This window comes from Pelophylax lessonae (genome assembly GCF_965119305.1).
Source record: "Pelophylax lessonae genome assembly, chromosome: 1".
Lineage (NCBI taxonomy): Eukaryota > Metazoa > Chordata > Amphibia > Anura > Ranidae > Pelophylax > Pelophylax lessonae.
In genome coordinates this window covers 225,480,976-225,769,333 of record NC_138768.1, presented here as the reverse complement: position 1 = coordinate 225,769,333, position 288,358 = coordinate 225,480,976, and the positions used below count along the sequence as shown (strand labels likewise).

The following is a 288,358-nucleotide window of genomic DNA, read 5'->3' as shown; positions in this document are numbered from 1 at the left end:
AAACATTTGACCATTTTGTAAGATGATGTTATTAAACATTACTTCTCTCTTTCAGTTGGCAGCCAGTTACTGCTTTCTGAAACTGCCAAAAGATTTCAATTTCTATATGTTACAATCATAACAAGAGTTTTTTGGTTGGGTACAGTACTTCCTGCATATCCCACTCGCATTCCTATATCATTGGCTCACTGCCTTTCCAAAAATTCTGCGCAGAGCTTGAAGTCATGTCACAGTGATACCCTTCAATAGAAATATCATCTTTGATAATATACTTTAAGAGAATCAGCAACTATTGCTGGGCTGCCGCTGTTTTTATCACAGCACTGAAAGTTATCATGTATGTATATAATGAAAGCAGAAAACTCCCTCTTAACAGTTGTTGGGGAAACCCCAAAACTCATGGGTTTCACAAGGACTTCATAACTACAGTATCTGCAGAACAAAGGCAGGTATACATAGATGGAAATTCGGCTGGTTCAGCAGGACCTGGATGAATTTCAATCCATGGATGGTCAAGCCATGAGCAGTAATCATTGTATTCTGCCAGCTAGGAAGGCTCACCACACCGCCCATTGGCAGAATACAATAGCAATGTGGGAGGCATACCCTCCAACTTTTACTATTAGCAAACATACAGTTGTGTTCAAAATTATTCAACCCCCAATGCTGTAAAGGGTTTTAGGGAATTTAGTGTACATTTGTAATTGTATTCAGAATGAAATCCTACAAGAACTTCTTAAACAACCATATGCAACTAAAATGACATCAATTGGTTTTGTAATACAGTAGTAAATGTTTCTTTTGTGAATTCTTCATTGACACAATTATTCAACCCCTTAAAGACTACCACTCTGAAGAACAGAGGTTAATTGAAGCGTTTTCAGTCAGGTATTGAAAACACCTGTGGATGTCAGGGAGCAGCAATAAAGCCTAATAAGCACCAATTAGGCAGCTTTAAAATGACTGTGATACTCAGCTCCTTCTAGACATTTACTGGTGTGGTTACAAACATGGTGAAGTCAAGAGAATGGTCCAGGAAGACAAGAGAAGAGGTGATTACTCTTCACAGGAAGGGCAATGGCTATAAGAAGATTGCAAAGATGTTAAACATACCAAGAGACACCAAAGGAAGCATCATTCGCAAATTCAAGGCAAAGGGCACTGTTGAAACGCTACCTGGTCGTGGCAGAAAGAAGATGCTGACTTTGACTGCTGTGCGCTACCTGAAGCGTAGAGTGGAGAAAAGTCCCCGTGTGACTGCTGAGGAACTGAGAAAAGATTTGTCAGATGTGGGTACTGAAGTTTCTGCTCAGACAATACAGCGCACACTGCGTAATGAAGGCCTCCATGCCAGAACTCCCAGGCGCACCCCCTTGCTGTCTCCAAAGAATAAGAATAGTCGACTGCAGTATGCCAAAAGTCATGTGGACAAACCACAGAAGTTTTGGGATAGTGTTCTGTGGACTGATGAAACAAAATTAGAACTGTTTGGGCCCATGGATCAACGCTATATTTGGAGGAGGAAGAACAAGGCCTATGAAGAAAAGAACACCTTGCCTACTGTGAAGCATGGCGGGGGGGGGGTCAATCATGCTTTGGGGCTGTTTTGCTTCTGCATGTACAGGGAAGCTTCAGCGTGTGCAAGGTACCATGAATTCTCTTCAGTACCAGGAGATATTGGATGACAATGTGATGCAGTCCGTCACAAACCTGAGGCTTGGGAGATGTTGGACCTTTCAACAGGACAATGATCCCAAGCATACCTCCAAGTCCACTAGAGCATGGTTGCAGATTAAAGGCTGGAACATTTTGGAGTGGCCATCACAGTCACCAGACTTAAATCTGATTGAGAACCTCTGGTGGGACTTAAAGAAAGCAGTTGCAGTGCACAAGCCTAAGAATATGACTGAACTGGAGGCTTTTGCCCATGACGAATGGGCGAAGATACCCGTAGATCGCTGCAAGACACTTGTGTGAAGCTATGCTTCACGTTTAAAAGCTGTTATAACTGTAAAAGGATGTTGTACTAAGTACTAAGATTGAATGTCACTTGGGGGTTGAATAAAACTGATAATGATCCGAGCACAGAAAAGACATTTGTGGTTATTGCATTATAAATGTTATGTTTCAGTGGGGGTTAAATAATTTTGAACACAACTGTATGTAGGCATGGGACACACCCCCTTCTGTACCCCCTTAAAGGACAATTAAACCTTATTTTTTCTTTATACTGTCTTTTGAAATTTATAAATGCAGAATTTAAGACATTGGATGAAAGGTTTAGCATTGGGAAACACTTTTCTAAAGGATAAAGAGTGCATTTTATACGCCACTATAAAGATCAGACCAAAATGAGGGACAAAGGATGGGAAAGATGGACAGAGGGACTTTGTTCCAAACCAGGGACAATCCCTCGGAATCAGTGACAGTTGGGAGCTATGCATTCCCCCATCAACACTGACTGTGAAAGATTTTCTATCTTTCCACTCATGATGGAAGGAAAGAAAATTGCTTCATCTATGACCTCCCTAAGGGTCCTTTCACACGGTCCGCTGTGTAGTGCGGACCATTCTCTGCTCAGCGGGGATCGATCTGCCGATCCCCGCTGAGAAGGTGGATGACAGCTCCGTCTCCGCACTGTGTGCGGAGAGGGAGGTGTCAGAGACCCGCTGCTCTCTATGGGGGAATCGGATGAGAGCGGACCGCCTGTCCACTCTCATCTCATCCGATCCGATCCCCTGGATGGATGGAAAATAGTGTTTCCATCTGTCCGGATTTCACGGACAGGATCGGATGTGGATGGCAGCAGGTGTCAGTGGACATGTCACCGCTGACATCCGCTGCCCCATAGGGATGCATGGAGGATCGATCAGATCCGTCTAAAAATCTGACAGGCGGATCTGATCAGATCGTTCGTGTGAAAGGACCCTTAGGATCTGAAATAAAGTGTGTTTCAATCCTGGGAATGTACAGTTTACCTGGAGGGAATTTTATTCTCAACAATTTTGGTGTTACAATCGGACTGCTGGAATAGTACATCTCGGATATAGTCAAAAATTCAAACAGAGGTGCTGAATTACAAAATTAACCATTTTTTTTTTTTTTTTTTTTTTTTTTAGCCTCTGCTCATTTTAAACACCTAATCACAGTTAGGGAAATGTAAAAGAGTTACATGTATTTCAAACCAGCCCTTAGGTATATTTACATTTCAAGGACGTGGCTTGTTGGCAATCAAATGAACAGAACACCTGACCACAGCTGAGATGTACAAGATGTGACAAACACATTGAAATGCAACCACCTCTATTCATTTCATGATGCAGCTCCTCCTGCATTTCATTGTTTAGCACCAGTCACAGCAATGCACAGTTTTGTTCTTGATACTGGGGGTCATTTAGGCTAGGTTCACACTAGCCTGCACAGGAAAATGCAGCATGTTACCGTGTTAGCTAGTGCAGTGTCAGCTCCAGCAGGGAAGTTCGCACTTTGCGATGCTTGTTTCAACACTATTTTTTTTTGTGTTTTTGTTTCTTACACTCCATCTGAGCACTACAAACCAAAAACACTATTTCATTAATTTTTATTATTCAAAGCAAACTCCCCCAACCATCCATGTCTCCATACAATATTTTGTTGAGAAATCCCTTTAAAACACCTCCCCCTAGCATTTCTAGCCGTGGCCATCTTGAGTAAGGACAGATGATGTAGCATGTAGCATTTACTTCCTGGAATCCATCTGCCCTTAGCTTAAGCATGCATGCAGAAGAGAGTACTTAGCTGAGAAAACCCCTCATCCTCTCCTGAAGACTCCTGGGATGCATGACATCATTTTCCTAGGCAAGAAACCAGGAAGTAAATGAAGAAATGTAAAATAAAAAAAGTTTAAAAAAAGTAAATATGATATACTTTCCTATCTATTTGCTAATGCTAGCAGCATAAAGATTAAAAATAATAAGTGTTGATTGGGAGAATGACGTTCCACTTAATTAACAGTAGAGTTATTAAAACTGGAGCACTCAGAATCTGGTGCAGCTGTGCATGGTAGCCAGCTTCTAAATTCAGCATGTTCAGTTAAGCTCTGACAATCAAACATGGAAGCAGATTGGTTTCTATGCAGAGCTGCACCAGATAATGCAATCTCCAGTTTTAGTAAATCTCAGGTAAATATAACGTTTTTGTTATTTTTACCTAAAAAAAAAAAAAAGTCGTTACAATCACTTTAAGGCTCTGTTTACATCTAGGTGTTTTTTGGCGGTTCTCTGCTCTAAGCCTCAGCTCTAAGGCTACGTTCACATCTTGGCGTTGCTATTTAAAGGCATTTTTTTTAGGCGTTTTTTTCAGGCATTTTTAGGTTGACAAGTGACCAATGGAAAAAAATAAAAAAACGCCTGTAATCTGCCCAAAAAGAAGCTCATGTACTTTTTTGAGCGTTGGGCGTTTTGCTTAAAACGTCAAAACTCTCAGATGTGAACAGGGGCCATTAAAATGAATAGGATTTGTCTTGTTGGGCGTTTTTTGAGCTGATCCTAGAGCAGAAAAACGCCCCAAAAATGCCTACATGTGAACTTAGCCTAAAAACACCCAACAAGACAAATTTATGACCCCTGTTCACATCTGAGCGTTCTGTTGCCTTAACCACTTAAGCCCCGGAAGATTTTACCCCCTTCCTGACCAGGGGGTATTTTGCGATTCGGCACTGCGTGACTTTAACGGACAATTGCGCGGTCGTGCGACGCTGTACCTAAACAAATTTGGCGTCCTTTTTTTCCCACAAACAGAGCTTTCTTTTGGTGGTATTTGATCACCTGTGCGATTTTTTGATCACGCACTATAAACAAAAAAAGAGCGTAAATTTTGCAAAAATAGCAATATTTTTCACATTTTTTTATATGAAATTCCCCCCAAAAAAATGTAGAAATCAAAATTTTTTAACATTTTCGGCCAATTTGTTTCATGCTACCTATGTTTGGTAAAAAAAAATTGCAAAAAGAGTATTTTGATTGGTTTGCGCAAAAGTTATCGCGTTTACTAACAAAGGGAAAGATTTTTGTCATTTTTGTTGTTTTTTTTTAACGCGTAATGGCGGCGATCTGCGATTTTTTTGCGGTACTGCGACATTGCGGCGGACAGATCGGACCCTTGACTGACATTTTTGACACTTTTGGGGTTACCAGTGACATTTCTACAGTAATCAGTGCTATACATATGCACTGTTACTGTAAAAATACACTGGTAGTGAAGGGGTTAACTTTATTTGGGAGGGAGGGGCTGTGTGTGTCCCTAGGGGCGTGATTTCTACTGTGATTGGCTGTGGCTTGAGCTGTAAGGACACTGATCAACGGATCTACATAGTAGATCCATGTGATCAGTGTTTTTACACCGAGGAGAATGACAGGTGGCTTGTTTACACAAGCTGCCTGACTTTCTCCCTCTCCCCCGCCGATCGCCGAGTGGCCGGCGGACATCGGGTCCGCCGGTCACACGCGCGTGGGGGTCCGTGACCACGCGGGAGCGGGAGCGGGCCTCCGGGGGCGCGCGCTCGCTCCCTAGACCCTCACAAGCTAGTGACGTAGCCCTACGTCACTTTGCCTGTGAGGGGCTGACTGCCGACGTAGATCGGCGTTAGGCAGTCGGCAAGTGGTTAAGCAAAATGCCGTCGCTCAAAAACGTACATGAGCTTCCCTTTTGGCAGATTACAGGCGTTTTTATTTTTTTATTGGTCACTTGTCAACTTAAAAACACCTGCACAAAAACACCTGTAAAACACGAGAAAAGATGCCTGTAAAGCTCCGTTCACATTAATGCATCTCGGATCGTGGGCAGAATGGACACGATTCTGCACATGATCCCAAATCATTGCAAATTGCAAGATGCCCGTGCGATTCCCATGACTTGAATGGCACCCCAAACACGGCGGAATTTTGCCACGATTGTCGCCCGACGAATTGCGGTAAAATCATGCAAACAGAATCGCGGGACGCCTGTCGCCCAAAAGAAGTTCTTATACTTTTTTGGGCGACAGACGTCCTGCGTACCTGTTTGAGCGATTTTACCATGATTCGTTGGGCGACATTCGTGGCAAAATCGTGTCACTTTTGGGGTGCCATTGCAAGTCACGGGAATCGCATGGGAGTCCCACGATTTGCAATAATTTGGGATTGCGGGCAGAATTGCCGCGATTCTGCCCATGATCCAAGACACCGATATGTGAATGGAATAAAAAAATAGTAATGCCTAGATGTTAACGTGGCAAAGATTCAACAAGGTGTTGGAAACATTCCTCAGAGATTTTGGTCTATATTGACATGATGGCATCACGCAGTTGCTGCAGATTTGTCGGCTGCACATCCGTGATTCTGTTGAAGGTAGCCATGAGGAGATGGGTACACTGTAGTCATAAAAGGATGGACATGGTCAGCAACAATATTCTAATAGGCCATGGCGTTTAAACAATGATCAGTTGGTACTAAGGGGCCCAAAGTGTGCCAGGAAAATATCCCCCACACCATTACCACCACCACCAGCCTGAACTGTTGAGACAAGGCAGGATAGATCAATGCTTTTAAGTTGTTTAACCATCTGAATGTCTCAGCTGAAAAGGAGACTCATCAGACCAGGCAACATTTTTCCAATCTTCTATTGTCCAATTTTGGTGAGCCTGTGCGAATTGTAGCCTCAGTTTCCTGTTCTTAGCTGACAGGAGGGGCACTCAATGTAGTTCTCTGCTGGTGTAGCTCATCTGCATTAGGCCCCTTTCACACACTCTGTCCGTCGGACAGAGTCCGTTTTTCACAGCGGGGGATCGATCCGCCGATCCCCCGCTGAGCAGGAGGATGACAGCTGTGTCTCCGCGCTGTGTGCGGAGACACAGCTGTCAGTTCCCTATGCATCTCTATGGGGGAAATCGGATGGGAACAGACCATCGGTCCGTTCTCATCTGATCCGATCCGCTGGACGGATGGAAAATAGGGTTTCCATCCGTCCATATTTGACGGATCGGATCGGATGTCAGCGGACATGTCTCCGCTGACATCCGATGCCCCATAGGGATGCATGGGGGAACGTTCAGATCCGCCAAAAAAACGGACAGGTGGATCTGAACGGTCTGCCTGTGTGAAAAGCCCTTAAGGTTCTATGTGTTGTGCATTTAGAGATAGTATTCTGCATACCTTGGTTATAACGAGTGGTTATTTGAGTTACTGTTGTCTTTTTATCATCTGGAACCAGTCTGCCCATTCTCATCTGACCTCTGACATTACCAAGGAATTTTCACCCACCATTCCCTGTAAACCCTAGATATAGTTGTGTTTGAAAATCCCAGTAGATCAGCAATTTTTTAAATGTTCAGACCAGCCAGTCTGGCACCAACAATCATGCCACGTTCAAAGTCACTAAAATCCCCTTTCTTTCCCATTCTGATGCTCGGTTTGAACTTCAGCAAGTCGTCTTCACTACGTCTAGGTGCCTAGAGGCTAGAGCTGCATGATTCTGGAAAAAAAGAGAATCACAATTTTTTTGCTTAGAATAAAGATCACGGTTCTCTCACGGTTCTCTCACGATTCTCAGTATATCATCTTTTACATTAAACTGGGCTAACTTTAATGAATTTAAAAACAAAAATAAACTGTAAAGTGTAATTTTCCCCAAAAAACTGAGTTTGAAAGACTTCTGCGCAAATGCAGTGTGACATAAAAGATTGCAATGATCTACATTTTATTCTCTAGGATCGATGCTAAATATATATCTATATATGTATATAGATATATATTTATATCTATAAATATATAATGTTTGGGGGTTCTAAGTGTTTTTCTAGCAAAGAATACTGATTTTAACTTGTAAGCAGTAAGTTTCAGAAAAAGGCTTCCTTTGATCTAAAAGAAGGAAACGATACATTGTAAAACATTGTGTTTATAGTTATCTAGCAGCCTTAACAATGTTAATAAACATTTGCCAGAGGCTCTTTTTTTTTTTTTGTTGACAGCTGTGAGTGAGCAGCAGAGAACAGCTCTGTAAGAATCGAGGACATGCCGTTTTAAGATTGTGAGGGGGGGGGGGGGGGGGGAATTGAGATCACGATTTTTTTAAGATTAATCATGCAGCTCTACTAATTTGCATTGAGTCACTGCCATGTGATCTGATTTGAGTTCAAGCAACAGGTGTGCCTAATAAAGTGGCTGGTGAGTGTATAAAGTGGCTGGTGAGTGTCACCCTCTGACTCTATTCTACGCGCTCTCTAACTCACATCTTCAATCTCTCCCTCTCTTCTGGCATCTTCCCCAACTCTTTAAAACAGGCATGTGCAAAGTCCGGCCCGTGGGCTGCTTTAATACGACCCCACATGTATTTTGGAAAAATCTATTGTTGTGGTCCCTGTGAATCCCCGAGCGCTGCTCAGGACCCCTGGGATCTCTGGATCTTTAAAGTCCGTGGCACTGCACATATGCCATATCAGTTCTTTTTCCATTCGTTTTATACATCCTCTCATATATGCTACTGTTTTGAATGACATACTCAAAATGATGATCCATCCCGGCCCACTGCATCCAATTCCGTTTTTTTCCTGTTACTTGTGAATACACTATTGTTAACACCCACCGCCCACCCCCGCCAGCTTTAAATCCCTTGCTCGATATGGCCTCGATTAGGGAGCACTAAAAAACACAAATAAATCCGGTGCTAGTATGATAGGACCAGCACCCTCTCCATGATAATTGGCATAACACCTAGGGATCAAGTAGCAGCTGTGTGGGAACAAAACACACCATCAAAATTATCAGTCACACAAGGGTTAACCACATATAAGAGCTATATGAACCCACCGATGATGATTACTGATGGCAGCAATATTAGTCATGAATGATGCCAATGTAGGAAATAGAACATTGAAAAGTTGTCAGGACAACCATATGAGAAGCAGGCACTCCTCACGCTCCCCTAGCTCCCCTGCATTGGGTTACTGCACATACCGCTCACCACCAGTGGCTCTATAGCGGTTCAAGCCTTGTTTTGGTCCTCCTTCCCCCAGAGTCTGATGTCACATCCGTATCCCCTTCCCGGTCAGCACTCATCGTGGGTGATCGAGGCGGCCACAGACGTCGATCCTCCTTGCCTCCAATACCAGGCATTGTGTGACCCCTTTTCCTGTCCAATAATTGAGGAATTCCGTTATCATCTCCTCACAGCCCGAGCAAGGCACAACTGTCCACACTGCTGCATTGTTCCTGGCTGGTTTTATGCCTTCTTACACACTGGATGGTCACCAAGCTGTGAGTTTTTATTTTGGCTTCACCATTGCGGGGGTCATTGTACAAGGTGTACTGCTGTTTTATACATAGAACCAATCGTGAATAAAATTTTTCAAAGTTCTATTTACTACATCATTCATGACTATTATTGCTGCCATCATTAATCATCATCGGTGGGTTGATATAGCGCTTATATGTGGTTAACCATAATGTGACTGATTAGGGAGCACGCATGCTCCCATTTGAAATGAATACATTGTAAAATCTCAGTTAATGTCAGTTGCTCTAAATCAGTTATAAATATATTTGGACACAACATGTATACTTGGTGTTATGTTCCTGTTCTTATTTTGTGAACCTAAAAGTTGACAGACAACTTTTATTACCAACTAGACAATAAGCCTGTTAAATTAACGGGCGCTAGAACATATGTGATCAAACATTTGTAAAAACAGACTTAGCAGTAAGTCCACGCGAGCGCGCCCGCGCACACCTGCCGCTTCAACAGTTTTGCCCGGCTGCCCGAAGTCTCTGCGCTCCAAGTCCCAACTGCTGTCCGTGGGGCACATGCGCAGTAGCGCAATCCCACAGACACAGGGACTGGACGCAGAGACACTTGTACTTTATATATATATATATATATATATATATATATATATATATATACACACACACACACACACACACACACACACACATCTCTGACAGGAGTTCTAATTCTCCCACACTTTATTAAAAAACATATATATATATATATATATATATATATAAAATAATGTAGGGACAGCGGATCAGACTGGATACAATCTAATTGTACAAACTCTGCTCCATCTTCTGACATGGATGTAGACCCATTGTACAGTGTATGGGGGACGGAAGGGATTGTAGTGTATGGGGGGGGGGATTGTAGTGTATGGGGAAGGGAGGGGATTGTAGTGTGGGGGGAGAGAGGGGATTGTAGTTTGGGGGGGAGGGAGGGGATTGTAGTGTATAGTGGTGGAGGGAGGGGATTGTAGTGTATGGTGGAGGTAGGGAGGGGATTGTAGTGTATGCGGGGAGGGGATTGTAGTGTATGGGGGGATTGAACGATAAATGTCGGGATGGAGATTGGTGTGGGGGAGGGGAGATGTGAGCGGGAAATCAGAGAGGAGGGGGGAGGGGAGCTCCTCACACACACAGAACAGCGGATCATCCAATAGGAAAAGACCCCCAAATCCACCACCACCTCCCCTCCCCCATCCCGGCTGAGGGTCTAACCCCCCCTCCCCCTTACACAGAGGGGCGGCCCGGGACTCACCCCGGGGAAGTCGATGACCCAGCACACACCGTACAGTAAGACAGCGGAGACGGACAGGGGAGTTCCCGGGGTTCAGTCACCTCAGAGCCGGGGAGAGCCCCAATCACTGTCCATGGCGGAACAACGCTCCTAGCATTCCCCGGGCCAATGATGTGGCTGTGATCAAGAGGGGGCGGGGACTGGGAGGCAGGGGCGGCTGTGATAGACAGGTTTGGTTGCACGGTGAGCCATGAGCAGGGTGGGCGGGGAGAGGTAGGTGATTCAGTTGTCTAATAGGCTGCGATAGGGGTGGGCGGGGGCAAAGAAGGTGATTGGGCTGTACAATAGTCTGGGATGAGGGTGGGCGGGAAGTTTGGTTGCACAGCACGCTGTAATTCTACACCGGCCGCCCGAAGTCTCTGCGCTCTAAGTCCCAACGGCTGTCCGTGGGGCACATGCGCAGTAGCGCAATCCCACGGACACAGGGACTTGACGCAGAGACACTTGCATATTATTATTATTTTAGATAATATTTAATGTACTTTACAATGTTCTTGACATATTTGTCAGGATTTTTTTTATATGTCAGGAATATGTTAATATAATGTCAGGAATATATTTCAGCTTCCTGGGGTTTTTTTTTTCATCTGGCCTTCAGATATGAAAGGCAGAGTGATTTAACACCTGTTTAGATTTTTCATCCATGTGATGAAGTGAAAAGTTTGGATAAAATAGTTAATTTGCATTTAATTTTAATGGTCCAAAGAATGTCAGGCAAAATGGTTGGCCCTCACGCATGTTCACTTCATCAAATCTGGCCCTCTTTGAAAAACAGTTTGGACACCCCTGCTCTAAAACAAGCACTAGTCACTCCCATCCTTGAAAAAATGCCCTCACTGGACCCCACCGATCTTCACAATCTATCTCCTTACTCCATTCCCCCCACAAACTCCTTGAATGATTGGTCTACAACCGACTGAATGACCATCTGACTAAGAACAAACTTCTTGATCCCCTTCAGTCCGGATTTCACCATCAACATTCCACTGAAACTGTTCTCCCTAAACTCACAAAAGACCTACTAATAGCAAACACCAATGGGCACTATACTGTACTACTCCTCCTGGACCTATCTGCTGCCTTTGAATAGTGGACCACCCCCTCCTCCTCAAAAAACTCCACTCCCTTGGTCTCCATAACTGTACTCTTTACTGGTTCTCATCTTACCTATCCCAATGCACCTTCAGTTCTACTTACAAATCTACTACCTCCTCTCCTCTTCCTTTCTCCATCAGGGTCCCCCAAGGTTCTGTTCTTGGACAGCTACTTTTATCAATCTACACCTCCTCCCTGGGTCAGCTGATTGCCTCCCATGGCTTTCAATATCATCTCTATGCTGAGGACACCCAAATCTATCTCTCCACCCCTCAGCTCATTCCATCAGTCTCCTCACGCATCACCAACTTACTAACAGACATATCAGCCTGGATGTCTCATCACTTCCTCAAACTCAACCTATCCAAATCCGAGCTCATGATATTTCCTCCCCCACGTTCCTCTTTCCCTGATTTCTCTATCAAAATCAACAGCTCAACTATCAACCCGTCCCCCAATGCCAAGGTCCTAGGTGTAATCCTGGACTCTGAACTATCCTTTCGGCCACACATATAGTCGCTGTCCAAAGCTTGCCGCCTCAACCTCCTCAACATCTGCAAGATACGCCCCTTCCTAACCAATGACACTACAAAGCTTCTGATCCCCTCCCTGGTCATCTCTTGTCTCGATTACTGCAACTCCCTTCTTATTGGCTTACCTTTAAATAGGCTTTCCCCCCTTCAGTCCATCATGAACGCTGCTGCCAGGCTCATCCACCTTAAAAACCGCTCTGTGTCTGCTACCCCTCTTTGCCAATCCCTCCATTGGCTGCCACTCAACCTAAGAATTAGATTCAAGTTACTAAACCATAACTTACAAAGCCATCCATAACTTGGCACCCAGCTACATCACTAACCTGGTCTCAAAATACCAACCAAATCGTTCTCTTTGTTTCTCCCAGGACCTTCTGCTTCCTAGCTCCCTTGTCACCTCTTCCTATGCCCTCCTCCAAAATTTCTCCCAAGCCTCTCCCATCCTCTGGAATGCTCTACCCCAATCTGTCCAACTATCTCTTACTTTGTCCACTTTCAGAAGATCCCTGAAACACATCTCTTCAGAGAAGCCTATGTGGCAATTACCTAACAACTTTCTCCATCAGCCCATCCCCCATAGTTATTATCTCTTGTATCTCTTGACCCTCCCTCTTAGATGGTAAGCTCTAACGAGCAGGGCCCTCTGATTCCTACTGTATTAAAGTGTATTGTATTTGTACTGTCTACCCTCAAGTTGTAAAGAGCCGCGTAAACTGTCGGCTCTATAAAAATCCTGTATAATAATAATAATATAAATGTCCACTTATGTGTTTGCATTAATGTTAGTCTTTTTTTTTTTTTTTTTTATCCCTCCCTGCTTTCTCCCTCTTAGGCTCCATGTACACGGGACGTTAGAAAAAACGTGCTGCAAAGCTAGTTCTGACGCCGGGAAAAAGCAGCTGCTAAACGTGCTTTTAGTAGCTTTTTCCATTGGCGTTATTGCACGTTTGGCCACGTTGCTTTTAGCAGCGTTTTTTCTACCTCCATTCAAAATCAATGGTTCCCTATTGATTTGAATGGAAGTCGCACCGCAAGTCGGATCAGGATGAACTGACTTGCGGCGCGACCTGCACTGTGAGAATCTTAAGGGGGAACTCCACGCCAAAAATGGGAAAAAAACGGCGTGGGGGTCTCCCCCCCGGTTTCAAACCAGGCCCATCGGGTCCGGTATGGAATTTGAGGGTAGCCCCACGTCAAAAAAACGGTGTGGGGTCCCCCCAAAATCCATACCAGACCCTTATCCAAGCACGCAGCCCGGTAGGGCAGGAAGGGGGAGGGGACGAGTGGGTGGCCCCACCCCCCCTGGACCATACCAGGTCACATGCCCTCAACATGGGGGGGTGTTAGTGCTTTGGGGCAGGGGGAGCTCTGCACCCCCCACCTCAAAGCACCTTGCCCCCATGTTGACGAGGACAAGGGCCTCATCCCCACAACCCTGGCCGGTGGTTGTGGGGGTCTGTGGGCAGGGGGCTCATCAGAATCTGGAAGCCCCCTTTAACAAGGGGTACACTGTACCCCTACCCATTCACCCCATAAAAGACAGTGTATGTAAATAACGACAGGAGACGTTTTGGGAAGTTTATTAAAAATCTTCATCTGTTCTTCTCTGCTCTGGTCTTCTCCCTCTCCTGGTCTTCTGCTCTTTTGCTGTCCGCTCTTCTCTTCTTCTTCTTCTTCTTCTTTCTCCGGTCCTCCTCTGACGATGTCTCCGGTGATTATGCCGGTCTCCGGTCTCTACAGCTTGTTATATAGTCATTGTGGGCGTGGCCCCCGGTGACGTCATCGGGAGGCCACACCCCCTCATGTCACAGATGACATGAGGGGGTGTGGTCTCCCGATGACGTCATCGGGAGCCACTCCCACAATGACTATATAACAAGCTGCAGAGACCGGCATAATCACCGGAGACATCGGAGGAGGACCGGAGGAAGAAGAAGAAGAAGAAGAAGAGAAGAGCGGACAGCAAAAGAGCAGAAGACCAGGAGAGGGAGAAGACCAGAGCAGAGAAGAACAGAGGAAGATTTTTAATAAACTTCCCAAAACGTCTCCTGTCGTTATTTACATACACTGTATTTTATGGGGTGAATGGGTAGGGGTACAGTGTACCCCATACCCATTCACATAGGGAGGGGGTCCGGGATCTGGGGGGCCCCCTTGTTAAGGGGGGCTTCCAGATTCCGATGAGCCCCCTGCCCGCAGACCCCCACAACCACCGGCCAGGGTTGTGGGGATGAGGCCCTTGTCCTCATCAACATGGGGGCAAGGTGCTTTGAGGTGGGGGGTGCAGAGCTCCCCCTGCCCCAAAGCACCAACACCCCCCCCCATGTTGAGGGCATGTGGCCTGGTATGGTCCAGGGGGGGTGAAGCCGCTCGCTCGTCCCCTCCCCCTTCCTGCCCTACCGGGCTGCGTGCTCGGATAAGGGTCTGGTATGGATTTTTGGGGGGGACCTCACGCTGTTTTTTCGGCATGGGGCTACCCTCAAATTCCATACCGGACCCGAAGGGCCTGGTTTGGAACCTGGGGGTGGACCCCCACGCCGGTTTTTTCCCATTTTTGGCATGGAGTTCCCCCTTAAGATTCTCACAGTGCAGGTCGCGACGCAAGTCGGATCATCCTGATCCGACTTGCGGGGCGACTTCCATTCAAATCAATAGGCTCCTATAGGGAACCATTGATTTTGAATGGAAGAAAAAAAATGTATAACGAGGCTGAACGTATGTTCATCACGTTCAGTCACGTTTGGTCATGTTCGGCCGCGTTTCTGCATTTCAAACGCCGGGAAACACACGTTCGAACGCAAATAATTGCGTTCTAAAATTCGTCCCTGAACTCAACTGCCTGCAAATGACTGTAAAACGACCCTGTGTACATGGACAGATAAGATAAAATGTAGATGGGTTCAGGGGCTTCTAAAAAAAAACGCCCAACTGCTCCTAAACGGCCATTTACAACGTCCCGTGTACATGGAGCCTTACACAAAAGCTACAAAAAGTTATTCTATTTTTTACCATTTTATGTATTTTTGTGTTGCTAAGCAGCACTTCTGGGTTCCCATCTAGGCAGGGCTCTACTGCTTCCTGGGATTGCTATATAATAGCTATCCCAGGTGGCAGCAAGTTACTAAGCCGCAACTGCAGAGATGTATAGTAACTAAGTAGAACTACTTCATTACTGTACTTAAAGTGGAGTTCCACCCATTTTTAATAAATTGGATTACATAGATGTATGTAATCCCCTTTAAAACGACTTTTACCAATGGAACGTTTTTTTTTTTTTGCTAATAAATACCTTATTTTCTGCTTTATTTATCCTCTTCTCACTTCCGGGTCCGGTCGGCAATTACTCCATTCGGCGATTCGCAGTGTGTGCTGGGATGTATATCAGGGCATGAAATCTCGCATTATTACACAGGAGATGAGCTGCACGGCGTGCTCTGCCCCGCCTCCGCCCCGCCTCCTCTCAGTGAGCTGTATGTATGTATTGTATTGAGGCCGTGCTCTGCCCCGCCTCCGCCCTGCCTCCTCTCAGTGAGCTCAGTGAGGATATAATGCTTTCAGTCCTCGCTCATTGTCAGGAGGCGGGGCGGAGCACGGCCTCAATACAATACATACATACAGCTCACTGAGAGGAGGCGGGGCAGAGCACGCAGTACAGCTCATCTCCTGTGTAATAATGCAAGATTTCATGCCCTGAGATACATCCCAGCACACACTGCGAATCGGCGAATGACGTAATCGCCGACCGGACCCGGAAGTGAGAAGAGGATAAATAAAGCAGAAAATAAGGTATTTACTAGCAACAAAAAAAAAAAAAAAAAAACTTTCCATTGGTAAAAGTAGTTTTAAAAGGGATTACATACATCTAAAGTCACTAAAATGGGTGGAACTCCACTTTAAGTACCGAAAGGCGGTATCTGTACTTTCCTAGAGTAGAATTTTTTTCTCCTACTTCCACTTTTACTTCACTACATTTTTTCAATGATTTCAATACTTGATTTCAATAATGACAGTGGCTGTTTACCACGTGATCGGCTGTGAATCCATTCACAGCCGTTCACAAATGTAAATACAGATCAGTAACATGCTGTTACTATCTCTTCTCCCCTCACACACCAGTTTGAGGAGAGAAGAGCCAGGAACAGTGAGCTACTGATCAGTGTACAAGCACAAAAATAAACTTGTCCCCATACAGTCCTAAGCCCCCCCCCCCCCCAGTTGCACCTGTCACCCAACAGTCACCTCATCAGTGTCCAGAAATTGCAACCCATAAAGTGCACCTTTCACCAGAGACTGCCATCAGTACCCTCAGCGGTGCACCTGTCACCCATTGGTGACCATCGCCCGTCGCCTATTACCTATCATTGACCATCCCCTGTCACACCATCAGAAATCGTGACCAGTCACCCCATCAGTCATCGTCACCTGTCACCCAATCAGTCATCGTCATCTGTCACCCCATCATTGACCGTCACCTGCCACCTATCAGTCACCTGCCACCCATCAATGATCATCCGCAGTCAACTGTCATCCGTCGCACAGCCCATCACAGCCAGCATGTCAAAAAGGATGTACAGCAGTGAGGAGGCCCTTAAGGTTCTCTCCATGACTGATGAGAGCACCGGAGAGTTCTCATCAGAATCCAAATCCGATTCGGAATTTGAAATCGCTAATAGTAGTGGATCGGAGATGGAGGAAGAATGGATCCCTCCTAAAAGGGCACGGAGCTCTGGAAACCAGGCAGCCACAAGGGATACACCCCAGGATCCTATGCCCAGGCTCAGTACCAGTACTGCCACCAGCAGTACACCCCAGGATCCTATGCCCAGGCCCAGTACCAGCACTGCCACCAGCGATACACCCCAGGAGCAAATGCCCAGGCCCAGCACCAGCGCTGCGGTATCACTCCCAATTTCAAATCCCCCTACTACCAGCACTGGAGTGTTACATCCCCCAAGAGCCAAGGCTACTACCCACCTCCCAGATGCTCTTGCCAACCCAAGATGGCTGCCCTCCAACTCGGGATCAGCAAGTATTCCCCCTTTCACCGCACAGCCAGATGTGCAGGCCAATACTGAGAATTTTGCATTAAATGATTTTCCCCTCTTATTTTTGCACAACAATTTTCTGCAATTTATCGTGGACCAAACGAATCTCTATGCCCAGCAGTTTATTGTAAACAACCCCCAATTATCCTATTCCTGCCCGTTTGAGTGGAGAGATTTGACTTGGAGGAGTTCAAAACGTTTTTGGGCCTCACGATAAACATGGGGGTTACAAAAAAAAAATGAAGGACCACATACACCACATGCCCATATATTCTTCCCCAATTAATGTCCAGGTCCAGGTATGAAATGATAATGCGCTTCCTTCATTTCAGTGACAACAGCCAGTGCCCCCCCCCCCCCCAAAATCATCCAAATTATGACAAGTTATATAAAATTCACCCCCTCATAATTTTTTCCCCCCGAAGTTTTGCAGAACTTTACGTCCCTGATCAAAACATGTGTGGATGAGTCCCTGCTACACTTTACAGGCCGGCTAGGAATAAAACAATACATTCCTAGCAAAAGGTCCAAATATGGGGTCAAATTATATAAACTGTGCGAAAAAGGGATATCTGTATGCGTTCCGCATATACGAAGAAAGAGATTCCCAGCTCGATCCCCATGACTACCCGGCCTACATGGGCACAAACAGAAAGGTTGTATGGGACCTGGCGTACCCACTGCTGAGGAAAGGTTACCACATATACCTGGATAACTATTATACTAGCCTGCCCCTTTTCAAAACACCTCTACCTTGAAAAAACCCTGGCCTGCGGAACCACCAGAAAGAACAGGAAGGGCTAACCACAATCCTTGGTGAATAAAAAAATGAGAAAGGGGGAAATAGCAGCTTTGAGAAACAACGAAGTGCTGTCCTTGAGATGGAAGGATAGTAGAAATGTTTATATGATGTCCACCATCCATAATGACACCACAGTTGAGGTTCGAAGAAGAAGAGGTCCCATTCAAAAGCCAACGTGCGTCCAGGATTCAGGATTACAATCTTAACATGGGGGGGGGGGGGGGGGGTGGATTTTAATGACCAAATGCTTCAGCCCTACTTAGCAACAAGGAAGTCCCGTTTCTGGCACAAGAAAGTTGCAATTTATTTATTTAAATTGGCCTTTTATAATGCTTATGTTATCTACGCCAAATCCACTGAAAGCCCCATCTCCTTCCTAAAATTCATTGAAGAAACTATCATGTCCCTCATCTACCAACAAGTACCCCCCCCCCCCCCCAAAACCTTCGCTCTGGTGCTGTTAGCCGACTTCATGAGCGCCACTTCCCAGACAACATTCCACCGTCTGAAGCAGGCCGAAGATGCCAAAAAAGATGCCGTGTATGCAGCAAAAGGGGATTTCGTAAAGATACCAGCTACCATTGTCCGGACTGTCCCTCCCAACCTGGCCTGTGCATTGGAGAATGCTTCAGACGTTCTCATACATCCATACAATACTAGCCCATATTTTAATAATTTCCCCGTTTTCATCTGTGCTGACCATTTTCCATGTTTCCTCATATAATCATGCCATTGTCTTCCCCATAAACTGACCCTGGCCTGTTTTTCCACTATGCCTCTGCCCACATTTTGGACTGCTTTCACGTGAACTGACCCTGGCCTGTTTTACCGAATACACTCCTGCCTACCGTTTGGACTGCTTCCCCATGAACTGACCCTGGCCTGTTTGATCAACTACGCTTCTTCCTACTGTTTGGATTGCTTCCCTGTGAACTGACCCTGGCCTGTTTTATCAACTTCGCTTCTGCATGCCCCTTGGACTGCTTGCACGTGAACTGACCCTGGCCTGTTTTACCGACTATGCTTCTGCCTACCACTTGAACTGATCTGTTGCCCTGCTACTGTAGTAGACAGGGGTCTCACATATGTGAGGGGCTCCAGAATTGTTTTTCCGGATGGAGAAAAACAATTTTTTGGTTCTCTCCGGATTTTGTAAATTCTGGATTAGGGTCTGGAGTCTGGAGGCTTCGAAGAGATTTGGGTGGGAGAAGCCTCTACCCCTGTCCCCAGGTCTTACCTGACCGAGACCCTCAGCTGACTTACTACCATCATGCCTCTGCCTGCTGCATGAAATTCGCTTTAGCAAGAGGCAGTATGTTAATGAAATTAGATGCGTATTTTATGTTCTCAGAATACCTGACGGTGCTATTTGAATGTTGGGCCTCTGTATGTGGTCAGGCTATGTAAAAGTCTCACACATGTGGTATCACCATACTTAGGAGGAGTAGCAGAATGTATTTTGGGGTGCAATTTTTGCTATATAGATGCAAGCACTTAGCGACTGCCTAACGACTATATACGTCGGCCATTTAGCTGCCATAACCCCGGTATGTTTTTTAAAAGGAGGGCGGTTGGCTTTCAGATAAGGGTGGTCCAAGTGGCGGATTCGCCGTGGAATCACCCTTACAATGCAGGGGAAAAGGTGCCCCCCCTCCCGCCGCGTCCCGGATGTTTCCCCAGCTTACCGGACCAGCCGGCAGTGGGGAAAACTATCTGGTCCCGAATCCTCAGAGACAGGAAGTTGAGGCAAGATGGCCCTCACTCGACTCTATGGTCTTGGAGGACCGGAGTTACGTCAAACGTCGTTGCCTAGCAACCGGTTTAAAGGGCCGTTTTTTTTTCAACAATTTTTTCATTTTTAGTGTAGTTGTGAGGTGTGAGGTCTTTTTGATCTCAGATCTCACAATAAAGAGGACCTGTCATGCCTATTTCTATTACAAGGGATGTTTACATTCCTTGTAATAGGAATAAAAATTATCAAAACATTTTTTTTTTTTAAAAACTGTGTAAAAATAAAAATGTTTTAAATAAAATAAATTGAAAAAAAGTCCCGCCCACATATGAAAAAAGTGTTCAAACCACACATATGTGGTATCGCCGCGATCTGGCTGGTAACCTGTAGACATTTTTAATGTGTCGCCTATGGGGATTTTTAAGTACCAATGTTTGTCGCCATTCTGCGAGCGTGCGCAATTTTGAAGCATGACATGTTGGGTATCTATTTACTCGGCGTAACATTATCTTTCACATTATGGAAAAAAATTGGGCTAACTTTACTGCTTTCTTATTTTTTATTTAAAAAAGTGATTTTTTCCAAACAAATTGCGTTTGGAAGACTGCTGCGCAAATGCGGTGTGATAAAAAATATTGCAACAATCTCCATTTTATTCTCTAGGGTCTCTGCTAAAAAAATATATAATGTTTGGGGGTTCTAAGTAGTTTTTTAGCAAAAAAAAAAATGATTTTAGCTTGTAAGCACCAAGTGTCAAAAACAGGCCCGGTCTTAAAGTGGATAAATGGACAACTTTGTGTAAAGTGCTACTTGGATGTTTGGCCTCTGTATGTGGCTAGGCTGTGTAAATGTGTCACACATGTGGTATAACCATACTCAGGAGGAATAACAGAATGTATTTTGGGGTGCAATTGTTGCTATGTACATGCTATGTGTTAGAAATATTGCATAAATGGACAACTTTGTGTAAAAAAAAAACATGCGTTTTCATTTTCTTTACACATTTTCCAAAAACTTGTGGAAAAAAATGACATGTTCAAAAGACTCATTATGCCTCAAATATTATACTTTGGGGTGTTTGCTTTCCAAAATGGGGTCATTTTATGGGGGTTTCCATTGTCCTGGTGCTCCAGGGACTTCAAAAGTGCGATAGGTTGTCAGGAAATTATATGTGTAATTTATGTTCCTAGAATGCCGGACGGTGCTACTTGGATGTTGGGCCTCTGTATGTGGCCAGGCTGTGAAAAAGTCTCACGCATGTGGTATTGACATACTCAGGAGGAGTAGTAGAATGTGTTTTGGGGTGTAGTTGCAAGTATACATATGCTGTGTGAGAGAAATAACCTGTTAATACGACAATTTGTAAAAAATAATAAAAATATCTTCATTTTGCAAAGAATTGTGGGAAATAAATTACAAATTCAAAAAACTTACCATGCCCTTATTAAATACCTTGGAATGTCTACTTTCCAAAAAGGGGTCATTTGGGGGGTATTTGTACTTTCTTGGCTTTTTAGTGTCTCAAGAAATGAGATAGGCCTTCAGTACATCAGGTGTGATCAAGTGTGATCAATTTTCAATGATTAGCACCATAGCTTGTGGACTCTATAACTCACAAAGATCAAATAATATACACTTATTTAATGGGGTGAAAGTGCACTGTAGGCATTAGGGCTCTTTCACAAGGCCGCTCCGTGTGAAAGCTCCGCTGCGGGACTTTTTTTTTTTTTTTTCACGGAGCGGATGACATTTGTGTCATCCGCTCCGTATGCCCGCATATCATCCCATCCGTTTGCGGATGATATGCGGACATAATGTAAGTCTATGTGGATTGCGGATGTCAGCGGATGACACCGCTGACATCCGATTTTCCTTCCTTTCCGTTTTTTACACGGAGGAAAAATAGGGTTCTGTTCCATTCCAAAAAACTGAACAGAACTGAAAGGAAGAAAATCGGATGTCAGCGGATGGTATTCCGCTGACATCCGCAATGCCATAGACCAGTGATGGCAAACCTTGTCACCCCAGATGTTTTGAAACTACATTTCCCATGATGCTCAACTACACGGCAGATTGCATGAGCATCATGGGAAATGTAGTTCCAAAACATCTGGGGTGCCAAGGTTCGCCATCACTGCCATAGACATACATTATGTCTGCAAATCATCTGCAAAAAAATAGGATGATTTGCGGACACACGGAGCGGCCATGTGAAAGAGCCTTTAGGCAAGTGGTTAAAAAGAAAAAGTGAAACAACTGCAGAAAAACAGATACTTTGTGTTTGGATTCAGGGTCAAAAGCTTCTCTCTGCATGCTGTGTGCTGCAGTGCCATTGTTGTTTCACAGATACTTTATGTTTGGAATGAGGAAGACATTTTCATCTCTTTTGGGATAATACTAGTTTGAAATGTTGCCCAGATTTTTATTTGCTTTCCTTAGGATTCTGAGAATTGTGATCCAAGACCCCAGTAAGCCTCAGATATTGGTGAGTCAGGTTAGCCACAGGCAATATTACACAGCTGGACATGCATGTACAGAGCATCTTTTGGCAAGTTATTCCCCAATACAAAAGCACACTAGCTGCATGATTGCTCCTGTTTAGGGCAATAGAGGAGGGAAAGCTAAATACGGACAGATCCAGTGACTGCGAAAACAGCAGCAATCAGATAAAGTTTTGTCGTATTCACAATTATTTTATTTCCTGCCAACATTCATTCGGGGGTGTAGCGCACTTGGAGAATATATTCTGTATTTATTTTTATAGTTGGTGTAAGTCCTTTTAAAGCTATGCAGATCACTTATACAGCAGCAATACATACTGTACTTATCACTGGTCCCTAGTATATATATATATATATATATATATATATATATATATATACACACATATATATATATATATATATATATATATATATATATATATATATATATATACACACACACTCCCACATACCAGGGCAAAGTTTTTTGCACAGAGCAGCCTGTATCCTCCTCTTCGGTTCTCCTGGCCCCTCCCTCCCTTTGAGTGCACCCACAGGAAGCAGCTTGCTATGGGGGCACCTGAGCCAAGGCACAGCTCTGTTTGTCTATTCAGACATGGAGCTGCAGTTCGGCCTTGCCCCCTCTTTCTCTCCTCATTGGCTAACTGACTTTGATTGGCTCCCTCTGCTGCCAATGACGCCAATGCTTTGTCTTCCCCAATGAGGAGGGGAGTCCCAGATGGCTGAAACATTCGTGGACATCGCTGGATAGAGGGATAGAGAGGGGGCTCAGGTAAGCATTAGGAGGGGGGGGGGGCTGCTGCACACAGAAGGCTCTTTATGTTAATGCATAAAATGCCTGACTGAATGTCTGACTTTACAACCCCTTTAAGGATCTCAAAGGTGTTTCTACTACTAATCCCCCTGTTACAATGTGCAAGGGAGGAAGAAATGAATGAATAGGTTCAAGGGTGCATTAGATAAAGTTACAGATAAAACAAATTAGGAAACAAAGAATAGTTCCAATATGTGATCCTTAAGGAGATATTCAAAGAGTGCACTTCTAACTCCTTAATGCTGCAAGTGATCACCAAGTGCTCCCCTCCGACATAAGCATAATCCGCCTCTTACCAGATAACCAGACCTTATCCAGGCCTGTATTCGCTTTAGTGAGCTCACCCCTCACTCTGGGTATATAGTATATTTCATTTCTAGCTGATCATCAGACGGTATAGGTTAGAGGTAGTTATTCAAACTCTTCACTCAAACAGGATATTATGGAGCATAGCAATAAAAAAAAGAAATGTTCATTGCGCAATGCTAAAACTATTTATTTAAAAAGAGATCTACTCACAAATCCATAGTAAAAAACAGGCATTCAGTATATACACTCGTCCCGGGCCCCAGCGGGCTTGCAGGCATCACCCCTATTTTCTTTGCGTTACATACATTACACCTAATTATAGGTCTGCTTTTACATGAACCCAAAAGCCTATGCTATGAGATATCAGGCATCTCCAGCTACCAGCGAGATAGGAGGATTTTCAAACTGAGAACACTGGGTGCTCAAATTCCCAAGGTGCTCTGATATAATAATGTCAACTAGCTTTAACCATCTTGGCTACCCTTGCAATTCACTATTAGCCCATCACTGCTATGGCTGGCTTCACTGTCTAATAATAAGACACAGAAGGCAAAAAGGTGCAAAGGCAGCCTACAAACAAGGGGAGGTGTTCAAACTTTGCATACCAGAAGGCCTTGGCATTTGGGACACCAAGGATGCTCAGTAGGAATACGAATCTAAACCACAAGCACCTGGAAATATCTGGGATCTCATAGCATTGGTGTTTTGCAACCTTTTGGGTTTGTTTTAGCTTCGCTTTAAATAGACTCTGTCACTTTGCCCACTCAGGGCAAGGTAACAGTGACTACAAATAGCCAACCTGACTCCCGGCAAGGCACACTCATAGATCCAGGTTCCCTTGCTGCCTCTCCACTCTATAAGAATCCTGGCTCTTACATTAATGTAACAGAACTTATGAGTGTAGGGATCTACTGTATGTATTTATAAAGGATGAATTTGCACAGACATACCATCAAAGAACATGTATGTACTTGTGAATATCTGTGCTCTTAATATTCCACAGTTAATCATGTATGCACTCCCTGTCTCTGGGGGGCTGGATTAAAAACCCCCATCAAGGAACATAAATAAGATCGTTTCTGTACACCTGTGGGACATCATTTCTCAAAACCGGACCACACTATAGAAGACCTCATTGTTTTAGTTCTTAAAGGGAATTTCAGAACTATCCAGGAAAGGAAAACTTTTGAAGAATGATACTTCTTTTTGACACAAAAAATAACGGCCTAAATTTAGATATGGGTTTCCTCACTCATTATCCTAGTTTTACAACCCCCTCTGCGACTATCACCCCCCCCCCCCTGTCTATAGCCAGTGGTGTATTTAGGTTTTGTGCTGCCCTAGGCCTGACTAAACTTGTGAACCCCCTAATTTAAATATGACCTACCTCTTCCTGTATAGGCCACACCCATTCCTGTTTATGACCCGTCCTGCCATCTGTAATCCACAGACCACAACCACAGTCTATCAGTGCCCATCAGTGTAGCCTCATCAGTTCCCATAAGTTCAGCCTTTAGCAGTGCCACCTTATCAGTACCCAGCAGTGCAGCCTGATTACTGCCCATCAGCCACACTTATTAGCATTGGCAGACATCGGGCTAGTTGTATTAAGTGTGGTCAGCGGCATGTGGTCTGTCTGAATGTCCTCACCGGCCGGTATTATCATACAGGCAGGTAGCAGTGTGACTGCTTTATGGGGGTGCCAGACTGATTTTCCTCCTGGACCCTGCCCTCCAACCCAATTCGACTGGCCCTATACTAAAAGTGTAGCGCAAGTGGGCGAGGACCCTGTTCATGCGGGAGCCAGGAGAAGGCTGTTTTTTTTTTTTCGAGCGGGGTGCAGCTTTTTTGCTGCCCCTCCTGCAAAGTGCTGCCCTAGGCCTGCCTGTTGGCCTAGGCCAAGATACAGCACTGTCTATAGCTATCCCTCTGTCTTGTCTAACTAACTATGCTAGTTTTATTACCATTGCCAGTTACATTTGTTTATATTTGTTTGGTTTTCTCTTTTTTTTTCCTTTTTCCTTTTTTTTCCTTTTTTTTTGGCTTAGAGATCTTTTTTTGTTTTGTTTTTCTTTTTGGTTTTGTTTTTTACCATTCTGCTAAAACTTTTGTGAATCAGTACTGCTTGGACCTTGATAAAGGGGGCATACCCCGAAAGCTTGTCCTGAAAAATTGTATGTTAGTGCAAATAAAAAAAGTATCATGGACAGTACTCAATTTGTCTATGAAAACTTTCAAACACGTTCAATTATTTGACGAATGTCATTTGAAAATAATTCAAAATATTGTTTGTTTTTACCATTCAATTTTGTAAAGAATGTAATTTCTTCAACAAAAACACATTCATGGTTAGAAATTAGTTAATTTCAAGAAGAAATTTCCATCCTACTCCTCTAACCTTTTGGACCCCACTAATAATTAGAAAATAAAACAAATGTTCTTGAAAGGGTTAGTTCACCTTTACCAAAAAACTGCCTCTGCAGATAAGGGAAGTCTGTAAATAAAAACAAGCTGTGCAGCTTTGACCAAAGTTGAACATTGCCCTTGATATAGGCCATTTATGTACCTCATAAAACCTGACTTGAAACCAGGATGTTGCTGAGAAAGACCTAGCTGTTACTGTTCACCTCAACCATCACAGGAGTGAGCTCAGAGCTACTGCTTAAAGGGGAGTTCCGGCCTCGGGGGTCAAATTTAGATAAAAATACCCCCGGGACAGTCAGGGCTAGTACATTCCACAATGGATAGCCTCTGAACTGTCCCAGGTCGCACTTACCTTTTAGAAGAAATAGTTACCTTGAAAATTTCTTCTCCAGCACTGCCATCTCGGATGTCGGCAGCTGAAGCCAGCGCGTCCTCTTCTGCGTCCTCTTCTGCGTCCTCTTCCGTGTCCTCTTCTCCCAGAATGCGCCTGCACCGGCCCCGTTCATCACTTCAGGTGTGGGCGCGTCATCCCTGCACAGCTTCTGGGCATGCCCAGAAGCTGTTTAGCGGTGCAGGCGCATTCACATCTCCCAGGAATAATCGCAAGCCGAAAGTGACGGCATGGGCCACGGCCGCCGAGAGAGGAAGTGGAAGGAAGGTGAGTATATTTTCTTTAATATCAAGGTAAGTGACCATAAAAAAATAAATTGGGAGCATCCATTTCTTTTTCAGGTGGCCCTTAGCAAGCGGATGGCCCAAAATGTTTTTTTTTGAGGCCGGAACTCCGCTTTAAGGGGAAAGAAAGAGCAAGTAAGGGGGTTTGAATCAGGGAAATAGCTCACTCCTGTGATTGTGAAGGTGAACAACTGGGCCTCTCTTAGCAACATCCGGGGAGTTTTCTAGTCAGGCATTATGAGGCATGTATCTGGCCTACACCTATAACCACCACATTATTCAACTTTTGCCAAAGCTGCAGTTTGTTTTATCTACAGATGCCCTTTACCTGTACTCACATTTTTTTTTTTTTTTGCTAAAGTGAACAAACCTTTAAACTAGGGATGCACCGAATAATCGGCGGCCGAACATTATTCGGTCGAAAATAGAAAAAATAGCACTTTCGGTGTTCGGCCGAATAAGTCAAAAGGCCGAATAATTTTGTGCCGAATAATAGGGCTGAACGATAGTCGATATGATATTGACTATCGTTCTGTGGCCGTAGGCGATATTTACAGGGGGAAGGGACTCGGAGGAGGACTCACAGACTTCCGTGTTAGGCAGGGGAAGCCGGGACACTTCAGCGGTGAGCATACATACATTACTCACTCGTGCACTGCAGCCCGCCCCACACATTCAGTGAGTCTTACTCTCCTCTCTAGTTTTTTCAATGGCACATTCAGGAAGCCAATCACGCCGTGATTAGCTGCACAGCGAACCAATCACGCGTGCCTGCACACCTGATTGGTTCCGCTGTGCCGCTACTCACGGCGTGATTGGCTTCCTGAATGTGCCATTGAAAAAACTAGGGAGGAGAGTAAGACTCACTGAATGTGTGGGGCGGGCTGCAGTGCACGAGTGAGTAATGTATGTATGCGGCTGTGCTCCTTTCCAGGCTCCTACTAGTCCACCTCCAGCCTCCTACTACCACCACTGAGAGACTGTCTGTCACTGTATAATCTGATCGAGTCCATACTGACACTGACTGACTGTCACTGAGTAATTGATGTTACCACATTAACCCTGACCTGCCCAGTGCCCTGTATCTGCAATTAAAATTTACAAGGCTGCCTGCATGCTTCCTGATTTCCATTCCCAGCATCCTTCCCAATCCCTACAGTGTCACTAACATTAACCCTATGGTACAAGGCTGCAGTGTGCACTGAATCCCATTCCCTACAGTAACATTTAGGGAGAGAGAGACATGAGAGGACGAGAGAGAGAGAGAGAGAGAGAGAGACATGAGAGGACAAGAGAAAGGACAAAAAATTGGCAAAATAAATGGAAAAAATGCAAAACACCGCGTTCGGTATTCGGCCTTCGGCCTTCGGCCAAACATTTTATTATTATTCGGCTTCGGCTTCGGCCAAGAATTTCATTTCGGTGCATCCCTACTTTAAACCAGAGGTGTCCAAACTGCAGCCTGAGGGCCACATATGGCCCCAGACAGCTATAATTGCTGCCCAACACAAAATCATAAACCTAAATTTTTTATTTTTTTGGAATTGTTCGTAAAAATGTGTTTATATTTAGCGAACACATTAGGTTGAAGAAAAATTTGACAGTCTCTAAGTTTTATCTTCAAAAAGAAAAATATCCTCACTTACATTTTTGTAAATATTTTATTATATCTTTTCATGTGACAACACTGAAGAAATGACACTTTGCTACAATGTAATGTAGTGAATGCACAGCTTGTATAACAGTGTAAATTTGCTGTACCCTCAAACTGACTCAATACACAGCCATTAATGTCTAAAGCGCTGGCAACAAAAGTGAGTACACCCCCAAGGCTGGGTTCACACTACCACGACTTGGCATCTGACTTGTCAGACCTCAAGTCGCCCCAAGTCACTTGACATTAGAAATTCCATGTAAGTGAATGACAACCATCATAATATACACTACTAAAATCGCTCCAACTTTAAAAAAGGTTTCTGTACTACTTGAAGGCGACTTCTATCTGACGTGTGCCCATAGACTTCATTGGAAGTCACCTCCAAGTCAGATCCTCATGTATATTGAAGCGACTGTGATCTGACTTTACAGGAAGAAAAGATTTTACCCAGGCATTCCCCATGGTGTAACCCCTCCCAGACTTCCTGTATGCTGTTATCTCTGCATATTCTGGACGTGTGTGCATGACATCTGAAGAGACTTTTTTGCAGACCATGTCTTCCAGAGCCCGCAGAGAAGTTGTATGCAGAGAAATTATATATAATGAGGTTCTCATAAGGCAGTGTACAATGCTTTAGTACAACAACACAGATCCTCATTATAAGGATCAAGCAAAGAGGGACAATAAGTGGCTGGAGATCTATCGAATCTGTGTTGACGACTGGGATATTTTGTCAGCCAATAAACATTCAGAAAAATGTAAGTTCGACATTTTTTTAATTTTGGTCTTCACATGCATTATGTATCCCCAACTGTGCAGTCTCTTCAGTGCAGGCCATTAGTGCAGGCTTTCAGTGCAGGAAGTTACTGCAGGCTGTCAGTGCAGGCCATCAGTGCTGGCTTTTACTGATGTCTAGTCCTATTGCAGAATAGGAATCATGTCAGCTTTATGTTGATCAACATGCCTTTGTTAAAATATGGACAATGAATTATCAATATCACAAAAGCAAAGAATCTGATTTGATTAAATTGAATCTGATTAAACAAAGAGTATAACATCTTATTTGAATGATAACTTAAGAACTATTTTACAGTATAGCATAACATCAAAAGTTATAAAGTCAATACCTGTACGGCCTTAATACAACAAAACTGAAAAGGCCCCAGCAGAAAAAAATATATTTTATTCATACTGGACGATCAATTAGGAAATAGCCTCCATTTGCCATTCTAGTTCACCAGCCGTTGAAAGGAAAAATTAAGTAAATTGATTGCGAACAGTGGCACCATCGATGGATCCCCTAGAAGCAGTCAAGTGAGCACTTTCCATGTCATGCATAAGAGAATCTTCGAAACGTTAACCATCATGTTGTCTGACATAATTGTGAAGCACGCATGTTGCTTTGACAGCAGTTATTGTGTTGTCAAGGTTTAATGCAATAGGGGTGTGCAGTAAACGCCATTTCTTGGCAAGAATTCCAAAAGTGCACTCAACCACCCTTCTTGCCCTTGTCAGACGATAGTTAAATATTTTCTAAGGGTCACTCAGATTCTGGTTGGAGCAAGGCCTCATTAGGTGTTCCCCCAACGCAAATGCCTCATCTGCAATGAACACATAGGGTAGCGGGGTTCAGCTGTGCCAGGAAAGGGACAGTTATTAGGAAGATCTAGCCGATTCCCTCGTAGCCTTTGACCAAATGACGAATTTGAAAAAATTCTGGACTCATAACTTCTTCCGTACCATCCAAAATCTATGTAGGTGAAGCAGTAGTTTGTGTCGGCCAACACTAGCAATACAAAAGAGCAAAACTTTTTATAATTGAAGAACTTACTTCCGCTACCAAATGGCTTAACAACACACACGTGCTTCCCGTCTATAGCTCCAATACAATTAGGGAAATTGCACCGTTCCCAAAACAATCGGGCTATCTTCTGCCAGTCTTCTTGCATAGGCTTCTTCATAACAATGTTGTTGAGCACATCCCATAAGATTACACAGGTGTCTCGGATGATGTAGCTGACTGTGGACTTGCCCACCATGAACTCATAATGCAGACTTGCTATGGAATGACCTGTTGCCAGGTACCTGAAAGACAAAAAAAATCCATTTTTGTTTTTTTATGTTTTGCAGTGCAGATATTGCAAACTCGATAGAAAAGTTTATGGGACTGTTTCCAAGGTCACCTAAGAAGACTCAGGGAGGCGAGGAGTGGATCGGCAGCCAAGAGGGTGGTACCATATGTCCAGGCTTGAGATTTGGATTTTTTTAAACATTTCATGGATATGAGAGAGTGAGCTAACATCTGTCATGTTTGTAAAGTGCTACTAGAGTTAAAGAATGGTGTGCCTAAGCAGTATTCTATTTTTATTGCAGAACACAAGCCAGTTGGGAAGACAGCGAAGGTGAAGGGCAGGAGGGATCACAGGAGACAACAGGTCAAGAGTCACAGGATAATTCTGTCATTGAAGATTTATCAATTGATTCAAACCTGCCTGAGCAGTCTGTTATCAGAGAGAAGCCAGCTGGGCCCAGCCGGGTTTCTAGATATCAGGCAAGCAGACCTTTAAGAGGGAGGGGTGGGCAAAGCATCAATCGCTTCATTGATGTGTTGGCAAACTGCATGAAAAAATAGATAGCCATGAGTCCGAAGACCATGCTTTTGGTTTACTCGTGATGGGCTAGTTCAAAAAAAAAAATCCGTCCAGATCGGAAACATAACTTGCAGAATGCAATACTGGACCTCATACATGCCAATATGCATGATGAGGCAGCAACCACCTCATCGCCTAGCTTTGGACCACCACCACCACCACCACCACCACCATCTGGTCCCTATTATTCACATCCAGCCCCTCCACCACCTAGAACCCACCCTTACTATCCCCCTCGCTTCCACCCATACTGTGATGATTTTGGGAATGTCATCAATACATCCCATCCCCCAATACCATATCCAAATCCATCTCAAATTCCCTCCACAATTGGCACCCCTGTAACTCCAAGGGCATATCAGTCACCTGGTTTTCTTGTCAGTACATTCCCATTTCATGAAACCCAGTCCCCAAGGCCATCTATGAGCAGTGGGTCAACCACACATTCAGATTGTGAAACAGTCTATCAACAGCTGTAGTTGGAGAAATGTCACCCCAAAATTTTAGTTTTCACGATCTCTGCCTGATGTTCCTGTTATTGCTCAACCAATTTTACAGTTATAGTTTAAGGTCAGGTTTTGTTGTGTTGTGCTACTTATTCCCATGTCAACTTTTTTTAATTCAGTTACTTGAAAAGATGATTTAAAATAAAGGTTTAGCTTGATATCTCATATATTAATGTTGGTGTCCACCTCCCCCCCCCCCCCACACACACACACACACACACACACACCGTCATTTACTTACTACTTATACTGTTTGTATAATTTCCCTAAAGAAATATTTAAATAAAAGTTTGCAAAATTGTGGCGCATTTGCTAAATTGGTGTTTAGGTGCTATATTGTGCAATATACGATATTCTGCAATTTTAAAATATGCATAGTGCGTAATCTGTTGCAGCAATGCAAACAATCCACTTGCAGGATTATTAGCAGAAAGCAATATGAAGATGTATGATTGTCTTATAACATGCTCAGATGACTAAGATTGCTCCAGAACCCCTAGATTACTGCAAAAGGTGTAATAAATTATACAGTTGTTGTGAATGACACAAACACAAATAAAAGATGGCACTATAGTTTACCTTAGTGTGATAATCAGTCTTTTACTGGGTGAGATACTTCTCCGAAATGATGTGTTCTGTCGCTGCAGATGGATGCCAACCAGACCAAGCAATTCGTCAAAACGGTTTAAAAATAAATAAACAAGGCCATTTGCTAAACTGAAAATCAGAAATATTAGCCAATGGTAGCTGGACGCACACATCTATATGTGCATATCCACATTTTGCTAAATAATTTTCCTGTAAAGTGTACGTAGACATATGTACATACCTTGCCAGGGACATCCTCGTATAATTGAAAAACTTGTCCTCATAAGCAAGCAAATTTGCATACATAGCCCAGAACTGGCCTCTGCCTTCTCTATTGGAAAGGATTGGATGGATCCAGTATCACTGTCTTCTTCTCATCCTCATCCTCCACTTCCTCTCTTCCTCTTACATCAACACTGCCACACCAGCTGTCACTGGATAGGGCCAGGAGAACATTGTTCTGACCAACCACCCAATACCGCGATTATACTGGGATCACAGGGCACAGGGATGATAAACAGGGAACGAGGAAATTAATGGGAAAGGGAAATAGGTTACAAGAGCTTATTCTGATGGGCCACAGGTAAAGTCGCCTTGCATCAAAATCACGCGCAAGTCGCTTGGAGGTCACATGGAAGTCGCTCCTTAAGTCGGGCGACTTTCTTGTCATGGTAGTCTGAACCCAGACTAAGTAGAAATATCCAATTTGGGCCAAAAGTGTCAATATTTTATGTGGCCACCATTATTTTCCAGCACTGCCTTAACCCTCTTGGGCATGGAGTTCACCAGAGCTTCACAGGTTGCCACTGGAGTCTTCTTTCACTCCTCCATGGCGACATCACGGAGCTGGTGGATGACAGAGACCTTGTGCTCCTCCACCTTTCATTTAAGGATGCCCCACAGATGCTCAATAGGGTTTAGGTCTGGAGACATGCTTGGCTGGTCCATTACCTTTACCCTCAGCTTCTTTAGCAAGGCAGTGATTGTCTTGGAGGGGTGTTTGGGGTCATTCTCATGTTGGAATACTGCCCTGTGGCCCAGTCTCAGAAGGGAGGGGATCATGCTCTGCTTCAGTATGTCACAGTATATGTTGGTATTCATGGTTCCCTCAATGAACTGTAGCACCCCAGTGTTGGCAGCACTAATGCAGCCCCAGACCATGACACTCCCAATACCATGCTTAACTGTAGGCAAGACACACTTGTCTTTGTATTCCTCATCTGGTTGCTGCCACACACGCTTGACACCATCTGAACCAAATAAGTTGATCTTGATCTCATCGGACCACAGGACATGGTTCCAGTAATCCATGTCCTTAGTCTGCTTGTCTTCAGCAAACTGTTTGTGGGCTTTCTTGTGCATCATCTTTAGAAGAGGCTTCCTTCTGGGACAACAGCCATGCAGACCAATTTGATGCAGTGTGCGGCTTATGGTCTGAGCACTAACAGGCTGACCCCCCCACCCCCCAACCTCTGTAGCAATGGCAATGCTGGCAGCACTCATATCAATTTCCCAAAGACAACCTCTGGATAAGATGCTGAGCACCTGCACTCAACTTCTTTGGTCAACCATGGCGAGGTCTGTTCTGAGTAGAACCTGTCCTGTTAAACCGCTATCTGGTCTTGGCCACCATGCTGCAGCTCAGTTTCAGGGTCTTGGCAATCTTCTTATAGGCTAGGTCATCTTTATGTAGAGCAACAGTTCTTTTTTTCAGATCCTCAGAGAGTTCTTTGCCATGAGGTGCCATGTTGAACTTCCAGTGACCAGTATGAGAGAGTGAGAGCGAAAACACCAAATTTAACACACCTGCTCCCCATTCACACCGAGACCTTGTAACACTACCAAGTCACATGACACCGGGAGGGAAAATGGCTAATTGGGCCTGATTTGGACATTTTCACTTAGGGGTATACTCACTTTTGTTGCCAGCGGTTTAGACATTAATGGTTGCGTTGAGTTATTTTGAGGGGGACAGCAAATTTACACTGTTATACAAGCTGTATACTCACTACTTTACATTGTAGCAAAGTGTCATTTCTTCAGTGTTGTCACATGAAAATATATAATAAAATATTTACAAAAATGTAAGGGGTGTACTCACTTTTGTGAGATACTGTATATTTGTGATCAACTATTTGAGGGTGACACACACAAAGGGCAAATATTAGAACCAAAATTCAGTATAGGATGAGCACCTTGAGAATTGGTACTACATTAATTGAACCAGATATTGATTAGTTTATCAAAAACAGTGTCAAAAATTGCACTAGTTCTATGTTGCCCTCTTTTAGGCCTCATGCACACTGGATGTTTTTACAACTACTATTTTTGGCGTCAGATGTTTTTTTCTGCAGCCACTAAACTCCCCAACATGGTATCCTATGTGGTCCATGCACACATAGGCTGTTATCAGCAGTTTTTGGCAGTGGCATTTTTGGGCTGGAAAAAAAAAAAAAAAAAACAGAACTAGTGGGTTTCAAGAGGCGTTTTTTCGAACAGGGATATTGTTTTCAGACATTGGGACAGCTCCCCCCCCCCTTCTAGAACACACCGGTCAATGCTCTCAGCCATTGGCTGAGAGCGCTGATCAGATGGCGAGATCGGCTGACCGTTTTCGGTCATGCCCCTTCGACACAAGCCAGCAAATGGCCAGCTTCTGTTGGACCAGCTGAGATACACACAGGCCAAATGTCAGCTGGTTTCTATTGAACCAGCCGATGCCGCCCGATATTCGGCCCATGTGTACGAGAGGATAACGGATGAGCAGGAAAAGTCGGCAGATCACAAATTAACAAGCACCGATATAGATAATGTACCTTTTTCATTTTTTTTTGTAATATTTTTTATTATAAGGCCTCATGTTATGAAAACATCAGTAGAAAGCCGTAGCTGTAGAAGGAGTTTCAGTTTTTTTGCAGTAGCATTTTTCAGTGCTTTTTTAGCTTTGTCTGGGGCTCCATGAAAGATCTCGCCTCGTGGAGTTTCAATGATTATGAGAATGGGGAGGAATCAACTCAGAACTACACTGTAGAATTTTGTCAATGATCTTAATGCCTCTGGGACCATAGTCACCAAGAAAACAATTTTGTAACGCACTACTCCGTGAAGGACTGAAATCCTGCAGCGCCCGCAAGGTCCCCCTGCTCATGTACAGGTCCATCTGAAGTTTCCTAATGAACATCTGGATGATTCAGAGGAGACCTGGGTTAAAGTGTTGTGGTCAGATGAGACCAAAATCAAGCTCTTTGGCATCAACTCAACTCGCTGTGTTTGGAGGAGGAGGAATGCTGCCTTAGAGCCCAAGAACACCATCCCACCATACATGGAGGTGGAAACATTATGCTTTGGGGGTGTTTTTCTGCTAAAGATACAGGACAACTTAATCCGCATTAAAGGGATGATGGACTGGGCCATGTACCATTAAATCTTGGGTGAGAACCTCCTTCAACCAGGGCATTGAAAATGGGTCATGGATGGGTATTTCAGCATGACAATGACCCAAAACACATGGTCAAGTCAACAAAAGAGTTGCCAAGAAGAAGCACATTAATCCCATAGATAATCAACCTTAATCCCATAGAAAATATTTGGCAGGAGCGGAAGGTTAGAGAATTACCAAACGTCAGCCTCGAAACCTTAATGACTTGGAGAGGACAACCAAAGAGGAGTGGGACAAAATTCCTCCTGAGATGTGTGCAAACTTGGTGGCCAACTACAAGAAATGTCTGACCTCTGATTGCCAACAAGAGTTTTGCCACAAAGTACTAAGTCATGTTTTGCAAAGGGGTCAAATACTTGTTTCACTCTGTAGCACCCTCCTAGGTAGGTGCTAGAGAGAGAGTATAGTTTTTGAATCCTTTCTGCTTACCAGAGGGATTGCAAGTAAATCTATATTGTTCTCTGCCTACCAGAGAGCAGGATCTGCTGGTGAGGTCTGCTCAATGTGCTCAGGTGCAACTCCGTCTGTCTGCAGAGTGTTTCACACTTGTCCAATAGAGAGGCATATTGGACAGTGGAGGAAACCTGACAAATGAGTGCACAGCCCTGGTGATTTGGCAGAGGAAAGTGCTTTGGTGCATGCTGCGATACTGTATAAATGCCAGGAGCACATCTGCTCAAGGTCTTTTGTCTAGATAGAGGAGTCCAGGAGGGAGGGGGCGGCTGCCTCCTCTCTGTAGAGGTGTCATGTGGCCTCAGGTAGTCAGTCTGAGGGCCTAGAGAGCTAGAGAGGAACCAAACCCAGAGGGTCCTGTGGAGCTGACTGAGAGGGGGAGACATTGAAGGATCTGATTCTGCAGTACAGTGAGTACAGATCTGTGTCAAGAGGCGTGACCTGAGGGGGGCCACCCCTGCAGTTAGAAGACTCAGTAGACGGGTGTCAGTAAAGGGGATTCTAGAAAGTATCCTGAAGAGAATGTAGATCACCAAGTCTATTGCTGGAGAAAAAGAGCAAGGAGACCTAACCCTTTCCATACATGTGGCAGTATGGTTTAAGCAGTGTGACTGCTTCAACAATCAACCTGGTGAGGCCAAGTGAGAGTTGTCCTTATCCAATGTACATAGTTCCAGTTGGATTATCCAACTATTCCCTTCTCTCATCCAATTTCCACAATAAATACTAAAAACCAATAACCCTGGACTGTTTATTAAGCAACAAGCCATTGGAAGTAAGGATGAATGTGTGAACTGTACCCTAAGTGACTGTTTGCTGGTAATCAGAGGAGGTCCCACAAGTCATCATACAGAAAACCCTATGGGGACAGTGCTACATTTGGGGGCTCATCAGGGATTTCCCCGTGAGTTACAGCAGCGGTTACTACCAGCAAGGGCCGAGTATTTGCCCAAGAACCAGACCAATCAACTATGGGACACCTTATCAATCAAGGCAAATTGGAATATGGCCCGGTCCATCTACATTGACCAAGTGGAGGTCCACGGCCTAGATAGAAAAGGCAAGCCTGGGCCATTAGGATTAGAGATCCGGAAGGCAAGATGGTCTGCATAACTCATTCTGACCATTACTACTGAGGTGTGCCGTGTTCTTGTTCCTGTTGGAAAGTTTAGTAACCAAAGGGCTAGTGAGCCTGAAGAATGTGATGTATTGACTGAAAAGAGTTGCAAAGGGGCTGGTGTGCCTGAAGAGTACCTTTGACACTAAAGTTTCTTTTAGAGCTGGAGGCCCTGTTCCCAAATCCCCTTCCCTTCTATCCTTGCAAAAGGAGATGGGGGATCAGCGAAACTGCTACAGTTTCTTCATTTGAGAGAAGAACTTTTGCCACAAGGAAATTCTCTTGTTAAAGCCAGGGGCTGCTACCTGGAGGGGCAAATCCCCTAGTTTACAGAGACATCCATTTAAAGGACCCTTTGTGAAGACCTTCTTGGCCATGGACCACGATTGTTGCAAAAAGGAATGCTGAAAAAGGACACTTTGTGAAGATACTTTGTATGGCCAGAGTAATGTTGAAGGAAACTTTGTGCGAGTTGCTACCTTGTGAGAGAAAGGTAGGAGCTCGTTGCCTCTCCAGAGTGAAGGATTTCTTGAACAGTTCTTACAGAGACTCACAAGCAAGGCAAGCTTTGCTCAGGCTCCAGCAAGAATAGCTTGCCGCCAGGAGAAGATGTGTTACCTCGGTGTTACAGAAGGAAAGGACACTGAACACCAGTCAGGGGGACTCCGCATTTCTTCATCCTAGCTTGTGGGTCTGGCTAGAATAAGAAAGAGTCAATGCCCTGGTATCTGAGAGGGACTGTGCCTATTGCTAGTTACAAAAAAAAAAATGGTTCCTAGATGGAATCTGTGACGTTAGTTAGATTGGCAGGAATTGTTCTGTTTTGTCTATTACAGATGCACAACAGAGCGACGAGTAAAAGTGCCCTTAGGGGGCTGGCATTGTTGGAGAACTCTACGGGAATGTTAGCATCAGAGATTCCGTGGGTGAGAAGGTCGCCTATACAAAGAGGGCAGTCTCACCGTAAGTATGTAGGATGTTTAAATTGCTATGTACTTACCTTTTTGTTTGCATGCTTGCAGAATATCTTCTGGCCTTATTGTACAGCAGAGACATATATATATTTTTTTAATTTACTGTATTTACTGGCCACATATGGGGTATGCCCTGTGGCCCTGTACATATGTTATTTTCCTTTTCTCCCCCTTTTCCAAGTTTGTGGGATAATACTTTTAAATTTTGTACAGGTATATTTTCATAGGGGCGGATGCCCAGAGCCAGTGAGGACATGGCTCAGTTTGGTAGGGGGTGGATGTAGCACCCTCCTAGGTAGGTGCTAAAGAGATTGAAGGGTAAATCTACATTGTTCTCTGCCTACCAGAGAGCAGGATCTGCTGGTGAGGTCTGCTCAATATGCTCAGGTGCAAATCAATCTGTCTGCAGAGTGTTTCACACTGGTCCAATAGGGAGGCATATTGGACAGTGGGAGGAAACCTTATAAATGAGTGCACAGGCATTTAATACAGCCCTGGTGATTTGGCAGAAGAAAATCCCACAGTGCATGCTGGAATACTGTATAAATGCCAGCAGCACGTGTGCTAGAGGTCTTTCTTCTAGATAGCGGAGTCCCGGAGGGAGGAGGTGGCTGCTTCCCCCTCTGAAGAGGTGCCATGCAGCCTCAGGTAGTCGACCTGAGGGCCTAGAGTTCTAGAAAAGAACTAAACATGGAGGTCCTGTGGAGCTGACTGAGAGGGAAGACATTGAAGGATCTGATTCTGCATTACAGTGAGTACAGATCTGTGTCAAGGGACCTGACCTGAGGGGGCCACCCCTGCAGCTAGAAGAGTCAGTGGACGGGTGTGAGTAAAGGGGATTCTAGAGAGTATCCTGAAGATAATGTAGATCACCAAGTCTTATGCTGGAGAGAAAGAACAAGGAGACCTAACCCTTTCCATACATGTGGCAGTATGGTTTAACCACTTTACCACTGGTCACTGTGCTGCTACTGCGGCAAAGTGGCTCGTTAACGTCTGGCGACGTAGACCTACGTCACCAGACTCTCCCCTCTCTCGGCGGCGCGCTCCCGCTGTATTCAGACACACCGGGAGTCGGGCCAGGGGAGGAGAGGCGGTATTCACCGCCGCTCTTCCACGATCGTCGGGGATTGAGTGAGGAAATCCGCCCGCTTGTGTAAACAAAGCGGGCGGACCTCCTCTGTGACAGACAGTGACAGATTACAGGATTCAGCATAGCTGAACCTGCGATCTGTGTCTCTGTCACACAACCCCCTCCCCCCACACACGTCAGTAAGCATGAGGCATACATTTAACCCCTTGATCACCAATAAAGTTAACCCCTTCCCTGCCAGATCGTCACCATTACTAGTAAAAAAAAAAAGAAACAATAAAAATGACAAATCTTTCCCGTAGTTAGTAAAACGCAATAACTTTTGCGCAAACCAATCAAAATACACTTATTGTGATTTTTTTTAACAAAAATATCTAGCAGAAAACAAATTGGCCTAAAATGTTAAAAAATTTAGATTTTTACATTTTTTTTGGGAATGTTATATATAAGAATGTAAAAAATATTGTTTTTTTTTTTCAAAATTGTCGCTTTTTTTCAAAAATTAAAAATCGCACAGGTGATCAAATACCACCAAAAGAAAGCTCTATTTGTGGGGGGAAAAAAAAGACATTGATTTAATTTGGGTACAGCGTCGCACGACCGCGCAATTGTCCGTTAAAATAACGCAGTGCCGAATCGCAAAATATAGCCAGGTCAGGAATGGGGTAAAATTTTCCGGTCTCAAGGCGGTTAAAAATACGCTCATTGAGAATTTTTTTGTCAAAGACATGTAGCTAAATACATTTTGGCCTATATATATATATATATATATATATATATATATATATATATATATGTAACAAAAATGTAATATATTGGATATTTTTTAACTGTCTTTTTTCATTAATATCGCAAAAAAATGAAAAGTGCAGATTTGATCAAATACCACCAAAAGAAAGCTCTGTTTGTGGGAAAAAAAGGACATAAATTTTGTTTGGGTACAGGGTTGCATGACCGCGCAATTGTCAGTTAAATTCGCGCCGTGCCAAGTTGCAAAAAGTGGCCTGGACGTTAAGCAGGAAAATCCTCCGGTGGTAAAGTGGTTAAGCAGTGTGACTGATTCCTAAAGCAACCTGGTGACCCAGAGGGTCCTGTGGAGCTGACTGAGAGGGGGAGACATTGAAGGATCTGATTCTGCAGTACAGTGAGTACAGATCTGTGTCAAGAGGCGTGACCTGAGGGGGGCCACCCCTGCAGTTAGAAGACTCAGTAGACGGGTGTCAGTAAAGGGGATTCTAGAAAGTATCCTGAAGAGAATGTAGATCACCAAGTCTATTGCTGGAGAAAAAGAGCAAGGAGACCTAACCCTTTCCATACATGTGGCAGTATGGTTTAAGCAGTGTGACTGCTTCAACAATCAACCTGGTGAGGCCAAGTGAGAGTTGTCCTTATCCAATGTACGTAGTTCCAGTTGGATTATCCCACTATTCCCTTCTCCCATCCAATTTCCACAATAAATACTAAAAAACAATACCCCTGGACTGTTTATTGAGCAAAGAGCCATTGGGAGTAAGGATTAATGTGTGAACCGTACCCTAAGTGACTGTTTGCTGGTAATCAGAGGAGGCCCGACAAGTCATCATACAGCAAGCCCTACGGGGACACAGTGCTACAACTGGCGGCTGGTGCTCACAATTTTTGGGGGAGCGCAAACAGAAAAATGTAATAGGCATTGCTTTGCGGCAAAAAACGCTGTAAAAAATTGCGTGACTTTGAGGTCGCAAAAGTGTGAAAGGGGCCTTCAGTAATTAAGGTATAGTGTGCCCCCTTTCAATGCAGAGAGACCAGCGTGCCCCCTTTCAATGCAGAGAGACTAGCGTGCCCCCTTTCAAAGCACAGTGACCAGCGTGCCCCTTTTCAATGCACAGTGACCAGCGTGCCCCCTTTCAATGCACAGTGACCAGCGTGCCCCCTTTCAATGCACAGTGACCAGCGTACATGCCCCCTTCAATGCAGTGACCAGCGTACATGCCCCCTTCAATGTAGAGATCAGCATACATGCCCCCAATGCAGTGACCAGCATACATGCCCCCAATGCAGTGACCAGTGTGCATGCCCCCAATGCAGTGACCAGCGTACATGCCCCCAATGCAGTGACCAGTGTGCATGCCCCCAATGCAGAGATCAGCGTGCATGCCCCCAATGCAGTGACCAGCATACATGCCCCCAATGCAGTGACCAGCATACATGCCCCCAATGCAGTGACCAGCGTACATGCCCCCAATGCAGCGATCAGCATGCGTGCCCCCAATGCATAGATTAGCGTGCGTGCCCCCAATGCAGTGACCAGCATACATGCCCCCAATGCAGAGTACATGCCCCCAATGCAGAGATCAGCGTGTGTACCCCCAATGTAGTGACCAGCATACATGCCCCCAATGCAGAGATCGGCGTGCGTGCCCCCAATGCAGTGACCAGCATACATGCCCCCAATGCAGTGACCAGCGTGCGTGCCCCCTTACCTACCTGGAGCAGCAGGAGCGGCGGGCGGCTTCTTCTCAGTCCCAGTGACCGGCGGCGCGTCTCCACGAGTCCTTCCAGCAGCAGTGGCGGCGGGCGGCTTCTTCTGAGTCCAGTGACTGGCGGCGCGTCTCCAGAGGCCTTCCGCTCCCGCCTCCTCCTCGGCCAATGGCAAGAGGTTTGCCTTGCGGCCAATCAGGAAGTGCGTATCGGACGCGCTTTCTGATTGACCAGGAGGAGGATCGGTGTGACAATAGCGAATTTTCATTCGCTATTGTCACACAATGGGTGGGCTCGGGACGCACTGCTCTGCGCCCGGGGTGCACCCTTTGCATCACCCTATTAGAGCCTCTGGTTCTAATCAGGTGATGCCAAAAAAAAAAAAATCCCATTGAACTCCATGCATCCCGCGCCCCTGCATGCATCCTGCGCCCTCTGTACACCGGCCCCCACTGCTACAACTCATTAAAATGCAAATTCAATTTAACTTTTTTGAAATGCATTTTTCTGGATTTTTTTGTTGTTATTCTGTCTCTCACTGTTAAAAATAAACCTACCATTAAAATTATAGACTAATCATTTCTTTGTCAGTGGGCAAACGTACAAAATCAGATTGTAGGAAGAGTTTATATTCTCCCCTGATTATCCTATGAGGCTGCAAGAAGTCTGACCCTCTGTCTGGACAGTACTAATTGGCCCTAAGCTGATCATATGCACTCTCCCAAGAAAAAAAAAACTCTATAGCAATGCACACCAAACTGAGCATGTGCAGCTTGTCTCCAAGGCTCTGTACTAGAAGGGGGGGGGGGGGGATCAGAGAAGATAGGATCAAACAGCCTTTTTACACAATGTAGAGGACGAACCCTTTAGGTTCCACAAGGAGTATAACAAGCATGCTTTAATGCATAAACAGATTGATTTTACTGTTGTGGGTTTATTAAAAGTTTAAGATGTTAACAAAAATTTATCATGAGTTTTGGGTAAGGGGATGGCTGCATGTTAGACATCACCGATATCTACCACGATCACAGTCATAACTGCAGATTGTCTGCATTGCACAGACTGGACACTTTCCTTTTCTGTTAATAAAATGGGTGTCATGCATTTAGGAAACTAAACACGGAAATTGCAGTTTACTGTTGGCCATGGACAGCTAGGACTACACTAATGTTTAGGGCTGTTCCAAAGCTCAAGCTGAAGTGAAGGTGGTTACTAATTAACAAGCACCCAAAGGTATCCGATGGTCGATCATTAGGACATTTTCAAACCTCAAGATATATATTATCTTACCTGGTAGGCAGATAATTAAGCACATGCATAGATAATAGTGGTGGGCTATATTAGCACAAATGGACAGGGAATTACCCGAAAAAAAATGTTAAATGAACTAATTTGCTTTGAAGCTGTACATACAAGTACCAAAATACAGTGCCAGTATACAGCATGCTGTAGTCCAAACTATTTTTGTTGCAAAGTAGTTTGGGTTTTTGTGGAAAAAAAAGCAACAAATTGTGCCAACTGTTGGGGCATTGACACTTTGGGCTTGGAAATTATCAAATGATTATATATTATTTTATTTTGGTCAGGGAATCAATAATATAGGTCTAAGCCCTTACCTGCATTTTTTTGCTAAACAATTGTGTATCAAACAGTTGCCATTTTTTTCACTTATAGAAAATACCTTATTCATACTTTTTTGCTTTTCAGTGCTGCTGAACTCCTACAGCTCATTTATAAAAGCTGCAAATATAATAAGATTAAACATAGCAATTGACAGGAATTGAAAAACTATATGAGATTTTAGTAATTAATACTTTAAGCCATATCCACAAATGTTCACATGTAGAGAATTTGTCTGGCAGGCATTAATTGTAAATGTGCTGGCTAAGTGGAAAAAAAAAAAAAAGCTTTTGGAAGTCTGATAAGTCCTGTTCTTATTCCCGTGTAACTACCTTTAAAAATTGGCTTAACGCTGTCCTTACATATTTAAATTTCATCTAGACTTTAGAAGCTCTGGTTATCAAGGCCTCTGGGCAAAAGGCAAAACAAAGTTGATTAGTTTAACAGTATCTGACTGGAACCAACAATAAAGTATCTTACCTCTCAATAGATACCAAAGGTACCCCGAGGCAATAGAGTTAGCACCTACCACAGCATTCTGTAAACTGATTGCCTAATGCTTAGAGATTATCATTACGTAATAGTGGTGTTGATGGATGAAAGTCTGCATGTACTGTATCTATTCCAGACTGATTCAAAACTGTACTCCCCCCCCAATAGTAACTTGCCTTTACCCTGTTCAGACAATCAACTCAAAGACATTTGTTGTGAAAATATACATGACAACCAATATACATCTGATGACTTTCTAATATTACGAAACAATCTCAGATCCTCCACCCGTAAATACACATAGATATGCAAATTTACATTCTGAAATTATAGCTAAACAAGCTGTTCCCGTTCAGACTGCCCGGATAAGTCTCATGAACTTTCATAAACTGTAGTGACTTTTGAACTGAATTTGGCCTGTATTTTTCACACTTTGTATTCCTTATATAGGTCGTGACCATATGTATTTGCAAACATATAACCTGAATATTTTTTATGTTTTATGTAACAAAGAAAACACATGCACAATCCATCAATCTCGAAATGTCTTTTGGGACAGTTTTCTACATGCACAAACTGCTTGGGGTATTGCATGAATGAGGGATTTCTTCCTGCTGACAGTCCCAGAGCCAGTGAAAACAATGGCAATCAGGCCTTTTCAGATCTTACTTTTTTGCCCAGAAAAGCTCCCCTTGGACTGTCTATTCTCACCTTATAGTGCCAGTCATTTTATGTTGGTACTGGTTTATAATTTTCTAAGGGGAGGTAGAAACCAAGGGAATTAAAAGACAGGCATCTTGGGTAAACAGTACCTGTACTAATGTCTATTAATTGTGAGGGTTTCTGTCAACATTTGAGCATGGATTCATGCTATATGCCAGGAGGATGCCATAGTTCAGCCAATATAAGCCAGGGTTCTGTGGAACCCTAGGCTTCCTCCAGAGGTTGCTAGGGGTTTCTTGAGCTGTGGCTAATTGACCTCCCATTTGATGGTGCCTGGATAGTTCCAGGGCCAATGTCACTAGACAGCATCAATTGCAGGCCATCAATTTTTTAACTGTCCCTAAGGTGGCATTCTGACCACCACTGTAAGGAAGCATTCTTCCCACTGACCCCCAGTGAATTTATTTTAGCAGGGGTTTCCTGAGACCTGAAAATTAATAAATAATTAATACTAGTACACACAAGTACAGGTAAAAACATTGATTTTTGGGTTTCTGCGAAACCATATATCTCAAGAGAACATTTCTGTACCAATGCTCCTCGATTACATTTGTTTTCGTAAGCCCTCACTGAAAAATTACCTGTACACATAACACTCCTAGGTATACATCATAGACATATTTAATACTAATGAACTGTCTTTGGTGACAGAAAATATTTGTAAATATAAATAACTAATAAAAAAATAATAATCTTTTAAAAGAGATTGTTTTTTTTTTTTTTAAATCATACTAACATAGGTGGATACATCATCGGTCCGAGGCTGCATCTGTCCTCCGCCGGCTCTAAGACTGAGAACTGAGTGATCAAACATGGTGATCGATCAGTTCTCCGTGAGCTGGTAATGGTCAGTCAGTGGCTCTCATGCTCTGCCCCATCCCGCACTCACTGGAGCGCTGGCCTGTGAAGGGGGGAGGAGCGGCTGGCTCAGGCTCTCAGCTGAACTAGGTACTAGTCCAGGCTATTGGATGGATCCAAATGTTATGGTCACGATCAGCCTGGATAATAGCCGGGACCGGCTCGGTTATGTCCTCCAACAGTGGGCTTCAGCCTGCTGTTTGCTGAAAATGGGTGTTATCCACAGAAGCAGTACAGTCAAACTAGCTTTTAGCTCCTTTCAGCGTCTTGACCAAACTTTCTCCACCTATTTATCCCAGAGGAACCCTTACTAAATTCAAATGGAAAATGGGGTCAAATGGAAAAATGTCCTTTACACTGGTGGTCAGGAAGAAGAATCCAACCCTTATAATGGTGGTCAGAATAACACCCTTAAAGCCAGCTACAAAGATAATGGATGTCATGCTGCCAACTCTGCTTAGTGGAGTTGGCTCTGGAACTATGCAGCATTGACATACAACTGAGATATATATTTAACTCCCGCATGTACGCATGCAGGAAAACCTCCAAGTCTATGTAAAAGTGATTATTCCAAAGGGGGGTAAGGTTGAAGTATCCTGAAAGGCCCAATCTCTGTTTGACCACGCTCCACAATTTTGTCAATAGTTGGAACGTAAGACAGTGAGAGGGAATAGTAGGGAATCCCGTCTCCATGTGTGAAAATGAAGTATAATCCGTGTCAGGGGGTATCAGTAGCCCCTTCGAAGGGTCCCTATGTGAGGAGAGATCCCATCCCGTGAAGTGCTGTAATTGGGCAGTAAAAAAGTAAGTCTGCGAATGTGGGACAGCCATTCCACCCCTATCTTGAGGATATTGTAAGGTTTCTAGTTTTAGGCGGGCAGTTCCCCCCTTTCCTATGAAAGCACGAAATTGGGAGTCTATTCTATCAAACTGGTATTTAGGTATCCAGACCTGGAAATTATGAAGAATGTAAAGTAACTGAGGTGTCCATATTATTTTGATTAGATTAAACGTGGCGAGGGACTGTATGAGGGAGTTTGCACCAACTATCACATTTAGAGTGAAACTTACGTAGAATAGGCTTAAGATTTAGGGAGATGTAATCTTTGGGTTTAGTGGAAACCATAACACCCAAATATTTAAAGGTGGAGACCACCTGTATCTGGGAGAAGGTGTCTGACAATGCTTTGTCTAGTGGATCCAGGGGGAGAAGAACTGATTTATGACAATTCATATCAAAGCCTGAAAATCCCCCAAATAAATCAATGAGTGTCATCACCTCAGAGTGATCTGTCAGTATCCCCCCAGGTACAACCGTGCATCGTCAGCATACAGTGAAATTTTATCTTCCCGGAGTCCACGTTTAAATCCTATTATGGAGGGTGAATTCCTAATCATTACCGCAAGTGGCTCAATTGCCAGAGCAAAGAGCAGTGGTGACAAAGGACACTCTTGTCTAGTGCCTCTATATATAGGAAATGATTCTGAGAGGGAGACATTTATTCAAATGTAATGCGTGCTCTAGGGCCAGTGTAATGTAGGCACACCCAGGATATAAATTCAGTGCCCAAGCCAAACCTGTGCAGTAATGCCCAGATGTATCCCCACTTGATGCTGTCAAAAGCTTTGGCAGCATCGAGAGAAAAAACAGCCCTATTACCAGAATTATCCACCAGGAGTTGAATATTCAGGAATAGTCTCCTAAGATTCAAGATGGTGGACAGAATAAATCCCGATTGATCAACATGTACCAGTCCCGAAATAACCTTTGCCAGTCTATTAGCCAGTAGCTTGACATCTGTATTAAGCAATTAAATTGGCCTATAAGAATCGGCTGTAACTGATCTTTATCAGGCTTGGGAATAACCACCACTATGGCCTCCTTCATTGACTCCGGTAGCTCACCCACCGCAGGGCATCGTTAAATGTATTTAAAAGAGTTGGTAAAAGTGCAGTGTCAAATGTTTTATATATCTCAGCTGGAAGACCATCCATCCCTGTTGATTTGCATTAGCCATCTGAGACACTGCCAGAGTAAGCTCCTCAAGGGTGAGGGAGGCACCTAATGCACTACGCCCCCCATGATCAAGCTGCAGGAGTGGACATTGGTCTAAGAACATCCAGACTCTCCGCCGAGAGACAAATTTAGAGAGGTATAAGTCCCTAAAAAATTGGGTAAAAACTGAGGAGACCTGGGAGGGGTCATGAACCATCTCACCTGTGGGAGTTTGAATAACTGTTATATGTGTTGCTCCCTGTTGTGCCTTAGAAATTACCGCTAATAAATGACCAGTATTTTCCCCTTCATTAAAGTATCTTTGTTGAAGAAAAAACCTTTTAATTTTCTGCTGCCGTAATGGAAACCTGTCTGTAAAGGGCCTGAGCCTCCAACCATTTACATTCATTAGGTCTAGTTGGATCTGCAATATAACCCTCCTCCGCCTTTTCCGCTGTACTAAGTACTAGATTTTCCCATTCCTTTTTCTTAGTTTTAATGGCTGAGATTTGTTTAATAATAAGACCTCTAAAAGGTATGCTTTTAGAGCATCCCAGATCACCAAGGGTGATGCTGTACCCTGATTGCTTTGCAAATAGCCTTGTATAGCCGGCAGTGTAGGGTCAGGACTCGGAAACAATGTAAACCAGAAGGGATTAACCTTCCACAGCTTAGCCTGAGGGGTATGTGACATACCCAGCCGCACTATAAGCGGTGAGTGATCCGAGATGTTTCGTGGTTCATGAGCTACAGAAGCAAGCAACCAGAGAGTGGGCATTATTATTTCCCAAGCAGAGATCAATACGAGACAATCCTTCATGGATAGCTGAATAACAGGAAAAACATTGCAAATTAGGATACCTGTCTCTCCACACATCCCTCAGTCCAATCTCAGCAATGAGGAGAGCAAATGGTGTAGGACCACTAGCAACCACAGGGCCGCCTGCACTTGAAAATCTATCCAGTTTTTTTTATCCAGAACGTGGTTGAAATCACCCAGAACTAAGATAGGAACATTGGGATATGGACCCATAAACTGGGACAGGGCATTCAACACGCTTGGAGAGAATGGTGGAAGTATATACACATTCGCCAAGACACACAACATGCGATTCAGACTACACAATAGGAACACATACCTCCCCTGTTCCTCAATTTTTGAGAGCACTAGCTGAAAAGGCACATTATTGGAAACCAATACACTGACTCCTCTACAATAAGTGGAATGGGTGGAGTGGAACTGAGTACGATAATTGCAGTGTTTCAATAGTGAATCTGTTGATGAGATGCAGATGAGTTTCCTGCAGACACACCACATCAGGATTATGGTAGTCCAACGTCTTTGAAACACTTCCAGGCAAGGTTCATCAAGGAAAATCGTAATCCGACAGGTTAGAATACCTTGCCAGTCAGTATCGTTTTCCCCCAGAAAATCCAGCACTAGGAGGTGTCTGTACAGTACCTCCCTTGCCTTTTCTTCACAGGTTTACACATACATTGGACTCTTGATGTATCTGTTTAAATCTAGTGGAGACCTCCCTGGAAAAGATTCCTGTAGAGACCTGATCATTTATGTATGACTTAAGTGTTTTTGGCCAGCTTCAAATCCAACAACAAATTATTATGAAGTTTTGAATGGCATGTGGAAGAGTTGAAACCCCTTTTTATTGTGGTCTGGGTTTGTTCAGGGGGATTTCTCCTCATTTCCTGTCTATTTGATGGGGGCCAGAAGTGAGGGAAAAATTTCCCCAAAGGGGACAAAAAAAATCAAATCAAGTTCTTTAAGTGTGCAGAGAAGATTAGAACCACAGTCAGGTTTTTACTGATGCTCACTTTCTGTTCAGGTAGTGGTTGTCAGATCAGAAAGTGAAAAAAATCACCTAATGCGAACATTGATGGCATTTGAAACAGAAGTTTTAGCAAACCAAAATAATTCTTGGGCTGCAGTTGAGCTTTAAGGTGGAGCTTCCACGAAAAAGGTCTGCTTTACTGACAGACCCACCTCCAATACAAAGAGATTAGAAAAAAAAAAAAAACTAAAAATTTCAGGCCCCAGCTTAAGGGCCATACACACTTGACGAAAATCGGACGAAATATCCTCCGATTTTTCTCTGTCTTCTCAGCGTTCATTACCGTTTTTAGTCGACAGTGCATAAATGTTCACAAAATTTCTCGTCCGATTTTTCTTTTTTTTGGCACATTTGTTCCTAGACTCCCGGGTTGTCAACAACCTCAGATCATGCGCGGTCTTTCGTATCCGATTTTTCACGGATGTACTGCATACACATTAAACGAAAATCAGTCTTCTGGGGACGGACAAAAAACATTTTGGTGTTTGTCCCTCCGTATTTTTTCGTTGAAAATGTCGGCATCGGCTGCTGAAAGTTGTGTACACACTAGGCGAAAATCGGACGATTTCACATCGGGCGGGAATTTTCGGCAGATTTTCTACTAGTGTGTACCCCACTTTAGATGCTTCCAGAGATCTCCCAGGGATTGTTTTGCTGTAGCTTATTTTCTTAACTCAGCATGGCTATGCTTGACTCCACCTGTGTTAAAGCCGCACCCCAATTCGGACCTGAGGTTGGAGGTAAACATTGAGAGGGCCTGTGTATTGCATTTGTGACATACGTGCAATGCTCTGTAAGATTTTATGCAAGAAAGTAATTAGATCACATTGATCAGAAGATCAATATTCCTACATTTACTACATTTTTGCAAAAGGTGGACTGTCTCTTTAAGCCAGTTTTGCATTCCAATAAACTTGTATGGGAATGCAAAACCTGCTTGAAGTAAACAAAAGAACCTTGACGCAGGACCTAGTCCTAACAGAGCTATTATATTGGCTCCCAAGAAAAAAATGAACAAGTAAAACCTGGTACATACAGTTTTTTTTTTTTGTTCAACCCAGCTGGTTGAACGAAAAGAAAACTGTCAGCTCCGGTCGGAGCCGTTCTACCAACTATGCAAAATTAGTATAGTGATCTACCCCCGAGCTGACATTGTCAGAGAGCACTGATCGGGAGTCGGTCGGCTGCTGGTTTTCCAGCATGCTTGTCTGACAGAAAGACTGACATACACACGGGCCAATGTCTCCTGACATTCGGCCTCTGTTTATGAGGCTTAAGATCCTGTGTCACAAAGGTATTGAGAACCCTATTTTTTTTTCCAATACATTTTTATTGAAAGTTTTTTTTGTAGACAAACAGTTGTTAAACAAGACACAAAAAAAAACCCCCCAAAAAAAGGTAAAAAATAAAAAAAAATAGGGAAAAAAATATATATTTGTGTAAGATGCAACTACAGCTGCACAATGATACATCATACAAAAGTGTAAGAAAGCCTTCAAAAAAAAAAAAAAAAAAAAAAAAAAAAAAAAAAGAAAGCTCTAGTTTCAGCGGTTATATTATATTAATTATTATATTTAAACCTTAGACAACAGGACAATTGTCTATCTTACATAACAAAAAGGCCATAAGTATGCCTATACCAACTGATAATGAGGCTTCTACAAATGTTAACAATCTAGACATTTTTCATCACTGCCGTATTTTATTACTCATTTAACCAATTTGCACTGCAATACGCTATAGGACCCTAACGAGAAGGGACAGTCAGGGCTCTCAAACTTTATAAAATGTATTAGCTTTGCCTCTATTGCGATACACTTCTTGTTCTTTCAAACAAAGCATCCCCATTCCTTATGTGTAGGGGGCCCAGGAGACAACCACTTAAATGCAATTGTTTTACATTGTAAGAGACGCTCAGTTGGATCCAAACAGACATTTGTGCTCATGCCCAGGCACACAGGAAGGAATGTGCAAATGCGCATGTGCCAATGCACATGCGCCAATGCGCGTACGCAATGTTCGCACGCAATTGGTGCCAAACGGCCTATTTATACTGAGCGGTGACAGGAGCACATTGCTGAGTGGTCTTTCAGCTTGTTCCTGTTTAACTGTGCCCGGACCTGCTTCTGGATTTCCTGTTATACCCACCCGGCTTGCCCTTGACTCTCCTTTGGACTCCTGCCTGCCTGCCTACCTGTGACCTCAGCTTGTGTTTGACCCTGCCTTTGCCTTATGCTTTTGTACCTTGCTGCCAGACTGTGTACCGATTTCGGCTTGTATCCTGACTCCGCTCCTGTCTATCGTTCCTGTACCCGTGCTGTCCGGCTGTTGACAACTCCTTGACTTGTGTTCTGGCTTCGCTCCTGCCTTCTCATCCAGCATCACAGAGTTCCAGGTGTTCATCCGGTGATCCAAAGCCATCAGTCTTCTGCCAAGACATCACCTGCTATACCGGCCCTCGTGCCACTCTGTGTCCTACACCGCCTGTCATCTCTATCAGGGGTGTTGGACAGGAGGTGCAAGAGAAGCCCTCTCTACAGCTTGGTCTCCACCAGGTACGTGATAGTACCACTCAGCCAGATGTCGGAGGCGGAGAGAGGGGCTGCACCTCTAGAGACATTATGCCAGCAACTTGCTTCGCTTACTCAAGCAGTCAAATCCCTGCAAGAGGGCTACTTCCAATTAGAGGGTCGCATCCAATCCATGGCCTCTACCCCGGCAACTGGGTCCTCCGTGCCCGAACGGGCCCTATCTACACCTGCAGTGGTTTTGCCACCGCCAGAACCTTGGGTACCTGCTCCAGAACGATTTTCGGGTAACCGTCACAAATTCCGGGCTTTCAGGAATTCTTGTGAGCTATACTTTGCCCTGCAACCACGGACTTTCTCACTTGAATCCACCAAGGTGGGGTTCGTAATCTCTCTACTTCTCGGAGAGCCGCAATCCTGGGCCCACCGTCTCCTGGAACAAAATAGCACAGCTCTGAACACCATCTCATTATTCTTTGAAGCAATGGCACAGCTTTATGACGATCCCCAGCGATCTGTTACAGCCGAAGCAACCCTACATACATTACAACAAGGCCGCCGCCCTGCGGAGGACTATGTCGCAGAATTCCATAGATGGGCCTCCGATACAGGCTGGAATGATGCAGCCTTACGGCATCAATTCCGTCTCGGCCTATCAGAGGGCCTTAAAGACGAACTTGCCAGAGTGGGTACGCCTAATTCTCTTGATGACCTTATTAGTCTTACCATCCAGCTTGATCGCAGGCTCAGGGAGAGGAGAGTGGAAGGAGCTGGAAGTTCTAGACCTACCTGGATGTTGCCTCAAGTTCCGTCACCTCCGGCCTTTCGTCCACCTGTCTCTTCCCCCACAACCTCCAGGGTGGAACCCATGCAACTCTGACTTTTACGCTCTCCACTGACCACTGAGGAGAGATTACGAAGATGCCGGAACAACCTATGCCTCTATTGTGGGGAAGCAGGACATTACCTTCAGACCTGCCCGGTGCGGCCTAGTAAGTCTCAGTTTGCTTTCCCTTCTTACCTTGCAAACAGTTCTAGGAGGGATCTGTCCACTCACATTACTTTACCTCTCTCACTACAGATTTTCAGAAAGACCATCCAAGTCCCAGTCATTATTGACTCTGGCGCTTGCAGCTGCTTCATGGACAGTGACTTTGCTCAGTGTCATCAAATCCCTCTGCAAGCAAAGACCCGCCAGCTATCTATCCATCTAGCTGACGGTTCCCATCTCAAGTCCGGACCTATAACCCAAGAAACCTGCCCACTACTGGCTATATCTAGCAATGGCCACCGAGAATACTTGTGTTTGGACATTATCCCATCTCCTTTGTTCCCTATCATTCTGGGCATCCCATGGCTACAAGCACACAATCCTCAGATAAACTGGAAGTCAGGAGAAGTGGCATTTCCATCCACCTATTGTCAACAAAACTTCTTCCAGCCCAGTCCTGGGAAACCTGCATCACTTCTGGGCCTACAACCTGATCCCTCTGCATCCCAACTTGTGCCCCCAGCTTACCATGAGTTCTTGGAGGTCTTCGATAAACAGACATCCTGCCACCTCACCGGCCGTATGACTGCCCAATTGAACTTTTACCAGGTGCTGAGATACCGTTTGGGCGTATCTTCCCCCTCTCTGAACTGGAACTTGAAGCATTACGCCTTTACATTGACGAAAACCTGAAAAAAAGGCTTCATCCGGACCTCTACGTCTCCTGCAGGGGCTGGCATCTTCTTCGTCGAAAAGAAGGATCATTCTCTATGCCACTGTGTTGATTATCGGGAGTTGAACAAGGTTACTGTCAAAAACAGATACCCTCTGCCCTTAGTTCCTGAACTTTTTCAACGTTTCAGGGCAGCCACGGTATTCACAAAACTTGACCTACGAGGAGCATACAATCTAGTACGGATCCGCGAGGGCGGCGAGTGGAAGACCGCCTTTCGCACAAGATTCGGCCACTTCGAGTACCTTGTCATGCCCTTTGGATTGTGCAATGCTCCAGCCACTTTTCAGCATTTTGTGAACAATATTTTCAGAGACTTTCTTGATTTGTTTAGGATTGTCTACCTTGACAACATTCTTATCTTTTCAGGTTCCATTGAATTGCACCGTGAACATGTCAAGAAGGTTCTCGGCCGCCTAAGAGACCATGAATTGTACGCGAAGCCCGAGAAATGCGAGTTCGAAAAGGAATCAAATTCTTGGGACTCGTCATTTCCACTTCTGGGATCTCCATGGACCCCCAAAAGGTCAAATTGATCCTCGAATGGCCCACTCCCACAGACCGGAAGAGCACGCAGAGGTTCATTGGATTCACTAATTTCTACCGCAAGTTTATCAAGAACTTCTCTGCCATTATCCTTCCAGTCACCCAGCTAACTAGGCGAGGCACCCGCTTCCAATGGACACCGGCAGCACAAGCTGCGTTTGATCAGTTAAAGATCCTGTTTACCACTGCACCTATCCTACGACACCCAAATCCCGCATTGCCCTATGTTCTTGAGGTAGATGCTTCAGAAAATGCCGTAGGCACCATCCTGTCACAGCGTTCAGGTATGAAATCTCTTCTTCACCCTGTTGCCTTCTTTTCCAGGAAACTCAGTCCAGCAGAAAGGAACTACAATGTTGGAGACTGGGAACTGCTGGCCATAAAGACGGCCTTGGAAGAATGGCGCTACCTATTAGAAGGAGCATCTCACCCTATCCTGATCTTTACCGATCACAAAAATCTGGAATACCTCAGAACAGCTAAGAGACTGAAACCTCGTCAAGCCAGGCGGGCACTGTTCTTTTCTCATTTTACTTTCCATATCACCTACAGGCCAGGCTCCAAGAATGGCAAACCTGATGCGCTATCCCGCATGTACCTAGAGGACGAAGAGTGTCGCCAAGTAGATACAATCCTGCCGGCCCAAAGTTTTCTACTTTTACAAACAGATCTGTTAACACAGCTGAAGCAGGCATCCATAAGGAATGTTCTACTATCAGGTATGTGCCTTCGGGAACAAGGACGACTGTTTTAACCAAAGGGTGTTCGTACCTCCAAGTCTACGTGCCAAGGTCCTCGGCCTGTGCCATGATCATCCCTTGGCAGGGCACTTTGGGATATCTAAGACGGTCGACCTCATACAACGGTCCTTTTGGTGGCCTGGTCTGAGGTCCGACTGCCGGAATTATGTTAGCACCTGTGGAATCTGCATCCGGAACAAGAATAACAAGGCCAAAGCCTGGGGTCTACTAAGGCCCTTGTCCATTCCCAAAAGGCCTTGGGAAATGATAAATATGGACTTTATCGTGGAGATCCCTCCTTCTGAAGAATTCACGACCATCTTTGTGGTGGTCGACAGACTAACAAAGATGGCCCATTTTATCCCTAGGTCGGGAACCCCCTCAGCAATGGAAACTGCCCATACTTTCATCAAGGAAGTGGTTCGGCTCCACGGGGTACCTAGCAACATCACCTCAGATCGGGGGGTGCAATTTACTTCCAGATTCTGGAAAGACCTCTGCAGAACATTAAAGATTGACACATACTTTTCCTCAGCCTATCATCCACAAACGAACGGTCAAACGGAGCGTACAACCCAGACCCTGGAACAGTATTTCCGGCGTTTTTCATCGTTCTCACAAGATGACTGGGCATCGCTTTTACCCCTGGCAGAGTTTGCATATAATCACGCAGTGCATTCAGCCACAGGTCAAGCCCCGTTTTTTGCAAACTATGGGTACTTCCCAGCTTTTATACCTGATGTGATGCCTGATTCCTTGGTTCCTGCAGTCCAGGAAAGAGCCACATTTTTGCAAACCAACAACAAACTATTGCAAGACGCCATTGTCAAAGCACAGCAAGACAATACAAAATGTTTTTCATAGGAAGAGAAGGGGAGATCTAAACCTCAGACCAGGAGACAAGGTTTGGTTATCCACCATTAATCTGAAACTGTTGTGTCCATCTAAAAAACTGGGGCCTAGATATATCGGTCCATTCTCTATTAAGAGACAAATCAATCCTGCAGCCTATGAACTTTCACTTCTGGAAACATACAAAATTCACCCTGTCTTCCATGTATCCTTGCTAAAGCCTACCAGACCCAATCCATTTCCTGACCGTGAGTCGGATCCACCCCCACCTGAAATTATTGATGGCAACGAGGAATACGAGGTTGAAGCAATTTTGGACTGTAGGAAGAGAAGAGGTACTGTCCCATTACCTGATTAAATGGAAGGGCTATGGCCCGGAAGAAAATTCATGGGAACCAGAAGGTAACCTTCATGCTACAGATCTAATACAAACTTTTTTTCAGTTTCATCCCGAGAAGATGTTGCAGATGGGCATCCGGAGGCTGCCCATTGGGGGGGGGGGGGCAGCAATGTAAGAGACGCTCAGTTGGATCCAAACAGACGTTTGTGCGCATGCCCAGACACACCGGAAGGAATGTGTAAATGTGCCAATGCGCGAACGTGCGTACGCAACGTGCGCACGCAATTGGCGACAAACGGCCTATTTATACTGAGCGGTGACAGGAGCACATTGCTGAGTGGTCTTTCAGCTTGTTCCTGTTTACCTGTGCCCTCACCTGCTTCTGGATTTCCTGTTATACCGACCCGACTTGCCCTTGACTCTCTTTTGGACTCCTGCCTGCCTACCTGTGACCTCAGCTTGTGTTTGACCCTGCCTTTGCCTTATGCTTTTGTACCTTGCTGCCAGACTGTGTACCGACTTCGGCTTGTATCCTGACTCCGCTCCTGTCTCCTGTTCCTGTACCCGTGCTGTCCGGCTGTTGACAACTCCTTGGCTTGTGTTCTGGCTTCGCTCCTGCCTTCTCATGCAGCATCACCGAGTTCCAGTTCCAGGTGTTCATCCGGTGATCCAAAGCCATCAGTCGTCTGCCAAGACATCACCTGCTATACCGGCCCTCGTGCCACTCTGTGTCCTACACCTCCTGTCATCTCTATCAGGGGTGTTGGACAGGAGGTGCAAGAGAAGCCCTCTCTACAGCTTGGTCTCCACCAGGTATGTGATATACGTGCTATAAATAGCAGCCTATTAATAGGCGTATTAATATTTCTTCACTTAGATAGCCCAAGAGCCATATCTTAGGGTCTAGATCTATGTGGGCTTGAAAGGCACGGTTAATGTTATTCACTAGATTGCATGAATACCTAAACAGTGTGGGGCATTTCCTTAGCATGTGGAGCAGGGAACCCCGAGCACCTTGGACATTCAGACATGTTTTGCCGACACCATTGAAACTATTTAAGTGGAGTTCTATATGAACTATAAATTATAAACAATTGGGATAAGCGTTGCTGTGGCAATACAGACACAAAAGGCACCTGCTCCAAAATATTCTGCCAAACATCAAATACAGTATCTCACTAAAGTAAATACACCCCTCACATTTTTGTAAATATTTTATTATATCTTTTTGATGTGACAACACTGAAGAAATGACACATTGCTATAATGTAAAATAGCGAGTGTACAGCTTTTATAACAGTGTAAATTTGCTGTCTCTTCAAAATAACTCAACACACAGCCATTAATGTCTAAAGCGCTGGCAACAAAAGTGAGTACACCCCTAAGTGAAAAAGTCAAAATTGGGCCCAATTAGCCATTTCCCTCCCGGGTGTCATGTGACTCGTTAGTGTTACAAGGTCTGTGAGTGGGGAGCAGGTGTGTTAACTTTAGTGTTATCACTCTCACTCTCTCATACTGGTCACTGGAAGTTCAACATGTCATCTAATGGGAAAGAACTCTCTGAGGATGAGAAAAAAAGAATTGTTGCTCTACATAAAGATGGCCTAGGCTAAAATAATTGACAGCCCAGGTCTGGGAAAAGTAAAGTGTGACAAAACTGCAAGATTTAACTGCTTGATTACATCTAGGGTTGGTCAAAGCACTTTCACTTATCTGATCCTCCGCTCCCATAGCAGAAGTCTCCCCCCTATTCTACAGCAGTGGACTGTCCCTTGGCCTCCTCATTTCCAATGTAGGGCTATGGACCCTGCATCAGTTTTTGATGTCAGAGGATCTTAGACAACAGGAGCGCAGAGGAGAAGAGGCTGTGGGGATTGGTCTAGCAGTGTGGAGGAGCCTGCAGGAGTGGAAAAACTGCTTTACCCGGTCCCTTAGAGCAGGCCATATATGATGCAGTTTTCTTTTTTGCAACTCGTGGTTGCAAGAAAGAAAATTTCTCGATTCCCCCATTAACACAGTCAGTTGATGGGGAATCCCTCCTGCAAAGCTATCATGTTCTTCTGGCCGGGGGCGAAGGGAGCTGCCCCTGCCGGTAGAAAACAATAATTATTGCTAGCGGCTGTAGCCGCTGGCAATAATCGCATGCTAGAAATCCAACATTCTGGTTGTAGCCAAGTCAATCGATGGATCGACTTGGGTACAAACAGGCTGCCCATACATGGATCGAATTTCAGCTGGTCCTTGCTGACCCGGTTGAGATTCCAACCCTTTATGGCCAACTTTACAGTGCAGGAGCACCTCCACAGAAAGGGAGGACTTTTACCTTTTCCCAAGTTGGGCTTTAAAATGAATTGCTTAGCTTTTATTTACTCAAAATGCAGTGATAAAATTGCCACAGACTCCCCTGTGGCATGGGATTTGCTTACATCTGTGCACTGAGACTGTTATCTGTACTTTGCAGCATATACTGTGTACAGATGAACATATGGTACCCTTCTACACTATGATTATGAGGAACAAAGAGAACTCTGGGAATTAGCATATGCACTTATCATTGCAAATATTAATTATGTACAGGAATATGCTATAGAAAATGAAAGCCATTTACAAAAACTTATGCTGATAAATATGTATGCCCATGGCTGGAATGTTGTTTTAGGCAGTACTTATTCCATTGGGGTAGCAATTACTACTCAGATTTGGATGTAACTAGCTGAGACACAAAAAGACAGACTTCCCTATAGTCAGTAAGACATTAGATGGCGGCCTAGTGTTAAGAAACTATTTGGTTTGACCACATCAGGTCCATTTATCTGCATTGTTCTGCACACTACTGCACCACACCCCCGCCACCACAATTATTTTATACGTGCCATGCTCCCACCATATGTGTGTGGTGGTCAACAGAAAAATACAGCTTGACAGACATGATGTGATGGGCTCCTGGTCTGAGCAGTCATAATCCTCTTGTGTATCTCCTGACTGGGACAGCACTAGTAAGCAATCAGGATGTGTGAAAATGTGCCGCAAAGTCACCAGAGGCCACTACATTACTACAAGACACTGTAATAACACACAGACCAACAGGTAAAAAACTTCAGCCAGTGGGGGACACACAAAAGTTTTAGGTAGCAGCAGTGCCTTTATCTCTGCAAGAGACCAAAGACTGGAGTTTCTGCCTGCTGGCCAAGTATCACTGTATAGTATATAGGAAGATTTTTTTTTTTTTTAATTTGGATAGATTTCTTCTTTTTCAAGTTGCCTCTATCTTTATTAAATTTTTTAATGCAAGTGACAAGATCCCTTTCGCAGAGGAGAGCTGAATAATAAACTCATCACAGTGCTTCTGGGCCAATCTTTGGACCACTGTTGCTACTTGTGGTGGTTGAAGAACTGGTTGTGTTGTTGAAATTCTTCTGTGGTTCGTCTTTTCTGTTCACGTCATCTCTCAACACAGCTGCTGTCATCCAATTTGTAGAAGGCGTGTGTACAATGCTTTGCTAATGACAACTCCCAGCACAGTTGCTGTCAATCAAGTCGCAGTGGCTGGGAGAAAACAATGCTAGGTAGGGTTTCAAATTGTGACAACATCAATAGGTGCTCACACTAGGTGTACTGGTACATACGACTTTAACCCTGCTGGAGTGCTCACAGGAGGGTGCGAGCATTAGGCTGCACTGCAATCACATGGGTGTGCGTTGTCACCCTACAACAAAAATGATCATTTACAAAGTAATAGCTGGTGGGATCCCCAGGTAATATTGATTATATACAGTGCCAGGAAAAAGGCTCTCATTTTCCCCCCCCATGAGCGGTCAGCCACTTAGATTTCATCTCTTGCCTTTTTTGTCCCCTCCTACTCAACCACCCAAGGTGGCTGCCTTTTTCCTACATCTCAGCCTGGCCATAATTATATGCCAATATAAAAGGCCAATAAGGTTTTACTGTATAGTATATCCAAAATCCGAACTTGTTTAACTTAAGGAATGGTTCATACTTCTGTCAGGTTTTCCAGCTGTGTCCAGGGCCGATGCTTCCACTAGGCAAACTAGGCAGCCGCCTAGGGCGTATTGCCACTTAGGGGCGCAGCCACGAGCGGGCACTCTCTCTCCATCATGAATGATTATTGTGAGCTGAGGGGAGGGGTGGTGGTGGGGGAGGAAGAAGGGACAGAGGAAGATGCCAGGTGTCTTGGGCAGTGGCGGAATTACCAGGTCCTGGCTTTCCACCACTGTTGGAAAGGCCCCAAGAGGCAGGAAAGGAGCCCACCAGAGTGCTGCCTGCATGATGATCCTCTTTGGCTGAAGCTGAGCAGCCTTAACCTCAGGCAGGAAGAGACTCTCTGCACTAAGTTGGTAGGCAGCCGTTCATTTCCCTGGGTCAGTATTAAGCAGGGAGCGGAGGAGAGCTGAACCTGAGCCAAAGCTCGGCACCAGGGGAGGACTGGCAGCCTTGGGCCTGGGGGGCAAGTCCAGTCAAGTGGCCCTTTGAACCACCGAGCTCACCATCTATGCCCACCTGGTTTATAATTGATGTTATAAAGCAAGACAAATATGATACAATGTGGTAACATAATTTAATGTTAATAGCAACAAAGGAGGTTTAACAAAAATAATGCATCAATGCAGCCTCACCAGTGCCCATTAATGCAGCCTCACCAGTGCCCATCAGTCCAGCCTCATCAGTGCCCATTAATGCAGCCTCACCAGTGCCCATCAGTCCAGCCTCATCAGTGCCCATTAATGCAGCCTCACCTGTGCCCATCAAGGCATCCTGATCATTGCCCATCAATGCAACCTGACCAGTGCCCATCAATGCAGCCTGATCAGTGCCCATCAATTCAGCCTCACCAGTGCCCATCAATGCAACCTCACCAGTGTCCATCAATGCAGCCTCTCCAGTGCCCATAAATTCAGCCTCACCAGTGCAGCCTTATCAGTTCCCATCAATGCAGCCTGATCAGTGCCCATCAATGCAGCCTCACCAGTGCCCATCAATGCAACCTGATCAGTGTCCATCAGCTCAGCCTCATCAGTGAAAGAAGATTATTGGTGAACCCAACAAAAACTGCGCAAAATGAATGTGATGTATAAATAAATAAACACTACTCATATCCATAAATGTGTTTAGGGTGAAATTGCTTCCACTCTGCGAGCTGTAAAATCAAACGTGAATAACGTGACAAATGAAAAAGTGAAAAAATGTGGCGCTTAACAGTTTGATAAAACACAAAATAAATTATTCCAATGTGAAAACGTTCGTGCAAAAAAACAGTCTCTAGTGTCCAAAAAAAAAAAATGGGTAAAGCAAACAGCCAATGATGGAAACACAGACTTGATAGGAGTGAATCTCAAAAAAGCCTCCACCTCCACACGATCACCCAGTGAAATGTATAGGTACCGCTTACCAAACACTGGACCCCTTAGTTATAGGGGGTCAAACACGCTTATTGATCCACATCAGATCTGACCTTGCACATCCCCCTCTCACACAGGTGAGAGTGTGTAGCCAAATCGATGGAGTATTAAAGAACCGAGTCATAGATGGAGAGAAATGACAAACAGGCTCTCATGGTGCAGTATTACTCATCAAAGGATCATTTATTGATATAAAATGCACTTACTACAATCCGAACAATGAAAAGCCTTAAGATCAGTTTCAGTTTGCTGGGGATAGGAGACGCCGCTCGACGCCTGCGTTCCTTAGACCCGGAAGTTTACGGTCTCACTTACCCGGTCTAAGGAACGCAGGCGTGGAGCGGCGTCTCCTATCTCGCCTGTGTGAGAGGGGGATGTGCAAGGTCGGATCTGATGTGGATCAATAAGCATGTTTGACCCCCTATAACTAAGGGGTCCAGTGTTTGGTAAGCGGTACCTATACATTTCACTGGGTGATCGTGTGGAGGTGGAGGCTTTTTTGAGATTCACTCCTATCAAGTCTGTGTTTCCATTATTGGCTGTTTGCTTAACCCTTTTTTTTTTTGGACACTAGAGACTGTTTTTTTGCACGAATGTTTGCACATTGGAATAATTTACTTTGTGTTTTATCAAGCTGTTGAGCGCCACATTTTTTCACTTTTTCAGCCTCATCAGTGTCCACCAGTGCAGCCTCATCAGTTTCCATCAATGCAGCCTCATCAGTCCCCATCAACACAGCACCACCAGTGTCCATCAGTGCAACCTCATCAATGCAGCCTGATCATTGCCCATCAATGCAGCCTCACCAGTGCATTCAAGCTCAGCCTCATCAGTGCAGCTTGATCAGTGCCACCTATCAGTGTCCATCAGTGCCACCTACTAGTGCTGCATATCAATCCAGCTTACTCATTGCTCCTGATCAGTGCTTACCATTGCCGCCACATTCTCTGCCCTGCTGACCCCGTCCTATGTCCCATTGACCCCCATCCTCTGCCCTCATGTCCCAGGGTCTGATAAGGAAGCCGCAGCCATTCATTGTGAACAGTATACTGTGGCTGGGGTGGTATACATTTAGATGGGGGGTGCCGATTTAAATCTTGCCTAGGGTAGCACAAAAATAAAATACACCACTGGACACTGATGCATAGTGACTAGTGGCAGTCATTAACCCCTTTGTGCTGCATTAGTTGTACCAGTGTCAGTGTTTATTAACCATTTCATGCTGCACAATACAGGGGTTAATTAACACTGACACTTGTGCCACTGTCACTAATGCAGCACAAAGGGGTTAATTAACTGCCACTGCTCACTAATGCATCAGTGGCAGTACATTAACCCCCTCCATGCTGCATTTTACAAACAGCATTGTAAATTAACCCCTCCCCTCAATGAGTTAAACACTTCAGCCAGTTCACACAAGGTGTATTATCAGCCTCTGAAACTCACTTGCACAAGGCTTCACTATCCTCGTGAGTATAGGGAGAGAACCTGAGGGAGAGGCAGGGATAGCAGTGCAATGGGGTGGAGAGATGTGAGGCTGCTGCAGCTGTGCCATGAGGGGATCTAGGCTGCAGAGGGATTGCTGCTATGCTGAGAGAGGACCACGTGGACTTCAGATACTAGGGCAGGCTTGAGAGGGAAGACCTGAAATGTGGTGCGATCTCTCACCTTGCCTTTTAGGAACGGAATGTTGACCTAAGGTCATCTACATAGCTTCCTCGCAGTTCTCAGCAGAAGCACTCTCCTCCGTCCTTTCTTCACCCCTCCTGGCCTCTGGATGACATCACACTCGGCCGGGACTAGAAAGCATCTGTCGGGTGGAGATCACTCCGCCTGACAGGGAAGTGACTGGACTCACCAGTCAAAAAGGCCACTCGCTCCGCACCGATTCCACCCTGCAGACAGGCATGACACCCGCCGGCCGCCGCTACATTGTATTACAGTATACTTGCAGAGCTGCAGCAGAGCAGTGAAGCTCCGACCGCAAGTATAACACAATGTAGCGGCGGCCGGCGGGTGTCCTGCCTGTCTGCAGGGGTGGAAGCGGTGCGGAGCGAGTGGCCCTTTTAGGAAGCATCAGAGCGGCCTGGAGGGCAATTGCCTCCTTGCCTCCCGGCCCAGTCCGCCCCTGCTCGGCACTGTAGGGCGGAACCTTTACTGGAGCAGAAGCGACGAGGCACCGGAATGGTCTGAGGAGGTTGGTGATGAAGGACATGTGGAGCTCTCTGACTGCTGCTTTTCCCTCCACCAGGAGCCGGTTGGAGCTGTGGTGAGCACTGTGGTCCAGGAGAGGAGCGTCCTGGGAGAAGGAATCAGCAGGATCACAGTGAGTGAGGGCAGAGTGCGGTCCACTCTCCTCATACCGTCCAGTGAGTGTCCCCAGAACAGGGGATCGGGGCCCCTGGGTTTTACATGGAGCATCCCTGGTATGAAAGGGAATCGGGGTCACCAGGTGTGCCATGGGGAATCTGAGTCACCAGGTGTGACATGGGGAATAGGGGGTCACCGGGTGTAACAGGGGTTCGGGGTCACCAGGTGTGACATGAGGAATTGGGGTCCCTGGGTGTGCCATGAGGGATTGGGGTCCCCAAGTGTTACACGGCGTAACATCAGGGTCCCCAGGTGTGACATGGGAGGAACATCAGGGTCCCCAGGTGTGACATGGAGGAACATCAGGGTCAGACATAGAGAAACATTGGGGTTACTGGGTATGACAGCATGACATTGAGGAACACGGGAGTCCCTGAGTGTGACATTAAGGAACATCAGGGTCTGTGGATAGGACATGATGACATGGAGGAATATTAGGGTCCCAGGGTGTGACATGGAAAAACATCAAAGTCCCTGGGTGTGACATGGAGGGACATTAGGGTCCCTGGGTGTGACATGGAGGAATATGGGGGTCACTGGGTATGACAGCATAACATGGAGGAACCATCAGATCAGGGTTACTGGGTATGACATAGAGGAGTTTTTAACCCCTTCCCTTTTTTTTGGGGGGGGGCGCAAGTAGCTGGTCTTGCCTAGGGCGTAAAATAGTCTAGCACCGGCCCTGGCTGTGTACAATTGAGAAATAAAGAAATAACTTCAGTTTCTACCTCACAACAGGAAATAAGAGCAAATCCTTACAAAAAGGAAACATTTCCCCAATTACAGCTGACACTGGAATACCTGTCCAAATTGGAAGATTTATCTTCCATTCCTGCTCTGTGACCACTCAAAATTTTTGATTTCACCTCACTTTCAGCCCTGATAACAATAGGTATTTTTTCTAGATTTTGGAAGGATTAGAACTGCCATTTTCTTTTTTATTTCATACACATCACATCTGAAATATATTACAGTCTGGATACATGACAACCGTAAATGTGGTACAGCAGTTAAAATGTTATGACCGATGTAATGGGCGGAGGAATAATATCTACCCCCATGCTGCACAGGTAGTACCATCGAATAACACATCTGCTGTTGGGTTTTAAACTGCTATCCAGGGCTCCATTCCAAAGAATCATCATGGAAAAATCTGCAGCTAGGACGCAAACATAAATACAAATCTGACAGGGGTTCTAGCTTTTCCTCTATTAAATAAAAGCTTTTTTTCTGTCTGTGTTGCTGTTGGAGTGTTTCCCTTCCTTCCTATCTGGTAAAAAGTTGCCAGCAAGACAAAAATGTGAGGGTAAGGAAAAAAACCTGACAAGTTTTCTAACCCTTCCTCAAAGTTTTTGGATTGACATACACCTTAAGTGCAGGTATTTCCCTCACAGTACTTGGTCTCTGTCATCAGATATCCTCAGTCTGATAAATACCATCATAAATTTACCACACTTCCTCTGAGCCCAGGTCATCACTCCAGCTCAGTGAAGGAGAAGCTACACATTGATGAGTTTATCCCTCTATCACTCTGCTTTCTTCTCCTATCAGTATGCTTCTTGTCAGAGCCTGAACAGATTGGCTAAATGTACTACTTTTTCCTCTCACACTCCAGCCCTTCTACACAGGGACTGCAAGAGGTTGATCCCAGGTCTTATCCAGGTACGTACTTGAATTTAAAAATAATACATTCTCTCTATGAAAACTTTTCTCAAACACTGGATATTGGTGCATCCTGAGCAGTTTACAATTAGACCGGCCATACACGGTTTATATCTCGAGATCTGAAATGTTAATGGACAGGCTGAATGTATTAAGTTGATCAATCAATCAAATTAGGTACAAGCAGCCTGCTGGATTCTCTTGCAATTATTGCTAGCGACTGCTATAGCCACTAGCGATAATCACTGTCCTCTCCCATCGGGGACAGCTTCCCCTGCCCTCCCTAGCCCCCTCCCGCCGGCAGAAGACATTGATCCAACAGAAGTGATTCCTTCCTCAACACGGTCTGTTTTGATAGGGGAATCAAGCAAAATTCGCTGTGTATGGCAGGCCTTACAAAGCATAAATCTCTTCACAACCCTCCCTGGCTAAATCCCAGGCTCCACCATTTCCTTTCCATGAAGAAATGCGATTTCTAAACAAATTTTATTGGATATATTTTATAGCAGGAAAAAAAATGTGTTTTTTTTTTTCCAAAATTTTCCATTTTTTTTTGTTTATATCGCAAAAAACACCACTAAACGAAAGCTCTATTCGTGTGAAAAAAATGACAAATTTAATTTGTGTTCAGTGTTGCATAAATAAGCAATTGCCAGTTAGGGTAGCACAGTGCTGAATAGAAACAAATGCTCTGATCATTTACTAGAGGCGTTCAGGGGTGTCAGTGGACTACATTCACATGTTTTGGATACAGACATTTTATTCTGTCCTTTTAACCTTCATCTCCTCACTACTATCTAAGTCATGCCGTGTTGATGATGTCTCCAGGGACTGTTTTGGGTTTTCTTCTGTTTTATGCAAGAAAAGCAATTGTGTTGAGCTAGAAGTCCCTTTTTGCCCCTAACCTTAGAATTCTTGAAATCTCTGGTCAATTCCACACTTCTATTACATAAAGCCATATCATTTCTAGAGGTTGTCCTTGGAAATTTCATAAGGTCTGGAATCTCTGGCTTGATTCCGTATCTACCAATGCATCCTCTGAGGACCCTGCTTAAAGCGGAGTTCCGGGCACAAAATCGATATTTTTTTTTGTGCCCGTCCGCTTGTTCCCCTTCACCTGAAAAGGAATTGGATAGTTAGGTTTTTTTTTTTTTAAAACTCACCTTGTAATTGAAGATCCAATATACTCACCTAGTCTTCACTTCCTCCCTCAGCGCCGCGGCTCCGCCATCACTTCCTGGCTTGCAATGACGTTCAGCTCCCAGGAATCAATGAGACGGCACTGGCCCCGCTCGTCACTTCCAGGCGACGCCGCATTCCCCTGCTAAACAGCTTCTGGGCATGCCCAGAAGCTGTGGAGGAATGCGGCGCCGCACCGGAAGTGACGAGAGGGGTCGGTGCAGGCGCATTCTGGGAGAAGAAGACGCGGAAGAAGACGCCGAAGAGGACCGCGCCGGCTTCAGCTGCCCACAAGAGAGATGGAAACGCTGTGGAAGAAATTTTATAAGTAAGTATTTCTTCTAAAAGGTAAGTGCGAACCGGGACAGATCAGAGGCTAGCCATTGTGGAATGTACTAGCCCTGACTGTCCCGGGGGTATGTTTATTGAAAAATAATTTCTGTGCCCGGAACTCCGCTTTAATACATTGGAATCGGAAGAGTAAAATTTCTTGAATTGACAGTTTGCACTCTTATAACTGGTCTCTCTAGGGCTGAGATTATATCTGCAGGTACCGTATCTCCTCGGTTTTCTTATAAATATTAGATAAGAACCAAGTGGTTTTTCACATACTCCTCTATTTCTCCTAATTTGGGGAACCTGAGTTTATCTACTCTAATATGAGTGACAATGTAATATCTTTGATGACTTTTCTGTTCTTTCGTCTGTTTTATACATTGTAGCTACTGGAGCCAGGGCATGCCCAATTGGCTCGGTTTTGTACCTTTACACCATTAAAACCCAAATAAAGAGAATTAAAACATAATAAATAAATAATGATGTATTCATGATAACAAAGCTACATTAATTTGTGTATTTTAAACTTGCCTGGAATTCAACTAAACCCTCTGTCAGTTTATCGTCACCATCTTGTCTCATTAAAGTGATTGTAAAAAAGCCTTGTAAAACAGCCCATTATTTTTAAAATTGAAACAAAAAACGGCAAAACATTTATGTATACATATTATAAAAAATCTATTTTAAATACCTCTGTTCTCACCTGCATAAGAGCTGGAGAAGCAACAGCGCACAGAGCTTCTCAATGAATGGCTGTGCAAGGGGGGCATATCAGGACAAGTCTGATCATTGGAGGAGAGCAGGCTGAAGTCCCAACACAGCTAAAGAACTGACCACAATGTGTTCTCCTGCTTAGTGTGGTCAGTTTTTAATAGGAAAGCAGAGGTACAGACAGGAGCACTAGGGATTTCACACAAAGGAAGTAATACAAAGAGAACAGTATACCTATTCATACAAGTACATGGTACAGCAGCAGAAAATTATCCTTCCCTACCTAACCTATAGACTCAATAAAACATGAAAAGATACCTTTCCAATGTGAGAGATATCTATCCCCTTTTAGACAAGTGTTCTGTTTGAAGATTTCCTCTATTCCTGTTCATGTTACAACTCAAAATTATGGATTTACCCCCACTAGGAATAATTTAAAAAAAACATACATGCTCGCCACTATGGCAGCAGCATCTTAGTGATGCTGCAGCTGTCCTCCAGCTAGATCTAAGAGTGATCCCATGACCGCTGATCGCTCAGTTCTTGGTCCACTCTGATCAGAGAGCAGTGACTGTCAGTCACCGCTCTCTGCTCTGCCCCTCCAATGCTCACTGGAACTCTGGGCTGGGTAGAGGGCAGGAGTGGCTGGTTTAGGCTCTCATTGGCACACTGAGAATGTCAGGCATCCGGATGGATCAAGACATTATCGTCAGCCTGGAATGGCTCTATGATATCAGCCGACAACAGGCTTTAGCCTGCTGTCAGCTAATTCTGGGTCACAGGAGAGCAAAAGTAAGTGCACTCCTGTGACCCAGAACAGAAGAAGTATGGCCAAAAAAGATTTGGCCATATTTTGCTTTTAAATTAATGGGTTTTAAAATAAAAGCTGATAGGTTGCAATGCATAGCTGCTCTAGCATTACTAAACCCCCCCCCCCCACTTAACACTGTACTTGGGCAGCAGTTGAATGGGTGACCGAAAAAAGGGATCTTCCACATGGGCCATTTAATGACTTTGTCCACTACTTAATCTGATCCTGTATAGTTTTTGAAAAAAGCACATTGATGCCAAACTCCAGTTAAAAGTATAAGTAAAGGCAAAACCTTTTTTTAGTTTTGGATAGAGTGGAGAGGGATTAGAACACCTGTCAGTTTTTACTGCTGTCTGTGCCCCCATTGAGGAGATTCACTCTCTCCATTTGTCCTGTTTACCATGATCATTGAAAGTCCCTTTAACAAGTCGCACAAGTGTGAAAAGGGCCTTAGTTATACTTTAAGGACCCTTTCACAATTGTATGACTCCAAAGTTGCTCCGACTTTGGAGTGCAACTTTGACACAACTTTGGATGGGTGCAACTTGGATACGACTTTGGCTTTGATCAGTTTTAATGGACAACTGTTGCACACAAGTTGCATTGTATAACATTCAGGTATGACTTTCATGCAACTTCTGAGGGTTAACATTGCAGTCTATGGCCCTCAAGTTACATGAAGGTCGGACCAAAGTAGTGCACAAACTACTTTGAAGTTGCTGCAACTTTAAGTTGCGCGTATATGAATGGATATCATTGGAAAACATGGGGAACGACTTGTCGTGCAACTGTGATGTCCAAAGTTGCATGACAAGTTGCACAAGTGTGAAAGGGGCATAATGAACGCGCCAGTAAGGCCCCTTCCACACTTGTGCAACTTGTCCTGCGACTTGGGACTGCAGTCACATGACAAGTCGTACTACATGATTTCCAATGAGTACCATTCATATCTTTGAGACTTCAAGTCACAATGACTTCAAAGTAGTCCCTGCACTTCTTTGGTCCGACTTTTTGAGGTCCATAGACATAGGCATTGCTTCAAGTCCAGTCAAAATCACTGTAAAATTGCGCGACTTTTAGGTTGCACAAGTGTGAAAGGGGCCTCAGTCTTCTGTTTTTCAAAAGAACAAGCTGTCCTGCAGATGTAGAAGTTAGAGAGTTAAAATAAAACATTTAACACTGACAGGGGTGCTTACAGTGATCAGATTTTATTTAGCTGTAAAGCCTATATCTCAAAAGGAACAAAACTGTTGCTGTAAGTGCCTTTAACCGCTTCCATACAGAGCAGTTAGACCCCCTTCCTGCCCAGACCAATTTTCAGCTTTCAGCACTCTCACACTTTGAATGACAATTGCTCAGTCATGCTACACTGTAACCAAACAAAATTTTTATCATTTTTTTCACACAACTGGTATTTGATCACAACTGGGGTTTTTTTTTTCCGTGATATAAGCAAAAAAAGAGCAAAAATTTTGCAAAAAAAACACTTTTTTTTAGTTTCTATTATAAAATTTTGCAAGAAATTAATTTTTCTTCATACATTTGGGCCAAAATTTATACTGCTACATATCTCTGGTAAAATTAACCCAAATTAGTGTATATTATTTAGTCTGTGTGAAAGTTATTGAGTCTAGAAGCTATGGTACCAATTACTGAAAATTGATCACACCAGATGTACTGATGGCCTATCTCCTTTCTTGAGGCCCTGAAATGTCAGGACAGTACAAATACCCCCCAAATGACCCTTTTTTGTAAAGTAGACAGTCCAAGGTATTTAGTAAGAGGCATGGTGAGTTTTTTGAAGTTATAATTTTTTCCCATAATTCTTGGGAAAATGAAGAAAACATTTTTTTTTCTTTTTTTTTCCCAAAACATTGTCAATTTATAAGCTATTTCTAACACATAGCATGTACACAGCAAAAATGACACCCCAAAATTCATTCTGCTACTCCTTCTGAGTATGGTGATACCACATGTGTGAGACTTTTACACAGCCTGGCCACAAAAAGACTCCACGTCCAAGTAGCACCATAAGGCGTTTTAGGAGCATAAATACACATAAAACTTTCTTACTACCTATCACACTTTTCAAGGCCCTAGAGCACCAATACAATGGAAAAGTCCACAAAATGACCCCATTTTGGAAAGCAAACACTCCAACGTATATTCTATGAGGCATTATGGGTCCTTTGAACATGTCATTTTTTTCCACAAGTTTTTGGAAAATGTGGGAAAAAAATAAAAACTTTTTTTTTTACACAAAGTTGTAAATTTATAGAATATTCCTAACACATAGCATGTACATAGCAAAAATGACACCCCAAAATACATTCTGCCACTCCTCCTGAGTATGGCAATACCACATGTGTGAGACTTTTTCACAGCCTAGCCATATAGAGGGGCCTAAACATCCAAGGAGCATCATCATGCATCCTAGCCACTTGCCTAGGCCTATTTTTGACATTTGGTGTTTACAAGCTAAAATCAGTTGTTTTTGCTAGAAAACTACTTAGAACCCCAAAACATTATATATTTTTTTTTAGCAGAGACCCTAGAGAATAAAATGGAGATTATTGCAATATTTTTTATCACACCGTATTTGCGCAGCGGTCTTCCAAACGCAATTTTTTGGGAAAAAAAATCACTTTTTTTAATTAAAAAATAAGAAAACAGTAAAGTTAGCCCAATTGTTTTCCATAATGTGAAAGATAATGTTACGCCGAGTAAATAGATACCCAACATGTCATGCTTCAAAATTGCGCACGCTCACAGAATGGTGACAAACTTTGGTACTTAAAAATCCCCATAGGCGACATTTTAAAAATTTCTACAGGTTGCTATCTTAGAGTTACAGAGGAGGTCTAGGGCTCAAATTATTGCTCTTGCTCTAACGATCGCGACGATACCTCACATGTGTAGTTTGAACACTGTTTACATATGTGGGCGGGGTTTCCGTATGCGTTCGCTTCTGCGCGCGAGCTCGCGGGGACAGGGCGCTTTAATTTTTTTTTTTTTTACTATTTATTTTATTTATTATTTTTTATTTTTACACTGTTTTTTTTAAAAAAAAAAATTGATCATTTTTATTTCTATTACAAGAAATGTAAACATTACTTGTAATAGAAAAAGGCACGACAGGACCTCTTTTTTGTGAGATCTGGGGTCAAAAAGTCCTCAGATCTCACAAGTACACTAAAAGATAGAAAAAATAAAAAAAAAATTAAATAAAATGAAAAAAAAAAAAAGGGACCTTTAAACTGGTTGCTAGGCAATGACGTTTGCCGTAGCTCCGGTCCTCCAAGACCATAGAGTCAAGTGAGGGCAAGCTTGCCCTCACTCGACATCCTGTCTGTGAGGATCTGGGACCGGATCGTTTTCCCCGCTGCCGGCGGGTCCGGTAAACGGGGAAAAGGACCAGAATGCAGCGGGAGGGGGGGGGGGCACCTCTTCCGCCACCCCGGAAGGGTGATCCCGCGGCGAATCCGCCGCTGGGACCACCCTTATCGGAAAGCCAACCGTCCACCGTTTAAAAAAATACCAGGGTTATGGCAGCTATCTACTGCCATAACACCGGTATTTAGGTTTAAACGGACGACGTATATAAACCTTTTTGGACTTGGACATGGTGGCTGTATGAAGGGTGACAGGTACTCGGGTACTTTTCTGGGCAGGTGACAGGTACTCTGGTACTGATGAGCAAGTGGCAGGTACTCGAGTACTCCGATAGGCAGGTGACAGGTACTCGGGTACTCTTATGGGCAGGTGACAGGCAGGTGATAGGTACTGATGAGTAGTACTGATACTGATAGGTGATACTGTACTGATGATGGGTACGGATGATCAGTACTGATACTAATAGGTGATAGGTACTGATGGGTACTGATGAGTAGTGATGGGTAATGATGAGCAGGTGGCAAGTACTCGGGTACTTCAGGTGTCAGGTACTCTGATGAGCAGGTGGAAGGTACTCGGGTACTCTGTTGGGTAGGTGACAGGTACTTGGGTACTCTGATGGGTAGGTGACAGGTACTCGGGTACTCCGATGACGGGTACTCAAAGTACCAGGGTACCTGTCGTCAGAGTACCCGAGTACCTGTCATCAGAGTACCCGAGTACCTGTCGTCAGAGTACCCGAGTACCTGTCATCAGAGTACCCGAGTACCCGTCATCAGAGTATCCGAGTACCCGTCATCAGCGTACCCGAGTACCCGTCATCAGAGTACCCGAGTACCTGTCATCAGAGTACCCGAGTACCTGTCATCAGAGTACCCGAGTACCTGTCATCAGAGTACCCGAGTACCCATCATCAGAGTACCCGAGTACCTGTCACCAGCCCATCAGAGTACCTGTCATCAGAGTACCCGAGTACCTGTCACCAGCCCATCAGAGTACCTGTCATCAGAGTACCCGAGTACCTGTCATCAGAGTACCCGAGTACCTGTCATCAGAGTACCCGAGTACCTGTCATCAGAGTACCCGAGTACCTGTCATCAGAGTACCCGAGTACCTGTCATCAGAGTACCCGAGTACCTGTCATCAGCCCATCAGAGTACCCGAGTACCTGTCATCAGAGTACCTGATGGGCTGGTGACAGGTACTCGGGTACTTTGATGGGCTAGTGACAGGTGCTCTTTATTGGGGGGGGGGCAATCAGTGTGGTTGGGGTGCACTGTACTTGGTAACTAGCTGTTACCACAATCTCCTCCTCACACAGGATCAGTGTGTGAGGAGGAGAACACGGTGACAGCTAGTTACCGTGTTCTCTGATGACATTTGTGACCGGCTGTGATTGGACACAGCCGGTCACGTGGTAAAGAGCCAATTTCATTGGCTCTTTACCTAGATCGGGGATCGACTCTGTCCGAGGGACGAGCCTCGTCCCCGATCGCCGCGCTGCGCGCCCCCGGGGGCGCGCATTAAGGAAGGAACGAGCGGCTCGCGCTGGAGCCGCTCATGTGATCGGCTGTGATTGACACAGCCGATCACGTGGTAAACAGCCAATTTCATTGGCTGTTTACCTTGATCGGGGTTGGGCTCAGTCCGAGGGACGAGCCTCACCCCCGATCGCCGCGCTGCGTGCCCCCGGGGGCGCGCAGTAGCGGGGAGATCCGGGCGCCGTCATATGACGTCCGCCCGGATCGAGAAAGGATTTGTGCCGACGTCATTTGACATGACGCGGTACGGAAGGGGTTAAAGTGTTCAAGTAGAACTATAAGCAAAACTTTTATTTTCCATTTTGGATAGTGTAAGGGAGGGTTATAAACTGTGTCAATTTTTTTGTCATCTGTGTCCTATTTGGGAAATTTCCCTAACTATCTTTGTGGACCCCCAGGTCACCAAAACTAGTGTCCCCAAAACAGGACAAATAGAGAGAGTGAATCTCCCCAATGGGGGCACAGACAACAGTAAAAACTGACAGGTGTTCTAATCCCTCTCCACTCTATCCAAAACTAAAAAAAAGTTTTGCCTTTAGTTATACTAACTGGAGTTTGGTATCAATGTGCATATTTCAAAAACTTTACAGGATCAGATTAACCACTTTACCACTAGAGCATTTTGCTGTCTTACGTCTGGGCCACTTTTTGCGATTCGGCGCTGTGCAAATTTAACTGACAATTGCGCGGTCGTGCGACGCCATACCCAAACGAAATTTACGTCCTTTTTTTTCCCACAAACAGAGCTTTCTTTTGGTGGTATTTGATCACCTGTGCGGTTTTTACTTTTTGTGCTATAAACAAAAAAAGAGCGTAAATTTTGAAAAAACAACATTTTCACATTTTTTTTATATGAAATCCCCCCCCAAAAAAATGTAAAAAATCAAAATTTTTTTAAATTTTTGGCCAATTTGTTTTCTGCTACCTATGTTTGGTAAAAAAATTCACAATAAGCGTATTTTGATTGGTTTGCGCAAAAGTTATTGCGTTTACTAACAAAGGGAAAGATTTCTGTCATTTTTGGTGTTTTTTTTAACGCGTAATGGCGGCGATCTGCGATTTTTTTTGCGGGACTGCGACATTGCGGCGGATAGATCGGACCCTTGACTGACATTTTTGACACTTTTGGGGGTACCAGTGACATTACTGCAGTAATCAGTGCTATATATATATATATGCACTGTTACTGTAAAAATGACACTGGCAGGGAAGGGGTTAATTTTATTGGAGAGGGAGGGGTTAATGTATGCCTGGTGCTTACTGACGTGTGGGGGAGGGGGGGAGGTGACTGTGTGACACAAGGACAGATCCAGGGTTCAGCTATGCTGAACCCTGCAATCTGACCCTGCCTGTCACTTGGGAGATCCGCCCGCTTGTGTTTACACAAGCAGGCGGATCTCCACACTAGATCCCCGAAGATCGGGGAAGAGCAGAGGCGATCGCCGCTGCTCCTCCCCTGGCCCGACTCCCGCTGTGACTGAAAACAGTGGGAGCGAGCCTCCGGCGGCCCACAAGGGGAGTGTCTGGCGACGTAGTACTACGTCGTCAGACGATAACGAGCCACTTAGCCGCAGTAGTACTACGGTACTCAGCGGTAAAGTGGTTAAGTAGTGGACAAAGTCATCAAATGGCCCATGTGGAAGATCCCTTATTTTGGGTCACCCATTCAACTGCTGCCCAAGTACAGTGTTTAGTGGGGGGGGATTTAGTAATGCTAGAGCAGCTATGCATAGCTTTGATTTTAAAACCCATTAATTTAAAAGCAAAATATGACCAAAGTCTATGAACCTCAAGTTGCACGAAAGTCAGACCAAAGTAGTGCATGAACTTCTTTGAAGTTGCTGCAACTTTAAGTTGCATATATATATATATATATATATATATATATATATATATATATATATATATATATATAAATATGAATGTTTATCATTGGAAAATGTGGGGAACGACAAGTCGTGCATCTCTGATGTCCTAAGTTGCATGACATGTTGCATGTTGCAAGTGTGAATGAAGCCTAAACGTAAAACTTTTCTTTTTTTTGTTTTGGACAGAGTGGAGAGGGATTAGAACTTCGGTCAGTTTTTATTGCTGGCTGCGCCCGTTAGGTAACCTGAACAAATAGAGAGATTCATCCTCTCTGTTTGTTCAGGTTAACATTGTCATTGAAAGTGAAAGTAAAAGAAAATCCCAAATTTTGGGTTCTCTCCGGAAAAGTAATAGAAGGGAAATCTTCTGGTGAGCTGGGGGGTCTCCACAAAATCCTCTTAATTTTGAGGGATTTCATCTCACTTTATGTTTGGTTATGGGACAGGAAAAGAAGGGAAATCTCAGCAATAGGACATGGCGAAAACAAATCTGACAGGGGTTAGAACTCCCCTTGCTCCATCCAAAAGAGAAAAAAAAAAAAGTTTTGCCTATAGTCCTACTTTAAAGCGGAGTGCCACCCATAAGTGGAACTTCCGCTTGAAGTGCTCCTGACCCCCTGAAATGCCACATTTGGCATGTCCTTTTTTTTATTGGGGGGGGGGGGGGGGGAGCAGGTATCTAGATTTGACAAGTACCCGCTCCCACTTCCATTTGGGTCGCCTAGGCGGCTCGAGTGGAAGTTCTTTTCCCCCTCCCTGCAACCCTCTGGGACATGTCACAGGTCCCAGAAGATTGCCCGGCCACTAAGGAAGCGCAGCATGCGCAATACGCAGTGCGCAACCAACTGTGAGGTCCGCAAGCTGTTACAGCCAGGTCCCCACACTTGTGATCCCGGCACCCCAGAGAGAAGAGGGAGAGAACTGAGGCTCCTGCCGGCCGCATTGCTGGACCATGGGACAGGTGAGTGTGTGTTTATTAAAAGTCAGAAGCTACATTTTTTGTAGCTGCTGACTTTTTTAATAAAACACAAAATGTCTGGAACTTTGCTTTAAGGGAAAAAAAGCCTAACAAAGAAAAAGAATGTAGTCACCACATCTAAGAATTGGTAATCTGAAATATAATAAAGGTTTGCTTTTGGATTGAACGCTGCTTTAATCCGCAATGGCATCCCCATGCACCTTGCTAGTGTATGTTGTTTGCGTAAGCTAAAATGCATGGTACCGCGGTACTATACGTTTTGACGTGGCATGATTTTTAAAATGGGTCAGCCACTTATTTTGATTTGTAGTGTAGCCCATTAAAATGAATAGGCTTCCCTAGGTGCAATCTGTAAAAAGCACAAAAAAGAAAAAAGGAATTTTTTCCCCTGCTGGAGAAAATTGGATCATGCTTTGCTGGGGTTTCTGTCTTCCTCTGAATCATCTGTGGGTATAGTATTGTGTATATAGGATTGGGAAAAAAAAATTTTGTTTTTCTTTTTTTATTGGTTAAACCAGATGGACTTTGTATCTTTTTTTCCAACTAGATTTACTACACTATATTAAAGCGGTTGTAAACCCTTGAAAAAAAAAAATAAAAAAAAAAAACCTGCAAGACAAAGGCATAATGAGCTAGTATGCATCGCATACTAGCCCATTATGTTTAACTTACCTTAAAACGAAGCCCCGACACGGACCCCCGGACATCGATGCGGGCGCTGCCATGATCCCTCGTCGTCTCTTCCTGGTTCGGCGGCTCCGGCGCGCTGATTGGCCGGAAGAGACGGCTCCAGCGCGCTGATTGGCCGGAGCCGCGATGACGTCACTCCCGCGCATGCGCGCGGGAGTGATTTTTCCGGCAAGCTCCCGGCAAGTTAATTGAAGGTCCCCCCCGGACCTTCAGAGCGCATGCGCCGCTCGCGCGAGCGGCTGCATGCACTGTAAATATCTCCTAAACCGTGCCGGTTTAGGAGATATTATTTGTACCTACAGGTAAGCCTTATTATAGGCTTACCTGTAGGTAAAAGTGAAAAAAAGCGGGATACAACCGCTTTAACAAAAGTATGGCTTGTTTCAGTGCAACATCTTTCAAATCTTTTCATTTCTGTTGACACAATTAAAAATGTAACTCATTTTCTGCTGTTGCTAATTATGTACATGAAAGTCCATATGCTGCCCAGGCCATGTACAGTATTGTAGTAATAAGAAAAACGAGTGCTCAATATACCAATGTAAAAAGAGAAAGAAAACAGCAGCTAGCACTGAATGGGTGACCGCCCTGATTAACCACTTCAGCCCCGGAGGATTTGGCTGCTCAAAGACCAGGCCCTATTTTGCGATTCGGCACTGCATGACTTTAAAACAGACAATTGTGCGAACGTGCGATGCTGTACCCAAATGAAATTTAGATACTTTTATCCCCACAAACAGAGCTTTCTTTTGGTGATATTTGATCACTTGTGCAATTTTTATTTTTTGCGCTATAAACAAAAAAAATAGCGACAATTTTAAAAAACTAACAATATTTTTCACATTTTTTTATATGAAATTCTCAAAAAAAAAAAGTAAAAATCAAAATTTTAACATTTTTAGGCCAATTTGTTTTCTGCTACATATTTTTGGTAAAAAAAAATTGCAATAAGCGTATTTTGATTGGTTTGCGCAAAAGTTATTGCGTTTACTAACTACAGGAAAGATTTATGTCATTTTTATTGGGTTTTTTTTTTTTTTAACTAGTAATGGCGGTGATCTGCAATTTTTTTTTGCGGGATTGCGACATTGCAGCGGACAGATCGGCTGACATTTTTGGGGGTACCAGTGACGTTACTACAGTAATCAGTGCTATAAATGTGCACTGTTACTGTAAAAATGACACTGGCAGGGAAGGGGTTAACTTTATTGGTGATCAAGGGGTTAAGTGTGTCTCTAGGGGCGCGATTCTAACTGTTAGGGGGCATGATGGCTAGTGAAGTAACCACAGAGACATGCGATCCTATATAGCAGGATCGTATAGCCTCTGTGCCTACTTCAGGGAGAATGACAGACGGCTGTGTTTACATCAGCCGTCTGTCTTTCTCCCTCTCTTGTGGGAGATTGTGAGTGGCCGGCGGCCATCGGAGCCGCCGGGCACACGCGCTGGCTAGGCAGGGAACGAGCAAGGGCGGGAGCGTGCCGCTGGCAGCGGGCGCTCGCCCCCTACAGGCTCTTTGGCAAGCAACGTAGTACTACGTCACTTTGCCAGTAAGCGGCTGCGTGAGTAAATATACAGGAGGCGGCTGGCAAGTGGTTAAACTCTAAAAGACAACAAACAGTGCAGCGCTAAAGTTTTAATATGGTAGTTAATGTCTACAGGTATGAACCACATACACCATATTACCAAAAGTATTGGGACGCCCGCCTTTACAATCAGTGCTGGGACAAGGTCATCCAGCAAACATGCCAAGCTGCGCCCCCCCCCCCCCATGCCCCCCCATGACCAATTATCTTACACACAGCCGATCAGTAAAACTACATAGAGTGCAGAGGTCAGGACTGGATAAATTACAAAGCACAAAGATCAAAAGCAAAAATAATGTACAGCATGCAGGAGTATAGAGAGAGTGTAGAGGCCAGTATATGCTGATCACCCTAGTGTCTAAAGGTATGAACTAGTATATACACTATATCACTGAAAGTATTGGACGCCTGCCTTTACACGCACATGAACACCCCTTTGCAGCTATAACACCTTCAAAACTTCTGGGAAGGCTGTCCACAAGGTTTAGGAGTGTGTCTATGGGAATGTTTGACCATTCTTCCAGAAGGGCATTTGTGAGGTCAGGCACTGATGTTGGAGAGAAGGCCTGGCTCACAGTCTGCGCTCTATTGGCACTTTTCCACTGCAAGTACCGGCTAGGCTCTACTCGGCCCTGCTTGGCCCGGTTTGCTTTTCCACTGCTGGTACTGCATGGTATAGGGTCGGAACGGTTCGGTACGGTACGGTATAGGTTTGCTTTTCCACTAAAGTAGTACTAAAGTTAAGTGGGTGGGATAACAACGGGGTGGGTGGGATTCTCTGACCAATCAGTGGCTAGTAGTGACTGCATGCAAAGGATTGTGGGATATGGTACCAGTTTGGTACCTGTTGGAACCACAATCGAGTAGGTACTGTTTTTTCAGAGCTGTACCGTACCGTTCGGTTCCATGCAGTGGAAAAGCAAACCTATACCGTACCGTACCGAACCGTTCCGACCCTATACCATGCGGTACCAGCAGTGGAAAAGCACAAAAGAGTGCCGAACCGGTACGGTTCCATGCAGTGGAAAAGCACCATAATTCATCCCAAAGGTGTTCTATCGGGTTGAGGTCAGGACTCTGTGCAGGCCAGTCAAGTTCCTCCACCCCAAACTCGCTCATCCATGTCTTTATGGATCTTGCTTTGTGTACTGGTGCGTAGTCATGTTGGAACAGGAATGGCCAACCCCAAACTGTTCCCACAAAGTTGGGAGCATGAAATAGTCCAAAATGTCTTGGTATGCTGATGCCTTAAGAGTTCCCTTAACTGGAATTAAGGGGCCAAGCCCAATACCTGAAAAGCAACTCTACACCATAATCCTCCCTTCACCAAATGACTTGGACCAGTGCACAAAGCAAGGTCCATAAAGACATGGATGAGCAAGTTTGGGGTGGAGGAACATGAATGGCCTTCACAGAGTCCTGACCGCAACCTGATAGAACACCTTGAAGGATGAATTAGAGTGGAGACTGCGAGCCAGGCCTTCTTGTCCACATCAGTGCCTGACCTCACAAATGCGCTTCTGGAAGAATGATCAACATCACCCATAGACACACTCTTAAACCTTGTGGACAGCCTTCCCAGAAGAGTTGAAGCTGTTATAGCTGCAAAGGGTGGGCAAACTCAATATTGAACCCTACAGACTAAAGCTGGATACACACTATACAACTTTTGTTGTCAGATTTCCTATAGATTTACCTTTTCTATGTAGTGCAAGTGCCTGCCTGATTGCATACAAATTGAAAGTGTTTAGGTTTGACCTCATATTATATGGTTTTGGTTAAGTCTGAAGGAAAAAGTCTAAAGAAGATTGTATAGTGTGTATGGCCCATTAGGCTGGGATGCCATTAAAGTTGATAATTGTGTAAGGCAGGTGTCCCAATACTTTTGGTAATCTAGTGCAGTGGTCCTCAACCCTGGCCTACAGGGCCCACAAACAGGCCAGATTTGCAAGATAACTGAAATACATCCCAGGTGATATCATTTGCTGCTCAGTGATTGCAGTACTCTAGTCTGCATCTCCCCAAGGTAATACTTAAAATCTGGCCTGTTAGTGGGCCCTGAGGACCGCTGATCTAGTGTATGGAACTATGCAAGTATATATGAGCAGCACCGGGGTCCTTGGAGTGAACTCCAGTCAGGACACCATCCCTGTGGGGTTTGCATGTGTTTTGAGTGGATTTCCTCCCACACTCCAGACATGCTGGGAGGTTAATGTGTTAAATTGTGCCTAGTATGTGTGATAAGGACTGTAAGCTCCTGGGGGACAGGGACTGAGGTGAATGTGCAGTACCGTGTATGTTGTCTGTGTTATATAAAAGCCTATAATAAGGGACTGCCAGGATAGACATATGAGTGCTCTGAGGCACATCTATACACATTGCATTCCATGGTGTTGTGCGCCTGTACCCAGCATGATGAAGGCTCAGCAGTGACACTATAGAGGTGACCACCATAGATGTGGCTATTCTGTGTATAGACAGTACATGTGCTCCTGAGGAGACTGTCCCCCCACACACACATAGCTCGTTCATTCCCTCCTCAGCCCTCTCCCCGCACAGCCTCCACTCCACAGCAGCATAGACCGGCTCACGTGCTCCCAGTCTGCTCTCCGCCTCCCTCCGCTCAGGTATCCTTCCGACTTCCCGTAAATAGTCCCTGCCCTGACACCTCCCCTTTCACCTACACTTGCTCCCTGTGTGTAACAGGCCCTCAGTTTCGGTCACCGGTGTCACGGACTGATTTTATGGTCCGTTTTTGGCGGCTTTCCTCGGCGCTAAGGTCTGGGACTCGGTGTCAGCGGATATAGTAACGGCGCCTGGCCCCGTATTCCTCCGCGGGCCCGTTCTCCTCATCAGACTGTTTTGGTCTTGCTCGCCTGTGGCAACCGTGGAGGCTTCTTTCCTGGCTCCGCTCTCCCCTCACAGCAGCCGGCGAGGCCTCCACTTGCAGCCGCTGGCCCGACGTCTTCGCTAGGCCCTGAGTATTGTATTCCCACAGACTGCTATTCTAAGCCGGAGGAAGAAGAGGGCACGTCGCCGCCGCTCTCCGCTCTGTCTGTCGGGCTTGTCAGCTGCTGAGAACCCCGCTGGTGGTTTATGGGACCGTCATCATGTCCATGAAGCAGAGCGGTAATAACAGGAAGCCCGGCGGAGGGAGCAGTGTGCCGGCACCCGGAGGAGGAGGCAGGCAGAACATGGGCAGGTGGGTGAGGTCTACCATGGTGTTATTATTACTGAAGGGCGTTGCGGGTGTGGGAGGCGGAGGGTCGAGGCACTAGGCCGCGGGGCTCTCTGCAGGCCTCACCTTCATCCAAGGCCCAGCAGGGAGGAGGCCTCGGACCGACCTGTCAGCTCATCCGGCCTGACCTCACTGCACAGGACTATGGGCAGCGGTCCCTGGAGGCCAATCACTGTACCGAGTCACCCCCTTCAGTGATCGGGTCACTCCCTGTGTCCTCTCTGATCGGGTCACCATGCTGTAGGTGGGATAGTGTGTATATTGCGGGTCAGATCGGGCACAGTGTCGGTGTCCGCCCTGTGACCCCCCCCAGCCTGATGCATACAGCGGGTGTTTTGTCGCTTAGGGGTACATGATGCCCGGTGGTGACATTGGTGATCTGATGCCAGGCTGTAGTGGTGGGGTGTGCATGTCACAGTAAAGGACGGACAGGGCCCTGGTAGGACATGGGGGGAGGAGGGGGGTTCGGAGCACACTGGTATCATTCCATGCCGCACATGTGACAGCGGAGTGTGGCAGCGTTGCAGGGGTTAATCCGCAGTGCTCACCAATGGCAGACAGGGCGGTTTTGCCGGCTGCGCATTATTCTAGGTGTTGCTTCCTGAAATCCTCCAATCCAAGCAACCTCCCCCACCCCCCCATTTATATCGCCTTTATTCTGCATCCGTCTAACGGGGCTCTGCTGACACCCAGGCGGATACTAGTGCGGCGTGTCCCCTCCACTCTCCTACACCCGGTGTCACCGGATCTGCAGGTGCTGAAGCCTGCAGTGTCGCTCCGGAGGACGGGGGTCCCCGCCAACACTGTTCATCGGTGTTCTGTCAGTGACCTGTAATACTAGTACTGTAAGTTGCAGGGTGACTGAAACATGTCGGACAGGTCCCCCTGTGTATGCCAGGCAGCAGACTGGGATTACTATTATGGGGACATATTGTGTGACAGGGTGATCTTCACCTGTGATGTGTGTGTGTGTTTGTCCTAGTTCTGTATGACAATCTAAATGTGAGGTTTCCAGTGTTGTCTAATGGTGTCAGGCTGTGATTGCAGGATGTGCTCCCCTTCATGATTAGCTGCTGCTGAAATTTCTGATTCACACAAGGAACAGGAAATGTTTTATTCCATGAAACTGTAACCTGTGTTCATATGATTTTGCTTTCAATTTGTTAACAATGTGTCCATGTCTTGTGCCATTTGGCTTCATTAAGGGCTCTTTCACACGGGCGATCCGATCAGATCCGCCTGTCAGTTTTTTAGGCTGATCTGATCGGATCCTCCATGCAGCTCTATGGGGCAGCGGGTGTCAGCGGAGACACCTCCGCTGACACCCGCTGCCATCCACATCCGATCCTGTCAGTGAAATCTGGACGGATGGAAACCCTATTTTTCCATCCGTTCAGTAATCGGAGCGGATCTGTTGAGAGCGGACAGGCGGTCCGCTCTCATCCGATCCCCCATAGAGGGCAGCGGGGGCTGAGACACCTCCCTCTCCGCTCTGCAAGCGGAGACGGAGCTGTCATCCACCCGGCTCAGCGGGGATCGCGGATCGATCCCCGCTGAGCAACACAGATCCGCCTGCGGAGGCGGACCGTGTGAAAGAGCCCTTAGGCTACCAGGCTTTTTTGTGTGTTCACACCTGTAAGGGTTCACACTTGTGCTATCACAGACATTGCATGTGATTCGCATTGCTGTGCAGAAAACATGTGATGTCTGTGCGATGCAAATTCATCCATACAAACTGGTTGAAATCACATCACATTTGCTCCACCATGGTGCAGGACCCTTTTATTGGTTGGCACTGGAATCTGATCGCTTTGGTGTTTACACTTATGCAATCTGATTTTCTGCACCGTTTGACAGTTTGCTTTGTGATCTGCGAACCGATATAGGGATGTCATTAACTTTTATATTGACCCCCATCAGCGGTTCCCAGATGACAGTATGAACCAGTGTGTGATTTAGGTGCGATGGGGGAACCGACACTGAATCGCGGGGTTTCCCCGCATCACATGAGTGTGAACTGGGATTCAAAGGATAAAAACACCTTTCAGGGGAAAAAGTAATAAATGCACATATTTTAGCAAAAAAGCGCATTTATTTATATTTTTCCTATGAGATGCAAAGCATTGTACCCAGAATCAGTAGGTCACATAGGTGCAACGTGTCCAGTTCCTGCAAACACGGCCTCCAACTTTCTGCTTGTATCTCAGGGTGATCTTTCTGTTAGTAAGCTGAATGAAGAGTGAATAGACTGAGGGCACTCATCAGCACACTTAGTTCATTGCAAACTATAAGTCATAGTACAAGATGGGACTTGTAGTTTATTCATTCAGATTTCTGTGCATTTAAATGTTACTGAGAGAAGAACCCCTACCTGCTGTCATGGGGGGGGGAGCTGGAACATTTTACATGTTACACCCCAAATACGGGTGTAACATGTCCCAAAGGTGTACTTAGCCAAAAGTAAGTGTATGACATGAACATTGTATTAGGAAATTGGTCCTTTTACTGGAAACTTGTACAGAGGGAAGTGTAGGTCTTACCTGCTGAATACGGCTACTTAAAATGCTTGTTGCATGGTTGCCATAATGACCTTCCAGTTTAAATACTTCAAAGGTCATTGACCTGGAACATGGTTATGGATTACTTTGTGTATTACAGGTCTGTAAGCCATCATATTCAAGCCAAGATGCCAGTATTTTCATAAAGGTCAGCCATTTCTTGGGGGGTGAGGAAGGAATTTTGTCTTCCCCTGTTGGAGCAAATTGCATCATATTTTGCTGTTTTTTTGCCTTTCTTTGGATCAACTGTGGGTATGGGGTTGTTTTATATTTATTTTTCCCTTTTTATTGGTTGAACTATATTGACTTGTCTTTTTTTTTTTCTTCATCCAGGCTAAGTATGTAACTATAAAGCTGAGGATAATGCGCTAGGCTCGTGCGCCCTTTCTTGGTTTTGTATTTACAGTGTTTGGTCGACCGCCCCGGTCGTAGAGGGCAGCATAGCCTAGCCATAGTGGATGCCAAGTATGAGTACAAGTTCCAAGATTGAGGCAGCCTGAGGACCAGGTTCTGAGCGCAGGAGTAAGGTGCTGAGCAGCACTAATCTTTTTCTGGTGCAGGGCTTGCATGCAGAGCCATGTCATTCCTTCATGGGGATCTGTGAATGAAGTAAAAGTCGAGTCATTCACTGCTTGTTTTTCTCAATGGACCATTAGTGTACTGATCAACATGCTTGTAGTTCATTCACTCTCTTCCTCCAGCTTTCTAACTGAAAGCCCATACAGAGATAAGAGCAAAAAGCTGGAAGTTGGGCAGGGGGGGGGGGGGTGTGCTGGAGCCTGACCGGTACCTGAGAGCAGGAAGATCAGTGGACTAAGGGTGCTCACTAGCTCCCTTGCAGCTCATTAAGAACTACAAGATTCCTACTACAGTGATCGCCACTAGCTTCCAGATTCTGTGTCGAATCACTGCCCTGCTGCTTGGTGAACACAGAAGATTGCTTACTTGGCACAATTGCTATTCAGGGAACACTTTGTATTTCATCAAAGAATACAATGTGTTCTCTGGATGAGGTGATGTTCGTTACCCTGTCACCTATCCTCTCTGCCTCGTTCAATCAGAAAGCTTTGCATTCATTGATGAAAATGCAGAGTGATCCCACAGTGGTGCTCGTGCTGAGTGAGTAACCTTCCGTGTTTACTAAGCAGCAGGGCAGCCACTTGGCACCAGACCTGGAAGCTAATGGGGACTACTATAGTGAATTCCAGCTACCACTGAGATTCCACAGGCATGTCACATACATACGTTGGTCCAAGCTGGAACAAGATAAATGTAAAAATTACAATACCTAAACCATTTTAAAGCAAACCTGTTGTTTGCCTGTTTAGTAACAGTCTTCTTTTAATGCTGGTCCCACCAGAAGCCCTTACTGACTTCCCTTTGCTACCTTTTAGGATCTGTTAAAATGCTGGGAGTGAACAAAAATGCACAGCATGTCCTGGCAAGGTTGACCATGTGACCCGTTTGCCCTCTCTGTATAGGTGAGCCATGAGACTTACATTTGTCCCAGATCTGGTGATTGACTGTCCAGGCTTCTACCCTGTCATGGTGACAGAGTCCTCAGCTCTAGCATCATATGTGAGTTTCTCACTTTCCCTCTTATTGGCTACATTGAGCCGCAGGAGAGAAGGCAAGGCAAGTGTACTTCAGGTAGGCCAGTATTGAAATGAACATGTTGCTGTGCCTTGCACTTGCAAAGAAACAGGTTCATTTAGGTGTCCTTCAGTACAGGTAACCCTTGTAACGTGTCTGTAGCCATAGTTGGATTTTCTTTCTATTCCATTAATGTGAGGGAGAATTTTGTGTGCATTTTTTTTTTTTTCCCTCATTGGGGAAGCGAGGATAAAATGCAGACTGCATTGTCTGTTTCTAATCATTGCTGCTGTACATGTGATGTCTGCTGATTGACAGAAAATGTAACTCTCTCTATTGTTGGTGGTATTTCCTTCCATTTCAGTTTATATAGTGTTAAGTTTATTCGTAGGTGCAATCCCATTTTAATAAAGTTGGGAGAGAGCTGTTTAAAGGTGGAAAACCATATTTACTTAATGTTGGTAATTAGTCACAAATAAGGCTGATGTCTGGTAAAAGTTTTTGCACAATGTATAGCGGCAAATGGTTTTGAAGGTTTTTAACAATTTTTTTATTTGCGTAGAAAATAAAATAAAACCTGTAGTGTGAAAATGTGTTGCCATTGACGTTTTTGAGAAGGTTACTGTGGTTGTCTCTGCAGTATGGTTACTAATCCAGAATAAACACACAGCAAGTAAATTCGAAAGTCCCATTCTTCATTTCTTTTTTTTTTTTTTTAACGTAGGGAGATGTTAGCAACCCTAACCTATTTGGCTTTAGATCTAGTATATAGTAGACGCTGTCTCTTCTTTTATCCAGAGTGCCATGTACAACCAAGCACAGTGGCCTTTATGTCAATATAAACACATGCAACAAAACTGTAGGGGAAAAAACTTTTTTGGAAAAGTGATTTTGTGGTGTATCACTTTGCAGAGCATATCTAAACCAGGGATTCCAATGTTATGACCTTCTTGGACCATTTCGGAAGAATAGAAATTGTCTTGGATCACACACAAAATACACTGACAATAAGTCTGGCCATAGACCGAGCGATTTGTGTTTTTTTTTTTTTTTTTTCTCTCCCCTGCAACCATGGGTTGCAAGAAAGAAAATCCCTCATTCCCCCATCAACATAGTCAGTGTTGATGGGGAAATCCCTCCTGCGGAGTCATTGTGTTCTCCTGGTGTAGGGGGGGGCATCCCTGCCAGAACACAATGATTATTGCTAGTGGCTACAACACTCACTAGAAATAATCATATAAAATCAGACAGGCTGCCTGTACCCAAGTTGATCAATCAATTGATCAACTTTGGTACATTCACCCTTCCCATGGTTTGAACGGTGTATGGCAAGTTTAAAGAAGTACAGCCATAGCTCGTTTGGCTGTACTTCTCCTGTGGATCACTGGAGTGCAGATTGTTCTGCACTCTGAGCAGAGAGCCGGTGACTGACAGTCACCAGCTCTCTGCTTAGGGAGCTGTTAGAAAAGCATGATCAGCGGTCTTCGTTCTGTTCTTACTCCTAGAGCTGGCGTGGGACAGATGCAGCATCGGACCAATGCTGCATCCAGCTAAGCAAATATGATTTTTCTAGAAAAAAATTCCCATACTTCTCTTAAGGATAGCTGGTGAGCAGAAAGTCGGACAGATTACAAGTTAAAGACCACTTATAGGTACCTATCTGAGTACTAAAACTTCCTTTTTTATTTTTATTTTTTGTAAAATAGGGCAACCTAAAACTAGTGATATTTGACACTCTTTTTGATAAACGAATATATCAATATCTGGTTTGACGGATGTAGTAGCAATTCTCAGTTAATTCTCAAGGTGCTCATCAAATATTTTGTTTCTAATTTTTGCCCTTCGTGTGCATCACCCTCAAATAGTTGCTCACAAATATGGGTGCTGCTGATGACCTGAATAAGGTGTGGTTGTGAAGAGTGGGATATTTTTCTTTGGCAAGATAAAATGTAAAAAATTGTTAATGTACCACCTCCAATCATCCACCACGCCTATTAGTGATCTTTAGGGCCCACTCATATCAGCAATATTATGGTATGAATGGCCCGCGTGCTGTGTGATTGCAGTGCATATTTAAAGAAAAAAAACCCATCTAACTGTGTATGCACATAACCGAGTTGCGTCATATTGCCATATGTTGTAACACTCTGATTTATGATAAATGTATCCCTGAACAGATCCTGTACAAAGCAATACTTTGTCTTTGCGTTGGGACTGCATTGGCCAGTGCTGTCCATTGGTGCTGGAGTGAATAAGAAATGCTTACTGTGTAGCCTTACGCACCATCACACAGCTTTGCAATGGAAAATGTCTCCTCCAGCTTCCGTTCAGGCACCCCCAATAATTCGTTTGGGTGAACCGTACTTATGGTGACCTCTAGCTGCCTGGAAGAGTAAGGCTTGCCCAAAAAATAATAGGGCTGCAGCATGCATGCTCAGCAAAAGGTAGTTACAAAGGCTGTGTGGCACCAGGCAGGACCTAACTTAAGAATGCTAGAACAGGGAGGAAGGTGTGTATTTGGCTTAGACCAGGGTTGGGGAATTAATCCTTTCTTTACTATGTTCCACACATCATGGCATTGAGAGGGTTTAAACAAGCTTACATCTGTTTTAAAGCTATATATCCAGCACTTCCTTTTATTGTTGAAGTGATCAGTCGCTTTTAAAGGGTGATGCTGTCCCTGCTGCACGGTAGCTGCTGAAAGCCCAGCACTGGCACAGATTGTTGAGGATAGCCCGCAGAGAAGGAACTGTTCGCACTGCTCCTAAAAGCTATGTTTATTTAAAAATGCACCCTGACCAGCCTCACTTTTCAGGGTTAGCACAATGGGGCAATGCTGGCCCTTTCCTTAAGTTTCACCCCTACTGAGGGGTATGCAACTATTCCCCCCCAACCCCCCAGCTGTGAAAGTACCTAAGGCTACGTTCACATGTGGGCGTAGCGGATCACGGGCAGAATTACTGCGATTCTGCCCGCGATCTGGAATACTTGCAAATCACGGGACGCCTGTGCGATGTCCGTGATTTGCAATGCACCCCAAACGCTGTGCGATTTTGCCGCAATTTCCGCCTGCCGAATCGCGGTAACATCGCGCAAGCAGAATCGCGGGCCGCATGATGCCCAAAAAAAGGTAGAAGAGCTTCTTTTGAGCGTCATGCGTCCCACGATTTTGTTTGCGCGATATTACCGCGATTCAGCAGGTGGAAATCGCAGCAACATCGCACAGCGTTTAGGGTGCCATTGCAAATCGCGGGCATCACACAGGCGTTCTGCTATTTGCAATGATTCAGGATCGCTGGCAGAATCGCAGTGATTCTGCCCGTGATCCTCTACGCCCACATGTGAACGTAGCCTTAGTGTTATCCCCCCCTTACATCGTACATGGACTCTAGAAGATTCTTCTGGGCTGGTCCCTGTTAGCCTTGGCGATCGGCAGGTGGGGGACACCCATCTCGCTCGGGACTCCCCAAGTCTTCTCCCCCTTGCAATACCTATCCAGGTCAGCTGCGACTTCCCCAGCTGCTTCCTCGTGGAGGAGCAAGATGGTGGTGCTTTGCGTCCCTTCTGGTTAGGCGCTTCCGGTTTGTGGCCATCTTGGGGGGGGAGCGAAAGTCGGCAGCAGAATGGTGAACTTCTGCTCACGTCACTTCTGGGTGGCGCTGCGAGTTTCAATAAAGCAAAACGAAGTAATGCTTTTTCAAAAAACCAGCACAGAGGGACAGATCCTTGGCAGAAAAAGACTACAGGAATCCAGTGGAAGGGTGTGCAGGTATGTCCACCAACCTGCATGGGGGGGGGGGGGCAGCTGGGGGCAGGGCTGGAGCTAGGGCAGGAAGCAGTATAAAGATCCCTATGCTGGGTTCCTTTTCTTGGGACTGACCATGTCCGATGCCTCACCACCCTGCCCTAAAGATCCTGCTAGTCAGGACAGCTGCAAGGTAAGCCAGAACACTGGAGTTCACTCTGTACCTCACCACAAACGTCTCGGACTGTGGTATATGTCAACTGCTTATCTCATGGGGCCCGTTTTTCTGTTTCATTACAGGCAAAGGCCCAAGAAGAGAAAAAGGCAAAGACCAGCAGCAAAGCATGCGCTTCTTGCGGTCACAGGTTTCCTCCAGAATGGGGGGAAAAACTGCCAAAAATGCATCAACAAAATGGTGGCTAAAGAATCAGAGATTTCTTAAAGACATTCTTGATTCTTTTAAAAAAGAGATAAAAAGTACAATTGGTCCCCTCTGTACAGCCAGAGAAAGCTGAAGGCTCCAGCCGAGGCAATGACCCATCTACTAGCAAAATTCCCATACTCTTTAACAGTGGAGATGAGAGGGACCAAGGGGAGGAGGGATCGAATTTAGATGTCTCGGATTCAGAATCTGCAAATGGTCTAATGGGCCATACACACTATACAATTGTCTTTAGATTTTTTCCTTTTAGATTTACCAAAACCATAAAATATGAGGTCAAATCTAAACACTTTCAATTTGTATGCAATCAGGCAGGCCCTTGCACTACATAGTTGAAGGTAAATCTAAAGGAAATCTACCAACAAAAGTTGTATAGTGTGTATCCAGCTTAAGTTTGAACCTGGATGACGAAGATCCAGAGGCCGAAAATACATTTTTGCCCTCAGAGAACATAGATAATTTGCTAAGAGCCATAGCAGACACCCTGGGTATCAAAGAGCAAAAAGTTGCAGAGCTTTCATTGCATGACAAAATGTACAAAGGCTTATAGCCAAAAAAAAAAAAAAAAAAAAAAAAACAGGACTTTTCCGGTACACGAGACCCTGAAAAACCTGGTCAAGAAAGAATGGGAAGAACCAGAAAAGAATCTATTTACCCCCACTGTGATCAAACACAGATATCCCTTTACAGTAGAGGACACCAAACCCTGGGTGAAATGCCCTACGGTAGTTAGTAACTCCCTGGCCAGAGTCGCAAACAAATCGGGTTGCTGATCCCATGGCTAAAAAGATAGAAGCACTTCTGAGAGGAGCTTGGGAAGCATCGGCTGCGAACCTTAACCCAGCCATAGCTTCCACTTGCATGACTAGGACCCTACTAGTCTGGCTAACGCAGCTGCATGAGCTGCTAGAAGGGGATACCCCAAGGGAGGAGCTAGTGAAAACCATTCCCACGCTAACCAGAATGGCAGCGTTCCTGGCAGACGTATCAGCGGAGTCCATAATGACATCGGCCAAAGCTACCGGCTTACTCAATTCATCTGGGAGGGTTCTATGGCTGAAGTCTTGGGGAGGGGGCATTGCGTCCAAAAATAGATTATGCTGCATTCCCTTCATGGGTGATCTACTATTTGGACCTGACTTGGAAACGGTCTTGGAACTGCAGCCAAAAACAAGGGGTTTCCTCAAGCTAAAAAAGATATCGGGGGGGGGGGGGACGACGTTGTCCATTCATCGCACAATAACAGAAGGATAAGCAATAGAATTCTCCTCCTGCCACCCCCCCCCCCCAACCAAGTGTCTGGTAATGAAACTCCCATACTCCACAGACCGACCAAGCAGTAGCTTTTTTTAGCAGCACAAGAGAATCTAATGGCACAAAAAGTAGTCTGCCAGGTACCGCCGGAAGAAGGAATGGAAGTCTACTCGCACATATTTGCATGGAAAAAACATCCGGCAAGCTAAGGCTCATATTGAACCTAAAGCCACACAACGAAAGCGTAAGATCCAAAAGGTTCAGGATGGGGTCCATCTTCTCGATCAGAAATATTCTCCCAGCAGGAGAATTCATGGCCACGGTAGATCTGCAAGATGCAAATCTACATGTACCGATTAGAAAATGGCTATCAGAGATACCCAAGATTTGCGGTACAGGGCCCGGCTACCACACTGAATTTTAAATGCATGGCTCTGCTTTTCGGTATGTCCTCCGCACCCAGAATCAGACAAGCTGAACGCCAATCTACACGTAAGCATATCCTACCTGCAAGGCTTAGGGTGGATAGTGAACAAAGTAAAGTCACAGCTAACACCAAGCCAAAGGGTCCAATACCTAGGCTACATACTGGATACCAGAGTAACCAAGATTTTCCAGACAGGGGAAAAAAGTAAAAAAGATCAAGGAAGCAATGGTATCTCCAGTAGAGACCAAAATCATGACTAAGACAGAGCATGGCAGTGTTAGGATTGATGACGTCCTCAATTCCGGCCATCACTTGGGCTCAGCTCCACATGAGATCATTGCAGAATCACATCTTGGCCCAATGGGATAGAAAGGCATCATCCCTAGAGGAAGCCATTGCAGTTCCCCACGCAATCAAAAGGACAATACAATGATGGCACAGGTCACTAACTTGCCTCTGTCTGCAAATGGACACAGACCGATCCTACACATCACTACGGATGCCAGCGCTCTAGGATGGGGGACTATAGTCAGGATCGAGGGAAAGATGAATGCAGCAATGTACAGAGACATCCTTGATGAAAACCTGCTCTGGACCTCAGACTGGGGTGAAGGTTCATCTTCCAGCAGGACAATGACCATAAGCACACAGCCAAGATAACAAAGGAGTGGCAATAGGACAATAGTGTGAATGTCCTTGAGTGGCCCAGACTTGAACCCAATTGAACATCTCTGGAGAGATCTGAAAATGGCAGTGCAACAATGCTACCCATCCAACCTGATGGTGCTTGAGCGGTCCTGCACAGAAGAATGGGAGAAACTGCCCAAAAATTGGTGTGCCAAGCTTGTAGCATCATACACAAAAAGACTTGAGGCTGTAATTGATGCCAAAGGTGTTTCCACAAAGTATTGTGCAAAGGCTGTGAATTCTTTATGTACGTGGGATTTTTTTTTTTTTTTAATTTTTAATACATTTTGCAAATATTCAAAATTTCCCTCATGTTATGTGGTAATATTTGTTGAATTTTGAGGAAAATAATCCATTTTGGAATAAGGCTGTAAGCCAATGTGGAAAAAGGGAAGCGCTGTAAATACTTTCTGGATGCACTGTGTGTACGCAATGCATTCACGCATACAAACTTCTCAAAACAAAATAAAGAACACTTTGAAAACACATCAGATCTCAATGGGGAAAAATACCATGCTGGATATCTATACCGATAAGGACTGGGTAATGTGTTAGGGACAAAAGGATGCCAAATCGTCTGAATTCAGCCCTCTCCAGGTTGATGATTTTCATTTCCAAAGACACCCCGAAAATCAAAGTGAAAAAATGATGCAGCAGGCTAGTTCATTTTGCTGAAATTTCATTGCAGCCACTCAAAATTGGCCTCAGTAGTCTGTATGGCCCCCATATACTTATATGCATGCCTGACAACATTGGGGCATTATCCTAATGAGACCACGGATGCTGTCCTGGGGTATTTCCTCCCAGATCTGGACCAGGGCATCACTGAGCTCCTAAACAGACTGAGGTGCAAACTGGCGGCGTTGGATAAACCGAAACATAATGTCCCAGAGGTGCTGTATTGCAATTAGTTCAGGCAAGCGTGGGGGCCATTTAGTGGTCTCCGTTCCTTCATCGTCCAGCAACTGGCTGCATACTCTTGCCACATGAGGCTGAACATTGTCGTGCACCAAGAGGAACCCAGGACCCACTGCACCAGTGTAAGGTCTGACAATGGGTTCAAGGATTTCATCCTGATACCTAATTGCAGTCAGGGTGCCAATGTCTAGTCTGTAGAGGTCTGTGCATACCTCAATGATATGCCTCCCCAGACCATCACTGAGCCATCGCCAAACTGGTCATGCTGAATACTGTTATAGGCAACTCCACATTCTCGATGGCTTCTCTAGACCCTTTCACGTCTGCCACGTGTGCTCAGGGTGAACCTGCTCTCATCTGTGAAAAGCACAGGGCACCAGTGGCGGACCTGCCAATTTTTGTGCTCAATGACAAACGACAATCCAGCTCCACAGGGCCCTCTAGAGAACGTCGGGCCCTCAGCCACCCTCATGAAGTCTGTTTCTGATTGTTTGGTCAGAGACCTTCACGCTCTGGCAGTGCTCATCCTGTTCCTCCTTGCACAATGGAGCAGATGCCAGTCCTGCTGATGGGTTAAGGACTTTCTATGGCCCTGTCCAGCTCTTAGAGTAACTGCCTGTCTCCTGGAATCTCCTCCATACTGTTCAGACTGTGCTGGGAGACTCGGCAAACCATCTGGCAATAGCACGTATTGATGTGTCATGGAGGAGTTGGACTGCCTGTGCAACCTCCTATAGGGTCCAGGTATTGCCTCATGCTACCAGTAGTGACACTGACCCTAGCCAAATGCAAAACCTAGTGAAAAAAAATGCCAGTAGCCTCCACCTGTAAAAACCATTCCTGTTATGGAGTTCGTCTCATTGTTGCCTACCTAGTGCAACTGTTAATTTCGATTAACAACCCCCTCTGCTACCTAACTGACCAGATCAATATCCCAGGAGTATATATAATCTCTATCATTTATTATCAATCAACTGTGTTTGAAAAAGAGTAATCCTATTGACACAGAAACTACCCAAATGACCCTGATCAAAAGTTTACATACCCCCAGTTCTTAATACTATGTATTGCCCCCTTTAACATCAATGACAACTTGAAGTCTTGTGTATTTGTGGATGAGGCTCTTTATTTTCTCAGATGGTAAAGCTGCCCATTCTTCTTGGCAAAAAGCCTCCAGTTCCTCTAAATTCTTGGGCTGCCTTGCATGAACTGCATGTTTTGAGATCTCCCCGAGTGGCTCAATGATATTGAGGTCAGGAGACTGAGATGGCCTTGTGTTTTAGGATCATGGACATGTTGGAATGTCCCAAGTACGTGCGCTACTTCCGGGCTGATGAATGAAAATTTTCCTCTAGAATTTTTTGATAACATACTGCATTCATCTTGCCATCAATTCTGACCAAATTTCCTGTGCCTTTTTGTAGCTCACACATCCCCAAAACATCAGCGATCCACCTCAATGTTTCCCAGTAGGAATGGTGTACCTTTCATCATAAGCCTTGTTGACTTCTCTCCAAATGTAGCATTTATGGTTGCGGCCAAAAAGCTCAGTGTTGTGTTTTTTTTTTTTTTTTTTTTCTCATCATTCCAAATGATTTTGTGCCAGAAGGTTTAAGGCTTGTCTCCTGTGCTGTTTGGCGTATTGTAAGCGGGATACTTTGTGGCATTTGCATAGTAATGGCTTTCTTCTGGCGACTCTACCATGCAGCCCATCTTTCTTCAAGTGCCTCCTATTGTGCATCTTGAAACAGCCACACCACATTTTCAGAGTCCTGTATTTCACCTGAAGTTATTTGTGGGTTTTTCTTTGCATCCTGAACATATTTCCTGGCAGTTGTGGCTGAAATATTTGTTGATCTACCTGACCATGGTTTGGTTTCAACAGAATCCCTCATTTTCCACTTCTTGATTTAACAGTTTGAACACTACTGATTGGCATTCTAAATTCCTTGAATATCTTTTTAAATCCCTTTTTTTCGGTTTTATACAGTTCAGCTACCTTTTCCCGCAGATCCTTTGACAATTCTTTTGCTTTCCCCATGACTCAGAATCCAGAAAAACGTCAGTGCAGCACTGGATGAAAGATGCAAATATATATATCTCTATCGATCTATCCTTCTACACCCTACAAGCAAAACAAATCAAAGATGAGGATGGTTACCTTTTTAAAAGCCATTCAAACCCCTCTGTGTCAACTTGTGTGCATGTTATTGGGCCAAAATCACCAGGGTATGTAAACTTTTGATCAGGGTCATTTGGGTAGTTTCGGTTGTCATAATTTAAAAAGAGTGAACACAGTTGATAATAAAAGGCTTTAGCCAAACGCTAACCATGAGTGAAAAACGTTTTTGTGTTATTCATAATCTCTGCAAAAATGTCCAAGAAATCATAAATTCTGCCAGGGTATGTAAACTTATGATCACAACTGTGTGTCTGTGTATGTAATGTGTGACCATCACATTACCTCCATTACCTCCACCATGCTTGACAGATGGCATCAGGCACGTCTCTATCATCTGTCCACTTGTTCTGCATCTCACAAATGTTCTTCTGTGTGATCCAAACACCTCAAATTTAGATGTGTCTGTCCATAACACTTTTTTCCAATCTTCCTCTGTCCAGTATCTGTTTTCTTTGGCTCAACTTAATATTTTCCTTTTTATTGGCCAGTTTTAGATAAGGCTTTTTCTTTGCCACTCTGCCTAGAAGGCTAGCATCCCGGAGTCGCCTCTTCACTGTGGATGTTGAGACTGGCGTTTTGTGGGTACCTGTGAGGCATCCCATTTTTCAAACTAGAGACTCTAATGTACTTGTCCTCTTGCTTACTTATGCACCAGGGCATCCCACTTCTTTCTTTTCTGGTTAGAGCCCGTTTGTGCTGTTCTCTGAAGGGAGTAGTACACACCATTGTAGGAAATCTTCAGTGTCTTGGCAATTTCTCGCATGGAATAGCCTTCATTTCTCAGAACAAGAATAGACTGTAGAGTTTCAGAAGAAAGTAATCTTTCTGGCCATTTTGAGAGTATAATTGAACCCACAAATGCTGATGCACCAGATACTCAACTAGCTTAAAGGAAGGCCAGTTTTTTTATAGCTTCTCTAATCTGCACAACAGTTTTCAGCTGTGCTAGCCTAATTGCACAAGGGTTTTGTAATCACAAATTATCCTTTTAACACGATTAGCTAACACGATGTACCATTAGAACACAGGAGTGATGGTTGCTGGGAATGGGTCACTAGATTAACCACTTTACCCCCGGAGGATTTTCCTTCTGTACGTCCAGGCCACTTTTTGCGATTCGGCACTGTGCGACTTTAACGGACAATTGCGCGGTCATGCGCAACTCCGTACCTAAACTAAATTTACGTCCTTTTTTTCCCCACAAACAGAGCTTTCTTTTGGTGGTATTTGATAATCTCTGCGCTTTTTTTATTTTTTGCGATTATTAATAAAAAAAATTTCGAAAATTTTGAAAAAATAACTATTTTTCTACTTTGACAGTTAAAAAATATCCAATATATTCAATTTTTGTCATATATTTAGGCCAAAATGTATTTAGCTACATGTCTTTGACAAATTCTCAATGAGCGTATTTTTAACCGCTTTAAGACTAGAAGATTTTACCCCATTCCTGACCAGGCCATATTTTGTGATTCGGCACTGCGTTACTTTAACAGACAATTGCGCGGTCGTGCGATGCTGTACCCAAATTAAACTTGTATGTCCTTTTTTCCCCCACAAATGGAGCTTTCTTTTGGTGGGATTTGACCACCTGTGCGATTTTTTTTACTTTTTGCACTATATACAAAAAAGTGCGACAATTTTGAAAAAATAACTATTTTTCACTTTTTTTTTTTTTTTTTTTTTTTTTTTTTTAATGAAATTCCCCCCCAAAAATGTAATCAAAATTTTTTAACATTTTAGGCCAATTTGTTTTCTGCTACATATTTTTGGTAAAAAAAATTACAATAAGCGTATTTTTGGTTTGCGCAAAAGTTTTATCGCAGCTACTAACTACGGGAAATTTTGTCTTTTTTTTTTTTTTTTAACTAGTAATGGCGGCGATCTGAGATTTTGTTTTTTTTTTTTTTTGTGGGACTGCAACATTGCGGCGGACAGATCGGACCCTTGACTGACATTTTTGACACTTTTGGGGGTACCAGTGACATTACTACAGTAATCCGTGCTATAAATATGCACTGTTACTGTAAAGATGACGCTGGCAGGGAAGGGGTTAACTTTTATTGGTGATCTAGGGGTTAATGTATGCCTGGTGCTTACGTGTGTGGGGGGAGGGGACTGTGTGACACAGGCACAGATCGCAGGTTCAGCTATGCTGAATCCTGCAATCTGTCACTGTTTGTCACTTAGGAGATCCGCCCGCTTTTGTTTACGCAAGCGGGCGGATCTCCACACTCGATCCCCCGACGATCGGGGAAGAGCGGTGGTGATTACCGCCGCTCCTCCCCTGGCCCGAATCCCGCTGTGACTGAATACAGTGGGAGCGAGCCTCCCGGCGGCGCGCCGCCCACAAGGAGAGGAGTCCAGCGACGTAGGTCTATGTCGCTGGACGATATCGAGCCACTTTGCCGCAGAAGGGTCAACGTGACCGGTCGGCAAGTGGTTAAAAATCAGCCGCTTCCAGCTAGAATAGTTCATATGGCACATTAACAATGTCTAGGCTGTATTTCTGGTTATTTTAATGTTATGCTTCTTTTTTCAAAAAGGACATTTCTAAGTTACCCCAAACTCTTTAATGTGTGTGTGTGTGTGTGTATATGTATATGTATATGTATATGTATATATATATATATATAGTGTGTATATACACACACACACACACACACACACACACACACACACACACACACACACACACACACAGCATCTCACATTTTTTGTAAATATTTTATTATCTTTTCATGTGACAAAGCTGAAGAAATGACACTTTGGTACAATGTAAAGTAGTGAGTGTACAGCTTGTATAAAAGTGTAAATTTGCTGTCCCCTCAAAATAATTCAACACACAGCCATTAATATCTAAACCACTGGCAGCAAAAGTGAATACACCCCTAAGTGAACATGTCCAAGTTGGGCCCAATTAGCCATTTTCCCTCCCTGGTGTCATGTGACTTGTTAGTATTACAAGGTCTTGGGTGTGAATGGGGAGCAGGTGTGTTAAAGTTGGTGTTATCGCTCTCTCTCTCATACTTGTCACTGGAAGTTCAACATGGCACCTCATGGGAAAGAACTCCCTGAGGATCTGAAAAAAAAAATGTTCTACATAAAAATGGCCTAGGCTATAAGAAGATTGCCAAGACCTTGAAACTGAGCTGCAGCACGGTGGCCAAGACCATACAGCGGTTAAAAAGGACAGGTTCAACTCAGAACAGGCCTCACCATGTTTGACCAAAGAAGCTGAGTGCATGTGCTCGGCATCATATCCAGAGGTTGTCTTTGGGAAATAGATGTATGAGTGCTGCCAGCATTGCTGCAGAGGTTGAAGGGTCAGCCTGTCATTGCTCAGACCATACGTCGCACACTGTATCAAATTGGTCTGCGTGGCTGTCGTCCCAGAAGGAAGCCTCTTCTAAAGATAATGCACAAGAAAGCCCGCAAGCCCGGTTTGCTGAAGACAAGCGAAGGATTTGGATTACTGTAACATGTCCTGTGGTTTATTATATCTTTATCTGACCACACAGAAGAAATGACACTTTGCTACAATGTAAAGTAGTGAGTGTACAGCTTGTATAATAGTATAAATTGGTTGTCCCCTCAAAACAACAACACAACCATAAGTGCCGGTTCACACTGATCCGACTTGTCAGGTGACTTGGTCGCCTGACAAGTAGCTTCCAATGCTGTGCAATGGAACCGTTCTAATCAGAGCGACTCAAGTCGCTCCGACTTAGAAAAAGGTTCCTGCACTATTTTTTTGCAAGAGTCGTAGCAACTTGCATTGACTTCCATTATGAGAAGTCGTTGCAAGCCGCGCCGAAGTCGCGCTGCACGGGCGACTTCATTAGTCGCCCGAAGTCGGATCAGTGTGAACCGACACTTAATGTCTAAACCGATGGCAACAAAAGTGAGTACACCCCTAAGTGGAAATGTCTAAATTGGGCCCAAGGTGTTAATATTTTGTGTGGCCACCATTATTTTCCAGCACTGCCTTAACCCACTTGGGCATGGAGTTCACCAGAGCTTCACAGGTTGCCACTGGAGTCCTCTTCCACTCCTCCATGGCGACCATCACGGAGCTGGTGGATTTTAGAGACCTTGCGCTCCTCCTCCATCCATTTTGAGGATGCCCCACAGATACTCAATAGGGTTTAGGTCAGGAGACATGCATGGCCAGGCCAGTCCATCACCTTTACCCTCAGCTTCTTTAGCAAGACAGTGGTTGCCTTGGAGGTGTGTTTGGGGTCGTTATGTTGGAATACTGCCCTGTGGCCCAGCCTCCAAAGGGAGGGGATCATGCTCTTCTTGAGTATGTCACAGTACATGTTGGCATTCGTGGTTCCCTCAACAAACTAGCTCCCCAGTGCCGCGCTTGACTATTGGTAAGACACCCTTGACTCCTCACCTGGTTGCCGCCACACACGCTTGACACCATCTGAACCAAATAACTTTATATGTATGTGTGTGTATGTATGTATGTGTATGTATATATATATATATATATATATATATATATATATATATATATATATATATATATATATATATATATATATATATATATATATATATGTTGTCACATGAAAATATATAATTAAAATATTTTCAAAAAATGTGAGGGGTGTACTCACTTTTGTGAGATAGAGTGTGTGTATGCACGCACGCACGCACACACACACACTATCTCACAAAAGGGAGTACACCCCTCACATTTTTTGTAAATATTTTAATTATATCTTTTCATGTGACTACACTGAAGTAATGACACTTTGCTACAATGTAAAGTAGTGGGTGTACAGCTTGTATAACAGTGTAAATCTGGTGCATCCTCAAACAGAAGGTGGAGGAGCACAGGGTCTCTTAACATCCACCAGCTCCGTTATATCGTCATGGTGGAGAGAAAGAGGACTCCAGTGGCAACCTGTGAAGCTCTGGTGAACTCCATGCTCGTTAGGATTAAGGCAGTGCTGGAAAATAACAGTGGCCACAAAAAATATTGACACTTTGGGCCCAATTTGGACTTTCACTTAGGGGTGTACTCACTTTTGTTGCCTGCGGTTTTAGACATTAATGGCTGTGTTGAGTTAGTTATTTTTTTGAGGGGACAGAAAATGTACGACTGTGATACAAGCTGTACACTCACTACTTTACATTGTAGCAAAGTGTCATTCCTTCAGTGATGTCACATGAAAAGATATAATAAAACATTTACAAAATGTGAGGGGTGTACTTTTTTGTGAGATTGTGTGTATGTATATGCCTTGCAAAAGTATTTACCCCCCTTGGCATTTTTCATGTTTTTGTTGTCTCACAACTAGGGATGATCGAACTTTTGAAAAGTTCGGTTCGACCAGAACACCCGAACCTCCCAAAAGTTCGGCCCGGATTTCAGAACCCCATTGAAATCAATGGGACCCGAACTTCAGTAATCAAAAAACACCATTTTGAAGCCCTAAAACCCAATAAATGCCCCTAAAAAGTGGTTCTGGGTCATACCCCAGGGACTATTAATCACACAAAAAAAAGTTCTTAAAAATTGTCATTTTTGATAGAGCCAATTATTGAAAAAATTAAAAAAAAAAAAAAAGAAAAAAAATTTCTTTGGATTTAGTATCTGGGGGGGGGTCTAAAAAGTGTACCTGTGAAGTTTTAGCTCTGTAGCATGTCCAGAACCATAAAAAAAAAAATTGTATTTTGTCACTTATAGAACAGGTTATTGGCTTCTCTCTTTTCACACCTTGCCGGTTTAGTAGCAAGCGTTTTTTTGGGCATTTTTTGGGGTCTTTTCAGGCAGGCAAAACATCTGAACTTGTGTATACGGGTATATATATATATATATATATATATATATATATATATATATATATATATATATACACCTAGACATATATAGGTGTGATAGTAGCAGAAATAAATGCTTGCGCTAATGAAATCATTTACACGAATATGGCTCCGCTCCTATAACGCCTATATATGTCTAAGTGTAAAATACATATAAGTATGTGTGTGTGTGTATATATACCACTTTACAGAAGTTCAGATGTTTTGCCTGCCTCCAAATAACCCAAAAAAATGCCCAGGTGTGTTGTTGCAGGCATTTTTTTGGGGTTTTTGGAGCCAGGCAAAACATCTGAACTTGTGTATAGTGGTATTTATACACACATACTTGTATGCATTTTACACTTCGACATATATAGGTGTGATAGGAGCGTAACTATATTGGTGTTAATTATTTCATTAGCGCAAGCGTATATTTCTGCTACTATCACACCTACTACTATCACACCTATATATGTCTAGGTGTATATATACATATAAGTATGTGTGTATATATACCACTATACACAAGTTCAGATGTTTTGCCTGCCTCCAAAAAATGCCTGCAACAACACACCTGGGCGTGTTTTTTTTTTTTTTTTTTTTTTGGCATTTTTTTTGGTTCTTTGGATGCAGGCAAAACATCTGAACTTGTGTATACGGGTATATATACACATACATCGGGTCCGCCGGTCACACGCGCAGGGGGGTCCATGACCACGCGGGAGCGCGCCTCCGGCGGCGCTCGCTCCCTAGACCCTCACAGGCTAGCGACTTAGATCTACGTCACTTTGCCTGTGAGGGGCTGACTGCCGACGTAAATCGTCGTTAGGCAGTCGGCAAGTGGTTTAACACTTTCCATACAGAAATGGAATAATTAAATCTAACTAAAGTGTAAAAGAGCACCCTAACTACACTAGATATCCCTTTCCTCACACTAATAAATGCTAAATGACACTTTGTAGCAGAAGTCCACGAACTGCTTCCACTCTCTTCCATGTCCCTGTATAACAATGCTAGGAATTTGGCGGGGGCTATCTTATATACTGGGGGGCGTATTCACTAATGTTTGGTCTATGGACCCCCTAGTCACTCCAATCACATTCCTAGCATTCTCCTGCCCCCTCAATTGGCTTTTGCTAATGGTTCTGGTCCAATCATGGGCTTTTAAAGCCCATTTCCTGTCCCATTGCATTTTGGTCGGTTCTGTATGCCAAATTCCGAACTTTTTGGGCAAAAAGTTCTAAATTCGGCCGAACCTCGAACAGCCAATGTTCGGGTTTCGAACTGATGGTTGACCCGAACCGTTCGATCATCCCTACTCACAACCTGAAATTAACATGGGTTGTTTGAGGATTTGCGACATTTAATTTTCAGAACATGTCCACAACTTTTGAAGATGTGTGTTCTTCTTCTTTTTTTTTTTTTTTTTTTTATTGTGAAGCAAACAAATGGGACAAAATGACAAAGTCAATGCGCAGAACTATTCACCCCCCCCCCCTAAAGTCAATACTTTGCAGAGCCACTTTTTGCGGCAATCACAGCTCCGAGTCGCTTTGGATAAGTCTTTATGAGCTTGCCACATCTTACCACTGGGATTTTTGCCCATTCCTCTTTGCAAAACTTCTCCAGCTCCTTGAAGTTGGATGGTTTGCGCTTGTGAACAGCAATCTTTAAGTCTGACCACAGATTTTCTATTGGATTGAGGTCTGGGCTTTGACTAGGCCATTCTAACATATTTACATGTTTTCCCATAAACAACTCCAAGTGTTGCTTTAGCAGTGTGTTTGGGGTCATTGTCCTGCTGGAAGGTGAACCTCCATCCTAGCCTCAAATCACGCACAGAGTGGCACAGGTTTTGCTCAAGATTATCCCTGTATTTAGCGCCATCCATCTTTCCCTCAACTCTGACCAGTTTCCCTGTCCCGGCTGCTGAAAAACATCCCCACAACATGGTGTTGGGATGGTGTTCTTTGGGTAATGTGTTGGGCTTGCGCCAGACATATCGTTTTCTTTGATGGCCAAAAAGTTTAATTTTAGTCTCATCAGACCAGAGCACCTTCCTCCATACATTTTGGGAGTCTCCCACATGTCTTTTCGCAAACTCAAAACGTGCCATTTTGTTTTTTGCTGAAAGTAATCGCTTTCTTCTGCCCACTCTGCCATAAAGCCCAACTCTATTGTGCGTACGGCTAATTATCCTCCAATGTACAGATATTCCAGTCTCTGCTGTGGAACTCTGCAGCTTCTCCAGGGTTACCTTAGGTCTCTGTGCTGCCTCTCTGATTAATGCCCTCCTTGCCCGGTCCGTGAGTTTTGGTGGGCAGCCGTCTCTTGGCAGGTTTTCTGTTGTGCCATGTTCTTTACATTTGGTTATGATGGATTTGATTGTGCTCCTGAGGATCATCAAAGATTTCAATTTTTTTTTTTTTTTTTTAATAACCTAATCCTGACTTTTACTTCTCAACAACATTGTCCCTTACTTGTTTGGAGAGTTCCTTGATCTTCATGGCAGTGTTTTGGTTAGTGGTGCCTCTTGCTTAGGTGTTGCAACCTCTGGGGCTTTCAAAAAAGGTGTGTATATCTAATGACCGATCATGTGACACTGAGATTGCACACAGGTGGACATCATTTCACTAATTATGTGACTTCTGAAAGTAATTGGTTGCACCAGAGCTTTTTATGGGCTTCATCACAAAGCAAAGGGGGTAAATCCATACGCATATGCCAATTTTCTGTTTTTTATGTATATATTTTTATACTCCTTTCAGTTCACCAACTTAGATTATTGTGTTCTGATCCATCGCATACAATTCCGATTAGGCTGTAATGTAACAAAATAGGGTAAGCAAGGGGGTGAATACTTTTGCAAGGCACTGTGTGTGTGTGTGTGTGTGTATGTGTGTATATATATATATATATATATATATATATATATATATATATATATATATATATATATATATATATATATATATATATATATATAATTTTCCAGGTAAACTTTTATTTATTTTCTTTAAATAGCAGAATAAAGCTGGCCATACATGGATCAGTTTTTTTCGATCAGCCACTCAAGTAGCGTGGCTAGAGGAATCCTTCCTCCTGTGCTATTGTATTTTTACAGCGGGGGCTTCTTTCATCATCAAAAAGCACTGATTAGCGCTGCAGCTGATTGAACAACAATTCACCAACATTCCCGCTGATCAAACAGTTTTCCAAAATACCTATTCGAGAGAAGCTGCTCATTAGATTGAGTGGAAACAGCAATAGATCGATCAAATTCAGATGGTTACTTTATTTGCTTTATTGTAGTCTGTTTTCTTAGTGGAGATTTCCCTTTACCTCCAGTTCAAAGCTATACATTATCTCAAAGCAGACACTATCTACCATTTTTCAAATGCGAACCTGTAATTTTAGCCTGTTTGATGTGTTTAAATATACAATTGAAAACATTTTGATATGCGTGATAAAGTAGAACTAAACCGAAAATAAATTGTGAGTGGGAAAGTTTCCCCCAGCATGCTGTCCCCTAACTGGATCAGGTTCTGTTTGCAACATGAAGTATACAGAAAAAAGGACCAAGCAACTATTTGTCTATCAATACATTACTTTTAGCCCCCGTTCACACTGGGGCGACCTGTGAGGCGACCTGGTCGCCTCACAGGTCGCCGCAGGTCGCCTCCCATAGGGAAGCTGCGGACCCGTTCTGATAGGAGCGACACAAGTCGCTCCGACTCAGAAAAAGGGTCCGGAGCTTCTTTGGGGCGACCAGGAGGCGACCGCCATAGACTTCAATGTTACGAAGTCCGTGGCGGCCGCTCCGAGGTAGCGGCGCGCTGCTCGCACCGCGACCTCGGAGGTCGCGGTGCGAAGTAGCGTCGCCCCAGTGTGAATGGGGGCTTAAACCGCTCTTATTTGTGGCAAGAATTGATTCATAATAAACATAAATCCAACCGTGCAATCCGTGATGTGTCAATGTCAATAAAAAAATAAATGCTGTGATCCAAATACTCAAATTCATATATATAAAAAAAAAAAAAAAAAAAAGTGCAATGTGCAAATAGTGCTTTTAAAATGAAACCATATAGTTTAGAATAGTTCATAATTAAATTGCTGTGAGTAAATTATCTATATCAAGGAGGAGTCCCTGATCCCCCAACATGATTGTGCATGCCAAGGTGTTCTTAATCCATTATTTTCCAACTTCTTCACAAAGGTGTGCTATGATAAACTTTTTTTGTCCACCACCACCAATAACCAGAAGGCTTCCATAGTGAAGTATTATTATTATTATTATTATACAGGATTTATATAGCACCAACATTTAACAAAATGAAGGCAGACAAGTTGCAATACAATTTGGAACAAAAGGAATCAGAGGGCCCTGCTCGTTAGAGCTTACAATCTAAAAGGATAAAGCGTTTATTGCATAAAATAGTAATTATCAAACTCCTGACGACGTCAGATGGTACTGATGAAACGCGCAGGGTCAGGGGATAACATGGTACGTCACTTCCGCCACCTCCTCATGATGGCGACTCTCAGACAAACCTTGCTGTGTGTATCAGTATTGCGCTATTTGGGTCTTTTCCTTTCCATATGGTTACATCCTGCCAGGAGTCCATAGGAGACACTTAGTGGTTACAGCTGAGATCCAAGGATCACTACCCGGATTGTATGCCGGACTCTGCTTGAGTGACCCTTATACTATAAGGTCTGGGGGTCCACTCAGTCCGGTAAGTGGAATAACCTAGGGGAGAGGATAAAATCACCTTGTCACCACACCATTGCAGCATGCCATTGCACTTGATTTCCAGCACCTGAGCACCTTATCTTATTTTTAGCAACTTTCACTGGCTACTTGCTGAAGCACTGAATCATTAACATGGACTGATAATTTTTGGACTGTTATTAGAAATTTATTTATCATTTTTTATGAACTTTATTTATTCACTTCACGGGGTGTCTTAATTTCATTATAGAGTTTGAAATTTTTTATATATATATATATATATAATCAGAGATGTATAGTAACGAAGTAGAACTACTTAAGTACTGTACTTAAGTACCGAAATGCGGTATCTGTACTTTCCTAGAGTAGAATTTTTTTCTCCTACTTCTACTTTTACTTCACTACATTTTTTCGATGATTTCGATACTTCTACTCAAGTATTTTTTTTTTTTGTCCTGCATAGTTACTCGTTACTTTTAAAAAAATTACCACTGCCAGAACAGTAGATGGCAGGTTGCATAAAGCTCAAAAAAATGTGTATAATGTCATTTGTAAATCAGCGCATACGAAAATAAAGGCTGTGTATAATAAAAGCTGCTATACCAAATCTTTCCAATAAAAAGAAAATATGAAACAAACAAATAAATGGTGCTACAGCGCTTAAAGTGCATCAAGAAACTACTAACTAACACAGGTTAATCATTTGAATAAATCATTTGAAATAATAAAAAACAATATGATGTTCAAACTTTTGACTTCTTTCTTTAATAACTACATAACACAGTACTTGTACTTCTACTTTCAGTACTTGAGTAGAATTTTTTTTTCAAAACTACTGGTACTTTTTACTTTTAGTACTTAAGTAGCAAATGTTTTGAAAAAACTACTTGCAATACTTAAGTAAAAAAAATGTTGAATACTTTAGTACTTCTACTTAAGTAACTTTTTCTGCGAGCACTTCCACTTCTACTCAAGTCTCTTTTTGATCGAGCACTTGTACTTTTACTCAAGTAGAAATTTCGAGTACTTTATACAAGTCTGTATATAATATATATATATATATATATATATATTTTCAGCCATGTTGAGCACTTTATGGTTCAATACACCAAATCTGCGCTGTTTTCTTTGTATCAACATTCATAAAATCCTTTTGATTTCACGCACAGCAGCACTTTTGGAGGCACCTTGTATATCACCATAGCGCAGCATTAACCTTCTTGTTTCAAATATTTATACTTGCCTCTGGTAAGCGGGCATTTTGGTTATTGGTGATGGACACAAAGTTTATCACGGCACACCTTTGTGAAGAAGTTGGAAAATAATGGATTAAGAACACCTTGGCATGCACAATCGCGTTGGGGATCAAGGACTCTTTTTTGATATAGTTTAATTTAATTATTTATTGTAAACGATATGGTTTCATTTTAAAGCACTATTTGCACATTGCACTTTAATTTATATATGAATTTGGGTATTGGAATCACAGCATTTAATTATTCACATGAGGGGTCATTGACACATCACGGATTGCACGGTTGGATTTATGTTATGAATCAATTCTTTCCACAAATGAGAACAGTTTAAAAAAAGTATCGATCGACAAATAGTTGATCGGTCCTTTTTTCTGTAAACTTCATTTTATCTAGACCTTATGGTCTTACAACCAGCAGCTTCATAGGGTTGTTTTCATGCACTGACATTATTTACATATTCATTCATTTCTCATATATTTGCCCAGGTAGTGGATATATAAACTCTTTGTATCCCAATTTTGAAATTCTGTTTGCAACATACCCCTGTAGCCTGGAATTCTGGTGCCCTCTGATATTCAACTATTCCCTCATTGGAGTCCTCCTTTAGCTCTGTTGGGTGTGGATGGGTCCTTTTGTCCTCTCAGCTTAGGTTTTGAGTACAGACCTTAAGCCACAGCCATACATGGATTTAAATTATGTTGAGCTGGCCTAGTTTTGAACCATGCATGGGCATCCAGTTGATCTTCCGATTTTCAGCGGCACTGATTGATTTGGGGGGAAAAGCAGACAGACTGGTTGTAAGCACAAGTTGATCGATGGGTTTGAAACTTGTCTGGTCCCTGCTGAACCAACCAAATTTCAATCCATGTATGGCTGGCTTAACTGAGCTTTCCCTTGAGGAGTCGCAGTTCATTAACATTAATCGCAAGTTAAAGGAGATGATTAAAACAAGACTCAGTCTATTGCTTCCACCAGTATGATTTCTGGCCTTGGGTCGTATTGTTTTTTTTTTTTTTTTCTGTGGAAACACTCTAATCTGATTTTTTTTTTTTTTTTTTTTTTTATTTATTTTTTGCCTCCTAAGTGCTTGTTTTCTTTGTACTCACATCGTTTGCACTTTGTTCAAAAGTAACCTATTTCTACAGTCGCTCTGTCCTTTTTCTTGCTCTAACGAGGCAACTATCATACTGGTGAGAGAATGAGACCCAACAGACAAGCAGCTAGAGGTCTTTTTCAAGACCATATTCTCAGCAAATTCTACTTTTATACATCTGGTTTTGACTAACTTTCACACATTTCCAAACCATGTCCGATTTGCACAAGTTCCTTAAGACTGTGGTCTCTAACCTTTCCGGACCTCACGGACCACTAAACTCACAATTTTGGATCCCGCAAACCACTAACATGAATTTTACATGCCTTTTACACACAATGCGTTGACTCTCTGCCCCCCCCCCCCCCCATCACATTGCAGACCTTTACAGTGTTATGCAGAATGGAGCAACCTTATCCAGCCGTGTGCTCAAGCTTCATGCCCCCTCCCACAGTCTGATCAGCGCAGACCTTTGAACTCCCCTCCTTTTGCCGCCTCCTCTCTGAAATACTCTGGGTGCCTCCCTCTGAGTTCACAGGAGCTAGAACTACAGAGGAGGCATCGCGTATCATTGCGTGCTGACAGTATTGACTGTCAGTCAAAATGGTTTTATATGTGCGCTCCTAGGTCGCAGGGTGTCTAGGCGCACAAAAGGGAGGGTTATTTAAGGGTGCCACATCCTAAATTACAAGGTGAAGAGAGTGGAGGGAAGAGATTGGACTTTATAGGCACCAGTATAAAAATTGTATATTCTTTATTAGAAAATTCACAAAAACACATTAATAACAAAACACAAAAGAAGAGGGATATAAAAAAGACAACATATCATATACAAAAATTACAATAAGGCGGCAAAGCCTCAAAATGGTTGTGCAAATCGCATAGCCTATCAAGTATTGATTATTTGAACAACAATCACAAGTGATACAAAGATGACCTGTGTTCGTGAGGCGGCCCTGGAGAAGGAATGGCCGTCTTCAAAGGGTCGTCTGTACATAGTAGATACAGATGTTAGGTTGAATCCCAGCTGCCCTACATGTTTCGCTTAACCTAGTAAGCTTCTTCTGGAGCATATGATGAGAGCAAACATCTGAGAGAGATATTTCAGGTGAGAGAACCTTGTGATAAATCAAGCCTTAAAGGCTAGAGGAAATAACGAGGGGGATCGATACGCTGTAGTTGGAGCAAAAAGCCTAGTAGGATTACCAGACAAAACATGAGACAAGGTACTTCAAATAACATAAGTACGGAACAAGGTAGGGGCTTGTTATTATGGAAGTCTGGTCCCAAGAGGAGGTAGTGTGGGGCGGCCGAATGGAGAGAAAAGCCCCGGCCTGCAAACCCAAAACACGGGCAGGTGAGGTGAATAGCCTCATATGCCTAAGACCCAGGTGTGTTCAGGCTATGTATGCTACCGCTACAGCGACCGTGTGTGTGCCCCCCCCCCCCCCCCGGATGGGGATACCGCCGTATTGACTGTCAGCCCACATTGAGAACAACCCTGGAAACCACGTTTGGGGGTATACATCCCAAAGCTAAAATGCTAGACTGAATTGATTTTTTTCCCTAAGCTTATACAGGCGTACCTCACTTTACTTGCACTAGTGAGTATTGACACATTGGCGCCTATAGGAAATCTTGATCTGCTTGACATGGCACTGCTCACGAACCATAGGTGACAGGGACACCAAACTTGTGGAACACCGAAAGGCGACCCAGGACTAAAACATATTTGATTTTGGGGACAGCCAGCCTGCCTAGGTAATCTACCATGTCGTAGTCACGGGTCCCCTTAATGTGCTCCCCAAGTTTGGTGTCCCTGTCGCTTATGGTTCGGGAGCAGTTCCATGTCAAGCTGACCAAGGTTTCCCATAGAGCTAATGTATTTATTTACATTGACAAGTGAAAAAAAGGTATTGCTTCACTTTAAATACATTTTCCTTTTACATACATGCTCTGGTCCCATTGTATACTTAACCGGTTGCCGACCGCCGCACGACTATATGCGGCGGTCAGCCCCGGCCAGGCAAAGTGACGTATAATATACACGTCACTAGCCTGTCACTTCCTTGTGAGCCAGTAGCGGATGAGCGTGCGCCCGCCCTGGCTCGTTCCCTGGGAAGTCAGTGCGTGTGACCTGCGGATGTAAACAAGCCGCCTATCATTCTCCCCTGTGTAGGAATGGTGATCATACGGTTCTACTATGTAGGACCGTTGATCACTGTTCCTACACTAGTAGCCATGTCCAATCACAGTAAAACGCACTCCCCTAGGGACACACTTAACCCCTCCTTCCCCAATAAAGTTAACCCCTTCCCTGCCAGTGTCATTTTGCAGTAACAGTGCATATGTATAGCACTGATTACTGCAGTAATGTCACTGGTAACCCCAAAAATGTCAGTCAAGGGTCCGATCTGTCCGCCGCAATGTCGCAGTACCGCAAAAAAAATCGCAGATCGCCGCCATTACGCGTTAAAAAAAAAAAAAAACACCAAAAATGACAAATCTTTCCCTTAGTTAGTAAACACATTAACTTTTGCGCAAACCAATCAAAATACGCTTTTTTGCAATTTTTTTTTACCAAACATATGTAGCAGAAAACAAATTGGCCAAAAATGTTAAATTTTGATTTTTACATTTTTTTTGGGGGGAATTTTCATATAAAAAAACTGAACAATATTGTTATTTTTGCAAAATTTAAGCATTTTATTGTTTACAGCGCAAAAAGTAAAAATCACACAGGTGATCAAATGCCACCAAAAGCAAGCTCTGTTTGTGGGGGGAAAAAAGGGCATCAAATTCGTTTAGCTACAGCGTCGCACGACCGCGCAATTGTCCATTAAAGTCACGCAGTGCCGAATCGCAAAAAAAGCCCTGGTCAGGAAGGGGGTAAAATCTTCCGGGGCTTAAGTGGTTAAAAGTTGGTTATGCCTGTACTCCACACACTGCTGTCATTTATATCTGTCAATGCCTAAAATCGCCCCTTTGGCTTCAGCATACCCTGCTTCCTCATTAAAGTCTACCGAACTTGGCTCTTAATCCATCTGCAAGGTCTGGCACCCCAAAGCTGCCAAATTATCAAAATGCCTGCCAAATTACAAATTCAAGCTTTGGCATGAAGGTGCAGCTCAATTTCCAGAGCGGCAAAATGTTTCACCTTTTGTGGATGCTTGGAAATCTTTCTTTCCCCATACCTGGGTGTGAGGTTACAAATTTGAGTTTTGTTTCTCTGCCCCGCCTCACTTTCTCACCATCAAGCACTCTCTGGACTTATAGACCAAGGGGTCAAAACCAGAGTTCCTGCTGCAGGAAGGTTTCAGGGGTTTTATACGAACGTGTTCAGTTCTATATCCTGAAGAGAGCATTAACCCTCAAGGTCTGGATTGTATGTATGTTTGTTAGATCTGAAACCAAACATTTCTGATGGTGTCAGCCAGATTTGTCATTGCTTCTCACCGTGCCTACCTACATGTTTCTATCTTTTTTGCTCACAAACTCTGCTTGTGGGCCTCGGTGCTACCAGTTTGTGGCCATTCCATTTGGCTTGACTCCTGCACCTTGGGTGATGGTCACCTAGGTGTTGGCACCAGCGTTGACCTTGTATTCTTGTCATGGGTAACTTAAATGACCTTCTGTTGAAAGAGTTAGTTGACAAAGGCTCTGGAGGACGTTGTACAGGTTTTGCAAAGGTTTGGATAAATCCTGGACTTTCAAAATGTTTCCAATGTATTTTTTGGAGTATCTGGGGCTGATCCTAGACACTTCCTGGGCCATGCATTGTTGCAGTGGACTTGGTCACTGGTGTCTGTGGATCCACATCTTGTAACTTCAAGTGATTGTGTCTTTTTTCGCTGTTGATTAAGCTGTTGGAAGGTGATTTTTGTCCATCCCCAGTTGAACTCCTCTGTGATGGTGTTTATCAATCATCAGGGAGGAACTAAAAGTCTTGCAATAGCAAGAGCTTGGGCAGATCCTGTCCTAGACAGAGCCTCATGCCTTGTCAACAGTTTACTGCTGGCAAAGATTCCTCTGCCGGCAGCGACCAAGGAGGGTCTCTGCACCCGGAGGTGTTTTTATGACCTGTGTCACAGGTGGGGGATGCCAGATCTGGACCTTCAGGGTTAAACAACAAACTAGACAGGTTTGTATCCAGATCCAGGGATGTACTAACAGAAGCAGTTGACGCTATGGCCTTCATGGGATTAGTTAATTTGATCTATGCATTTTCTCCCTAAAGCGCCTCCAACTTCTCCATAGAATTGACATAGAGGGTCTTTTAGTAGTTCACATTGGCCCAGGCAGATGTTTCGGCTACTTGGTAAGACATCTTGCAGACATGAGCACCTGAATCTGCTGTCCCAAGGGCACCTATGGTATCCTTTTTCGGGTGCTGGCTTTACTGGTAAGGCTGTTGAAGCCTAGGTTCTAAGGGACGGGGCATCTGAGTGATTCCTAAGGCTAGATAGTCCAACTATTGCATGGTCTATCGTCAAACTTTGAAAAGGGAGTGAATGAATACACCCTAAAAGTATGCCTTCTATCATACACATATATATATATATATATATATATATATATATATATATATATATATATATATATATATATATATATATATATATAATGTGTGTGTGTGTGTATGGCATTGCAGTTGCAAGTTGCAGGGCTTCCTCTGACTTAGGTGGAGAGGCAAGCGGATGACTTTATGATCTAAAGCACTCGGCACGTCTTGATTTTGTTCCAGGAGTGGAACAGGAAGTCCCCATCCTGCTGCAGAAACACAGCCTGTATACGATTTTTGCAGTTGATAAAAAAACATACAGTTTTTATACAGCATTCCCTGCAGCTGCATCGGCTAGTGAAGCAAATTAGAGATGCACCAAAACATATTGGCCAAAATGGTGTTTGACATCTTGCGATGGAGATAAAGGTGCCGATAATGGCGCTGAAAACTCATGCAATTTTTGCTGTGATTTTTACCATGATTTTTACAAATGCTTTAACCCTACTGTACACTTGTGATGAAACTAAGCCCGACTTGTGAGGCAGCTCTTCTTATCCAACACGTTCTCACAAACACTTCAAAATATTGTGGATAGCCTTCCCAAAAGGGTTCAGGCTGTTTAATTGCAAGGGAAGAAGGTGGAAAAACTCATTGGGATTCTTTTAAAAAGGGTAGTAGAATAAGTTAATTTTAAGTTTTTGGTACACTTTCAGTTTTTTTGCTGCTGGAACAAAAGAAAACCTGACGGATCACTGCATCAACACAAGTGATATTGATGGCGCAATCTCAACTACTGGGACATAGTAGCGCTGATCGTTTACTGTTTTTCCAGCATTACTGTGCAACAGAAGCTGATGATTAGATCAGCTTCTGTAGTGCTGGCGGTTCTACACATGGCCTGAAAGTTGGTTGTGGGGGTGGGGAGAGGGAGCCTTTGAGTATGGAAGATTTCACTTAGTCTGACTGCGTGTTTTCCATGATGGTTACAGGCAGTGAACCTTAAAGCAGGCAGCTTTACAGCATATAGTGACACTGACCCTGTAGTAATGTATAGTCTATGGTCCTGCTTTTGGAGATATTTGGATGGTTTGTGGACCTTTTTAAAGCCTCCTTAAAAAAAACGGTCCTCCTAGGATTTTCTAGACTGCATAGTAATAAGAAGCTGGGATTATACTCTGTTTGGAAGATGTCTATACTTCTGAAGTTTGTCCGGTCACATGATGAGGTCCCAACATTGGCTTTAGGTGTAGAGGAGGGACAGCCGACCATGGATTGCCTATGGATGACGTCATCGTCCAGGTTTTGCAGTTGCTGGTTTCTCTACACTGAAGCCACAGCTGGAGAGATCATAACCTAGAACTAGACCGAAGAACCTTCAGAATAGGCAAGTATAGATGTTTTATTTTTTCAGGTTAGATAGGATAAGCTTATAATCAGGGTGGGAATAGATTTTTAACTTCGGTTTTGATTAGAATTAAAAATCGATGGGCTAATATCTTATTAAAATTGTTTGCTAATTTTATACGTTACATCACAAATTTATTGACTTTTTCAGTCTACAAATAAACTCTCGTATCACTTGTAGAATGCCAAGTCTTCCAACTTACTGTTTGACACCAGAAAAATATACAGGTCATATGCGATTTTTATTTATTTATTTTTTTCCTTTTCAGAGGGCGCAGCAGTGGCAAGGGACCTCCACAGTCTGTAAGTTGCATTGAAACAAGTCTTACACAATTTTCTATCTCCAAATGTAAAATATGGAATTGTATTTTGTAGTTATTTATAGTATCTGTTTTTCATTTGTTTTATATATACTTTGGATTATCCAACTTTTTTTGTGTGTGTGGTTTTTTTTTTTATTTTTTATTTTTTTTTGCTGAAGCTGCTGTATTGGTGGTATTTTACTCCATAGGAGAGTATGTAAATTTTATTATTCTTCTTCTTTCCAATTTCTGTCCCCCACACTGTTTACAGTAAATTTTTTTTTTCCCTTTGCTCTATATGCCTGTTAAGACCCAAGGGTAGCCTCTTTAAGCAGCTCTTGTTAGAACTTATGCAGGGTTAAGAACGCTGTCCCATGTGATATAACTGGAAGACATTTGACATCTCTTCAGATGGCTGGAGGGAGGGATATCCTTTTTCATTGAGATCCCTATCCACACACACACACACACACACACACACACACACACACACACACACTCCATGTTCTTAAAGTGATGGTAAACATGTTTTTATGTGTTTTTAAAATAAAAATATTTTACTTACCTGCTCTATGCAATAGGGTCCCCTCTGGCGATTCTAGCTAATTTCAATCCCTGGATGAGCGCACTGGGGGTTCTACATCTGTGAGCTCTAGGAATGTTTGCTCCAAAGTGCCTAAAAAGAGTATATTAAGGTGGTGTTGGCACTTTTCTTCCAGAGCAATATTTTTTTCTGCTCATTAAAATATGTAATTTCTCTTACGTCCTCCGACAGTCGCCGCCCACTCATACAGTCTTCACCAATGGGGTATTGACTTCCTCTCCTTAGGAGAAGCTAGGCAAAAGACTTGTTAAAACAAAAGCATTTACATAGACACACCCATGGGGGCTGTCCCTCTGGTCCAATACCCCCCTGCAATAGCCATCCCAACTCAGTTTGTCTTCTGCCTAGTTCAGGAGTAGATAGTCTTCCCTGTGCTGGGGCTACAGTCTCAGCCTTCTTCTATTTTATGATTTTATTTTCTGAAAATGTCATTTTTTTCTTTGCTTTACTAGCTGTTTATTTTGTCAGCGTTAGTCGTATCTTTGGATGAAGATGGTGTTTGCGGAGCTGGGAATCGGACTGGCCATCCTGGTTCTCCAGGACAGAGGGTCAGATGGAATCCCAGCCCGCCATCGAGCGTTTAGCAGGCTATGTGTTCGCCCTGGCCTCGCAAACGACCCACCCCTGTCCTCAGGGATGCAGCCTGCGAGGTGGCTACCTCACCGGACACAGCCACGGTTCGTCCGTGCATTACTGGTGTCCTGCGTTTTTGGCTGGCGGCACTCCCCTGCCATCTGAGGGTGGGCGGTTTTCCGTTTGATATGAGGCACCCCACGCCATCGGGTACAGGTAAGTACACTCTGTGTGGGGCCTCTGTCTGGGGTCGGCAGTCCTCTGTGTCTGTGGTGTCCCCTATATCTGTGCGTTTTTTTGGGCTCCCTGATCCCTGTCCCTGCGGGGGTCTTTTATCTCACAGCCAGCGCTGTGTGGGGTTTTGGGGGATCCCTCTCCTGTGTCACTTTGGGTGCTTGGAGGTACAGACACGTTCGGCGACTGCTGCGGGGTTTAAAACCGCCGGTCCGCCATTTTAGGTGTGGGCAGCATGTCTGGCTTCACTGTGGGCGCTTATACAGCATTGTATGTAGTGTAGTTTGGCGCCTTGCGGCGCCATAAGATGGCAAACGATCGTTCCGAGCACATGTCGGCGGCCATTTTGCCGAAGCCTCCCATTACTTTACATAGGCATCCATGTTTCCTTAGCCTGCAGCCTCAGTTCAGTCTCTGGCAGTGACATCACTTCCTTCCTTCACTCAGGAGCGACCAACTGCGGTGGTAACACACTTGTGGGGCTCAGTTTTGCTGTACTTTTTTTTCCTCCCTTGTGCAATCTTCCTGGCTTCAGTTTGTCCCTGCGGGGGGGTCTGTGTTCCACAGTCTTTGTAGCGGTGTGCTGCGGGGTCCGCGGCGCGCTTAAGGGGCCAGTACCTTTTTAAAAAAAAAAAAAAAAAAAACTTTTTTGGTAATGGAATCCCAGGACAGCAAATTCCCTCCAGCCTTGGTATGGGATTCAAGTTCCTCTGAATCCTCTACCCTGACTAATTTGGCTGCTGTAGTGGCGACTTTGGTGTCCAAAATGGATGTGCTGATGACTGAACGTGCTGCTAGAAAAAGGCCTAGGGTTTCTTTTTCTTCTGATTCTGAATGTGACATGGTTGCTGTAGGTAGCGTGCCCCTTTCAGGGTCTCGCTCTTCTCAGGACCCGCAAGAGTCTGAGGGGGAGGAGGAGGTTACAGGGTGGACGAATCCCCCCCCCCCCCCGGGACGCCCGAGGAACGCGCAGCTATGGATGCGCTGATTTCTGCCATCAAAGAAACACTACATTTAGAGGATGAGCCCAATCCTCCGGGCATTGTGTCATCTTTTGGTACACACAGGACCCGCAAGACGGCACAGGTTTTTCCTTGCCCCGCTGAGTTTCATCACACTGTGAATGACCGATGGCGCAATTTGAAACACACCTTCACGGTGCCTAAAAGGTTTCAACTTCTCTACCCTTTTGCGTCTACTACGGTTGCATGCTGGTGTGTGGCTCCTCAAGTGGATCACACTGTGGCCAGATTGAACAAGGCTACTCTGGTTCCCACCGAAGATTCTCCGGTGTTTAGGGATCCTACGGATAGGAGGCTGGAGTCTCTTGCCCGCCACACCTATGTGGTGGCGGGTTCCATGCTAAAGCCTATTTTCGCCTCTGTCATGGCGGCTCAGGCTGTGGCGGATTGGACCAAGGTGCTCAGACGCACTCTCGTGGCTGATTCGACCCCCCCACTACCATGGAGATAGTGGACCAGATTTATCAGGGGGTCATGTATTTGTGCGATGCGGCCTTAAATGAGGCCCCATTGGCTGGGCGCCTGTCCAGTGTCGCAGTGCTTAGCCGTCGACTGATATGGTTGAAGAGCTGGTCAGCTGACCAGAAATCCAGAAAGGCGGTGGCTGATATTCCCTATGCGGGTCTCGCCTTTTTGGTGAATCCCTGGATGAATTGGTTAAGGGAGTCACTAGGGGCAAGAGCACTCTGCTGCCCCAGAATCCTAAGGGCAAGTTTTTCCGCGACAAGCGGGGTCCCACCTTTAAACCTAATCGGGGGTCCTTTCGTGCCTTCAAGGGACAGTACAAGGGGAAACCCTTCAAGGGCCAGGGTGGCCAGAGAAAACCCTGGGCCGGCAAACCTAAATCCGGCCATGCGGGTGCGGCGGCTCAGTCCGCCTCTGCCTGAAGGGGCGCCCTCACCCATTTCAGGGGTGGGGGGAAGTTTGCGCGGTTTCCTCCAACCTTGGCTGCTCAGAGTTCCGTACAGGTGGGTTTAGGAAATCATTCGATCAGGGTACAAGATCGAATTTCTTTCACGGCCGGCAGACAGATTCTTTCCCTCAAATCTTCATTTGACCCCAGGGCGGTTACAGGACCTGCATCAAGCGGTTACAGGATCTCCTCGCTCAGGGGGTAATCGTCCCGGTGCCTCATCGGGACATGTTTCGGGGGTTTTACTCGAATCTGTTCACTGTGCCCAGAAAGGAGGGCAAAGTGCGTCCGATTCTGGACTTGAAAGCTCTGAACCGCTTTGTGCGTGTTCGAAAGTTCTGCATGGAATCGCTCCGCTCGGTGGTAGTCTCCCTGAGTCCGGGAGAATTCCTGGCCTCTGAAGGATGCATATCTTGGCGCCTCCGGTTTGCTATCGCGGAGGATCATTATCAGTTTGTGGCGTTACCCTTTGGTCTCGCTTCGGCACCAAGGGTCTTTACCAAAGTGTTGGACGATCTCCTGTTAAGATCGAGTGCCAGTCAGAGCCTGATGCGCGATCTGTCCACTGCGGTCCAGACGCTTCAGGAGTTCGGTTGGACCATCAACGTTCAGAAGTCGACCTTGTCTCCTTCGGTTCGTCTCCCGTATTTGGGAATGGTTCTGGACTCTGCTCAAGCAAAGGTGTTCTTACCGGAGAACCAGCTCCGGACTCTGCAGTCCGAGGTCAGGTCCCTCAGGGACAACGAATCCTCGTCACTCAGGACCTGTATGCGGTCCCTGGGGTTGATGGTATCGGCCTTCGAGGCGATACCATTTGCACCAGTTTCACACGCGGTCTCTCCAAGCGGAGATCCTGGCCAGGTGGGACAGGCTCCCTCAGTCCTTAAACCTGAGAGTGTCTGAGTCGCCAAACCAGAATGGATCTCTTGTGGTGGCTTCAGTCCCCGGCTGTTTTGGAAGAGAAATCATTCCGGCCGTTACTATGGACGGTGATTACCACGAATGCCAGCCTGTCGGGCTGGGGGGGGGGGGGGGGGGGGCGTCCAGGGCAACCTATCTGCCCAGGGCACCTGGTCGGAGGAGGAATCCTCCCTTCCGATAAACATATTGGAATTGAGAGCGATCAGGCTGTGCCTGCTCCACTGGTCGGATCGGCTTCAGGGACGTCCTGTACGGGTGCAGACGGACAATGCCACTGCGGTGGCTTACATCTACCACCAAGGGGGCACCAGGAGTGCCCGGGCGGCCCAGGAAGTGACCAGTATTCGGTCTTGGGCCGAGACTCATGTCCCCGCGATATCGGCAGTTCACATTCCGGGTGTGGAGAATTGGCAGGCCGATTATCTGACCTGCCAGACCCTGGACCAGGGGGAATGGTCCCTGCACCCGGAGGTATTTCAAATGCTGTGTGCGAAGTGGGGATCCCCGGATGTGGATCTGTTCGCGTCTCGGCTAAACCACAAGGTGGAAAGGTTCATGGCAAGAACGCGCGATCCTCTGGCAGACGCCTCGGATGCGCTGGTGGTGCCTTGGGGTCAGTATCGTCTGATCTATGCCTTTCCTCCGATTCAGTTGTTGTCCAGGTTCCTTCGCAGGTTGACCTCGGAACAAACACTGGTGATTCTGGTGGCGCCGGACTGGCCACGCCGGTACTGGTACGCTGACATCAGCTGTCTCAGGGGCCGATCTTCCATCCTGCTTTACAGTCGCTGGCTTTAACGCCATGGCTGTTGAAAGCCAGGTCCTGAGAGACAGGGGTCTCTCCTCAGAGGTTATTCCTACTTAAGGCTAGAAAAGTCTCGTCTGGTAAGATTTATTACCATTACCATACATGGAAAGCTTATTTTGCCTGGTGTGAGTCCAGGGGTTTCTCTCCTCGTTCTTACTCGGTGGCGAGAGTGTTGGCTTTCCTCCAGTCTGGTGTGGACCAGCGCCTGGTGTTGACCACAATTAAGGGCCAAATATCTGCACTGGCTGTTTTTTTCCAGCACCCTGTGGCGTCTAATTCTTTGAGTCGCACCTTTTATTCAAGGTGTGCGTCACTTGGCCCCTCCTAGAAGGGAGCCTCTACCTCCATGGGACTTGAACTTGGTTCTGTCCGTGTTACAACGTTCCCCGTTTGAAAACATCAGGGGAATCTCCTTACCTCTGCTGTCTAAAAAGGTTGCTTTTCTGGTAGCGATCACTTCTGCTCGCAGATTGTCGGAGTTGGCGGCATTGTCTTGCCGCTCTCCTTATATGGTGGTTCATAGGGATAAGGTGGTCTTACGACCTAACCCGTGCTTTCTTCCAAAGGTCGTTTCGGATTTTCACCTCAATGAGGACATTGTTTTACCTTCGCTCTGTGTGAATCCTAAGCATCCTAAGGAGATTGCCTTGCATTCTTTGGATGTTGTCAGGGCGATCAGGGTTTACCTGTCGTTGACTGAATCCTTTTCGAAAATCTGATTCTCTTTCTCCTTCCTGACGGACCTCGGAAGGGTATGGCTGCGTCTGCGGCGACCATTGCAAAATGGATCAGACAGACAATTGTTCAGGCCTATTCGTTGAAGGAACTGGTACTACCCTTCACTGTCAAGGCGCACTCTACCAGGTCGGTGAGTACGTCCTGGGCCCTCTGGCATCAGGCCTCGGTGGCCCAGGTGGCAAGGCTGCGACGTCAGTGCACACCTTTTCCAAATTCTACAAAATTGATGTTCTGGCATCAGCTGATGCCTCCTTTGGCCGCAAAGTTCACTGTGTAGCAGTGCCGTAAGGCAGTGGTCCTCAACTCCGGTCCTCAGGGCCCACTAACGGGCCAGATTTTAAGTATTACCTTGGGGAGATGCAGACTAGAGTACTGCAATCACTGAGCAGCAAATGATATCACCTGGGATGTATTTCAGTTATCTTGCAAATCTGGCCTGTTTAGTGGGCCCTGTAGGCCAGGGTTGAGGACCACTGCTGTAGGGGACCCAGGTTTTGTGTGGGTCCCTGGCTGTTGGGGTTGTTTTATCCCCTTGGTCATTTGCTTTCCTGGGTTGTTGCTCCTGTTGAGCTTTTCTGTCGCCTAGAAGGTTCCCTTGCAGTTCACGTAAGGTTCCTTTCTCTGATGTGGGTACTGCGTTGCCTTTTCTGACGGTTGCGTTTCCTACCCCTCATGTCTACACTGCTTTGGGACATCCCCATTGGTGAAGACTGTATGAGTGGGCGGCGACTGTTGGAGGACGTAAGAGAAAACTGAATTTTTGTAAAATCTTACCATAAAATTCCTTTCTCTAAGTCCTCCGACAGTCGCCTCCCCTGCCCCTCTTTTGGGGTTCTTATACACTTAACTGCTTGCTACCAAACTGAGTTGGGATGGCTATTGCAAGGGGGTATTGGACCAGTGGGATAGCCCGCATGGGTGTGTCTATGTAAATGGTTTTGTTTTAACAAGTCTTTTGCCTAGCTACTCCTAAGGAGAGGAAGTCAATACCCCATTGGTGAAGACTGTATGAGTTGGCAGCGACTGTCGGAGGACTCAGAGAAAGGAATTTTACGGTAAGATTTTACAAAAATTCAGTTTTTCTCATTGACCACTGTAGCTTAAACCCCCAATGTTTTCTGGAAGCAGAAGCCCTATGAAATAAAATGGTGGCAGCTGCAATCGTCTTTTTTTTCTCTTTTGTTCATTGACGGACACCGCTCCTCATCTTCTTGATTACGTGGGTTTATGCTGCCCCCTGCAGGAGTAGGACACTAGGCAGTAAAGAACTTAACTACGCCTATGGGGCAGTCCCAGGGGGTATACTCCCACACTCTGCTGTAGGTACTGTTTTTTTTTTTTTTTTTTTTTTCCACCTAGTTCCTTGCTCAGATCTTTGGTCCTGGCGATTCTTTCTTTTTAAATTTAATTTCTTCCTCTTTTTATTATTTTGTTCCTGTTGAGAATCCACGATCAATTGCAGGACGGGGGCGACTGACTAGATAATCTAGATCCAGAGGTTCACTCCAGTCTGGCCAGCAAGCACGTGCAGACCGTAGCTCCGCACTAGGTTGGCCGCGACATAGCTCCACTTAAGGGGGGCTGGCCTGCAAGTTAAATGTCTTGCGAGGGCGCATAGGACCTGGCTTAAGCCTGAGTTGCAGCATTCCTCCTGGCCAACAGCACCCACATTACGATGGAGTGGTGGTCTGTCCAGAGCGGTGCCCACCCTGTTCCTGATGTGGTAAGTGGCTGTCCCCCCTTTACCCCTAGAGGGTCGTGGGGTGGACATGGACCCCTCCAAGGGATGGTCAGTGGTCTCCTGCAGGCCTTGGTCAACCCTCCCATGGGATGGACTTATTGTTTTAGGTTGGTCTGGGGTGTTGAGCTGGCAATGGGGATATGTGGGCCGCCGGCAACAGGACAATCAAACTTTGGGAGGGGGCAGGGCCTGGTGGGGGCGCCTTCCAGGGCCCCCCTTTCTGTTGGGATGGTTTCCCCCGGGAGACGCGTGATGCTGGCATGTTCTTGTAGCTTTTTTTGCTACAGATCGGCTGCCATGTTTGTGTAGCCTCTGCAATTTTCTTGTGGTTTCCCGTTGAAAATAGCTGCGGCAATGTTTTTTGAAGCCGGATGGGCAATGGTTTGGCGGTGGGTGCCCCTCTTTGGCCTCTAGTGCAGATCCCTGTATTTTTCTCTTCCTCATCGCAGCATGGTGTGCAGTTAGTTGGATGCTGTAAGTGCCTGATCAGTGGTGGTGAGTTTTTGTGGGGTCCTCTCTCCAATAATGTAGTCCCTGGAGCATATTTCACCACCTGATTCCCCTCTCTGCCGGGCAATCCGGGTCCCAGCAACTGACTGCGGTCCTGGAGTCCTTGGTGTCCAAGGTAGATTTGGTCTCTGGGAAACAGGCTAGCAAAAAGCATCCCCTGCCTTCACCTGCTTCATCCGTCTCATCAAATTCTGAATTTAATTTGGCAGACGCAAGTTATCCTTCTGGGTCTGTGTCAACGCACCCTGCGTGCTCCAGATAGTGAGGATGATTCCTCTGCTCCTCTAGCCGTGCATGAAAAGGGGCTAGTGGATGTGCTAATTGTATCAGTGTAGGAAACCTTAAAGATGGAGGATGCGACTAACGCAGCATCGGAGGCGTGGGTCACCTTTGGCACCCACAGGACCTTCCAAGGTGGTGAAGGTTCCCCTTTCCCGCTTTCTTTTGGCAATATTGTCACAAAACAGTGGGGGTGCCCAAAATGCACTTTTACAATTCCTAAAGTGTTTTGCAATGTGTTAGCCTTATGAGGATTCCCTCCTTAAAAAAAAAAAATGGACGGTTCCTCCTGTAGTGGACTCCCCGTTTTTCCAGGTTGAATAAGTCCCCAGTCTTTACAGATGCAGGTGATGGGTCAGAGGCCTTGACCCACCATATGTTCACTGTTGCTGGTTCGGCACTTAGACCGGTATTTACTATTATCCTGATGTCGCAATCTATGACCGAGTGGGCAAAACATCTACGCCGGGACCTGTAAGGGGAACGGCTCCCCCATGCCTTTGCGGAGAGGGTGGAGCTGGCGGATCATTTGGTCCAAGGGCTACAGTTTGTCTGTGACGCCTCCTTTGGATGTGGCTCCCTTGGTTTCTAAACTGCCTGTCTCAGCAATGGTCCTGCGGCGTATTATCTGGCTGAAATGCCGGTCTGCGGACCGAGCTTCTAAGAAGGCCTTATCCGATCTTCCACTTGTGGGGGATCACCTGTTTGGAGCTTCCTTGGATATCATCATCAAAGGCCTCAAATAAGGAAAGAGTACTCTTCTTCCCCAAGGGGGCTTCCAAGGGTAAGGAGCCCCATCGCAGACAGGGGCCTTTTTCTTTTCGGCTAACAAGAGGCCTTTTCGTCCCGCAGGGTCTCAAGACAAGGGTTCTATGCTCTTCAGGACTTTCGCCAGAGGTTCTAAGAGGAACTGGTCTGGCAAGCCACAAGCAGGTTCTGCCAGACTTGTGGACAAGGCTTCCTCTGCTTGAAAGGGCGCCCTCACCCGTGGATGTCTTCCTTGGTTTCTGGATCAGTGGACCTCCCTGATACAGGACAAGTGGACCCACAAAGTCATTCGCTCCGGCTACAAGATCGAGTTTTGATCTTATCCTCTGGAAAGATTCTTCCCTTCCAACTTGCTCTTGTCCCAGCTTAAGGGATCTCTTTGGGGTAGTGCAAGACTTGTTACATCAAGGCATGATTGTTCTGGTTCCGACATCGGAACATTATTTTTAAGGTTTTTACTCAAATCTGTTTACAATTCCCAGGAAGGAAGGCAAGGTATGTCCAATTCTGGACCTAAAGACGCTAAACTGCTTTGTTCGGGTACAGAAATTCCAAATGGAGTCTATTCGCACGGTAGTGGCGTCCCTACACCAGAGGCATTTACTTGCTTCCGTCGACCTCAAGGACGCCTACCCTCACATCCTAATATGTGCCAGACACCAGCGCTTCCTCTTCTTTGCCGCGGGTGAGGAGCATTATTAGTTTTTGGTGTTACCCTTTGGTCTCGCCTCCACTCCTCAGGTCTTCACAAAAGTGGTGGCCCCGGTGCTAGCAGGAGAACCAATAGTCCATGCAATGCCCGTGAGGTAAAGGTGACACACACTTTCTGATTGAAGAGACAGGTGCTCTTTTGTGCACTCACGACCACCACCTTATAAAATGGCCTCTCACCTTAAACCTACTTGCACTAGGCGTATAACAATCGAGCAGTCATGGAACGGTCATCCCTTTAAAAGACTCAATGGATCGGCCACAATCTCATACTCCACAGCACCAATAGGCCAGCAGTATTCCTGGGTCAGCTCAGAACGGCAGCTCCACTCATGACCATATAATAGGGAACATAAAACCGGGCAAGACCATAGTGTGATCCTGACAAAACTTTAATAATAAAGTGCATAAAAGACAGCCTCTTACTTTGTAGTAGATAAAATCAGCATAAAATGGCACAGCGATGCCGGCGGGTCCTGCAGACACCTCGCCGGGTTCCAGACAACAGCGGGTGACGTCAACGGCTCCGCCTTCCCCCCCGTACGCGTGCCGTCCCCCAATGGGTGGAGACTTCTTCAGCGGTGTACATTGGTGCTGTGGAGTATGAGATTGTGGCCCGATCCATTGAGTCTTTTAAAGGGATGACCGTTCCATGATTGCTCGATTGTTATACGCCTAGTACAAGTAGGTTTAAGGTGAGAGGCCATTTTATAAGGTGGTGGTCGTGAGTGCACAAAAGAGCACCTGTCTCTTCAATCAGAAAGTGTGTGTCACCTTTACCTCACGGGCATTGCATGGACTATTGGTTCTCCTACTACTGATGCTGTTTTTCCTATACAATCTTTATTTACCAGCGATGCTCTATTTTATACAAAGACTTTGAGACGGGTGTTGTTTTTTGACCTGAGAGTACAGCTGCTTTTAATGTCATTTATTATCTACTTGCGCTGATATTACCCTTCTTTTCTGTTTGCCCCGGTGCTAGCGTTGTTGCGTCAGTGAGGGATCGCGGTACTGGGGTATCTGGACGATTTGCTGTTGCGAGCAGAGTCTCCGACTGCTCTGTTGGACAACTTGGAGATTACTCTGAATTTTCAGAAGTCTGCTCGAGCGCCTGGCCTTGAGTACCATCAAGGGTCAGGTTTCAGCCTTAGCAGTTTTCTTTCAATGACCAATGGTCACACATTCCTTGGTGCGTACCTTTTATCCAGGGAGTTCGACACTTGGCTCCTCCAGTGCGGTCTCCAATACTGCCTTGGGATCTCAATTTTGGTGTTGTCAATTCTCCGGAAGCCTTCTTTTGAAAATATTCAGGAGGTTCCCCCGCTTACGTTCTTCCAGAAGGTGGTCTTTTTGGTGCCTATTACTTCTGCGTGTAGGTTGTTAGATGGTGGCATTGTCTTGTCCATCTTACCTTGTGGTTCACAGGGATAAGGTGGTTCTTTGTCCGTGTCCGTCCGTTCCTTCCAAAGTTCGTCTCTGATTTTTCATTTGAATGAAGACCTCGTGTTGCCTTCCCTGTGTCCCAGACCTCAGCATCCTTTAGGAAATTGCATTGCATTCCCTGGATGTGGTTCGGGCAATTAAGGTGTAGCTGGCAGCTGCGGAATCTTTTTGGAAGTCAGACTCCTGGTTTGTCCATCCACATGGATGGACCTCAAAGGGTTGGCTGCTTTTGCTGCAGATGGATCAGACAGTGATTCAGGCTTATTCCATTAAGGGTCCGGTTCCTCCTTTCCCTATTAGGGCGTATTCTACTCGGGCTTTTAGTGCTTCCTGGGCCTTCCATCATCGGGCGTCAGTGATGCAGGTTTGCATGGCGGCTACCTGGTCGTCTGTGCACACATTCACAAAAGTTTTATAAGGTGGATGTGTTGGCCTCTGTGGATGCTTACTTCGGCTGCAAGGTTTTGCAGGCTGCTGTTTAGAAGACTTGGTCCTCTTTGAGGATGTTTTACTTTTTTCAGGTGAGCTCCAGTTGTTTTAAGGTTGAGCTCCATGTTACCTGGTTGGCTGTATTTAGCCTTGGGAAGTTTTTTTTTTTTTTTTCCTTGCTGTTCCCACCCCTCATGTTTTGACACTGCTTTGGGACGTCCCACTTAGTCAAGGAGCTGTGTCTGTCAATGAACAAGAGAAAATGTGGTTTTTGACTTGCCTTAAAATCAATTTCTCTGATGTTCATTGACAGACACAGCACCCACCCCTCTATGGAGTTTGGGTAGCAGAGAGTGAGTATACCCCCTGGGACTGCTCCATAGGCATAGTCAAGTTCTTTCCTGGCTAGTGTCCTACTCCTGTAGGGGGCAGCATAATCCCACTTCATCAAGAAGATGAGGAGCTGTGTCCGTCAATGAACATCCAAGAAATGGATTTTACAGTAAGTCAAAAATCCCTTTTTCTCTTTGTTCATTGACGAACACCGCTTCATAGCTTCATTGACCGTTGGGTTATGCTGCTCTTCCTAGGAGTAGGACACTAGGCGGAAAAAGGGTAAACCGAAATTAATAAGGCTTTGACTACGCCCACCTCCTGCTCTAGGATGTCAGTTTTTTTTTTTTTTTTTTTTTTTTTTTTTATTCCCCCCTGCCTAGTCCAGGACTAACCCATATGGAAGAAAAATGTATTTCCAATATATTTAGGGAAAATATATTTTGAAATATATTGAATATGGCCAAAATTGTATCATTTCAAATATATTTGGGAAAATAAAAAATATTTATTTAAAATATATTTTTTAATATATTTTTATTCCATGTGGGAAGGACCTAGCTCCTTGCTGGGATCTCTGGTCCTAGCCTTTTTTTAGCTAAATTTAAATGAAACTTTTTTTTTTTTTTCTTTCGTTTTATTTCCTTCTGCAATCAAGTTGTTCTTGTGAGAACTACAATCAGCTGCTGGACTGGGTGAAGCACTGGATAATATAGATCCTTAAGGTCCTCCCAGTCTGGCCAGCGAGCGCATGCAGACGGTGGCCCGCCGCTCAGTCGGCCGCGACATAGCCCTACTCGACAGGGGCTGGGCAGGGAGTGGAACACCTTGCAAGGATGCACATGACCGGGTCGCAGCATACCCCTGGCCTGCAGCTCCCCCCATTCCGCAATGGGGACGTGCCCTGCATGGAGTGGTGCCCGCACGGTCTCTGAATGTGTGGTGAGTATTTTGCCCCCCCCCCCCCCTCTTTTCTCCTTAGGGAAACTTTGGGTGGAAGCAGGCCCATTCTGAGGCGGTACCCTGCTGTGGCCTCCCGACCCCTCTGGAACCCCATCCTAAGAGGTCCCTGGTAAGCCCCCCCCGAATCCCCCCCCCCTGCGCTGTTTTAATCATCTGTAAATTGCCTTAGGGTCTAGGGTGCCACGCTCCCCGCCGTGTGTCGCCACCATTTTATTGTAGCTCATTCTGAGGTATTTGTCGGCCATGTTTTTAAAGGCTCCCATAGAATTTATGGGCTGCCATTTTCCCACGGGAGCGGTGTGCAGCAGAGGCCTCTAGTGTTTACTCGACCGTTTCCATTTCCTGTGAGAACGACGCATTGCAGGCTGACTGACGCTGCTGGGTCCTTTCTCTGTGCGGTGTGGTGAGTCTCCTGGGATGTATGCGACCCTCCTTCCTGCTGTAGCGGAGCTGGGACCTGTAGTGCCATTATTAAAGTGGTGGGTCACTTTACAGCCGTTTTTTTTTTTTTTTTTTTCCCCAATTTTTTTTTTTGCTTTTAGTGGTTCCAGGTTGCTCAATGGAACATTCAGGGCATGTGTCACCCCTGAACCTATTCTGAGGCAGCAGGACCCTCAGAATCTACATCCGCTCTGGCGGCCATGACGGTGGTCCTGCCGTCGCTGATTTCAAAAGTGGATTTGGCCCTGCAGAAAAGACATGGAAAGAAGCGTCCTCCACCCTCACCTGCCCCCTCTGTGTCCTCAGATTCTGAGGCTGACATGGCCACCACGGATACCAGCAACCCTACGGTGTCCGCGTCCACGCAATTGGTGGGCTCTGATAGTGAGAATGAACCCTCTTCCACATCTTCCGCGCAAGAAAAGGCACTTGTGAATGCACTGATATCTGTGCGGGAAACTTTAAAGATGGAAGACACAGCTGGCGTGGCATGGGCTGCGCCGGTGCAGTTCGGTACCCGTAGATCGTCCAAGGTGGTTAGGGTGTTACCTTTTCCTGCCTATTTTGACGAGATTGTCACTAGTAAGTAGAGTTCCCTGAAACACATGGTTGGGATACCTAAGCGTTTTGCTCAGAGGTACCCCTTTGCAGAACCTCTCTTGAAAAAACGGACGAGTCTGCCAGTGGTAGATTCGCAGGTTTCCAGGCTGAACAAGACCACTTTGCTACCAGTGGAGAACTCTCTTTCCTTTTAGAGACCCTGCAGACAGGAAGGCGGAGGCCCTGGTCCATCATCTTTTCACTGTGACAGGTTCAATATTGAGGCCGGTGTTGCCCATTACTTTAGTCTCTCAGACTTTAATGGAATGGGCTAGAATCCTGCGCCAGGATTTGGAAGGGGGTGAACATCCCCCATGAGCTGGTGGAATTAATGAACCAGTTAACAGAGGGGTTGCAGTATATCTGTGACGCATCCTTGGATGTTGGCCTGTAGGGCGTCTGTGACTGCGGTGACCCTCCGCCACTTGATTTGGTTAAAATGTTGGCCTGCGGACCAGGCTTCCAAAAAGGTGCTGACTGATCTTCCTTTTGTGGGGCACAGTCTGTTCGGAGCCTGGATGGAAGAGATCATTAAAGGTCTCACTGGTGGAAAAAGCTTGCTGCATCCACAGAGCACAAAGGGCAGAGAACCTAGGCACAAACGTGGTTCGGTGTTCTCAAACCATAAGTAGCCCTTTCGTCCTCTGCAGAACAAAGATTCCAAACACTCCTGAGCGTTCTCGGGAGGGGGGGGGGGGGGGGGGATTCCAAGAGACCATGGGTTTGTCGGTCAAAATCGGGTCCCTCTGGCTCCGTAGACAGTCCTTTTCGGCCTGAAGGGATGCCCTCACCCAATCAAGGGGTGGGGGGACGTCTTCGCTTCTTTTGGATCCTTGGACCGCCTTCATTCAAGACAAGTGGGTTCACGAATTGGTCCGATTCGGTTACAAAATCGAGTTCCGATCCTTGCCTCCGCCAACGTTCTTTCCTTCCAACCTGCGCCTGGCCCTGGATCGGTTGCAGGGCCTCATGGGGGCGGTGCAAGATTTGCTCTCGCAGGGGGTCATTGTACCAGTTCCAGAATTGGAACGCTTTCAGGTTTTTTTTTTTTTTTTCCCCCCAAACCTTTTCACTGTCCCCAGGAAGGAGGGCAAGGTTCGTCCAATTCGCACAGTAGTGACTTCCTTTCATTAAGTGGATTTTTTGGCCTCCATCGATATCAACCTATCTCCATATCCCTATATAAGGCGGGCATCAACGCTTCCTTCGCATTTACTGTAGGAGAAGAACATTAATAATTAGTGGGGTTACCCTTTTGGTCTCATCAGCTTCTTGGGTATTCACAAAGATGTTGGCTTCTGGGGTACCTGGACAACCTTCTTCTGCGAGCGGAGTTGCGTTCCGTCTTACAGAATGATATGGAAATCACTGTGCAAACCCTACAAGAGTTCGGCTGGACGCTGAACTTTCAGAAGTCAGCTTTGACTCCGTCCAACAGGTTGGATTATCTGGGGCTGACTCTGGATTCAGTCTCGGCTCGAGTTTCCTCCGGAGGAGAAGCTGCAAGAGTTGACGCATGTGATTCAGCTTCTATTGTCCAACCGTTGGTCATCTCTCAGGACTTACATGCAAGTCCTGGGGTTGATGGTTTCCACCTTCGAGGCGGTTCGGTTTGCTCCGTTTCACACCAGACCTTTGCAGAGGGAGATCTTGGCAAAATGGGACAAGAATCCTGGATTCCTGGACAAGCTGATCCGGTTTACCTGGGGTACGAGGGGCGCCTTTCTGTGGTGGCTCCACTCCCCGGCGCTTCGTCAGGGGAAATCCTTCCTTCCCTTATACTGGACCGTGATCTCCACGGACGTAAGTTTGTCCGGGTGGGGCGGTACCCTGGGCGCACACACTCGGCCCAGGGGGTTTGGAGTCCGTTCAGCCGATCAACATCCTGGAAATCCGGGTGATCAGACTTTGTCTGTTCCAGTGAAACAGATCGTCTACAAGGGTGTCCACAAAGTAGTGGCTGACATTCTGAGGTGTGGCCCTCTCTGCTGTGCACATTCCAGGGGTGTAAAATTGACAGGCGGACTAGCTCAGCCGGTAGGCGGAGTCCGGGCAAATGGTCCCTCCATCAGGAGGTGTTTTAGCAATTGTGCCTCCAGTGGGGGACTCCCAATGTGGACCTACTGGCTTCTCACCTCAACAGGAAGGTTCAGAGGTTCGTAGCAAGATCCCTTGGCAGACGCTCTGGTGGCTCCCTGGGGTCATTATCATCTAATTTATGCCTTCCCTCCGTTACAGCTTCTTCCAAGACTCCTGCGCAGGCTCGAGGCAGAAGGGATCCCAGTGATCCTGGAGGCTTCGGACTGACCTCGTCGGTCTTGGTATGCGGAGGTAAATCTGGTCGCCTATGCTGCTTGGCGGCTTCCTCTCAGAGAAGATCTTTTGTCTCAAGGACTGATCTTCCATCCTGCTTTACAGTCGCTGGCTTAACGGACTGGCTATTGAAAGCCAGATACTGAAGGCTAGAGCATTTTACAATGGAGGTACACCTTGGAATCTATGCATATGCGGATTGTGTTATCGGATCTAAGCGCTCAAGCGATTGATATATATGCTCTTTGATCGGATCCAAATGCCCAAGTGATTGACACTTGCTATATCTGACTGCTGTTTATCCTGTGTCATCTGGTATTAGGCTGTATGTTTTAGCTCTCTTGGTGGAGGATATATCGTTTTTTTTTTTTCTTCAGTGTTTATATATATCTCACTGGAGGACTATTTGGAATTTACACTTTGAGCGCTGCTATTTCATTTGATTGTGAAGGATGGAGGATTGTCAGTTTTGGTGATTCCTACTGTTAAGAGCAAGAAAATGTACTTCCCGGAAGATCATCGGTTTGGAAGGCTTGTATTATTACTTGGTGTGCAGCTCGGGGTGTCTCTCCCCCCCCCCCCGTGCCTTCTCGATATCACGTCTGCTGAAATTTCTACAAGGGAGTGTAGAAAAGCGCTTAGCTCTGGGCACCATTAAGGGCCAGATTTCTGCGTTGGCAATGTTTTTCCAACGCCGGTTAGCCTCGAATTCCTTGGTTCACACTTTTCTGCAAAGAGTTTTTGCCTTGTGGCCCCTCCTATGAGGTCCCCGGTGCCGTCAGTGAAGATATGAAGCTGTGTCCGTCAATGAACGAAAGAGAAAACTGGATTTTTGTCTTACCGTAAAATCCTTTTCTCTGATGTTCATTGATGGACACAGCACCCTTCCCTCTGTGGAGTTAGGTTATGTATTCTTCTGACACTGCTTGTTACAAAACTGATGTCCTAGAGCAGGAAGTGGGAGTATACCACCTGGGACTGCCCATGGGCGTAGTCAGTCTTAACTTTTGTTAACCCTTTTTCCACCTAGTGTGCTACTCCTAGGAAGAGCAGCATAACCCAACGGTCAATGTAGATATAAAGCTGTTGCTGTCAATGAAAATCAGAGAAAAGGTTTTTACGGTAAGACAAAAATCCAGTTTTTTTTTTCTTCTTTTTCATTTTGATTAGAGCAGGGAAGGGTTATAACCTCCTTCCTTTTTTTTTTTTTTGTTTGGTTTTGTTTTGTTTTTCTCCATCTGTATCCCATTGTGGAGAATTCACTTCCTGACCCATTGCCACACAGGAAGTGAGAGGATATCTCTGCAAATTGATTTCCTTGGGGAACTAGTATCCCAATTTTTTTTATTTTCCTTTCAATGACAATAATAAACGGGACCAAACGGTATAGAGGGGGTATCTCTCTAAACCGGGCACAGACCGCAATAAAAACTGACAGGGGTTTTAATCCTTCCCCCAGTCTATCGAGAAAAAAAAAGTTTGTTTTGCTTTTTATTTATACTTTTAACTGATTTTATGGTTGTAAAATTTTTGCTCTGACCGTGTTCTCAAAGAAACTTTACTTGTGTAAAACTTGCTGATTACATACATAAGTACATTTGCATTCTGGTGTGTGTGTGTGTGTGTACGGGTCGATGGAGTTGCTTTGAATTTTTCCCAGGACACAGAATATCTTCATATCTATTATGATAGGATTATGCTGCCCATATTACTGCACATGTTAAAGTGTGTGTGTGTGTGTGTGTGTGTGTGTGTGATTTAATACTAATGCACAGCGCTACTTCACCTTTATATAAGGATTATGCTGCCACCTTCAGGTTATTGGACCAAGATAAAAAAAAAAAAAAAGGAAATCTAACTCCTAGGCATAACTCTCAGCTAGGCAAGGCTTTAGGGCAATACTTAACAATTGCATGGTATAGCTTTCTCTGATGGTTGAAGATTGGCCCACCCTGAGGAGGTCCTGAAGCATGGAATGGTGAATGCCCTGGTAGTTAACCTTGCCTGATACCTTTTCTCCATCTCCTCCTATGTCTCCCCTCTCTGTGGTGAGACAAGGGCTGTACGGTGAGCTTCCCTTTTAATTATGAGGATTCTGATTTCTTTCCAAAATTAGCACTGTTCACTGCTTCCCAAGCACTAGATAGCAGAAGCAGTGTTCTGTAAGCAGTCCAAGAATCCCCTGGCTCCAAATGCAAGCAGTGTTTCCTCTGCTTCCTGCATTAATTTTTAGCCAGTTTAGGCAACAGTGTGGCTGCTGATGTCGCAAACTGGGCAGTTGCCCTCTTACAATCGGGTCTTGTTTCTTACATGTGCAGCAGAGGAGCAGCTTTGACAGTGCTGTGGGAGACTACAGGTTGCAGCAAGTATTTTTTTTAAGGGTCCGTCGTACAGCAGTTACCTTGGGGGTGGTGAGGCATCAACAGAAACGGGAGACTGTCATTTTGGTTAACTAGTGTGTTTTGCATAGTGCCCTCCTTATCTGACTTGGGCCTCTGTTTTAGCAGCAAGGGACCTATTACACCCAATGGCAGGTTGTTTCATCAGCAGCAGAGAGGTGTGAGGGGGGAGGGGGTTGGTGAATTCCTTCATTGGGTAGACTGGGACCTGGCTCCTCTTGCAATGTATCCACTGACAGTTTCTCCAGTTGTCTGTTTTTTTTTTTTTTTTTTTTTCTGCTACTTCTGGAGTACCTTTCTCCAGTTTTCCTGTGTCAAGGGGAAGTTCTTATCTACTGTGTCTGGTTTTTATAGCACCAGTTTTCTGGTTAGTTGCCATTCACCCCTGTAACATAGGAGGAACTGACGAAGGATGAGGTAAAGGACGACTCTTCTCATCTGAGGAATCTACTCCTAAAAAAAAAACAAAAAAAAAAACCAGGGTCGCTCCCCCCCTCTCTCTGACCCAAAAGGCCTTCCTGAGTTTTTGCAGAACTGGTGCGGATTATCTTAAGCTACCGCTTCCGGAGTCCTATACTCCTGAAGGTTGAAGGTTTGGTTCATGGTGTCTGCCACAACAGCCTCAATCTTTTACTGCACATCCTCCTTTAAAAATGTGTGTGAACTGGGCTCACCCTGGAAAGGTGTTTGTTCCACCAAAAAGGTTTGCTCTACAACATTTGTGGAGAGTGAGTTCACTAAGAAATGGGAGTATGTATTCAGTGGATATGGGGTGGTCTCCTATCTCAACAACACACTAACTGTGCCTTTTTGGGCGTGGTTCTGATAGTTTAAGGAGGCCTTATTTAAAGCTCCATTTGCTTTGGTGGCGTTCGCTCTACAACTGGCAATTGTGGCTGTAAGAGTGTGATTTAAAACCTTAAGCTCTGGTCCCATTGCATGATGAGAAATGAGGGATCCTGCTAGTGGGGGTACTGAAATGAGCAGAAATTGAAGATTTCCCACATGCTTAGTTTCTCCGTAAGGGACTCCATTCAGTGATTTTTCTAGTTTAGGGGTCTTGCCTGTGCACATGCACAGAATCTTATGGCTGAAGTGTTGGAGTTACCCTGCAACAAGCATGTTGCACATTTACCTTTTCAAGGGAAACAAACGTTTAGTCCTGCTTTGATTACATCCAGAAGGTGACTGTGGATAAGCATACTCTTAAAAGGAGCCCAAGCATACGGCTCAAAAATCTATTGCGCCTTCCAAAAAGTGGTTCTTTCACCAATCTAGGGTCTTGGGTTCCAAGCTCCAGTCATGAAAGAAGTGGACCTCAGAGGCTTTTTAGCCATGTTCTCCTCACAACGATGGGGCTTCACTGCTTGGGTGGGTGGGGGATGTTTGTAGACCTTCGTGGAAGTTTGGCAGGGGAGGCTGCAGATGAGCAGGTCCACAACCCTGTGGCTTGAGGTTACAAGCTGGATTTCTAGAGCTTTTACTTTTTTATCCTTTTATTTCAAATGCTTCTTTGAATCCACAGAAAGGCTCTTAATCTTTTTTTCTTAAGAAGTGTTCAATCTGGTTCTAGAGGGTGAAAGGTCTTGTGGTTTCTACTTAAATATCTTTGTTTCTGAATCAAACTGCAATGTTCACCCTTTTCTGGATCTCTTTCCACATCCTCAAAATCTTTGCGATGGAGGATTGACACCCTGCCATTTTAGCCTGTCCACCACTTCCAGAACATTCACCAAGGTCCTGTCTGATCCTGAAGCTTTTGCACGCCCTTGGGTATTCCGATTTATAGGGTATCTGAACAACTTGCTTCTGAAGACCAATGTGTCGTGTTTAGTGCATACTCTGAAAAGGTTTAGATAATTCTGAATTTGCAGAAGTCTGCCTTAGTCCCAACTTGGGTGTTGGAATATTTAGGTCTGATCCTGGATCCCATTCAAGTTAGGGTGATCCTCCTTTCAGGCAAATGTCTCTCTCTGAGGGCAATTACATCAGATCTACGGAGATCCGTGCTGGACTGAAGTGGCCATGAGCTTATAGCAGAGGAGTAATGTAGGTCCGTATGGCTTACAAACCTGGCCAGTTGGAAGTGCTGTAGGGCTGTATGGACCTGGCAGTGAAAGTTAGTGTTTGTTTTTTGTGTGCCCTGTGTTGTAAGAGTTTGATTGCAGGGAGAACCCTGATCTTTTAAAGGAGGAAGATTGAGAGGCGCTGCGATGGAGTGATATTGGCGTTGCTCCAAAGAGGGGGAGGCGCTTTTTACCTGAAATCTGGCAGGTCCATAGTGGGAGGTGGAAGTCACTGCACACTGTTTTTAATGAAATCTTGCTCGACACAAGAGGTGGCCTTTTGAGGAAATAGGCGAGCACGTCATAGAAGAAAAGTTTTATTAAGATTCCTAAAGCGGAGTTCCACCCAAAAGTGGAACTTCTGCTTTAAGGCCCCCTGACATACCACATTTGGCATTTCATTTATTTGGGGGGGGGTGGGGGTGGTACCTAGATTACAGGTACCCGCGTCCACCTAGGTGGTCCGAGCGGAAGTTCTCCTCGAGCCCCCCTCCCTCCCTGCAATCTTCTGGGGCGTCGCAGGTGCCAGAAGATTGCCTGTCCTCTCAAGACGTGCAGCGCAACACACGCATGCGAAATGCGCACCCGGCTGTGAAGCCGAAAGCTGTCACAGCCGGGTGCCGACACAAGTGATGCTGGCTCCATGGGGAGAAGAGGGAGAAAATCGAGGCTCCTGCCGGCCGCATCGCTGGACCGTGGGACAGGTGAGTGGGGGTTTATTAAAAGTCAGAAGCTACGCTTTGAAGCTGCTGACTTTTAATAAACACTAACGGGTTGAACTCTAATTTATAAACTTGGTTTATTGCAGAATTGTGCACTATTTATGTTCATTATCTATACCTATAATTTTATTCTTAATTATACGTGTATGCACATGTTGATGTGTATGTATATGGTAGTATTTATTATTGGGGTAGGCGCAGCAAACGTTCTGCCCTGTTTACATCAGTCTGATTCCCTGTTTGTGCTTCCTGATGGCCCAGGGATGGGTCACAGAGCATCAATCTACCATTTCTTGGTGGATCAGTCAGCTGGTTTCTCAAGCTTGTGGTCTAATGAGCAAAGTTCTAACATTTTCAGTGGCAGCTCTTTCTACCAGGAGAGTTTTTGTACTTCTTGTACTTCTTGAGCTATTCGTCATTAAGCTTTGGTAGCTCAGATTTGTAAAGCTGCTACCTGGTCTTTAGGTTCATACTTTTACATAGTTTTCCTAATGTCCTGTGTCCTAGGATATACAACATTTTTTGGTTCACCTATAAAATCCTTTTCTTAAAAGTATGTCACTTGCCTGTGTCCAGTCACCTGAAGGTGGCAGCATAATTCTGTTGTAATGGAAATGAAGATATCCTCTGTCCTGTGATGTACTCCCAAGAAAAAAGGGGTTTTACAGGTAAACCAAAAATTCAGTTTTCTTTACATGTCTTTCTTTTTGCTGCCATGAAAGTGAACGGATGGCTCTAGAGCTATCTGAATCACTTTCATATGAAAGCTGGTCACCAGCTGAAAAACAATACAGCAGCTGTGAGCTTGTTTTAACCCCATAAATGCCAGGGTTTTTATAAACGTACCTTGTTAAACAAGGGGGGCTCTTTTACTGCTTGTTTTATTTGTGAATACTTGACTGTCCACAGTCTGGCCACAGATTTGCATTAGGATGTACAGTATTAGACTTTCTCTAGGCAATGTCATGAGATACTGCTTATTAAAATAACATCACTTTTTTTTTTATAGATTTCTTTTGATGGAATCTATGCAAACATGAGAATGGTCCACATTCTAACTTCAGTAGTTGTAAGTTTAATTTTTACTGTGATTTTGTTTTTTGTCTACATTTTTTTTTTTATTTTTTTTATTTCATGCTTGTTCAGCATTTGAACTGGATAACAAATGTTTCCCTTCTTTGCTGTAGAATGACATTATTTTGTAGTTCACAGATTTTTCAAAATGCTCAAAAATAAACTATTTTCATATTTTTGGCCTAGCCTCATTTGACTTGCTGTACTCCTGCATAACTATTAAAAAGAGGGCTCCATTAACTAGGTATTAACTCTTGTACGAATGGGGTATAGAGATGCTTCCTCTAGGTTTGGACACACAAAGAAAGGCACAGCCCCACCTAGTGGCTTTATCCATTGACCTAAAGCTCAAGCTTTATTTAGCTTGGCATACTAAGAAGGGGTAGGATCTCTCACTAGTTCTGCTGGACCAAGGCTTTGTAGCTGAAGATATTTTATATCAAGCAGCTATTGGCTGTGCCAGATGGGGCCACCAGATCCAGGGTATTTACACTAACAACTGATAACTTGCTGTCAGTTCTTTACTATACAATTTGGTTTTCTAGTGCGATGGCCCTGTAACTCTGATTTTGAAGGCATTGCTGCAGGGCCGGCATACTGGGTTCTCGGTCTCTGCTCTGTTCAACTTTTCTACATGTTTGGTGCCATACCAGTCAGCCTTTTCTGGAAACCTATTCTGTGCATCATTTCTTCTTTGAGTGAAGAGCAACTGTCTGAAGATACTTCTTCCAGGCAGAAGGAAGCCATGGACAGCGTAATGCAAGAGGAACTTGTAGTGAAATATCCCAGAATTCACTCTAAAGGTTCTCTAGCTTTGTGAGTTCTTGCAGACCAATCTTCTTGATTTATTAACAGTTTTGATGATTTGTCTAGAAGAGTGGAAGCAGCCTTAGCAGCTCCTCCTGTGTACCATTGTGTTTTTTGATTTTCACAGTTTATCCCCTTTCAATAGAATTATTTTGAATGTGGTTTACTCCACCCATAGTTGACCTGCTGGTGTCTTACATTTTATAAGGTGGCAATGTTTACTATTCCAGATTCCTAGGCATCTAAGAAAAAAAATGCAACTGTTGATTGGTCTAAGAAAAGCACAAATCAATGGTTTGCTCCTACCTGGATAGTCGACAAACAGATCTGGACCCTGTGTTATGAACTTTTTTCTGATGGTATTCACATCAGACTGTATATGCTGTCAGGTTTGAAGGACTCCTCTGTGGACTCATGACCCATGTTAGCCCACATCAACTCTGCTGATGTGGTCATTAGGAGTCTTTGGCTCAAATGCTAGCCTGAAGACAAAGCCTTTTAAGAGATCTCCCCCCCCCCCCCCAAACTAAATCCCATTCCAGGGTTATGTCACTTTTGGGCCTTCCTTGATAAGATCATGAACGCCACTAGTGGAAAGTGCTGTGCGCACCTTCCCCAGACGTGCAAATCTTTGCCTGGAATAACGTTTCAGATCAGACCTAGCCAGCCCTGGAATGCCAAATCCTACTTCTTATTTTTTTTTATTTTTTGCTGCTTGAAGAAGACACACCACACCACACACACACACCTTCATCTCTCTGCCGATACAATGGTTGGGGGGGAGGAGCAGGAGGAGGAGAAGTAGTAGTTTTTATCCTCCTAGTGTGGTGGTACTTTTCCTTTCACTTTAACGGAGCTGTAGTTTATAAGCTGTGCGAAGGCTCATGTCACAAGGTGTGGAAACCACACAAAGCTTTATGAAAGTCTGATTATGTACCCAAGTGGGACAGATTTGTCTGCTCCATACAGAACCTTCAGATGATAAACACTTCTTTTTGAACTTAAACTTCCACATATAGGAGATGATTAAAGCTGGAGAGTGGAAAATTTGCTACAGCTCTGCGTAGAATTCAGTTGGCTTCTAAGTCTTTTCTTTAATTTTATTTATTTTTTGTCAAAGCCTAAACAAGCTGCCGTTTCTTTCTTTCCCCTAGGCACCATTGTTTCTTGTGTGTTGTTGGCGTTTTTTTTTTTTCCTGTAGGTGATCGATCACCTTTTTTTTTTTTTTTTTTCCCCCCTCCAGAAAGAATCTGACCTTTCTCATATTGAAGTAAATTGCTAGGGGCAGAAAGTTCTTTATGGGCCCTGGGCTATGCTACCTGGTTTTTTGTGCACATATATGTTTTTTGTTTGTTTGTGGCTCCATTGGATGCTAGTTTTGGACATTAAGCTCTTGCAAGGCCGATTTTAGTCAAACTGTTATTGAGACCTGTCATGGCGTTTTTTTTTTTTTTTTTTTGTTTTTCTACCTTTTTTCTCTGAAGAATGCATTCCTGTTTCCTCACCATTGGCCACTGGGAGAAAATAAGATCTATTCTACTCACATTTTTAGTCTTTGGTAGTTTATTTGGGGGGAGGGAGGGGGGGGGGGTGGCGGCACAGCTTTTTATGTGTTTATCTTTTTGCGCTAGTTGAGATGTTTCAGAACAGGTACCTACCTTTCATTCCCATGTTCTGCTTGCTACTCTGTGCTGGTACTGTATATACAAAGCTATAGCCACTAGGTTGGGTCTGTACCATTTTTTTACTTTGCAGAATGACCAAACCTCCTATATGGTGCTGATATACCTGGTTTCTAAAAAATAATCAATTCTTGTGTCCCCTTTAAACATGGCTTTACAGCAAATTACAAAACTATTTTTCTAGTTTTGTGTAGCATGCAGTGTGGTTGCCTGGTGTTTTATTGCTTTGTCTTGGTTTTAGAAATGTCCCATCCCTTCCAGGCACAGAAATGTTTGCAAACCTTACTTTATTCAGATGTAAAGAGAAACCCCTGTGAAGCTCTCCTTTTCAAACCTATAGAATCCTTATTATGGGCAGAATGCAAACTGGCAATGCACCTTTTTATTGCAACCAAGCTATAGCGAAGGCTTGGAAAACTTCTGCACTCAGTTTTGAAGTGGTGAAATATCACATTATGGTCAATGAGAAATTTAACATGTCTGATGCCCATGGCCAGTTTCTGCGAATCTGGCAACCCTGGATATCCTATGCTCATGCTTCCTCTTTGACCACACTTTGCTGTAATTAAGTAATTTGTTTACCCTCAGGCATGTTGTCCTGAGACCACACTGACTCTTCCTTTTTCTTATTCTCACCCTATTCTTTCTTGCTTTCTCCTTTCCCACTCCATATCCCTGAGGCTTGAGTTCTGTTTGTTTTTTGTTACTATTGACAATTATGCTTCTGCCTACACCAAAACATTACTTAATACAGTGGTTGTTTGCTTATTGCAATCATTTAGTAACTGTACTCTTTGCATTGTATTTTGAAACTGTACCTAGAGTTGTTGCATGTACTGGATTATTATCCTAGTCAGCCAGCTCTGTATACTTATGCTATTTGTCAATAAAAAAACTTTGTAAAAGAAAGTTGTCACTAAAACAGGTATACATTAGATCCCCCCCCCTCCCCTTTCTATTCTATTCTGGTGGCAGCTGATTAATTTAGGTTTCCCTCTAGGAAAACGATCCGGTCCCGGATCCTCACAGACGGGATGTCGAGTGAGGGCAAGCTTGCCCTCACTTGACTCTATGGTCTTGAGGACCGGAGCGACGGCAAACGTCATTGCCTAGCAACCGGCTTAAAGGTCCCCCCCCCCCTTTTTTTTTTTCTTTTCATTTTTCTCTCTTTTAGTGTACTTGTGAGATCTGAGGACTTTTTGACCCCAGATCTCACAAAAAAGAGGTCCTGTCGTGCCTATTTCTATTACAAGGAATGTTTACATTCCTTGTAATACAAATAAAAATGATCATTTTTTTTTTTAAACGGTGTAAAAATAATAAAATAAATAGTAAAAAAAAAAAAAAAAATTAAAGCGCCCTGTCCCCTTTAGCTCGCGCGCAGAAGCGAACACATATGGAAACCCCGCCCACATATGTAAACAGTGTTCAAGCCACACATGTGAGGTATCGCCGCGATCGATAGAGCAATAATTTGAGCCCTAGACCTCCTCTGTAACTCCAGGATGGCAACCTGTAGACATTTTTTAAGTGTCGCCTATGGGGATTTTTAAGTACCAAAGTTTGTTGCCATTCCGTGAGCGTGTGCAGTTTTGAAGCATGACATGTTGGGTATCTATTTACTCGGCGTAACTTTATCTTCCACATTATGGAAAAAAATTGGGCTAACTTTACTGGTTTCTTATTTTTTAATTCAAAAAAGTGAATTTTTTTTCCAAAAAAATTGCGTTTGGAAGGCCGCTGCGCAAATACGGTGTGATAAAAAAAATATTGAAATCTCCATTTTATTCTCTAGGGTCTCTGCTAAAAAAATATATAATGTTTGGGGGTTCTAAGTGGTTTTCTAGCAAAAACTGATTTTAGCTTGTAAACACCAAATGTCAAAAATAGGCCTAGTAGGCAAGTGGTTAAAACACTGTGCACTCTTTTGTGATGGGTGGAGATGTTTTTATATTGGCCTGTTTTCTGTCTAAGTAATATTTTTATTTCATCTTTTTTAGGGATCAAAATGTGAGGTACATGTAAAAAATGGAAGTGTATATGAAGGGGTTTTTAAAACCTATAGTCCTAAGGTAAGCGAGAATATATATACCTTTTCAAGTTACATTCTGCTGTTTCTATTCTTTATTTATTAATATAAAGTAAAAGTATACATGAACGCTTTCATGTTCAGAAATCAAAATTTAGTACTACTTTCCCCTCCCTAATTCATGTATATCTGGAAAGTCTTTTGGTCTTGTTTAAACCTGATCTCTTGTGTTACAGTGTGACTTAGTGCTTGATGCAGCTCACAAGAAAAATAAAGACTCTGTTGGTGGGCCAAAGCGTGAAGACATTGTGGATAGTATATTATTCAAGTCTTCTGATTTTGTGATGGTGCAGTTTAAGGACATGGATGTGAATTACGCAAGAAGAGGTAATGTGTAGTATTAAAATATCTTTACGGTTAAATATTAAAAACTAGGAAGGTTGCAATCCAATATGGGTTTGAATGAAGCTGAAGATTGCCATCTGATGGCTCCCCTCTTTATGGTAGAGGCCTGTATGAAGCATTTTGTTTACTATAAACAGTTGAATTAGGTCTAATAAAGTTTCTTGTTTTTTTTTTTTTTTTTTTCCCCAGCCATTAGTAGTCGGTCACAGTAAACTGGACTTGTTCTGTAATATTGAGGACTTTTTGATGCTTTTTCCAAATCCGCTTCCTTAGCGACATTAATAAATTACTAATTTTCTTTTCTTGCAAAATTTTAATTTATTCAACCTATCTTGCTAAACGAAGGCTACATTCGCATGGGCATTTTGCCCTGTCGTGAATGACCGCAGCAGGAATCTGATTCCTGCTGCTGTTATTGAGCGGTCTGAGCAGATTGTGTTAATTGCTGCTGGGTGCACAGCCACCAATTGCTGGTAGTATGTAGCAGATTGAAAATTCAGAAAATATGGTCAGAAAGCCCAATCTTGTCACTGGTTTTGATTAGTTTGGTAGTTTGTCTTTAGCGGTCATTTTATAGTCTGTGGACAAAAAATTGCAGTGCTAAAAGAAATTATTATATATAAATGAAAATAAAAACCTTGTCTGGGCAATAGTCTCACCCTACTTGCTCAAGAAGTTCATAAAACTCCAAAAGTCCAAAGATGATTCCAATAACACACTATTGTCCAATGAGGGATTCTCAGATTTACAATTCCGATGTAACATATGAATACAATAGAGAGTCCAACATAGTGTGATACTGTAAATAGCAGGTTAATGAAGAGGGGGCGGGACACACCAGTGATGAAAGTTAAAACAAACACCAAGTGCTCTCTTTCTTCTTCCCCCACATGCAATTCAGACTCACCAGAGCAATAATCCAAATAAGCATAACAGGTGATTTGTATCTCCCACAGTCTGGACCTCCAAAGATAGAACTCTCATACAGCTCAAATGAGAGAAAAATCGGTGGTTTTAGTTTAAAAGTAGAATCCCATTTATTGACTTCAGTAAAAAACATATAACCTTGTTACTCACATGTGTGGCACCACTGTATAAACCACAGTGGCACAACTGGTGATGGCAACCACGCCCAGCGCGTTTCCAACGAAATTTGATCATCAATGGGCATACAGAATATACTTACTAAGCCCATTTTATATACAGTCGAACAATCATGAGAAAAATCACACACTTCCGGTCTGTCGCCATCATGGAGGAGGTTCCGACATGTCCTATCCGGTTTCTGCGCCATTTTGCCATAGTCTCATAAAGACCTTGCTAAGATCTGGAATGTAGAGCCAAACACTCATCCAAAAAGACGTTACAATTATCAATATTTACAGACGGGAAAAACCACATCTAAAAATACAATATATCACCATAATACAATTTAAGTAATTAGACAGGTTAAGTAATTAACCATCACAACTAATACTTCATTATCATGTTGCAGCACAAACACATCATAGCTGGAGTATACCTGACAATATTAATCAACAGTAGTTGTAGACATCCAGGACTGGAAAATCCACTGCTGTCACACCAGGGTGACCTTCCAATGTTTTTCTGAAAAATAAGAATAAAAATAAATCTCAAATTTCCACGATTATTAACCAGGATGTCGCCATCTAGTGGGTAAATCAAAAATTGCCTCCAATCTGCTAAAATCCAAAAATATCATCTCTAATGAGGGATATTGTAATTCCAAAATAAAAAAAATAAAATAAAACCTCACAGGGGGTAACAAAAAACATGTTGAATGAGGACTCCTGTATAGAAAGAGAAAGATATATAAAAGGAAAAGATTTCTCCAAGTTATCAATTCCCTCAGCTATTATCTATGAAGCAGTTTATGTCCCAATCTATGTTGTGACCATGGGGAAAGAAGGATCTCCGTTCATATAACCAATACATTTCAAGTCTGGAGACTTCCCTAGTCTGATTAAATCCTCTTCATTGTAGTTTAGTCAGGGCAATCCCTTCAAATTTTTAAACATTTAGGATTACGATTGTGGCACTTTCTATAATGTAGTGATAAGCTGTGTTTTCTAAAACCAGTCCTTATGCAGAAAACATTTTCCCTAAGTCAGTCTCTTAACATTCTAGTGGTATGGCCGACGTATTGTTTACCGTGCCCACATTCTAGTAAGTATACTACATAGCGTGACTCACAGGTGATAAGGGAATCGGCGCTATAGGTTTTTCCAGTAACCTTAGATGAAAAATGGGTCACCTTCCTCAATCTATTGTGATTCAAAGTACAATTCACACATTTATTGCATGGGTAGAAACCTTTTATATCCTTAAACAGAGACAATTGAGTTCTAGGAGGGTCCACCACGTTCTGTACTAATCTGTCTCTCAAATTGGGGACCTTCCTAAAAAAAAGAAAAAAAAAAAATTCTCAGGTCTCACAGGAAGAAGTTCTTTCAAAGTATGATCCAATCTCAAAATATCCCACCTTCTATTTATTATACCCTTAGCGTCGGTTCACACTACGGCGATCCGACTTAGGGGGCGACCTGTGAAGTCGCGTGCAGCGCGACTTCGGCACGACTTGCACGGACTTCATAAAATGAATGTCAATGCAAGTCGCTCCAGGTCGCCCCGAAGTAGTACAGCACCCTTTCTATCTAAGTTGGAGCGACTTGTGTCGCTCCTATTAGAACGGCTCCTGTACCGCACAATGGGAGCGTGACGGACCGCGACTTGTCAGGCTGTGACAAGTCACGGTCCAAGTCGGATCAGTGTGAATGGACACTAAATCTCATAGGATTGTGTAGAGAATGTTGTAATAAAGGGACATATCAACCTTTTACGTTCACAATCAGATTTGTTCAGTAAGGAGCTTCTATCCATATTCCCTACTTCTTCTATCACCTTATTTAGGGTATCGCTATTATATCCCTTTTCCAAAAACCTGTTTTTAAGGATGTTAATCTGCATCTGATCTTCTGGTTTAGTGTAATTGCGCTTGATTCTCACCAACTGACCTTTAGGAATATTGTGAAGCCAGGATGGATAATGACAACTATTTATAGGAATGTAGCTATTCCTGTCAGTTAATTTTAAAAGTTTTAGTTTCCAATCGATTTGTTATTCACCATAAATGTAAGGTTTAGAAAGTCTATATGCTCAATACTGGAATTAAAGGTTAATTTGATATTCCGCTCATTGGTATTCAAGGTCTTCATAAAAAGCTCCAGTGACGAAACATCTCCCTCCTAAATCAGCAGGCTATTGTCTATAAATCTCTTATAGAACACCAGGCCCACCCACTGTTGGTTAAAGACTGCCTCTTTCTCCCATTATGCCATGAATAAGTTTTCTAGGCTGGGGGGACATTTTGCCCCCATAGCAACACCTCTTTGTTGCAAATGACGATTTTGAAACCAGCAAAAATTATGCGTCATGGCAAATATTAGGAGCTCAACGCTAAATTTCCTCTGTTTCAAGGGGACATTGCCATCTTCCTTTTTAAATAATGTTTGACTGCTCTCTCTCCATCATCCTGTTTGATATTGGTGTATAGAGATGTTACGTCCGCAGTCACCAATATCCTACCATCCTTATACTGAAAATTAGTTAATTCTCTGAGAACATGCTTGGTGTCTTGCAGATATGCCGGAGAATTAACCACTAGTGGCTGGAGAAAGAAATCTATGTATTCCCCAATCCTAGATGTAAGGGATCCTATCCTGCTGATAGGTCTGCACGTGGGATTGTTCAGGTCTTTATGAATTTTCGGCAGGCAATACATGACGGGTATCCTCAGACCAGAGGGAACAAGAAACAGTTTTTTTCTTTGTGAGGATACCAAGTCTATTGCCCTTCGATATCAAACATTCTCAATCTTTCATAAAGGGTTTACTGGGATTTTCTGAGAGGGGTAAATGGGTCTCACTATCATTAATAATATCATGCATTTGTTTTAAATACTGCTCTTTATCCAACACCACAGCCCCACCACTTTTATTCACAGGTCTTATCAGTTCTTTCCTATTTAGCTTTTTTATACCTGAAGAAAGTCTCCTCTCTTCATGAACCTTCCGAGAATTTACCCTTTTATAGTCTGTACAGCTGTGTTCTGTCATTTTGATAACTCTTGACAAATTATAAGCGAATGTTGAAATGTGTTATTTTTGAATTGCACGGAATCACGTAAAGTGATTTTTCTTTTCTTTTTAATGTTGCCATAAAATTGACTAATTTATGGTACTTACTGCAGAGCTACCATACCTGCAGCCTAACAAGATTCTAATTTTGTCTTTTTTTGTATTTTTATGTGTGTGTGTTTTTGTTTTTTTTTTTTTTCTACTCAGATGGCTTCACCGATTCTGGTATAGCTTCTAAAGTTAACGGTGAACATAAAGAGAAAGATCTGGAGCCATGGGATGGGGGTGATGGCCTCCCTAGTAGCAATGCATCTACTAATAATGATGAGCTGGAATCTTTAGATACAGATGTAGTAAGTACACATTTTTTTAGACGTTTGTTTTCACAATACCTGCAGGAAATGTCCCCCCCCCCCCCCCCTCATTGTAATAAACAGTCTTACTTGAGAGTAGCATGAACCTGCAAAAATAGTAAATTTGCTTAAATTATCAGGAGCTCACCTTTGTGTGCATTTTCTATAGCTAAGGTGGTATCAAAGCTTTGATCCCCCCCCCCCCCCTTTCTGCTGGGTTGAATGAAAAGAGACTTGCAGTGGTGTACCGGTCTGATTGGATATTCTTTTGATCTACTAAAGTTATGCAGTTGAAGGGCTTTCCTTATTTGGATACAAGCTAAATGCATGGTTTAGGTTGTCCCTCACATAATGGAATTTTAGGAATTAAGGGCAAAGTTTTTCTGCCACAACAGCGAGCGGCTTGCAGTTCTCTATGAACTGCATGGGCACTCTTGTAGTTTATTGACACTTCCTACAGCTTTTCAACAGCCCGTACAGAGGTATGGACAGAAAAAGGAAGCAAGTGTCCGCAGGACCATGACATTGCACCCACGATCAGCTTATAAGGGCCGGACTGGGAATAAGAACCAGCCCTGGAAATGGTTTCATACAAACCCCATAGCATTATTATACCAGCCCAACAGCATAACGTCATTATTATTTTTTTTGTTCATAAAAGGGAAAACCATGCATTTTTAAGCACATTTAAAGAGTGTAAATGAAAAAAAAAAAAAAGAAAAAATTATATATATATATATATATATATATATATATATATATATATATATATATATATATATATATATATATATATATATATATATCCCTCAAAAATTCCACTCGCCTACTAGCATTTTGCGAGTGGAATTTTGAGGATGGCGAGCTGTGCATGCCGCCGCCGCCATTAACAGCAGCCGGCGATTACTTTTACTTTTTACTTTCTTTTTTAGAAACGGATGGGCTCAGAGAGCAGAACACTGCGTCCTGAGCCCACCCATTGTGTGACAATAGCGAATGAGTATTCGCTATTGTCACAGGGATCCTCCTCCTGATCCTCCTACTGGCCAATCAGGAGGCAGGGGTTTCCTGATTGGCCAAAAGGCGAACGATTGGATTGTAACTGGCCGAGGAGGAGGAGAGACACGGAGGACGCACAGGTTTGATGAGAAGCCGCCTGCTGCAGGTAAGTGCACGCTGTGATCGCTCTGCAATTAAGGAGACATGCTGTGGGCACTGTACAATGAAAGGGGACACGCTGTGGGCACTGTACAATGAAAGGGGTCATGCTGTGGGCACTGTACAATGAAAGGGGACATGCTGTGGGCACTGTACAATGAAAGGGGACACGCTGTGGGCACAGTACAATGAAAGGGGTCATGCTGTGGGCACTGTACAATGAAAGGAGTCATGCTGTGGGCACTGTACAATGAAAGGGGTCATGCTGTGGGCACTGTACAATGAAAGGGGTCATGCTGTGGGCACTGTACAATGAAAGGGGTCATGCTGTGGGCACTGTACAATGAAAGGGGTCATGCTGTGGGCGCTCTGCAATGAAAGGGGACATGCTGTGGGCGCTCTGCAATGTAAGGGGACATGCTGTGGGCGCTCTGCAATGTAAGGGGACATGCTGTTGGCGCTCTGCAATGTAAGGGGACATGCTGTTGGCGCTCTGCAATGTAAGGGGACATGCTGTGAGTGCTCTGCAATGAAAGGGGACATGCTGTGGGCGCTCTGCAATGAAAGGGGACATGCTGTGATGATCGCTCTGCAATGAAAGGGGACATGCTGTGGGCGCTCTGCAATGTAAGGGGACATGCTGTGGGCGCTCTGCAATGTAAGGGGACATGCTGTGAGTGCTCTGCAATTTAGGGGACATGCTGCGAGCGCTCTGCAATTTAAGGGGACATGCTGTGGGCGCTCTGCAATTTAAGGGGACATGCTGTGGGCGCTCTGCAATGTAAGGGGACATGCTGTGGGCGCTCTGCAATGTAAGGGGACATGCTGTGGGCACTCTGCAATGTAAGGGGACATGCTGTGGGCGCTCTGCAATGTAAGGGGACATGCTGTGGGCGCTCTGCAATGTAGAGGGTGTGTTTAGGGGCGGAGCAGGGTGGGGTTTGGGTGGGGCAACAAGTGGTGAGTAACTCTTAAGGCCTGGCTAGTAGCTCATGGCTTGAAATTTTGAGCCCTGTGTATATATATATATATATCTATATCTATCAGACAGATATGAAAGCACATTGGGCTTTATTTTATTTATACATAAAAAGAGAAACTTCCAGTTGAAAGTGGAGCAGTCAACATGATGCAAGAGCTGGTCAGAGACTGCGGACCTAAATAAGAGATGGTCAGAGACCACAGAAATGATACAGGAGAATACAAGAGACCAATGCAGCCTAATCAGTGCCTGGATCACACACATCAGCAATCTCCTGCGGTGTCAGGGAGTTTGGATTTGAATTGCCCAGGTGGCCACAGTAACAAAGTAACTCCTAGACTGGCCCCTATGATACACATCACACTAATTAAATTTCACAGCATTGAATCAGTGTTCCGTTTATCACGGGACCTGGTCTAGGAGGCGGGACTTTCTTGTGGCTGCCGAACCTTTCAGACTCAAGCCTTGTGTATGCCGTACACAAGGAGAAGAGGAGGAGGGAGGAGAGGACTTTGACGCCTCTCCCCTCTGTCTCAGCTCGTGGCGCACCTGCTGTAAACCGCCCAGGTCCTGGTCACTGCTGCAGCCACAGCCCAAAGCGGCCCCAGGGCAGGCGGCCTACCTGGAAATTTCCCATGATCCCGGTAGGCCATTCTGACCCTGCTTATCATGGGTGCAATGCTCTACAGGCTCCTGAGGAAAAAAAGTTATAAATGTACTTTATTTTTATTTTTTTACCTGCACAAACGTGCATTTATTTTTAAAAAGGTGAGCCTATTGTTTAAAAAGTAGTTTCTCTTACGTCCTCCGACAGTCGCCGCCTCTTCATATTCGTCACATATGGGGTATTAGACTTTGCTCCGAAGGAGTAGCTAGGCAACAGAATATGTTAACAATAAAGCTTTAACATATCCCACCCTCAAGGGGTGGTCCCCTCAGTCAATACCCTCCTACTTCCTGCAACCATATCTCAGTTTTAATGTCTAGCTTGTCAGGAGTGGCTGGCTCTCTCTGTGCTGGGACTTTTTGTCCCAGACTCTTTCTTCTTTTTAATATTTTGTTTGAGTTTTCTCTCTACCTTTACTTAGCTGTTATTTTTGTCAGCATTAGTTAGTTCTTCGGACGAAGAGGATCATGCGGACTGGGTCTCGGGCTGATCCCCCTGATCGCAGGTCGTGGGTCAGTGGCTTCCCAGTCTGCCATCGAGCGTTCAGCCAGGTAACGCTCCTGGCACAGTGAACGACCCATCCCTGTTCGGTGCAGGGATGATTGGTGAGGTGGCTACCTCACCGGACGCTGTGCGGTTTCTTAACCGCCATTGTGTGCGTCTTGAATTGCGACTCTCCCTGCCTCATGTGCAGCGGCTTGTTCGCCTGTGCGGGTTCCCCACGCCATGTGAGGTAAGTGTATCTATGTGGGGACCTGTCTGTCTGGGGGGGGTCTCAGTCTGGGACTGTGTAACCTGCCTTTAATCACACTGCTTGTCTCCCTATCTCTCGGCTGCATGCTGTGGGCTGCAAGGGGGGGGGGGGAGCTGTATGACACTGAGTATGTCAGGCTGGGCAGTGTGAGGAGCTGTGTGCTGTGGGGCATGTTTTAATGGCATGTTGGGGCATATACAGCGATCGCTGAGGCGATCTAACATGTATCCATATAATGGGATAAAACTGTGTGTGTTTTTATGCACTGTGGAGCGGCGATTTCGGCGCCAAACGACGCCATTTTACCGGCGCCCGCTCCGGCCGCATGGTTTACATGCACGGCGGCCATTTTCTTGTAGCCTCCATAGGCTTACATAGAGCGCCCTGGCAGCATCACTTCCTCTCTCCTGGAAGCACCGATCGAGGCAGCAGCAGCAGCGGAGTCTCCTCAGGTTTTATCCTTCTATTCCTGTGTTCCATTGCCTGTATTCAGTCTGTATATTCCCTGTGGGGGTCTCATTGTGCCTGAGTGTGTTGCGGTGGGCTGCGCTTGCCGCGCTTGCTGAAAGGGGGCAGTTAACCCTTGGTTGTCTGGCATACAGGGGCAATGGATTCTCAGGAGGGCAAGTTTCCCACAGTATTGGTGGAAAGCCAGGGGACCGCTGTTTCCCCCCCAGGGGGGGATTTAGCCACTATTGTGGCTGGCCTTGCTGCACAGGTGCAAATGCTGGTGGCTGCTCAATCTACTAAGCGGCCCAGAGTTACTCTGTCCTCTGATTCTGAGGGTGAAGGTGATGGGGCTGTTCTGGCAGGGACCCCTCTATCGGGGTCCCGCTCCTCTCTTGATCTAGTGGGGTCTGAGGTAGAGGCTGAAGTTGAGGGGGTTGATAATTCTCCCCCTGGCTCGCCTGAAGAGCTTGCAATCATGGATGAGTTGATTGCTTCCATTAAGCAGACGCTACGTTTGCAGGACGAGGTGTGTCCCCCAGCTGCCTTGGCGGCTTATGGGACGCAGAGAAAACGCAGGACGCCGCAGGTTTTTCCCTGCAATGCTGATTTTCAGCGCGCTGTTAAGGACCAATGGCGCGATTTGCGCAAGCCTTTTGCGGTACCAAGTAAATTTAAGCTGCGTTATCCTTTCTCGCCTGCCACTGATGAACGGTGGTGTGTGCCTCCGCCAGTGGATCATGCTATTGCGGTTTTGAACAAAGCCACTGCGATCCCTGCAGAGGGATCCCCTGTTTTCCGTGATGCCACGGATAGGAGACTGGAGTCTCTTGCCCGTCATACTTATTCTGTTACGGGTTCTATGCTTAAGGCTCTGTTTGCTTCTCTCATGGCGGCCCAGGCGATCGCAAGTTGGACGCAGATGCTTAGGCGCGTCCTAGTGGCCGATTCGGCCTCGGCGGCGACCCTGGATATGGTGGATCAGATCCACCAGGGTGTCATGTATCTGTGTGATGCGGACCTGGACCTGATTCCGTTGGCTGCACGTGTGCACAGCGTGGCGGTGTTGTCTCGCCGCCTGGTTTGGTTGAAATGTTGGTCGGTGGACCAATCTTCACGTAAAACCTTAGCCAATCTGCCTTATGATGGGTCTCGCCTTTTTGGGGAGTCCCTGGATGTGTTGATTAAGGGGATTACCGGGGGTAAGAGCACTCTCTTGCCCCATTTCCCCAAGGCTAAGGGGGCTTCTGGGAAGAAGCATGCTAATTTTCGGCCCCCTCAGGGGTCCTTTCGTGCCTTTCGGCCGCACTACAAGGGCAAACCGTTCAAGGGCCAAGGCTCTCAGAAGAAGCCCTGGTCTGGGAAACAGAAGTCCGGCCAATCCGGACCTGCGGCCCATAACAGTTCGGCCTGAAGGGGCGCCCTCACCCAGTTTTGGGGTGGGGGGACGCTTGCTCGGTTTTCTTCAGCCCTGGTTGGCCCGTGTGCGGGACAGATGGGTTCTGGAAATCGTTCGATCTGGTTACAAGATCGAGTTTCTCTCTCGGCCGGAGAGCAGATTTTTTCCCTCGAATCTACAACTGTCTCCAGAGCGCCTGCGGGATCTGCACCTGGCGGTGCGGGACCTGGGGGCTCAGGGAGTGGTGGTTCCGGTGCCTCATCGGGACAGATTTCGGGGGTTTTATTCCAATCTGTTCACCGTACCCAGGAAGGAGGGCAAGGTTCGTCCGATTCTGGACTTGAAAGCTCTGAACCGCTCTGTGCGGGTTCGCAAGTTCCGCATGGAATCCCTGCGCTCGGTGGTGGCTGCCCTGGTTCCGGGGGAATTCATGGCCTCCATCGATTTGAAGGATGCGTACCTTCACATCCCCATATTCGAGGGTCATCAGAGATACCTTCGATTTGCCATTGCGGAGGATCACTACCAGTTCGTGGCGTTGCCCTTTGGGCTCGCCTCGGCTCCGCGGGTCTTCACCAAGGTGCTTGCACCGGTTCTGGCATTATTGAGGGCCCAGGGCATTTCTGTCCTGGGGTATCTGGACGACATTCTGATTCGGTCTGCGACCAGTCAGGGTCTGGAGAAGGACCTGTCTGTCACAATGCAAACTCTGCAGGAGTTCGGTTGGACGATAAATGTTCCAAAGTCGACACTGAGTCCGTCGGTTCGTCTTCTCTATCTGGGAATGATACTGGACTCGGTGCAGGCGAAGGTCTTCCTGCCGGAAGACAAACTCAGGACTCTTCAGGAGGAAGTCGGGTCCCTCAGGGACGTTCCACACTCGTCTCTGCGGACGTGTATGAGGTGTCTGGGGTTGATGGTCTCGGCCTTCGAGGCGATTCCTTTCGCGCAGTTTCACACGCGGGGTCTCCAGGCGGAGATCCTGTCCAAGTGGGACGGGCGACCTCAATCTCTGGATCTTCTGATCTCGTTGAGTCATCGCACCAGGGAAAACCTTCTGTGGTGGCTCCAGTCCCCGTTGGTGTCCGGGGGCAAGTCGTTTCGTCCGATCTCGTGGACGATAATCACCACGGATGCCAGCCTGTCGGGCTGGGGTGGTGTTCTGGGCGTTCTGTCCGCCCAGGGGACCTGGTCGGAGGGGGAGTCTTCCCTCCCGATCAACATTCTGGAATTGCGTGCGATAAGGCTCTGTCTTCATCGCTGGACGGACCGGCTGCAGGGCTGCCCGGTTCGGGTGCAGACGGACAATGCCACGGCGGTGGCCTACATCAACCACCAAGGGGGCACCAGGAGTGCCCGAGCGGCTCGAGAAGTAGCCGACATTCTGTCTTGGGCCGAGACTCATGTCCCGGCGATAACGGCGGTTCACATTCCGGGGGTGGAGAACTGGCAGGCGGACTATCTGAGTCGCCAGACCCTGGATCAGGGGGAATGGTCTCTCCATCCGGCTGTCTTCCAGATGTTGTGCGCGAAGTGGGGTCTTCCAGATGTGGACCTGTTCGCGTCTCGCCTCAACTACAAGGTGAAGAGGTTCGTGGCAAGGTCGCGCGACCCTCGGGCAGACGCGTCGGACGCGTTAGTGGCCCCGTGGCATCAGTACAGGCTGATGTACGCGTTTCCACCGATTCAGTTGCTGTCCAGGTTCCTTCGCAGGTTACACTCGGAACGCAGCACGGTGATTCTTGTGGCACCGGACTGGCCTCGCCGGTCCTGGTACGCAGACCTCGTGAATCTGGCGGTCGACGCCCCTTGGCGTCTGCCTCTTCGAGACGATCTACTGTCTCAAGGACCGATTTACCATCCTGCTTTACAGTCGCTGGCTTTGACGGCCTGGCTGTTGAGACCGAGGTCCTGAAGGAGAAGGGTCTCTCTCCGGAGGTCGTTCATACCTTGATCAACGCGAGGAAGTCTTCCTCGGGTAAGGTTTATTACCGTACTTGGAAGGCCTATTTTGCCTGGTGTGAGTCCAGGGGGTTTTCACCCCGCATGTACTCGGTTTCCCGTGTGCTGTCTTTCCTTCAGACGGGTGTCGATCAGCGTTTGGCGCTGGCTACGATAAAGGGTCAGGTGTCTGCGCTGGCCGTTCTGTTTCAACGTCCCGTGGCTTCCAACTCCTTGGTTGGCACTTTTATTCAGGGTGTGCGGCATCTGGTTCCTCCTAGGAGGGATCCTTTGCCCCCTTGGGACTTGAATCTAGTCCTATCTGTGTTACAACGTGCTCCTTTTGAACAAATCAGGGAGATCTCGTTGTCTATGTTGTCCAAAAAGGTCGCCTTTTTGGTGGCGATCACTTCGGCTCGCAGAGTGTCGGAACTGGCGGCTTTGTCCTGCAAGTCTCCGTACCTGGTTGTTCATTTGGATAAGGTGGTCTTGCGACCTAATCCTTCCTTTCTGCCGAAACGAGTTTCGGAATTCCATCTTAACGAGGATATTGTTTTGCCTTCGTTGTGCACGAAGCCTAAACATCCAAAGGAGGTGAGATTGCACTCTCTGGATGTTGTTCGGGCGATAAGGGTTTACCTTAAATCGACTGAGTCTTTTCGTAAGACGGACTCCTTGTTTGTTCTTCCAGAGGGTCCTCGGAAGGGCATGGCGGCTTCGGCCTCTACCATCGCCAAATGGATCAGGCAGACCATTGAACAGGCCTATGCCTTGCAGGGGAAGGTTCCCCCTATGCCTGTGAAGGCGCACTCTACTAGATCTCTGAGTACGTCTTGGGCCTGCCGTCATGGGGCTTCTGTAGCCCAGGTGTGTAAGGCGGCGACCTGGTCGACCGTGCACACTTTCACAAAATTCTACAAAGTAGATGTTCAGGCATCGGCGGATGCTTCCTTTGGCCGCAAGGTTCTTAGTGCGGCTGTTCCATAGGGTCCCTTGTTGGGGACTCCTGGCTGTTGGGATAGTTTTTTGTATCCCCTGGTTTTTTGTCTTTTCCTGGGTTGTTGCTCCTGTTGAGCACTTATTTTTGCTGTGCCCAGCTGGTTTCCTTCCTTTGGTAAGGTTCCTTTCTTTGATGTGGAGACTGCGTTGCCTTTCGGCGCGGATGCGTTTCCCACCCCTCATGTTTGCACTGCTTTGGGACGTCCCCATATGTGACGAATATGAAGAGGCGGCGACTGTCGGAGGACGTAAGAGAAAACGGAATTTTTGTAAAATCTTACCTGTAAAATTCCTTTCTCTGAGTCCTCCGACAGTCGCCGCCCCCGCCCCTCTTTTGGGGTTTGAATGTATACTCTACTGCTATTCCACTAAAACTGAGATATGGTTGCAGGAAGTAGGAGGGTATTGACTGAGGGGACCACCCCTTGAGGGTGGGATATGTTAAAGCTTTATTGTTAACATATTCTGTTGCCTAGCTACTCCTTCGGAGCAAAGTCTAATACCCCATATGTGACGAATATGAAGAGGCGGCGACTGTCGGAGGACTCAGAGAAAGGAATTTTACAGGTAAGATTTTACAAAAATTCCGTTTTGTTCAGTCCTGTTATGTTTTATGACTATCTCTAGTGTAAGCAGTTCTACTTTCCATCCTCTACTAGGTGCTCTATCTTTATCCTTGCGTCCTTATTCTATTTTTATTAAGGAGTGGCATTTCACAGAAAATTAAGCCGGTTCTAAATTTTATACATTTTTTTTTTTTTTTTTTGTTAGGACAGGTGGTTTTGTACAAAAAAAATGCGTTTGACTGCAGTGCGATTAGTGATTAAAGTATGGTGCTTGGCTGTGTGTTTATAATAACCATGTTTTTGGTTTCAGTCTAATGGTTGGGATCCCAATGAAATGTTTCGCTATAATGAAGAAAATTATGGTGTAGTATCCACCTATGACAGCAGTCTTTCCTCATATACGTAAGTAGAGTTTTTTTTTTTTTTTTTTAAGGTCTAGTAATATTTTTCCGAGGAGCAGTCCTGACAGCAGAACTCCACCCAAAAGGGGAAGTTCCGCTTTAAGGACTCGTCCCCCGCATCTCTTGCACAATTGGCACTTTTGAGGAGAGGGGGAGCAGGTACTCGATTTTTACAGGTACCTGCTCCCACTTCTATTCGGGCAACAGAAGTTCTAGCTCCCCCCCTCTTCCCTCCCCCTGTGGTCTTCTGGGACACTGACAGGTCCCAGAAGAAGCCGCAAGCTCTCACAGCCGAGTGCCCATAGTGAAGATGCCGGTGTCACCGAGGGAGGACTGAGGATAAAGTTGGCTGGGGTGAGCTCACTGCTGGACTGTGGGACAGGTGAGTGGCTGTTTTTTAAAGTCAGCAGCTACTTTTTTTTTTTTTATAGGTAGCCAAATGGAGCTCCTCTTGAAAGATTAGAGCTACAACCACAAAAGTCAAAAACGGATAAAATGTAGCTTTAACTCCAGTGTGCTATTCTGTACGTCATCTGCCATTCAAAAGCCTTGTTACTGGTTTTTCTTCCTACTAGAGTTCCTAAGTGATTACTAGTGTTTTATGTGATGCCTTCTTTACCGTCCAACATTCATTCTTCTCTTTTCCTCAGAGTTCCTTTAGAAAGGGACAATTCTGAAGAGTTTTTAAAGAGGGAAGCACGAGCAGCTCAGATAGCTGAAGAGATTGAGTCAAGCACTCAATATAAAGCCCGTGTTGCCTTGGAAAATGACGACAGATCTGAAGAGGAAAAATACACTGCTGTTCAACGCAACATGTGTGACCGAGATGGACATTCTGTGACTCCTAGGTATGGACCTTTTTTTTTGTATTTAGTAATGTTGGATGGGTTGTATGAAACTTCTTTCTTTCTCTTTATTTTTTTTTTTTTTTGTATTTGCTAAATGCGCCACTTTTTTTTTTTTTTTAATAATTATTTATTTATTTTTTAGGGAAAATAAATATGTACCTCCAGGGCAGAGAAGTAAAGATGGAATGTCATGGAGTGGCCATGGTGTGAGGCAAAATTCACCAAGGATGGGTCAATCTGGATCTGGACCCATACCATCAAGAACTGGATCACATTCTTCAGAGTACAGTCCCAGTTCTGGAACTGACCAAAGAGTTGTTAATGGAGGCAAGTTTATAAACTTTGCACCCCCGATATGTATGATTTTTATTTGCTTTTTGTTTGATAGAAGTGTTGCTAGCTAGGAGCTTCTTTTGATCATTGTATAATTTGTGTAAAATGTGTAATATAATGCACAAATGGGTGTGATACAATAGTGTATAAACTAGAGCTTTTGCACTGTATATGTTATGGACTTTAAAGTTCTTATTTGCAAGCTTTTTTTCTTATTAAATTGCAGATAGTGCCAAAAATCATTTCCCCTCTGTTATATTTTACTTTTTTCTGTTCACCTATGTTATTTTCTATTTTTCCCACTTTCCTTTTCATTTCCATATTTTTGGTTTTTTTATACTTTCCTTCATCTCATTTGTTCTGTCAGGTGTTCCCTGGCCATCGCCTTGTCCATCTCCTTCCTCCCGCCCACCTTCTCGCTACCAGTCAGGTCCCAACTCTCTTCCACCTCGGGCAGCCACCCCTACAAGGCCGCCCTCCAGGCCCCCTTCGCGGCCATCAAGGCCACCGTCTCACCCCTCTGCTCATGGTTCTCCAGCTCCTGTCTCTACTATGCCTAAACGCATGTCTTCAGAAGGTACAACACCTCTGTTTTTTGTTTGTTTTGTAAAACCCCTTTACATCCTGCATCTACGCTTATGGCATTCTTAAGACCTAAATCACATCTACAGCTTCCTTGTTGCAGCTATGGTCCGGTTTATTAAATGTAATTTATATAATTTGATTAGGGCTGCTTAGCTGGACTGCAATAACAAATCTCCGCAAGCGCATAGTGTATCCTGGAATGCATGATGAGCTTGTGTTGCTTACTTTCGTTGCTTACATAATGTCCTCATGTATTTGAGATGGCTGCTTAGTTATTTCAGTAATTATTAGAATTCACTCGCTTTCAGTAACCATTCTAGTTTTACATGGCTTTTTTTTTTTTTTTTTCCCCCCAGGTAATTTTCAATTTTGTTTCTAGTTTTATGGCAACATTTTTCTCCCTGTGGCCATAATAAAATAAACACGTTTTTGCAAATACAAATTAATTTTTTTTATTTTCATATATGCATGTAATACTAATCGTGTACTGTACGGTACATATGCTTAAAAGAGGCAATTTTTCCTCTGCTGCTTGTTAAAGTTGAATTGCAAGTTTTTCTGGTTACCTTGCTTATTGCTGCTACTCATGCTTTACCCAACTGGTAATAATCTTATGAAGTTTGATTTTCAGACTATTTGAACAGTTTCACATGTTGCTTAGCTAAATAGCTTTTGGCATGAATCTTCATTTGTTGTGCTTTGTCGTAACTTTGTGCATATATAGCTGTTGTTTCCCCCCAAATTTGCTTTATTTGTTACATTTGCAGTTTTTTCCAGTTTCCCCCAAGTTTTGTTTGTTTGTGTTCAAAACTTGCTTACACACACTCCTGAGAAGTGAACAAAGTGCAGATTTGTTGGCGCAGGAGAGTGGGTTCAGATGAATGGAATGTTAAAAATCATCCTTGTGCTCTCAATTCTGATTGTGTCCTGTACCCACACGTCTGTCAGCGTATCACATCATCGCAAGTTGCCAGGTCTGTGGAAGATGGTGGGGAAGGCCCTGACACCCAAAAAGTTTGTGCAATGGATAACAGCCAGAAGTGTGTCAGGATGTAATGGGTTTTTTAAACTTTAAGTGCACATAGGCAACACACTGCGTATCACCTGCTCTTCGTCAGGTCTATACTACTTGGAATGATTTTAAATCCACATTTTATTCTAAGGCTGGTAACTGTGTTCCCAGTACCTCTTAGGCTTCATTTACACCTGTTTATGGAAGTTGGGGAGGGAATGGTGGCCATTAACCACTTCTAGACTGGAAGATTTTCCCCCTAATGACCAGGCCATTTTTAGCGATACCGCACTGCATTACTTTAACTGACAATTGCGCGGTCCCCAAATAAAATTGATGTTTTTTTCCACAAATAGAGCTTTTCTTTGTTGGTATTTAATCACCACCTGCAATTTTTATTTTTTGCGCTATAAACCTAAAAGAAAACTGCAACAATTCTGGAAAATATTAATTTTATATATTTTTTTAACTTTCTGCTATAAAACCTTACCAATAATAAAAAAAAAATAAATAAATAAAAATCTAATTTTTCATCGTTTTAGGCCAATCTGTATTGTGTTACATATTTTTGGTAGAAAAAAATCCAATGTGTTTATTGATTGATTTGCACAAAAGTTTGCACAAAAGTTATCACGTCTGCATACTAGGGGAAAGATTTATGTCTTTTTTTTTTATTTATTTTTTTACTAGTAATGGCGGCGATCAGTGATTTTTAACGAGAATGTGACATTTCAGCGGACAGATCGGACACCTATCTGATATTTTTGACACTTTTGGGGGTACCAGTGACATTACTACTGTAATTTAGTGCTTATAATATGCACTGGTACTGTGCTAATGACACTTGCAGGGAAGGGGTTAACACCAGGGGCAATCAAAGTAAATGTGTCCCTAGGGGGTGCTTTCTAACTGTGTGGGGGGATGGGCTTTCTGGATCAACATAGACCGGTGTTCCTAAATAGGAGAAACACAGGATCTGTGTTCAATATGGAAAGAAAAAACGAGGGCAAAGATTGGCCCAGATAATAGGTCAAGCCGTGTCCTCAAGGAGAGGGGGATTTAAATGTGCCTCTATATATCACTAAAATATGCATATATTTGTACAGGATAACAATAACACATATATATTTAAAAAAATTGGAAAATCTTTATTTATGCGAGCTCCAGCAATTCTTTCTGCACATGCTATAATGCTGTACAATATATTGTTACTTCCATCTCAATCATTGTAGATGAACTTACGTACTTATTGTTTTTATTCTATGTATAAATAAAGATTTTCCAATTTTTTTAAATATATATGTGTTATTTTGCCCTCGTTTTTTCTTTCCATATTGCACATATGGGGGAAGGTGCCATTATACCCTCTATCTAAACAGGCCCCTAGCTCTCCTTCTATATAAATCTCTGCTAGGATCTGTGTTCAATACTGACAGAACAGGGGTCTGCCGTGTTTGCATCGGCAGACCGCAGTTCCGTCTCCATGGGAAGCAATCGCAGGTGCCCATCGGACATCGTGGCCGCCGGTCCCGCTGATTGGCTCCTCTGTGGCCAGTCAGCGCGTGAGCGTGTCCGCTCCCCCACTAGCTGTCCTGCGAAACGACGTACATGTACAGAGCTGACCTTCCACTATGTAAGTACAGCGGCTGGTTGGCAAGTGGTTCAAATGCAAAGCCGAGCTGCTTTTTTTTTTTTTTTTTTCTGTGTCCAGCACCACCATATGCCACAGCAAAGCACATTGGGGCTCAACAAAAGTAATACGTATTCAGCTGAATGGCGCACTAGTGCAGGGTATGAGGGGGTTAAAGCAGAAGGTGAAGAGGCTTTAACACGACTCCTCACAGCCTATCAAATGCTGTTCTAAGGCCCCTTTCACACTAATGCAACGCAATTTTACCGCGATTTTGTGGCGCGACTTTGCCGCGATTTTGAAAGCAATGGCAAGGCTATATGCCTCAAAACGCATTAAAATCGTGGCAAAGTAGTGCAGGAACTACTTTGAAGTCGGTGCGACTTCAAAACGCACTGATATGAATGGGGCTCATTGAAAATAATGGAAAACGACTTGTCATGCGATTTTGCGGTCCAAAATAGCGGGACAAGTCGCACTAGTGTGAATGGAGCCTAAGAGCAATCCAAACCCGTGTAAGTATAAACAAGTCCTTACATTTTAAGATCAAATTTTGTTTTCCCTATCAACAAGCACCTATAATTTTGGAGAAAATTGCATGCTGAAAAAAATGGTAGGAAAGGATTGTAGACTTGCTCTTCTTCTTCTTCTTTTTTTTTTTTTTTTTTTTTTTTTGCAACCCACAAGGTAAAGCCACAGTGTGCTTGTGAGCATCGCATACTAGCACATTATATGAAACCTAACTTAAAACGCCTGAGTGGCCAGAGCTGTTACGGCACAGCACATGTGCTGGTGATGTCACCAACTACAGTAAATATCTCATAAACAATGCATGTTTAGGAGATATTTATAATACCTATAGGTAAGCCTTATTATAGGTTTGCCTATAGGTACAAATTATGCATGGGAGTTTACTTCCACTTTAAAGAGGAAGTAAACCCTCCCCTGACACTTTTACCTATAGGTAAGCCTATGATAAGGCTTACCTATAGGTACTGTAAATATCTCCTAAACATGCACCGTTTAGGAGATATTTACCTTACATGCAGCCAGTGACGTCACTGGCGCATGCGCTCTGAAGGAACGGCCGCTGGTGCCGTTTCTTCAGAGCCCCGTGCGGTGACTGTCGGCTCCCGCGCTCGTGCGCGGGAGTGACATCACCGCCGCTCCGGCCAATCGGATGGCCGGATGCCGCGATCCCGGAAGACTGGCGACTGGACATGTCATACAGGTGAGCGGGCGGCACGGTGGGGGCTCGTTCTAAGGTAAGTATTTCATAATGAGCTAGTATGCGATGCATACTAGCTCATTATGTGTTTCTCTTACAGGATTAAAAAAAAAAAAGTTGTATGAGTTTACAACCTCTTTAAGTTATTTTGGGCAAGATATTACATTTACAATCAATTTTTGTTTTGATGCTGGTATCTGGATGCCAACCGGTTGGGTTTTTTTAATTTTTATTTTTAATCCTGCATGGGTCATTCATTTTCAGTGCTGGTACTTGTGTACACTCAGGGTAAGTATAGATCTGAAGGAAATAAACCCATAATAGGGTCAAGGTTTAAATTGTAGGTTCTTATCTGCAGCTTAGTTTTGAGAGAGTGGGAAAGGGATAGATTCTGTCAGGGATTTACAGTGTATCTGTATACACTCCTTTTTAAGGTTTTGATAGTGGTGAGGAGTTAACCTCTGTTGGGTATTTATTGCTGGGGAGATTACATATGGTCTTGGAGACCACTGTCCTCTTCCGAAACTGAATTTTTTTTTTTTTCGTATGTAGTCTAGGTGTAGGGTAGACTCTTTTGATGGACCGTGTTGATCTAAAGTGTGCGTTAGAAACTGACCTCTACTTGTGTTTCCGGAGCTCATTTTCAGCTGCTTTAATTCTGCATGGTTGGCATGTGTGTGTGCAATTTGGGCTATCTATGTATTTTGTTCTACATTTTACCTTTAAATGTTTTTACTCAAAGTAAGAATTTAGGGAACATTCTAGATGTTTCTGGCCTTTTACTTTGCAGCCTAAAGTAAGGCAGGTCAAAGATGGTGCCATCTTCTTTCCTGCAACCATTGGTTGCAAGAAAGCGAAAATAATTTGGTTTGTGTGTGTGTGTGTTTTTTTTTTTTTTTTTTTTTTCTCCTCATCAAGAGTTAGTGTTGATGGGGGAGGGGGGAGAAGTCCTCCCTGCCAGGAGAACGCTATAGCCTCTTGTAGTAATCGCATGCTGAAAATCAGACTTGCTGGTTTTTCCCAAGTGACTCGATGGATTGATTTGGGTACAGTCCACCTGCCCATAGATGGTTTTAATCTCGGCTGGTTCCTGCTGGACAGAATTTACGGCTGGCTTTAGGCTTGTAAAGTTGACTTAATGCAAAACAAATTGAATACTTTATTACTGCAAATGCGTTTGTCATCAAATGATCATTTATTTAATGTTCTAACTATGTAATATGTACACATGCATTTAGAAATTCATAGTGGAGGTACATTTAATGTTCTCTTCTCGCTGATGCGATACTTAAAGACTTAAATATATTTGTTTTGCCTGTATCCTTAATTTTAACAGTAGATTAAAGCCAGTTTTTCACATAGAATGTCATTAGTTTGTCAGTATTTCACTGCCATTGCTTTGGAACTACCACGTGTTTTTACTTTACTAATTTTATTCAATACAAAATTTTAAAATGTGCAGGAACTGTCAGTGTAGGGTCCCCCAGAAGTGACATTTCACTGTCCTTGTTGGTTCTGTATTTATCATCTGTGCTCTTCTGCTTCAGGACATTCCGAAGGCCTTAAAGTTGCATGCTTGCAAAATTGTTATCAGAACTGCATACAAGTAGGAATCAATACAATGTTACAAACCGATAGTGACTTTCTTTAAAAGAATACTTTTGTGAATCGTTCATAATCGGATGCATTATGACATTCTGTTCATTTTTTTACCATCTCTGAAGCTCTTCTCTGATGTATACACTCATGTATGTTCAGATCTGTGCACCCACAGTTAGTAGCTGGTGTGTTGTACTAATACAGCTTTTGGTGTGGCTTCAGCTGTGATATTTTAAACCAGTCTTAAGTGTCTTCCTCCGTCGTTTTGCTATGTCACGTACTATAATTTTTATTTTTGTTTTTTATGCATACATTTTCTCAGATACATATTCAGTTTACAAATGTCAGAATGTTAATGAAATACCTTCCTTTTTGGTTATGTTTGCTAAATATTACATTAAGTGTTTTTACTTCTAGGACCTCCAAGGATGTCACCCAAGGCACAGCGGCATCCTCGACCTCACAGAGTTTCTAATGGTAGGAGCACAATGTGTGGGGGCCTTGAGTTTGTTTCTCGTAATGAACCTGGAGAAGTGTCTGCTCCACCCGTAGCTCGAAACAACTCCTCGGGCAGCTCATGGTCATCTGTTGTGAGCGGAGGTAAGACTGAAATCTTGCTCCCTCAAGGATCCTACATATTACAATCACACACACGTGTTATTAATGTTAGCATAGTGTAGCTATGTCCAGGTTCTATTTTGCAGTGAGGGATTCTTTGAGCTTTTGATAACTGAGTGCAGAACAGAATAATCTTGTCTAATACGAATATTATTGTGCATCTTGAACCCTTTTTGGATTTTTTTATTTATTTTTTCTGCAGTGCAGAGACTGTCTCCAAAGACTCACCGCCCCCGATCTCCAAGACAAAGCGCCATTGGTAGTGGTTCTACAGCACCTCCTCTAAACTCTCCTCAGGCTGGTTCTATAGCACCTGAATCTGTAACAGTGCCTGTACCCACTGGATCGCCAACACCTGCAAGCCCAGCTTCAAATAGAGCAGTTACCCCATCTTGCGAAGGTACAATATTTTAGAATACATGATGGTAAAGAAAATGTGTACACACACTAGTGATAGGAAGCCTTTGCATCGGTATCTTAAATTACAATTTATTGACTCTACAACCTGGTAGAAAAGTGCATGGGAATCCTAACTCAAAAAATTGTGCAAATATTTATTTACCGAATCCTATGAAAAACATCTGCACATGGTAAGATATTCCCTGTGAGCAGGACTTTTAATTAAATATTAACTACTTTTTTTGTCAATTTAGCTTTGATACAGCATTTTTTTTTTTGTGTGAATGAAAAAATTAGTTTCTACGTGCAGGGTATAACAGCAGGCAATATGTGCCGGAGAGAAGAGCCAGAAGCTGACAGCTGGTAGTATGAACTGTGTAGGGAATGACAGTGTGCATGAGAGCAGTGCCCTATGACAGCAGGCAGTAAGTGCAAGAAGGAAATGTGGAGAGGCAAAGTGGTGGATATGACTTGGCGGGAACATGGGCACTGGTGATATATTGTCTCTACCAGAGTATGGTGAACAACTTGGTACCTGTCAGCACTGCAGGGCAAAACTGTGGAAGGGTTTATTTCTGAGAAGAGGAAGCACATGTGCTTTCCTACTACATTCATTCATGTCCTCTGAATCCTCAAGTGAAAATTACAATTTCTTTTTATAACACAGTTGAGGGGGGTGAAACTTGCCTATCTCATGAATCATGTGCTGTGATCAGCTGATATGGGCTCTGCACTGTTTACTGATGAATGCTGACAGAAAATCGGGTTCTCTACTGAACTTGCAGGAAACCCTGCTAAACCTCCTTTTTAAAGTAGAACTCTCCCTGGATTTTTTTTTTCCAGCTAAGGACTCAAGGTTACAAGACCAGAGGCAAAATTCACCAGCTGGAGGTAGAGAGACCATCAAGCAAAGTGACTCCTCTAGTTTTGGCAAACCCGAGAACAAAGGTATGCAAGCTTAAAAACGAACACCTTACATTAATTTCCTGCCATGCTGCATAGCCACACTGGTGACACCACCATTTTCTTTCAGCTTTGTAGATTTGTCTCCTCTTTTCCCAAATTACATAGTTCACACATATTTCAACTATGCATTTGGCTGTTTTGTCTAGGGTTCTGCCTTAAGTGTATGTTCACTTGAAATTAATTTAGCTTATATGGAAATGCTGGAGAGTTAAAATGTCTAACCTATTATAATTCCCCAGTTTCCGGGTCTGCTGCAGACATGCTGTAGACATAAGGGGTATTATTTTAAATTGTAAAGAACAGAAGAGTTGGGACCTCAAAATGGGTGGTAATGCCCAGCAACTCTAGTTGCGTGGGAGTAGAGCTGTTACCTGTGAGAGGGTCATCTGGTCACCGGAGTCTTCAAGAAATATAGTGATACTAAAGCTTTGTTTAAAAAAAAAAAAGTCACACTTGCCTGCTCTGTGCATTGGTTTTGCGCAGAGCAGTTCCGATCCTCTTCTTTTCGGGTCCCCCCTCCCTGCCGTCTCATCCAATGAGGAGGGAGAGTCCAGGGGTATCCGAGGCTATTATGAACATTGCTGGATCAGAGGTAACATAGGATTGGGGGGAGGGGGCGGCCATTTTACACAGGTTTTTTTTTTTACCTTTGTGCAGTTAGTCTACCTTTTTGGAGTTTACTGCTCCTGGACCCTGCAGTTCTGGACGTTTATGGGTTGAGTCTGGAGATTACTCAGGCTTTGGATTCCATTTGAGCGCCTTCCGGGTTGGTTGTGTTAGTTGCAGAGTGCTTTCCAGATCCATAGCTGATGGCATTGCTTTACAGTTACTCAGTCTCAAAAGGTTCACTAATGTGGGAGCTATTTGCGCAGGGAACTGGGGCTCCCTCATTGTAGTTGTTGGGCAGCAACAGTTTTTTTTTCCTTTTCCTGTCAGCTTGCCACAGAACAGTTAATGCTGTGCCACTGTGTGCTGGTGTCATTCTGGTGGGTTGAGTGCACTCTTCCCACCAAGTCAGCATTAAGGAACACACTCCTCTGCTGTTCTGCTGCAAGAGGAATGTAAGTCTTGGCTCTGAATTTTACTAGGGATGGGCTTCCTTTCTTTATAGCCTTAGCCCTATTGGCGTAAACTGCTGAACTATAAAACTGACCTGCCACGAGGGTTTGCTCCACATGGCCTTAGCTCCATCCTCAATCTGTTCCTCGTAAATGCTGACGGGGGGGGGGGGGGGCTTGGTGTTTCTCAAGTCATCCGCAAGACCTAGCACTTCAAAGGCCCGTACACACGATACGAAAATCGGAAGTAAAATTTCGTCCAACGAACGATCTGCCAATTTTCAGATTGTTAGTATGGTGCTTTCGACAGCCGGTTACGAATTTTTGGACAACAAAAACTGGATGTGCAGGCTATAAAACTTTTATCGTACGTCAACACAACGTCCGATTTATATATATATATATATATATATATATATATATATATATATATAATATATATATGGGGGAGGAAGGAATTAAGTCGGGGTTAATAAAGGATGAGGCAATGTGTGATGTCTAGGCCTGCAGCTTAATAAAGGGGGTATTCAATGCTCGGCCTATGATTCTAAAAGTTGGAAATGAAGCAATTCAGATCTATATCTAAGTTCAGACCACTAGACTGGAGGGATCCTAATTGGTAAATCCACTTTGTTTCATTCTGTGATATTTTCTTTATCGCCTCTCCAGCGTCCTTCCATCATATCTATGCCGTAGAAAACGATCCCACTTGGGTCCAGTGTTGCCAACCCCCCGGAGTAAAATTTACGGACGGCACCAATTTTTTACTGGCACTGCAAAAATGTACATAAAATAGCCGTTTTCAGTGCTAAACCGTGCAAATATGAATATGCTAAGGTAAGGGGGGTTACTGATATAAGGGGGAGCCATTATATCATTGCCCACTTATATTATAGTATTCACTCCCCCCTTACATCAGTTACCCCCCCCCCCCCCAGACTGGTCTGGCGGCGCTGTCACTGACCTCCTCTCAGTTGCACCATGCAGGGCTCAGTCAGACGGCTCCAGGATGGTGGCTCTGGTTTTATCCCATAGTTTCCTCTCCACAGTCCACACATGTCTGACTTCTCCCGAAATCTCCATCCCCGCTCTCACCCTTGATTCCTTTCCAGACTCCCCTCAGAAACTACAGACATGATAAAAGACAAGAGATGGTCAGAGATTGCAAATGTGATAGGAGGTGGTCAGAGGATGCGCACAGGATGCAGGAGGTGGTCAGAGGATGCGCACAGGATGCAGGAGGTGGTCAGAGGATGCGCACAGGATACAGGAGGTGGTCAGAGGATGCGCACAGGATACAGGAGGTGGTCAGAGGATACGGACAGGATACAGGTGGCCGTCAGAGGATACGGACATGATACAGGTGGTGAAAAGAGGGAATAATAGTTCCTAACATATCAAATGATAGATTTGACACATGGCATGCTGAGCTGGGAGCTTTCTCAGGCCAAAATAAAAAGACAGATAAGCAGTCTAATAGCCTCCAGATCATACAAGACCAGCACATGCAAGTTTTTTTTCACAGATAGTGGGTGCACAAATGAAAAGTGAGTGATTCAGTCTATATAACAGGCAAAACTGCAATCCTAAAGTATTATTTAGGTAATACTCCTAATAGCACTAGCAGAGCCAGAGTAGTAGTACTTAAATTTAATCTTAGTTTTGAAATTTTGCCTCCCTGTTATGAGTCACTCACTTTGCATTTGTCTGTGTGGATGCTTTGCACCATTAAAACAATGTGCTTTTGTTGGTCCTAAAAATGAAATTGTCTTGGTTTAGTCAGCAATAGAAGAGATAGGTGCCATGGCCTCCCGACATAAGTGGCGACTAATGTAATGGCATGGATGGAATTGGAATCATGGATGGATCCTTCAGCAGCCCTGGCTCAGGGGCCAGGGCTGAGGTCAGAGGTGGGGACTGAGAGCAGCATTAACCGCCCCCAGCATAAGTGGCGGGGGACTAATGGCATGGATGGAATCATGGATCCTTCAGCAGCCCTGGGCTCAGGGGCCAGGGCTGACTCAGGGCTGAGGGGGTCAGGGGAGAGGCCATGGATGGAATCCTGGATGGATGGATCCTTCAGCAGCCCTGCCCTGGGCTCAGGCCAGGGCTGAGGGGGTCAGAGGTGGCTGGGGGGGGACTGGGAGCGAGGAGAGGCCATGGATGGAATCCTGGTTCCTTCAGCACTCGGCGGCCCTGCCCTGGGCTCAGGGCTGAGGGGGTCAGAGGTGGCAGATGGGGCCTGGGGGGGACTAGGCGCCTAGGAGGAGTACTCACTGTCTGGAGGACTGGAGAAGATCATCAGATGGAGTCGACGAGACTTGAGAGACAGTGGATGGTGGTGGTGTGCCAGGCCAGCCCAGATGGATGGATCCTCGTCGTGGGGGGACGCCGGGGTGGGAGCTGGCTGGTGCTGCTGCAGACAGTCCTGGACTGGTCGGTCGTCTCGTTGAACTCCTCTCCACGGTCCACCTCCGGCAGCAGGCTCCTTCCTTGCAGTGGCGGGAAAATTCGGGGCGGGCCATGGGGGCAGGGCACAGGCGGGGGAGGAGACATGATGAGAACTCGGGGATCTCCGGAACTGCGTGCCGCGCATGCGCAGTTCTGACTGTGCCGCCGTAGATTTTCTGGCACTTTTCTCCTGCTACGGACATTTATGGGCAGGAGAAAAGTGCCCTGTTTTAACGGGCTGTCCGTAAATCTACGGGCGGTTGGCAACACTGCTTGAATCCCGATTGTGTATCTCTGAAAAATGTCTGGACAGACTGTGCTTTGGGAAACCTTTTTTGATATTGTTATGTTCCCTAATCCGGACGTATAATGGTCTGGTGGTACGTCCCACCTACTAAAGTCGACAGACATTCCACTACGTATGTTACCTGGGTGCTGTTACATGTGATTAAATCTCTTATCTGGAATGTCCTGTTATTGACCCTTGATTTGAAAGTAGTAGTCGTCTTTTGTTGTGATGGGTTAGTTTTGCATGCTAAACATTTGCAACATCGGATGAAACCTTTTATGTCTGGAAATCTAGTTGTTTTAGGCGGGTCTACCACATTATGGACTAGCCCAGCCCTCAAATTTTCCACTCGCCTGCTCGCATTTTGCGAGTGGAAAATTATTTAGGGCGAGCTCCGGGAGCCGCTCAGGGAAAGAGAGGAGAGGAAGAGGAAAGCCGGCTAGCCGACGGACCGGATAATGACAGAGCGCGGATCATCCCACTAACAGCATTAATTGTAATTGCCAGGCGCTCGCCGACACACAGTCCAGCCTCCTAGCCCGGCTTCTTTCATAGACAGAACACCTGGCCAACCAGGACGTGTGACGTCTATCAAAGGAGCCAGGCTAGGAGGCGGGACTGTGTGTGTCGGCGAGCGCCCGGCAATTACAATTAAAGCTGTTACAGTGGGATGATCTGCGCTCTGTCATTATCCAGCCAGCTTCTCTCTCCCTCTCTCCCTCCATTCATGGGCACAGGTAAAGCTGCATTGGCGGGCACGGGTGAGGCTGCACGGGCGAGGCCGCACTGACGGGCACTGAAAACGTTAATATTTATTTTTGTAACTTCTGCATTAATGCAAAAACATTTAACAGTGTAATTTTTATGAGATAATTTATGAGGGCATGTTTAGGGGCGGAATTAGGGGCAGGGTAGGAGTTGGGTGGGGCAACTGGTGGCACGTAACCCTTAAGGCCTGGCTAGTAGCTCAGGACTTTTGAGCCCTGGACTAGCCGGTTCCTCAACGAAGGAGCCTTCTGGTAAATTTTGGTCTGTTCGGTAGCATTTTGGAAAGCGTCTTTATCAGCCTTTAGATAGAATAGGCCAATATTTATTAAAGATTTTCTCCACTGATCTAAACTGAATTCCGTAATAAAGGCACAGTCAGATTGCTCCTTGCTTTCTTTATTTTTATTTACAAGTAGGTCTTCTCTTCTCATATTTTTTTTTACTTGATTTTTTGTAGTCTCCAGTATCTCCCTTTACCTTCTCCTCAAACCTCTTAGTTAGTATATCGGTTTGCAATAAATATCCACTTCCATACAGAGCAGTTACACACCCTTCCTGCCCAGACCAATTTTCAGCTTTCAGCACTCTCATACTTTGAATGACAATTGCTTAGTCGTGCTACACTGTAACTAAACAAAATTATCATTTTTTTATACAAATAGAGCATTCTTTTGGTGGTATTTGATCACAACTGGGTTTTTTTTTGTGATATAAGCAAAAAAATAGCAAAAATTTTGAAGAAAAACTTTTTTTTTTAGTTTCTATTATAAAATGTTTGCAAAAAATAAATTTTTCTTCATACATTTTGCCCAAAATGTATACTGCTACTTATCTCTAGTAAAAAATAACCCATATTAGTGTATATTTAGTCTGTGTGAAAGTTATTGAGTCTAGAAGTCATGGTACCAGTTACTGAAAATTGATCACACCAGATGTACTGACGGCCTATCTCCTTTCTTGAGGCCCTGAAATGCCAGGACTGTACAAATACCCCCCAAATGACCCCTTTTTGTAAAGTAGACAGTCGAAGGTATTTAGAAAGAGGCATTGTGAGTTTTTTGAAGTTATAATTTTTTCCCACAATATTTTTTTTCTTTTCCACAAAGTTGTCAATTTATAAGCTATTTCTAACACATAGCATGTACACAGCAAAAATGACACCCCAAAATACATTCTACTACTCCTCCTGAGTATGGTGATACCACATGTGTAAGACTTTTAAACAGCCTGGCCACAAAAAGACTCCAAGTAGCACCTTCAGGCGTTCTAGGAGCATAAATACACATAAAACGTTCTTACTACCTATCACACTTTTGAAGGCCCTAGAGCACCAAGACAATGGAAACGCCCACAAAATGACCCCATTTTGGAAAGCAAACACTCCCAACGTATATTCTATGAGGCATTATGGGTCTTTTGAACGTGTCATTTTTTTCCCACAAGTTTTTGGAAAATGTGGGAAAAAAATTAAAACCTTTTTTTTTTTTTATTTTTTTTTTTTTTTTTACACAAAGTTGTCAATTTATAGGATATTCCTGACACATAGCATGTACACAGCAAAAATGACACCCCAAAATACAGGCAACAGGCACATGTTCCATAAAAAGTCCTGGGTCAGTGCAGGCAGGGATATGATCAGCACAGCCCAAGTATTGGTCCAGGCAGCAGGCAGGACCATCAAGCTTAGGGCCTCGGTCGGGAAAGAATGGGGACAGGGGTGGAGGCTTCTCCCACCCAAATCGCTTTGAAACCTCCGGACTCTAGACCCTTTTCCGAGATTACAAACCCAGAGAAAACCAAAAACTGTTTTTCTCATTTCAGAACACTATATTCTGAAGCCCCTCACAAAAGTGAGACCCCTGTGTCATTTTGAATCCCACTACTACAGTAGCAGGGCGAAAGATCAGTCTAAGTGGCAGGCAAAAAACATGGTCGTCACAGGCCGAGGTCAGTGCAGGTAAAAGGCAGAAATGACGGTAGGCTAAGGCATAATCGATAAACAGTCCAGGGTCAGTTCATGTGAAAGGCAGAAACATGGCGGATAAACAATGCAGACAGCAGGCAGAGGCATAGTCGATATACAGGCCAGGGTCGGTTCACATGGAAGGCAGTAATATGGTTGGTTGAGGCAGCAGGAAAATATTCAGCACAAAAATTAAAAAAGGGGAAATGGCAGGCTGATTGAAATATGGGCTAAAAGTTTAGATTTTGAAGCATTCTCCGATGCATAGGCCAGGTTGGGAGGGACAATCGGTACAATGAAAACTGGTGTCTTTCCTAACTCCTTTTTTGCTACACACCGACACTTTTTTTTTTTTTGGTGTCTTCTTCCGATTTCTGATGGTGGGATATGGAAAGGGAAATGGCGCTCATGAAGTCTGCTGACACAATCAGAACGAATGATTTCTGGGTGGGATCCTTGCTGGTAAATCAGGGCAGTGGCAATATCTTTTATAAAATGGAGTAAGGGCTCTATCACACGGGCGTTCCGATCAGATCCGCCTGTCAGTTTTTCAGGCAGATCTGATCGGATGCCCCATTCAGCCCTATGGAGCAGCAGATGTCAGCGGTGACATGTCCGCTGCCATCTGCACCCGATCCTGTCCGTGAAATCCGGACGGATGGAAACCCTATTTTCCATCCGTCCTGGGGATCGGATGAGAGCGGACAGGCGGTCCGCTCTCATCCGATTCCCCATAGAGAGCAGCGGGGCTCTGACACCTCCCTCTCCGCACACAGTGCGGAGACGGAGCTGTCATCTGCCGGCTCAGCGGGGATCGACGGATCGATCCCCGCTGAGCAGAGCACGGTCGGCAACGGAATGCGCACCGCGTGAAAGGGGCCTCCTAAGGGCATTGATGTTGTTGTGGACTTTTTATAGGTGACATATGCGTTTTACATGGCCAAAAGGAAAAAGTAAACTGCAACTTTTTTGTACTTATTGTACTGGTGGATACAAGCAGGCTTTTCGAACGGGAACGTGTCTTCTTTGAATTTCCACTGAGGTGTCATCGTGGATGGTGGACATGATGTAAACGTCCTTACTATCCCTCTACTTCAAAGCCATTTTCTCTTACGTCCTCCGACAGTTGCCGCCTCTTCATATTTGTCACTAATGGGGTTATTGACCTTTGCTCCGTAGGAGTAGCTAGGCAACAGAATATATTCATATCAAAGCTTTTAGCATATCCCACCCCCAGGGGGTGGTCCCCTCAGTCCATACCTCCCTGCTTCCTGCATTTCCAACTCAGTTTCTTATGCCTAGCTCAGGAGTATGCAGGCTGTTCCTGTGCTGGGGCTCTCAGTCTCAGCTTCTTTTCTCTTTTTGATTTTATTTGAAGTTTTTTCTCTTTCTTTTACTTAGCTGTTTTATTTCAGCGTTAGTTCTTCTGATGAAGATGATCGTGCGGTGCTGGGTCTCAGTCTGGCCACCCTGGTTCCCAGGGCTCAGGGCCAGGGGCTTCCCAGCCTGCCATCGAGCGTTCAGCTTAGGTTTTGCCCTGGCACATTGAATGACCCATCCCTGTTCGATGCAGGGATGCTATCGGTGAGGTGGCTACCTCACTGGACGCCATTGCGGTTTCGCACCGCGGTTCCGTTGCGTCATGCTTGCGACACTCCCTGTCCTCAGTGCAGCGGTTTGGTCGCTGGAGCAGGCTCCCCACACCATCCGGACTGGTAAGTGTAACTCTATGTGGGGACCTGTCTATTTGGGTGTCAGTCTGGGACTGTGTGACCCTGCATGTCTGTGTGGCTGCTGTGCTCCCTGTCAGTTCCTGTGTGAACTTGCTGCCTGTGTGTGTGGGCTGTGAAGGGGGGGCTCTCCCGCTCTGCTGGGTGTCTTTGTGAAGCAGTCAGATTTTCAGCATGCTGTGAGGCGATCGCTGCGGCGATCCGCCATTTTTTTGGGGCAATATCATGGTGGCAGGTCCTGTGAGGTACTGCACGGCATTTTTGGCGCCAAACGCCGCCGTTTTGAGCGGCGATCGATCCGGCCACATGTCGGCACCATGTTCTGTTTGCCCTGGGATCCCTCAGCCGAGCGGCCATGTTTGTGTAGCCTTGCATAGGCTTCATAGGGGCGGTCAGTCTTGCATTACTTCCTTTTGCTCTGGGACAGCGATCGGTGCAGCAGCCTGTGTAATCTCTCCAGGTTTTTATCTTCCCGTTTTGCCTGTATTCCTTGCCCAGTTTCTTGTCCCTGTGGGGGTCGGTGTATTCAGTGGGTGCGGTGGGCTACGCTTGCCGCGATCTTAAAGGGGCAGTACCCTTTATTAGTTATTTTGCTGGGGCATGGATTCTCAGGATTGCAAGTTTCCTCCCACCTTGGTGAGGGGGCCAAGGGGCTGCTGCTTCCCCCGAGGGGGCTGATCTGGCCACTATTGTGGCAAACTTAGCTGCTCAAGTGCAGATGCTGGTGGCTGATCGGTCCACAAAACGGCCCAGGGTGTCTATTTCCTCTGATTCAGAGGGCGATGGGGCTGCTATGGCTGGAGTGCCCTTCTCAGGGTCTCACTCATCCCTAGACCTTGTGGGGTCTGACGGGGAGGCTGAGGTGGAAGGGGTTGATAATTCTCCCTCTGGCTCGCTTGCAATCATGGATGAGTTGGTTGCTTCTATCAAACAAACGCTGCATTTGCAGGATGAACCATGTCCTCCTGCTTTGATGTCCTCTTATGGGACGCAAAGGAAACGCAAAACATCGCAGGTTTTTCCTTGCTCTACGGAATTTCAGCGTGCGGTTGATGGGCAATGGCGCAATTTAAAGAAGCCTTTTGCTGTGCCGAGTAGGTTCAAGCTGCGGTATCCCTTTTACACCAGCTACTGATGAGCGTTGGTGTGTGCCGCCTCAGGTGGATCACGCGGTGGCGATTTTGAATAAATCCACTGCGATTCCTGCTGAGGATACCCCGGTGTTTCGGGACCAGACGGACAGGAGGTTGGAATCTCTGGCCCGTCATGCTTATATGGTTGCTGGCTCTATGCTGAAGCCTATTTTTGCTTCCATTATGGCAGCCCAGGCTATTGCGGATTGGACGCAGGTGCTCAGACGTACCCTGGTGGCTGACTCTGCCCCGCCGACAACTTTGGCTATGGTGGATCAGATTCCTCAGGGTGTCATGTATTTGTGTGATGCGGACCTGGATTTGGTCCCTTTGGCTGCGCGTCTTTCTAGTGTGGCGGTCTTGAACCGTCGCCTGATATGGCTCAAATGTTGGTCTGTTGACCAATCTTCCCGCAAGACTTTGGCTAATTTGCCCTACGCGGGATCTCGCCTTTTTGGCGAATCTTTGGATACTCTGATAAAGGGTATTTCTGGGGGTAAAAGCACTCTTTTGCCCCAATCTCACAAGAATAAGTTTGTTCGTGGTAAGAAGAATGCCTCGTTTAGGCCCTCTCAGGGGTCCTTTCGTGCCTTTCGGTCGCACTATAAGGGCAAGCCCTTCAAATGCCAAGGCTCCCAGAAGAAGCCGTGGTCGGGTAAGCAGAAGTCCGGCCAGTCCGGTTCCGCTGCCCATAACAATGCGGCCTGACGGGGCGACCTCACCCGTTTCTGGGGTGGGGGGACGTTTGCTCGGTTTTCTTCAACCCTGGCTGGACCGCGTTCGGGACAGGTGGGTTCAGGAAATCGTTCGATCTGGATACAAGATTGAGTTTCTTTCTCGGCCGGCGGGCAGATTTTTCCCCTCAAACCTTCAGCTGGCTCCGGAGCGCTTGCAGGATCTGCACCTGGTGGTGCGGGACCTGCGGGCCCAGGGAGTGGTGGTCCCGGTGCCTCATCGGGACAGATTTCGGGGGTTCTATTCCAATCTGTTCACTGTGCCCAGAAAGGAGGGCAAGGTACGTCCGATTCTGGACTTGAAAGCTCTGAACCGCTTTGTGCGGGTTCGCAAGTTCCGCATGGAATCCCTGCGATCGGTGGTGGCTGCCCTGGTGCCGGGGGAATTCATGGCCTCCATCGACTTGAAGGATGCATACCTTCACATTCCCATCTTCGAGGGTCACCAGAGGTATCTTCGATTTGCCATTGCGGAGGATCATTACCAATTCGTGGCGTTACCCTTTGGTCTCGCTTCGGCTCCGCGGGTTTTCACCAAGGTGCTTGCGCCGGTTCTGGCCTTATTGAGGGCCCAGGGCATTTCTGTCCTGGGGTATCTGGACGATATTCTGATTCGGTCCGCGACCAGTCAAGGCCTGGTGGACGACCTGTCCATCACGATGCAGACTCTGCAGGAATTCGGCTGGACGATAAATTTTCCAAAGTCCACGTTGTGTCCGTCGGTTCGTCTTCCCTACCTGGGGATGATTCTGGACTCTGTTCAAGCGAAGGTCTTCCTGCCGGAAGAAAAGTTTCGGACACTTCAGTGCGAAGTCAGGTCCCTCAGGGACAATCAGTGCTCGTCCCTCCGGACGTGTATGAGGTGTCTGGGATTGATGGTTTCAGCCTTCGAGGCGATTCCCTTCGCCCAGTTTCACACACGGGAGCTTCAGGCGGAGGGCCTGGCCAAGTGGGACGGGCGTCCGCAATCTCTGGATCTGCGGCTGTCGTTGAGCCATCTCACCCGAAGGGGTCTTTTGTGGTGGCTCCAGTCCCCGGCGGTGTCGGGGGGGCAAGTCCTTTCGTCCTTTGTCATGGACAGTGATCACCACGGATGCCAGCCTGTCGGGCTGGGGTGGTGTTCTGGGCGTTCTGTCCGCCCAGGGAACTTGGTCGGAGGAGGAATTCTCCCTTCCGATCAACATTCTGGAATTGCGGGCGATAAATCTCTGTCTTCTGCGTTGGACGGACAGGCTTCAGGGCCGTCCAGTTCGGGTACAGATGGACAATGCCACAGCGGTGGCCTACATCAACCACCGAGGGGGCACCAGGAGTGCCCGGGCGGCTCGGGAAGTAGCCGACATTCTGTCTTGGGCCAAGACGCACGTCCCGGCGATATCTGCAGTTCACATTCCGGGGGTGGAGAACTGGCAGGCGGATTATCTGAGCCGCCAGACCCTGGACCAGGGAGAATGGTCCCTTCACCCGGATGTCTTCCAGATGTTGTGCGTGAAGTGGGGGTCCCCAGATGTGGACCTGTTCGCGTCTCGTCTAAACAACAAGGTGGAAAGGTTCGTGGCAAGGACGCGCGATCCTCGGGCAGACGCCTCAGACACGTTAGTGGCGCCCTGGCATCAGTATCGCCTGATGTATGCCTTTCCACCGATTCAGCTGCTGTCCAGGCTCCTTCGCAGGTTGGCCTCAGAACCGCACACGGTGATTCTGGTGGCACCGGACTGGCCTCGCCGGTCTTGGTACGCAGACCTCGTGAATCTGGCGGTCGACGCTCCGTGGCGTCTGCCGCTTCGAGAAGATCTCCTGTCTCAAGGACCGATATTCCATCCTGTTTTACAGTCGCTGGCTTTAACGGCCTGGCTGTTGAAAGCCAGGTCCTGAAGGATAGGGGTCTCTCCCCTGAGGTCATTCCCACTTTGATCAAGGCTAGGAAGGCCTCTTCGGGGAAGATTTACTACCGTACTTGGAAGGCTTACTTTGCCTGGTGTGAGTCCAGGGGGTATTCCCCTCGCTCGTACTCGGTGTCGAGAGTGTTGGCTTTCCTTCAAACGGGCGTGGACCAGCGTTTGGCGTTGGCCACGATTAAGGGTCAGATTTCTGCGCTGGCCGTTCTCTTTCAACGCCCTGTGGCGTCTAACTCTTTGGTTAGCACCTTTGTTCAAGGGGTGCGACATTTGGTCCCTCCTAGGAGGGAGCCTTTGCCTCCATGGGATTTGAACCTTGTTCTGTCCGTGTTGCAACATGCTCCTTTTTGAAAATATCAGGGAGATCTCGTTGTCTCGGTTGTCCAAGAAGGTTGCCTTCTTAGTGGCGATCACTTCGGCTCGCAGGGTGTCGGAGTTGGCGGCCTTGTCCTGCAAATCTCCGTATTTGGTGATTCACTTGGATAAGGTGGTCTTGCGAAGAGGATCTCGGAATTTCACCTCAATGAGGATATTGTTCTGCCTTCGCTTTGCGCGAAGCCTAAGCATCCGAAGGAGGAGGCTTTGCATTCCTTGGATGTTGTTAGGGCGATCAGGGTTTACCTGTCTTCGACTAAATCCTTTCGCAAGTCGGATTCTCTCTTTGTCCTTCCTGAGGGACCTCGGAAGGGCATGGCGGCGTCTGCTGCGACCATCGCCAAATGGATCAGACAGGCCATTGTGCAAGCCTATGCTTTGAAGGGGAAGGTTCCTCCTTTTCCTGTGAAGGCGCACTCTACCAGGTCTCTGAGTACCTCTTGGGCCTATCGTCATCAGGCTTCTGTGGCCCAGGTGTGTAAGGCGGCGACTTGGTCGTCTGTTCACACTTTCTCGAAATTTTGCAAAGTGGATGTTCAGGCATCGGCAGATGCTTCCTTTGGCCGCAAGGTTCTTAGTGCGGCAGTGCCTTAGGGTCCCCTGTTTGGGCCCTTGGTTGTTGGGGTGTTTTTACCCCTAGGTTACTTGTTTTTTCCTGGGTTGTTGCTCCTGTTGAGCACGTTTTTTTTCCTGTTGCCCAGTTGGTTCTCTTACTTTGGTAATGTTCCTTTCTCTGATGTGGGTACTTTAGGCGCGGCTGCTTTTTTCCCACCCCTCATGTCTACACTGCTATGGGACGTCCCCATTAGTGACGAATATGAAGAGGCGGCGACTGTCGGAGGACGTAAGAGAAAACGGAATTTTTGTAAAATCTTACCTGTAAAATTTCCTTTCTCTGAGTCCTCCGACAGTCGCCGCCCCCGCCCCTCTTTTGGGGTTTGTTTATGTACTCTACTGCTATGCTACTGAAACTGAGTTGGAAATGCAGGAAGCAGGGAGGTATGGACTGAGGGGACCACCCCCTGGGGGTGGGATATGCTAAAAGCTTTGATATTAATATATTCTGTTGCCTAGCTACGCCTACGGAGAGAAGGTCAATAACCCCATTAGTGACGAATATGAAGAGGCGGTGACTGTCGGAGGACTCAGAGAAAGGAATTTTACAGGTAAGATTTTACAAAAATTCCGTTATTTCTTCGTTCCTTAGGCTTGCGGATTCCCAGTTTTGTATTGGAGTGGTGACAAGACGCTGCGGGAAGCCCTTCCGGTTTGTTCTTGCTGTACCGCAGGCCAAGGTTTTTTCAGGTACAGGTGGCGGAAAAGGGGCAAACTGGTGTAGTAGTTGTCCATGTAGCAGTTGTCCATATAAATGTGGTACCCCTTTTGCAACAGTGGGGAAGGCTAGGTCCCAGACAATCTTTCCACTTATTCCCATGTACGTTGGGCACTCGGGCTGGAGCTCTGAGTCTCTGCCTTCATACACGTGAAAGGCGTACACACATCCAGTTTGGCTTTTGCAGAGCTTGTTAAGTTTTAGGCCATACCTAGCCCTCTTGGTGGGAATGTACTGCTTAAATCCCAGCCGGCCTGTGAAATGGACCAGTGATTCGTCCTCAGCGATCTTTTGGTCAGGGACATGAACTTTGGGGAAATGTCTAGAAAAGAAATCAATTAGGGGGCGAATTTTATAGAGTTTATCAAAATTGGAATCCTCTCGGGGAGGGCACTGCAAATTATCATTAAAATGCAGGAAGAGCATTATAATATCATAGCGGGACCTGGACATGACTGATTAATAAAGTGGCATATGGTGGATGGGTTTGGTGGACCAATAAGAATGCAGCTTGTTTTTTTTTTTTTTTTTGTAAACCCCATATTGTTGGTAAGGCCCAAACACTTTTAACTCTTCTTATGTTAGGGGTCTCCATTCAAAAGGACGGGCATGATATGAGGAGGGGTTGTTCTCTATGAACTGTTGGGCAAAAATATTTGTTTGGTCCACGATGCTTTGAAGGAACTCAATAGTGAAAAATTTTTTAAAAAAAATCAATCGGAACAAAATTTTGGGTGTTGACCTGCAAACCTGGCTGTGCTGTGAAGGGGGGATTGTAGCTGACCCAGAGCTAGAAGGCAGCCACAATGGGTTTGCCAAGGCATCTGGAAGCTGCATTTGGGCTCTGCTTCTTTGGGGCTGGTGTGAAATTCCAGTGCTTGTACTGGGCATTTCCTCCTGGGGTCTAGTTCTGTTGGCGTTTGCCGATTGGCCATTGGCGCTGCAGGTGTCTGCCTGGTTTTCAGTGCGGCGTCTTTTAGGCCGAACTTCTTCCTCCTCCGATTCAGTTTCCGATGTAAATCCTTCAAAGGGCTCAAATTCTGAACCAGAGTCAGAATTGGTTTCGGCATCGGACCGTGAGAGCTCCCCGCTGCTCTCATCCGTAAGGGTTAACAATTGATAGGCCTCTTCGGCAGTGAAAACCTTTTTGGACTTGGACATGGTGGCTGTATGAAGGGTGATAGGTACTCGGGTACTTTGCTGGGCAGGTGACAGGTACTCTGGTACTGATGAGCAGGTGGCAGGTACTCCGATAGGCAGGTGATAGGTACTCGGGTACTGATGAGCAGGCGGCAAGTACTCGGGTACTTCAGGCGGCAGGTACTTTGATGAGCAGGTGGAAGGTACTCGGGTACTCCGGTAGGCAAGTGACAGGTACTCGGGTACTCTGATGGGCAGGTGATGGGTACTTGGGTACTGATGAGCAGGCGGCAAGTACTCGGGTACTTCAGGCGGCAGGTACTCTGAGCAGGTGGAAGGTACTTGGGTACTCCGATAGGCAAGTGACAGGTACTCTTGTACTATGATGGGCAGGTGATAGGTACTCGGGTACTGATGATCAGGCGGCAAGTACTTCAGGCGGAAGGTACTCGGGTACTCTGATGGGCAGGTGACAGGTACTCAGATGGGCAAGTTACAGGTAATCTGGTGACAGGCCCTCTTTGGTTGGGGCAATCAGACAATCGGGGCACAGTAATTTGCACAGTACTCTGTAGTAACTCACTGTTTCCAGATCTCCTCCTCACACTGGATCAGTGTGTGAGGAGGAGAGCCTGGTAACAGTGAGTTACCACTGCTTTGTTGACATTTTGTGACCGGCTGTGATTGGACATAGCCGGTCACGTGGTAAAAAGCCAATTTCATTGGCTCTTTACCTAGATCGGGGATGGGCTCTGTCCGAGGGACGAGCCTCGTCCCCGATCGCCGCGCTGCCCGCCCCCGGGGGCGCGCATTGCAGAGAGAATGAGCGGCTCGTGCTGGAGCCGCTCATGTGATCGGCACAGCTGATAACGTCATAAACAGCCAATTTTCATTGGCTGTTTACCTAGATCAGGGATGGGCTATGTCTGAGGGACGAGCCTCATCCCTGATCGCCACGCTGCGCGCCCCCATGGGCGCGCAGTAGTGGCGAGAGCGGGCGGACGTCATATGGCGAGAGCGGGCGGACGTCATATGGCGGCCGCCCGGATCAACAAACCCTTCCTGCCACCGTCATTTTATTATGGCGCGGTATGGAAGTGGATATTCCTCAGGTTTTATGCAGTTCCATCTCCACCTCATGTATTTTACTTTGGGGATATTTTGCTTCCATTTAGGATGATGACAACTCGAAGTTGGAATATACCCATTTTTATCAGTGTGTTTAAAATACATTCTCGTTTGTAGGTTCCTTCCTTCTTTATATATCTGGAGATCTAGAAAGTTGATCTGTTCTCACTGTAATTACCTGTGAATTTAATGCCGTATCTATTGTTCTTGATCTCTTGTAGAAATGAGTCTAGGAATTCTTTTGGTCCGTCCCATAGCATAATAATGTCTTCAATATAGTGGCGGTAGAATCTTAGGTAAGACCTATACACACTGCTCTTCCTCCCATATATTCATGAATAGAGTGGCGACGCTGGGGGCATAACGAGCCCCCATTGCGACACCTTTGGTCTGCACATAAAAGGTTTCAGCGTACCAAAAATAATTTTTGGCCATAGCCAATTCCAACCCTTCAAGAATATATTTTAATTTGTACTTGCTTTAAATCTGTCTCCTCATATAAAGCTTTTTTAACTCCTTCCAAGCCATCCAATTGATTAATACTGGTGTAAAGAGAGTTGGCATCTATGGTGACTAAAGGGCAGGATTCGCCAATATCTAAATCTTGGATCTCTCTGAGTTTGTGTACTGTCTTTAAGATAGTATTTGCCTTTGCATACTAGTGGCTGGAGGAACTCCTCTAGATGTTCTCCAAGTCTTGAAAATAGAGAGTCCACCCCACTAACAATAGGTCTCCCCGGTGCCTTGTCAAGCCTTTTATGTATTTTCAATATGTAGTATATTACTGGGGTTTTTGAAGATCCTGGGAGTAAATATCTTGCCTGTTTTTCTGTAAGAATCCCGATATCTCTACCTTTCTTGATGTACAATTTTAGTTTCTTCTTGTATTCCTTTATGGATGTTCCTATGTCTCAGGAACCTGAAGGAGATTATTCATCTCATCTTCGTAGTCCTGTTTTTTTAAAATAACCAACCCTCTGTCCTTGTCAGCCGTGCGAATGACCACTTCTTTGTTCTTTTCTATATTTCTAATATAACGAACACCTAGAGGGAATGCCCGTAAGTGGCCCTAACTTTTAGTAGGAATATTATAAAAGTAGGAAACCCCCCACACAGGGTGGCCGTTGATCAGACAAAACTGTAAGGGTAATGCAGACAATGAGAGATCCTCCACAGAAGAGATCAACAAAGGGCACCACCAATTTTGGGGAAAAAAATGTAGAAACTTTATTAAGGCACATATGCCAAAAGAGGATATAGTGTATACATGTGAAGAGATGTGACACATTAAATACAATAAAACCAATTAAAAACAATGGAACAGTAGCACATGGGAATACATCCTCCTGGATTGCTGATGTGAGCTGAAAGAAGATTGCATAGGGCCTGTAAAAGTATGGAGAAATTGGAAGATACTCAGTCCCAGGGTATAAATGATTGGAGACTAGGATGATGTCATAAAGAAACCGTATCCAGCAATGTCCCAAAAGTATGTGACATTAGGAAGTAATACAACTGTATTAATGTAACTTCTGATGATGGACCGAAATAAAGCAGAATGGGATCATGTAGCATCCAGGAAAAAAGCCACTGATGCACGGATAACAAGGCCAAACCTCAAGTCAGCATGAAGCTCCAATGGTGGCTGGCGACAGGTATATGTAAGTACAAGGCAAGAAGGGAACTCTTCTAATTACCATACCGACCAGGGAGCAAAGTCCGGGGATCTCAGTCACTTTGTGGAAGTGTAGCCAGCCATACCGCTCTGTATATTGGCTGCGGGATACATCTGCTCTATCCTGAAGTCTCTAACTGGTTCCGGTTTTTTCATATATTTTAATATATTCTTCTTATGTACTAACCTGAGGAGGGACTTTATGATACCTCTGACACATGTACTCATGTACTTAAGGAGAACTTGATAGCCAGTCACATAGAATATGATGTTAACTTAATTGGGTTAAACACCTGTCACTGCCGGGACTTTTAAGGTACCGATCTGTCTCTCTTATTTATACGTTTATTTTTATCACCTGTATGGATTCCGTTTTTAGAATGTACAAATCTGTAACGTTAACAGTACACTGTTTATATTTGGCTGCAAAGCTTCCACTCTCCATGTGACTGCACTAGGATGTTTCCATTGCGGACATCCCCTGGATAGTGGACCTTGACACCAATGGATGCTTTGGACAATTGTGTAATTTCTCTATGATAAAGTGGTGACATCTTGTGCTGATTTAAGGGTACTACACTTGCCCATTACGGATAGGTTACCACACCTATATCTGATTAGTTAATCAGCTGACCATTATATATATCCAATCTTGTCCCACCCATCCCTAGCTCTGAGGAAACTGGCGTCCAGCCAGTGAAACGCGTCAAGCGGGTGTGCCATCTGCCCACAGTTCATGGACTGGTCACATATACAGTGTTAGCACGACCGCACGGCGGTCCCCTCCTCGCGCCCCCACCTCCAATCTACTGTACCGGATGTGACATCAGGCCGCTTCCTACGGCCCTGACCATCAACCAGGAAGTATCGAGAAGGAGAGTGAAGGGAGAGCGCCGCACGAGGGACACCTTATCGGTATGGCCGGCTACACTTCCACACAGTGACTGACATCCCCGGACTTTGCTCCTTGGTCGGCACCAGCGACAATCATACGGTAATTAGAAGAATTCCCTTCTTGCCTTGTACTTGCATATACCTGTCGCCAGCCACCATTGGAACTTCATGCTGACTTGAGGATTGGCCTTGTTTTCCGTGCATCAGTGGCTTTTTTCTGGATGCTACATGATCCCATTCTGCTTTCCATCACCAGAAGTTACATTAATACAGTTGTATTACTTCCTAATGTCACATACTTTTGGGACATTGCTGGATACGGTTTCTTTATGACATCATCCTAGTCTCCAATCATTTATACCCTGGGACTGAGTATCTTCCAATTTCTCCATACTTTTACAGGCCCTATGCAATCTTCTTTCAGCTCACATCAGCAATCCAGGAGGATGTATTCCCATGTGCTACTGTTCCATTGTTTTTAAATGGTTTTATTGTATTTAATGTGTCACATCTCTTCACATGTATACACCATATCCTCTTTTGGCATATGTGCCTTAATAAAGTTTCTACATTTTTTTCCCCAAAATTTCAGCAGTGGTGCCCTTTGTTGATCTTTTCTGTGGAGGATCTCTCATTCTCTGCAATACTCTATATTTCGAATAGTCTTCCATATTCTCTTGTTTTCTCTACTTTGAACATTTGATTTCTTAATATCGTGTTACACCATCTTCTTAAAAGCATTTACACATTTGTTGTTAGGAACTTTGGGATTAAAAATAGAATGGTTCCTAAGACCAGTGTGTTTGGGTTTGTATTCTCCTTTTAAATTAAAACAACTTCTTTATATTTAATTTTCTAATAAACTTCTGGACTTGAATGTATACCTCAAATTTGTCGATATCCTTATTCGGGGCATATTTGAGGCCCACATCCAAGACCGCAAGTTCATCTTTGGTAAAATTCACTCTGCTCAAGTTGAATATTCCGGTGCCTAATATTTTCCTTCTTTTTCTTCCGTCTGCCGTGTTTACCTTTGTCCCGTTTCCTCTTTCCCAACTTCCATTCCATGCATTCGGCCTCCCAAAATTCGGGTTGTAGCCCCTCGGGTTGTATGGTATAGGGTTCCTTTCTCTTCCTTGATAAGGGGATCCTTGATTGTTCATAGGGCCCGATATCCACCTTTGGCTGTAGGTGCTGGGGGTCCTCTTCCTCCTTGTCTCCTTGGTTGATTGTACCTACCTCGTTTGGCTCCTTGGGAAATATTTTCCTGTTCATAATTCCTACCATTCCCACCACCTCCTCTGGGTGTGTAAGGTCTCCCATTCCTTAGTGGGGAATATCTGTTAAAAGTAGGGATCTGATAATGGGGAGATTCAGATCTCCAGTTAAAGGACCTCTCTTCTCGGTTTTCCAAAGAAGTTTCAAGCGGATGGACCTAATTCTCCCTGTTGGGTCTAGTAGGCCTGAATGTTGGGTTTCTGGGTTTCCTTGGGTTAGGTGTTTCTGGTTCTTCATGGTCTTCCCTCTCTGGGGTGGTCTCCCTGGATATGAATAATGGTATGGAGTCTGGTAATTCCATACCTTCTTCCCCAATGGCTGTTTACCATTTGTAAACTATGTGATTTCTCTTACGTCCTCTGACAGTCGCCGCCCACTCATACAGTCTGCACTTCTGGGTATTGGTCTTATCCACAGGAGTAAGCTAGGCATAAGATTTTGTTAGAAAACATTCACAAAACATTTGTATAGACACACCTACAGGGGGCTGTCCCTCTGGTCCAATACCCCCCAGCTAGCAGCATTCCCAAATCAGTTTGTCTTTGCCTAGCATAGGAGTAGGCTGGCTTTTCCCTGGCTGGGGCTGCAGTCTCAGCCTTTTTTACTTCTTATTATTTTTTCTCTCTGAGAAAGTGATTTTCTTTACAAAATAGCTTTTTATTTGTTCCTGCGCTTAGTTAGTCGGACTTTGCAAGACTACAGCGTTTGCGGGCTGGGAATCGCACTGGTTATCCTAGGGCCTTTTGGAATCCCAGCCTGCCATCGAGCGTTAGCAGGCTATGCATACGCTCAGGCTCTGTTTGCTCCGTTGGTCAGACCGTCTTCAGGGCTGCCCTGTGCATGTGCACACAGACAACGCAACTGCGGTGGCTTACATCAATCACCAAGGGGGCACCAGGAGTGCCCAGGCGGCCAAGGAAGTGGCCGAGATTCTGTCTTGGAATGAGACGCAGGTCCCGGCGATTTCGGCAGTTCACATTCCAGGTGTGGAGAACTGGCAGGTGGACTATCTGAGTTGCTGGACCAGGGGGAATGGTCCCTACACCCGGAGGTGTTTCAGATGCTGTGTGCACGGTGGGGATCCCCGGATGTGGATCTGTTCACATCTTGGCTAAACAACAAGGTGGGGAGGTTCGTAGCAAGAACACGCGACCCTCTGGCTGACGCCTCGGAAGCGCCTTGGAATCGGTATCGCCTGAGTTATGCCTTTCCACCGATTCAGTTGTTGTGAAGGTTCCTTCGCAGGTTGGTCTCGGAACCAAGGTTGGTGATTCTAGTGGCCCCAGACTGGCCGCGCTGGTCTTGGTACGCGGACATCATGCAACTGGTCGTTGAGCCTCCCGGCGGCTCCCACTACGAGACGATCTTCTGTATCAGGGGCCGATCTTCCATCCTGCTATAGTCGCTGGCTTTGACGGCGTGGCTGTTGAAAGCCAGGTCTTGAGAGACAGGAGTCTCTCGTCTGCGGTCATTCCTACCTTACTCAAGGCTAGGAAGCCCTCGTCAGGTAGGATTTATTATCGTACCTGGAAGGCTTATTTCGCCTGGTGTGAATCCCAGGGGTTCCATCCCTGCTCCTTTTTCAGTGGCAAGGGTGTTGGCTTTCCTGCAAACTGGTGTGGAGCAGCGTCTGGCGCTGACCACTATTAAGGGCCAGTTATCTGCGCTGGCCATTCTTTTTCAACGCCCTCTGGCGTCCAATTCCTTAATCCGCACTTTCATTCAAGGGGTGCGTCATCTGGCTCCCCCTAGGAGGGCACCCTTGCCTCCTTGGGACCTAAATTTAGTTTTGTCCGTTTTTCAACGTCCTCCCTTTGAGAACATCTGGGAGATTCCTCTGCCGGCGCTGTCACGGAAAGTTACCTTTCTGGTGGTGATCACATCTGCTCGCAGAGTGTCGGAGTTGGCGGCTCTGTCGTGCCGCTTTCCCTCCCTATCTGGTTGTTCATAGGGACAAAGTGGTCTTGCGACCTCATCAGTCCTTTCTTCCGAAAGTGGTTTTGGATTTCCATCTCAACGAGGACATTGTCTTGCCTTCGCTGTGTGCGAAGCCTAAGCATCCTAAGGAGTTTGCATTGCATTTCTTGGATGTGGTGAGGGTGATCAGGGTTTACCTGTCGTCTACTGAATCCTTCAGAAAGTCAGATTCTTTTTGTCCTTCCTGAGGGACCTCGGAAGGGTACGGCTGCGTCTGCGGCAACCATTTCCAAATGGATCAGACAGACGATTGTACAGGCCTATTCAATTAGGGATCAGGTTCCACCTTTCCCTGTCACGGCGCACTCTACCAGAGCGGTTAGTGTGTCTTGGGCCTTCCGCCATCAGGCGTCGGTGTCCCAGGTGTGCAAAGCGGGGACCTGGTCGTCAGTGCATACCTTTTACTAAATTTTACAAACTTGATATTCTGGCATCGGCAGATGCCTCTTTTGGCCGCAAAGTTCTAAGTGCGGCAGTGCTTTAGGGGAGACATGGCGGTTTTTAGCCGGTCTCCTCCTGTTGGGGTTATTTCCCCTTGGATATTTTGCTTTCCTGGGTTTGTTCTCTCCTGTTGAGCTTTCCTGTTACCCAGTGTTTACCTTTCTGGTTCAGAAAAGGTTCTTTTCTCTGACCTGGGTGCTGCGTTGCCTTTTTGACAGGTACGTTTCCCACCCCTCACATCTACACTGCTTTGGGACGTCCCAGAAGTGCAGACTGTATGAGTGGGCGGCGACTGTCAGAGGACGTAAGAGAAAATATAATTTTTTGTAAGAACTTACCCTAAAATTATTTTCTGAGTCCTCTGACAGTCGCCGCCCCCCACCCCTCTTTTGCGGTTCATGGATCTCTATACTGCTTGCTAACAAACTGATTTGTGAATGCTGCTAGCTGGAAGTATTGGACCAGAGGGACAGCCCCCTGTAGGTGTGTCTATACAAAGGTTTTATGAATGTTTTCTAACAAAATCTTATGCCTAGCTTACTCCTGTGGGGGGCGACTGTCAGGACTCCGAAAATAATTTTACGGTAAGTTCTTACAAAAAATTCTATTTTTTGTAGTCCAGATTAACCCTGCTGAATTTTTTCTGTTTTGTTTATTTGAATCTCTGGATCATTTTTAGCAATGGCCGTTTAGTAATTCCTTATCTTTATCCTTGTATTCTTTGGTTCGTGAGAAAGGTGTCAGAAGATTTTTGAGCTGCGTGATATGTTTCTCTTCTTCTTCCTCCTTCCTTCTTTCTTCTTAATTTTTTTATTTAATTTTTTTTTTTATTTCCTCCTTCCAATAATTTGTTGTAACAGCTCCATCTCGCATATATTGAAGAATGCGTACCATTCATCTATCAGTCCCTGTTCACTAAGTCCATCATTGGGATGGACATCCCACCTGAGTTTTCGTAGGGTGATCCTTTCTCTGGTGTACATCTCTAAGGTGGAGATGTCCAACCATACCCTAAGTTGCTTCTCTAGGGCATGTTTTAATTGCTTGAATAAACCATTAAGGTCATGGCTCTTAGTGACCCTTTCATGGTTAAACACCTCAATATTAATAATCCTATTTCCGATCTAGCTGAAGATATCCATAGCTGCAGATACTAACACCAAAAAGTGCAGATAAACTAAAGAGAGAAAATCCGCGCTAAGGATAATTGGCTGCACCCTATCTCCTAGATATAACCCCAGAAGGGGTATATAAAGTGTATTAAAGAGGTGTGGCTGGAACGCATCTCATTCCGGAAGTCTACCGCGAACTAGGAAGTTGCGGTCTTTGCTATTGCTAACCACGCTTGTTTTTATTTCTGATATGCGAGTACATTTCTTATCTAATAAAATGACATTTTGAAGCAATACTTTTTCCTCCATATGGTCTGGATCTCCCAATACATATATTATTTGATGGCAAATTGATTGAGTTTGATATTTATTGGAGAGTATTGCCCTGTACTTTTTTGAGAGATAATCTAACTGGATGCCCAGAGTTACTAAGATTGATGCCTATGATCTGACGGGATTATACCCCTGAGTATTCTCATGCCTATTACCCCTGTAGGGGTATCTAGTTCCGGTGAGTGCGGTCAATATTGAGAGGGGAGCACTACTGTTTCCTCACCTGCACAACCACCTTTGGATCACCTCAAGATCTACCATTTTGGTACTCCATATGTTTATTCACCTTTATGGACTATTGTCAGATATACACTTGGCCACCTTTGCATTAGTTACCTTATCGATTAATTTCTGTGGATTTATTTAACCACTTCACCACATATTATTTAGGTTGTCTATTTTATTGTTGATTGGAATAATTATCGTTCATTTGTTAAACTATTTGAGTTATTTACAGTGATCTATACCCTGAGGTCACTTATTTGTGCACATTGTGTCGCCTTTTTGTATGCTATTTTATTGTTATACACTGCACTATAGCACTTATTGCACAATTGGCAGTTTATAGTTACTGTTTACATATTTTTTTTATATTGATGCATTGATGTTATTTATTGCACTGTAAGTCCCCTTTCACACATGCAGACCGTTCAGTTTTTCAGGCGGATCTGAACGGATGCCCCATGCATCTGTATGGGACAGCGGCTGTCAGCGGAGATATGTCCGCTGACATCCGATCCTGTCCGTCAAATCCAGATGGATGGAAACCCTATTTCTCTATCGTTCATTGACAGATGCAGTTCTCTCTGATTCATATCAGTAGGGTTATACTGCCCCCTACAGGAGTAGGACACTAGGCAGAAAAAAAAATTTCTGGCTACGCCTATGGGCAGTCCCAGAGGGTACACCCTCTCTCTTCCTACATAGGATGTCAGTTTTTTCTGCCTAGTCAGGAGTAAGGACCTAAGTTCCTTGCTGGGATCTCTGGTCCTGGCAAGCCTTTTTAGATTTTTTTTTTTTTTTTTTCTAGCTAGCTTTTTTCTCCGGATTTTTCCTGTGAGATCTACAAGCAACTATACCGGATCTGGGAGACAGGCTGGATGTTGAGATCCAGTGGTCAACCCAGCTGTCCAACTAACGCGTGCAGGCCCTAGCTCCGTGCTGGGTCGGCCGCGACATAGTCCCCCTCCGCAAGTAAAAAGTCTCGCCAGAACGCACACGACAGGGTCTAGGCTGATGTTGCAGCGTTCCTATTTGGCCGACAGCCCCCCTTCTCCGGTGGCGTGGGGTCCTGTCAAGAGATGGCGCCCGCCTGTGTTCCCGGTATGGTGAGTAAATGTCCCCCCCCCCCCCCGGTGGATTTTGGGGTGGACGCGGGCCCTCTCCCTGGGACGGTCGAACCCTCACACTCCTGGGTCTCCCTCTGTCCTATTGTGACCCCCCCTCCTCTCCACCCCCCACCCCATGTGGGGGACTGTTTTGCCTGCCTGGGACCTAGTGTGCAGGCCGCATGGGGAGCCGGGGGGCGCTGTCTGCGGTGCTCAATGATCAGGGGGGGAACTTGCTGGGGTTCTTCTGAAGTGTATGGGCATTTGGGGGGTCCCTATGTGGGACCCGATTACAGCGGTTTTCGGGCAGGGCCGCCATTTTGTTGTAGCCCCTGTCTGCTTCTATGGAGGCTGCCATCTTGGTACACCCATTTTCGGCCATTTTGCTGTAGATTTTTTGCTGTGAAGGGCGGTGGGATTGCCTAAGGGACAGTGAGTCTTGAGGGTGGTCTCTCCCTCTCTGTGGGGGTCCGTTGGCGCGTACCTGACTTCCGGAGGGCGCTGTGGCAGCGTTTACCAAAAAAACGTTTTTTTTGTAAAGAAGTTGCTGGCGGGTTCCTCAGGTAGAGTATGGACCCTGCAGGCTATTTTTTCCCACCTGACCCCCTCACAGAGGCCGCAGGGCCTTCCGGCTCTCCACTGTCCGTTGATGCCTTTTCGGCAGTTCGGGACGCATTTGGGCTTGGGTGGTGGTGGTAGGGGCGCTTAGACGTTTTTCCGCCTACCCCTGCCTCATCTGATGTTTCAGAGTCTGGCTCAGCCGCCGCAGACGTGGGCCTCCCTGCCGGGTCTGTTACCTCGCGCCCTGTCTCCTCGGATGATGAGTATGACATTTCCACCTCCCCTGACACGACAGGCGCTGGTGGACGCAGTGGCTGTTTTCGGTGCATGGCACCCTGCCATTTGGGGGTCGCAGCGGCGGCTGCGCCCTAGGGCGCAGGTGGCATCTGGCACTCACATGCCACCTGGAGCTGCTCATTTTGCTGGCTGCTCATGTAGGAGGGGGCCGTCTGAGACGTTCCCCTGGGGTATCTAAGCGGCCCTTGGCCGTTGCCTCTTTTGGGAGAGTCTCTGGTAAGGAGGACTGTTTTCGCCTTTGGTGGTTGTACGGTCTCTAGCTGAATGGGACTACCGTTTTTCCGGTGGAGGAATCCCCGTCCTTGAGGACTTAGGGGATAGGATGGCGCGGGCTGTGGCCTGCGCTCTGCGCTCCCTAGCCACGCAAACACTGGCTGATGGGTGGAGTCCCAACACCGCGACTTGGTGTGGGACATGTCCCTCTTGCCCTGGGGGGGCTGTTGTACCAGCTGCATTTTGTTTGCGATGTCGCGCTGGTCGAGGCTCCCTTGTATAGTCACCTTTTCGTTTTCGGCCGTTCCGGCTCTTTCCGCTGTTCCCTTTTCCAGGGGGGGCGCGCAACACAAGTGGTAGGCGGTTTGCCTCAGCCGACAGGCCCTGGATGCAGGGCAATGGTCCCTTCATCCGGAGTCGTTCCAGCAGTTGTGTCTTCGTTTGGGGGCACTCCGGACGTGGGCCTGTTGGCATCGCATCTACAGGATAGTGCAGAGGTCCCGGGACCCTCTGGCGGGTGCAATGGTGGCCTCATGGGTTCTGTCATGGGCAAGAACATTCGCTAGGTTCGACATGTTCGATGCTGAGATGTTTGGTGTGGTCACCTGTGCAAGGCTGACGCCGGCATGGTTGTGCGAGAGTGCTCGCGGATGGGCCGAGGTCGGTGTCAGCTGCTGTCTGCCTTTCCTCCTCTCCAGTTGCTGCCAAGAATCCTTCGCAGGATCGTGGCGGCAGGGAATTCGGTCATTCTCGTGGCTCCGGACTGGCCTTGCCGAGCTTGGTACGCCGACCTGGTAAGGCTTGCCACTGATGCTCCTTGGAGGCTTCCTCTCAGGGAGGGTTTCTTCTCTCCGGGGCCGATCTCCCGTCCGGCTTTACGGTCGACGGCTTGGCTGTTGTAAGCCAGGTGTCATAGGACGGGGGGGGGGGGGGTTGTCTGCTTCGGTGATTCCTACCCTGTGTTAAGCGTGGGCCGCGTCTTCTATGATTTTATTTTTTTTCATCATTCAAGAAGTCGCGTATTGTGTGGTGCAAGTCTTCTATGGCTCCCTCTTGCTTATGCTCAGTGGCCGGATATTTGCTTCCTTCAATGGGGGGGGTTGACAAAAGTTGGCCTTGAGTACTGTCAAGGGTCAGGTTTCGGCTTTGATCATTTTTATTCCACATTCCATTGGCCGCCCGTTCCCTGGTGCGTAACTTTTTCCAGGGGGTGCAACACTTGGTTCTTCCGGTGCGACCTCCGTCACCAACTGTTGAACTTGGTTAGTGCAGTCGGTTCTTCCAGACCCTCCTTTGCGTGTATGGAGGGTATCCCCTGCTTACCTTATTGCAGAAGGTGGCCTTGGTTGCTGTCACTCTGCACGCGGGGTGTTAGCACTGGCCTGTCATTCTCCCTATCTGTTGGTTCATGGGGCCAGGTGGTACTTCGTCCGGATCCATCCTTCCCTCTCCGAAGGTGGTTTCTAGCGTTCACTTACACAGGGCCATTGTGTTGCCATCTTGTGTCCTGAGCCCCCCTCATCCTTACGGAATGTGCGCTGCATACTTTGGATGGAGTCCAGGCACTCGAGGGGTACTTGGCGACTACTGAGTCTTCCCGTAGTCAGGTTTGCTCTCTGGCTCACGGATGCCCCAAGGATAGGGCTGCCTGTGTCTGCTGCAACAATTTCAGGTGAATCGGACAGTCGGTGGTGCAGGCTTCTTCATGTATGGGTAAGGTCTTACCTTTCCCTGTTTTGGTGCTTTCTACTTGGGCACCTAGTGCTTCCTGGGTTTTTTGCCATACAGGCATCTGTGCTTCAGGTTGCAAGACTACTACCTGGTCGTTTGTTCGGACCTTTGCTATGTTTTATGAGGTGGATGTGCTGGCATCTTTCGGCCACAAGGTCTTTTGCTGGCTGCTGTTTGGAGGGCTTTTGGCCTTCCTTGAGGGTGTTTTATGTTTGTTTTTCAGGTGGGCCTCATCCTTTTGTTCTGATGAGTCCTATGTTGCCTGGTTGGCTGTGTTTGGCCTTGTGGACTTGTTCTTTTCTGCTGTTCCCGCCCCTCATTTTATGGCACTGCTTTGGGACGTCCCTACTGATATGAATCGGAGAGAACTGCATCCGTCAATGAACAATAGAGAGAGCTGGATTTTTGACTTACCGTAAAATCCTTTTCTCTTATGTTCATTGACGGATGCATAACCTGCCCCTCTATTTTGAGTTGGGTTGGTGTTACTTTCTGACACTACTTTGATACAAAACTGACATCCTATGTAGGAAGAGAGAGGGTGTAACTTTTTTCTGCCTAGTTTCCTACTCCTGTAGAGGGCAGTATAACCCTACTGATATGAATCGGAGAGAACTGCATCCGTCAATGAACTTAAGAGAAGATTTTACGGTAAGTCAAAAATCCAGTTTTTCCATCTGTCTGGCGGATCGGATGAGAATGGACAGGACGTCTGTTCTCATCCGATTTCCCCCGTAGAGGACAGCGGGGATCTGACAGTTCAGTCTCCGCACACAGAGCAGAGACAGAGCTGTCATCCGCCTGCTCAGCGGGGATCAGCGGATCGATCCCCCGCTGAGCAGAACAGCTCCGTCAACGGAATGGAGCCTTGTGAAAGGGGCCTAACCCTTTTTGTGCATCTGACACTTTAAATTTATTTTTTATTGCTTACACAATTCTGTGGACATATTGACCCAGGCAGCGCCATTTACCTTCCCTCCCCCTTTTTAATGCACTTTATATACCCCTTCTGGGGTTATATCTAGGAGGTAGGCTGCAGCCAATTATCCTTGGCACAGATTTTCTCTAGTTCATGATCGCTGTGTTCCCATTAGTTTGCATGGGCAGCCATTTTCTATACTTCCCTATTGAGAATGTATGAGCGGCCATTTCTTGAGGTCCGTGGTATGGACAAACATGCGGCATGGCTTATAATGATAGAAGCAGAGCTTCTTCTTCTTCCTGTGCAGACAGTGTAAGTTTTGCTTTTACACTGATCAGGCTGGATGCTTCTCTGTGGTCTGAGAATGTTACTAGGTTTCCCTGTGGGTTTTTTCCTCTTCTGCTCTATTATTACATAATAATCAGGGATTTTGCATAATTATTATTGTTGTTGTATAGGATATTTAAAAGTGCTGACAGCTTGAGGGTTGACAGTACAAATACAATACAGTAGGAATCAGAGGGCCCTGCTCGTTAGAGCTTACAATCTAAGATGGAGGACACAGCCAAGCCGCCCTGCCGCAGTAAAAAGCTGGTGGGCGTTCGGCAAGTGGTTAAAGGCACATTACACTAATTTTTTTTTATTCATTTGAGCAATGGAGTCTCAGGATAAAAATTCACCTTCAGACCCCCTGGAAGCGACTGCGGGACCCTCCGGTTCACAGTCGCAGCCAGAAATTGCAGTTTTCTTTACGAAGCCTGATGTCAAAAGTGGGTTTTGTCATTTCTGGTGCTGCTAGCTAAAAACTCCCTTCGCCCTCACCTCCATCGGCAGGGTCTTCAGACTCTGAGACAGATATGGTCCCCACAGACGCAGACCACCTTGAGGGGTCGGTGTCTTCACATTCTGACAGTGAAGAGGACCTGTCCTCATCAGCCGCCACGCGGGAACACGCAGTAGTGGAAGCTCTGATATTTTCTGTGCGGGAAACCCTAAAATTGGCAGATGAACCTACAGCGTCCGATACGCAGGTGTCTTTTGGCTCCTGCAAATCCTGTAAATCGTGCAAGGTATTCCCTTGTCCAGAATTGTTTCATACTATTGTGGATGAACAATGGCGACGAATTAAGCACATGTTGGTGGTTGTGATGGTATTCACCATCACTGGAGGTGAGGAGCAGATACTTGATGGTTTGAATTGCCTCAGATGGGACAGCAATATTTGTCAGCAATATCTTCATATAGAAATATGAAGATTTAATCCTGTTTTACACTGGGAGACTTGGACTGTTATAGACAATTGCCATGAAGTCTGACTCCTAGATAATGTGTGAATTCCATGTCCCTGCAATGCCAGACAGGCTTCCCTATTGTTTGTGTATTGAAATGGAATGTATATTGTGTTAAAGTTTACCTGTCTCATTGTTAAATGTTAATGACCTCACATTGTAATGTCCAGATGGCTAGATAATTCATTTAGCTCCTGTATACACTTTCATCTGCATATGCTTCTTTAATCAGGGAAAACTGTATAAAAGTCTGTTTCTTGCTCAATAAATTTGAGCTATAGTTCACCCTCCATCTATAGTCTTGTCTCTTATTGGGGGAATCGGCTACAAGGGCTTGTTCTGCTGCACTCTCTTGGGAAAGAGAGGTTCACACACGGGAACCTGGAGCCTTGTTGTAGGTCCAGGGTGGGTAGGAGACGGCGATACCCTAACCAAGCTGCTGTGGTTCGTGGGGTCTGGGGCGGTTATGGTGTCTAGTGGAGTGCTTGGAGGTACCCTGTTAGGGTGCCGGTTGATACATTACAGTGGTGCCTAAGCGTTTTGCATGCTATTATCCTTTTGCGCAGGCGGTGTCCAATAGTACCACCAAAAGTGTTTTCTCCGGTGGCCAGGTTGAATAAAGCGACTCTGGTACAGGTGGAACAGTCTCCAACCTTTCCGGATCCTACCTTTTTTGTGAATGTTTTCCGGATCCTACCTTTTGTGAATGTTTTAGCAGCTCAGACTACTACTAAATGGGTGAAGTTACTGAAAAGTAACTTTGAAATGGCTCTGCTTCCCCCTGCGGAACTGGAACTAATAGACCAGTTGACCCAAGCCCTGGTGTTCATGTGTGATATTTCCCAGGACTCAGCTTTGATGGTGGCCAGGACGTCGGCAGTGGGGATTGCTATTAGGCGCATGGTATGGCTAAAATGCTGGTCGGCTGACCAGGCTTCTAAGAAGGCTGTGACTGATCTTCCTTTTACAGGGGAGAGTTTGAATACTCCCTGTGCGAGTTGATCAAAGGTATCACGGCGGGGGGTAAGAGCACTGATCTGCTCCAATCCTCTAAGGGCAAGGCGCTACGTACTTGGCGGGGGCCTTCCTTTATTGCTCACAAACGTCTTTTTCTCTATCGCTCATTGACAGACGTAGTCCTCGGTGATTCAGCACCTTCGGGTTATGCTGCCCTCCACAGGAGTAGGACTAGACAGGAAATAAAATGCTCTGGCCACACCCTAGGGGCAGTCCCCGAGGGTATATCCTCTCTCTCTCTCTCTCTGCCACAGCAAATCAGTTTTTTTCTGTCTAGTCAGGAGTAAGGACCTAGATACCTTGCTGGGATCTTCGGTCCTGGCAGGATTTTTTTCTTAAAAAGATTTTTTAGACCGCTTTTTTTCTCCAGTGTTCCTGTGAGATCTTCAAGCAAGAAAGCTGAATGAACTGGGCGATGGGCTGGATGTTGAGATCCGGTGGTCACCCCAGGTCAGCCTACGAGCGCGTGCAGGCCATAGCTCCGCGCTGGGTCGGCCGCGACATAGTCCCACTGGAGGGACTGACCCTGCGAGTTAAACGTCTCGCTGAAACGCCAAGGACCATGAGTCACGGCGTCCGTATTGGTCGACAGCCCTCCCGCCCCGGTGGAGAGGGGTACTGTCAGGAGTTGGTGCCCGCCTGGTTCCGGTATGGTGAGTATGTTCCCCCTTTCCCCTGACGGGTCTTGTGGTGAACGCGGGCCCCTCTCTGTATGGTAAGGATGAGTTCCCCTCTATCCTATAACATGGCACAGATCCCCCTACTTTGAGTGTGATTTTTATGTGCAAAAAGCCAGGAGGCTTGGTTTGGGAGCTGACAATCTAATTGTAAATATGTTAAAAAATTGTAATCAGTGGCAGTATGGGAATCTTACTGTGATAATATAAGTATCCTACCAGTCAGAAGCCACGGACATGTAGACTGCTTTCCAAGTCAGGTCTCCAGCAATAGCAGGCCTTCCGACGGCCATGCGGTCCGCCAGGGTCCGGTACCGCCGACCAGGCTAAATCCCCATGTAGAGAAGGTGTTGTGATGCTCTGCATTCACGCTGCTATTCGGTACAAGGCCGCCATTTTGGCGTAGCCTCGTGTCTCCAGCATGGGGGCGGCCATGTTTGAGGTGACCCAAACACCTCGTGGAGCTAGGGGAGGCGCCGGAAGGCGTACGGAGGGGCGGAGCCGCCTCCTTTCTTCCCGGGCAGCCAGCCAAGAGACTTCGTGTCGATTCGAGACAGTGCTGAGACAAGTGCAGTGGAAAACTCTGAGCATCAAGTGGTGAGCCTGGGGGTCTATCTCTCTCTCGCTCGATAGGGGTCCCTGAGCAGCTAACACTGAGGGGCTTTGTGGCGCTGGGGGTCTAAAAAAAAAAAAAAAAAAAAAAAAAGTTTTATTTTTGGATTGAATTTTCCGGGTAGTAACTGGAATTATCATGGACCCTGCCACACAAGCACCCCCACCTGTTTCCCTCGAGGGGACCACAGGACCCGCCGGTGCACAGAGTATAGACGCATTTACATCAGTTTTGGAGTCTTTGGTGGCTCGGGTGGAGACGGCCTGTCAGGGACGGGGGTCAAGAAAGCGACCCCCGCCTACCCCTATATCATCTGACACCTCTGACTCAGATTCAGAGATGATCACTGCAGCTGCAGGTCCCTCTGCAAGGGCTGTTATCTCAGGTAAAGTTCCCTCAGACAGTGAGGAGGACGTTCATTCTTCCGCCATAATTCAGGAAGAAGCATTGGTGGACGCACTAGTTGTGTCGGTGCGGGAAACCTTAAGACTTGAGGTTTTACCGGCAGAGGCAACTGAAACTGAGATTCCCTTTGGTACTAACAAGCCCATCAAAACGGTGAAGGTTTTTCCTGTACCCAAGTGTTTTGGTAATAAAATTAAAGAAGAATGGGAGCATTCTAAGCGTACCTTTACTATTTCCAAGCGTATTGCTAGACGCTATCCGTTTGAGGAATCCCTCATTAAGAAATGGACGGTACCACCAGTGGTGGATCCACCTATTTCCAGGCTGAATAAAGCCACGGTTATCCCAGTGGAGGACACTTCGTCCTTTAAGGATCCGGTGGATCGAAAGGTGGAAGCGGAGTCCCGCACTATCTTCTCCCTGATAGGGTCAGCATTTAGACCAGTAATTGTTATTGGTCTAGTTTCCCAGACACTAACGGAATGGGCGAGATTGGTACGCCAAGACCTGAGGGGGAAAGATATCCCCCAGGGAACATCTGATTTGATGGAACAGATTATACAAGGGCTACAGTTTGTCTGTGACGCAGCCTTGGATGCTACCCCCCTATTAGGGCATGCATCTATGTCAGCGGTAATCCTCAGACGTGTGCTGTGGTTAAAATGCTGGTCAGCAGACCTAGGTTCCAAAAAGACCTTGACGAATCTCCCCTTTCAGGGGAATCGCCTATTTGGGGCCACCCTAGATGAGATCATTAAGGACGCCACTGGGGGCAAGAGCACTTTCTTGCCACAGGCTGCTAAAGCTAAGGGACCTCGTAACAAGCGAGGACCTTTCTTTACCGCCCATAAAGGGTTCGCACGCCCGGCTGGAACAAGCGGGAAAGGCAAGACTCCTCCAGGAGGGTTCAAGAAGGGCTGGTCGGACAAACAGAGGACCGACTCAGCCAAACCCGAAGCAAAGGAGTACACAGCCTGAAGGTACGCCCCCACCCGGTTTGAGGGTGGGGGGATGTTTTCACCGGTATTCAGGACATTAGATCGAGCATCGACTACTGCTACCGGTGCGATTCTTCCCTTCCAACATTTAAGTACTACAGGGAGCGGTAGTTACCGTTCCCTGAACAGATCTTTTCCTTTACCTTTTCCAAAGATTAGTCTCAATTCCCCACAGGAATCGGATCTGGTTGACCAGACAGACCAAGAAGCCTCTAGCCAGGTGACTTCGGTCCCTGAGGTTCAACCAGGAAAGATCACCGTTGCTGATAGGAATCAGGTGTCTGATAAATGTGTGGGAACAGAAAACGACCAGACTTTCTCGGATGGTCGGGGCCAGATAGCTCTAGGGACGCCTGGTTCAGATCCAGTCAGCGCCAGTGGTCCTAGAAATTCTAGGCTGGCCTCGTCAAGGCGGCCTGGCCGACTTGGACATGCTAGTCGCGGACGTTCCGTGGGAACTTCGTCTCAGGGAGTATCTGCGGTCTCAAGGACCAATCTACCATCGTGCTTTACAGTCGCTGGTTTTAATGGCCTGGCCATTGAGACCCAAGTACTGAAGGACAGAGGGTTGTCAGCTTCAGTCATTCCTACCCTTATTAAAGCAAGGAAAGCGACTTCCAGCAGAGTCTATTATCACACATGGAAGACTTATATCGCGTGGTGCGAATCTTTAGGATTTCCTCCACGTACCTATTCGGTGACTCGAATATTGGCCTTTTTGCAAAAAGGGGTTGAGCAGAAACTAGCCTTGAGCACCATCAAGGGTCAAGTTTCAGCATTAGCAATCTTCTTTCAGAAACCTTTAGCTACCAAGTCCTTGGTGCGGAATTTCATCCAGGGGGTGCGGCACCTGGCTCCACCAGTCCGCGCGCCCTTACCGCCCTGGGATCTTAATTTGGTTTTGTCGGTTCTACAGAAACCTCCATTTGAAAACATCAGGGAGATTCCCTTGCTTACTTTATCCCAGAAGGTGGCCTTCTTGGTGGCTATCACTTCTGCACGCAGGGTGTCAGAACTGGCTGCTTTATCATGCCAGTCCCCATACTTAGTGATTCATAGGGATAAGGTAGTTCTTCATCCTAAGCCATCCTTTCTTCCTAAGGTGGTTTCAGATTTTCATCTGAATGAAGATATTGTACTACCTTCCTTGTGTCCTCAGCCCAATTATCATCGGGAACATGCGTTGCATTCCTTGGATGTGGTTCGGGCAATCAGGGTATACCTGAAGGCTACGGAATCGTTCCGTAAGACGGATTCACTTTTTGTGATCACGGATGGCCCCAGAAAGTGGTTGCCTGCATCTGCCGCGACTATCGCCAAATGGATTAGACAGACGGTGGTACAGGCTTATTCTATTAAGGGTCGGAGTCCTCCGTTCCCTGTTAGGGCGCACTCCACTCGAGCGCTCGGTACTTCCTGGGCCTTCTGCCATCAGGCGTCAGTGGTCCAGGTATGTAAGGCGGCCACCTGGTCGTCGGTACATACCTTTACAAAATTTTATAAAATTGATGTGATGGCATCGGCGGATGCCTCATTTGGCCGCAAGGTTTTGCAGGCCGTAATTTGAGGAGACCGGAGGTCTACCTCGAGGATTTTTTCTGTTGAAAAATTTTTTGTTGAGTCTCATCATTGAGGATGAGCATTGTAAAACTTCTAGTTGGCACCGGTTGGGCCTTCTAGATTGGATTTAATTTCCATTTTTCCCATCCCTCATTTGTGGTACTGCTTTGGGACGTCCCGAAGGTGCTGAATCCCCGAGAAATACGTCTGTCAATGAGCGATAGAAAAAAATGATTTTTGTAAAATCTTACCGTAAAATCCTTTTTCTCTTACGTCCTCCGACAGTCGCCGCCTCTTCATATTCGTCACATATGGGGTATTAGACTTTGCTCCGAAGGAGTAGCTAGGCAACAGAATATGTTAACAATAAAGCTTTAACATATCCCACCCTCAAGGGGTGGTCCCCTCAGTCAATACCCTCCTACTTCCTGCAACCATATCTCAGTTTTAATGTCTAGCTTGTCAGGAGTGGCTGGCTCTCTCTGTGCTGGGACTTTTTGTCCCAGACTCTTTCTTCTTTTTAATATTTTGTTTGAGTTTTCTCTCTACCTTTACTTAGCTGTTATTTTTGTCAGCATTAGTTAGTTCTTCGGACGAAGAGGATCATGCGGACTGGGTCTCGGGCTGATCCCCCTGGTCGCAGGTCGTGGGTCAGTGGCTTCCCAGTCTGCCATCGAGCGTTCAGCCAGGTAACGCTCCTGGCACAGTGAACGACCCATCCCTGTTCGGTGCAGGGATGATTGGTGAGGTGGCTACCTCACCGGACGCTGTGCGGTTTCTTAACCTCCATTATGTGCGTCTTGAATTGCGACTCTCCCTGCCTCATGTGCAGCGGCTTGTTCGCCTGTGCGGGTTCCCCACGCCATGTGAGGTAAGTGTATTTATGTGGGGACCTGTCTGTCTGGGGGGGTCTCAGTCTGGGACTGTGTAACCTGCCTTTAATCACACTGCTTGTCTCCCTATCTCTCGGCTGCATGCTGTGGGCTGCAAGGGGGGGGGGGGAGCTGTATGACACTGTGTGTGTCAGGCTGGGCAGTGTGAGGAGCTGTGTGCTGTGGGGCATGTTTTTTCTTGGCATGTTTGGGCATATACAGCGATCGCTGCGGCGATCTAACATGTATCCTTATATTGGGATGTAATGTGTGTGTTTTTTATGCACTGTGGAGCGGCGTTTTCGGCGCCAAACGACGCCATTTTACCGGCGCCCGCTCCGGCCGCATGGTTTACATGCACGGCGGCCATTTTCTTGTAGCCTCCATAGGCTTACATAGAGCGCCCTGGCAGCATCACTTCCTCTCTCCTGGAACACCGATCGAGGCAGCAGCAGCGGGGTCTCCTCAGGTTTTATCCTTCTGTTCTTGTTATCCATTGCCTGTACTCAGTTTGTATATTCCCTGTGGGGGTCTCATTGTGCCTGAGTGTGGTGCGGTGGGCTGCGCTTGCCGCGCTTGCTAAAAGGGGGCAGTTAACCCTTGGTTGTCTGGCATTACAGGGGCAATGGATTCTCAGGAGGGCAAGTTTCCTACAGTATTGGTGGAAAGCCAGGGGACCGCTGTTTCCCCCCCAGGGGGGGATTTAGCCACTATTGTGGCTGGCCTTGCTGCCCAGGTGCAAATGCTGGTGGCTGCTCAATCTACTAAACGGCCCAGAGTTGCTCTGTCCTCTGATTCTGAGGGTGAAGGTGATGGGGCTGTTCTGGCAGGGACCCCCCTATCGGGGTCCCGCTCCTCTCTTGATCTAGTGGGGTCTGAGGTAGAGGCTGAAGTTGAGGGGGTTGATAATTCTCCCCCTGGCTCGCCTGAAGAGCTTGCAATCATGGATGAGTTGATTGCTTCCATTAAGCAGACGCTACGTTTGCAGGACGAAGTGTGTCCCCCCGCTGCTTTGGCGGCTTATGGGACGCAGAGAAAATGCAGGACGCCGCAGGTTTTTCCCTGCAATGCTGATTTTCAGCGCGCTGTTAAGGATCAATGGCGCGATCTGCGCAAGCCTTTTGCGGTACCAAGTAAATTCAAGCTGCGTTATCCTTTCTCGCCTGCCACTGATGAACGGTGGTGTGTGCCTCCGCCAGTGGATCATGCAATTGCGGTTTTGAACAAAGCCACTGCGATTCCTGCAGAGGGTTCCCCTGTTTTCCGTGATGCCACGGATAGGAGACTGGAGTCTCTTGCCCGTCATACTTATTCTGTTACGGGCTCTATGCTTAAGGCTCTGTTTGCTTCTCTCATGGCGGCCCAGGCGATCGCAAGTTGGACGCAGATGCTTAGGCGCGTCCTAGTGGCCGATTCGGCCTCGGCGGCGACCCTGGATATGGTGGATCAGATCCACCAGGGTGTCATGTATCTGTGTGATGCGGACCTGGACCTGATTCCGTTGGCTGCACGTGTGCACAGCGTGGCGGTGTTGTCTCGCCGCCTGGTTTGGTTGAAATGTTGGTCGGTGGACCAATCTTCACGTAAGACCTTAGCCAATCTACCTTATGATGGGTCTCGCCTTTTTGGGGAGTCCCTGGATGTGTTGATTAAGGGGATCACCGGGGGTAAGAGCACTCTCTTGCCCCATTTCCCCAAGGCTAAGGGGGCTTCTGGGAAGAAGCATGCAAATTTTCGGCCCCCTCAGGGGTCCTTTCGTGCCTTTCGGCCGCACTACAAGGGCAAACCGTTCAAAGGCCAAGGCTCTCAGAAGAAGCCCTGGTCTGGGAAACAGAAGTCCGGCCAATCCGCACCTGCTGCCCATAACAGTTCGGCCTGAAGGGGTGCCCTCACCCAGTTTTGAGGGTGGGGGGACGCTTGCTCGGTTTTCTTCAGCCCTGGTTGGCCCGTGTGCGGGACAGATGGGTTCTGGAAATCGTTCGATCTGGTTACAAGATCGAGTTTCTCTCTCGGCCGGAGAGCAGATTTTTTCCCTCAAATCTTCAACTGTCTCCAGAGCGCCTGCGGGATCTGCACCTGGCGGTGCGGGACCTGAGGGCTCAGGGAGTGGTGGTTCCGGTGCCTCATCGGGACAGATTTTGGGGGTTTTATTCCAATCTGTTCACCGTGCCCAGGAAGGAGGGCAAGGTTCGTCCGATTCTGGACTTGAAGGCTCTGAACCGCTCTGTGCGGGTTCGCAAGTTCCGCATGGAATCCCTGCGCTCGGTGGTGGCTGCCCTGGTTCCGGGGGAATTCATGGCCTCCATCGATTTGAAGGATGCGTACCTTCACATCCCCATATTCGAGGGTCATCAGAGATACCTTCGATTTGCCATTGCGGAGGATCACTACCAGTTCGTGGCGTTGCCCTTTGGTCTCGCCTCGGCTCCGCGGGTCTTCACCAAGGTGCTTGCACCGGTTCTGGCATTATTGAGGGCCCAGGGCATTTCTGTCCTGGGGTATCTGGACGACATTCTGGTTCGGTCTGCGACCAGACAGGGTCTGGAGAAGGACCTGTCTGTCACAATGCAAACTCTGCAGGAGTTTGGTTGGACGATAAATGTTCCAAAGTCGACACTGAGTCCGTCGGTTCGTCTCCCCTATCTGGGAATGATACTGGACTCGGTGCAGGCGAAGGTCTTCCTGCCGGAAGACAAACTCAGGACTCTTCAGGAGGAAGTCAGGTCCCTCAGGGACGTTCCACACTCGTCTCTGCGGATGTGTATGAGATGTCTGGGATTGATGGTCTCGGCCTTCGAGGCGATTCCTTTCGCGCAGTTTCACACGCGGGGTCTCCAAGCGGAGATCCTGTCCAAGTGGGACGGGCGACCTCAATCCCTGGATCTTCAGATCTCGTTGAGTCATCGCACCAGGGAAAACCTTCTGTGGTGGCTCCAGTCCCCGTTGGTGTCCGGGGGCAAGTCGTTTCGTCCGATCTCGTGGACGATAATCACCACGGATGCCAGCCTGTCGGGCTGGGGTGGTGTTCTGGGCGTTCTGGGGGAGTCTTCCCTCCCGATCAACATTCTGGAATTGCGTGCGATAAGGCTCTGTCTTCATCGCTGGACGGACCGGCTGCAGGGCTGCCCGGTTCGGGTGCAGACGGACAATGCCACGGCGGTGGCCTACATCAACCACCAAGGGGGCACCAGGAGTGCCCGAGCGGCTCGAGAAGTGGCCGACATTCTGTCTTGGGCCGAGACTCATGTCCCGGCGATAACGGCGGTTCACATTCCGGGAGTGGAGAACTGGCAGGCGGACTATCTGAGTCGCCAGACCCTGGATCAGGGGGAATGGTCTCTCCACCCGGCTGTCTTCCAGATGTTGTGCGCGAAGTGGGGTCTTCCAGATGTGGACCTGTTCGCGTCTCGCCTCAACTACAAGGTGAAGAGGTTCGTGGCAAGGACGCGCGACCCTCGGGCAGACGCGTCGGACGCGTTAGTGGCCCCGTGGCATCAGTACAGGCTGATGTACGCGTTTCCACCGATTCAGTTGCTGTCCAGGTTCCTTCGCAGGTTACACTCGGAACGCAGCACGGTGATTCTTGTGGCACCGGACTGGCCTCGCCGGTCCTGGTACGCAGACCTCGTGAATCTGGCGGTCGACGCCCCTTGGCGTCTGCCTCTTCGAGACGATCTACTGTCTCAAGGACCGATTTACCACCCTGCTTTACAGTCGCTGGCTTTGACGGCCTGGCTGTTGAGACCGAGGTCCTGAAGGAGAAGGGTCTCTCTCCAGAGGTCGTTCATACTTTGATCAACGCGAGGAAGTCTTCCTCGGGGAAGGTTTATTACCGTACTTCGAAGGCCTATTTTGCCTGGTGTGAGTCCAGGGGGTTTTCACCCCGCACGTACTCGGTTTCCCGTGTGCTGTCTTTCCTTCAGACGGGTGTCGATCAGCGTTTGGCGCTGGCTACGATAAAGGGTCAGGTGTCTGCGCTGGCCGTTCTGTTTCAACGTCCCGTGGCTTCCAACTCCTTGGTTGGCACTTTTATTCAGGGTGTGCGGCATCTGGTTCCTCCTAGGAGGGATCCTTTGCCCCCTTGGGACTTGAATCTCGTTCTATCTGTGTTACAACGTGCTCCTTTTGAACAGATCAGGGAGATCTCGTTGTCTATGTTGTCCAAAAAGGTCGCCTTTTTGGTGGCGATCACTTCGGCTCGCAGAGTGTCGGAACTGGCGGCTTTGTCCTGCAAGTCTCCGTTCCTGGTTGTTCATTTGGATAAGGTGGTCTTGCGACCTAATCCTTCTTTTCTGCCGAAACAAGTTTCGGAATTCCATCTTAACGAGGATATTGTTTTGCCTTCGTTGTGCACGAAGCCTAAACATCCAAAGGAGGTGAGATTGCACTCTCTGGATGTTGTTCGGGCGATAAGGGTTTACCTTAAATCGACTGAGTCTTTTCATAGGACGGACTCCTTGTTTGTTCTTCCAGAGGGTCCTCGGAAGGGCATGGCGGCTTCGGCCTCTACCATCGCCAAATGGATCAGGCAGACCATTGAACAGGCCTATGCCTTGCAGGGGAAGGTTCCCCCTGTGCCTGTGAAGGCGCACTCTACTAGATCTCTGAGTACGTCTTGGGCCTGCCGTCATGGGGCTTCTGTAGCCCAGGTGTGTAAGGCGGCGACTTGGTCGACCGTGCACACTTTCACAAAATTCTACAAAGTAGATGTTCAGGCATCGGCGGATGCTTCCTTTGGCCGCAAGGTTCTTAGTGCGGCTGTTCCATAGGGTCCCTTGTTGGGGACTCCTGGCTGTTGGGATAGTTTTTTGTATCCCCTGGTTTTTTTGTCTTTTCCTGGGTTGTTGCTCCTGTTGAGCACTTATTTTTGCTGTTGCCCAGCTGGTTTCCTTCCTTTGGTAAGGTTCCTTTCTTTGATGTGGAGACTGCGTTGCCTTTCGGCGCGGATGCGTTTCCCACCCCTCATGTTTGCACTGCTTTGGGACGTCCCCATATGTGACGAATATGAAGAGGCGGCGACTGTCGGAGGACGTAAGAGAAAACGGAATTTTTGTAAAATCTTACCTGTAAAATTCCTTTCTCTGAGTCCTCCGACAGTCGCCGCCCCCGCCCCTCTTTTGGGGTTTGAATGTATACTCTACTGCTATTCCACTAAAACTGAGATATGGTTGCAGGAAGTAGGAGGGTATTGACTGAGGGTGGGATATGTTAAAGCTTTATTGTTAACATATTCTGTTGCCTAGCTACTCCTTCGGAGCAAAGTCTAATACCCCATATGTGACGAATATGAAGAGGCGGCGACTGTCGGAGGACTCAGAGAAAGGAATTTTACAGGTAAGATTTTACAAAAATTCCGTTTTCTCTTAGCTCATTGACAGACGTAGTACCCGCCCCTCTGTTTTGGAGTTGGGTTGGGTTAAATTCTCTAAACACTGCTTTGTGACATAACTGATTTGCTGTGGCAGAGAGAGAGATGATATACCCTCGGGGACTGCCCCTAGGGTGTGGCCAGAGCATTTTATTTCCTGTCTAGTCCTACTCCTGTGGAGGGCAGCATAACCCGAAGGTGCTGAATCACCGAGGACTACGTCTGTCAATGAGCTAAGAGAAAAGGATTTTACGGTAAGATTTTACAAAAATCCATTTTTTGTGCCTCTGGGTCGCAAGCAAAAAGGTTAATCGTTCAGGTCTTCTGGGGATTCCACAAAGCCATGGTGGGGAAAATCTAAGTCTGGCCAATCTGAATCTGCAGACAAGTCCTCTGCTGCATGAAGGGGCACCCTCACCCGAGTTTGGGGTAGGGGGATGTCTGATTCTTTCATGAACCCTGGACCTCCTTGATTCAGGACAAATGGGTTCACAAACTGATCCGATTAGGATACAAGATCGAATTCCGGTCTCGTCTGTCGGACAAGTTCTTTCAGTCCAATCTTCAATTATTCCCAGTCCGGTTAAGGAACTTGCAAGGGGCGGAACACAACTTGCTGTCGCAAGGAGTGATTGTGCTGGTTCCCGCTCAGGAAGGTTTTCAGGGGTTTTTATTCAAACGTATTCACCGTGCCCAGAAAAGAAGGCAAGGTGCGTCCCATCCTGGATCTCAAGGCCCTGAACCGCTTTGTGCGGGTACACAGGTTTCAGATGGAGTCCATCTGCACGTTAGTAGCATCTCTGCATCAGGGAGATTTCTTAGCCTCCATAGATATCAAGGACGCATATCTACGCTGGATACCAGCCTTTTCTTCGCTTTGCGGTAGCAGAGGAGCATTATCAATTTGTAGCGTTTACCTTTGGTCTCTCCTCAGCTCCCAGAGTGTTTACCAAGGTACTAGCAGCTGTATTAGCACTGCTGTGCCGGCGGGGGATTACAGTACTGGGGTACCTGGACGATCTCCTGTTGGGAGCAGACTCTCATTCAGCTTTGTTGGGGGATCTGACGATCATGGTCAGAACTCTGCAGGAGTTCGGTTGGAGCATAAATTCCAAGAAATCTGCGCTGACTCCGGTTCTGGATTATCTGGGCTTGACTCTGGATTCATCCTTGGCGAAGGTTTTTCTTCCCCCGGACAAGCTGCAAAAGTTGCAGGGGGCGATTCAGTTGTTGTTGGACAACAATCTGTCCTCTACGAGTTTGTATGCCAGCCTTGGGTCTGATGGTATCGACCTTCGAGACGTTTCCTTTTGCTCAGTTTCATACAAGGCCTTTGCAAAGGGAGATTCTTGTAAAATGGAACAAGGATCCAAAGTCCTTGGATTCTGTGATTCGGTTGAGCCACAACACAAAATCTGCTCTGTTGTGGTGGATTGAGTCTCCAGCACTGTGCCAGGGCAAGTCCTTCCTTCCGTTGTTTTAGACGGTGGTAACCACTGATGCCAGCCTGTCGGGGTGGGGTGCTGGGGAAGCTCTGTTCCCAGGGTACCTTGACGATGGAAGAGTCCAAACCTGCGATAAATGTTTTGGCGCTCAGAGCCGTCGACTCGTCTGCAAGGTTGTCCGGTTCGGATTCAATCGGACAACGCCATGGCTGTGGTTAACATCAATCACCAAGGGGGCACCAAGAGTGTTTCATGGTGTGAATTGCTGAAGGTGCTTGTTTTCGATCAACCCCTTTCTGTAAAAAGGCCAAAACCCTAGCGAACAGCGGTTGGCTTTGGGTACTATCAAAGGCCAAGTTTTGGTTTTGGCTATATAGTTTCAACACCTGTTAGCCACACATGTCCTAATCCGAACTTTTATCCAGGGAGTGTGCTATATGGCTCCTCCGAGGCCATTTCACAGAGCATGTAAGTATGGGGGGGTGTTTTTTGTTTTTGTTTTTTTTACCATCACTGCAAGAAGTGGAAGGAATTTGGTACAACACAGACCCTCCCTGGATCAGGAGGTTGCTCCAAACTGGATGAAAGAGTCTGGAGGAAACTAGTCAGAGAGGCAACCAAGAGCCTATAGCAACTCTGAAGCAGTTGCAAGAATTGAGGACATGTGACAACAATAACACAAATTCTCCACAAATGTGGCTGTATTGGAGCGTTACAAGAAAAAATCCACTTGAAAGGCCACATGCAGTCACGACTGAGCTTTGCCAAAACATACCTTGAGGGTTTTGAGGCCACATGGAAGAATGTATGGTCAGATAAGGCTAAAATGTATTATTTTGGAATCAACACCAAACTATATGTCTAGGGGAAATCCATACAACTCACCATCCAAAGAACACCATTCCTGTAGTGAAGCATGGAGGTGGTAATATCCTGTTAAGGAGGTGTTTCCCTGCAGCAGGGACTGGAGCACTTGTCAGCAAAGAGAAAAATGGATGGGGCGAAATACATCACATTCTTGAGGAAAATCTGCTGCCTTCTGCCAGACAGTTGTAAATGGGAAGGAGGTTTACCTTCCAACATGACAATGACCCAAGGCTCATGGGAAAACATGACCACACATGTCCTTGCATGGCCTCGTCAAAGCCCAGACTTAAACCTCCATTGAAAATCTGTGGAATGATTTGAAGACTGCAGTCCATAAACATTCACCATCAAATTTATCTGAACTTGAGCAGTTCTCTAAAGAAAAGTGGGGAAATATTTCAAAGTTCGTAGAGACATATCCCAACTGTCTAAAGGCTGTAATTAAGGGGGGCGCGGCGCGGAGCTGGACGGTTGCTAGAAGCGCAGCTCCGTCGGAGGGGAGAGAGATCGGCGTGATCCCCGGGGCCATTACAGCCTACATCAACCCGAAAACTACCAGCACCCCCCGGCATGCACCTTGTGCATGCCGTCAGCGAAGAAAAAGAACCGGGGAGGTCCGCCAAAGTACTCCCTGAACACTTACTGCGCACCAAGGAGATCAGCAGGATGTCCCAAGATGGCGCCCAGGCTCCCCCTTCACCGCAGGCAGAGACCATGCAGCCACCTTCTACCCCCAGCACACAGTCCGGGAATCGTGAGTACTTGGGCGGGGTCACTAAAGCAGACTTGGATGCAGGGCTTGCGGCCATGTATGAAAAGCTGGCAGACAAATTCCAGTCTGAGATTCAAAAATCCACTAATACTCTGACACATGAAATAGCTGCATTAGGGGGCCGCACCGACCTATTAGAAGCTAAGCACGATGAACTTTCTATTGCCCACAGTGACCTTAGAAAGGACTTTGAGCTACTCTCAGATAACTACAGTTTATTGCAAACACAAGTGGAGGACTTGGACAATAGGAATCTCAGGAATAACCTGCGCCTTAGAGGCATCCCAGAATCAGTCACTGATTTGCTTCCTGCAGTCTCCAAGCTCTTCATTGACCTGCTACCTGACAACCAGGAGTCTGATTTTATCTGTGATAGGATTCATAGAGCCCTGCGTCCTAAACCACCCCCGGATAAGCCTCCAAGAGATGTGATCCTTTGCCTCAAGGACTTCCTGATCAAAGAGGATATTTTGCGGGCCTCCAGAAACACCCCTAATATTTTGATGGAGAGCACACGCATTCAGATTTATCCTGACATATCTCAGGCCACACTTGAAAGGAGACGTAAAATGAAGGAGGTCACCTCAGTGCTCCAAGCAGCCAGGATTCGATATAGATGGGGCTTCCCCTTTAAACTATCGGTCCCGCATAATGGTACTGTGTATGTGGTCTATAACCTAATAGAAGGAAAGGAACTCCTATGTAAGCTGGGCCTCCTGGAAGCCGCCCCTGATGCCCGCCCGCAGAACACTCCTAGGCCCTCGCCTACCTGGTCCACTCCAGCTACCAGAAGGGACCAACGCAGATGGCGTAACCCCTTTAGGGACGGGGCTTTCTGATGAAGTTCGTTATGGACGGGAACTTTTTGGATGCTTGATTTAAGTCTGTGCGCTGTTAATAGGGGTTGCGTGGACGCGGGCAGACCCTTGCCCCTGGGTGGCCGCTTCTTTCCCGTGGGGCGGCTGTGCGGGGGTGACTGTGTCTGTTGGCGTGTATGCATCCTTACTCAAGTTTTTTTTTTTCTTCATACATATATTGGCGAATACTGATTACAATGCCGCTCGCTCTCCTCTCCCGTTGGTTTGTCCCCCATGTGCTGTTTTGCGAGGATTCGGGTTCCTGGGTTGTGTGGGCCCTCTCGGGGCTTTCCTTGCCTGTGGGTCCCAGGTCTCCGCACTCGGCTATTGGACGGATATGTCCAATGGATGTTGATTTTTTGGATGGATTCTTGTTATATGCCCGTCTCCAAAAAGTATGTTCATGTTCGTTTTTTCTGGTTGATACTTTCTAGTATTGTCAGTTGTTGTTGTTTCAAGGAAAATTCATTTAAAAACAGTCATTTTTTCAGGTCTTTAAACTTATAATGCAAGTATATTGGTCAATTTTCACTCCTGGTATTTTTGTAGTAGGTCCGGGCCCACGGTCCTTGGTAGATGGGAGTCCGTCCTCATGTGGATCAGGGCCTTATCCTTGTATTTTCCAGGATCTTTACATACTAATGCAGTCGAGTCCGGTTCTGGTCTATTTATCCCATAGTCTTCCATATTTTCAGAGGCTCAAGTGCGATAAATGTCCTTTTTACATAGTTCATGGGGCTTAAAATCTTGTCACATAATGTCCAGGGGTTCAACTCCCCTAATAAGAGGCATAAGGCCTTTAAATAGTACAAGAGACTAGGTGCTGATATACTCCTTTTGCAGGAAACACATTTTGCTGCAGACAGGCAACCAAAATTTTTTGATAAATCTTTCAGGCAATTTAAATGCTCCACATTCCAAAATAAGACCAGAGGGGTAGCTATTTTTATCAGAAATAATATAATATTTGATATTTCCTCCACATATAGTGACCTAGAGAGCAGATTCCTGATTATTAAAGGTACTGTTGCAGGCAAATCTATTACTATTGCGTCTCTTTATGCCCCCAATGAAGCACACGCCTCCTTTTTCAGGCATTTTTTTGACGTGCTAGGTAGGTTCGAGTCCCCCAATCTGGCTGCTCATCCATCATTTGACAGGAGTAACATTACAACCTCATTTAAAGCCTTTCCAAAGAGCCTGACCCGAGCACTTAGTGACATGCAACTGATAGACGCCTGGCGTGCCCACAATGTTGGCATAAAGGGTTACACCTTTTACTCTCACCCCCACGATAGTTCGGCCAGGTTAGACTATATTTTTTGCACACCGGTGTGGTTGGCGAATTCTTCTGATGCGTGGATTCATGTCTGCCCATGGTCCGATCATCAGATAGTATTGTTTGAAGCCGGGGGAGTGGGACTGGGCAACACGACGTATAGTTGGAGATTAAATGATTCATTGCTAAACGACCCTGCGTTGGTGGCCCAGATTTCCTCTTCTCTGGTGGATTACTTTGAGATTAATGAGGACGGCGTTTCACCTGCACCTATTGTTTGGACAGCACACAAAGCGGTCATTAGGGGGGAATTGATTGCACTGGCTTCAGCAAGGAACAAGTCCAGACTATCTGACATAAAATTACTCACAAAGGATTTAGATAGATTATATAACCAACATAGTCTCTCCCCCTCTGCTGCACTTTTGGACCAAATTTACACTAAAAGGAAGGCCCTAGATGATATTCTCTCTAACAATACCGAAAAGGCTCTCAGATGGTTCAAAGCCAAATTTATCCTTCACAGCAACTCTACATCCACCATGTTTGCTAAAAAATTAACTCAATCTACTAAGCCCACTCACGTTTACAAGCTCAGAGGGCCTAACGGAAAGGTTGTCTCACACCCTAAAGCAGTGTTAGGCATTTTCACAAATTTTTATAAAGACCTTCTTTCAGTGCCTTCTTCGCTCCCATTAAACGAGTTTCACCCTTGGATTGAAGGTCTATCAATCCCGTCACTCTCGGATAGTCAAAAAGAGCTATTAGATGCACCATGTACGGTTGATGAGGTTTTGGAAATAATCAAATCACTTAAATCATCCACTGCCCCCGGCCCAGATGGTTTTTCCTCTGCCTATTATAAATCTTTTGCCTCGATTTTAGCCCCTAGGATAACTAAGCTATTTAATCATGTTCTTCAGGGTGGGAGCTTCCCAGAGGAAATGCTCCTTGCGAACATGTCCCTGATCCCAAAACCAGATAAAGATCACTCTGTACCACAGAACTTCAGACCTATCTCGGTCATGAACAATGACCTTAAACTCTTTGGCCGACTTCTAGCTAATAGATTATCCACTAACATCCACAAACTGATTCACCCTGATCAGACCGGATTTATTCCAGGAAGACAGTTATCAGATAACATTAGGTTGGTTGCAAATATTGTCCATGACGCTAATGTTACCAAATCCCCTACCTGCCTTGTGAGTTTAGATATTCACAAGGCCTTTGACTGTGTCAGCTGGCCTTATTTGGAACACCTTCTTCCTAAATATGGTCTAGGTGAAAGGTTCATTCACGGCTTTAAAGCTCTGTATGAATCCCAACAAACAAGAGTCCGCCTTCCTGGGTGTAATTCCAACTTTTTTCAATTAAAAAGAGGTACAAGACAGGGTTGCCCGCTCTCCCCCCTCCTGTTTGCTCTAGCGATCGAGCCTTTGGCTACGGCTATCAAGAAGAATGTTCATATAGCTGGATACAACAGAGGTGGGAAAGAATTCAAACTTAGTCTTTATGCGGATGATGTCTTATTGATTTTGTCTAATCCTCATATTTCTCTACCTCATCTGCTAATTGAGTTGGAGAACTTTCGTTCCATGTCAGGTCTGGGGTAAACCTCTCTAAATGCTCGCTTATGCCAATAAATTTACCAAATTGGATGCAGGTTTCCATTGGGGAAAGTTTTTTTGTTCACTTGGTGTTCAAGATCATTCCGTTATTTAGGGGTTCAAATCACTCCTCGTGATTCTCTTTTCATTTCAAATTTACCTCCAGTGTTCAAGAAGTTGGGTCTGTTGTTAAAGGCATGGTCTTCGTATCATATTTCATTCCTAGGCAGAGTTATGGCTATAAAAATGATTATCCTACCAAAGGTCTTGTTTTATTTCAGGGCTCTTCCCGTCAATGTGCCTAAGTCCCATGTCATCTCTTTTCAGCGTGAGATTTCCAAATTTATCTGGAATGGTAAAAGATCCAGATACAATAGTCACATCCTTTATGCACCCCAGCCCCGTGGAGGTCTGGGTATCCCAGACTTATGGTACTATTTTATCTCAGCTAAACTCATACAAATTGCACAATGGCATGCGGAGTCGGATAGCATCCCCTGGCTCTCCTTCGAACAAGCCTCAGTCTCCCCGTGTTCTTAGGTTCTTTCCAGAATGAAGTGCATCAAGCTAACAGAAAGAGAATCTTTCACTCTTTACATGGTTCAATGTTGACTTTCCATGCTAAATGGGATCTTTGGGATAGATGTTTATAGATTTCTTTATGCTTCAAATGAGATATGATATGTCTTGAACGATGGTTTTGACTCTATGCTGACAACGGTCTGTCTGATTAGCTTTTATACTTTGACCAATAATTTTTTTTCGATATATGCAATTTTCATGTCTTTTCTCTATGCATTGTAAAAAAATTTTTTTTGTACGATGATACATGTTTGACCTGTATTGTTCATTTTTTATGACTTTCTAATAAAATCTTTTGTAAACAAAAAAAATAAAGGCTGTAATTAAAGCAAAAGGTGGTTTAACAAAATGGTGATACAAGGGGGTGATCTTTTTTTCCAACTCAGGTGTGTGACATGTTGGTGTTCTATCTTTCACTTTGATATTATAAGTTGCACTAGTAAATACAGCTGGATAAAACAAAAACTGTCTTCACTTCAGGCTGCAAAGCAACACGTTATTTTAAAGGGGAATGATTCTTTCTTTTCCATACCCACTGTGTGGGTCTGCTTAAGAAAGTATAGACATACTCACCGCAGCTCAGCCTCTGCTCCCTTCTCACAGTATTTGACTGACAGAAGCAGGAGCCAGTGGCTCTCGCTGCTCTGTCAGACAAGCACAGCCAGCAAGTCCATATAATTCAGGTAAGTATTTTATGGAGTGGGGGAAAGGAACAGCAAGTGGAATCTTTTTCTTGTGTTATGTTTAATGCAAGTAATACATTAGGGCAAAAAAACCTATTAACTTTAGAACCACTTTACGTATACTGTGTTCTTTGACAGTCAGCAGAGACGCACTGATTTGTGTTCAGCTAGCACAGGCTTTTGCGGAAAGGGCCAAGTTACGGCTGACAGAACTGAGGACAGTGTTTTGCCTGTCAATACTCGGTTTGTGGGAACACTTGGGGTCAGTTGTGTGTGCAGACCACCGAGGGATGGAGGACAGATAAAGGGGGGAATACTTTAGTTATTCCGAGCCCAGTAAGTGTGCACCCTCCAGAGTAATTTGGTTCTATCAGTCCTGCTCTTGGGACTACAGAATTGATTAGCTTTATGTGAATGGGAAAGTAGAAGGGTCTAAGTAGTTTGGCAGGGCTGTCAAACACGGTATTCGCAAATGCTGAGTGATGTCGGGCCACAACAGAACGGTGTGCCTTTCAAGCAGACCCAAAGGAATTTTTCTGTAATTTCTGTTTTTTTGATGAGGAAAAAACATGGGGAAAGGATCATGAATTGCAGAGATTGTTTTGTGTATGTGTTAAAATGTAAGCCAAATGTAGACGTTTGCTTGCTTCTTGTGCTTCATTTATTTTATAACCTTGCAATACTAATTTTACTGTAAAGGTTAACTAGTATGGATTAAAGAATGAACATTTCCATATACTGCACAATTTCAGTTTAGTAAAAGGAATGTGTCATGACGGTCCCTCTTGCTTTTTCTGTTTATAGTAATGCCTCCAATGGCTTCGGAACAAAGGAAGCAACTGGATGATTTAAAGAAGTTTAAAAATGACTTTAGGGTAAGTACAGCTGTACAAATGTCAGTGTTTGTACACCACAAATGTTAAGCTTAATCTTGAATCATAGCTGCTTTTTCTCTTTAGTTGCCTTGAGATTGCCTTTGAGCATTAGTTCCTTTTTAAATTGTCTTCTAATGTCCCATTTGTGTTTTCCACAGCTACAGTCTAGTTCAAGCCCTGATGCTATTGACCACATTCTTGGAAAAAATCGTGATGGCGTGGAGAAGCCTAGAGAACTTCTGAAGGAAAAGCCAGATTCAGGTTCCAAAGAGTCGACTAGTGAAAGTGGCAGTAATGCACCTACTAGTAACAGCAGCAGCAAGCCAAGTAGTCCAAGCATCTCCCCATCCATTAGCAGTAGTAGCTCTGAACCCAAGAGAGGCCCTGAGGTTACATCACAGGGTGTACAAACCTCTGGCCCTGGCAAGCAGGATCGGGAGGATAAGGATGACAAAAAAGAAAATGCTGCAGAGTAAGTAAAGTTCATTAATTTATCATTTTAGCTATTTGTAACCTACCCATGCTGTCAAACTTGCCCTTTTTTGTGTTCATGCTACCTTTGGGTTGAGGGAAAGTAAGGTGTCCCTTTCACTGAAGTCCTGAGCAGCTGGACAGAGGAATGAACAAGATGGGTAGATAACATTGGGTGGAATGAAAACCTGCTTACCAGCTACAGAGAAAAAGCTGATAGAAGTACCATTCTATAACCTATACTTAGTGTTGCCATGATCTTGAGACAGGCTGTACTAGAAAAATTCAAATTTAAGCTAATCCCCAGGCTTTCGGTATAGTTAAATTGGACTGAGATGGTCCAAATAAACAATTCCCTTCTCTAAGTGCTGTTGCAGCTCTAAGCACTTTATGTACTGCATGTAACTTCAGCAAAGTCTGTCTGAGCAGTGCTTAGCCATTCATAGGCAGCTTTTGTATTCTGTGAAAAAATACGAAGCTTCCTCTGACTGGCTGAAGCAGTAAATGTGACGTCAGCCCGCCTCCGCCAATCAGAGGAAGCTTTATATTCATTCACAAAATACAAAGCTGCCTATGAATGGGTGAGCACCGCTCAGATATACTCTATACTGTTCCGAGTGTGAGACGGGAACCTAGCACTGTGTACTGTATGTAGCTGAAGCTACATGCAAGTAAATACAGTGCTTAGAGTTGCTGTAGCACTTAGTGTAGGAAATGGTTGGGTTTGGACCAGCTTTATCCAAACAAACCAAAGTTGCAGAAAAACTGGAAATCCGCTTTAGTCATTAAATGGAAACCAGGCCTCAGAGTTGTCATTTTATAATACGAGATCCTCTACCAGTCTGAGCTTCTCTATTCTCTTCTCTGCTTTTTCTGCTCCTACCTCCTTTTCACCCCTTTCTGCCCTTCTTTATTTCTTCTATGGGTCTGGTTTTTATCGCCTACCAAGCCTATTTGCCTAGCTACCCCACTTTTGCTATTTAGCAGAGAATCTTGATTTATCCGCCCCTTCTCACATATCCGTACTTCTTACAGCCATATGCTTTCTTGGGGCATGTCTCCTTTCTTTAATCCAATACCTTTTTTTTTTTTTTTTTTTTTTTCCTACCAGAAAACCATGGGGTTAATTTATTAAAACTGGAGAGTGCAAAATCTGGTGCAGCTGTCCATGGTATCCAATTATCGAACATCAGCTTGTTCAATTAAGCTTTGATAAAAAAAAAGCCTGAAAGCTGATTTTGTACTGGTGTGTAGCTGGTTTCTGTACAGAGATGCACCAGATTTTTGTGCACAATAGGTTTAGTAAATCACCCCCCCCCCCCCTCCTATTTTATTATTATACAGGAATTATATAGCACCAACAGTTTGCGCAGCGCTTTACAGCGTGAGGGCAGACAGTACAGTTACAATACAATTCAATACAGGAGGAATCAGGGCCCTGCTCGTTAGAGCTTACAAGCTAAAAATAAGGGTCAAGTGATACAAAAGGTTATAACTGTGTGGGATGGGCTAATGGAGAAAATAAAAGTATAGCTGTTGGGTGGAGAGTAGGATAGGCTTCTCTGAAGTGAAGGTTTGGGGATCGCCTAAAAGTGGATAGTGCTAGAGATGGACAGACAGACTGGAGTAGGGAATACCAGAGGATGGGAGAGGTCCAGCAGATATCCTGGAGGGAGCATAGGAGGAGGTGACAAGGGAGCTAGAGAGCAGGAGGTCTTGGGAGGAACAAAGGGAACGCTTTGGTTCGTATTTTTAGACTAGGTTAGTGATGTAGCTGGGGGCCAAGTTAAGGACGGCTTTGTTATTAGCATTTTGAGTTTAATTTGTTGGATGAGTGGCAGCCAATGGAGGGATTGACAGTGAGGGGTTGCTGACTCTGAGCGGTTTGTAAGGTGGATTAGTCTGACAGCAGCATTCATAATGGACTGAAGAGGGGATAGTGTATTTAGGTCAATGAAGAGGGAGTTGCAGTATTCGAGCCAAGAGATAACCAGGAAGTGAATTAGGATCTTTGTGGTGTCATTGGATAGGAAGGGGCGTATTTTGGAGATGTTGCGGAGGTTGAGGCAGCAAGCTTGGGAAAATGATTGGATGTGGGGCCGAAGGGAGGGTTCAGAGTCCAGGATGACACCTAGCACCCTGGCATGCAGGTGCAGGATGAGGTTGTGTCATTGATCTTGTCAGAGAAGTTGGGGAAGGGGCACATGAAGGGACGTAAATATTATAAACTCTGTTTTGGACAGGTTGAGTTTTAACCTCCCTTGCAGTCTGATTGTGTCAGAATTTTTGATCTCAAATCGCGGTACATTGTTTTGCATGGAATCTATCTTATGTTTTAGGCCTGTAATTCTTAGGAATAACTCACTTATATCTGTCCAAACAATCTAGTAGATATCCCGGGTATGAAAGTTTGAAACACTGTAATAATAGTTCAGTAAACCTCTCGGGTATGAAAGATTTTGAAACCTGGGACTGCACAAAGTCTGACGTCACAATCGGGACAATAGAATCTGGTTTCCTTTATTTTCCTTCCACTGACATCTCTCTTCGAGCAGCAAACCACGCACATCCTTGTAGGTGCTGACTTTTTCTCAGTTGGTGGGATGTAGTCCATGAAGTGACGACCAGTCAGGCGTTCCGGGTTGACCATGCCAACAGCACGACGTCCAGATCTATTCCCAGCCATTGATGGTATTTGGTGATTCAGAAAGATATGTTCGGCAACTTTCCAAATGAAGTCTCAATGAATCAGGCTTGTCACACTTTTTTTTTTTTTTTCAAGAAGATGTCTGAAGATCTTTAAGGAAATCTTTTGCGGTTTCCTCATTGCTGGGTAGAATGTCATTGCTTGGTCGGCTCTGTTGACACCTTCCGTGGTGGTGTTTGTAGTCTATCACTAGTTGTGGCTTCATGACTTCTTTCCCACCTTTCACGCGTACCATAACAGTGGAAGTATTATGCACTGAACTCATTAGGCACACATTTTGCTTGTCCCGCCATCGCAGTGCCATCATTTTGCCTTTATGCCAGGCAACCATTTCTCCCGTCTTGATCTTCTTTTTGCCAAACATTGGCGGCATGTCGCGCTCTTTAGCCCTTTGGTTCCATAGGCATCGGTTTTGTTTTGCAGTAGAGCCTCCATAAAGTTCAGGAGATGTATAAAAGTTGTCAGCTGTTACACAAAAACCCTGATTTAGCAATGGTTCAATTAGTGAAAGAACAGAAGATGTTGCCATTCCATAATCGCTGTATTTTTTATCAAATTTTGTTCCTTTCTCAGTGTATATCACTGAATTCTGAATGTAGCCAGTTGACCATTTGCATAGCGTGTAGGATTTTACACCAAATCGTGCCCTCTTTGATGCAATGTATTGCACCCAGCTGAGCCTTCCCTTGTAGGCCATTAGACTTTCATCTATTCTGATGTCTCTTTCTGGCACATAGCTCCGTTGGAAATTCTGTAGAATCATTTGATATACTTCCCAAATTTTCTTTAGTTTTGGGGCAGGATGAGTAGTTTCATCAAATTCTTCATTGTTTTCGAAGTGGAGAAATTTAATTATGAGGGAAAATCTGTACCCTGACATGGCCATGCCATGTATCGGTTGTCCAATACCACTTCTGCAGGGGTTTCCCCACCACTCCCTGAAGAAATATTAGGCCCAGAAATTTCCAAATGTCATCTTTGGTCACTGGTTCCCACTTTCTGCATCTTACAAACTTCTGATGCGTAGCCAATTGTTGCTCTTTTTGTACTGGTTTGGCTCGGTAACTATTTTTTCAATAACCTAATCGGTCAGAAATAATTTTAGGTATGCCAAGGGGTCGTCATGGTCAATTTTCATACCAGGTGCTCCAGTAAATGGTAATCTTGGGGGGCGCTGCCTGATCCATACCGCAGTCAATAGAGCACCAAGTTCTCACATCGCTGAGCGAATCGTCGCTGTCATCACTTTCAGCACCTGATGACAAAATTTCCCACGAATCACTATCGCTCAGTTCTTCAAATAATTCTGATTCATTGTCACTTTTTTACAGTTCGTCTAAAAGTGCTTTTGAGCTAAAAGAACGCTTTTTGGATGCCATGGACTTGCTCATTTTTCCAGGCACAAAGAGCCACAAAAGTACAGTCAGGGCACTGGAAAAGCCATTAGGCTAAAACCTGTGGTAAAATGACTTGATACAAAGTTGTAATCCTAACAGATTACACAGTATCATGTCATTTGTTTTGTTTATTTTTTGAATCTCCTGCCGGTTCCACCCCCTGCGTTGTGGCGTTCGCAGGGAAGGGAACCGGAAGACGGGTGACGGCATAGGCCGGATTACACATCGAGGACAGTGGGAGGGGGTGGCTGCAGGATGGCGGGGGATTGTAGCAGAACTTAAGTGGGATTGTGGGGTAATCCCGAGTGTGACTAGGGGTAACTGCTTTTGGCACTCTTAACCCCGAGCCACTCTGGGGAATACCGCCATGGAGGTTAAAGAAGAGGTGTGACATCCATACTATGTCGGTTAGTTAGTCATGCGTGAGGAGACTGATGTGAGCTGAGGGGTGGAGAGAAAGATTTGGATGTTGTCTGCATAGAAATGATATTGAAAGCCATGGGAGGCTATCAGCTGATCCAGGGAGGAGATGTAGATCAAGAATAAGAGGAGTCAAAGAACAGAACCTTGGGGGACTCTGACAGAGAAGAGGAGGAAGTAGAGTTGTAAGTGATACTGAAGGTGCAGTGGGATAGGTAGGATGGGAGCCAGTGAAGAGCTCCGCCACAGAGACCAACGTAGGAAAGCTTTTTAAAGGAGAAGGCAGTGGGTGGTCAACAGTATCAAACGTAGCCAAAGAGGGAGGGAGGGGGGCAGAGAAGATGAGGAGAATAGATAAGATAGAAATATAGATCAGATAGAGAGGAGTGTAAAGATTAAGGGGACTGCTGTCATCTCCGGTGTGGAGTAGTAGTGTATAGAAGAAAGCGAAGAGAGGTTTTAATGCGCTCATCGATCAACGACCGAGAACCGAGCACGCGCCTAGTAGGAAGAGTGGTTGGAGACAGCCAAGGAGGTTGCCCCAGCCCCCTCCACCCCCAACGTGACCCCCTTCCGGGGCAATACAATGGTAATGTAAAAGTTACCACATATGTAATATAAGGTAAACCCACCATATATGGAACATGGGCATAAAGAGAAATTTAAACAGAAAGCACAACATAGGCAATCTAGGGTAATATCTGAGGAAAACACTATCAAACTATAATGCGCAAGTCTGCACTATCAGGCAAAATGAATGCGGAGTATGGCTCAGGCCCCGGCCGCTCCCCAATCTAGAAAGCAGCTCCCAGCCATCACCCCTCCATCCTCACGTGTCACGCTCTAGGAGACCCATATAAGTAATGTCAGGTGGTGGAGGGCAGCCTCCTCGTACAGGGGACGAGCCAACATGTCATCAAAATCGAGAATACGAGTGAGCACACAAGTCAGCCAACCAGGGGACTTCACAGCACACGAGGGTAAAAACACGTAGGTTCCAGGATGAGAAGACAATACATGAAGCCATGTGAAGCATGGGTAATGGCTACCCCCTTCTGCCTCTTCAGGCAACACCGTGGCACATGGCCCACTGGGCAGAAGGTGCGGTCATAAGAATGGTCAAAAGGATCCCAAAGATAGCCGTAGGGACATAACATTCGTCTGGAGAGGAACTTCCACGCACAGGATGTGCCATGTCAGAGTCCTCACAGGAGCCGGGTTGCAGAATCCGGTGAGAAGAATCCCGTATGCAGGGTAAGTAAAGGTATATTCAAACGTCAAGACTCGCGTGACCCATCAACGGGGACCGTGCGGGACCTCCTCAGTGGTCTCTGGGGTTTGGGAAAGAGCCCACCATGGCTCGCCACATTGTTCTGTCTACCGGTCGACAGCGGGAGAAGAATCAGCCAGCCGGGAACTTGAATGGGATCCGTGCCAAGGAACATGAATAAAGCAGGCAGCTCTGCAGGAGTGTGGAGAATGAAAGAGGCAGTGTTACAAAAGATGACCGCCAGGGGGTACCCCCAGCAGTATGTGCAGCCCGCTTGACGTGCAAGATCCAGCATCAGGTGGAGAAGTGCTCTACGTTGTAAGGTGGCCTTAGAGAGGTCAGGCAGGATCTTAATGTAAGCACCATCAAAGTCTACTGAACCCAGCTCCCAGGCTTTGTGTATAATAGCCTCTTTTTGGATAAAGTGATGCACTCTACACACTACATCCCGTGGTCTGTCCGTATAATTAGATCTGGAGCCCAGTGCCCTATGCACTCTATCTAGTTCTATATCTTCAGGTGGGTTAGAGGTCAGTACCTTTTTGAAAGATGGCAGCAACAGTCTCATGGAGATCATCCTTGCCTGTGGCCTCCGGCAGGCCTCGCAGCCGCAAATTGTTTCGGCGGCTTCTGTCTTCCAAGTGCAGCTGAAGGCTGATGGCTGTTTCCATATATGTATTGCGGGAGCTCTCCAGAGCAGACACCCGGGTATCCAGATCTGACACCGAAGTCTCTCCTGTGTGCAACCTGTCGGATTTCACCGCCTGCAGGTCCCGCCGGTGCGACTCCTCTATCCGGAGCACGAGGGACTCTATCTCCGACCTCGCCGGGAGAGCCTGGAGGAGAGCTCGGATTGCCGAGTCCACCAGGGACAGCCCCGCCGGCTGCAAAGGCTCTGGGAAGCCTTGGCTGAGTGGAGCTGCTGCCTCTGGTGTGGAGACAGTGGCAGTCTGTGAGTTGAAGCAGCCCCGGGACTCATCCATGTCCGGCTTCTGGCCGCGTGGTCCTGCCATCTTGGAAGTGAAGGGGGCTGCAGTATGTGAAGTTGCTAGGAAGAAATGGTCTATTTCCCCAGATTTCTTTGGCTTGCCGGGTGTGTGGGCTGATGAACGTGTCCTGTGCCTTTTATTTGGGGAGTGCATGCCGGTGTAATGGGGTTGTAATCAACCAGGTTGGGCGAGGGGAAGTCTGGAAGTCTTGCGCCATGTCCAGACCACACTCCGGAAGTATTGATTTTACTTGCGGACATGGGGTTGGGTGGGAGGGGTATCTGTAGAGTGGAGATTTTATCACAAATTGAACCAATCTTCTTTTTCTTTCTTTCTTTCTTCTTTCTTTTTTTTTTTGGAATTAATTGGCGATCTGGTCATTAATTTAGTCGATGGAGGATGTGGTCATTAATTTAGTCGATGGAGGATGAAGTAGAGAAAGCTATAGGTAGAGTTGACGGGAACTGGATAAGGTGTTATTGAGAATGATAAAATAGGTCTGCTTGGCAGTGTGGAAGCAAAAATTGTCTTTGGAGGGCTGATTTGTATTGATTGAAGTCTTCGTAAAATGTCATCTTACTCCACAGACGCTCAAGAGCACGGCCATGTTTTTTTTTTCAGAATTCTGGTGTCATCTGTTTGCTAGGGTTGTAGGGCCCAGGGCCTGATTATGTGTGTAATGAGAGGGGCGAGTGCATCCAAGACGGAGGACAGGGATCTATTGTAGACAGAAGTGGCTAGATTGGGGAAGGACAGGGAAGAAATTTTGTCAGAGGGTGGTCAGTTGAAGAATGCAGAAGAGAAGAATAAATGGATTTTCTCAGCAAAAAATTCTGATTGTTGTGCCACATCCCTATATTCAAAGTACAACCAGAAAGAGTTCCCCTAAGGGTTTGGGACTTTTACAAAATTTGCCTTTAGAGTATAAAAAAACTAATTTTATATAAAAGGTATACATTTTATTAACAAATGATTATAAAAGACATATAGATACAAAATTGATTAAACAGCAAACAATTGGTCATGGTATATCAATACACAAGAGATGACACTGTGATGATGACACTGTGATATGGTGTTACAATACCTAACACGTTTCAAAGCAATTTTTGCTTCTTCAGGGTTATAAATTTTAATACGCTCCAATCTCTAAAATGAAACCAAGTGATTTAATATATATGATACAGCATTCATTTGGTGTCAAAAGATTTGTATATTTATACATCAAGAGCTTACATCATCTGTATTGATGACACATTTGTGTTTGCACATGAAGAGTAAAAACACCTGTCTCAAGTCCTATTGCCGGTCCAGCTTGCATCAAATATTCAATCTAGTGATTGTTGATTATTCCTTCAATGGAGGGATGTGTTGTATACAAAGGCCTCTGGAGTACAATGGCGACTGAAGCCAAAAAAACAGTAGAGCTCTGTCAAAATATGAGAAAGCTTTCCAGAAAACATGCTTGTCACCTAAATGGTTGCATGTGTGCTCTTGATATGGAGTAGGAAGGTATAAGGGGAAAAATCAAATGAACAATAGTAGGACATGACAAATCCCGGATATATTGATGGACTTAGAAATATTATAAAAGACAGCGAATATATATATATATATATATATATATATATATATAATGTGTGTGTGTATGTGTGTATATATATATATATATATATACAGTGGGTACGGAAAGTATTCAGACCCCCTTAAATTTTTCACTCTTTGTTATATTGCAGCCATTTGATAAAAGCATTTAAGTTCATTCTTCTTCCTCATGAATGTACACATAGCACCCCATACTGACAGAAAAACACAGAATTGTTGACATTGTTGCAGATTTATTAAAAAAGAAAAACTGAAATATCACATGGTCCTAAGTATTCAGACCCTTTGCTGTGACACTCATATATTTAACTCAGGTGCTTTCCATTTCTTCTGATCATCCTTGAGATGGTTCTACACCTTCATTTGAGTCCAGCTGTGTTTGATTATACTGATTGGACTTGATTAGGAAAGCCACACACCTGTCTATATAAGACCTTCCAGATCACAATGCATGTCAGAGGAAATGAGAATCATGAGGTCAAAGGAACTGCCTGAAGAGCTCAGAGACAGAATTGTGACAAGGCACAGATCTGGCCAAGGTTACAAAAAGATTTATGCCGCACTTAAGGTTCGTAAGAGCACAGTGGCCTCCATAATCCTCAAATGGAAGACGTTTGGGACGACCAGAACCCTTCCTAGAGCTGGCCGTCCGGCCAAACTGAGCTATCGGGGGAGAAGGGCCTTGGTGACAGAGGTAAAGAAGAACCCAAAGATCACTGTGGCTGAGCTCCAGAGATGCAGTCAGGAGATAGGAGAAAGTTGTAGAAAGTCAACCATCACTGCAGCCCTCCACCAGTCGGGGCTTTATGGCAGAGTGGCCCGACGGAAGCCTCTCCTCAGTGTAAGACACATGAAAGCCCACTTGAAGTTTGCCAAAAAACACCTGAAGGACTCCAAGATGGTGAGAAATAAGATTCTCTGGTCTGATGAGACCAAAATAGAACTTTTTGGCCTTAATTCTAAGCGGTATGTGTGGAGAAAACCAGGCACTGCTCATCACCTGTCCAATACAGTCCCAACAGTGAAGCATGGTGGTGGCAGCATCATGCTGTGGGGGTGTTTTTCAGCTGCAGGGACAGGACGAATGGTTGCAATCGAGGGAAAGATGAATGCGGCCAAGTACAGGGATATCCTGGACAAAAACCTTCTCCAGAGTGCTCTGGACCTCAGACTGGGCCGAAGGTTTACCTTCCAACAAGACAATGACCCTAAGCACACAGCTAAAATAACGAAGGAGTGGCTTCACAACAACTCCGTGACTGTTCTTGAATGGCCCAGCCAGAGCCCTGACTTAAACCCAATTGAGCATCTCTGGAGAGACCTAAAAATGGCTGTCCACCAACGTTTACCATCCAACCTGACAAAGCTGGAGAGGATCTGCAAGGAGGAATGGCAGAGGATCCCCAAATCCAGGTGTGAAAGACTTGTTGCATCTTTCCCAAAAAGACTCCTGAGTGTATTAGATCAAAAGGGGGCTTCTACTAAATACTGAGCAAAGGGTCTGAATACTTAGGACCATGTGATATTTCAGTTTTTCTTTTTTAATAAATCTGCAACAATGTCAACAATTCTGTGTTTTTCTGTCAGTATGGGGTGCTATGTGTACATTCATGAGGAAGAAGAATGAACTTAAATGATTTTAGCAAATGGCTGCAATACAACAAAGAGTGAAAAATTTAAGGGGGTCTGAATACTTTCCGTACCCACTGTATATATATATATATATATATATATAAACAAGCTGGAATTACAAATCCAAAAATATCTAGTGCCAGAAGTCCAAGCTCATGATGGGATCCTCTCAAGAGCCATAGGTACAAATGTAACTAGTGCATCAGTTTAGAAAGCAAAAAAGCATTTTACATTGATCAACAGTAACTCCACACTTCAGAATACGACCAGACACCAGCTAGGGCGAGGTGAAAATACTTACTAACAAGCCGTTTTAAATACCGAAGGTAAGATTTTAAATCACACACAGCTGAATCTGGCCAGCCGTTCGTGAGAAGTGCTGAATAGCAACAGAGCTCCGAAAGGCTTCCTGAGATGGAGAGGCTCTGCGCTACCCCGCCACACTTTTGCGAATGCAGAAGGGAATGGTTGAAGTGACAAAGGTTTCTACGGGTAATTGTTAGGCGGTTGGAGGGAGAGGTGGTGGAAGACTGGGAGAGAGTGGAACTAATAAGTTGGTGATCAGAGAGGTAAAGGATTGTAGGTAGGAGACTACAAGGTCGAGGGGTGCTGCCATCAGAGGGGGTAGAAGCATGTACCCATTGCTTCAGGCCAAATGAGGCGGTTAGACTAAAGTTTACAAGTAGGAGTGTTAGTATTAACAGGGAATGTTTAAAGTGATTCTAAAGGCAGAAGGTTTTTTATCTTAATGCATTCAGATAAAAAAAAACCCTCAGTGTGCAACAGCCCCCTAATACTTACCTGAGCCCCATCTCGATCCAGCGATGTGCACAAGTGCCTCGGCCGTCCTGATTGCCTGAGACACAGCAGTGGAATGGACCCACAGAGCTGTGGCATGGCTCGGGTGCTGTGGGAGCACTTGACAGGAGGGAGGGGTCAGGAGGACCCAAGAAGAAGAGGATCTGGGCTGCTCTGTGCAAAACCATTACACAGAGCAGGTAAGTGTAACCTATTTTCTTGTTTTTAAAGAATTAAAAAAGGAGACTTTGGTATAACTTTAATTCGCAAACCATTATTGTAGGAATTTTGGAAAAGAAAAAGTAGGGTAGCCAGGCAGAGAAGTCATCAAGGAAAGTTGATACCATTCCAGGGGGCCGGTGGACCACATCAATTGACCATTGGAGAGGGAAGTAGGAGAATCGTGTCAGATTTATGAAGCCAGGTTTCAGTGATAAAGAAGTTGGTGACAAAGGTGAATTTGTCGCAAACAGAGCGAGCATTCCAGAGGCCACAGGAGGAGAGGCTGGTTTTGGGAAGAACAGAACTGAATTGTGCTAATGCCAGAGAGTACTGGATGGTGGGTGTGTTGGGTACAGTTTTAATTATGAAGGCCCAGGGTTTGGGGATGGGTCTCTAGAGGTTAGGAGAAGCAGAAGGGTGAGAGAGGTAATAGGAGTGTGCGGTTTATGAGGGGACATGCCTCAGCATCCTGGGGGTTTTATTCGCATGTGGGATTCAAATTTGGAGGAAGTGATGAGTGCAGTAATAACGAGCGGGCAGAAGTGAGGGTAATTGTATACAGTTTGTGGGGTGAAGTAAAGAGTTTAAGGAGCAAGGATACAACAGTGAGAAGGAGAGGTAAAGAGCACATGTTACAGAGAAGGAGGAAACATGTCATCTGCACTCTGGGGTTTTGTAAATGTTTGGTTGTACTCCTAATGCAGTGTTTCTCAACTCCGGTCTTCAGGGCACACTAACAGGCCAGGCTTGCAAGAAAACTGAAATACATCACAGGTGATATAATTTTCTGCTCAGTGATTGCAGTATTCTAGTCTGCATCTCCCCAAGGTAATACTTAAAATCTGGCCTGTTAGTGTGCCCTGAGGACCGGAGTTGAGAAAAACTGCCTTAATGTGTCCATGGCAAATTGGCTATGTTATTGAACCCATGTCTTTTTTGCAGGGCTTCACAAATTTTCCTGAAATCTAGGAGCCAGCTAAAAAAGTTAGGAGCCAGTTTTTTTTTTTTTTTTTTTTTTTTAACCGGTTGCCGACCGCCGCACGACTATATACTGCGGCGGTCAGCCCCGGCCAGGCAGAGTGACGTATCGGTACGTCACTCGCCTGTCACTGACTTGCGAGCCTATAGCGAGCGGGCGCGCGCCCGCCGAGGCGCGCGCCCGCCGCGGCTCGTTCACAGGCAAGTCAGTGCGTGTGACCGGCGGACTCGATGTCCGCCGGCCACACTACGATCGCTCCTGTGAAGGGAGAAAGACAGAGCAGCTTGTGTAAACAAGCTGCCTGTCAGTTCTCCCTGTGTAAAAGTAAAGATCTGACCGTTCTACTATGTAGAACGGTTGATCTTTGCTTTTACACCAATAGCAATGTCCCTACACAGTAGAAAGCACGCCCCTAGGACACACTTAACCCCTCCCTTCCCAATAAAGTTAACCCCTTCCCTGCCAGTGTCATTTTTGCAGTAACAGTGCATATGTATAGCACTGATTACTGCAGTAATGTCACTGGTAACCCCAAAAGTGTCAAAAATGTCAGTCAAGGGTCCGATCTGTCCGCCGCAATGTCGCAGTACCGAAAAAAAAATCGCAGATCGCCGCCATTACGCGTTAAAAAAAAAACACCAAAAATGACAAAAATCTTTCTCTTTGTTAGTAAACGCGATAACTTTTGCGCAAACCAATCAAAATACGCTTTTTGCGATTTTTTTTACCAAACATAGGTAGCATAAAACAAATTGGCCGAAAAATGTTAAAAAATTTTGATTTTTACTTTTTTTTTTGGGGAATTTCATATAAAAAAATGTGAAAAATATTGTTATTTTTGCAAAATTTACGCTCTTTTTTTGTTTATAGCGCGTGATCAAAAAATCGCACAGGTGATCAAATACCACCAAAAGAAAGCTCTGTTTGTGGGAAAAAAAGGACGTCAAATTCGTTTAGGTACAGCGTCGCACGACCGCGCAATTGTCCGTTAAAGTCACGCAGTAAAAAATCGCAAAAAAACCCCTGGTCCTTTAGCAGCCAAATCCTCCGGGGCTTAAGTGGTTAAACTAACAACCAAGCTTTATTTAATAAAACGGATACTAAATTTACACATAAATACGACTAGAACCCCACTCTCCTCTATAGCGCAATTGGATGAAAACAGACTGTCTGTCTCTTTCCATCCGATGCCATCTGATCCGATCCACGGGATGGATAGAAAATAGAACCACCATCTGTCTGCTTTTGGCGGACAGGATCAGATGGCAGCAGATTACTGCTCCATAGAGAAGAATGAAGGGTCCGATCAGGTCTGCCTGAAAAACTGATAGGCGGACCTGATCAGACAGCCCGTGTGAAAGGGGCCTTCGGCCGTGGCATGGCGACGAGGGGAAAAAAAAATATATTATATATATATATATATATATATATATATATATATATATATATATAATATATATATTTATTAATATAATATAATTTTTTAATAATTGGAAAAAAAAAGAAAAAAATATATTTTTTTTTTTTACATTTAAAAAATAAATTAATAATAATAACCACACTCGCTGTCAAAGGTAACTAACTGGACAGGGAGATGGTAATGCATTGAGAACAAACAGGCAGTGGAAACAGTCATTACTCCCGGCCACCACAAGAGGGCGCCAGTTCCCCATTGGAAGCCTCTCTCATCTCAAGTAGGCCGAAAGGCCGGGGTCTCAATTTTCGGACGGCGCGGAAGTACGTGCAAAAATTACAGGACACCTTCTGCAGGGCACCCCAGGCACCAGGTCGCTAATTCTAGTCGCAAATGCGACCTGGCGCCCGGGGTTTGTCAAGGCCTGCTTTATTGTTTTTGCCTTGCTGATAAAATTCAATAAATATGTATTTGTCGAAAAAGAAACAATCCGGTGTCTGCTGCCCTTGATTCCCTGCTTGAGTATATAATGCTTACTACTGAGCAAGTGCACCTTGAATTGAGCACTATTCTAAAAAGTATTTAAAGCAGAGCTAAAGACCTTTTTTTGTATACGGTAAGGGAGGGTTTATAACCCCCTGCATTTTTGTTTTTCCCCCATCAGGGAGCTTACCCTGAACTTCCTGTCCCATAACCAAAACAGGAAGTGAGGGAATCCCTGGTTCTCCTCAGAACTAGTATCCCCATTGGAAAATTTCCCCTTAAAATGAGAAGTTTAGCTGTACTTCAACTGACAGCGGGCTGAAGCCTGCTGTTGGCTGACGTCAGAGACGGTTAAGGCTGGGGAAGGATTGTGACCATATGGTCAGCATCCACCCAGATGCCTGGATCGGCGCCTGGATCGGCACCTGGCTCGGCACCTGGCTCAGCCTCTTGTCTGCTCTGCGGCTTCCTATCGGTGACTGACATTCACCAGCTCGTTTCACCAGCTGTTTGATCGCTCGGTTCTCTGTCCTAGAGGAACAGATGCAGCATCGGCCCAAATGCTGCATCCCCCTAGGTAAGTAGATTTTTTTTTTTTTTTTTTTTAAATATCAAACTTCTTTTTAGCTCCTGTTTAGTGATTACTACAAATTTGGGATTTTCTTTTACATTCAGTGATAACGGTCACCAGCACATTTATATAGTATAAATTGGGGATTGACCGATTATCGGCAACACTGATATGCACTTTCCCTGATATATCGGAATCGGCCTCTGAGGTTACCGATATTTTCGTGACGTCATTGCGTATGTTGCGCTGCACACGTTCTGGGTTCTAAGACCGCCTCCCATGCCTCGGACAGCCTCGTGTGCAGCCAGCTGCAGTCCGGTCACGGTGCCAGCCATTCACCCACAGGCCCTGGCCTCAGCCACCCACCACAGGGTGCCAGCCGCCAGCCATCCGACCCACAACAGAACAGGATGCCAGGACAGCATCCATCCATCCACCCACCCCACAACATGGTGCCAGCAGCCAGCCACCCACCCCCACAACAGGGTTCCAGCAAACCAGCCACACAGATGACACCAAGTCAGCCACCCGCCACCGTGACCACACAAGTGTTCCACCAAGCCAGCCACCCACCACAGTGTTCCAGCCAGGCGTCAGCCACCGACCCACAGCAGGGTGACAGCAGCCAGCTTCCCCACAACAGGGTGCAAGCAAGCAAGCGACCCACACTGCCAGGCGTCAGCCACCGACTGACCCACAACAGGGTGCCAGCAAGCCACCCACAGCAGGGCAGGGTGCCAGGCCAGCAGCCAGCCTTTTTTTTTTACTTTTTTGTCTCTTTCAAATTGCATTGGAGATCGTTGAGGAGAGAAAAAGTAAAAGTGTAGTCTGGGACTATTTCTCGTCTCAACCATCTCCCATCAGGAAAAGCAGCAGTGTGCAACACATGCACAAACCATATAAGCACGGGATCAGTAACTGCAAAAAACAAAAATACGTCAAATCTTTAGGCCCATCTAAGAGTTTCATCATAATCAATTATATCATGCAGCACAGAAATAACAAAATGAATATCAATGTGATTTTGAAATACCTCCTCCGCTATCCCAGGCAACAATAACAGATGTTTCTGAAAAAACAAACGAAAAAAAAAAACACGTGTCACGGTCTAGATTCAGATGGAAGATCCCAACTGCTGGACAGAATAATCACAGATGATTGTCACTGATAACCAGCCATTTACAATGGTGTCTGACTCAGGATTTAAGCGGTTGATGTCCATAGTTGAGCCGAGGTACACACTTAGAGTGAGAACATGCTGGGAAAGATTCACCAAAAGGTCGTTGACAAAGTAAAGGCTATGGAAAAATGAAGTAGTCGCTGGTATGAGTGGATGTTATTTTATCTTGGGTAATATGCTGTAGGTTTATCTATAAAATGTACACCCTATATCTGTATAGGTGACATACAGTGGGTACGGAAAGTATTCAGACCCCCTTAAATTTTTCACTCTTTGTTATATTGCAGCCATTTGCTAAAATCATTTAGGTTCATTCTTCTTCCTCATGAATGTACACATAGCACCCCATACTGACAGAAAAACACAGAATTGTTGACATTGTTGTAGATTTATTAAAAAAGAAAAACTGAAATATCACATGGTCCTAAGTATTCAGACCCTTTGCTCAGTATTTAGTAGAAGCCCCCTTTTGATCTAATACAGCCAGGAGTCTTTTTGGGAAAGATGCAACAAGTCTTTCACACCTGGATTTGGGGATCCTCTGCCATTCCTCCTTGCAGATCCTCTCCAGTTCTGTCAGGTTGGATGGTAAACGTTGGTGGACAGCCATTTTTAGGTCTCTCCAGAGATGCTCAATTGGGTTTAAGTCAGGGCTCTGGCTGGGCCATTCAAGAACAGTCACAGAGTTGTTGTGAAGCCACTCCTTTGTTATTTTAGCTGTGTGCTTAGGGTCATTGTCTTGTTGGAAGGTAAACCTTCGGCCCAGTCTGAGGTCCAGAGCACTCTGGAGAAGGTTTTTGTCCAGGATTTCCCTGTACTTGGCCGCATTCATCTTTCCCTCAATTGCAACCAGTCGTCCTGTCCCTGCAGCTGAAAAACACCCCCACAGCATGATGCTGCCACCACCATGCTTCACTGTTGGGACTGTATTGGACAGGTGATGAGCAGTGCCTGATTTTCTCCACACATACCGCTTAGAATTAAAGCCAAAAAGTTCTATTTTGGTCTCATCAGACCAGAGAATCTTATTTCTCACCATCTTGGAGTCCTTCAGGTGTTTTTTAGCAAACTCCATGCGGGCTTTCATGTGTCTTACACTGAGAAAAGGCTTCCGTCGGGCCACTCTGCCATAAAGCCCTGACTGGTGGAGGGCTGCAGTGATGGTTGACTTTCTACAACTTTCTCCCATCTCCTGACTGCATCTCTGGAGCTCAGCCACAGTGATCTTTGGGTTCTTCTTTACCTCTCTCACCAAGGCTCTTCTCCCCCGGTAGCTCAGTTTGGCCGGACGGCCAGCTCTAGGAAGGGTTCTGGTCGTCCCAAACGTCTTCCATTTGAGGATCATGGAGGCCACTGTGCTCTTAGGAACCTTAAGTGCAGCAGAAATCTTTTTTTAACCTTGGCCTGATCTGTGCCTTGCCACAATTCTGTCTCTGAGCTCTTCAGGCAGTTCCTTTGACCTCATGATTCTCATTTGCTCTGACATGCATTGTGATCTGGAAGGTCTTATATAGACAGGTGTGTGGCTTTCCTAATCAAGTCCAATCAGTATAATCAAACACAGCTGGACTCAAATGAAGGTGTAGAACCATCTCAAGGATGATCAGAAGAAATGGAAAGCACCTGAGTTAAATATATGAGTGTCACAGCAAAGGGTCTGAATACTTAGGACCATGTGATATTTCAGTTTTTCTTTTTTAATAAATCTGCAACAATGTCAACAATTCTGTGTTTTTCTGTCAGTATGGGGTGCTATGTGTACATTCATGAGGAAGAAGAATGAACTTAAATGATTTTAGCAAATGGCTGCAATATAACAAAGAGTGAAAAATTTAAGGGGGTCTGAATACTTTCCGTACCCACTGTATATTGAACTCAAATCAATATCCTAGCGATGCGAATAAGTGTAAAAACCTAAAATCAACTATGGGTGTGTGTGCCGCCATCCATGTGGGGCATATATTTACAGTGACCCAATCATTGTGAACCAATAACGAAATAATAATACTGAACAATAAATGACAATAATGGTGCAATTAGTGACTGTTCTGATAAATGAATGAGCAATATATTGTGCAAATGGTGATTATAATCTGTGCAATAAATAAATGGCAGACCGATAATAATTAACAAAATATTGTGCAAATAGTGGCTGTAGTCCGTGCAGTAATGTAACACAAATTAATTCTTCAATTCAGGTGCTCCAACTTGTGCTCTTGTGATAGTGGTAATAAATACTGCTTACCAGATGGCCTCAGGTCACACAGACCTAAAACACTTTTGATCCCTTTACTAGGATGGATCAATCCTCCAAGTTCCTCCACATCAATAGCTGTAAGGCTAGTAATCTGAATGGGAATGGATGATCATACAGGGATTAATCCTTAACCTTACTTCTTACTTCCACCTTACTATGCTGCCCTAGTAGCGTGGCAGCGGTCGGCGTGCGTTCCAGACAAGGCGGAAGTGACGTTGCTGGCTCTGTGTTTCTGGGCATAGTGATATCTACTACTGTGGAGAGGAACACTATCTATTGTCACAAACCCTTGAACAGCAATAAGCGCTTTCACCTTGTGCCAGGAGGGCACTACAGATTGTAAGCATCCAATTTTTATTTTGAATTTTAATATATAAATAAAGCAGTATTACACTATATTTGGCTTCGCACTGTTTACTATCCACACCGCCTGAGACCCACATCCAAGGGCTCTGTCATAAGGAGAAGTAAGGTAAAGGATTTATCCCTGTATGATCATCCATTCTCATTGAGATTGCTAGCCTTACAGCTATTGATGTGGAGGAGCTTGATGGAGGATTGATCCATCCTTGTAAAGGGATCAAAAGCGTTTAGGTCTGTGTGACCTGAGGCCATCTGGTAAGCAGTATTGATTACCACTATCACAAGAGCACAAGTTGGAGTACCTGAATTGAAGATTTAATTTGTGTTACATTACTGCACGGACTACAGCCACCATTCTCACAATATTTTAATTTTTGTTGGTCTGCCATTTTTTTGTTGCACAGATTATAATCACCATTTGCACAATATAATGCTCATTAATTTATCACAACAGTCACTAATTGCACCATTATTGTCATTTATTGTTCAGTATTTATTTACTTATTGGTTCACAATGATTGGGTCACTGTAAATATATGCCCCACATGGATGACGCACACACCCATAGTTGATTTTAGGTTTCTTATTCACATCTCCAGGATATTGATTTGAGTTCATTATATGTCACCTATACAGATATAGTGTGTACATTTTATAGATACACCTACAGCATATTACCCAAGATAAAATAACATCCACTCATACCAGCGCCTACTTTATTTTTCCATACATCTAGCATTTTTTTGGTATATACCATTAAATTAAAGGGGCAGCAGGTATTTATATAGTGCCATAGATTAGAACCAGGCACCTTCACCTATACAACCACAAAGTAAAGGCTATGCCTCAACCAGAAAATGCTGGCAACTCACTCTCATTCACGACTGACTGCTGGTCAGGACGAGTCATTAATGATTCTTACATGCCACTTCATTGACAGCGGATGGATAAAAAGGCAATTGGTGTTGAATACAAAAGTGATGCAAGGATCCCACACTGAGTACAGTAGAGAAATGTTTCTAGGCATGCTTGAAGACTGGGGAATCAACAAAGACAGTGTGATGCTTGTGCTACTTCGAGACAGTGGAGCAAACATGCGGAAAGGAATGAGGCTTGCTGATATGTCAGACCTCAGTGTCATGGCACACAACACCCTCCAACTTTCAAATGATGGCCTGTCAAGCCAAAGAGCTTTGATATATGTTTTGAGAAGCATGAAGAGATTAAAAATGTTGTGCTTGCAAGTCTCTTGAATCCTCAATACAAGAACCATGCTTTCTCTTCTGATGTATTGGCGAAGGCAAAACAATGGATGACAGAAGATATTCAACAGGAGGTGCCGGAGGTTCCTGCCGAAAAGACAAGTCCTGAACACCATTTTAATCTGAAAGAGCAGCATGCTGCAAAAACAGAAAAATGTCCAAAAATGCGTCAACGAACAGAAGAGAATCTTCTTCATTGTGGTCGAATTAATCAGGACATTTTCAGTGTTTTTATTGGGGCCTCATGCGGAGGGTTCAATTTCTTCTGAATCTGCAATAATGAGCCTGGATGATGAACTTCATCTCTATTTGAAGGAACCAGTAATTGACAGAAGAAGTCATCCTCTTCAGTGGTGAAAGGAAAATGAGGCATGCTACAAAAGACTTGCTTCTCATGCTAGAAAATACCTCTCTCTCTGCTCCTCTGTCCTCCACTCCTCCTGAGCATGTTAATGAAGTGGCAGCATTTTATGAACAAAACATAAGCCGTTTAACAGGTGACTAAGGACATGCTGAAATGTTCTGCTTTCTGCAGTATAATATTGTTCTTCTTAACTGTATTGGTAGTAGTGTCCACTCCAATCCATTGTCTAGCTTTTTTCTAGCAGTTTTGCACGGATTGCAGTAGTTGCAGTGAGTGCCCTACTGCAGCAGTAGTCCACTGACTCCAATCCAATCCTCTAGCTGTTGTCTAGCTTTTTTTCTAGCAGTTTTGCACGGACTGCTATTAATAATAATAATTTTTTTCTAATTGTACTTTACTTTTTTTTCCCCCCCCTAGGCAAGTACGAAAATCCACCCTGAATCCCAATGCTAAGGAGTTCAATCCACGGTCATATGCTCAGGTAATTGTGTTACTTCGCTGCTATGCAGACCCTCCTACCTTCCTGCCAAGGAATCTGTATACAGATGAGAGATCCTGGCACCTTCTTTTTTTTTTTTTTCTCCGCATCTTTAAATATGTGATTTTGTATCCTGTATCTTTTTTTTTTTTTCTTTCATTGCAGCCTAAACCTTCTACAACACCCACCTCGCCTCGTCCACAAGCTCAGCCAAGTCCTTCAATGGTGGCCCACCAGCAGCCAACTCCGGTATACACACAACCAGTATGCTTTGCCCCAAATATGATGTATCCAGTTCCTGTAAGCCCTGGTGTGCAGGTAATTAAAAAAAATAAAATACAGCGGTCTACTTCTCAGTTATTGAAGTAGACCTTTCATATAGAAAAAAGTCATGCTTCTGTTGTAGTGTAAAAAATTCTGCATGCTGCGTTTTTGGTGCAGATTTAGTCAGTTAAGAAAAGCACCAAAAACCCACCTCCCCCTGGAAATGCAGCACTGGTGCGTTTTTGATGCGTTGTTTGAGTTGCATGTCCTGTGAAAACACCCCACAAACAGTTAAAATCGCGTAAACAAGTTTTTGCTACTGAGCAGTGTGAAACTGGCCTTAAGGAAAGTGTACTGCTACTTGTTAGGGTCTCCTATTGCTCTCAAAACAGTCTTACATTTTTCATAGCATGATTTCTAAAAATTTTCTTGAGATTTTTGTCCATGTTGACATGATTGTGTGTCATGCAGATTCTACAGATGTCTTGGCTGCACATTTATGTCTCATGTTCCCCATTGAATTTTCAATTTGATTCCGATCCAGTGTCTGGCTTATCACCTGTGTTCCTCAGCAGAAATTGCGATTCAATAAGACCAAGCCTCATGTTCCAGTCTTAAAATGCCAGTTTTTGCCAAGCCTTTGCTCGCAGACAGCAGAACTTGAGGTGGTCTTCAGCTGTTTAGCCCATCCTCCTGAAGGTACAACATGTGCAATTTGAGATACTGAGTTACCATAGCCATTGTGTCAGCTCACTCCAGTTTGACAATTCCTCTCTAAACTAACTCGTCAACAAGGTTTATCTGTCTGCAGTGCTGCTACTCACTGGATGTTTTTGCACTATTCTGAGTAGGCTCTCTAGACTGTGTTTTGAAAATTCCAGATCAGTTACAGAAACACAAACTGTCCCGTCTAGTAATTTTTTATTTTTTTTTCCCCCACACTGTTTTATGTAAACATTAACAGAAGCCTCTAATCTGTATCTGCATAATTTTTTGCTACACCATACTACTACAGTTGGCTGACTAGAAAATTGGCAAGTGCACCTTATTGCTCAGTATGTTGAATGTAATTTTGTATTTCAAGGAAATTATGTACACCCAAATGGCAGATCCACACGTTGGTTTTATTTTCTGCTACAATACAAAGTTGCATGGGTAAGTATGCTGAGCAACCGTTTTAAGTGTCCCCATTCATAATCAAATGAATGGGTATAAAACTGAGCACAGGAAATGCGGGTGTCAGTATTAAAGGGCCAAAGCCAAAAAAGTAAACAAATGAGAAAAGAAAATTTCTCTTTCATTCATTGACTGACACATCTCCTGATCTTCTTGACCATTGGGTTATACTGCCCCCTACAGGAGTAGGACACTAGGCAGAAAAAAGACTGATTACACCTATGGGCAGTCTCTGGTGGTATGCCCCTCCCCTCTGCTATAGGTACTCCATTTTTTTCTGCCTAGTCAGGAGTGAGGCCAAAGTTCCTTGCTGGGATCTCTGGTCCTGGCAATTTGTTTCTTTTTAGATTGATTGGTTTCTTTTTCTCTTCTGTTTTTTCCTGCGAGTTAAACACCTCAAGATTGCATGCGACCGGGTCTCGGCCTGCCTTGCAGCATTCCTCCTGGCCGACATCCCCCCTCCTCCCATTTAGATGGCGTGGAGGTTCTGTCTGGAGCGGTGCCCATCTGGTTCTTGGTATGGTGAGTAGCTCCCCCCTCCCCTCCCCCTGGAGGGTTTTGGGGTGGACGTAGGCCCCTCCTTGGGACGGTCAGACCCCCCGGATTCCCCTCCTTTCCGTTTAGGCACCTCTTTCCTCTGTGCCTAGTGGTCCCTGTGGGTCATCTAGCCCCCTTATCCCTTCCCCTCTTCCTCCTTCCCCATCCCCACTTCCCTCCTCTCCCTTCCCCTGGATGACATCATTAAGAGTCCCACGGGGGGGGGGGGGGAGTACTCTTCTTCCACAGGCTAGTAAGGGTAAGGAACCTCGTTGTAGACGTGGACCTTCCTTCTCAGCTCATAAGAAGTTTTTTCGACCCTTGGGGTCGGCTGACAAGGGTTCAAAGCCTTTCAAGTCTCTGAAGCCTTGAAGTCTCTGGACAATCTGATGCAGCTGAGCTAGGAAACAAAAGGGTCCCTGATCTGGTGGCTTTGCTCTATTGCTCTTCCACAGGGCAAATCCTTTCTCCCATTGTATTGGACAGTGGTCACCAAGGATGCCAGTCTGTCCGGGTAGGCAGGCGTCCCGGACCGGAGCTCCGCTCAGGGGGTCTTGACACTTTAAGAGTCCAGACTACTGATGTCCTGGAACCCCAAGCGATCAGGCTGTGCCTGGATCACTGCAAGGATCATCTTAAGGGGGTTTCGATTCAATCGGATTCAGTATGAATTCAATTGGATAATGCCAAAGCCGTTGCTTATCACCAGGGGGGCACAAGAAGTGTTTTGGCAGCTCTGGAGGTAGCTGGCATTCTACGGTGGGCTGAACACTTCGTTCCGGCCCTCTCCGCCATACACATTCCAGGGGTGGAAAACTGGCAGGAGTTGGACCAAGGGTTTAATCAGTTGTGTCTCCAGTGGGGCACCCCCAAGGTGGATCTGTTGGAGTCTGGGCGCACCAGAAAGGTGCAGAGGTTTGTGGCGCGGTCAAGGAATCCTCTGGCGGACGCCACAGACACGCTGGTGGCCCCATGGGGCCAGTATCCTCTAATTTATCACATATGTTTTCTATGGCTGGTTTGGCACTTAGGCTGTTATTTACGATTGCCCTGGTGTCGCAAACTCTGACCGAGTGGGCTAAAGTTTTATGCCGGGACCTAGAGGGGGGGGGGGGGGGGAGCTTCCCGTGCCTTTGCGGAGCTGGGGGATCCAGTTGGTCCAGGGGCTACAATTTGTCTGTGATGTTTCTTTGGATGCGGCTCCTTTGATTTCTAGACTGTCCGTCTCAGCAGTGGTCCTTCGGCATATTATCTGGCTTAAATGCTGTTCTGCGGATCAGACTTCTAAGAAGGCCTTGTCTGATCTCCCATTTGTGGGGGATTGCCTGTTTAGAAATTCTTTGGATGACATTAAGGAGCCTCACGGGGAGAGGGGGGGGGGGGGGCGGAAGAGTACTCTTTTCTCAGGCTTCCAAGGGGAAGGAGCTCTGTCATAGACGAGGGCCATTCTTTTCGTTCCTCGGGGTCTCAAGACAAGGGATCTAAGTCCTTCAGGGCCCCCACCAGTGGTTCCAAGAGGAACTGGTCTGCCAAGCCACGAGCGGGCTCTAACAGACCTGCGGGCAAGGCTTCCTCTGCATGAAGGGGTGCCCTCACCCGTCTCTGGGGTGGGGGGGACAGCTTCGCTGGTTTCCGGATCCACGGACCTCCCTGGTACAAGACAAGTGGGTCCACAAACTTATTTGGTCCGGCTACAAGATCGACTTTTGGTCTTATCCTCTGGAAAAGTTCTTCCCTTCCAACCTGCGTTTGTCCCCAGATCGCTTACGGGGTCTCTTTGGGGCAGTGCAAGACTTGTTCCTTCAAGGGGGGATTCTCCTGGTTCCAACTTCGGAACTTTTTCAGGGGTTTTACTCAAATCTGTTTCCAATTCCCGGGAATGAAGGCAAGGTACGACCAATTGTAGACCTCAAGGCGCTAAACTGCTTTGTGCGAGTACAGAAGTTCTGAATGGAGTCCATTCTCACGGTAGTGGCTTCTCTACATCAGGGGGATTTTCTCGCTTCGATCAACATCAAGGATGCCTACGTTCACATTCCAATATATGCCAGTCACCAGCGCTTCCTCCGCTTAGCCAAGGGGGAGGAGCATTATCAGTTTGTGGCATTACCCTTTACCTTTTTGGTCTCGCCGCCTCACCCTTTTTGGTCTCGGTCTCGCCTTCACGAAAGTGTTGGCCCCGTTACTAGCATAGTTGCATCAGCGGGGGATTGCAGGACTGGGGTACCTGGACGATTTTGTGCTCTGATGGATAACTTGGAGAATACTCTGCAAACTCTGAGGGAGTTTGGTTGGATTCTGAACCGTCCGAAGTCTGCTCTGGTTCCGTCCACATGACTGGCCTATCTGGGTCTGGCTCTGGACCCAGCCTCAACAAGAGTGTTTCTTCCTCTGGAAAAGCTCCAGAAATTGCAGGAGGCATTTCAGCTTCTGTTGTCCATCAGACGGTCATCCCTCCAGGCTTGCATGCGGGTGCTCGGCCTGATGGTGTCTACCTTCGCGGTGGAGTTGTTTGCATAGTTCCACACGAGATCTCTGCAAAAAAGACGTTGTGGTGAAATGTCTCTAGACAATCTGATCCTCTTAAACCGGGGTAGGAGAGGGTCCCTGATCTGGTGGCTTCATTCTCCAGCACTTCAACAGGGAAAATCCTTTCTCCCCCTGTACTGTCCGCCTGGGGGGCAGATTGTGCTTATGTACGGGAACTCTAAACGATCAGACTTTGGATCATTGAATTCGTCTTCAGGGGTGTCCGGTATGCGTTCAATCAGACAATGCCATAGAAGTGGCCTTTGTCAATCACCAAGGCACAAGCAGTGTCCTGGTGACTCGGAAGTAAGCCAGTATTCTAAGGTGGGCAGAACAATTTGTTCCAGCCCCCTCTGCTGTACACATTCCAGGGGTGGAAAATTGGCAAGCAGATTACCTCAGTCGACCAGCGTTGGACCAGGGGGAATAGTCACTTCATCCGGAGGTATTTCATCAGTTGTGTCTCTGGTGGGGTACTCCCGATGTGGACCTGTTGGCCTCTCGTCTCAACAGGAAGGTACAGAAGTTTGTGGCACGTTCTCGGAATCCTCTAGCTGATGCCACAGACTCCTTAGTGGCTCCTTGGAGTCAGCATTGTCTGTTTTACATCCCCCCCCCCCTCTCTCAAACTTCTGCCAAGACTTCTGTGCAGGATCGAGGCGCAAGGGATTCATTCTGATGGCTCCAGACTGGCCTCGCCGTTCTTGGTACGCCGATCTGGTTTGGCTGGTCACCGATGCTCCTTGGAGACTTCCTCTCAGGGGAGATCTGCTGTCCCAAAGGCCAATCTTCCATCCTGCTGCTGGCTTTAACGGCTTGGCTGTTGAAAGCCAGGTGCTGAAGGATAGAGGTTTGTCTGAATCAGTGATTCCTACGCTGTTAAAGACTAGAAAATCTCCCTCTAGGAAGATCTACCATTGTACTTGGAAGACATATATATTGCGTGGTGTGAGTCTCTTGGGGTTCACCCTCGCTCCTTTTCGGTAGCTCTGATATGGACTTTCCACCAACAGGGGATTGAGCAGTGCCAGTCCTTGAGTACCAGGTTTTGGCCTCAGCGGTTTTCTTTCAATGTTCATTGGCCACACATTCCTTGGTGCGTACCTTTTCTGCAGTGTTTTTGACGCTTTGCTCCTCCAGTGCAGTCTCCATTGCTGCCATGGGACCTCAATTTGGTGCTGTCAGTTCATCAGAAACCTCCTTTTGAAGTCTTCGGGAGGTTCCCCTGCTTACGTTGTCCCAGAAGATGGCCTTTTTTGTGGTTATTACTTCTGCACGCAGAGTGTCGGAACTGGCAGGGTTGTCTTGTCTTTTTCACCTGGTGGTTCACAGGGAAAAGGGTGTTCTTCATCTCCTTCCAAAGGTCGTCTCTGATTTCCATTTGAATAAAGACATTATGTTGCCTTCCCTATGTTGCTGGCCTAAACATCCTAAGGAAATTGCCTTGCATTCCATGGATGTGGTTGAGGCAATCAGGGGGCAGCTACGGAGTCTTTTAGGAAGTCAGACTCACTGTTTGTGCTCACGGATGGACCTCAAAGGGTTAGCTGCTTCTGCTGCAACCATTTCCAGATGGATCAGACAGTGATTCAGGCCTATTCAATTAAGGGTCAGGTTCTTCCTTTCCCTGTTAAGGTGCACTCTACTTGGGCGCTTAGTTCTTCCTGGGCCTTCCGTCAGGCATCAGTGATGCAGGTTTGCAAGGTGGCCACCTGGTCGTATGTGTACACTTTCACAAAGTTTTGTAAGGTGGATGTGTTGGCATCTGCAGATGCTGCTTTTGGCTGCAAGGTTTTGCAGGCTGCTGCTTAGAGGACCTGGTCCTCTTTGAGGGTGTATTGTTTTTTCAGGTGAGCTCCAGTTGTTTATGATTAATCTCCATGTTACTTGGTTGGCTCTGGTGTAGACTTGGAATTTATTTTCTTGTTGTTCCCACCCCTCATGTTTGACACTGCTTTGGGACGTCCCAATGATCAAGAAGATACGGAGCTGTGTCCTTTTTAATTGAACGAAAGAGAAAATTGGATTTTTGACTTGCTGTAAAATCCATTTCTCTGATGTTCATTGATGGACACAGAACCCACCCCTCTGTGGAGTTTGACTTTCTTCTGACACTGCTTGTAACAAAATGGAGTGCCTATAGCTGAGAGTAGGAGTGTACCACCTGGGACTGCTGCCCCATAGGCGTAGTCAAGCTTTTTCCTACCTAGTGTCCTACACCTGTAGGGGGCAGTATAAACCAATGGTCAAGAAGATAAGGAGCTGTGTCCGTCAATGATCATCAGAGAAATGGATTTTACGGTAAGTCAAAAATCCCTTTTATATTCTAGCAACTGGTCTGCTCAGATCCCAGACATTTACAGAGTAGTGTTAAAAAAGAGGGGATGCTACACTATTGTAAACATGGCTCTGTCCCAACTTTGTTGAGATGTGTTGCTGCCATCAATTTAAAAAAAAAAAATTTTTTCTCAGTTTAAACATTTTTATTTTGCATTACATTTTCTATTGTGACTAAAATATGGGTTTATGAGATTTGCAAATCATTGCATTGTTTTTATAAAGATTTTTTTTATAAGCATTCCAACTTTTTAGGAATTGGGGGCTGTACAAGGTTAACACCTCATGAATGAAAACTAGGCAAAAACCAAAAAGATAAATAAGCAAAGATCAAATTAGGTTTGCAACTTGAATAAAAATGTATACATTTTTAAAACTATTCTAAGTTAATTCACAAATACAAAATGAGGCATTATCTCAAACCTATTAGTGCAGACTTCCCTGCATTTTTGGGTGCAGATCAGATAGCCTTTTGTTTTTCTCTGAGCCTAATTGAGAACCTTGCAACTCAAATAACACTGCAATTCCTTCTACGCAATTGTAGTTTATTCAGCACCTGTGAACCTGGTAGAAGTGGGATCACCTGTAACTGTTCAGCATACTTATGTACCTATGTACCTTTTGCTGCAGCATAAAATCCATTTTGTGAGTTTATTTGGTTGTGCAGCATTCTTTCCTTGGGTAATATAAATAATAATAATAATTAAAAAAAAAAAAAAAAAATATATATATATATATATATATATATATATATATACACATATATATACACACACACAAATATAAATATATATATATATATATATATATATATATATATATATATATATATATTTATATATATATTTATATTTGTGTGTGTATGTGTGTGTATATATATATATATATATATATATATATATATTTATGTATGTATATGTATATATATATATATATATATATATATATATATATATATATATGTATGTATGTATGTATGTATGTATGTGTATATATATATATATATATATATATATTATCTCAGTACAGACCAAAAGTTTGGACACACCTCATTCAAAGAGTTTTTTTCTTTATTTTCATGACTATAAAAATTGTAGAGTCACACTTCAAGAGGTAGTCACCTGAAATGGTTTTCACTTCACAGGTGTGCCCTGTCAGGTTTAATAAGTGTAATTTCTTGCCTTATAAATGGGGTTGGGACCATCAGTTGTGTTGTGCAGAAGTCAGGTGGATACACAGCTGATAGTCCTACTGAATAGACTGTTAGAATTTGTATTATGGCAAGAAAAAAGCAGCTAAGTACAGGAAAATGAGTGGCCATCATTACTTTAAGAAATGAAGGTCAGTCAGTCCGAAAAATTGGGAAAACTTTGAAAGTGTCCCCAAGTGCAGTCACAAAAACCATCAAATGCTACAAAGAAACTGGCTCACATGCGGACCGCCCCAGGAAAGGAAGACCAAGAGTCACCTCTGCTGCGGAGGATAAGTTCATCCGAGTCACCAGCCTCAGAAATCGCAGGTTAACAGCATCTCAAATTAGATACCAGGTCAATGACACACGGAGTTCTTGCAGCAGACACATCTCTAGAACAACTGTTAAGAGGAGACTGTGTGAATAAGGCCTTCATGGTAGAATATCTGCTAGGAAACCACTGCTAAAGAAAGGCAACAAGCAGAAGAGACTTGTTTGGGCTAAAGAACACAAGGAATGGACATTAGACCGGTGGAAATCTGTGCTTTGGTCTGACAAGTCCAAATTTAAGATCTTGGGTTCCAACCACCGTGTCTTTGAGCGACGCAGAAAAGGTGAACGGATGGACTCTACATGCCTGGTTCCCACCGTGAAGCATGGAGGAGGAGGTGTGATGGTGTGGGGGTGCTTTGCTGGTGACACTGTTGGGGATTTATTCAAAATTGAAGGCATACTGAACCAGCATGGCTACCACAGCATCTTGAAGCGGCATGCTATTCTATCCGGTTTGCGTTTTAGTTGGACCATCATTTATTTTTCAACAGGACAATGACCCCAAACACACCTCCAGGCTGTTTAAGGGCTATTTGACCAAGAAGAAGAGTGATGGGGTGCTGCGCCAGATGACCTGGCCTCCACAGTCACCGGACCTGTACCCAATCGAGATGGTTTGGGGTGAGCTGGACCGCAGAGTGAAGGCAAAAGGGCCAACAAGTGCTAAGCATCTCTGGGAACTCCTTCAAGACTGTTGGAAGACCATTTCAGGTGACTACCTCTTGAAGTGTGACTCTACAATTTTCATAGTCATGAAAATAAAGAAAACTCTTTGAATGAGGTGTGTCCAAACTTTTGGTCTGTACGGTGTGTGTGTGTGTATATGTATGTATGTATATATATATATATATATATATATATATATATATATATATATATATACACATTCACACACTATCTCACAAAATTGAGTACACCGCTCACATTTTTGTAAATGGCTAAATATATCTTTTCATGTGACAAAACTGAAGAAATGGCACTTTGCTGCAATGTAAAGTAGTGAGTCTACAGCTTGTATAACAGTGTAAATTTGCTGTCCCCTCAAAATAACTCAACATACAGCCATTAATATCTAAACTGCTGGCACCAAAAGTGAGTACACCCCTAAGTGAAAATGTCCAAATTGGGCCCAAAGTGTCAATATTTTGTGTGGCCACCATTATTTTCCAGCACTGCCTTTAACCCTCTTGGGCATGTAGTTCACCCGAGCTTCACAAGTTGCCACTGGAGTCCTTTCATGACGACAGCAGGGAGCTAGAGATCTTGTGCTCCTCCACCTTTCGTTTTGGGGATGCCCAAAAGATGTTCAATAGGGTTTAGGTCTGGAGACATGCTTGGTCAGTCCATCGCCTTTACCTTCAGCTTCTTTAGCAAGGCAGTGGTCATCTTGGAGGTGTGTTGTGGTCTTTTATCATGTTGGAATACCGCCCTGCGGCCCAGTCCGTGAAGGGAGGGGATCATGCTCTGCTTCAGTATGTCACAATACATATTTGCATTCATAGTTCCCTCAATGAACTGTAGCTCTCCAGTGCCAGCAACACTCATGCAGCCCTAGACCATGACACTCCCACCACCATGCTTGAATGTAGGCAAGACACACTTGTTGTTGTACTCCTCACCTGCTTGCTGCCACACATGCTTGACACCATCTGAACCAAATAAGTTTATCTTGGTCTCATCAGACCACAGGACATGGTTCCAGTAATCCATGCCCTTAGTCTGCTTGTCTTCAGCAAACTGTTTGCGGGCATTCTTGTGCATCATCTTTAGAATGGGTTCCTTCTGGGACGACAGCCATGCAAACCAATTTGATGCAGTGTGCAGCGTATGGTCTGAGCACTGACAGGCTGACCCTCCCACACCTTCAACCTCTGCAGCAATGCTGGCAGCACTCATAAGTCTCTTTCCTAAATCCAACCACTGGTGTGATGCTGAGCACAAGCACTCAACTTCTTTAACCCTGGCGAGGCCTTTTCTGAGTGGAACCTGCTGTAAGGTCTTGGCCACCGTGCTACAGCTCAGTTTCAGGGTCTTGGCAATCTTCATATAGCCTAGGCCAGTGATGGCGAGCCTTGGCACCCCTGATGTTTAGAAACTACATTTCCCATGAGGCTAAGATACACTGCAAAGTGCATAAGCATCATGGGAAATGTAGTTCCAAAACATCTGTGTTGCCAAGGTTCGCCATCACTGGCCTAGGCCATCTTTATGTAGAGCAACTTTTTTTTTTTTTTTTTTCAGATCCTCGATCAGTTCTTTGCCATGAGGTGCCTTGTTAAACTTCCAGTGACCAGTATGAGAGAGTGGAGCGATGACACCAAATTTCACACACCTGCTCCCCATTCACACCTGAGATCTTGTAACACTGAGTCACATGACACCGGGAAGGGAAAATGGCTAATTGGGCCTAATTTTGACATTTTCACTTAGGGGTGTACTCACTTTTGTTGCCAGTGGTTTAGACATTAATGGCTGTGTGTTGAGTTATTTTGAGGGGACAGCAAATTTGCACTGTTATACAAGCTGTACACTCACTACATTGTAGCAGTGTGTCATTTCTTCAGTGTTGTCACATATCTCTCAATTATGCTTCTAGTCTAACATGGTGTAGTACTTGATTGACCGTTTGCCCTTGGGCTAAATGTGCTAATGGTGTTCTGTCTTCCTGGTATATTCAACATCTGTCACTCTTTATGTGATCATTAAGAACAGACTTGCCACATTTTAACCAGTACAGGAATTTACAGAGCCAATAGCCATTTGTACGACTGCTAAAGTATGGGTCTTTGTTGAATTCTGATTCAAATTGCTATTGGTCTATATTTTTTTACACACGGTTACTTGATGAGGCATTTTTTCACACAGCATTATACATTTGTTTCAGCCATTATATTCAATTCCAATGACGACAATGCCAGTTAACCAGGCCAAGACATACAGAGCAGGTAAAGGTGAGATTTGCGCACATGTGTTGCACGTTTTAATTACCATACTATCCAGTTGTCTTTGTATTCACAGCTCTGCATTACTAATTAGGCTTTGCCATTGTATAGCATAGACCGAAAACATGATTGTTTGTAATTGACAGCTGTTGTATTTTGAAGTTAAAACAATGTTTGTCATTTTAGAAAAACTGTTTGTTGCAATATGAAGGACACAGCAGGCAACCGACAATCAAAGATTATGGATGGTTGTGTCTACATAACCTGAGGCTGAAATGTTTAAATCTAGCGTAAGCAAATGAATGATAAGCTCCTAAGTGTTCGTTTTTTTTTTTTTTTTGTTTTTCTTTTTTTTTTTGCAGTACCAAATATGCCGCAGCAGAGGCAAGATCAGCATCACCAGAACACCATGATACACCCAGTGTCTGCAGCAGGACCTCCTATAGTTGCTGCATCACCTGCCTACTCTACACAGTATGTTACTTATAGCCCACAGCAGTTCCCTAGCCAACCTCTCATGCAGCATGTGCAACATTATCAATCACAGGTAACATCGGTTTTCAGGATGTTCTCTTTTTTTTATTTTTAAGTTTTTTTAAGTTTACTGGAAATAATTCTTTGTAGTCAGGATACTCCATTATTAATGAGATTTAATACATATTACCTTCCAGTTTTTCTTGCTTTGAAAACAACACTTGTGGGTATTATTGTTTTTCTAAAGCCTAACCATTCTTTCATGTTGTGGTATAGCATGCTGCCAACTGTCAGTGCAGCTCTGCTTTCTAGCTTTTTTGGGGGTATATCTTTCAACTGCCTCTTAGCAGACATTAAAACAGCTTCTTGGTTTGTGTTCCAGCATCCACATGTGTATAGTCCTGTAATTCAAGGAAATTCCAGAATGATGGCTCCTCCAGCACATGCACAGGCCAGCTTAGTGTCTTCATCAGGAGCACAGTATGGAGCTCCAGAGCAAACACATGCTATGTATGGTAAGAAATTCAACTTTGAACCATGGATTCTTGTCATTACATATGAATGTAGCCACAACCCAAATACAGTATACATCCATTTCTGTACAGCTTGAAGGTGTAAAATGCGTTTGGTTGGACTTTCAGCATCTCTCAAATAGTGGGACTATAGTCAAGTGTAAGAAAGCCTTTCAACAGCTATATAGCATGCCAACAATGTAGTTATCATACAGGCTGATCCATTCTAAAATGGATATTTACTGCAGAAAAGGATACAAAACAACTTGTCAGGATCTTTCCACTCTCCGCAGAGAAGGAGTTAGAAAAGCAGGTGCAAAGGGAAAGACGGTGAAAAATTATCTTCCTGCAACCACGGGTCCCCTCCAAAACACTGATTATTGCTAATGGCTAGCAATATTTACAAATAAATCCTGCAGACTAGTTTTACCCAAGTTGATCATTCATACTTAGTACATTCAGCCTGCCCATACACTGGGCAAATCTCGGTCGGTTCCTGCTGAACTGCCCAAGATTTAAATCTTCTATGGCTGGCCTTAAGAGTTTTAAAGAACTCCAGATTGGAAATGACACTGGTGGAAGCAACAAGTCTGAGCCTCTAGTTTTGAAGTGCTGCACACTGCGTTAATAACAAGCCAAAATACTCTCCTTAAGTTTGGAAGTATTTGCAGTAGACTTTGATGACTCAGGTGCAATTTCATCAGTCAAGGACTGAAGCAACTAAGAACCAGGCAGTCTCTGCGGCCAATGGCTCAGAAACTGCTAAGACTCCTGGAAAATCAGATCAAAAATGTGCAGGAGAGGTTTCTTTTGTGACCTCTGGGGTCATTTGGCAAATGTGAGCACTCATGGGGGCACTCAGTCTAGCCGGACTGTTCATAAATTATTGTACTATTATCACATCTGTAATTCCCTTGCTAGAGTCTGAGACAAATAATATTTTAGGCAATTTTAAGTGTATTAATGTATAGTGCTTTGAAAAGTAAGTGGTAGACTTAGTGAATCTGTTTCAAACTTAAAAATATTAAAACCATAGAAGATAAAGTCAGCCAAGCTGAATTTGTGCAATCTGTACTGCTGTGTTCTCCAGAATGAGGCCCTTTGCTTGCCTTTATCCGGCCAATGCGGGAACTGTTTATTCCACTGACACAAGCTATGGGTAGTATTCCTTCACCCAATAGCAAACATGGTGGGTTGTTTACTCCACTGATTCCAGGACATTGTTTTCAACTCCGACTGACCAGTCTGGCTCCCCCTAAAATCTGAAGGAAAGTAAACGGCCCCTTTTTTGTTTAGAAAGTTTAGAGACACCGGCTCTACTGCTTCAAATATACCATCACAGCATTAATCTCCCCACAAAAGCTTACGGAATGCAATATGGTCATGCTTTTTTCCCTTCTTTTCTCAAACGGAGTTTACTAAACACGTTTAACAAGCACGCACGTTTTTCAGGATCTTTTGCATAAATTAAGGTAATGTCACAATGGTTGTCACATGATATCAGTCCTTGAAAACAGAACTTCATCCCAAAGGGGAAGTTCCACTTTATGCCCTGCAACTATCCCCATTGGGTTATACTCCCCACCCCCCCCTAAAACACTAGGCAGAAAATGAATCTGGCTACGCCTATGGGCAGTCCCAGGGGCTATACTCCTCCTCCCTGCTATAAGTAGATTATCCTGGTGGCTGCAGGTGCCTTTCTGCTGAGTGGATAGTCTGGTGGGGGTTCTCTCCCTCTCTGCTGAGGATCGCTTGGGGATTGTGCCTGGTGGATGGTGCTGCCAGTGCAGTTGGGGTTGTCCCTTTGCAGTGTTACACTTTTTGTAGGGTCCCCCTGGTGACTCAGGGAGTCTTTGGAGAACATCTTCCCCACCTTGTGTCTCGGGTGGAGGTGGTTTTCAGGTGATGGGTTAGCAAAAAAGATCTCCCCTTTCAAGGGGATTGCCTGTTTGGGGCTACAGGTCTCACAGGGGTGAAAGGGTACTTTTCTTCCGCAGGCTACTAAGGGCAAGCAACCTTGTCGTAGACATGGGCCCTTCTCCTCGGCTCATAAGAAGTTATTTCGTCCCTCAGGGTCGACTGACAAGGGCTCAAAGCCTTTCAGGGCCTCTTCTGGAGGATCCAAACAGACCTGGTATGACAAGCTGAGAGTGGGCTTCTCCAGACCCGCGGACAAGGCTCCTTCAGCGTGAAGGTGCGCCCTCACCCGAATTGGTTTCCGAATCCATGCACTTCCCTGGTACGAGACAAGTGGGTCCATGAAGTTGTTCAGTCAGGCTACAAGATCGAGTTTCACTATTGTCCCCCGGCAAGGTTCTTTCCTTCCAACTTGTGCCTGTCCCCGAACTGTTTACAGTTTAGTTTGGGGCTGTACAAGACCTTCAAGGGGTGATTGTCCCGGTTCCGCCTTTGGAACGTTTTCAGAGTTTTTACTCAATCCTGTTACCTTGCCTTCCTTCCTGGGAACTGTTGGTGTCCAATCCTGAACCTCAAGGCACTGAACTGCTTTGTGCGGGTGCAGAAGTTCAGGATGGAGTCTATTTGCACGGTGGTGGCAGCCCTGCATCAAGGGGTTTTTCTTGCCTTTATCTACCTCAAGGATGATTCCCCTCAAGTTCCAATATGTGCATGTCACCAGCGCTTCCTCTGCTTTGCTGTTGGAGAGGAGCATTATCAGTTTGATTTGTGGTGTTACTCTTTGGTCTTGCCTCTGGTCTTCAAAAAAAGTGTTAGCCCCGGTGCTAGCATCGATATGCCAAATCGGGGATTGTGGTACTGGGCTACTTGGATGACCTCCTCCTGCGAGTGGAGTCCCCTGCTGCTCTAGTGGAAAACCTGGAAATCACCATGCAAACTCTAAGGGAGTTTGGCTAGATTCTGAATTTTCAAAAGTCTGCTCTGGTTCCGTCCACAAAGCTGGACAATCTGGGCCTGACTCTGGACTTGTCCTTAGCCAGAGTGCTCCTTCCTCTGGACAAACTACAAACATTGCAGGCTGCAATTTTGTCTCCTGTCCAGCAGTTGGTCATCCCTCTGGACTGGCATGCGGGTGCTGGGCCTGATGGTGTCTACCTTCGTGGCGCTTCCGTTTGCACAGTTCCATACGAGGTCCCTGCAAAGGGAGATTCTGGCCAAATGGGACAAGAATACGCATTCTCTGGACAATCGGATCCTGCTGAGTTCTGGCTTTGTTCTCTGGTGCTACGGTGGGGCAAAACCCACTTCCCCTTGTATTGGACAGTGGTCTCCATGCAGGATCGAGACAGAAGGGATTCCGTTCATCTTAGTGGCTCCAGAATGGCCTCGCCAGGCTTGGATCGCCGACATTCCTTGGAAGCTTCCTCTCAGGGAGGATCGGCTGTCCCAAGGACAAATCTTCCATCCTGCTTTACGGTCGCTGGCTTTGGCAGCTTGGCTGTTGAACGCCAGGTGCTGAAGGATAGGGGTTTATTTGAATCGGTGATTCCTACATTTCCTGAAAGCTAGGAAATCTACTGCTAGGAAGATCTACCATTGTATATGGAAGAAGTACATTGCGTGGTGTGAGTCTCTTGGGGTTAATCTTCACTCCTTCTCTGTGGCCCGGGTCTTAACCTTCCTTCAACGGGGGATTGAACAGAAATTGGCCTTGAGTATCGTCAAGAGCCAGGTGTAGACTTTTGAGGTCTTCTTCCAATGACCCTTGGCCACACACTCCCTGGTGCATACTTTTCTTCAGGGACATTTGGTTCCTCCAGTGTCCCCGTTGCTGCCTTGGGACCTCAATTTGGTGCTATTGGTCCTCCAGAAGCCTCCTTTTGAGGACCTTTTTAGGAGGTTCCCTTGCTTACGCTGTCTCAGAAGAGGGCATTTTTGGTGGCTATCACCTCTGCGCGCAGGGTGTCGGAATTGGTGGCGTTATCATGTCCATCTTACTTGGTGGTTCTTCTTCCCTGTCCATCGTTCCTTCCAAGGGTTGTCTCTGATTTTCATTTGAATGAAGACATTGTGTTGTCTTCCCTGTGTCCCAGGCAGAAACATTCTAAGGAACTTGCCTTGCATGCTTTGGATGAGTTCCGGGCAATTAGGGTGTACCTGGCAGCTACGGAGTTCTTTAGGAAGTCACTCACTATTGTGCCCATGAATGGGCCTCGGAAACCCTGGTTGTCTGCTTGCTCTGTGACCATTTCCAGATGGATCAGACAGAAGGTGATTCAGGCCTATTCCATCAAGGGTCATGTTCCTCCTTTCCCTGTCAAGGCGCACTCTACTCAGGCGCTCAGTGCATACTGGGCCTTCCGTTTTTAGGCATCAGCGACGCAGGTTTGCAAGGCGGCAACCTGGTCATCGGTGCACACTTTCATAAAGTTGTATAAAGTGGATGTGTTGCCATCTGTGGATGCTTCCTTTTTGCCCGCAAGGTTTTGTAGGTTGCTGTTTTAGAGGACCTGATCCTCTTTGAGGGTGTTTTTTTTTTTTTTTTCAGATGGGCTCCAGTTGTTTTGGTTGAGCTCCTGTTGCCTGGTTGGCTACTGTTTAGCGTGGGGTATTTTCTTGCTGTTCCCGCCCCTCATGTTTAACACTGCTTTGGGACGTCCAATGGTTATGAAGATCAGAAGCTGTGTCTGTCAATGAACAAAAGAGAAAATGGGATTTTTGACTTGCTGTAAAATCCATTTCTCTGATTTTTCTTTGACACACAGCATCAACCCCTCTGTGGAGTTGTAATTATTCTGACACTGCTTGTAACAAAACAGAGCACCTATAGCAGGGAGAGTGAGTATACCCCCTGGGACTGCCTATATGTGTAGCCAGATTATTTTTCTGTCTAGTGTCCTACTCCTGTAGGGGGCAGTATAACCCAATGGTTATGAACATCAGGAGCTGTGTCCATCAATGAACATCAGAGAAATGCATTTCACAGTAAGTCAAAAATCCCAAATTTTTCCTGGCAAGTTGCCACCAGCGACAGGCATGGAACACAAGCATGTTTGGGAATTCACCAGTGTAGTGTAATTTACTGTACTGTAGGTGTCACTTTTTGGCTGTGTGATCCTTTGTTACTTGTAATGGTTATAGTATTGATTGATAATGAAGGATATTAAGCACTTGTTATTTACCTGTAATAATAGTTTTTGGACATTAGCCACCTGTGAATTAGATTTTTTTTTTTCCCCCCATTTTCAGCAAACCCTTCTGGCTGAACGCAGTGTTCTCCATGTTCGTGTAGCCTTTACTAGATTTAGACTGACGTGTGTGTGTGTGTGTATATATGTATATTCATGCTGCCAGGATTCTTTTTTTGAGGAGTTACTGGCATTCCTAGTTGAATGCTTGTTTGTTTCGTGGCAATTCTATGTGGTGTTACATAGGAATTTTATTTTGCTGGAGTGAGGTTCTGTGATAACTGGTTTTATTTTAATGTATCTCTCCTCCACATTTCTGTATATTTGATTTTTTTTTTTTATATGTTCCTCTTTTTGTGCATTACTAGTGTCTTTATAAAAGAGCTTTTACATGCTCACAGGGAATTCCCCTCTTGCACGATCAGCTGCTGCATCACAAAACAGAGAATCCTTGTCTGTGGCATCATCTGCAGTTTTCTTTTCAGTCCCCATTCATAGGCGTGCCAAGCATTTGCTTCATGTAAATGTAGAATATGGAGTATGGACAATCTCTGCCTTGTCATTTTTGTTACCCATCTGACTTTAACCGTAACATTTTTTTATGTCCGTTGTAATTATTAGCACACATTGCAATATGAAAATGAAATGGTTACATATTTAAAACCGTTGATTTAAATTGCAATTATTCTGAGCAATGCAGTCATAACAAATTCAAGTCTTTTAAAAGTGATATAGCATTTTAGACGATATTGCCTATAGGTGATAAATTCAGCTGCAAAGATTAAGATTATATATCTTTTAACTATGTACATATTTATTTGCAATATATTGGTATTGTAAATTAACCTGTTGACTTTCTGCTAATTACACGTTTCAGTTTTTTGTGCTGTAAGTGGCGGTTCACATTTCTGCGATGCGGGGAATGCTGCGAATATACAGCGTGTTCCCGCATCGCATCCGCACTCCTGGCAGTTCACACTGCCATATGCAATACGCTGGGGGTGTCAATTAAAAGTTAACGATCGCAGTGCGATCTGAAAGTTCGAACAGTATCGGATCCCACTAGTGTGAACCACCATGCTATCCGATTCTGCTGCGGACCAAAAAAGGGTCCTGTGCGTGTTTTAGTGCGATTTCGGTGCAAATGCAGCCATACGAACTGTATGGTTGAATTTGCACCTCACAGAGATCGCATGTAATTTTAGGAGCAGTGCGCTCCGAATTACATGCGATCTCTGTGATCGCACAAATGTGAACCGGCACTTAAAGAATAGAATTCTTTGCTGTTCAAATGCTTTACCCTAGCCCTTCACCTCAAAGCTTTAGACACTTACAGGATTGTTGACCTGGTAAGTATAGTAGATGTACATGTGTAGGCCTTGGGCTTTTCTAGTAAATACCATAAAATGAGCAAAGTATTTTCAAAGTGAATTTGGAAAGCGTTGTACTTTAAAGTTCCTCATTATTGTCAATTAGCTATATACAATGCAGCCTTGTGGCTAATTCTGAATGGCCAGTTTTGTCTTTGATCATGCATATGTAACTTTTCACATCACATTAAGGTTTCTCTTGCTATTTAAACAGGGGGTTAATGTTTTATTTAGAAAGAAAATTTAATGTAGGATTGTGCTTGTTTTTTTTTTACAAAATGTGTCCTGCACATTTTTATATTTTTCTTTTTCTGGGTTCTAGTTTCTACTAACTCGCTAGCTCAGCAGTATGCCCACCCCAGTTCTGCTCTACATCCTCACCCCCCTCATCCTCAGCCTTCAGCAACTCCTACTGGACAGCAACAATCTCAGCATGGGGGTAGTCACCCAGCACCAAGCCCAGTTCAGGTAAGGGTTTTTTTGTCATTCTTGGTGAAATTCTATATCCTTTTTAAATTGTATGCCGGGGCAAAAAAATTTAAATAAAGGAAAACATAAGTCATTTAGTTATCACTGCAAAGCAGTGCATCATCTCCCTTTGTTGGATTCCTTTTAAAGATAAAATTACAGCAGAAAAATACTTGTTGGTCCTGGCAGAAATGCACTTGGCTTTTAATTTCCTGTTGGGGGCTGGCACAATACTTTTGGTATATTGCAGTCACAAAGACTAGTGCAAGCCCTGCGCTTTTGACAGAACTCATTCCCCCTTTCATTTTCAGAACATAAAGGGTAGGTGGTATTCGGCAGTCCAATGGGAAAACTAAGTTAGCAGAGTAGACTACTTGAGAAAACCACGGTGCGCAAAACACAAACAGCTTTTGGATTAAAACAGGCGATAAACAGCAGTGTTTGCTCTTATTGAACAGATAAAACAAACCCTTTTAGGGGTATATTTAACAAAGTTACGAGAGCGATAATTTTGGTTTACATATATCTTAAAAAACTTCCACAGCTGTCTGGGGGTGGCGATAGGCCAATTTGTTCAAAGGTTTTCTTTAAGCCTAGGTTCACACTATGAACCGTTTGTGAATTGCACCACATTCCTGCGCAAGTAGCATGCAATTCTAAAATTGCTTCGTTCAGCGCATTAGTGTGAACCGGGGCTAAAGCAGATAACGAGGCTGTTAGCGGATAATATTTAGAGAGCCAAAAGCCTCTGCCATTTGAAATATCTACCTTTCCAGTTTTATAAGCTTTCCGCTATTCTTTTACATCTCCCCATCCAGTATTATCAAATGTGTATATTTCCTTACAGTGGCAAGTGTCAGCCAGTACAATGGCAAGTTTGTGAACCCCTTGGAATTAACTGGTTTTCTGCACTAAATTGCCATAAACAGGCAGCATGAACCAGCCGAGATCCTAACCGTGCATGGGTAGGCTGAATGTACCAAGTTGATTAACTTGGGTTCAACCAGTCTGCCAGTTTTACTTACGATCATCGCTAGTGGCAGGTATTGCCACTGGCGATAATCGGTTTCTTCTCCTGCAGGGGACAGCTTCTTGCATTAACCCCACTGGGAGAATAACAATGTCTCAGCAGTAAGGATTCCCCTGTCAACCGTGTGAAGAAATTCACACCGTCTGTGGCCTGCATAAGTCACAATAGACGAACACAGATAAACACAATGTGCTTAAGCTGATAACACACAAACCCTTCTCTTTTCTCGGGTCCTTATTGAACACACCAATTAAACTTTCACACTGCTGGAAGAAAATAAATGAACCCCTGGTGTTGATAGCTAGTTGGACCCCTTTTTGGCAGTGATAACTTCAGCAAAGTGCTTTTGGGAGACCTCAGGCAGAATTTTGGAATATTTTTCTTTTACAAAAGAAACTTCTCGAGGTTATTCCACAGCAGCATGGGGTTAAGGTCTGAAATCTGACTGGGCCACTCCAAAGATATATTTTCATTTTCTGACGCCAGTCTGTGGTAGATTTACTTTGGTGCTTAGGGTCTAGGGCTGCAACTAAGTTGTTTCCTTAATTAGTTAACCAATTATTATTTTGATTAGTCAGATGAAAACCTCTATATGAATTTTTTTTTTTTCTTCATGGTTTTGCATGGTGTCGGCACCCTCTGACATTTTATAATGCTTTTTTTGCAGCTAGAATAAAAAAAAGTGGTGTGCAATTTAGGTAATGTGTAACGTTTAAAAAAATATTCTGAAATGTCTATATGCAGTGGTAAATATAAATAACCATCTATATGGTTAGGGAACAAAATATCCAATCCAAAAACAGGAGATCAATAGATATAGATATTTAAATCTGGTACTCATCATTAATCATCATCCATCATTACTGTATCATTCATCATCCATCATCCCTAAAAATGTTTTTTCAGATTTCAGACCGGCTGCAGTATATCATTATGCATGACAGAGTCCCCTGTCATAGACATATAGCTTGATAATAGAATACCTTTGCCTGCTGTCACTAAGACATTTAGTAGTCGCAGTATGCTTTTTGTATCGCCTGTCATGATAGGATTGAAAACTAAAAATTAGCTAATTATAGTAGAACTACTACTTGCAGCTCAACTGTAGGTAATTGCTACTAGAAGGGGTTAATGTAGTACTGTGAAACAGTGAAAGTAATAATATATGTAACACACTGTGTCATAATCCTGTAATCACTGTGTCTGGTGGACGCTGTGTATCACGGAGCTCTGTACCTGGCCACTGTGAGCGGCTGGGCTATCATGTGCTTACTATGACCAATCATAGTCATTGTACTGTCCTGGCATTTTAGGGCCTCAAGAGAATGAGATAAGGCTGAGATCAGGATTGACGTACCTACAGTATATACCATAGCTTGTAGACTCTATAACTCACACAGACTAAATATACATAAAACATTTTTATTTACAAACGAAATGTAGCAGACTACATTTTGTCTTAAATTTATGAAGAAAGGTTTGGCCGCGTATATTTTTTCAAAATGTTTGCTATTTTTTCATTCATAATCTAAAACCCAGTGGTGACTAAATACCACAAAAAGAGAGCTCTGTTTGTGTGAAAAAATATATATATATATAAATTTAATTTGCGTACAGTGTGCATGACTGAGAAATTAGCAGTTTAATTAGCGCAGGGGGGTAAAACCTTTCTGGAGGTCAGGTGGTTAAATTTAATTGTAATGTACCTCTAGTCCATCAGCCTCCAGCTTCTCTGGGTTCAGATGCTGATCTTCCTGCACAGAGCTCTTACATCACTTCCTTCGGTTGCCCAGTACCACATATCTCATGAGGCATTGGTTCTCTCAAATTCACAAGTTCTCAGGCACTTGCTGACCTGTATAGATTGGTGTATTGAGCTGCATGTGTGCTGCACATAAACAAATGTATACGGTACATTTGTAAACAAATACATTCTGTATGCAAGCCAACCATTTGGCTGATCAACTAATTGAAAATTAAAATGGTTAAAAATTGTTGATTATGTTATAAACAAAAGTGTAACCGCGCTAGTGCAAAACAATATGAGCAGCAGCTTCCAGTGAGACGGCACCGAAACAACAAATACAACAGACAAGCTGCCCTAAATTAACGTGATAGTGCAAACAAAATAACACACATAAAGTTATGACAAATTGAATAAAATTATCATGCAGGTGAAAAATGGATGACTAGTGTGAATAGATTTGAATAAATATAAAAAGTCCCAAATGAAGTGACAGCAGTGCCAAGTAGACTTAATGGTGTCCCACGCCAGTGCTCAGTGCCACCACCAAACGTGCATCTGCTTAGCAGAGACCAGAGTATGACAGGCTCATCAATCAACAGGATGAATAAAGAGGCAGGGCTTGAAAGACCCACCAAACAATGTCAAATCTGGATATCTGCAGTAGATAGTATATTGCCCAATGCCAGCTGTGTGCCTCAGGTACACGGATTAATGGCCACCATTATGCAAAATTAAACATAAAGGGCTCCATAGTGCATACCGTCAAACAATTTTATTTAGGAAATGAAAAGACACTTGCATAAATATCCAATAAAAAGCATAAAAACAAGGAAGAGTAGCCACAGTACTAAAAACTGTCTCCACTTATAGACCATTTCTCTAACTATCGACTTATCGATGCCTAAACACTTCAAGATTACTTTGTATCCCTTTCCAGCTTTTTTCAGATCGACAACTACTGGTCGATCGTATGTCTTCAGAGAGCTCCTTTTTGCAAGGCATGGTTAACATTAGCTGATGCTGCTTATGAATATCAATCTTAAAATGTTTGTGTCTTCTCAAAGTAACCCAAAACCATACTTCCAAACACATTTCATTCATTTAACTCTAGGTGTGCAAAATACTGGCTCCAATTAGCTTTTGTTGAATTAATCAGTCTATGGATTCACCCACTATTTCCTTCAGCACTGTGAATGTTTAATGTGTGTTAAATAAATGCATATGAAATTAGAATTGTTTATTACCTTAGGCACATTGTGTTTGTGTATTGTTATTAGAAGAGGATCAGATCACACTTTATGGCAAATTACTGCAGAAAACCAGTTAATTCCAAGGGGTTTACATAACTTTTTCATGCCACTGTGGGGACAATGCACTAAAGTATCTCACATGTGACGTTAAGGTCATGTGACCCATTTTTCAGGATTATAGCATGAGATAGTATAAAATATGAGGTAAATACCACGCAAAAAATCTAGTAAATTCTTTAAGGAACACACACTTGTTGTTTATCACCTGCCAGTAGGCAGTCCTTTATTTTAGCAATGTACAAAATAACAATGAGGGGAACTCTGCACTGGCCAGCAAGTTAAAAGTATACAATGTATCAGTGTATAAATGTTCTGAGCTTAGAGAAATAAATTTTAACATTTCACCAGAGGGAGATGTTCTGTGAATGAAAGCTTGCTAGAATGTTTTCACAGTTTAATAATATTTCTGTGTGCATTTATTTACAGAACCATCTTCCTCTGGTGCAGTGTTGGAATGTAAGAAAAAATTACGAAAAAAACGCCAAAAACAACGCTAAATTTAAGTGATATGTATCAAATAACATAAATATTTAACACATTTGGTAAATAACGCATGTTTTTTAGTGAATTGACTACTTTTGAGATAAATACCGCATGAGCTATTTTAACTTTAAAATTAATGTGGTATTTTTCTCTTCGTGAATTGACCTCTATCTTTGTTGCCAATGTATTGACTTTTTAAATCACTTTTTTTTTTTTTTTTCTTCTTTTAGCATCATCAGCATCAAGCTGCCCAGGCTTTACATTTAGCTAACCAGCAGCAACAATCTGCAATTTACCATACTGGACTTGCCCCCACACCACCTTCAATGACCCCAGGCTCTAATGCACAGTCCCCACAAAGCAGCTTTCCCACTCAGCAGACTGTATTCACCATCCATCCCTCCCATGTCCAGCCTGCCTATACCAACCCACCTCACATGGCTCATGTGCAGCAGGTGATTATATGTTTCTTGTATACGGATATAGGCATGTGCCTTTTTTAGTTTGTGCATTTTTTTCCCCCAATCAGTCTTCCTCCTCAGAGTAATACAAATATGTTTCAGTTTAAGAGTAAATTTATGGAGATCATTCTGACTGTGTGTAAACATTTGTTGAATTTTTTTTTTCTTTCTTAAATATTTTCTCTTTCCTGTTAAGGCTCATGTACAGTCAGGAATGGTCCCTTCCCATCCAACAGCTCATCCTATGATGCTGATGACGGCACAACCACCAGGGGGTCCACAAGCTGCATTGGCACAAAGTGCTTTACAGCCCATTCCCGTTTCTACAACCGCACACTTTCCCTATATGGCACATCCTCCAGGTGAATAACAAGACAGTCTAATATTAACAGGCTACTGTTTTGATGGTTCATGGGTTTTTTTTTTTGGTGTGGTTTTTATTTATTTATTGTATCAACTGTATAATGTTTGTGTTTGCGGTCTGCTGATTTATTTATCATAAGGGGACTGAAGATGCGTTGAGTGTGTTGAGCATTCCATAGGTACAGGCTAACCCTTTATTGTAGCTGTGTAGCATAATAACAGTAGTTTTTGTTCTGTCTTCTAGTGCAAGCACATCACCAACAACAGCTGTGAATCTGGAGCTTCTGTGAAAAGGCTGGAACCCTTTTGTAGGCCAAAAATTCTCCCACTTTCTGCTTCCTTCCAGTGGAAGTCCCAACATCTAGAATTTCCCAATTTCCCAGTTTTGTCACACAAAAAAAAAACCTTGATTTCTGCTAACCTTCATTAGGAATGCTAACTGATCAACTTGCAGTGGGAAAGATTTGAACTGCGTACGGGCATGTAGGAAATTGCAGGCTACACTGCATCGGTCCTCCAAAATCCCAAACTTTGCTTGCTGATAACTGGAAGTTATTTATTTTTAATGGCCCTTCTAAGTTATGAACTCATCAGCTAGCAAAGGAAATAACACGAGTGATTCTTGCTGCTATCTTCACCTTTAAAAACAAAAAAAAATCAAGACTCTAAAATCCCTTTTTACGTCTAAACTTGAAACCAATTCAGTACAGATTCTTATCATCAAACTGATGGATTATTATTTATGAATCAGGTTTGATGTGGCTGTTGCCTCAAAGCAACAGTGTAACTTTTAAGTTAAGGAAAAACTTTTACTTTGTAGATAATATAAAATAAAAACTAAAAAAAAAATCAAAAAATTAAAAAAGTTTTAAAAACTGATTGCTGGAGTTGTGCTGTTAATCCAGGTGATATGGTTTTTGTCATTTCTGGAATGGCTTTTACCACCCTTACAAAAAATGATTTTTGTCCTGTTCTTTCTAAAAACACACATGTGGTACCCTTCTGACAATTTTTCTTTGTTTCGTGTCCTAAAATGCTACGGTTCAATTACTGATAACTGAAGCAAAAGAGATGCCATTTCTTATATCAAAATTAATTATTCTGAGCCTGATCAGCTCCTGTAGGCAACTACTTTTTCTCAGTTTAACCTAATTCAATTGAGTGTTTCCAATTGTTTCCCCAGCTAGCTGATCATAAATTGTATCAAATGTGGAGCAATAAAAGGTGGAACCAGATTCCAATTTGTCTTTAACGTAAGACTGCTATTTGTAGAGCAATTCACAGCAGTATAACTGGGTGTCGTGGAGACCAGCAAAGTAAAGGAATATCCGGGACACCTGATACAGGGTTAAATTCTTCCTCTCCTTATTAAGAAATTAGATGTAATTCCTTTTTTCGCAAGGTCTCAAAGCTTAATGAGGACATCCATAGTGGTCTCGTTCTTTGTAAAATTCCTCCTGGTTCCTGAGTTCCTTGGTTTATATGTCCGGGCTGCTATCCCTGCATTATGAATTCTTAAGGCTGTGCTGACAGAAATGTAGAATCTACCATTGCTAACCACCTTCTAATGCTAGTTGCCTGGCTGGCAGTTCTGGGTCTGTGACTTGTAGTGTTTTAAACAAAGTCCGAGCCAAATCAGAGCAACTTCATATATGGCCTAGATTAGTGCCTGTGTGTGAACACCATTTGATCAGTCGGAAAGCCAGCATTTTCTGAAGGAGAGGTTGAGCAGTGGCAGGCCAGGTTTCCTTTAAGGGTTGCACTTGCAGGTACTTTGGTGCAAAAATGCCTCCAATCTGTCTGTAGTGTCCAGGGAATGACTGCAATGCTCCTGTAGAGTTACCAACCTTATGCTTCATTTGCATGTGTATAAAGCCATGGCCAAAAATATTGGCACCCCTGCATTTCTGTCAGATAATGCACCACTTTACCAAGAAAATTGTTGCAATTACAAATATTTAGGCATTCTCATGTTTATTTCTTTTGTATTGGTATGACACAAAAGGCCAAATCTGACACATTTCACACACAATCCAAGTTCGTGATGCTCCTGTAATTAGAAATAAAACTCTCAGTTAACAGGTGCTGACAATATAGAAATCTCACCGGTAAGATGGTGAAAAATTTACTCAACCTTTCTGGTGTGTGTGTGTCTGTGTGCAACACGGAGCATGGAGAAGAGAAAGAGCAGCAAAGAATTGTCTCAGGATTTGAGAACAAAAATTGTAGAAAAGCATGGGCAAACTCAAGGTTATAAGTCCCATCTCCAGTGATCTTAAAGGATAAGTACATCCAAAACTTGTTTGGCTGTACTCCTGTGGATTACAGGAGTGCAGTTTGTTCTGCACTCCTGTGACCCGTTTCCAGCCGTCACAGGGAGTTCTGAAAACTGAGAGATCGCCAGGGTTTGATCACTCTGTTCTTAGTCTTGGAGCTGGTGGGGACAGATACAACATTGGACCAATGCTGCATCCACCTAGGTAAGTAAGATTTAAAAAAAAAAACCCCTTCCCATACTTCTCTTTTGCTGTTCCCGTGTTCACTGCGTAACATTGTCAAGAGGTTTACAGCCCATGGCACTGTAGCTAATCTTCCTGGACGTGGAAAAAAGAGAAAAATTGGTCAAAGAGTTTGCTAAAAATTACCTAAGGAAGCCAAAATCCTTTTAGAAGAATGTGGACAAGTGAAACAAAATTACAGCTTTTTGGTAAAGCCCATCGTTCTACTGTTTTCAGAAAAAGGAATTAGGCCTATAAAGAAAAGATTACAGTACCTACAGTCAAATATTGGTGTTTTACTGATGTTTTGTGGTTGCTTTGCTGCTTCGGGCACTAGGGTGCATGGCATTATGAAATCTGAAGACTACCAAAGAATTCTGGAGTGCAATGCAGTGTCCAGTGTCAGATATTTGGATCTCCGTCAGAGGTCATAGGTCTGGCAGCAGGACCATGACCCAAAGCCCATTTCAAAAAGTACCCAGAAATGGTTTAAGACCCAGCGCTGGAGAGTACTGAACTGGCCAGCAATGAGTTCATATCTAAATCGCATAGAGCACCTGTGGAGAGATCTCACAGCAGTTGGGAAAAGGAACCCTTACAATCTGAGAGATCTGGAGCATTTGGCGAAAAAGTGGTCCAAAATTCTAGTAGAGAGAAATAAGAAACTCATTGATGGTTACAGGATGCGATTGCTTTCAGTTATTTTTTCCAAGGAGTGTGCTACCAAATATTAAATTGAGGGTGCCAATAATTTTGGCCAGTCCATTTTTGGAGTAATGCTAATGCGTCAGATTTTGGCATTTTTGTTTCTCCACTTTCTGAGAATGCCTAAACATTTGTAATTGCAACAATTTTCTGGGCGAAGTGCTGTATTATCTGACCAATGCAGGGGTGCCACTATTTTTGGCCATGACTTAATATAATTCTTTTTTTTTTTTGGCTCTTAAGAGTACTCTTTTCGCTTTCGTGCATTGATGGGCACAGCTCTTGGTAATCATAACCATTGGGTTATACTGCCCGCTACTGGAGTAGGATACTAGGCAGAAAAGAATTCTGGCTACACCCATGGGCAGTCTCTCCTATAGCCACTTAGTTTTTTTTTTTGTTTTTTTTACCTGCCTAGTCAGGAGTAAGGACCTAGTTCCTTACTGGGATCTTTGGTCCTGGCAAATTTTTTTTTTTTTTTTTCTTCTGGATTTTTCCTGTGATATCTACAATCAACTAGCGGACTGGGCGACGAGCTGGATAATATAGATCCAGTGGTCACCCCAGTCTGGCCAGTGAGCGTGCCTAGACCTCAGCTCCACGCTAGGTTGGGCGCGTCATAGCCCCACTGGACGGGGGCTGGCCTGCGAGTTAAACGCCTCCCGAGGTCGCTTACGACCGGATCTCTGCCCGAGTTGCATCGTTCCTACTGGCCGACAGCCTCCTCATTTTAATGGAGAGGGGTTCTATCTGGATTGGCGCCTGCCTGGTTCCTGGTATGGTGAGTAGCTGTGTCCCCCCCCCTCCCACTGGAGGATTTGGGGGTGGATGTGGGCCCCTCCTTGGGACGCTAAGACCCCTGGGTTCCCCTCCTTCCTGCAGGCACTCCCTCCTGCCGAGTCCCTCACCCCCCCCACCTCCCCTCCACATGCGCTGGGGCTGTTTGGGTGGCCTGCCCACTGTTCCTGGGGTTGGGGCAGGGCACTTACTAGCGATTTGGGAGCTGGGGGGGGGGGGTGCGCCGGACGATGGACTTTGGGGGGGGGGGGGGCGCCTCCTGCCAGGGCACCCATCCCTCTGCCTCTTCTGTATCATCAGATCCTGAATCTGATTTGGCAGCCATGGATGTGGGTCACTCTGCTGGGTCTACAACCACGCACCTGGAATCCTCTGGTGAGGATGATTCCTCCACCTCTGCAACAGCGCACGGAAAGGCGCTGGCGGATGCATTGATTGTATCTATGTGTGAGACACTAAGAATGGAGGACGCAGCTGAAGCTGCGACAGAGGAGCAGGTACCCTTTGGCACTCACAAGCCATCCACAGCGGCAAAGATGTTCCCTTTCCCTGCCTATTTGGACAGAATTGTCCCTAAAGCGTGGGGAAGACCAAAGCGTCCATGTAGGGTTCCTTAGCGCTTTACTAGGTGTTACCCCTATGAGTAGTCCCTTCTTAAGAAGTGGACTGTCCCACCGGTGGTGGACCCTCCAGTTTCCAGATTAAACAAGACAACCATGATGCCGGTTGAAGGGTTCTCTGGCCTTTAAGGCTGAAGCTGTGCCCCCCATATGTTAACTCTGGCTGGTTCGGCAATGAGGACGATATTCACCATTGCCCTAGTGTCGCAAACTCTGAGTAGGCTAAGCCCTTACGCCATGACCTGGAGGGGGAACAGCTCCCCCTGCCTTTGCCGAGCTGGTGGACCAGCTGGTCCAGGGGCTGCAGTTTATCTGTGATGCCTCTTTGGATGCTTTTCCCCTGATGGCTCACCTCTCTGTTTTGGCAGTGGTCCTTCAGCGTGTCTTTTGGCTCAAATGCTGGTCTGCGAATCAGACTTCAAAAAAGGCCTTGACTGATCTTCCTATTCAAGGAGATCATCTGTTTGGAGCTACCCTGTATGAATTTATTAAAGGTTTAACTGGGGGGGGGGGGGGGGGGCTTCTCCAGACCCATGGATCAGCATGAAGGTGCACCCTCACCCGTATCGGAGGTGGCTAAACTGCTTTGTGCGGATACAAAAGTTCAGAATGGAATCCGTTCAGTGGTGGCATGTGTCAGGGAGATTTCCTCCCCTCTCTTGATATCAAGGATGCCTACCCTCACATTGCAATATGTGCCAGTCACCAGCGTTTTCTCTGCTTTGCTGTGGGAGAGGAGCATTATCAGTTTGTGGCGTTACCCTTTGGTCTCCACCCGCTCGTCGGGTCTTTACAAAGTCTTAGACCCCGTGCTAGCTTTGCTAAGCCAGCGGGGAATCGTTTTACTGGGCTACCTGGACGATCTCCTTCTGCTCTGGTGGAAAACCTCTGTGGGAGTTGGGCTGGATTCTGATTGTTCAGAGGTCTGCTCTGGTTCTGTCCACGAAGCTGGACTATCTGGGCTATGACTCGGGACTCGGCCTTAGCCAGAGTGCTCCTTTCTCTGGACCAGCTCCAGAAATTGCAGACTGCAATTCGCCGCCTCCTGTCCAACAGATGCTCGTCCCTCCGGACTTGCATGCGGGTGCTGGGCCTGATGGGGTCTACCTTTTGTAGGGGTTCCGTTTGCACATACGAGGTCCCTGCAAAGGGAGATTGACCAATCTCTGGACAATCTGATCCGGCTAAGTCAGGGAACGAGTGAGTCCCTGATATGATGGCTTCGTTATCCAGCACTTTAGCTGGGAAAATCCTTCCTCCCCTTGTATTGGACGGTGGTCACCACGGATACCAGCCTGTGCGGCTGGATAGGCGTCCTTGACAAGCATTCTGCTCAGGGGATCTGGACGCTAGAAGAGTCCAGACTACCGATTCAATGTCTTGGAACTCCGAGAAATCAGACTGTGTCTGTGTCTGGATCATTCAACGGATTTTCTTCAGGGTTGTCCAGTGCACATTCAATCGGACAATGCCACGACCGTGGCTTATGTCAATCACCAAGGGGGCACAAGAAGAATCCTGGAGATTGCCGGTGTTTGAAAGTGGGCAGAACAGTTCGTTCCAGCCTTCTCCGCCGTACACATTCCTGGGGTGGAATTGGCAGGCGTATTACCTCAGTCGGCAGGCGTTGGCCCAAGGGGAGTGGTCCCTTCATCCGGAGGGGTTTCATCAGCTGTGTCTCCAGTGGGGCACCCCCGAGGTGGATCTGTTAGCGTCTCGCCTCAACGGAAAGGTGCAGTGGTTTGTGGCTCAATGAATGGATCCTCTGGCGGACACCAGACATGCTGGTGGGCGCCGCAGGGTCAATATAGTCGGATTCTCGCCTTCCCACCTCTCAAGCTACTGCCCAGACTTCTAAGCAGGATCAAGGCAGAGGGGATTCCGGTCACCTTTTGTGACTCCGGACTGGCCTCGTCGGGCTTGGTACCCCGATCTGGTGTGGCTGGTCACCAACGTGCCTTGGAAGGACCTGCGGTCCCAAGGACCAATCATCCATCCTGCTTTACAGTCGCTGGCTTTGTCGGCTTGGGTGTTGAACGCCAGGTGCTAAAGGATAGGAGTTTATCTGAATCAGTGATTCCTACACTATTGAAAGCTAGGAAATCTACTTCTAGGAAGATCTACCATCGTACGTGGAAGATGTACATTGCGTTGTGTGAGTCGCTTGGGGTTCATCTTCGCTCCTTCTCTATGGCTCGAATCTTAACCTTCCTTCAACGGGGGGCTAAACAGAAATTGACCTTGAGTATCATCCAGGGCCAGGTGTTGGCTTTGGCGGTTTGCTTCGAACGACCTTTGGCCACACATTCCCTGGTGCATACCTTCCTTCAGGGTGTCCGACATTTGGTCCCTCCAGTGCACGCTCCGTTGCCGATTTTGTGCTTTCAGCTCTACAGAAGCCTCCTTTTGAAAATATTTGGGAGATTCCCTTACTTACGCTGTCCCAGAAGGTGTCCTTTTTGGTGGCTATCACCTCTGCGCGAAGGGTGTCTGAACTGCCAGCTTTATCCTGTCGTTCACACTATCTGGTGATTCATAAGGATAAGGTGGTTTTTCAGTAAGTCAGACTCTATATTTGTGTTCAGACGGACCTTGAAAAGGGTTGTCTGCTTCCTCCTGCGACCATTTCCAGATGGATCAGACAGACGGTGGTTCAGGCCTTTTCCATCAGGGGTCAGGTTCCTCCTTTCTCTGTCATGGCGCACTCTACTAGGGCGCTTAGTGCCTCCTGGGCCTTTCATCATCAGGCATCAGTAACGCAGGTTTGCAAGGTGGCCACCTGGTCGTCTGTGTACACTTTTTTACAAAGTTTTATAAAGTGGATGTATTGGTATCTGCGGATGCTTCCTTTGGAAGCAAGGTTTCTCTATCGCTCATTGACAGACGTAGTCCTCGGTGATTCAACACCCTCGGGTTATGCTTCCCTCTACAGGTGTAGGACTAGACAGGAAAGAAAACGTTCTGGCCACACCCTAGGGGCAGTCCCAGAGGGTATATCCTCTCACTTCCTGCTCTAGCAAATCAGTTTTTTTCTGTCTAGTTAGGAATAAGGACCTAGATACCTTGCTGGGATCTTCGGTCCTGGCAGGATTTTTTTCTTGGAAAAGATTTTTTAGACAGCTTTTTTTCTCCAGTGTTCCTGTGAGATCTTCAAGCAAGAAAGCTGAACTGGGCGACGGGCTGGATGTTGAGATCCAGTGGTCACCCCAGCCTACGAGCGCGTGCAGGCCATAGCTCCGTGCTGGGTCGGCCACGACATAGTCCCACTGGACGGGGACTGACCCTGCGAGTTAAACGTCTCGCTGAAACGCCAAAGACCATGAGTCACGGCGTCCGTATTGGTCGACAGCCCTCCTACCTCGGTGGAGAGGGGTACTGTCAGGAGTTGGCGCCCGCCTGGTTCCGGTATGGTGAGTAGTATGTTCCCCCTTTCCCCCTGACGGGTCTTGTGGTGAACGCGGGCCCCTCTCTGTAATGGTAAGGATGGGTTCCCCTCTATCCTATAACATGTCACAGATCCCCCTAATTGAGTGTGATTTTTGTGTACAAGAAGCCAGGAGGCTTGGTTTGGGAGCTGACAATCTAATTGTAAAAATGTGAAAATGATTGTAGTCAGTGGCAGTACTAGAACTTTACTGTGATAGTATAAGGTATCCTAACTGTCAGAAGCCACAGGGCGATGTCTATACATGTATACTGCATTCCAGATCATTCCTCCAGCTAAGCAGATGCCTCCCGACGGCCACGGACCGCATACGGCCCGCCAGGGTCCGGTACCGCCGACCACGCTGACCACCATGAGGGTGAAGGGTTGTGAGGCCGAGATCCTTCTGCAGACATGCCGCTATTCTGTGCAGGCCGCCGCCATTGTCTGGTAGATCGCACGAGGCCGCCATTTTGGTGTAGCCTCGTGTCTCCAGCATGGGGGCGGCCATGTTTGAGGTGACTCAAACACCTCATGGAGCCAGGGGGAGGCGCCGGCAGGCGTGTTAAAGGGGCGGAGCCGCCTCCTTTACCCAGGAAATAGGGCCAAAGACTTCCTGTCTGTAACAAGACAAGCACTGAGCAAGCTGATGAAAACTTCTGTGCATCAGGGATGAGCCTTTGGGGTCTCTCTCTCTCTCGGGTCCAAAAAGGCAGGTAACACTGAGGGGCGCTGTTGCGACTGGGGGACACAAAAAAAAAAAGTTTTTTACTTTGTCATTTTTTGTCGCTGGCAAGTGTCTTGTATAATCATTGACCCTGCCGCATAGGTATCCCCACCTGATCCCCTCAAGGTGGCCGCAGGACCCTCCAGTACCCCACTTGTTTTTAATGCATTATCTGCAGTTTTGGAGTCTTTGGTATCCCGGGTGGAGGTGGCCTGTCAGGGACGGGGGTCAAGAAGCGACCCCCGCCTACCCCTATTGTTTATCAGATACTTCAGGGGCTGTTGTCTCAGGTAATATCTCCTCAGCAGTGAGGAGCACGTTTCTGCCTCCGCCATAGCACAAGAGTGGTGGATGCACTAGTTGTGTCCGTCCGGGAAACCTTTAGTCTTGAGGTTACACCGGCAGAGGTAGCTGAGACTGAGATTCCTTTTTGGTACTTGTTAGCCTACCAAAAGGGCGAAGGATTTTCCTTTACCCAAATGGGGTCGTTTTGAAATGAACCCCTGTTATTTCCAAACGCATGGCTAGGTGCTATCCGTTTGAGGAATTCCTCTTTATAGGATAGACGGTACCACCTGCTGTCTTGCCACAGACTGTTAGGATAAAAGGACCTCGTAACTAACGAGGACCTTCCTTTTCTGCTCATAAAGAGTTGTTCGTTCCGCGAGGGCGGGCAATAAGGCGAAACCCTCCAAAGCCCCTTTAGAGGGGTTTCAAAGGGCGCTGGTCGGCTAAACAAAAAGTCCGGCTCAGCCAAGCCTGAAGATACAGCCTGATGCGCCCCTACCCATCTCTGGGGTGGGGGGGATGTCTTCACCGGTTTCTGGAGGACACAGGATCGAGTTTCGATCACTTCCACCGGTGCGATTTTTCCCTTCTAACATTGAACGGTTTCAGGGGTTCTATTCAAACCTATTCACAATGCCCAGGAAAGAGGGCAAGGTGCGTCCAAATCTGGACTTGGGAAGAAATAGAGTCCATCCGTACAGTGGTGGCCCCCCTGCATCAGGGGGATTTCCTGGCGTCCATAGACATTTAGGAGGCCTATCTTTATATCCCCATCATCGCAGGACATCAGCGTTTTTTCGCTTTCCCAAAGATCATCCCTGGTTCCCACCAGGAGACTGAACTATCTGGGCCTAAGGTTGGATACATCCTGGGCAAGAGAGTTTCTCCTTGCGGAGAAACTCCAGAAGGTTCAGTCAACGATTCGGATGTTGCTGTCCGTCAATTGGCTGGGACTGATGGTGGCCTTCTTAGAGGCAGTACCGTATACCCAGTCTCATACCCGAATTCTCCTGAAGGAGATTCTTTTTTAATGGAATCAGAATTCCGATTCCCTGGACAATCGGATCCGGTTGAGCGAGCGGACCAGGAAGTCTCCGATGCTCAACCAGGGGAAGTCATTTCTTCCGATAGTATCCAGATTACCAATAAGGGTATCGGAGCTGAGAGCAATCAGATTTTGTCTGATTTACTGGATCGAGCAGCTCTAGAGCAGCCCGATTCGGATCCAATCGCATATGGCCTCTTCATCCAGAGGTTTTTCACTAGCTGTCCCTTCATTGGGACATCCCGGATGTGGATCTGTTGGCACCTTGGCTTAACAGGAAGGTGCGGAGGTTTGTAGCTCGCAGAAACGCTTATCGCCCCGTGGGGGCAGTATCCGCTACGGCATGCCTTCCATCCTCTCAAGTTGCTGCGGGAACTTCTTCGCAGGATAGAGGTGGAGGGAATTCCAGTTATTCTGGAAATTCCGGACTGACCTCGTCGAGCCTGGTACGCCGACTTGGTGAGGCTAGTCGCGGACGCTCCTTGGAGACTTCCTCTCAGGGAGGATTTGCGGTCTCAGGGACCGATCTTCCATCTTGCTTTACAGTCGCTGGCTTAATGGCCTGGCCATTGAGACCCAGGTACTGAAGGACAAGGGAGTGTCAGCTTCAGTTATTCCTACCTCCAGTTAAAGCAAGGAAAGCGACTTCCAGCACATGGAAGTCTTATATTGCATGGTGTGAATCTATTGGATTTCCCCCACATACCTATTCGGTGACCCGAATTTTGGTCTGTCTGCAACAAGGGGTTGAGCAGAAACTATCCTTGAGCACGATCAGGGGTCAGGTTTTCGGCGTTAGCAATCTTCTTCCAAGAAACCTTTGGCTAATCATTCCTTGGTGCGGAATTTCATCCAGGGGGTGCGACATCTGGCTCCGCCAGTGCGCGCACCCTTACCGCCTGGGATCTTAATTTAGTGTGGTCGGTTCTTCAGAAACTTCTCTTTGAAGATATTAGGGAGATTCCCTTGCTTACATTATCCCAGAAGGTGGCCTTCTTGGTGGCCATTACTTCTGCACGCAGGGTGTCAGAACTGGCCGCATTATCTTGTCGTTCCCCATATCTGGTGGTTCATAGGGATAAGGTGGTTCTTCTTCCGAATCCATCCTTCCTTCCTAAAGTGGTTTTCAGAGTTTTTCATCTGAATAAAAGTATTGTGTTACCTTCTCTGTGTCCTAAGACTAGCCATCCTTGGGAGTTTGCATTACACTCCTTGGATGGGGTTCAGAAGGATACACTTGACTACTACGAACTTGTTTTCGTAAGACGGACTCACTTTTTGTGATCACGGATAGCCCTTGAAGGGGGTTGCCTGTGTCTGCTGCGACCATATCTACATGGATCAGTCAGACGGTGGTACAGGCTTATTCTATTAAGGGTCGGAATCCTCCGTTCCCTGTTAGGGCGCACTTCACTCGAGCGCTCAGTACTTCCTTGGCCTATCGCCATCAGGCGTCAGTGGTCCAGGTATGTAAGGCGGCCACCTGGTCGTCGGTACATACCTTTACAAAATTTTATAAGATTGATGTGATGGCATCGGCGGATGCCTCATTTGGCCGCAAGGTTTTGCAGGCCGCAATTTGAGGAGACCGGTGGTCTACCTCGGGGGTTTTTTTCTGTTGAAAAATTTCTGTTGAGTCTCATCATTGAGGATGAGCATTGTAAACTTCTAGTTGGCACCGGTTGGGCCTTCTAGATTGGATTTGATTTCCATTTTCCCACCCCTCATTTGTGGTACTGCTTTGGGACGTCCCGAGGGTGTTGAATCACCGAGGACTACGTCTGTCAATGAGCGATAGAGAAAAATGGATTTTTGTAAAATCTTACCGTAAAATCCTTTTCTCTTAGCTCATTGACAGACGTAGTACCCGCCCCTCTGTTTTTGAGTTGGGTTGGGTTAAATTCGGTTGGGTTAAATTCTCTAAACACTGCTTTGTGACATAACTGATTTTCTAGAGCAGGAAGTGAGAGGATATACCCTCTGGGACTGCCCCTAGGGTGTGGCCAGAACGTTTTCTTTCCTGTCTAGTCCTACTCCTGTAGAGGGCAGCATAACCCGAGGGTGTTGAATCACCGAGGACTACGTCTGTCAATGAGCTAAGAGAAAAGGATTTTACGGTAAGATTTTACAAAAATCCATTTTTTGCAGGCTGCTGTTTAAGAGGACCTGATCCTCTTTGAGGGTGTATTGTTTGTTTCAGGTGAGCTCCTATTGCCTGGTTGGCTAATGTTTAGCCTTGGGAATTTTATTGGGTGTCCCAATGGTTATGAATACTAGGAGCTGTGTCTGTCAATGAACGAAAGCGAAAATGAGATTTTTGACTTGCTGTAAAATCCATTTCTCTGATGTTCATTGATGGACACAGCACCCACCCCTCTGTGGAGCTTTTATTCTCCTGACACTGCTTTTAAAAAAAATAAGTACCTATAGTAGAGAGAGGACCCTGGGACTGCCCATGGGTGTAGCCAGAATTATTTTCTGCCTAGTGTCTTCTGTAGGGGGCAGTATAACTCAATGGTTTTGAATAACAGGAGCTGTCTATCAATGAACATCAACGAATCGTATTTTACTGCAAGTCAAAAATCCATTTTTTTTTGTTTCCTCCCGGTTTCATCACACATTCATCCATTATGGAAATACCCCTGCATGAAAATGAAATCATTGTAAATGTGTTCAGATAGACAGCCATGCTTTTTCTTGCCATTCTAAAACAATCTGGTTTGTTAAAAAAAAAAAAAAAAAAGAAAGATCAGGTGCCAAGGTAATCAGTGGTTGAATAGCCAAAGGGAGACAAAAAAGCAAACTGCTGCTAATCTGCTGCAGGCGTCCTGCATAAAGATAGAAAAGAGATAATCAGTGGCACGTTTGTACTCAAATTGGCTGAATATATAAAAATGCTGATGTGCAAAATAGATATGTGAAAAATAGTGTGAGAGTGTATATATCAAAAGAACAGATTCATTCACTTTGTCTCTTATCACTAGCTTCATGAACTGTTTGAGTTTTTAATGAATTGATTGCAATATTTTTAATTTTATAAAAAAAAAAAAAAAATTATATATATTTGTATATTTTGCATTTGCACTTTTTCAGATAGGAGTCTTCATTCATATTTTTGTATAGATATTTTTGGGTGGTCTATAACATATAGGCACTTAGACACTTTATAGCACTAATAGCACTATAGCGTTGGCATTTTTGCACAATAAATAGGACACACAGCATTGCTCCATATAAGATTGTTTTTATAGTATGAGATTTCATGAGGAATATAGCTTTCATCTTTTGATATACACTCTCATACACTATTTTTCACATATCTTTTTTGCACATTAGCACTTTTATATATTCAGCCAATTTGGGAGAAGTACAAACTTGCGCTGATTATCTCATTTTTTTTCAATCTTGTTTGTTGCGTCTGAGCAATTTAATGTAAACAGATCCTCTTGGGGTGCCCTTACAAAGAAATGTAAGAAGATCAGATCTGTGTAATGTGTTTTTTGTGTTTTTTTTTTTTTTTTTATGTGTGTGATGTATGTGTAAAGGAACCCTTATATATTGTCTATCCCCTAAATCTAAGCTATCCTACTCACCATTCTTTTGCTGAATTTTTACAAAGTTACAGTTGGCACTGAAATTGTGTTAGTCTTATTGCCGTGTCCTCCTGTACAATCCTGTCATAGATTATATCAAAAACATGTCCTTGAAATGCAGTACGGTATGGCTTAATGAGAAAACGACTACTTACCCTCGACTTTTAATGATTTGTTAACTAATCCTATAGAAATTAATGGGAATCTGGTATGAATAATCACTCGTCTCTCCTGATGCTTCATTTTTTTTTTTTTTTTGTCTTTTTTTCCCAGAATGTACTATATTTTTATGTTGGGTCCGAATTACAAGTTTGTACATGGGAAACATGAATAGAGTGATATGTAGTAGTCATTATGGTGCTTGTGTGTTCTGAATGTGGTTTGTTTAATATTCACGTTGAGTTGTATGGGAAAGCATAGTGCCCAGATATAAACATGTGACAATGGCACTCTTGGCCTTACCCTGTGCAAAGATTTTTCCACTTGCTGGACCTCAATCTAAGTGCCAGCCGACTGAGTGATCATCGTTGGGTTTCGTTAACTACGCAAAAAAATTGTAGGTGTAAAGATTAATTGGTAAGTGGGGCTTGATAGTGAAAGAGGTGGCGGTGGAAAAGATTAAGCTGGCAGTACAGCCAGACTCCAGAGGCCATGCAAGCATGCCACAAACCCACATCATCCATTCTAACCTTTCAATTTATGTTCAAGCTCCGGCTGAATTTGCTAAGGAAACAAAGAGGACACATAGGTGCTGTAGTCACTGAAGTATTGGACATTGTGTTAGTAATACCATGTTTTGCGGTACTGCTCCTTTCTGCCTCATAGCTGCCATTAAACATTCAATTTCGGCAATTTGGTTAACCACAGCGATCCATGGAGGGGGGCGGCAAGTTTGAGCATTTCTATTTCTCAAGGACGCGGATTTTTGCTGTATTCAGAAACTGGATCTCTTGTATCTATGTGGTGAGAGTGAATTTAAGTGAAATAGACAGGTTTCTGCCCTTTTTCTCTAAATGTCAACCTGAAGACTAGATCTGGAATTAGTTCCCAGAAGGGGCAATTGAGGACACGTCCAGAAAATGTTGCATGGTACCATCTTTTTGGCAATGCCAATATGTCTGCGACTGTGGGGTGGATCCTGTGCAGGAGGGTAGGGATCCTATACCACCGCCTCAGGACTTTATATCCCGATTCTTGAAGCCTTCTTGCTATAGAGAAGCGATGGGCAAAGTACAGAATACAATCTCTCGTTTATCAGTAAATGTCGAATCTAAATTCTGTTCCCACTTTCGTATAAACTGTGGCACATAGCCTTCTGACGGCTTAGACCAGTGTTTCTCCACCTTTTTTCAGTCAAGGCACTCTTTAAAATTCTGCACAATCTCAAGGCACCTCGTTCTAAAATGTAAAAATTAAACGAATAGTTTTACAGAATGCAGCAACATCCTCTCACGTGGGACAACCGTTAGAAGTGATTTTTTTCTTCTAAAGCTAACACACCTTTGCACACTGGTACTGGATAGTATTCCAATATTTCTCTTCTCCCTCAGTTTCTCTCCCTCGCTCAACTAATGTGACCCCAGTGCTGACAGAGGGGCAGGGGAGGGGCAAACAATGTTGTTCAGGCACCCATCATCCTTAACAGATGACCTCATTGATTGATATGACAGTGGCTAGAAGGTTGTAATGGTGCACAGTGAAAACCTGTGGCTTTGTGTATATAAAAGGCAGGCTTGATTCACCCACTGGCTTGTATACAATTTTTGGGCAGTTAGGCATTGTTTAGGGGTGCCTTGGCAAAATCTTGAAAGCCTCCTAGTTTAAAAAAAAAAAAAAGGTCTTACAGAATCACTGTTGCATAAATGAATCTTAGCCTTTGAAATTGCGTTTCCAAAGAAATTTAACCACTTTAAGACCAGGCCTTTTTCTGACATTTGTTGTTTACAAGTAAAAATCAATATTTTTTGTTAGAAAATTACTACTTCGGACCCCCAAACAACTTTATTTTTTTATCCAATTGGGTAGGCACTTGCACTACATTGTTTTAGGTAAATCTAAAGGAAAATTGTACAATATAATTGAATGTCCAGTAATTGTCTAATTTTTTTTGTGTAATTTACAAGATGTTACACCGAGTAAATAGATACCGAACGCGTCCTGCTTTAAGATTGTACACGCTCGTGGAATGGCGACAAACTACGGTAATTTTAAAAAATCTCCAAAGGCGACACTTTCAAAAGTTTTTACAGGTTTCCTGTTTAGAGTGAGAGCAATAATTCTAGCCTCTCCCTCTAATCGCGGCGATACCTCATATGTGGTTTGAACACTGTTTACATATGCGGGCGCAACTTGCGTATGCGTTCGCTTCAGCGCAGGAGCTCGGAGTGTTGGGGCGCTTTAAATTTTTTCTTATTTTTCTCTATTGTTCATTGACAGACGCAGCTCCATATTCTTCTTGACCATTGGTTATGCTGCCCCCTACAGGAGTAGGACACTAGGCAGGAAAAAATCTTTACCATGCCTATGGGGCAGTCCCTGCATGCATACACCCACTAACTCTGCTATAGGATTCAGTTTTTCTGCCTAGTTTAGGAGTAGGACCTAGTTCCCGGCTGGGACTTCAGTCTTAGCTTGTCTTTTTTATTTTAAAGGGAACCTTTTGTTGAAATTTTAATTTTTAGCTAGTTATGTTCCTGAGTGAACTGCAATCAACAGCCGGCCTGGGTTTCGGACTGGATATCCTAGATCCTTAAGGTCGCCCAGCCAGCGAGCGTGAGCAGGTTGTAGCCCAGCGCAAGGCCTCACCATGACAGAGCCCCAATGGACGGGGACTGGCCCGCGCTTAAATTCCTCACCGGGAAACGCACGACCTGGAGTCGCAGCGTTACCCCTTGGCTGTCAGCGCCCACCCAATGTCGTTGGTATGGTGAGTAGTGTCCCCCTATAGCTCTGGTGGTCTCGGGTACCCCACATTCCCCCTTGCCTCTTGGTATGTACCAGGCCCCCCAAGGCCTTCCTCCCCACCATCATAGGGGTCCCTACCTCAGTCAGCGATGGGGGTCCTTGGGGGGTACACGCCGTTGCCGCTATAGCAGATCAGCTGCCAAGAAACCCCCAATGCCACAAATCTTTTGGACCTCTTAGGGGGGTCCCAGAGACTGCATGCCATGCCTTGGGGGCCGCCATTTTACTGTAGAATCGTTCAGCCTCGTTTTGCAGAAGTTCCCATTGAAATGCATGGGCGGCCATTTTCCCAGAGTCCGCTAACGCTGGGCAGCAGGGAGCTGCTAATCCTTTACTCTAGTGAATGACCCAGGTACTTCCTCTTCTTGCCAGCAGAATGAGCCTGTTCTCCATATCAAATGGTGGAATGTCTATTGGGGTCCCTGTAGGTCTCACTCTCTCATCCTGCTATCTGCAGTGCTAGGCTAGTGGCAGGGGCTTGTAGTACCGCTGGTGCAGCGGTGTGGGTCCGTTTTTTGCAGTTTTCTTATAGTGACACTGCGCTATTCCAGGGTTCATATGGAGTCACATGAACACATTTCACCTATAGACTCCCTCCTTGCGGTTAACGGGACCTCCAGGTCGCAACCCTTGTCTGCCTTAACAGGGGTTTTGGAAAACATGGTGTCAAAAGTGGATTCTGCGTCATCGCACTCAGATGGCGAGGACGACATATACTCTCCTGCAGCCGCGTGGGAAAGCGCGCTGGTGGAGGCACTTATAGTGTCAGTGTAGGGAAACTCTAAAAATGGCAGCCGATTCTGCAGCGTTGACGCAGGTGTCATTTTGGCACTCGCAAATCCCAGAAGTCGGGCAAAGTTTTTCCTTGTCCAGAACTTTTTGACAAAATTGTCTCTGACCAACGAGGGTGCCTTAAACACGTTAGTTGTGCCGAAGCGTTTTAAGAGGCGCTATCTATTTGCGGATGCGGTATCCGCAAAATGGACCGTTCCACCAAAGGTGGACCATCGGATCTCCAGACTGAACAAATCTACTGTGGTCCCGGTGGAGGAGACCCCAGCCTTTAAAGACCCTGTGGATAGAGGTATTGAGTCTCTGTCCCGCCATTTACATGTGATAGCGGGCTCAATACTTAAACCGATCTTCGTGATCACTCTGGTGTCCCAGACCATACCTGATTGGGCGAAGTTGCTAAAAAGTGACCTAGAAACAGAACAGCTCCATCTGGCCTGATAGAGCTAACGGACCAAATGGTCCAAGCACTACTATTTTATATGCGAAGCATCGCTAGATACGGCCCCTCTTGTAGCCAGTATCTGCGGTGGCGGTAGCTATTAGAAGCATGGTGTGGCTAAAAAGCTAGTCTGTGGATCAGACTTCAAACAAAGGCTCGATCAGATCTCCCCCTTCTTGGGGGACAGCTTGTTGGGAACCTCATTGAATGAACTTATCAGGGGTCTTACAGGCGGGAAGAGTACTCTTTTTCCTCAATCCTCCAAGGACAAGTCACCACATAATGGACGGGGGCCTTATTTTACTAATAAAAAAATAAGGTACTAATAAAGGCCACAGACGGCCCTTTCGTACCTCAGGCACGCAAGAGAAAGGGTCTAAGCCGTTTAGATCTTCTGGGGGTTCCAAGAAGACATGGTTGGATAAGCTGAGAGCAGGCAAATCCAGATCTACAAATCCCCATCTGCATGAAGGGACGCCCTCACCCATAACTGGGGTGGGGGAACGTCTTCGCTTCTTTCTAGAACCATGGACTTCCTTGCTTCAGGACAAATGGGTCCACGAACTGAGCCGATCTGGTTACAAGATCGAATTCAGGTCTTGTCCGTCGGGCAGATTTTTCCCATCCAAACTAGGCCTATCTCCAGATCGGTTGAGGAATCTACGAGAGGCGGTACAAGATCTGCTGTCGCAAAGGGGTGATTGTGCCGCTTCCTTCTCGGGAACGCATTTAGGGGTTCTATTCAAACCTGTTCACTGTTCCCAGGAAAGAAGGCAAAGTGCGTCCAATCCTCAACATCAAGGCTCTGAAACGCTTTGTGTGGGTACAGATGTTTTGAATGGAATCCATTCGCACGGTAGTGGCGTCCCTACACGAGACTTTTTGGCCTCCATCGATATCAAGGAAGCATATCTGCACATCCCTATTTACGCTGAACACCAGCATTTTCTTTGCTTCGCTGTAGGAGAGGAGCATTATCAATTTGTGGCGTTACCCTTTGGTCTCACCTCTGCTCCCAGGGTCTTCACCAGAGTGTTGGCTCGGGGAATGCGGTACTGGGGTACCTGGATGATCTCCTCTTAACAGACCCACATTCAGTCCGGTGACAATCACTGTAAGGACTCGGCAAGAGTTTGGTCGGAACATCAATTTCAAAAACTCTGCTCTGATACCATCTTCAAAACTGGATTATCTGTGCCTGACTCTGGACTCCGCTTCGATGTTTCTTCCCCCGGAAAAGCTGTTGCAGAGGGCGATTCGTATGCTGTTTATCCAGCAACCTGTCCTCTCTGCGGACTTGCATGCGAGTCTTAGGCCTGATGGGCGGTTCCGTTTCCATAGTTTCACATGGGACCCTTACAAAGGGAAATTCTTGTCAAGTGGAACAAAGATCCAAAATCCTTGGACACTTTGATTCGGTTAAATCACAGCACAAAGAGTGCTCTTCTGTTTACCTTTACTCGTTGGCTCTATGCCAGGGCAAGTCCTTCCTCCCATTGTATTGGACCATGGTTACCATGGATGCCAGCCTGTCTGGCTGCGGAGGAGTGCTTGGTAAGCGGTGTCCAGGGGTCCTGGACCGTGGAGGAGTCCGGACTACCGATCAATATTCTGGAACTCAGAGCGATAAAGCCTTTCCTGAGTCACTGGACAAATGGTCTATAGGGTTGTCCAGTTCGGATTCAATTGGACAATGACATAGCCGTGTCTTGGCGGCCTGGGAGGTGGCCGAGATCCTGAAATGGGCATAACATTTTGTTCCAGCCCTTTCCACAGTGCATATCCCAGGAGTGAAGAACTGGCAGGCGGATTACCTGAGTCGTCAGGTGTTGGATCAGGGGGAATGGTCCCTGCACACGGAGGTGTTTCACCTGCTGTGTGTCTGGTGGGGGACACCCAACGTTGACCTGTTAGCCTCTCAACTCAACAAGAAGGTAAAGTGGTTTGTAGCCAGGTCTCGGGATCCTCTGGCCGACACCACAGATGAACTGGTGGCTCCTTTGGGTCAGTATCGGCTGATCTAGTCGTTCCCACCGCTGAAACTCCTGCCCAGGCTTCTGCGCAGAATAGAGGTGGAAGGGATTCTGGTTGCCCCAGACTGGCCTTGTCGGTCTTGGTACGCAGATCTGATGAGGTTGGTCGCTGATGCTCCTTGGAGACTTCCTCTCATGGAAGATCTGCTGTCTCAAGGGCCGATCTTTCCATCCTGCTTTACAGTCGCTGGCTTTGACGGCGTGGCTGTTGGAGGTAGATCTATCATCATACGTGGAAATTGTACATCTCATTGTGTGAATCGTTGAAGGTGCATCAAGTGTCGGTTTTGGTTGTGTTTTTTCAATGCCCTTTATCTACGCATGCCTTGATTTGCATTTTTTTTTCAAGGGGTTCTCCATATGGCTCCTCCGATACCATCCCCATTACCTCAGTGGGATCTTTGTGCTTCAAAAACCTCCCTTTGAGAACATTCCGGAGATTCCTCTGCTTACACTGTCACAGAAGGTAGCCTTTTTGGTGGCTATTAACTGTGCTCGCAGAGTATCTAAATTGGCGGCGCTATCCTGCTGTTCACTTTATCTGGTGGTCCACAGAGATAGTGGTACTTCGACGTAATCAGTCGTTTTCTTCCTAAGGTGGTTTCTGATTTCCATTTGAATGAAGACATTGTGCTGTCTTCACTCTGTCCTAAGCCTAAGCATCCCAAGGAAATTGCCTTGAATTCTTTGGATGTGGTTCAGGCAATTAGGGTTTACCTGGCGGCTACTGAATCTTTCAGGAATTCAGACTTTTTGTCCTCACGGAAGGACGTCGCAAGGGATTGTCTGCGTCTGCTGCGAACATATCCAGATGGATCAAGCAGACGGAGGTACAGGCCTATTCACTGAAGTGTCAGGTTCCACCTTTCCCTGTGAAGGCGCATTGTACTAGGACGCTGAGTGCCTCTCGGGCTTTTCGCCATCAGGCTTCAGTAATGCAAGTTTGCAAGGCGGCAACTTGGTCGTCTGTGCACACGTTCACAAAATTCTACAAAGTAAATGTGTTGGCATCCTCGGATGGTTCTTTTGGCCGCAAGGCTTTGCAGGCTGCTGTTTTAAAAAAAAAAATATATATATATATATATATATATATTCTCTTTGAGTTGTGTATGTTTTCTATGTGAGCTCCAGTTGTTCCTGATTGAGCTCCATGTTACCTGGTTGGCTAAGTTTAGCGTTTGGGGAATTACATTCTTTCTCTGCATTGTTTTCCCACCCCTCTTGCAAATGCTGCTTTGGGACGTCCCAATGGTCAAGAAGAATATGGAGCTGCGTCTGTCAATGATCGATGGAGAAAACTTTATTTTTGACTTACCGTAAAATCCTTTTCTCTGAAGTTCATTGACAGACGCAGCACCCGCCACTCTATTTCTGAGTGGGATTGGGTTTTACCTTCTAAACACTGCTTGCATTAAAACTGAATCCTATAGCAGAGTGAGTGGGTGTATGCCTGCAGAGACTACCCCATAGGCGTGGTAAATGATTTTTTCCTTTCTTGTGTCCTACTCCTGTAAGGGGCAGCATAACCAATGGTCAAGAAGAATATGGAGCCGCATCTGTCAATGAACTTCAGAGAAAATGATTTTACAGTAAGTCAAATCTGACATATGGACTGCCTGGCGCCCCCCTTGATCCATGGGGGCTGCATTTTTTGAGAGAAATGATGAAGCAGCCATTTTACTACTGATCGATATACTGGTCACTTCTTCCGGAGGTGTTTCATCAGTTGTGTCTCCGGTTGGGGTATTCCCGAGGAGGTCCTGTTGGCCTCTCATTTCAACAGGAAGGTGATTGGGTTTGTGGCACGGTCTTGGGATCCTCTGGCCGATGCCACAGACGCACTGGTGGCTCTTCGCAGATCTGATACGGTTGGTCGCTTATGCTCCTTGGACACTTTCTTTTAGTAGAGATCTGTTGGCTCAAGGGCCAATCTTCCATCTTGCCTTACGGTCGCTGGCTTTTATGGCTTGGCTGTTGGAAGCCAGGTGTTGGAAGTCCTGAGGGTGGTCTGAATCAGTGATTTCCACGCTTTGCATTTAAAGAGCGTATTTTGCGGATGTGTATCTCTTGGGGTTCACCCTGGCTCCTTTTCGGTGACTCGGTTTTTGGCCTCCCCCCCCCCGCACGCGATGTGAAGCGGCGTCTGGCTTCGGGTACCACAGAGGGCCAGGTTCGGCCTTGGCGGTTTCTTTCATAGTCTTTTGGGTACATTTTTCTGTGGTTCACGCCTTTTTGTTTGAGGGGTTCGCCACTTGGCTTCCCCAGTGCGTTTCTGTTGCCCTTGTGGGTTCTCATTTTGATGCTGTCGGTTCTTCAGTAACTGCTGTTGGAAAATATTTGCGAGATTCCTCTGCTTACATGTCCCAGAAGGTGGTCTTCTTGGTGGCTTTTTCTTCTGCGCATAGGGTGTTTGGAGCTGGCAGCTTGTCTTGTTCACCTTACTTGGTGGTTAACAGAGATAAAGTGGTGCCCCGGCCCTGCCAGTCGTTCATTCCAAAAGTTGTCTGGTTTTCATTTAAATAAGGTATGTGTTACCTTCCTTGTGTCCTAGCCTGAGCACCCTAAAGAACTTTCCTTACACTCTTTTTAGATGTGGCTTGGGCAATCAGGGTGCAATCAGATTCCCTATTTGTCCTTACAGATGGATTCTGTTGGGGGCTGGCCACGTCTTCTGCAACCGTTTTCAAATGAATAGGCAGACGGTGATGCAGGACTATTCCATTAAGGGTCAGGATCCTTCTTCCCTGTGTGGCACATTTTATATGGGCGCTTATTGCCTCTTGGGACTTTCATCATCAGGCGTCAGTGGTGCAGGTTTGCAAGGCAGCCACTTGAACGCTCACGCACATTTTCACAAATTTTTTATAAAGTGGATGCATTGGCATCTGCGGATGGCTCCTTTTGGCTGCAAGGGTTTGCAGGCCGCTGTTTGAGAGGATTAGTCGTCTTTGAGGGTGTACTTTTTTGTCAGGTGAGCTCCTGTTGTTCCTGGTTGAGCTCCTGGGTTACCTGGTTGGCTATGTTTAGCCCTGTTGGGAATTGTTTCTTGCTGTGTTTGTTTCCCACCTCTCATGCTGATACTGCTTTGGGACCTCCCATTCGACTAATGAAGATATGTCGCTATGTCCGTCTATGAACAAAAAAGAGAACTGGATTTTTGTCTTACCGTAAAATCCTTTTCTCTGTTCATTGACGGACACAGCACCCACCCCTCTGTTGAGTTGGGTTATGTATTCTTCTGACACTGCTTGTTACTAAACTGAATCCTAGAAGCAGGAAGTGGCAGTTTACCACCTGGGTCTGCCCCATGGACATAGTTAAAGCTGTTAACTTTAACCCTTTTCCGCCTAGTGTCCTACTCCTAGGAAGCGCAGTATAACCCATTCAACTAATGAAGATATGTCACTGTGTCCGTCAATGAACATCAGAGAAAAGGATTTTACAGTAAGACAAAAATCCAGTTTTTGCCTTTAACAAAAGACGTCCGACGGTGCTCTGGTCCTCCAAGGGCATAGAGCTGAGTGGAGGGCTGTTTTTGCCCTCACTGGACTCTCCTTGCTTAGCCAAGAAGACTGCTTCGGTAAGCTCGGAAACTACCAGGAAGTCACCTCTCCCGGTGCCTATAAAGGTGATCTTGTGGCAAATCCACCCCTGGGATCTCTTTTAATCATAAAGCCCACCGCCTGAGGGAATAAAAGATACCGGTTTATGGCATCAAGCTGCAGCTAAACCCCTAGTATTTAACAGTAAAATAATGATATACATTTACAGTTAGGCGGTCGGCAAGTAGTTCATTTGCTCTTTACCCACCTGAGAAGCTCCTTCTCCTTTAGCTCCATTTAAATCATAAGAGCATTTAGTTCCACGTACAGTTCCTGTACTGTGTACCAGTGTTTCTCAACCTTTTTTCAGTCAAGGCACCCTTTAGAATTCTGCACAATCTTGGGGCACACCAGGAGGTGTGTCTGAGCACACACACACTTTTTTGTGCATCCCCACGCTTTGTTTTTTAGTGGGTTGTCCTATGCATGTAAAGCAAGCAAAAAAGCACAGCTCATAAAATCACTCCACAGCAAAACGCATGGTATGAAGCAGATGCAAACGTATGTGCATAAATGCATGGGGGTGCCAATAAGAATTTATGATAACTGCTTGAGGCTACAGAAGGCTGTGTATTTTCTCTTTCATTCATTGATGGACACAGCTGCTGATCTTCTTAACTATTGGGTTTTACTGCCCCCTACAGGAGTAGTACGCTAGGCAGAAAAAGTCTGGCTACGCCTATGGGCAGTCCAAGGGGGTATACAGTTGTACTCGTATGTTTACATACCCTGGCGGAATTTATGATTTCTTGGCAATTTTTCAGAGAATATGATGGATAACACAAACTTTTTCTTTCACTCATGGTTAGTGTTTGGCTGAAGCCATTTATTATCAACCAACTGTGTTTACTCTTTTTAAATCATAATGACAACAGAAACTACCCAAATGATCAAAAGTTTACATACCCTGTTGATTTTGGCCTGATAACATGCACACAAGTTGACACAAAAGGGTTTGAATGGCTGTTAAAGGTAACCATCCTCACCTGTGATCTGTTTGCTTGTAATTAGTATGTGTGTATAAAAGGTCATTGAGTTTCGGGACTCCTGACAGACCTTGGCAGCTTTCATCCAGTGCTGCACTGATGTTTCTGGATTCGGAGTCATGGGGAAAGCAAAAGAATTGTCAAAAGGATCTGCGGGAAAAGGTAGGTGAACTGTATAAAACAGGAAAGGGATTTAAAAAGATATTCAAGGAATTGAGAATGCCAATCAGCAGTGTTCAGACTCTAATCAAGAAGTGGAAAATGAGGGGTTCTGTTGAAACCAAACCACGGTCAGGTAGACCAACTAAAATTTTAGCAACAACTGCCAGGAAAATTGTTCGGGATGCAAAGAAAAACCCACAAATAACTTCCGGTGAAATACAGGACTCTCTGAAAACGTGGTGTGGCTGTATGGTCGAGTTGCCAGAAGAAAGCCATTACTACGCAAATGCCACAAAGTATCCCGCTTACAATACGCCAAACAGCACAGAGACCAGCCTCAAACCTTCTGGCACAAAGTCATTTGGAGTGATGAGACCAAAATAGAATTTTTTGGCTACAACCATAAACACTACATTTGGAGAGGAGTCAACAAGGCCTATGATGAAAGGTACACCATTCCTACTGGGAAACACAGAGGTGGATCGCTGATGTTTTGGGCATATGTGAGCTACAAAGGCACAGGAAATTTGGTCAGAATTAATGGCAAGATGAATGCAGTATGTTATCAAAAAATACTGGAGGAAAATTTGCATTCATCTGCCTGGAAGCTGAGCATGGGACGTACTTGGACATTCCAAGATGACAATGATCCTGAACAAAGCCAAGTCGACCTGTCATTGGCTAGAGTAGAATAAAGTGAAGGTTCTGGAGTGGCCATCTCAGTCTCCTGACCTCAATATCTTTGAGCCACAGGGGAGACCTCAAACATGCAGTTCATGCAAGACCGCCCAAGAATTTACAGGAACTGGAGGCTTTTTGCTGGGAAGAATGGGCAGCTTTGCCATCTGAGAAGATAGTCTCATCCACAAATACCACAATAGACTTTAAGCTGGTATTGATGTTAAGAGGGCAATACACGGTATTAAGAACTGGGGATACGTAAACCTTTAAATAGGGTCATTTGGGTAGTTTCTGTTGTCATTCTGCTTTAAAAAGTGTAAACACAGTTGACTGATAATAAATGGCTTCAACCAAACACTAACCATGAGTGAAATTTTTTTTGTGTTATTCATATTCTCTGAAAAATGGCCAAGAAATCATAAATTCTGCCAAAGTATGTAAACTTATGAGCAAATCTCTCTCTCTCTCTCTCTCTCTCTCTCTCTCTCTCTCTCTGTCTGTCTGTCTGTCTGTCTGTCTGTCTGTCTGTCTGTCTGTCTGTCTCTGTTGGGATCTCTGGTCCTGGCAGTTTTTTCTTTTTAGATACAATTTTTTTTTTCCTGTGAGATCTACAATCAACTGCCGGACTGAGCGATGGGCAGGATAATCTAGATTCAGTGGTCACACCCCAGTCTGCCCAGTGAGCGTGTGCAGACCTCAGCTCTGCGCTAGGCCCCGACATGGCCCCACCGGACAGGGGCTAGCCTGCGAGTTAAACATCTTGCGAGGTCGCATATGACCGTGTCTTGGCCTGAGTCGCAGCTTTCCACCTGGCCAACAGCCCCCCCCCCCATTTTGATGGAGAGGAGGTTCTGTCTGGATAGGTGCCCTCCTGGTATGGTAACTGTCCCCTGCCCCTGGAGGGTTTTGGGGTGGATGTGGGCCTCTCCATGGGAGGGTCAAACCCTTGGGCACCCCCCCATCAGTCTGGTCATCCCGGTGGGCCATCCCGCCTCCCTTCCGCCACCCCCCCTCCGTTGACGCTGGTGCTGTGTGGTGGCCTGGTTCACCCCCCAGGGTGGGGGCAGGGGGGGGCACCACCGGCAGCCGGGCAGTCAGCTGTATGGGGGGGCTCTGTACCTAGTGGGGGCTCCTGCCAGGGCCCCCCCTTCCTGCATGTGTCATTTTCTGAGGCCTAGGGATTCCTCCTGGGTCCCTGGGAACCTTGCGGTGTTGCCATTTTCTTGTATCCTGTGTGCTTAATGCATAGCCGTTCGTGCTGTAGCTGCGGTGCCTGGTTTCTGTGGGATGGTGTATGGTGGAGTCCTATCCCTCTTTGAGGATGGATTGGTGCTCTGTGGCTGGCAACCAGGTAGGTTGCCAAAGCCGTGGGAGTTGTCCTTAAGCAGTGTTTTACACTTTTTTTGTGGTGTCTCCCTGGTAAATCGTGAGAGTCTTTGGAGCACATCCCCCCTCCTGATCCCCTCTCTGAGGCTGCGGGGCCCTCCCGGTTCCATCCATCGATGCATTGATGGCGGTCCTGGAGTCTTCGGTGTCCTGGGTGGAGAATGCTTTTGGGCGACAGGCTAGTAAAAATTGCCCCCCCCACTTCCCCTGCCTCAGATCCTAAATCGGATTCAGCCGCCGTAGACGTGGGTCATGCTGCTGGGTCTGTGACCATGAGCCCTGAATCCTCATAGTGAGGAGGATTCCTCCCACTTCTGCAATCGCGTACGAAAAGGCGCTGGTGAATACACTGATTGTAGCTGTGCACAAAACCTTGAAGATAGAGGATGGCTAAAGCTGCGGCTGAGGTTCCCTTTGGCATTTACAAGCCATCCAGAGTGGAAAATGTGTTCCCTTTACCCTCCTATTTTGACAGAATTGTCACTAAATAGTGGGGACGACCAAAGCGTCCCCTTGGGGTCCCTAAGCGATTTTGCTAGGTGATACCCCTATGAGGAGTCCCTTCTTAGGAAGTGGACTGTACCACCGGTGGT

The 288,358-nt window shown here is 45.3% G+C and overlaps 1 protein-coding gene and 1 pseudogene across 4 annotated transcripts in view; both read left to right on the top strand.

The window, feature by feature from the left end:
* The window catches only part of LOC309544717 (putative nuclease HARBI1), a 5,347-nt pseudogene extending 5,226 nt beyond the window's left edge, over positions 1-121 (top strand). Inside the window, exon 4 of the transcript in view lies at positions 56-121. The product of the transcript in view is annotated as a putative nuclease HARBI1 (transcript). The remainder of the gene's footprint in view (positions 1-55) is intronic.
* Positions 122-81,316: 81,195 nt separating this feature from the next.
* Positions 81,317-261,026, top strand: ATXN2 (ataxin 2; the record flags this gene model as incomplete). Of its 3 annotated transcripts, none has more annotated exons than XM_082265649.1 (23): positions 81,317-81,469; positions 114,387-114,420; positions 136,963-137,022; positions 141,518-141,589; positions 141,783-141,933; positions 146,316-146,461; positions 155,685-155,776; positions 156,426-156,623; positions 156,766-156,950; positions 157,324-157,533; positions 163,428-163,610; positions 163,831-164,028; positions 164,871-164,975; positions 215,454-215,524; positions 215,683-215,996; positions 236,326-236,389; positions 236,552-236,704; positions 247,639-247,699; positions 248,059-248,243; positions 248,553-248,685; positions 255,480-255,625; positions 260,426-260,650; positions 260,853-261,026. In XM_082265649.1, the coding sequence occupies exons 1-23, from the start codon at positions 81,378-81,380 to the stop codon at positions 261,024-261,026; spliced, it is 3,252 nt and encodes a 1,083-aa protein (XP_082121775.1). In that variant the 5' UTR covers positions 81,317-81,377. The 3 variants fall into 3 exon arrangements, with proteins under 3 accessions (XP_082121775.1, XP_082121774.1, XP_082121776.1); XM_082265648.1 differs by having other exon boundaries at positions 247,639-247,705; XM_082265650.1 differs by lacking the exon at positions 157,324-157,533 and having other exon boundaries at positions 247,639-247,705.
* Between the last annotated feature and the right edge of the window lie 27,332 nt (positions 261,027-288,358).